The 245,496-nt window shown below is 41.5% G+C and overlaps 3 protein-coding genes across 3 annotated transcripts; 2 read left to right on the forward strand and 1 right to left on the reverse strand.

The window, feature by feature from the left end:
* Positions 1-7,137: 7,137 nt before the first annotated feature.
* Positions 7,138-23,041, forward strand: THBS1 (thrombospondin 1). Its single transcript, XM_004609561.2, has 22 exons — positions 7,138-7,268; positions 7,778-7,873; positions 8,163-8,722; positions 9,763-9,838; positions 10,127-10,326; positions 10,441-10,551; positions 11,600-11,693; positions 13,156-13,329; positions 13,646-13,822; positions 14,110-14,283; positions 14,681-14,808; positions 14,904-15,056; positions 15,624-15,842; positions 16,242-16,349; positions 17,142-17,301; positions 17,426-17,544; positions 18,342-18,576; positions 18,758-18,985; positions 19,165-19,436; positions 19,816-19,913; positions 20,021-20,160; positions 20,973-23,041. The coding sequence occupies exons 2-22, from the start codon at positions 7,807-7,809 to the stop codon at positions 20,978-20,980; spliced, it is 3,501 nt and encodes a 1,166-aa protein (XP_004609618.2). The 5' UTR covers positions 7,138-7,268; positions 7,778-7,806; the 3' UTR covers positions 20,981-23,041.
* Positions 23,042-27,754: 4,713 nt separating this feature from the next.
* Positions 27,755-243,517, reverse strand: FSIP1 (fibrous sheath interacting protein 1). Its single transcript, XM_055130727.1, has 12 exons — positions 243,344-243,517; positions 236,206-236,338; positions 231,371-231,554; positions 223,669-223,817; positions 221,465-221,558; positions 205,073-205,171; positions 199,301-199,425; positions 197,471-197,581; positions 196,155-196,298; positions 178,283-178,423; positions 35,851-36,352; positions 27,755-28,028 (listed from the first exon to the last, which is right to left on the reverse strand). Exons 2-12 carry the CDS (start codon positions 236,329-236,331, stop codon positions 27,961-27,963), a joined length of 1,743 nt encoding a protein of 580 aa, XP_054986702.1. The 5' UTR covers positions 236,332-236,338; positions 243,344-243,517; the 3' UTR covers positions 27,755-27,960.
* LOC101549727 (39S ribosomal protein L18, mitochondrial-like) lies at positions 239,480-240,260 on the forward strand. Its single transcript, XM_012933016.2, has one exon. It carries the CDS (start codon positions 239,572-239,574, stop codon positions 240,112-240,114), a length of 543 nt encoding a protein of 180 aa, XP_012788470.1. The 5' UTR covers positions 239,480-239,571; the 3' UTR covers positions 240,115-240,260.
* Positions 243,518-245,496: the final 1,979 nt, after the last annotated feature.

Consider the following 245,496-nt stretch of genomic DNA (forward strand, 5'->3'; position numbering starts at 1 on the left):
GCTTAAAATGCTCAAATGGGGAGTATGCAGCACCAAGGACCAAATCTAGGAATTCACATTGGCCAGGCATGTGTTTTACCTCCCTAGGCATACCCCCAGACACTGAATTGAGCGTTTATTTAAAATGAAAAAAAAATCACAATAAAAAAATGCCTCAGTCAAAGAAAAGCAACCACAAGCACTACAAAACCCAGAAGAAAATAAGAAATTGTATTCTACATTCTGTAATTCTTGCCCACAGATTCTTGTCTGGATCCATATATTTCAAACATGAGTTCTCCTTCCCTACACAGGTTCATCCATTGTTGGAACGTACAGCTAGCACAGGAATACCCTGATATAATCACCAACCTTATACTTTCATATTAGAACACCAGATAAGCGATAGGAACAATCCTAGAAGCCATCCCAATGCAAGGATAGGTGGCTTCTATTTCACTAGATATAGACATGACTGGCAGAGAGTCTCTTGCCTGCACTCCTGGCTGTCTTCCCCGGGGCCCCTTGGAGGGGATGGGCTCCAGCTTCCCTCCCCACCCTGAGCAGAGCTCCCGGCAGCCGAAGACCACCAGAACGTAGCTACAGCCATGCTGGAGGCCCCTCTCCACACGTTCGGACAGGCCTCATGCATGAAGGTGCCGGCAGAGGAACCCAGATGTGTGTAATCCCATCAACAGCCAACATCCAGAGAGAGACTTAAAAGCAAGCTCTCAGAAGCTTAGATATCTTTAGCCTTCTTCTCCCTCTGGGAGAAACTGGCAATCTTCTGAGAGTTTCCTGCCCACATGGGACAGCCTTGCAAGCTTCCCATGGTGTATTCATACGCAGAATCCAGTAACAAGCTGGATCTCATTCCCCTTACCCTGAAGAGCCCCCAGTGCAACCTCATTAGGAGGGCCGAGTCGAGATGGACTTCATTTTGTCCGGGAAAGGACAAAATGAGATGTTACTGAGCCCGCCCGAGAAATCGGTGATTAACGGGATTTCATGATTCGTGATTCGTGATAGACATGACTGTGGGAACTATATATCTCTCCACTACATTCCATCAGTCAGATCCAAATTATGCCTGTAATCACTCTAAATCTCCAACATGGGAAGAGAGAGGCAAATTAGAATGGAGAGGTCATCAGACTTAACCAACATCATTAAAATTCCTTATTACTTCTGTAAATGTTACCAAATGTGACCACTGCAATGCAACACCGGCTCCCCTATGGCCTTGGAAGGAGTCCAGACGCATGAGGTTTGGACTACGCTTCAGTGACATGTTGGAAAGCCCACCTCTGCCCTTCTCCCATGATATACACCCCTGAGTCCATCAGGTGCCACAAGGACACGAGATTCAAAGCTCCAAGCACCATACCTTAGACACAGACTGAATGTTGACAGAAGCCTAAAGAGTCCTACTTGTACCCTTGCCTTCAAATAGGATGGTATGAGTATATAGAGTGCAGAGGAAACTGGGGCTCTCTCATCCAAGTACTAACCAGGCCTGACCCTACTTAGCTTCTGAGATCAGACAAGATGGGGCCCGTTCAAGGGGATACAGCTGTAGACCAAACTGGGACTCTGAACTGAGGCAAGTCAACACCAGGTCATTGGATAATCATTAGCTAACCACTTTACCTGTGCTATGGCACTTCATCGTGGCCACAGTCCTAAGGGAGAACAAAAAGAAGGAAGCAAGAAGAAATAAAGGAGAGAGGTAGAAGAACATGAAAGAAGAAGGGATGGAGGAGGACAAAGAGAAGTCAAGGAAGTGGAGGATATAAAAACAAAGAGGAGAAGACAGGAATTCACACAGCAGTAGAACATTTGATTTGCCTATATGAGGTCCTGGGCTCATTCTCCAGCACTACAAAGAAGCAAAACAAATGAAATATGAAAGGAAAAACAAAGAAGAAAGGGGAGGGAGAAAACAAAAAAGACTGGGGGAAAGAAGTGGGTGCATAAGCAATGGGTTTGGTGTGGAAATATGTGCATAAGAAAGCATCCTTCTAGTTTTTATATTTATATTGGATTATATATTTTTAACTTTTTTATTGAATCACGGTGAGATACAGTTACATAGCTTTCATGATTGAGATTCAATCATACCATGATCAAACATCCATCCATTCATCAGTACACATTTTCCACCACCAATATTCCCAGTATCCCTCCTACATCTATAATGGTATTGAAAATCATACCATTTTTGTATGGTATGGAAGGAAGGGAGGGAGGGAGAGAGAGACAGAGAGACAGAAAGACAGAGACAGAGAGAGGGGGTGGGGGTTTCCTGAGGACATTTCTGCCCTGGGGAGCAGCAAAGCTTAACTTCAGTGTCATAATAAAATTTAAAGCTTTTTTTTTTAATCAAACTATACACTCACCCTCTTAAGTCAGAAAGAGTGACAATTCTTTTGGCTCAGCTTTGCAAAATGCAAGTTGTCATGATCTCACTATTCAAAAAGGAGAAAGGGGAAAACCACTTACCAAAAGATTCGTATCACTTCAAACAATGTCTGGTCACCCTACTGCTGGTTGTTGCCTACACTTCTCTGGCCTGTGAGTCTCATGCAGTCTTGAACTGGATGCCAACCTCCACATCAGATTCAACTGCTGAATTTCTTCACCCATTTTTGACATTTTCTTTATGTTTGATTGTCTTCATCTTTTAATTGGCACTTGTCATTTTCTTCCAAGAAAAAGCAATTTAAATGAAAACTTTAAATAGCTCTTAATCTGAACAGTGCTGCATGAAAACTTCACAACCAGAAGATGTGAAAATTTGTACTTTTCCCATGGGTGATATGGAGTGCCATGTAGAATGTCTGGAAAGCTTTTTGAGGAAGAACATGTTTTGCTGGCATAGGAAGTCCTGGGAATTCTGCTGTCTGTCTTTCCGACTCAGACTTTGTGAGTGACAGGGAACTCTGGGGGACATTCCAGATTAAGCATTCCAGATTAACTATATAATCAAAAGTATTGGTGCAAGCCCCCAAGAAACATTTCACAACCTATCATCTCGGAAACAAATAATCCAATGTGTCATGACATTCACTTGTACTCACTTTTAGGAAAACTTTTGTTCTTTCCAAAGATACCACTATTGCTCCACAGGCTTTGTGAGGGATGAGGGATGAAAAATGAGATCAGGACAAGGAGACAGCATCAAATTTTTATTATTAGCTTTGTATGCCTGAGACCCAAGTTCCATCGCTGGGCACCACATGCTCCTTCCAGCACTGTCAGGAGCAAAGCAATTCTTCTTCTCTGATCCCATAGCACAGAGCTGGGTACAGACCCTGAATACCATCAGGTATCCCATCCCCCCCCAAAAAAAAATTAAACAAAAAAAAATTTTTTTGAATTTTGAGGACAGAAAGATAGTACACCAGGTAGGGCTCTTGTCTTACACAAACCCAACAATGGTTTGATCCCCAGCACCCCAATGGTTCCTCAAGCCCTCCAGGAGTGATTCCTGAGTGCAGAGCCAGGAGTAAGCCCTGAGTAGCACCTAATGTGGCCCCCAAACAAAAACAGACATAAGTAGAAAAGCATGGAATGAAACTGCATGCCTCAAAGAGCTGGTGAGAAAGCCCAAGTGTTAACTCTTCCCTTTTCGTTTGCTGTGAGGACCACACACACCAGGTTCTTTCCCACACCACAGACCAGGTGAATTTCAGTGGTGGTTCTTTTTGTCTGTTCTTGACATTCACAATCTTTAAATGATTCGGTATGATGGATCTGGAGTGATAGCACAGCAGATAGGGCATTTGCCTTGCACGTGGCTGACCTGGGTTCCTCTGTCCCTCTAGGAGTGCCCAGCAAGGTACTGAGAGTATGCCTCCCGCATGGCAGAGCCTGGCAAGCTCCCCGTGGCATATGTGATATGCCAAAATCAGTAACAATAAGTCTCACAATGGAGATGTTATTGGTGCCCGCTCGAGCAAATCAATGAACAACGGGACAACAGAGCTACAGTGCTAAGCATTCTCTTCACTTATGGAACCTTTTGACAGAGTTCACAGAATTGCACTCAGGAATCTAAGACTTCTGTATCACTCTTCACTTTCAAGCAGGATGCCACTAAAATTATTCATGGTTTCTCTCCTCTCACTGTAAGTTTTCCATGACATGTTTAAAGTACCTAATTTAAACATAAAAGATAAGAAGCTCCCCCACCCCAGGGTCCAAGTAGCCACTCAGGCAATAGTGCTATTTATTCCTCCAGGGCCCACAACCTGCCTATGGGGAGGCTGCTGTGGGGAAATCCTGACTGGTGCTGGCTCACTCCAGGGCCATCTTGAAGTGAAGATAAGACTGGAGATGCAGTAGAGTGTAGCATACGCAGAGTGAAGGAACCGCAGCAAGATGACTTCATACAAATGTATTGACTAAATAATCACTATGTGTTTACACATAATAAAAATCCCTTCACACTTAAAAATATAAAACAAAATTATCCCACACAGTTATCAATTTAGTCCCAAATTCAAACAAGACGGCAACTTAATTTTTTTAACTATCAATGTACCAGATTAATGATAAATCCGCACAACCAATTAACAGCACTGTAAAATGTATGCCTTTTGAAAATCAACTTGTCTGTACCTTTTTTAGCTCTTGAACCGTCCTGGACATAAGGACCAGGTTTCTGGATAGGAAGGTCTCTGTTCATCCTTTCTCCAGTACAGATCTGCTCAGTTTGGCTAAATCAGCTGCCAAACAATGCTCATCAACATTCTCTTTCAATTTCAAAGCAGGTATTTGGTTTCTTTCTCCTTTTCCCCTCCCTAGCCCATTGGGTTTTATTTTCTGGGGGATCTCTTCAGCTCACTGTTAGACTTAGGACTTCCTAAGTCTGCTCACTTTCTTTCCCTTTGCATAAAATCTGGGGTCCCAGGACCCGCAGAGGGCTTGAGATTTGAGAGAAATATCTCCAATGCCTCTGAGCAGAAGGCTCCTGCCAACATCTAGGTCATCTTCCTATTTGCAAAATATAGAGAAGGTGAAAATTCTTCACTCTGATCGGAGGCCAAGGTCTAAGGAGTTGGGAGGCCCAGTGGCCCAGAAAGGGCTCACCTCAAGGGGAAAGTTGGGGAGTATCTGTTCACAGGTTTTAACTGCAGGGCTATCTCCTGTGTTTCTGCTTTGTAGGTCTCTTGGAATCCTCAAACTCTCACCTGATTGTATACAATCCATAAGCAAGTCAAAGGCTCAAAGGGTCATCAGGTGGCCAGTCCTCTAAAACCTGCTCCAACACATCTGTAGAGGAAGACACAGTAGCATGTGAAAGGAGTGAGGGTTGGGAAATCACTTTTCTAGAGGCAAACAGGAAAATTCAGGGAAAGAAGGAGGAAGGGGAAGGACAAGTCCAGCTGCTCACTCGTGAACCTTTAGCTCTGTTTGCATGAATCACTAACTGATGACTTTCATATCAGGAATCTGATTTGACTAATCTTCCAAAAGAGGCTTTTATTTCTGTCTCTTCACATCTGAAATCCATCTTGACTGTCAGGTCGAGTTATTGCTTCAGCGACCAACACACATGTATCTGAGACAAGTGCTTGCCCTCTTCTAAAAAGCGCTTGAAGTTGCTAGAAAACACCCGGTCCCTTTGCAAGCCAGTGAAAGGAGCACCTTGTCTGTCACAGGGCGCTCCCACACAGGAAAAGTGAAGTCGCTTTTGGACCAATGTAAACTCGTGGGTGTTTTCAGCAGTGCTGAGTCCTGCCAGGTGTGAGGGCAAGAAAGGAGGTGAATCCCAGGTTTTCGCCCCACACACACATGTGGCTGAGATCCTTATTTGGTGAGGCTCTACCTGCCAGGGGACTGATAGTGCAAGATCACAGCCTGAAAGTGCTACCGCTGACGCTCTAGCCCTGAGAGATGAATGGAATTCCAGGCAGCAGGAGTCATGCTGGCTTGGAACAGCGCTTTGAGACTAGATGTCCAATGCCAGAAGCATTGAGCAGAAGCGCTCATGGCCCTAAATGCGCCCGCAGAAATGTAACCCACACCTTGGTACTGGGCGTCGAAAAATGAAAAGAACGTTGAAGGAGGCACAAAAAAAAAAAAGGAAATAAAATGATAGGCAGGAGGTGATTTATAACTATTGGGCCATTCCGTAAATAGTTGAAAGACCCGCAGGCAGATTGCTCCGCAAATCCCCCAACCAGGAGTCACGTTAAGAAGCACGAGTGGGCACCAAAACTGTTTTTCAAGACATAATTTCCATCTGGGCTGGACGGAACTGGGTAAGAGAACAACGTCCCCTTAAACTTTATTCCCGAATCGGAAAGGCAACAGGGCCTTGCTGAGCCCCTTGATCCGAATACGCCTAGCGCCCCCAAGCGGCAGGCTGTGGGAGCGCGTCGGCCACTGGCGAACACGGTGGGACTTAAGAGGACCTGTTGCCAAGTGCAATGCGCCCGGAGCGGGCCGCGTGGGCAACGCGGGCCCAGACCCTCGCGCTGCGACACTCTTGGAGGAGCAGGCTGGGGGATTCGGGGCGAGGGCAGGAGCGCGGCGTGAAGCCGGCCCCACAGGCTCAGCAACTACCACAGGGGTTGCTTCTATAACGATGGGCCCTCCTGGGTACCAGTGACCACAGGGTGGTGGTGGGGAGGGGGATACTCGCTGTTCCTACAGACGGCGTCGGCGGACTCCAACTGTCCAGACCCCTCGACCCCAGCTCCCGCCTCCCCCGCCATACGCAGGCATCCTAGGTCACCCCCGACCCCCCCTCGCTCCCTCCCACCCCCACACGGCCGCCCCCATAAGGATCTTGGCCAGTCCAAGCCGCGTCACTGCCGGGGATGCTCCGCGCCACGCAACGGGTCCTCGTGACGCAAGCGGCGGGTGCGGAGCCCGGGAGCGCCCCGGCTGCGGGGGCGGCACCTACAGCTCTGAGACATTCCAGGGCTCCCCGGCAGGAGCCCGGCCACCCCCGCCCCCTTCACTGTCTACGCTGCGAAGTTGCGCGCGGGGCGGCGGGGGGCGGAGAGAGGAACCCAGACTGGCCCCCCTTTCGCTTCCTGCCCGGCCGCCTCCCATTGGTCCGAGCAATCCCCAGGAATGCGAGCGCCCCTTTAAAAGCGCGCTGCTCCTGCGCCTCGCCAGCAACTGCACCCGACCCGGCGGGCCAGCCCCGCTCCTGCCAGCTCTCCCGGCTCAGCCTGCGACCCCCGGGCATCTCCCGCCCGCCACCCCGCTCCGCTCCGGACTCGGCTTCGACGGCGCCGCGCCCGGCCTCTGCACCCAACGTCCAAGCACAGGTAAGGGGGTCCCCAGGCGGTCGCTGCCGCGGACTCCCGAGCCCCCGGGATCTTTTGCTTTTCGCCCTGGCTGCGCTGGGGTTACCCTCCTCTCGTGGAGGGGCTCCATTCTTCCGGAGCTTTGGGGATACCCCACTATTTCCATCTATTCTCCAAGACTTCCCTCAATCCTCTAGACAAGGAACTCCGCTTTCCCCCGTGCCCTCGTGTGCCCCCAAACTACATCTCCTCCCGCTCCCGCTCCGGCCGTTCCCCCGCTTTGGGAAAGCACCTTCCTGAGTCGCCCTCGCTTCTCTTTCGAAGCACTGGCTCCTCCACTTCGCTCTCACTTTCTTCTCCGTGACCTCTCCAGAGTGTGTGCTCAATACTTTGTCCTTCGTTCTAGCAAATGTGGGGCCCCAGGGGGTAAAAAGTCCTCCGGCCAACCCCAGCCACCACCACCCCCACCCCGTTCTCGCCCACCCTCACTTCCTGGCCGCCTCTGACCCTGGACTCTGTGCTTCTTGCAGGTTCACTGCAGGGCACCCACAGCTCCACCATGGGGCTGACCTGGGCACTTGGTGTCCTATTCCTGTGGCACGTGTGTGGCTCCAACCACATTCCAGGTGAGTCCGTGGAATACCTTGAGGGGTTGCGGGGGAGGGAGGGGTGCGAGAGGCAGTGGCGGAGACAGAGGCGCTGTTGATTCCAGGTGCACCTCAAACAGCTGTGGCTCCCCCAACCCCACCCCAACCCCCCAGCTCTGCCTGCACACCTGGATGCAGGTGGCTGTTGCAGTCACCCTCGGTGGTGCTTGCCAGTTTCCACCCTGTCCCTTGGAACCCAGCCCTGGACGCGGGGCCTCCCACCTTAACCCGTCTGGAAACCTCACGGGTGTTCTGCTCCCCTCTACAGAGTCCGGCGCAGACAACAGCGTGTTTGACATCTTTGAACTCACTGGGGCTGCCCGCAAGGCTTCTGGGCGCCGGCTGGTGAAGGGCCCCGATCCTTCCAGCCCGGCTTTCCGCATCGAAAATGCCAACCTGATCCCCCCCGTACCTGACGACAAGTTCCAAGACCTGGTAGACGCTGTGCGGGCGGAGAAGGGCTTCCTCCTCCTGGCCTCCCTGCGGCAGATGAAGAAGACCCGCGGGACGCTGCTGGCCCTGGAGCGCAAAGACGGGGCGGGCCAACTCTTCAGCGTGGTCTCCAACGGCAAGGCGGGCACCCTGGACCTCAGCCTGAACGTGCAGGGCAAGCAGCGTGTGGTGTCCGTGGAGGAAGCTCTCCTGGCCACGGGCCAGTGGAAGAGTATCACCCTGTTCGTTCAGGAGGACAGGGCCCAGCTCTACATCGACTGCGAGAAGATGGAGAGTGCGGAGCTTGATGTTCCCATCCAGAGGATCTTCACCAGGGACCTGGCCAGCATCGCCAGGCTGCGCATTGCAAAGGGAGATGTCAATGACAACTTCCAGGTGAGGCCCCGGGGGTTCTACTGCTAGCCTGTCAGGAAGGTTGGAGATGAAGGGCTGGAAAGTGCGGGGGGGGGGGGGGGGGTGTTGAGGGGGGTATCCCATATAGAAAATTCTGCCTGCAGGGGTTCTCAAGCATTAGGCAGCACTGAGTCACCTGGAGAACCTTAAGAATGCTGGCCTCTGTACCCCAACAACAGTTTCTACTCCAGTGGGTCAGAGATGAGGCTTGAGTCTGTGCATTTGTTAAATGTTTCTTAAAAGCTGTTGTCCTGGGGACCAGCGCTTTGAACACCACTCAAGGAAGCCAATGATTTCCCTGTAGCAGCCCGCTCAAGCCTTACATATTACGAATGCTCTTCTCCAGCCAATAACTTATTTCAGATGCAGTCCACCCATATTGCTTGAGGTGGCTTCCTCGTGTGGGCAGAATAAATTCCGCTTTGCTGTTTGGATTTCAGTGTAGCTGGTCTCAAGTGAAAGGTTAAGTGAGTGGCTCTGCTATAGCAGCTTCTTGCTGCCCTGAGCTTCCTCATCCTTTCAACTGTGGCCTTGAAACTCCCACATGCAAGTCTGTGACACTGTGGAGTGTTATTATATCCTCCAGACTTCGTATCAGATTCCATTTCCTGTATGCCCCGGTAGACCGATAACTGGATTCTTTATAAAAATACTGTAGACTTGGCAACAGGCACAATTACGATTTTTGAGGTTGTGTGGTAGGGTTTTTTTTGGGTTTTTTTTTTTTTTTTTGCTTTTTGGGTCACACCCGGCGATGCCCGGCAAAGCCAGGGGTTACTCCTGGCTTTGCACTCAGGAATCACTCCTGGCGGTGCTCAGGGGACCATAGGTGCTGGGAATCGAATCCGGGTCGACCACGTGCAAGGCAAACGCCCTACCCGCTATGCTGTCATGTCAGCCTCAGCATGGGGATCTTAAAAGGGAGCTCCTTCCAACTGAGCTTCTTCCCTAACATCAACACTCTCACTTAGCCATGTCCTCCTTCCCCAACTCCACAAGTAAAGTGTGTCTTCTGCCCACAGGGAGTGCTGCAGAATGTTCGGTTTGTCTTTGGAACCACGCCAGAAGATATCCTCAGGAACAAAGGCTGTTCCAGCTGTGAGTACCTTTCTATTTTTAAGGCCTATGGGCATGGCAGGGGGTGGGGGGGGCAACACCCCAGATGGTCTGAGAAACATAAGCAATGAGAGATAGGCATGAGTCACCCTGGGTAACAGCAGTAAGCAGTTGGGCCAAAGGGACCCCAAAGGCTACCCCATAGACGGCATCCATATCCCCTTCCCTGGCACCCACTCCCCCAAAGGAAATGTCTACTTTGACAGGCAACATCAGTTTGGGGGTTTCCCTTTGCTTTTCTCATTGTATTTGCTCTTGATTTCTTGGCAGCTACCAGTCCTGTCCTTACCCTCGACAATAATGTGGTGAATGGGTCCAGTCCTGCCATCCGCACCGACTACATTGGCCATAAGACCAAGGATCTGCAGGCCATCTGTGGCATCTCTTGTGACGAGCTGTCTAGCATGGTCCTGGAGCTCCGGGGCCTACGCACTATTGTCAACACACTTCAGGACAGCATCCGCAAAGTGGTCAGTGACCTCTGCTACCCCCCGCCCCACCATCAGCATGAGTCCCTCAGCATAGGACTCTCATGGATGGTCCCACACGCGTAAGCTGAACACTAATGACCTTTCTCTTTCCAGTCTGAAGAGAACAAGCAGCTGAGGAGGTCCCCGCACTGCTACCACAACGGAGTCCAGTACAAGAACCACGAGGAGTGGACAGTTGACAGCTGCACAGAGTGTCACTGTCAGGTAAGGGCCTTTCCAGACTGAACAAGGGGTGTACTTGAAGTCACAATTTGGGGAAGTGTCCAGGTGGCAACGCCAGTTTTTTATGTTCCATGGCCTGATACCAAGGAGAGTGTGCACGTGTGCATGTGTTTTTCTTCAGATGCAATTATGACATCTATAAATTTTTCTTTAAACTCTCAGAAAGTTTTTCAAAGTCTTAATTATACCCCAGGCTAACTGTCTGGGGGGGAAAAAAAACAATCTTCTAAGACTGAATAATTAATTGACCTGCTTTAGTTCAAAGTCAAAGTATTGAATGTCAGGTTAAATAAAACCTGGCTGGAACTCTTCTCCCCCCACCCCACCTCCAGTGCTATTCTCTATTCAGCAGTGACAGAGATTCTTTGAGCCCAGCATTGACTGTGGTTCGGATCACTTAGCCTGGATTGTTGGGATGTGACTCTCTCCTTAGCCCAGATGGCACAGCCTACAGTGTGTGTGTGTGTGTGTGTGTGTGTGTGAGTGTGAGGAGAGCGTCAGTGAAAGGAGAGTTTGGAGACTAAACCTGGCTCATTGAGCAGAGTCAAGCTTGAATACAATTCACAAATGGCAAGATCTGGGCCAACTTTGTTAAAATTTCCAATTTTTCAAAATAATAGGAAAATCAGATCTATGGCTATGGGGTGGGCTTGGGAGGCTAATTACTCTTTTAAATCTTTTTCCTACAGTGATAAACTTTAAAAAAATATAAAATTTAGTACTGTCTGAGTTTTGTAATTCAGTTTCAGACATACATTCATAGATCTGATCTATGATACTTTTGTGGATAAATTTGCTCTACAGAAATCTCCACCATTGACTAAGTAGTTAACCTTTAAGAAAGAATGACAAGTGGACAAGCAGTAATGTATTCTCTGCAGTCCTGGCAGCTACAAATAGGATAGCTCTTCTCTGAGTATCATTCCACAGGAGTATCTGTCACTCTGACCATACTGCAGTTTGCAACTGAAATATTCCAGTAAATAAACTATACTTAGTAACTTGTTTCTTCTCAACTCTTGCCCTGCAGGACTCAGTTACTATCTGCAAAAAGGTCTCCTGCCCCATTATGCCCTGCTCCAATGCCACTGTTCCTGATGGAGAATGCTGCCCACGGTGTTGGCGTAAGTTCCTAAAGCTGCATACATAAACCATTCCCCAGAGGCTCCGTCAGTTCACCATGAACTGGGGCACACTGGAGCCCCACCTTCATCTCCATCAGCTGCTCTCATTCATTTTCACGCTGTGGCAGCTGGGGAACCAGTGGCTAGTCAGAGCCAAAACCATGCTGGCTCAATTACCTCTCAGGATTGTGGTACAGGCAATGAGTTTAATCAAGCTTATTAATTCTGATTTTATCCTTTGGAGAAAGAAGAGGTGAATTAGAGTCACAATGGCTCTAACAATACTTCTAATACCTCAAGAATTAAACCTGAGTGACCCAGAGTTAAGAAATAACCTCCCCGCTGGGGAATTTAAGGAACTCTGGTTTGAGCACTGGATTTGAATGAACCTGAAAAGTTCAGCTCATTTTATCTGCAGAAAGAGGAAGACTAAGAGGTTAACTGCAGTTTGAATTTCAGGACACTAAAAAAAAAAAAAAAAAGGAAAGAAAGAGTACTATATTGTCCCATAGTACTCTAACCGTGTTTTGTGTTGCCTGATTAGTCATTTTGCATTAATGAGTGTAGTAGGTACAAGTCATAAAAATGATTCATCACAACCAAGATAAGAAAATAGGAAAGTGGCACTACACACACACACACACACACACACACACACACACACACACACACACACACACACACACACCCCGAACTCACTAGCCACAGGTCAGAATAACCAGCCCATTCAGGGATTGTGTGAGTGATGTGGGCAATATAATAATCACCTATGTTCACTTTCATTTGTTCTTCTTTTTGAATGTGGGTTAAAGGGAACCAAGCTAGCTGGAAACAAGAGAGTTCTGAACTTGAGTCAGGGATTGCTCGGAAAATTGCCAAGGGATGGCAGGAGAAAACAAGTTCTCCGTCTTCTGTCTGATACAGCTAGATGTGATTGTAGTCATGGTTCCAGGGCAAGAGGGTAAACAAACATATTCTCCCCCTGTGAAAATAAAATATGTGCAGAACAGGCCCCAAATACTAGAGGGAGAGGAACAGTGCAAGGATTGGCCCCATGACCTATTTGGAGCCGTAGCCCATGGCAGCACTGCCTCAGGCTCATCTGTCCAACACAGCCTGTGGCTGCCCTGGCCATGACTTCCAGAAGCTGCGTGAAATCAAGTCGCCTAAGCAACACTGGAAATGCCCACCCAGACAGCTTACATCAGAAAAGGGAACCCCACATGGAATATCAAGGGGCGAAGGTGTGGGGGGGAGGAGAGAGCAGGTGGCTGCAGGCTGAGCACAGCACTCAGATGCCCAATTCTCTCCCCAGAAGGACCCACTATGGTAAACCCTTAGCTGCTGACCCAAGGGACATGTCACTTTTCACTCTGTCAAGGGTAGGAAGTCATGACCAGACCTGTGTAAAGAACAGCTTGCCCTAACAATCATGCACTAAATGGACCCATTTCCCCTGCAGCCAGTGACTCAGCAGATGATGGCTGGTCCCCATGGTCTGAGTGGACCTCCTGCTCGGTGACATGTGGCAATGGAATCCAGCAGCGTGGCCGCTCCTGCGACAGCCTCAACAACCGATGCGAGGGCTCCTCTGTCCAGACTCGGACCTGCCACCTTCAGGAGTGTGATAAGAGATGTAAGTACCTTGGCCACCTAGGGATGTGTGGACTAGCCTGTCCTTTGAGCACCAAAAGCAGTTCTGCTGTGGAGAGATTGGGAGCCCGAGTTCTAGGCTCTGGGTTCAAATCCCTACCCTGCTCTGGATTCAAATCCCTAGCTTGCCTGAGCTCCCTGAAGCACAGCTTACCCTCCTGCAGCGCTTTCCCCATCCCCAAATCCAGAGTACTAACAGCTCTTGATAGGGTTTCTGTGGAGTTTTTTTTAATGCATTTAAAACAGCACGTAGCATGGCTCATGGTAAGCACCCGATAACCATCAGCTCTTTACTGTAGTTAAACAGGATGGTGGCTGGAGCCACTGGTCCCCCTGGTCCTCATGCTCTGTGACCTGTGGTGATGGGGTGATCACCAGGATCCGGCTCTGCAACTCTCCCAGTCCCCAGATGAACGGCAAACCATGTGAAGGCGAAGCTCGGGAGACCAAAGCCTGCAAGAAAGATGCCTGCCCCAGTAAGTGTGAGCTCGGTCACCTGCCTGTCACCTGCAACTCAGCTCCAGGGGTGGTGGAGGGGAGAAACAAATAGAAGCAAACTTGTTTTTGCATCTTCTTTACATCAAAAACAAACCCGAGAAATCCTGTCCAAGCCCTCTTCCCAACACCTTCCTCTGGGGAATGGAAGTCCCTTGAAGAAACTTAGCCGAAGTTGTCCTAAGGAGCACAGGTGTAAGAAGTTTGTGACAAGTCGGGTGTCTGTAAACTGACTTCGACTCAATGCACTTGATTCATTTTCTTACAGTAAATGGAGGCTGGGGTCCCTGGTCCCCATGGGACATCTGTTCTGTCACCTGTGGAGGAGGAGTGCAGAAACGTAGCAGGCTCTGCAACAACCCCCCACCCCAGTTTGGAGGCAAGGACTGCATTGGGGATGTGACAGAGAACCAGATCTGCAACAAGCAAGACTGTCCAATCGGTGAGTCACACTGCTCAGGACAAACCCACCTTCAGAAGGTAAAACTCCAAAATGAATGTCCCAATCAGCGTCCCATGGGATTCTGATACTAAATAATGTACCCAGTGGTTAGTTTACTCTAAAGTAGATGAGCACATAGGGCGTCAGAGCGATAGTACAGTGGGTAGGGTGCTTGCCTTGTATGCTGTCCATCCAGTTTCCCCTAAAGTGCCCCAAGCACCACCGGGAGAGCTCCATAGGTATAGAACCTAGAGTAAGTGAATTGTGACTCCCCAACCAAAGATGGACACAGACACCATCATCTCAGGAGGTTTCCGGGGACCTTACACAATACTATATGCAGCCTAACCGACACAGCAGAGCAGCAGCTCACACCATTTCCTGTCTCGTGTTGCAGATGGGTGTCTGTCCAACCCCTGCTTTGCCGGCACCAAGTGTACCAGCTACCCTGATGGCAGCTGGAAATGCGGTGCGTGCCCCGCAGGTTACAGTGGGAATGGAATCCAGTGCAGAGACGTGGATGAGGTGAGGAACTGGATCAGAAGGAGCAGAGCTTGTGCCCATCACTGCCTTCTGGCTGCGGTTTCTAAATATTAAGTCAATGGTTGTTTCTCCTCTAGTGCAAAGAAGTGCCAGATGCCTGCTTCAACCACAACGGAGAGCACAGGTGTGAGAACACAGACCCCGGCTACAACTGCCTGCCCTGCCCGCCACGCTTCTCTGGGCCCCAGCCCTTCGGCCGCGGTGTGGAACATGCCACTGCTAACAAACAGGTAGAACAGACTTGACTCGCACACCAGAGCAAGGGACCAAAACAGCTGGGAAAGTGAGAACTGTCATTTTATACTCGGCATAGTCAGCAGAGCGGGGAAAAGATTGGCTTTAGAAACCTAGGCAGAAGATCCCTTGTAAGTCCTGCAGGGAACAAGAGGTCCCACCTTTGGGACCAGAGAGATACTACAGTGGGAAGGTGTATACTTTGCATGCAGCTAACCTGAGTTTAATCCCTGGTACCACATACTGTCTCCCAAGCACTGCCAGATGTGAGTCATGAGCACCAAGCCAGGAGTAAGCCCTGAGCAGATCACATTTGAAAGTGATGCTCTGGAGTAAGTTGTGAGCCAAAGGACTTGAAAAAGCCTGGGTGCTGAGTCGTTTCAAGGAAGACTCACAGACAGCCCTGCTAGCTTAGATATATCCTGGATCACTCTGGGGAAGAGAAGTGGCAGAGGTGACTCACATTCTGTCCACTTAGCTAGGTGGGAGCTGGGTTTTCCATGGCTACTCTATCTGGGCACCCACCCAGGTCTTATGCTAACATTGAGATGTTATGCCTCCAGGTGTGCAAGCCTCGCAACCCCTGCACAGACGGCACCCATGACTGCAACAAGAATGCCAAGTGCAACTACTTGGGCCACTACAGTGACCCTATGTTCCGCTGCGAGTGCAAGCCTGGCTACGCGGGCAACGGCATCATCTGCGGAGAGGACACAGACCTGGATGGCTGGCCCAACGAGGACCTGGTGTGCGTGGCCAACGCCACCTACCACTGCAAAAAGGTAGGCCTGGCTCCCCTCAAGCACATCCCCTGGAGGAAGGCACCTTGCCTCGTCAGAAGAATAGTTGAAGGAAGCTGTCGATACTTAAAGTTTGGATATTGAATCTGACACCACGGGGGTGGGGGCAAGGGTGGGGGGGGGCGATTGGAGACCAGGGAGGTCTTCGGGCTATGGCTCTTTTGTCCAAAAACAAGTTCCCTACACTACCAAACACCAGGAGTATGTGACTTATATTCCCAGAAAGTCTAAAGCATTGACAAAATTTTATCTATATATAAAGTTCCAAAGAAAATGTTTAATGGAGCAGCACTTAGTTCTTTTTCTCTGCAGAAGGGTTGCATGCCCTCACACATGCTCGAATACAGATGGCAACAATGACGTGCATCTGCTCTCTCCTAGGATAACTGCCCCAACCTTCCCAACTCAGGACAGGAGGACTATGACAAAGATGGAATCGGCGATGCCTGTGATGACGATGATGACAATGACAGGGTTCCAGATGACCGGGTATGGACAAACTCTTCTTCTTCTTTGTCATTTCTGTTCAGCAGCAGCCTGAGTACTTTTTAAAAAGTCCTGTGAAATTAGAGGAAGAGCAAACGAATGCACAGAATAATTACAAATTCCTCATTAGTGTTTAAGGACTGCAAACTATTCTTTAGTCATCTGGTGGTGTATATATATATATATAAATGTATATATGTGTGTGTGTGTGTGTGTGTGTGTGTGTGTGTGTGTAGCCAAGAGAGTTTTTAAATGAAGGTTTTCTTTTTTATCCTGTCCAATTCCACTTGAGAAATAAGTAATGTACAAATAAATTCCACTTTTGCCCCTCAGACTCATTTCTCATGTCCCCTGTGGTAAAATTTACTTCACAGATATTGGGACAGGAGAGGGTGAGAGTATATTAACACCTCACTAATGTGTAACCAGCAGGAATCCTTTTTTGCCATTATGTTCTGGTTTTTAACTCCTGCAGTAATCACTCTGTACTAAGTATGTCCACATCCAATTAGTACATCCTCTGGGGTCAGAGTGAAAGTACAGGGGGTAGAATGGGTGTTTGCCTTGCACGCAGCCAACCCAGGTTCCATCCCCAGTACCGTATATGGTCCCCTGAGCTGGGAATGATCCCTGACCATGGCCAGGTGTGGACCAAAGCAAACAAAAAATCCAAACAATTCGTACAACCATTCAGTAGAATATCCTCATTGCAGATATGTAGTTTGTTGTATGTGGAATGAGGCTTGAGCTGGGCTCATAGGCAGGGTCATGAAAGGCTGTTTCTTCTCTTTGCAGGACAATTGTCCGTTCCATTACAACCCCGCCCAGTATGACTACGACAGAGATGATGTGGGAGACCGCTGTGACAACTGCCCCTACAACCACAATCCAGACCAGGCAGACACAGACAAGAACGGGGAAGGAGATGCTTGTGCCGTGGATATTGACGGGGACGGTAAGTTCTCCCCAGACCCCTCACAAATGTGCTCAACCTTCTATTTCTCTGGCTGTTGGGGTGGAGTTAGTGTGACCCATCCAAGACTGGAGATTCCAGCTCTTATTTTTCCCATTCTCTGCAGGTATCCTCAACGAGCGTGACAACTGCCGGTATGTCTACAATGTGGACCAGAGGGACACAGACATGGACGGTGTTGGAGATCAGTGTGACAACTGTCCCCTGGAACACAACCCAGATCAGGTAGGTGGACTCCTTTCAGAATCTTCCAGTATGGTGCTGGAACAACTCTCTCTGGGTGTCTAGAAAATGAGATTGATGAACTCGGACACTTTCCCTGTCTTGGTTCTCAGGACCTCATAGCTAATGGCAAGATTTCCATGGAGTCAGCTTGCCTGAAGTGCAAAGACTCATAGAGCATTCACATGATGATCTTAGAACTCAGTCGTCCTATACCAGGTCCATATGACTTGCCCAGTGTGCTCTGTTAGGAAAAAAAGTATATCGAAGGGAAATTTCAGACTAACCATATAGAAAAGATGGAGGTGGGAGGCCTAATCTCCTTAAGCAAAATTAAAATTAATTTTCCTGGAAAACCATCAATCTCGGCTATAAGAAAAATCACCAAACTAAAATTACTTTCCCATACTGGAGAAATCCATCTCTTTGTCATTCTCCACAAAAATAGGAAATGATAAACAAGTCATCTACAGGGATGTGAGGGAATATATCAAATCTAGAGTTGCCAAGCCAGTTCTTCTTTGTGGAACCGCCTGTCATTGACTGGGGGAAAAGTTAAGCTCCCCCCCCCCGCCCCGCCCTGTCAGCATTGTTCTGCAAGCTTAGCATCCAGCTTTTCTTTAATGGAAATATTTCCATAAACTTAAATGAGAAATTCAGCCTCACCCTCTTTGTGTGTGTGTGCTTTTGAGGTCCCCACATAAACCCCTCTGTCACTTCGAACAGGGAAGGTTCTCCGTAAGTTGTTTAGAACGTCACTGAATTGTACTTATGCGGACCCTTTGTCTTTTTTCCTTCAGCTGGACTCTGATTCAGACCTCATCGGTGACACCTGTGACAACAATCAGGACATCGACGAAGATGGCCACCAGAACAACCTGGATAACTGCCCCTATGTGCCCAATGCCAACCAGGCCGACCATGACAAAGATGGCAAGGGAGATGCCTGTGATCACGATGACGACAATGATGGCATTCCTGATGACAAGGACAACTGTAGACTGGTGCCCAATCCCGACCAGAAAGACTCTGACGGTGAGTCAGTCCAGCCACATTTTAAGAGTGTGACTAAAACCATGGCTGTCAGGACCAAAGAAAGAGAGTGGCGTGTTTTTGAGAGGATGAAGTGACTGCTTGCCAATTTTGGCAAGACCTTGTATCTCTGATGCCAGTAAGTGTTCAGAATGTCACTGAACTCTTGCCTTTTTGCCCTCAGGTGATGGTCGAGGGGATGCTTGCAAAGATGACTTTGACCATGACAGTGTGCCAGACATTGATGACATCTGTCCTGAAAATGTTGATATCAGTGAGACTGATTTCCGCCGATTCCAGATGATTCCTCTAGATCCCAAAGGGACATCCCAAAATGACCCTAACTGGGTTGTACGTCATCAGGGTAAAGAGCTCGTCCAGACTGTCAACTGTGATCCTGGACTTGCTGTAGGTGAGCACTGAATTCTGAGGACAGAGGGTCAATCCTCAAATAGTGAGAGCAAAAGGGAAGCAACTATAAAATGTGGCAGTTGTAGGTGTCCCTGTGCATCACAGGACGACGGGGAATACTAGTACCTAGAACCTTCTGAAGGGTGAAGGGCTTAACCTGGGTTTGCCTTCCTCTTCCAGGCTATGATGAGTTCAATGCCGTGGACTTCAGTGGCACTTTCTTCATCAACACCGAGCGGGATGATGACTATGCCGGATTTGTGTTCGGGTACCAGTCCAGCAGCCGCTTCTATGTTGTGATGTGGAAGCAAATCACACAGACCTATTGGGACACCCACCCCACAAAGGCTCAGGGCTACTCGGGTCTTTCTGTGAAAGTTGTGAACTCCACCACTGGGCCTGGCGAGCACCTGCGGAATGCCCTGTGGCACACGGGCAATACCCCCGGCCAGGTAAGCACTGCGCCCCACAGAAGGGAGAGCACATGGAATGTCAGGCTTTGCCCAGGACTCACAGAGGGGATCTCAGATATCCCACGCCATTGTTGCAGCTTCAGGCTCTCCTTTATGAAAACATAGCAGTGTCTCAAAGTATGCCTGTCATTATCAAATTGCCCTTCAAATCCAGAGGCACTTTTGGCCTGCTCCCTTCCCTTCTCTCTGCTTCCTCTGTATGTTTGAGGGCACACAACAAATAAAGAGGCATTGGAGAAAATCCTACAATCCTCCGCTTTAGGTCCACCTTGTGTCTAGTAAACTCTATGGCTACTGGAACAAAACATAAGTCTCATGATGGAGCAGTGTCTCAAGCCTCTCTCTGCTTTTCCTTCAGGTGCGCACCCTGTGGCACGACCCCCGTAACATTGGCTGGAAGGATTTCACTGCCTACCGATGGCGTCTGAGCCACAGGCCAAAGACAGGTTTCATCAGGTACGATTGTGCTGGTTAGCTCTGACCCACAGCCTCACTAAAGGGCAATGAGGAAGAGAAGAGAAAATAGGGGTGTCGCTAATGAGTTTTCTTTTGTAACCCTACAGAGTGGTCATGTATGAGGGGAAGAAAATCATGGCTGACTCAGGACCCATCTATGACAAAACCTATGCTGGTGGTAGGCTCGGGTTGTTTGTCTTCTCTCAAGAAATGGTCTTCTTCTCTGACCTGAAATACGAATGCAGAGGTAGGTGCACCTTCTCAGTGAATGCATGGCTGACAACTCTGAATCAGACTAATGCCAAGAAGGCCAATTATGGAAGAATGATTGGAAGAGGATTATTAATGTCTTACCTTTGAACACACAATGATAAAAAATTTTTAGATTTTTATCATTTCTAGAGAATGATTTCTAGAGAAGGGTTATTAATATCTTATCTTTGAACACACAATAATAAAAAAAAAATTCCCATGAATTGTGACTTAGAAAATCCTGGATCCTTATGTACCACATTAGTTTGCCTAAGCAGACAAGCTCTTGTAGAGTTAAGCCCATGTAATAATTGCAAGTTTTCATTGTTTGTACAGCTTACACGTGACAAATGATTTTTTTCATGCAACACATTGTCTTTAATAACCTCTCCCTATATATGGGTAGGAGAAATGGCATTGCCTTTTTGTTGGCATGCTAATTTAATTTTCACTATTTACCTGGGCTCTTTTCTCTATTCTGTTTCACTCATTGGTGAAGTTCTCACTGATTCTAGCCTCAAGTCTACTGCAAAAATAAGTGTTCCGCAAATGCTTAATGGAATGATGCTGATGCAAACACAACCAGAGTTTTTTTAAAAAAAAAAATTTTTAGAGCTTAATTTTACCCAGATATTTGTATTTCTCAGCTTATCAAATTAAAGCTTGGTGTGTTTGAACAATCTTAAATCATACTTCCATCATCATGAAATTAGAGCTATCCCTAGATGATTACTTTATTAACTAATAGTAAGGCTATACTATGAATTTGTTTTTGTTCATACATGTCTTCATTTGTTCTTGTAACAGATTCCTAATCATCAAACTGTTGGCCAAAAGACTAGACCTTAATACTGGTATGGTACCTTCTGGAACCATGGGCTTGTGAAAAACCCCAGGATCACCTCCCTGCCTGCCTTGTTTTTCTCTGCTTGAATCAGTGTGGACTCCTAGATCATGTGACTTGCGTCGAGAAAATGCAATTTTCCGAAACAGACTCAGCAGTCAACCTCTGAACCAGGAAAGAATCTTCAAATAATATAAACAATTACTTCGGTGTGCTTCTGCAAAAGCATCTGCTTATTTCAGCGGCAAGGGGCCCTTCTCCACTCAGCTTCTGTCATGGAACAGGGTGCTGTAGCGAGGCCATCTCTGACAGTGGACTCAAGAGCGTTTTTCAGGCACTTAAGAAAAGGGAGGACTCGACAGATTTAGCCAACGAAACCACCCCTTGTCTGACTCCCTCCAGAAAAGGGGGAACAGAAATCAAAGCCCTAAGGGGAAAGGGTGCATACCCAAGAGACAATTGTATGAAGAAAACTATGGAGGAACTGTTACATGTTTGGTACTAAATCATTTTCAGGGGAGGACTATTGCTGGATTTCATGACGCTGACTGGCGTTAGCTGATTAACCCGCATAAAGAGGCTCCTAAGGAGAAGCAGGGGGGTTGGGGGGAGGAGCAGACAGACTTCTGGACTTCTCCCCTGCTCCCGCCCCTTACATATTACCTGTAGTGAACAGGGTAGAGGTTGCCATTGCCTGGTTACATTGAAACTGTTGGAAACTTGGTCTTATTAGAGATGTAGCAGGAAAAATAAGAAAACCCACCATCTCAGTGAGCACCACACTGCCTCCCCGAGGAGAGGCAGCCATGCTTGGATTTTTATGGTTAGAAAGGCACAATATTACTAACGCAAACATTCCTGATCTTTCTCTCTCTCCTTTGTCCCAAACCATGGGGCTTTCCAGTTCTCTTCTTTCAGACTGCAGTTTTGTGGTGTCTTTTACAAATGCTTTACCATGTAAAATATTTATTTTTCACTCATTTTGGAAGATCTATCTGAAGGACTCTCCAGGGAACAGGGAGAAAGAAACATAAGAACTTTCCAAATCGCCTTTGTTAGGAGTCTGCTTATGACTGTAAGATTGTAAATACAGATTTATTTATTAACTCTGTTCTACCTGAAATCTAGGTTTCAGATGGAAAATGCTTTGAGAGGAGAGAGTGGGGATTGATTCACAGTCTCTACTAAGAACAGGCACAAGGAGAAGCAGCAGAGAGGAGCTGTTTTCCCGTTTGTGCTTTGAATGAATGAGCTGGAATTCTTTTCTCTTTTGTCTTTCCAGGTGGAATTAGTTGGTTGTCCATTTGCAAATGCTTTTAGGTTGCAAAGAACTGATCAGGCCCTTAATACTGTTTGACCCCATTCCTTGTGCCTACATCCAGGGAGAAGAAAAACATCTACACTTTTTTTTTCATTTTCCAAAAGAAAAAAAAATGACAAAGGTGAAACTTATATACAAATATTACCTCATTTGTTGTGTGACTGAGTAAAGAATTTTGGGATCAAGCAGAAAGAGTTTAAGTGTCTAACAAACTTAAAGCTACTGTAGTACCTAAAAACGTCAATGTTGTACATAGTATAAAAATTCTTTGCAGAAAAGTATTCCCAATAAGGAAATAGCATTGAAATGTTAAATACAATTTCTGAAAGTTATGTTTTTTCTATCTTTTATACCATTGCTTTATTTTTATAAATTATTTTCTCATTGCCATTGGAATAGTTATCTCAGAATGTGTAGATATGCTATTTAAATAATTTATCGGGAAATACTGCCTGTAGAGTTAGTATTTCTATTTTTATAAAATATTTGCACACTGAATTGAAGAATTGTTGGTTTTTCTCTTTTTTAAATTTGTTTTTTGCTTGTAATCCCCTCCCAGTTTTTACTATTTGCCAATATCTTTTTTCTAGGAATGTGCTTTTTTGTACACATTTTTATCCATTTTACATTCTTAAAACAGTGTAATAAGTTGTATATTACTGTTTCTTACATAAGGAACAATAATAAATCATATGGAAATTTATATTTATACTTACTGTTTCTATGTTATTTGTTTCCTACTGGCCATACACGATGAGGTAGAGGGAAATTCTATTTTGAAGGGGGGAGGATTGGGTTGCACCCAGCAATACTCAGGGCTTATTCCTGGCTCTGTGTTCAGGGGAACATACGTGGTGCCAGGAATCAAACCGGGTTGGGTCACAAAGCAGCACTTTACCCCCTGTACTATCTCTCAGGCCCTCAAAATTCCATTCTTAGGCCAATAAAGCATTCACCAAAAAAAGGAAAAGAAATGACAGTATAAAAGAGTGAGAGCCACAGTTCCTATACCATTTGGGGAGACTGAATTGCTCAGGCCTCAAATATGCATTTGCTGCTTGGTGGGAAAAAAAGCAAAACAACAAATGAGCCTTCCATATTAAAAACACATGGCCATGAAAGGATCTCTAAGAATGTGGGCCTCAACAAGGTTGCAGTTTCATATTTGACTAATATCATTTACTGAATCCTTTCCAAAGTCCAGTTCTATTTCTAAAAGGAACAGTGACAACAAAGGGGAAAATAGGCATGAAGCACACGCAGAGCTTTCTGAGCCCTCGAATTCGGGCACTGGTGGGCTACACCATTACACGGTACACAGAAGTCTTGGAAGTAAATGTTAACAAAGGAGGAACTGTCTTTGAAGCACTTAGGTATCAACTTTTGGAAAGTAGATATACTTTGTCAAAAGCAAATGACATCAACAAAGGTAGAATGAGGAAAGAATCCTTGAAATTCATATCCATAAAAATTACCGAATTTTTCCGTGACAATAAGCTGGCCTTGGGATTAAGGCAGTCTTTCCATAAATATCTAATATTGACGAGTAAATTTCTATTTTCAGTAGGAACAGAGAGTAAAAAGTGTTATGAATAGGCTAAAGGTCAGGCTTTGAGATGAGAAAGGACCAGTTGTAGAAGACAAAACCCTCCTCACTTGTTAAATTTTCTCTCATTTGACTAAGACTTATCTGAGTGAACAGAATCATTGGCAGGTAGAAATTGTTTTATGGGTCCCAGGTGAAATATCAAAAACTGGAAGCTGTTGGTAATGGTTAGAGAGTTGGGAAAACTGACTTGAAGAAATAAGTTCTGGGACCTGACAAATAGCACAAGGGGTTATCTGTGCCTTGCATGGGACCAACCCAGCCTCAATCCCTGTACCCATGTTCAGTTCCCCCAAGCACCTCTAGGAGTGACCCCTGAACACAGAACCAAAAGTAGCCCCTGAGTGCCAGTAGGCCTGAGAAAGAGAAGAATTCTTTTAATTATGAGTCACCATTCATCCTCAGAGAAGCCAAATATGTGATGTGTTAGAAGAAAATTTGAATCTACTAAACCAAAACAAACTAAAAGCAGCAAGAAGAGATGGAAAAGATGTGCTACTACAGGAGAACAGGAGCTTGTTCCAGCTTAGTTCCAGTTTACGGAGACTGACCTTCAAATCAGCAGGTTGTATGAAAATAAAAATCTGGTCAAAAATTAAAATTATGCTATCAATTTAACAGTATTTTTCTCCTACAGGATTTTATTGTCATGAGTTTCAGAGTTAGATTGAAGGTCAATCAACTTTATGTTCCTTGGAAATTTGTAATAAAATTGTGCTAGCAGTTTTCCCCAGAAGTCAGGAGAAGAAAAAAACTCAAAATTTAGAAACTCCTAAATCCATTTCTAAAGTGAGTTTCAAATTACTTTCTTACTTCCATCTGCATTCATTGTCTTCTCTATCTTGTTCAGGAGTACACATTTTGGGCCTAGACACGATCTTAAAACAAAAGTCCTGTGGCCGGGGCAGTAGTACAGACAGTAGGGCTCTTGCCTTGCAAATGGTCAACCCAGGTTCGATCCCCAGTATTCCCTGAGTCCCTTGAGCATGAAGAGGATTAAATTTTAGAGCCTAGATCCAGTAATAAGCCCTAAGCACAGCTGTATGGACCAAACTCTGCCTCCCACCAAAAAAGACTAAGTAAAACCCTAATTTTAATACAAATCCATTTTTCCCTTTCAGGGTGACAGTTTATGTCAGTTGTTTTGATTTGGTTTGGTTTTGAATCTAGAGCCTTTGTGTGGAATTGCATTTTAAATCATCTTAGCAGTTCTGTAAGAAGCACCTTCAGATGACATGTTATGTGTTATGGAATGGTGTTTTATTAAAGAGGTCTTTACATAAAAAAAAAAACAAAGTATACTTCCTTTTATGGTCAAATTCATTCCTTATGATCACTGTTTTCTTTCCCTTCACATGAATTCCTATAATATAAAATCAGCTATCTCCTCACACCCACCTCCAAAATTAAAAGTTGGGTGGGGAGTTTTGAGGGGGGCTGTTCTCTCTCTGTCTCTCTCTCCTGTTTCTCTTTCTCTCTCTCCCTCTTTTTTCACTTCCTCTACCTCTCCCTTCCTCTTCCTTCCCTCTCTGACACCCTCCAGGCTGAGGTGAAATATGGATCCACTTTATTACCACTCAAATTTCCACACATATCACCTCTTCCCTGATTGTTCCAGCCCAAACCCTGCAACATGCACAAGTAATATATCATCCCTATCAAAGCACAAAATCATGATTTTTAACTTCTGACACTACAGCAAAATTCTTGGTATTAAGATAAAGTGCATTGTAGTACATTGAATTCAGCATAAACCATTGCTATTTTATATATATTTTTGTGGCCACACATGGCAGTGCTCAGGGCTTACTTCTGGCTCAGTGCTCAGGATCACTACTGTCAGAGCTTAGGGGACCATTTGGGATTTCAGGATTGGCAGCATGCAAGGCAACCTCCTATCTGCCAAACTACCATTCTAGTCCCAAGTCACCACTATTTTAATAAAAACCAAAATAGGAGCCTGGAAAAAATAATTACCTATTGAATTTTCTGAAAATAATAGCTGAAGAATTCTATATTTTAAAAGTTAAGGGACTTTGACATAGCACAATCATTAACATTAACTAATACCAGAAGCAGAGGGACATAAAACTGTACTGGGGAAAAAATCATGCTACATATATATTACTCCAAAGTTCGCTGGAGACAGTATAATAATCAGTTTATTTATTGAATTAGAAATAAAGTAGATTTCTAGTTCTGATGCCAATTCATTGTATGGCCTATCGACAGAAAATTTTGACTTGCATCCAGGTTACTGACTTGCAAGTAGACAAATCCTCTAAGTACTACGGATTTTATTTTTATTTTTTTAATTAATTTATTTTTTTATCAGTGAATCACCGTGAGGGTACAGTTACAGAACATTCTCATGTTCCTGTTTCCTTCATACAATGTTCAAGAACCCATCCCTTCACCAGTGCCCATTCTCCACCACCAATAAACCCAGTATCCCTCCCACCCCCCAATCCCATCTCCCCCCACCCCACTCTGCCTCTGTGACAGGATATTCCCTTTTGTTCTCTCTCTCCAATTGGGTTGTGGTTTGCAATATGGGTGTTGAGCGGCTATTGTGTTCAGTCTCTAGTCTACTTTCAGCACGCATCACCCTTCCCGCCCATGGTCTCCAACCACATTTTACTTGGTGTTCCCTTCTCTATGTAAGCTGCCTTTTCCCCAGAATGTGAGGCCAGCTTTGAAGCCATGGAGTCAACCTCCTGGTACTTATTTCTACTATTCTTGGGTGCTAGTCTCCTATTCTGTTATTTTGTATTCCACAGATGAGTACAATATTTCTATGTCTATCTCTCTCTTTCTGACTCATTTCACTTAGCATGATACTTTCCATGTTGATCCACTTATATGCAAAGTTCATGATTTCATTTTTTCTAACAGCTGATAGTATTCCATTGTATAGATGTACCAAAGTTTCTTTAACCAGTCATCTGTTCTAGGCACTCAGGATTTTTCCAGATTCTGGCTATTGTAAACGGTGCTGCGATGAATATAAAAGTGCAGATGTCATTTCAACTATACTTTTTTGCTTCTCCAGGATATATTTCCAGCAGTGGTATTGCTGGGTCAAATGAGAGCTCAATTTCTAATTTTTTTGAGAAACATCTGTACTGTTTTCCAAAAGGGCTGAATCAATTGGCATTGCCACCGCAGTGAAGGAGAATCCCTTTCTCCCTGCATCCTCTCCAACAGCGGTTGCTTGTGTTCTTTTGTACCACAGATTTTAAATGACCAATCTTCAATGAATACTCAAAAGAGCAAATTCTAAAAAAATAATGGCTGAAAATAATATATTAAATAATTCAAAGTCCTTCTTAAGAAGAGTGTTATTGGGTGAGAGGGACATTATTGGAAATTAGCCTCCCCCTCTGCTCTTGGTATGCAAGGCCGACCTCCTTTGAATCACCTGTACCACATATGGTCCTATAAAGACCACCAGGGACCACTCATGAGCACGGAGCTATGAATAGTCTCTGAGCACAACTAGGTATGCCCCCCCAGGACTCCCCAACTCAGCCACCCAAATAAACCAAGAAAGTGTCACTGCTACTAAGATAATATAAACTAACATCCTAATTTCTGTTTTGTTGAAGAAATTAATTTCATTCTATGGCAACTTGTACTTAAGGTATTAGACAGAAAGGGAAGAAACAGAGTCAGAAGAGAAACAGCCATTGATGAAATCTGTGTAAAACATATAAAATCAAACATGAAACAATCACAGCACTTCGACTATATTTAATTCATAAACAGACACAAATTGTTAGTTTTTTTACTGTGTTCCTGATGTTGTAAGGCTTAAATTTAAAATAATAATAATAGTAATATTCCCAAGAGTCTTAATGAAGAAAAACTAGTGAACAATTACAAGTCAGAAAAGAGAAAAAAAGAAAAAATGTAACCCCCAAAATTTTAAATCATTATTTAAGAACAGTCTTCTACTATGCATTCAGTGAAGTCAAAGATTTGGAGAGAAATGGAGTTTTACTTGCTACCAACTTTCTCAGAATCACACCCAGCAAGTTTTCGTTTCAGATTCTTGACGTTCTTTTATGACATCTTCAGTCCCCTGTTCATCTGCACATTAAAAACAATGACCAAAATTTTAAGCAATCAGAAATGTGTGAATAATTAAGAGAAAAACTATTCCGCATATAAAACACTAAATACTTCACACATTAGACAATGATCACATTCTCATTTGACATTTTTGGAAAGTTACCAAACTGCATGTTACATTTACAATAGTGAGAAAGATAAGGAGTCTGCCCTGTGTTGATTGAGACTACAGCTAAAGTAGAACTTTTGGGGTTTTGAGAACTAAAATCATCATCAATTTTATTTGTTTGGGGTTTTTTTTTTCCAGAAGAGAGTTCTCACCTGGTGGTGCTCAGGGCTTAGTCCTGGCTCTGTGCTGAGTGATCACTCCTGGCAGGCTCAGGGATCACAGGAGAGGCAAGACAAGCACCCTACCCACTGAACTATCTTTCCAGCTCTGAATCTGAAGATAGTGCAAAGAAAAATAATAGTAGTTTTGATGCCTAACTTGTGGGGAAGTAAAGTAAAATCAAAACAAATGTTCCTTTTTAAAGCAGCTTAGAACTATGTAAGAACAAAAGAATGGGACACTAATAAATAAAGTGGACATTTTCTTCTAACTAAAATGAAAAGTTCATTTAAAAATGTAACAGAAATGAATGTAATGTAAGATAATCAGAACATACTATAACTCTGTACACTGCTGATGAGATTGTAAAATAGTGCAACTGTTGCTGAAAAGACTGGGAGTTCCTGAAAGTTTATTAGATGACCTTGTAATTTTACTTCCAGGCATATGCCCATGGAAAATGAGAACATACAGCCATACTAAAATCTGTATGTGAATATTTTTCACAGCATTTTATGTAGTAGCAGAAAAAGTAGAAACAATCCAAACATCCATCAATGATGAACAAAAATATTATGGTATATCTATGCAATGGAATATTTCTCAACAATATAAATAGATACATGTTCACACATGGTGAACCTTGAAACCATTTTACCAGTGGTAAAAAGTCAGCCACAAGAAGTCATAAGATCCTTGATTCCATTATTATAAAAATTTCAGGCTAGGTAAATTCACAAAGGAAGGAAGCAGAATAGTGATTTTCTAGGGTGAGGGGACTGTAGAAAAAAAATGGGAAGTAACTGATAATGGGTAAGTTTTTCTTTGAGGAGTGAGGCAAATATGGTAAAAGAACTTTAATGGAGGCACAATTCTTTTAATATACCAAAACCCACTGATTTTTATAGTATTAAACCCTTACCCCGACATAGTTGTGTCTGCATTCTAATTGTCAAAAGCTGTAAAAGCTACCTTATTTTGGAAAAGAGCTTTACAACAGTAATTAAGAGGAGGATATTTAACTGAAGAGATCATCCTGAATTATCTGGGTGGGCACTATCTTCAAAAAACAAATGACCTTACGAAGAAAAGCAAAGGCAGATAAGAAAGGCAGATGAGAAGGGGCAGGGGGAGGAGAGGAAGTAGGAGGGCAAGAGAGAGGAGTTGGAGTGATGTGGCCACAAGGCAAGGAAGCCAAGGACTGAACATCAACAGCCTGGAAAACTCGAGGCATCCAGGAAGCATTCTCCCCGAGAGCCTCCAGACAGAGCGTGGGCCTCACTGGCACATGGTTCCAGACTTCAAGTCTAGAAAATTGTGAACAGATTTTTATGGTGATAACTAGTGGTGCCAAACACTGGAAATTATTGCAGGTATATAAAATATGTCTCAACAAAGCCGTTTTTAAAAAATCAACCATGAATTAAGGAGAACTGATTTGGCATTTCAGAGATATGCATGAGAAATGTCATAATATCAACACGTAATGAAAGGAGCTACTATAGCAGGAGGTGAAGCAAGGTAGAATGGATGGGGAGAAGACTACATATCCCAAGGATGAAATGTATATACTGGCTGTGACGCCACACCTCTGGGCCCTTCCTTCTCCCTGTAATGTTCTCCTTGTCCACCCAACTTATGCGTGCTTATCTTGGGAGGCCCACTTTGCCAATGCCTCATCTCCCACTGTCCATAATTCCCTCTGTACCACTGCCATGGAGTCAGTCCTAATACTCTTGTCCTGCCCTGCTGGGATTATGTGGTTAAGTGCCTGCCTTCATCCAAAGAACTATAAAAAACTCAGAACAGCAATTCTGTTCTACTCACTTTCTATACTAGAACAACTTCCTTTCAGGAAAATATGACGCAGACAATTTTGACAATGTCTGAGGACAGTTTTGATTGTCACAAACTGGGGAAAACTACTATTACAGAATGAGTAGGGGTCCAGGAATGCTATTAAACGTTCTAAATGTGCATGACAGGCCCTCACAACCAAGAAATAACTAGTCCCCAAATGTCCATTGCTCCAAGGTTGAGAAATCCTATCCTGAAACTTGAAAAACATCTAACAGAAGAGAAATTCATGAAATGTGTGTGGCATAGATGGGTGGTACAGGAATGAGAAATAAATGCGAGGAAGCATTTGGGCCATGGTTTTAAAGTATGGCCACAGAACAGATCCACACAGATCCCCATCCTCCAATATAAGCTTAAAAATAGTGCCCACGCCGGCTCAGGGTGGAAATATTCTTCTTCCTTGGTTTTTCCTCCCTCTGGGAGGAAGCGGAGTGGCATCCGCCATATTATGGAACTTTTAAACAGGTATGAACTTGGTGGCGAGGAAAAAAAAATGTGTTTTGAACTTGAAACAACGGAACGCTTGGGCAGTCTCGGGCCGGGGCCGGTACCGGCTCGAGCTCCGCTGAGATTCAACCTGGGTGGCCATGCCTTTGCACAGCCACTTTGCTGCTGAACGACCAGGATCCAGAGCCAGCTATATTACTTCGGGTCCCAGCAAGTGCTTGCAGCCATGTCTCCAGACTGTGAACTAAGCTTTTGCTCCATGCTGCCCCATGAAGGGAAATGATGCAATTTCCAACTTAATTCTCCCTGGACTTAAGTACTAAAATACAGAAATCCTAAACCTACCTCGGCCGCGTGACTTTATATCTCTTCATTCTCATCAGTGGAAAACTAATTATCAAATGTTTCCTTGTCAATAGGGCTGTATTTTTAGGGGATAAACTCCAACAAGAATAGTGAGTTCTGTGCTGAAACTCCAACAACAATAGTAAGTTTTGTGTTGAAATATGGAATGTAATCAAGGTAAAGAGAAAATGAAGTGAAATTTATCAGTTATGCAGGTGGGGGTGGGGGGTTGTGGGGTGGGGAGGTGGGAGGAATACTGGGTGTTTTTTTTTTTGGTGGTGGAATATGGGCACTGGTGAAAGAACGGGTGTTTGAGAATTGTATAACTGAGACATAAGCCTGAGAACTTTGTAACTTTCCACATGGTGATAAGTTAAATTTTAAAATAAATTAAAAAAAAAAGAATTACCTGGGACTGTCCTTGGCCAAAGCTGGAAATCCCCTAGACGCCTCTTGATAGTTCTATGATAAGTAGGATATCTCTGGGCACCGCAGGTGGCATGAACAATTAGCTCACAGACTTGTGACTGCTTTGCCGCAATTCTTGGGAAAACTGCCAACATTGCTTATGTAACAATATGCCATATAATGTTCCCTGCTACTTGGATCAGGGTCTTTGGTAAAGATTCCACTGCATTGGATGAGACTTGGGCCCTAGCTTGCGCTAGCAATAAAGAGTGCCTTCTATTTTCAAAAAAAAAAAATAGTGCCTAGGGATGACCCTTAGAAACTGATTTAGTTCATCTGAAAAGGAGCCAAGGCATTAATTTGTTTTATATCTCACCAGGTGAATCTAATGTGTAGCTAAAGTTTGTAAAGAAATGTCTAGTGGAAGGATACAGAAAAGTTCAAAGGGCCTGGTGGATTTAAGGAGGTTGACAAGAAAGATCTGTCAATTATACAGATTGTATACGCATTATACAAAGCGCAGATGTGCCCCTATTGACCGTATGTTTCAAATGAAGTATTAAAATGAAAGAGGTGAGAACTCCCAGCTAGGACATGCATGGTCTCAAAGGCTAGAGGGAAGGTTACCTCAAGGAAGAACAACAAGAATCGTTAGAGAGATTGGTTCTTTCTTAAAATAAATTTTTAAGGGCAAGGCAACTGCCTTGCTACCAACCTCGATTCAATCCCTAGTACTATATATGTTCTCCCAAACACTGCCAGGAGTGATTCCTAAGCACAGCCAGGGGTGGCCTCCAAAGGAAAATAAATAAAATGTGAGGAGTAAAAGCAGGGACTGAGCAGATGGGAAAGAGAACATGGTCTGGATATGATTTTTACCATTCCATAGTCTCTAGATGGTGGTGGTGATGGTGGTTTAAAGTCCTAAAGTCCAGGGAGTGAAAGTAATAGTACGGAAGGTAGGGCATATGCCCTGCACACAGCTGACTTGGGTTCAATTCCTAGCACCCCACATGGTCCCTCAAATCCTTCCAGGAGTAAGCCCTGAGCTCTGGCCAGTAGGGTCTCCATACCAAAAGCAAAAATAATAATATCCTAAAGTCCAGTGACAAATAAACCATCCACTTCAGAAATTGCCCACGTGGCAGATGCATGCTTTACCTTACACGGGGTAGCTTGCTAAAACAGACTCTGACAGAGCAGGTCTGACGAAGGGTCTGGGGTTCTGCATTTTTTACAAGTTCCCAGGTAATGTCACTAAGTAGACAGAGAAAATAATGGCAAATGTTTACATGAGACGTCTATTGCAAGAATTCATTTAAAGAAAATTCATTGAGAGTAACAAAGAGGTAAATTCTTTAAATAGAAAGTGCCCCTACATTTGTCTTATGTAAAAGGGGAATGCACACTAGAAATTTCTGATATGGCAGCTCTAGATTTTGAGCCAAGAAAGAGGAGGGTTGTTTAGGTCACTCAGAGCACCTGAGAAGTAATGAATAACCTTGGTAAAGTAATTTAACATATAATAACCAGAAGACCTGGAGGAACTAAGAAAAGTCCAGTCAAGGCAAAGATAAGTTACATATTTCCTTATTAGCAAACCAAATTATTTTAATGAGAAAAAAATAACAAATAGTGTTACTATTTTTAGATTCTCACTGCTCTACTTCCAACCCATAAGATTATTTACAACAAAGAAAAGTTTTTCAAAACAATCTAATGCCTTTGAAACCCTTCAGATGGTATGACTAAAGGCATATACCAACAAACACACCCATCAAATCACTGTAATAGCATTTCCAAAAGTAAATTTACCTACAATCAGGCTTTCTGTAGAAAGTTACAACCAAATAGACCTTTGGATGGGCAGAACCTTGACTCATGTTCTAACATATAGTTGTCATTGTTAGCAGGACTTGTTCTGAGAACCTCAACAAATAACATAACTAGTGTTCTTACAACTGAAACCTGTGTTCCTCTAGCGAAACCTTAGAGCTTACATTAATGCCAGTATGAACATTCCAACTTGAAACTCTGGCTAACTTTGAGTGGACATAGACTCTATACAACCAACAGAACAACAAAAGCACATCTTCCACCCCCCCACCCCCGCCCATGAACCCAGTGCTCACCTTGATTGCAATAATGTGGTTGCAATCCATGGAGCTTTCCAAACTTGACCATTTTGACCCGTTACCACCGGGATCTTATTAAGATGCAAATTCCGAATGTGGAGATTTGGAGCAGGGCTTTCAGGCAAGTTTAATAAGCACCCCCCTCAAACCACACTCCAAGCAGCAAGAGCCCATAATGTCAGATGATAGTCACATGACTGCAAAGGGCTAAGCACAGGAAACAGAGGACCAGGTAAGGGAACACGTCCTGAGCAGAGTACATGCCCCTTCCGATGGGCTTATCTGTTACTCAGCTCCATTGGCAGTGCCAGAAATGCATTTTCTAAGAGGAAAATCTCCGATTAAATGTTAAATGACAGGTTAAGCCAACCAAGTCCAGCCTCTGGTCTACCCATTTTGTGCGGGTTTTCTCATTTGAACCTAAAGTTCTAATGTCATCTTATAGGCAAGGAAACTGAGAGGAATTTCCTTGCCTGTAAGTGCAGAGGAGAACAATTAAGCACTTGGCTGAGATCACTTGCGAGCAACAGAGCGAAACGTGGAGGAGCCCGGCCTGATTACTGAGGGTAAGAGTGGGAGTTGGGGGCTAGGGGTTGGGAGAGGGGGTGTTAAGGCCCACACCCTCTGCTCTTCAAGGTCCTACAGTTTTCCTGGATTTTCGTTTGTTTGCTTTAGGCCTCTGAGTAAGTAACTGCTCTTTGGTCTTCTGTTTTCCTTTTCAATTTAGAGTGACCAACCATCCCTGCTTGCCAAGGCCCCAGGGCTTCCCAGGGTGCAGGACGCTCAGCGGTGAAAGCACGACACGCCCCAGCACACCAGGGCAGAGGCCACCCTCATTTTCATCTCGGGGTATTCTTTTTAAAAACAAACTTCTCTGACTCATGGGTGCATTAATTGCAGAAAAGTCTTGAAACACGTCACTACTAACTAGGTCCTGTGGGAAAGCCTATTTTGTTCTCCTTCAACAATTAGGTCAGGTCCATCCCCTGTCTAAATTTTGGCAACTGACTCTTATGTCCTTTTGGGGTCCTATTCTACTATTTTTTATTGTCATTCATATTGCGTTGTGTATGACATGAATTCATATCAACAGCTAGCTCAAGTATGTGGTGAAGAAAAGAAGAAATTTTCCATGCAGAGATGTTTCTCCTTTTCTCGAGGAAATAATCCAGCCTAAGGTAATGGGACTGGAAAGTAGACGAGACTCTTGTTGGCTCGTGTGTCAGTGTCCTCAGCCGTCTCCAAGTTTCAGTAGTACCAAAGGTCACTGGCCACCGTGCTCTTTAAACTTCTACATGGAGAAATTTAGATTGAGGACACATTCCATTCCTCCCCCCGCCCTCCTCCACTCTCCCTGTGAGCAGAAGAAGCAGTCACCCCTTCGGTGCATGTGGGGCCAAATGGAATTTTATGCTCACTCAGATCTTTCCCCAGAATAAGTCAGTGCCCCTGTCTTCCTCCTTCTACTCCTCCAAAGTAGCTTCTTAGCTCCTCCATAAAATTAATTCTACATTAACAGGTCCCCACCTCTACCAGTGACTGGGTGCTTAAGTTCATTCGGGGGTCACAGCATTAAGAAGGCCATTGGCTATCTGCCTTGAACTTCTAACAGATAAACAACTGGATATTTGTTAATGCTAGCTGCTCTCCTTAGAGTTTAAACATGGGTTGATCATGAAAAATGGCTGAGAATCTGAAAGCTGGAAAGTTGCATACAGAAACTAAGAGAACCACAATAATCTGTGGCATCTGAAAAATTCATTTCTTAAAACAAGCCTTGAGGGAGCGAGGGTTTGGGCACCTTCCAGGGATACCTGGCTCACCTATGTGGGGTGGGTGATTCAGTGCCTGGCCCAGTGATACTGGGAGCCACCAGGGCCACCAGCGACACTACATAGAGGGTGATATAGTGCTGGGATCAAACTTGGGGTCTTTAGTATGCAATGCATGCCCACCCAGAATAAATTTTATCACTGTTTTCAATCTTGAAATTGAAATACTAAGAAAATCTGTTCAAACCACTTGTCTCCATTGAAACCAATTTCTCTTTTCCTCAGAGATCCAAATTGTTTTCTGGATAACCACCAAAAAATATGATTATTTTAAACATATGTTAGACAAATCTGTTTAACCAATTAAAAACATTAAATATGATTGTTTTAAACAAACATTGATAAGCAAAGTTTTCCTGTTAATAGGCTTCTATTTGACATATCCATAACTAACAAAACAACCTCCTTAGCCTCTTCTTCTTAAATGTGACCTTCATATGAAGATACATACTAAGAAAATGACTCACTAAAACGCCCACTCTCACCTGGTTTGGCTGTGTCGGGAGAGCTGAGATTCAGATGTTGGTCTTCAGATGAAAGGCTCGTGTTGATGCCATACAGTGGATCATCCAAGAAAGAGGGCCTCTTCAGTCTCCCAATGCCAAGAGTCTTCAACATAAAATAGTCAGCTGTGTCGTCAGTAACTTCGTCCTGGGAAAACTGGAGGCATTCCATGTTCTTGGCTTCGATGGCTAGAGCTGGTGACATGGAACACCCAGTCAAGGCTTTGGTGAGATAGTAGCCTACAGAGGCTTCTTCTGTGCTCTTGTCTGCGTCCTCTACCTCAGTGTTTCTGCCCCGGACTTCTGACCCATTTAGCAGCTCGGAGAGGGCAGATCTTGACAGCAAGGGTAGCTTGGGTACTCCATCCTCAATGGCTTCCTTTTCTCTTTCTGAAGAAAACGGGACTGTGGATTTTCCTTTGACTGTGCATTCCTCCAAAAGACACCTTAACTGTTCCTCAGAGAGAAGTGACGTTGAATTTAGCTGATAAAACAAACCAGAAGTTTTCAGAATCAACTGATTGCATAACCACACTTATTTCTGGCAAGCTTTCAGTAACACAATATAAATGCAAGGTTCAGTGCTCACATAAGACATCTCTGAAACACATTTACTTGTTTTATTTTATGTTGATTTAGGGACCACATCTGGCAGAGCTCAGGGGCAATTCCTGACTCTGTGTTTGGGGGAAGAGGGTGTCACCTCTGGTACTGCTTAGGGGCCACACAGTGTCATGTAACTGAACATGAGCTTCCTGCAGGCAACACATGCAGTCAGCCCTTTGAACTCTCTCTCTGGCCTCAAGGTTCTTCATTTTTGGGGCCGGAGCGACAGCACAGCGGGTAGGGCGTTTGCCTTGCACGCGGCCGACCTGGGTTCGATCCCCGGCATCCCATATGGTCCCCCAAGCACCGCCAGGAGTAATTCCTGAGTGCAAAGCCAGGAGTAACCTCTGAGCATCGCTGGGCGTGACCCAAAAAGCAAAAAAAAAAAAAAAAAAAAAAAAACGTTCTTCATTTTAAAGTATCCAAAGTTGCAGGGGAAATATATAGCATTCCAACAGAACATAAAATTTAATATTAATCATACATTAATCATGGAAAAGTCCTATAATTCTGAAAGAAATTAATTGCTGCACCAAATAAGCCACTAACTCTTCACCACACATGAAAGTATCTTCAGCTGAAATGGAGAAACTTTTTTAAAATCAAAACAACAAAACCCTATAGTTCATGCTTTATGATACCAAGCAGAAAATAAGCAATCACTTTATGGATGAATAGTCAGGGATCCTGTTATGATCTCAAATAGGTGTTTCTCTGTTCCCATAATCCCTAATGGAAACAGAATCATCACCCAATTACTGAACTAGGGAAAAATATCTCAGGCGAACTCTACCTGCCCCTGGGTAATTCACTGTTCCTATATCTATCCACAAGTTTCAGCGAACAATACTGCTGAAGAAAGAAAAGGAAGGTGAAGGGTTGACCCAGGCTGAGATGTGTAGCTGTTTCAAAGTTGCAGGGGCGTTCCAAAAGCATAGCATTTGAGGAAGGGGATTTTATCAGACACATTTAATCTTTGCTCATAGAATTATAGGGGTTGGGTGTGTCAATCAAGATCTTGGGGATTAAAATGTATATATACTTTTTTAAAAAAACACTATTGTTTCAGTAATGCTCTCAGGAAATATAATTAATCCAATGACAGCATTAAAATATGACCCATAAAATTTCAGTTGAATAACATGTCACTTTTGAGTTGCAACAATCTCAGAAAGGAATGGGATTAAAATATGTTGAAACATGCTTCTTAAAAATTCTCGTCCTCTAAAGAATCAGTACCTTTCATGATTGATATAATGGATTATCTGTCACTGTATCACTGTCATCCAGTTGCTCATCAATTTGCTTGAGCGGGCACCAACAACATCTCCATTTTGAACCTTGTAACTGTCTTTGGTATACCGAATATGCCACGGGTACCTTGCCAGGCTCTGGCCGTGCGGGCGAGATACTCTTGGTAGCTTGCTGGGCTCTCTGAGAGGAATCAAACCCGGGTTGGCCGCATACAAGGCAAATGCCCTACCCAAAGGTGAAACGAGAATGTGAAGACCCACTTCCTGCTTCCCTGCTACCTTAACGTCATCTGGCTGGTCAAAACTTAAGCATTTCAGTCTGATCCCACTTGAGAATGGGGGTATAGTAGAGGTCAGTGCCTACTGGGTCATCGGGGGCTTTACTAAACTACTTTACTAGGGTCTTAATAATATTAGAGTCTGTCTCATAGTCCCAGTAAATTCATAGATCCAATTCTTTTCACAGAATCATACTGTTTGTTTGTTTCTAGATAAGCTGGGGCCTAGGAATGAACACATTTAAAGAAGTCTTAATTTCCTTTACAGAACTAATGGATTTACATTGTTTCTCTTGCATCTGTCACTGGACAACAATTCTAGCTAGTGAAACACTGGGAGAGGTTATTTGGTAGGTGTCCAACCAACTATAAGGATGTTAATTCTCCACTGACACGCACACGCTAAATTAGAGTCAAGAACAAAGATTTCTAAAGGAAATTCTAGGAAACACTAATCTTCCTTAACAAGGGAATGAATTATCTAACAATGAGGAATCCTTGTAGGAAATGCCAATCATGAATTGCAATGACTTTCATTTCTACTTTGGGAAAGTAAAAACAGTGGTATTGACCTACTTTGAAAACACACAGTAAGAATTAGTCAAGTGTTCGGCATATAAAAGACACTGTTTAAAAGCAGCTATTATTTGAATTATTGTAAAATGCTTCTAATGTGGCTAATAAGAATAGTATGTAAAATATTTTGCATGCTTTAAAAATATATCCTTTTATAAACATTTAAATTACCATGTTAAAAATTAATTTTATAGTAGCAAGCGCCATGGTGTCATTGAGAAAAACAATAAATTGAATAGAGACATACTTTCAAAAATTTGTAATGGTAACTACCATAGTTTTCAATAGGTCTAGGTTTATTATTATTTTTGTTTGGATTATTATTATGATTATGACGATAACTGTTTCAAAGTATAGCATAAATCATGATGGAGCATGGCATCTATGTTTTCTTCTTTGATCTCAGAACTTCTTTTGCTTTTCTGTGTCTTTTGTAGTTCCAAATTCTATACTTGTTTTATTCTATTTCCTTCAAAATTGCCATTGGAATTTTGAGAAGGACTGTGTTCATTTGTAGGTTGTACAAGATCAGATGGTCAATTCAGCAATGTTTATTTTTCATTGGAGGAACAAAAAAAAACAGTCAGGAATCACTCCTGGTGAAGCTTAGGGGAATCATATAAAGAGCTATGACCAAACCTGCTTCAGCCAAGCACAAGGCCAGCAACCTCCTAATTGTATTATCCCTCCAGCCAGTGATGTTTATTCTGATAATCCATGAGCCTGTGTGTCTTTCCATTGCTTTATGACTTCTATTTTTTATAACAAAGTCTTATACTTCTCAGTGAATAAGTCTTTCACCCCCTTTATTATTAGTTTTACTCTCAGGTATTTATTTTATCTTTTTTTTTTGAGGCAACTCTAACTGGGACTGTTTCCTTAATTGCCATTTCCTCCAACTCACTATTTGCGTATAGTAATGCAACAGACAAATTGTATTGACTTTGTATCCTGCTACCTTACTGAACTCATTATTTTTATCTTTTGAGGACTCTGTAAGGTTTTTTTTTCAGGACTCTGTAAGGTTTTATAATCATACACAAACATCAATAGTTTTTTCTCTTTTCCATTTTGGATGCCTATCTATTTCTTGATTAATTATCCAGTTAGGCCTATGCTGAAAAGTAATAAGGAGTGTGAACATATTTCTCTAAGTTTCAAATCTCAAGGAAAGTGCATTCAGATTTTTACTTAACGCAACTTTTTCTTTCATATTTTGGTTGCTAAAAATTAATATAAAGTATAAAAAACAAAATTATAGGAGTTGAACCCAGGGTCCAGCATGTATCCTCCTATTAGACTACATCCCCAGACCTGTACTCATATTTTTAAATATTAATTTTAAAATTAAATTTGAAGTATTAAATGGGATTCCTAATTTATCTAATTCCTAATTAGATTAATTCTAATTCCTAATCTCATTTCTAATTTTTAATGATTCCTAACTCTTTCCTAATTATGTTTGGACATCAGAGACAGATCCAAGTTTCATGGAGTCCCAAAGTAATATAATCTTGGGGCAGTTCAAGGGTACTTTTTTAAGTTAAAAGAATATAAAATTTTACAATTACTACAAAAATGGGTTTCCTTCTGCTTTTGCTTCTTCCAGTGTGGAGAGTGACCCCAGGGCCTTTACACTTGCAAGCAAGTGCTCTACTACTGAGCCACATCCCCAGGGTCCATGAGTCCTTTTTTGAAAATGTGAAAAGATCATAATAAATTACTGGTGCCTTGAGAGGTAAGTCAATGTCGTTACAGTCTGTTGGGCACTTACCAGAATGACTACTAAAGAAATGCTTCCTCATTACAACCTATGTCCTTCCACTCCTCAAGACCCCACACAAGTGAGAGCTCCTCCCACTGGCTTCCTAGCAGCTCTGCTTCTAAAGGCAAGCCAAGGTAAAGCAGTGTATGCACAGAAACAAGCTGAACTCCACTCACTCGGAACTTCTAGGGGAAGTAGCCTTGTGGGAAAGAAAACACAGAGGACTAGAAACCAGACTTTGGCTCCAGCTTTGCTCCTCTTCAGCATGTAACTACGATACGGCTTTTCAACTGCTGGCCCCCAGACATGCTCACCAACAAAACTTCCCTGTGGTCCACACACAAGCTAGTCACCTAACAGGACTCCCTTTTCCCTTTATCTATGACATGAGGAATTGAAGAAGGTGACTCCAAAATTATCTTCAAATTCACCGAAAGCAGAAATAAATATAAAAACAAATCACTCTCTCAACATCAAAATGTGGCCTGGGAAGAATTCATAAAAGCAAAGTGACACACAAACTTTCTTCACTGTTGCTTCTTAAAGTATCAATTCTCATGAAATAGTTAAAAACTCTCTGAGTCCAAAATATAAGTAAAAACACATCAAATTTACTAGACCTTCAAGCTAAATTACTTTTCAGCATTTCTGCACAGCAATGCAGAGCAGAAACTTCCATCTGAACCATCTTTCTTCTCCACGACTCCTTGCAGAGCCTTGCCGGCAGCATAAGCTGGTGTGAGAATCAAATGAGTTCATCTGGGCAAAGTTTTGCAAATATCTACATTAGGGTGAGTTAGTTACATATGCTAAATTGGACTGAACTTGGAAATCTATCACAAGAATCCCTAAGGACCCTTGATGTTTAAGGGACAGTAACCCTTCCCCTTTATCCAGATTGTCCTGAAACTCCTGAGCTAATGAGCTCCATAACTGAAGGGTTCACTGTGCAAGCATAGTCAAGTAACCATCTGTTCAAGTACTCACCTCAAAGTATTCATCCTTCATGCCAGTTCTAATTTTCCAGTATTTCATAAACAAGTTATTATTCATGCTATTCCCGTCCCTTCATAAAATTCTTCATAGTGCATCTCAGTCTTCATTTTTCCAGACCAGAGCCCAATCTATTTTCTCTCCTTATATGAAAGCCCCTCTCATCCCATCTTCATCTCAATAGCCCTTTTAGGGTTCGTCTTTCTTGGTCAAGCAAAAGTGCATACATTCTATAGTCAAAGAGTAAATGTACTGAATTTTCTCATCAGGAAAAGAATATAGTGTAAGTGAGTTCTGGTTCTCCCACATCTCACTGACTTCCTTGACCTACTAAGTGATATCTTATAGAATGGATAAAATAACTAGTGTTTATTAAGCATCTACTCTGGGCCAGATACTGCTCAATGCATTAGATATATCTATTCTTTGATTTTTCACAACAAACTGATCCAGTAGGTACTATTGTCATTCCCTTCTTATAGATGAAAAACCAAAACATGGAGAAATTAAGTAACCTCGTATCACTGTCACTGTCATCCCACTGTTCATTGATTTACTCACGCAGGCACAAGTAATATCTCTATTCCTCCCAGCCCTGAGATTTTAGCAGCCTCTTCTTACTCGTCTTTCCCAAGGATTGGAGGCTCTTTCAGGCTGAGGGGAATGAGACCTATTGTTACTGTTTTTGGCATATTGAATACGTCACGGGTAGCTTGCCAGGCTCTGCCCGTGTAGGCAGGATACTCTCGGTAGCTTGCCAGGCTCTCTGAGAGGTATCACTATCACTGTATCACTACCATCCCGTTGCTCATCAATTTGCTCGAGCAGGAACCAGTAACAACTCCATTGTGAGACTTGTTACTGGTTTTGGCATATCAAATATGCCACAGGTACCTTGCCAGGCTCTGCCATGTGGGCAAGATACTAGTGCAGCGAGATGCTCTCGGTAGCTTGCCAGGCTCTCTGAGAGGGGTGGAGGAATCGAACCCACGTCAGCCATGTGCAAGGCAAATGCCTTACCCATATATATATATATATATATATATATATATATATATACACACATACATATATATATTACTCTCTATGGTTGCCTACTGTCTGAACTCCATCAAATATGGTATGGTAATTATAGAATATGGGTAGGAAGTGTCTTATAATGGCCCGGAAAGCAGCCTGGAGCATGGCGGCAGTTGGGTAGTGGAGGTCAGCTGCTGGGGCTGGGGAACCTAGTATACTAAGTGATAACCCTATCATTTGAACCCAGGTAGTTTGGCCATAGAATGTGAACTCTTAGACTTGATGCCTAAGGCACAATTCATTATATAAATGAATTTCCTGCCACCATTGTCCCAGGACCCTTTACCCAACTGACATTCATTTGTTGTTCGTTGCACCCAATAATAAAAACATTTCCTGCACTGGACTTCGTGTAATTTTAGATTTTATTACCCAGACTAGCTTAGGGTCTTAAGCACTCACAGTGTTCTCTCCTTCAGCTCATTTCTAAAACATAATAAGACAACCCCGACACCCACCCCCACCCCACCCCACAGCTGACTCCATTCCCAGGATGACCACTGTTTACACTTCTCCACCCAGATAAGTGCCAGTTTGGCGAAGGAGCTAAATCTGATGAGAAGTGCAACTTCTAATTGCAGGAGATGGAACACAGACTATGAATTACCTCACCCTCATCCTGCCTCTCCTCCTGTGCAATATCTCTGGAGTTTCCCCAGTCATAAAAGTCTCCAGTTATTTGGACACTGGGTTTGTTGCCAAAGCAATAAAGATTATACCCCTGGGGCAGATAATCAGAGAGTCCACCTTTATAAACTAGCAGAGGTAATCCTGTCCTTAGATGTTAGTGTATGTCGCATGTTGGGTTTCCCTCTTCCCAACTCCATCAAATGCTCAGTTTTACAGGCCCACCCTTTAAGGTTTATCAAAAGTGAGACATGTGACTAGAAAGGGAGATTAACAACCTAAGTACAGATATAAAAGGTTTTCAATGCCAGCGAGTTCTACTTCAAGATAAGCAGTACAGCAGTAAGGGCTAGAAAGAAAACTTAACAGACTGATGTAGACATTGCATGCAGGAGGCCAGATTTAGTCCTAATACTGCACGGTTTCACACCCTGCGCCCCCTTCCCACCCCACCCCCACATACACTGCCAAGAGTGATCCTAAGCACAGAGTGGGAGCAGCCCTCAACTCCAGTAGCGGTGACCTCAAAAATCAAAATAATAATAGTAAGCACCTATAAAATGCTCTGGTCTTTGCTTAATTACCGATACACAAGTTTGCAACTCATAGCTGCAGCCACCTCACTGGCACCTACTGGCAGAATCTAAGTAAGGAGCAGTTTCTTCTAGTGAAAATATTTAGCTTATTGGAGGGCATCCTAGAGAATAGAAACTTGTCTCAGAAACACTTTTTACTCAACAAAACAAAGCTTGCAGGTGAGATGAACGTGATGGACACATACCCAGTATGTCACTTTCAGAGCAACCAACTCCGCTGTTGTGCTAAAACACTGGTTTGCCAGAAAGTAGCAGTTATTTATGGACATCCTTTGCATGCTCCTTCCTACTCTTACTCTTAACAGTCTGCTTGTTTATTACGTAAAGATAAGTTGGGTGAAGAAAGACCATAATAGCACAGCTGTCGAGAAGGTCATTAACTATGGAAAGCACTAACCTTGCACTGAAGTCCAGCTCTAGCCACCTTGGTGGTAGGAGGTAAGCTTGGCAGAAGAGTCAAGTTGAATGCTTTTTGTATCATTAAAACCAAAAGAGCCTCTGTATACCACCAGGGCTGCCTTTCTAGGGCCATCAGTGCTTCTTTTGATGGAATTTCAGCTTTCTGAGTCAAGAAAGGAGCCCTCTAGGCTCTTGTGTCCAGCATCTTCAACACGCAGGGTCAGAGCTGACCCCAGAGGTAATGTTGCTACCATCACTACAGACCCCAGATAGGACTCATTTAAGACCAGGTCAGGAGGAGGTATTAAGGAAGACAAATCATCACCACACACACAGTCCAGGAGGACATAGAGGAGACCATCCTATGGTGCTTAAATGTGATGGAGACATGGCAGAGCCCAAACTAGTAGTATAGACTGCCTGTCAGTGGACTAGGTAAGCTCTTAGCATGCATATTTCCACTCATGCATACTTTCAAGAGACATAGTCCTCATGGGATTCATGCCGTATCCATCATTTGCTCTAATGACAGCTCTTTCATCTCTTGTTGTGAGAAATATCTCGCTATGACAGCATTATCTGGATAGTACCCACTTCTCCAAAATGCACCCACCTATGTGCGAGAGAAACCCATTAGCATCTCTCTCCATCCTAGGAACTGGGTAGAGAAACTAGCATTACCTTGAATTTCATATCTGCTACTTGAGCCAAGCCTCACTGCTATTAAAATATTCCAATATGAGGGGCTGAAGAGAGAGTGCCAGAATTAAGCCCTGCATACAGTTGACCAGTGTTAGATCTCTGGCACTGTATATTGTATCCTGAAAACCACAAAGGGTCATGATGCCCTGAGCACAAAGCCAGAAATAGCCACTGAGCATCCTGAAGTGTGGCCCCCAAAACCAAGATGAATAAACAAATATAAATAAATAAATAAATAAATAAATAAATAAATAAATAAATAACATGCTCCAGCATGACTGGGTACCATCAGCCCATCCCTCAGATCGGCACATATTCCTGCAGCCAGGTTGAACAGATCTAACATGGCTCATCCGACTGCCACAACTGCAGGCCTGCTGTCAGTGCTGCTGCCACAGCCTGAAGGCTGATGTCACCCACAGGCACCTCATGCCCTTCCTTCCCCTCACCTCCAGGACTCTTCTACTGCTGCTGGGGTGAGAGCGACGAATGAAGGGAAAGGGATCAGGTCACCCTATCTAGGTTTGTGCAAACCAGAAGTGCTAGGATGTCCTCTGAGCAAGTAGAGAGGAGCCAGGGAAGAAAAGCCTGTCCCCTCCCTGCTGGCCTCGGCCAAAAAGCCACTCTAGAGTCACCCGTAAGGACTCCACAGTGACCCTGCAAGGCCAAGCCATCAGCTCTACCTTCTGGCGAGCAGTGGCCTGATGCATAACTCAGTCTGCACATGCCTTCTCCCGACCCCTCTGCCTCACTCCCTCTCTCCCCCATCTCCACCTTCTCTGGTGTTGTAGTCACCAATTACAGGGCAGCACAGAAACTTTTGCTCTCAGCTCTCCTGTTCGAGATTCAGTCATTCGCTCTTAGCGGTGGCTTCCAAGTCCTGGCTGGGCTCCAAAGTGGCAACCAAAGTCACTCAGGCTGGGCTGAGCACAGAGCCAGGGGCCGCTCCTCAAACTCTGCAAACTGGCCAGAGTGTGTGAGAGGTGGTGTTGGCTGTGTGCAGGGGCTCCTGGGGAGTCCTGGCTTAACAGCTGGTTCCGACTGGCATGGCTGTGGGAGCCAGGGTGCTGCCTAAGGACAGAGCCAAAGGGCAAAATCTTTGGATGTCTGGAAGGATATTTTTCTCAGGGCATCTGGAGGTAGCATGATGGGGGGGCTGGTGGGGAGGGGGAGAGAACGTGAACTGGAGCATGTCAAAGGCACGGCTCCTTGACTCGGAGGTCCCAGCACAGAGTTCAGTATCAGGAGCGTCCCCACACCTCTAGGGGACAGGGGTGCTCGGGGGAGGCTGCCTTCACTCTAGGAGGCAGATACCAAACAGGCTGGGTTGAAAGGGTAGTTAAACAGCACAAATCCCACACGTCAGCAGCCATTGAGGAATCAAAATGAGGGGCCAGGGAGCCACGCGAACACGTGACATTCCTCCACGTCGCAGATGTGTCTCTCCTGCACCCTTTCTCCATGTGGTTTTTCCACAACCCTTTATATTCCACTTGGTAAATTCCCCCAAGTTAAGAGTTCCTATGCTCACAGGCTATCTTTATGAAAACAAAAACAGAAATTCCCCGCCCCCCAGAGAGCGGGAACACCCTTAACAACAGCATAGAGGAGAAGAGGAGCAACGGCTGAGGTTTCTGAGTTCCATTCAGAGCACTCTCCCCAGGCAAACCACTTGAACTCTCAAAGCCTCAAATGTTGAACCCATAAAATGGAAACACTAACAAGACGCCCAAGATCTCATCTCGCGGAATGCTAACAAGGGAAAGATTTGCAATGTGCCTATCGTGGTAAATCAGCTAGAACCAGGCCTGCTGGGGGGGAGGGGCGGGGGACGGGGAAGTGGGGGCTCAATCAGTGCCAGAACCTCTGCAGGCAGCAATGGTTTTTCTTCTAAGCAGTGGCTAGAAGACCCACCAGGAAGTTACAGACTCAAGGATGCAAACCCCAAGTTCAAGTGGCCCCTACCCCTGAGGGTCATCCCAGGACAGCAGGAACAGAGCTGAGCAGATCATTTGACCACTCACATTTGCAATGAACGTAAGGTCAAGTGTGCACAGAATGGGTGAGTGTGGGGAAGAGTTGAGAGACGGTAGACGAAAAGGTGGACAAGGGAGTTCTGTCCCCCGGTGGGCATGTTATTACAGCTTCGGTAGTCAACAACACTGGAGAATCACATGGCAACTTGACCCCAGAAAGGGGCTGCTTTCGGGATGCTTTATCTATGCCAAAAATAAGCAATGTCAGTGCTCCGGATGAGTTTGATAAACAAGGGATGTAAGTAAAACAGGTCCATCATATGCTTAGTGCACGTAGGCATGTGTGTGCACATGCATTCATGCATGTGAGCACACATATACACACAATACATTTTTTTCTTTCTTTTTTTTACATACTTATAAATTTTCGTGTTTGCGTTTCAGTCATACAATGATCGAGTACCCATCCCTCCACCGGTGCCCATTCTCCACCACCAATGATCCTAGGAACCCTCCCACCACCCCTACCACATCCCCTCCCACCCCACCCCACCTTTGTGGCAGGACAGTCCTTCTTTTTGTATGTTGTGGTTTGTGATAGAGGTGTTGAGTGACCATCATGTTTGGTCTATAGTCTACTTTTGGCTTGTGTCACCCAACCAGAGTGGGTCCTCCTAATGCCTTTTACTTGGTGTTCCCTTCTCCATCTGAGCTGCGTTTTCCCCCAGCATGTAAGGCCAGCTTCCAAAACATGGGGCAAGCCTCCTGGACCTTATCTCTACCATTCTTGGGTATTAGTCTTCTATTCTGTTACTTCATATTCCACAGATGAGTGCAATCTTTCTATGCTTGTCCTTCTCTTTCTGCCTCATTTCATTTAACATGATACTCTCCATGTTGATCCACTTATATGCAAATTTCATGACTTCATCTTTTTGAACAGCTGCATAGCATTCCATTGTGTAGATGTACCAAAGTTTCTTTAACCAGTCATCTGTTATTGGGCACTCATGTTTTTCCAGATTTTGGCTATTGTAAACAGTGCAGCAATGAAGATACAAGTGAAGATGTCACTTTTTTACTATGCTTTTTTGCCTCTCCAGAATATATTTCCAGAAGTAGTATTGCTGGGTCAAATGGGAGCTCAATTTCTAATTTTTTGAGAAACTTCTGTACTGTTTTCCAAAAGGGCTGAATCAATTGGCATTCCCACCGCAGTGAAAAAGAGTCCCTTTCTCCCCACATCCACACCAACACCGATTGCTTTTGTTCTTTTGGATGTGGACCAGTCAATGTGGTGTGAGATATCTCATTGTCATTTTGATCTGCATCTCTCCCTGATTATTAGTGATGTAGAGCATTTTCTCATGTGCCTTTTAGCCATTTGGATTTCTTCTTTGAGAAAGTTTCTGTTCATTTCTTCGCCCCATTTTCTGATGTGGTTAGATGTTTTCTTGTGGAGATCAATCAGTGCCTTGTATATCCTTGATATCAACTCTTTATGAGAAGGGTATTGGGTGAATATCCTTTCCCATTCTGTAAATTGTCTGTATTCTGGTTATTGTTTCTTTCTTTCTTTTTTTTTTTTTTTGCTTTTTTGGGTCACATCCAGCGATGCACAGGGGTTATTCCTGGCTCTGCACTCGGGAATTACCCCTGGCAGTGCTCAGGGGACCATATGGGATGCTGGGAATCGAACCCAGGTCGGCCACGTGCAAGGCAAATGCCCTACCTACTGTGCTATCACTCCAACCCCCTGGTCACTGTTTCTTTAGAGGTACAGAAGCTTCTTATTTTAAAATAGTCCCATTTGTTTATCTCTATTTCCACTTGCCAGGTCAGTGGCGAGTCATCTTTGAAGATACCTTTAGCTTCAATGTCGTAGAGGATTTTGCCGACCTTGTCTTCAATGTACCTTATGATGATGGTACTGTTGGTACCTGATGATGAGGTCTGATGATGAGGTCTTTAATCTGTTTTGATCTGACTTTTGTACATGGACACATGATACTTTTTCATTTAACTAGACCCCTCTCTTTTTTCTTTCTTTTTGGAGGGGGGGTCACACCTGGCTCTGCACTCAGGGGTTACTCCTGGCTCTGCACTCAGGAATTACCCCTGGCAGTGCTCAGGGGACATATGGGATGCTGGGAATCGAATCCCGGTCGGTCGTGTGCAAGGCAAATGCCCTACCCACTGTGCTATCACTCCAGACCCCCTCTCTTTGTTTGGCTCCCCTCCCTAAGACATCCAAAGACTCAGGTTCCTCCTGAGCCTCTGCCTGAGCACCCTCCTCAAAATGCAGGCTCAACTTCATACTTTTAAAATGTCCTTAAGGGGACAAAGAGATAGTACAGAGGTTCAGGTTCTTGTCTTACCCTGGTATACATAGACCATGTACAAATGATCTATGTATGAGCAAATGATCCCTCAAGCTTCACTAAGAGTAAACGCTAACTGGGGCCCCCAAACAAAATAAAAATGTCCCAGGGCCTGAGAGATGTCTCTATAGGCTGAGTCCAAGCTCTGCCTGCAGAAGACCGGGGCACTGCATGCCCCAGGGTCCTCTGAGCATTACCAGGACCGACCCTCCAAGCACCCTGCTGGTAGGAGGACTCAGCAGAGTCAGGTCTGGTCCCCAAACAGAACAACAAAACTTCCTGATGCTGAGACGTGACTCTTCTCCCTAAGATTAAGCAGCCTTTGTCAGTGTGGAAGCCTCTCAAAGAAAAGGTTGCTGTTTTAAAAGAAGATTTTTCCAGGCAGCTCAAACAGAGAAGGGAACACCAAGTAAACAGGCCTGGGAGGACCCACTCGGGTTGGGAGCTGCCGAAAATAGACTATAGACCAAACACGATGGCCACTCAGTACCTCTATTGCAAACCACAACACCCAAAAGGAGAGAGAGAACAAAAAGGGAATGCCCAGCCACAGAGGCAGGGTGGGGAGGGCTGCGGTGGGGGTGAGTGGGAGAGATACTGGGATCTTTAGTGGTGGAGAATAGACACTGGGGGAGGGATGGGTACCCGATCAGTGAAATGCAAACACGACAGTTTGTAAGTATGTAACAGTACCCCACGGTGATTCACTAACAAAAAATAAAAATAATTAAATTGAATTAAAAATTTTTTTTAAAAAAGAAGACTTTTCCCATCAGAATGACATCATCCAAAGATGTGATTCTAAGGGGAGTGCGGGTTCCAGAGCTGGGTAGTAGGACAGTATTGGGGAGATGCCATGCTTAGCACACCAAAATCAGGTCACACAGTTAGGCCCCATCAAGGTCAGTGGGTGGGGGCTGGACAGCGCCTCTGCATGATCCTCCACCTTTGTGGCAGCGCACACACCTCTAAACCAACCTCAAAGATTTATTCTACCCCCAGAATAGGGATCCATCTAAATCCTGCCCCCCTGTTTTTGGTGGGGGAAGGGTGGCCACACCCAACAGTGCTCAGGCTTTACTCCTGGTTCTATGCTCAGGAGTCACTCCTGGTGGTGCTCAGGAGACCATATAGGGTGCTGGGGATGGAACCCAGATCAGCCTCCTGTATTATCTCTCTGTCTCCCAGCCCCTGTTCTTTCCCCTGGTCCTTTCTGCACCTTGCTGTCCCCACATGGCTTGGGAAAGTAAGGGTTTGGTCTGTCCTTGATCATTCTCTTATGACTTGGGAGAACATGCACCACTTCAGCGCTTGGAGATTCCTTAACATTCCAGATGCCAGCAAAATGGCTGAAGAAGGGACATGTCCGATTCTTCCCTTCTTGCCCTTTACAGGAACCCATTCACTCTGTCTGTGGCAAAAATGATGCTTACAAGGAGTTGCCCCCCTGCCCTTCCAACTCCACACCCACCCACCAAGGGAAAAATGCTCCAAATTCACAAAAATCCCAAAGTGCAAGGAAAAAGCCTCCCTTCTGGGCCGCCCTCTGATAGTCGCCACACGTCTGACACTGAAGCCTAATTTGGTCTGCTATGAAAATAGAACTGACGAATAATCAGCCTTTGACTGTGGTTAGGCTTAATTATGGAAATCTACCCCTGCTCTGAAATAAGAAGCCTCTCAAGCATGGCAGAAAACCCATCTCCTTTCAGAAGTATTTATAGGGAAACGACCTTCTCAAAAGGGTCTTTATTAGTCAATCAATACGTCAAGGGAACAAACCAAAACAGGGCTTCCGCCCTCCATGGGAATGTTTTTTGATCAAGTCCCATTAGCATCCTGGCCCCGACTTACAGCGATGGACAAGGACAAGCACTTTGGCTGCAGCAGACAAGACGCCAGCTTGTCTCTTTAGAATGGAAGATGGATGGAACCAAGACTGACCCGTACAATCCATAGTCATGGCGGCGGCAGTCAGACACGTTACCTTGCTAACTATGCATAAACAACTTAGTTGAAGAAATAGAAAGAAAGCAGTAAAAGTCTTTGTATCTTCTGATTTTATATTACAGAGAAATAGTCTCTGGAAGCTTGCAAAGTAAGGAACACCATTTATTTCCTTTAAATCTAATTTCAACATTTCAACTTCATATATGCAAAGTGAGAGAAAAATTGCCCTAAATCAGTGAGTAATAATTAATTTGAGTATAGACAGAGAGAGTACACGCACAAAGATGGAAACAAAGGGCTAGATCGATAGCACAGCTGGTAGGGCATTTGCCTTGTATGCAGCCGACCCGGATTCGATTCCCAGCATCCCATACGGTCCCCTGAGCACCACCAGGAGTAATTTCTGAGTGCAGAGCCAGGAGTAAGCCCTGTGCATTGCCAGGTGTGACCCAAAAAGAAAAAAAAAAGATAGAAACAGAGTTGGTGCAGATGTGTGCTTCCATTCACCAAATATAAATCGCCTTACTACTACTTCCAGTTCTGTTCCTGGGAGTCATTCCTGTGGTGATAAGGGAACCATATGGTCCCTGCAACTGTTGTTTCCTGCATGCAAAGCATATGCTCAGCCCATTGAGCCATCTCCCCGGTCACATTTTTAAGGTACAAAATTTCCCTACCCTCCTTTTAAAGTGCCATGGTTGGGGCTGGAGCAATAACACAGCAGTTAGGGCATTTGCCTTGCACGCGGCTGACCTGGGTTCGATTCCCAGCATCCTATATGGTCCCCTGAGCACCACCAGAGGTAATTCCTGAGTTCAGAGCCAGGAGTAACCCCTGTGCATCACTGGGTGTGACCCAAAAAGCAAAAATAAATAAATAAATAAATAAAGTGCCATGATTGACCTAATCAATCAATTCTTTTTTAATTTAATAAATTCTTTTGAAGTCACTTGCTAATAAGAATAGTTGACTTTTTTATAGCCAACTTGTTAAAATTAGTTGTACATTTACAAATTATCCTCCTGAGTCTATTAATTCCTAGTACAATTGCTGTTACAACTAACTGATCCTGCCAAAACTAGTATCTAGCTATGAAGCCAGTGGAGATGTACTTAATTACTTTCCAAAGTATGTGAAGTTGAAAGTTTATTAGGAATTTTACTTTTCTGCTTCAAAATGAAAACTGCACATTATCATTCTAATTTCTTTCTGTTGTACTTTCTTATTTCAGTTAAAGACATCGAAATGCTGGCTGAAATATCTTCCCACAGGCTGACTGGAGTTATATGCCACATATACTACACAAGAGGGAAAAAGTTTAATCAGCAGAGCAACCATGGGTATTCCCATGAGATATAACCTGAGACTCTCATGATCCCCAGATTTGTAAAAACAGAGACAGCCATGGGCCACTGACTTTCCCCTCAGTTCTGCCCCAGCTCCTCCTCCCACCCCACGGTATCTGTCCATTGTGCCCTGCCATCACTCATGTTACCAGATGAACTACTGAGGATCCTCTTTCTGGCCAACCCCTCCACTTCTACCCTAAAAACAACCCCCATGTCCCTATTCTAGGCCATTGCCTTAGCAAATCTCCCCCCACATTGACCCTCAACCCCACATCATACAGACTCTTCTGAATTTTTCTATTGATACCTCTTTACTAGTTATTCTCTTGAACATACCAAAAAAAATTTGGTCTCCCATCTCCAAAAACATGCCTTCTATTAAACCCCATTCTCTCCACCTGACACTGCATTTCTCTCATTTTCTTCCTAGTAAACTGCATTAAAGGTTGTTTTACCCTCACAAGTCTCCTTTCCTGATATTGCCCCTTAAATTTGCTCCATGCAGGGGTCCATCCCCTGCTAATACAGCTCCTGTATGTGGCACCATTTAGTACTTCAAGCAGCAGTTCACTCTCTGTCCCCATTCTCCCAGACCTATCAGTCAGTGTAACACAGGCTGTTCCAGACTGCTTCTCTCCTCCTGCTTCTCCACTAGCTTTTCTGGCCACTGCTCTTAGTTCTTTGGCAAGTTTTTCCTTACTTCGTCATCTGAGGGGCTGCTACCAGGCTCAATCCTGGAATCGCTTCTTTCTTCTGCTTCTTCTCACCACTTTGGTGATCCAATTCCTCTCTCTCTTATTTAGACCTCTCCTCTAAAACCTTCAGTCCCATTGCCTATAAACATCTATCTCCTCTTATATATATATATATATATATATATATATATATATATAATACAGACCCCAAACTTCTCATGATCAAAACCAAATTCCCCAACACACCCTTAACCCTGGTTCCTCCCGTAGTCTTTGTTTCACTTAATGTCACTTAACATCAAGTCCAGGTTTCCAAGTGCTGGGTAAGAAATGAGATGTCCCTGGTTCCATTCTTCCTCTGGAAAGGAAAAATGGGAAGAAAAAAAAACACAATTTTTTTTCTGGTTTCCTTTGCACCTAACTATGTTCTAAGCCTATAAATATTCTACTAAAAGTGTTAAGTTAGGGGGACTGAAAGGAAAGCACAGCAGGCAGGGTGCTCGCCTTACATGTGGCCTACCTGGTTTTAATCCCCAGCACCCTAAACAACACATGCCAGGGGTGACGCCTGGGCACAGAGCTATAAGTAAGCCCTGAGCACTGCCAGATTTGGCTCAAAAAGAAACTTAAAAAAAAAGTAAGTTAAAAACAAGAGAGTTGACTCAAAAAGCTGGAACATATACCTGATATACACAAGGCTTCAGGCTAAACCACTGGCACCATAGGGTATGGTCGTGGTGCTCCTCACACTGCCAGGCCAAAGCACCAAAACCATCAGGCCTATAGTACTTGGTGTCACCAGATTGTCCCCTACAGTATCAGAGTGCTGAGAAGGCCCTTTAGTTTTCATATAGGTACATATATACCCTAGCACCTGCTCGAGCAAATCAATGAACAGATGGCAGTGATGACAGTGATACAGTGATACATATATACACATACATATATGTCGACTTAAATAACTAGGCATCTTTCTGCTTAGAATCCTTCAATAGACCCAAGCCCCCATAAGAATTTGGCTTCCAGCACCTTTCATTCCATATATCCTCCTCTTCCCTTACTCATTCAATCATTCCAGCTACACTCCATGAACATGTAAGGCATTCTCGTGGTCTATGGCCTTTACTCTTGCTGTCCATCTTCCCGAAATGCTTTTCCCCCAGACATCTGTATTAAAGGCTCCTTCCGATACTCCACGCACTTGCTCAAATGCTATCATCTCACCAAGTTCTCCCTTGATCACTCTATGTAGCAGTGTATAACATCTGTCGCTTTCTACGTCCAGCCCTTCTTTATTTCCCTTCACAGACAGCACTTGCCCCTTTAAATTTCTTTGTTCACAAAGGGACAGATATAGAAGGACTGCAGTCATTTGTGGAGTATAAAATAACTGACACCCAAGGACAGTAGATGGAAGGGTCAGGAAGATTGCTCCATAATGGGAAACCTGCCTCATGAGTGGGCAGGGAGAGGACAGCTGGAATAGAGAAGGGATCACTAAGAAAATGATGGCTGAAGGAATCGGCCGGGATGGGAGATGCATGCAGAAAGTAGATAATGGAACAAACATGATGACTTCTCAGTGTCTGTGTTGCAAGCCATAATGCCCAAAAGTAGAGAGAGAGTATGGGGAATATTGTCTCCCATGGAGGCAGTGAGAGGGTGGGAAAGGCGGGGACATACTGGGGATATTGGTGGTGGAGAATGTGCACTGGTGGAGGGATGGGTGTCTGATCATTGTGTGATTGTAACTCAGATATGAAATCTTGTAACTATCTTACGGTGAATCAATAAAATTTAAAAATAAATACATAAATAAATTTCTTTGTTCACTACCTGTCTCCTCCCACTAGAATGCAAGTCCCATGAGAGTAGAGATTTTTGTCTTATCTTTTCATTATTCTATCCCCCAGAACCTAGAAAAATATTCTAATATAGTAGAAATTGAACAAATATTTGGTTACTGAATACTTTTTCTTGACAAGGTATGTCTGTACATATATATGTATATATACATATATATGTTCACACCATGATTAAAACATCCTTTTTAATGGTTATTTAGTAATAGTTTGCCTCTTGTTTAAGAAGTCATATTTACACTGATATTTGGAATTCTTGCTGAAAGAATTCCATGAACCACTTTTTCTTTCTTCTGTGTCATAGTAGCATCACTAAGCAGTATGCTTATTTTGTACAGTTCGGTATTTATGTTTTAAATGTAAATGTAGTCAAGAAAAATATGTGAACCCTAATCAGTCAGAGCAAGCATTCTGCTGTCTTATCCTCATCCATTTAACACCTTCATGTATCCTTCGGTCCCTGAAGGAATTTCACGTAGTGACACTTGCATAGAATGTATTATAGCTTGCATAAATCAGCCACATTTCTAAATGCAACACTCTAATTTATCCAATAATTATACTTGGACTGAGAACCATAATTTTCTTTTTTATTTTATTTTATTTTATTTTATTGAATCACCGTGACAAAACTTACAAAGCTTTCAGGTTTAAGTCTCAGTCATATAATGATCAAGCCCCCATCCCTTCACCAGTGCACCTGTTCCCCCACCAAGAACCCCAATATCCCCCATCCTACCCCCTCACCCCACCCCCCACACCTGAGTGGCCAATGATCTTCACTTTATTCTCTCTATACTTTGAATACATTCAATATTTCAACAGAGAGCTGACTATTATTATTTGGAATTTTCCCCCAACAATCAAACCTGCTGAAAAGGAATCATTTGATAGTTTGTTTTCCATTGCTGAGAATGAAGACTATAGGAGCTGGATTTCTGTTTTTTTTAGCTCAGTTTACAGTCTAGATGCATTTCTATAAGTCTCTGGGTGCCAAAATGGGTTAGTAGACCTCCCGAATCATAGTCTTTAAGGAGCAGAGGGGCCGTGTCATGAGCGGCTGCTCCGGATCTCATCTGGGTGGAGGGTAAGAACCATAATTTTCTTAAACCACTTTTCCTTTAACTTGTATCATCACTGTATCACTGTAATCCTGTAGATCATTGATTTGCTTGAGCGGGCGCCAGGAACGTCTCCATTTGTCTTAGTCTTGAGATTTTAGCAGCCTCTTTTTACTTGTTCTTCCCAGCAGTGCTGCATTAGAGGCTCTTTCAGGGTCAGGGAAATGAGACACATCATTGTTACTGCATTTGGCATATCGAACTTGCCAGGCTCTGCTGTGTGGGCAGGATGCTCTTGGTACCTTGCCAGGTTCTCTGAGAGGGAGAACTAGGCTATAAATGGCCACGCGCTTCCGGGAGCGTTGTTTTATAGTCTCTGGATGTTTATACATATCACAATTTATCTAGTCATCTGTTTGTGGACACTGGGTTGTTTTTAGACCTTGGCTATTGTCAACAGTGCTGCAAAGAATATAGAGTCACAAACACCTTTTTGAAAAAGCATTTTGGGGCACTGAAGTTAAAAGTTTAATAAGTGGAATTGCTGCATAATCTGGTAACTAAATTTTTGTATTTTTGAGAAGTGGGATACTGTTTCCAAAAGAGGATAAATTAGCAGACATTCCCACCAGCAGTGGATAAACATTTTTCTCACATCAACGCCAGCATTGTTTCATATAGCACTGTAGCACTGTTGTCCCATTGTTCATCAATTTGCTTGAGTGGGCACCAGTAACGTCTCCATTGTGAGACTTGTTGTTACTGTTTTTGGCATATCGAATTCGCCACAGGTAGCTTGCCAGGCTCTCCGAGAGGGATGGAGGATATAAACTAATATCTTACTGAAGTTAATAGCTTTTTTATAGGTGGCATGAAATAAAATGTTAAAATCTATAATGCATAAAGGGTACAATTTGTGAGGCATTTTCTAGTCTCAGAAAACTGACCAAAAAGAAAGTTGCTAAGAAACTTCTGAAAACGAAAGTCCAGGAAAATTTCTTTATCTCATGTCTTCCCTCAATGAGACAAAGGGCATTTCAGGAGCTCACTATACGTTTTAGTAGAATGGGTCTCCTGGTAGGGTGCCTACTTTCACTACTTTCCATATGAAACAAAGCAGGTAATTAGCAGCCATTCTGGCACAATCCCTTATCACCAAAATACACAAAGGACACTAACTTCTCTCAAAGCCAACACTGTCACCACAAAGTAGGACCTGGGCTTCAGGGTCACATTAGCTTCTTTTATTACCAGAGCACACACTTAAGCTCAGTCAGACACTTATACTTAAACACAAGAAGACTTTAATGTTAATATTCAGGTTATCTTTCATGTAAGGAGGCTTGCATGTAAGCTTGCATATAATTTTCATCATAAGACTAGCATATAATGACTATTCCTGGATTATTTCTCACCAAAAAGTTAAGACTCGCTAACAGTGATTTTCAATGTCTGTGGAAACCTGTGGACTGGCACCAACCAGACCCGAGGCTGCAAACCACGGATCTGTAACATGGTAAGCATTACTTTTCACTCTAGATTGTCTCCTTCCTATTTGTACATATGTATCTGATACAAAAACAATGTTGACACTTGCCATATCCAACTTGCACGGTACTATTAGCATGTCACAATATATTGGACAACCACGGTGTCTGTGTTGGTCAAGAATGTTGTAGTTAAGTGTTGTAGAGATAATACAGGAAGTAGAGTTCTTTGGGTTCAACCCCCAGCAAAACCACTAGTGCACTGAGAACCAGCAGGAGTGATTCCTGAATGCAGAACCAGGATAAACCCTTGAGCATTGCCAGGTGTAGCAAAAAAAGCATGAAACAGACCAGGGCTGGAGCAATAGCACAGCGGATAGGGTGTTTGCCTTGCACGCGGCCAACCCGGGTTCGATTCCCAGCATCCCATATGGTCCCCCGAGCACCGTCAGGAGTAATTCCTGAGTGCGTGAGTCAGGAGTAACCCCTGTGCATTGCTGGGTGTGACCCAAAAAGCAAATAAAAAAAAAAAAGGAAATGAAACAGACCAAGAAATCCCACCAATCTTGTCCTTGAAATGGTGACAGTAAGAAAGCAAACATATCGAGCATTGTGTAACTGAGACTTAAGCTGAAAGCTTTGTAACTTTCCACATGGTGATTCAATAAATAAATAAATAAATAAGAATTTCACCAAAAAAAGAAAAGAAGGACGACTCGGCCCAGATAGGCTCCGTGTGCAGATGTGTATTGAGAATGGCAAGTTTCTAGTCTATGAAAGAGTCTAGTGGCTCCCCGACAGACAGTTCCAGAAACCTCTTTCCCCATTCATGAGAACTTTACCCCTAACAGTCACACTTACCTCTATCTCTGAGTGTAGGTCTACTCCCTTCCATGAACTTTGTAGTAATTTTTTCTTGAAAAGGTATTTTTTTCTTGAAAACTTGTTAAACTTCCAAATCTTTCCTAAGATTTGGTTAATGATCCCTACCTTTAGGGTAATTGTGAAGATTATATGTTTTAGTGATTATCAAAATTCTGTAAGTTATAAAAAGCATCCTGAAAATATGTAGCATGTTTGAAATCCTTTTAGAAATTTTGAAATTGCCTAAATGATATGTTAATATGAAAGAGTTATGTAATAAAATATTTCATTATTTTTAGTATTTGTATTATTATTATTATCATAACTTATTATCATATCATAACTTATTATCATAACTTCTTCAAGACATAGTCCCAGAGGTTTTTTTTTATAAAATCTCTTTGACTCCTTAAATCTTTATTGATCTTCCCACTCTGTGGATTTTGACATTTATTTGTATCACAGGCATTATTAGCCCTTATAATTATTCATCTTGATTTAGTCACCATAATTTCTGGTTATTGTCTAATACTCCTCAAACAGATTTATTTTTTTATTTATTTTTTATTTTTTTAAACACATTTTTTTTATTTTTATTTATTTAATTTTTTTGCTTTTTGGGTCACACCCGGCGATACACAGGGGTTACTCCTGGTTCTACACTCAGGAATTACTCCTGGCAGTGCTCAGGGGACCATATGGGATGCTGGGATTTGAACCCGGGTCAGCCGCGTGCAAGGCAAACGCCCTACCCGCTGTGCTATCGCTCCAGCCCCTCCTCAAACAGATTTAGAGCATTCATTTCACCAGAGCACTCCAGAAAGACACTTTAGGTTAAAGGAGAGTGTATAACATCTGAGACAAAGCCTCCTTGAGAACTTGAATGGAACCCAATTCTCTCATTTTCCAAATGAATACGTCGTGGCCCAGTGAAAAGTGTCTTGCTCGTGGATCACAGAGAAAGAACTAGAACCAGGATTGCATATTCCAAGGCAGCATCATTCTTTCTTCAGTGCATTGCTCCACAGTTGATACTGTCACATCTGTTCTTATCACTCTAAGTAGAGCCTAACAAATACCTAAGATAGTCTTTGTTGGGGCCATGTCTATTGGAGAGCTTTGAAGGCAGAGCATTTCCTCAACACTGTTAAGAGATGAATTAATGTTGTTGAGTCTGCCTGGGATGGAAACTTAAATTCATGATTGCCAGTTATCTGACATCTCATTCAAACTTGTCATTTTTCAAACTCTTTATCTAGTGTAACAAGGTTGACAAAAGATATTTCAAATATAATTGAAGTACAGATCAAAGCCTACATCGTTCACACAAATGGGAAAGAAGAGAGTGATTGCCCAGAACCCCCTTCATTTAAAAAAGTAATGTAAAATAATCCTAGTCACAATAAAAATTAGATCTGAAGAGCATAACTATAAAAACATATTTGCAAAAAAATAGCTTATTCTACTCCAACATATTTAAAACTGGGTCTGATAGCCAGCTCGGGAAGGGAGATGTGTGCTGAAAGTAGACTACAGACCGAGCATGATGGCCACTTAATACCTGTATTTCAAACCACAACACACAAAAGGAGAGTGTAAAAGGGAATGTGCCTGCCACAGAGGCAGGGTGAGGTGGTGGGGGTGGTGGAATGGATACTGGGAGCATTGGTGGTGGGGAATGGCACTGGTGGAAGGGTGGGTACTCGATCATTGAATGACTGAAATGTAAGCACGAACGTTTGTAAGTCTGTAACTGTACCTCAAGGTGATTCATTAAAAAAAAAATTGGGTCTGGAAAAAAAAAGAAAGCAAACACAAAATATATAAAGATACCTCAGATACCTCACGTATAAAGATATTATATCTCACATATAAAGATATAAAGAAGATACTGAGCAAGAGATTCAAGTTATTTTGCTATTGTTACCATTTAAAAACAAACTGCTTAAACTATTCATTTGTCAGCAGGAGCGGGGCAGGGAGGAAGATTGCATTTACCAGATAAATAAATGCCTGCAAAAACACTACGGTGTATGTTAAATTGCTCCAATAAAGAGAATGTAACTTGGACAGAACAAGTGTCTACTAATCTTTGTTAGGTCTTAGTATTTCTTTTCCCCACTTACTCTAATTGGTACACTCACAGGGCCCTATTTAGCAAGTTCTTAAACATGCTTCCATTTAAAGTCTTATGAAGTAATCTCTGTCTGGAATTGTGAAAGGCTATTATTGCCTATTATGATGGGTAGAAGTAGGCCTCTGTTTTCAGGAAGACTTAGAATGATTTTGTGTTGTAAAAATCACGTACCACAGCTAATTCCCCAACTATTTCAGTTAGCGAGACCTTGTGTGATCCCTGTTGGTCATTCCAACTAAAATATCAATCCTGCAACCTATTACAGTAGCCATGCTACACACCAAGCCCTCTGTCACTTAAGGCCATTAATTCCAAGTCAACTTTCTGTCTGGGTGATTTATCGATTGATGTGAATGGGGTGCTGAAGTGCTGCCCTACTCTTACTGTGTTGCTCCAAATTTTATTTGATGGTAAGATACTGCTCCCTAGACTTTATTATCCCAGACTTCCGAAATCTTTAGTAACATTGGGGACTATCAAGTTGAGCATCTCTCATCAGTAGCACAGCCTACAGAGAAAGAGCACTAAATCAATCAGAAGATGCTAGCCAGTCCCTCATCACTCAAACTCAAGTAGGACTCAGCCAATCAAGGGAATCACCAGTACTATCTAGTCAAACTAAATCCAGAAATTTTGCTAAGGTTACCCCATAGCAACAAATTCAATCCATCTAAAATTGTCATTTTCTCTTCTACTGACTAAAAGCCTTTAACATTCATTTTCATATATGGTCCCCCAAATTTTTCAATATACATTAGCAAAGTTTTACTAGTTCTCAGTATTTTGAAGTTACAGCTCTGGAAAAAGGGTAGAAGAAAAACTAATTTTGTAATGCCACTCCCCCAGATGATAGGAGTTACATTATCCTATCATGTAACTAAGAGACATGCTATTGTACGGTATGTGTGGCTCTCTGTAGCTTGAGATTTGGGTAATAAGAGATCACCAGATCCCATCAGATCCCCTGTTCTAATGTTCAGAATTCTACCCTTTCTCTCTAAATGCCTTGGCCTAGGCTGGACAACAAGTTGAGTGAACAGGAGTCATGATTTTAATCTCTGGTACCACATCCTTTCCCAGCACTCTACAGACTCCCAAACATCCCTGGAGTAGCTTCTGAGAACCACTAGATATAGCCCAAAATATATTTATAAAATTAAGTGCCCATTATCTGATATGTTGAGTGTGAATATTTGTTTCCATTCAGTTTTCTGTCTTTGAGTTTTAGCCCACATTTGTCATGCAGAAACCATTTAATTTTATGTAGTTCCAATTGTTATTTTTGATTCTGTTGGCCTTGCTAGTTGTGTCCTACCACTGAAAACTCCTTTGAGGTACAAATCTTGGAGGATTCTCCCTATATTTTCCTCATTTACTGTACAGTTTCCAGTCAGATCCCAAGGTGTTTCACCTACTTTGAATTGACTTTTATATAAGATGTGAGAAACAGATCCAGCTTTACCTTTACATCATGGTTTTCTAATTTTCCCAGTACCATTTGTTGAAGAGGCTATCTTTACTCCATTTCAAGCTCTCAGCTCATTTATCAAAATTCATTGTCCATAGATATGGGGATTTGTCCTGGAACATTCTATTCTGACCCACTGACCAGAGAGCCTATCTTTATTCCAATACCATGCTGCTTTAATCACTATAGTTTTACAGTACAATTCCAAGAAAAATAAAATAGTTATGATTTTAATGACACATCCTCAAGATCACTGTCAAAAGTAAATCTGAACTGAAATGATTAAATTGGGAATAAAACAAAAAAAAACAACCCAATGTCCATTAATAAGTAAATAAACAAAACATGATATATTCATATGATAGAATATTATTGTGTTCTAAAGTAATAAATAATGTAACATGGATTGAAAAACAAGTTAAGTGCTCAGACTTTAATATAACCCAGCTGTAAGCCCAACTGACTAGCAAATTTGGCAATTTGAAAGATTGCATTTGACTTTTGACCTTTCTAACCACAAATTACAAAAGAAATTCCTTCAGTGTAGTCATAGAAAGTTGACAGTTTTTAATCCATATTTGGGGAGTAAGAGGAATTAAGGCATGTTAGTTCATATTCTTTCTTTAAACCTTTAAGCTGCCAACTACTATCCAATCACTACATCACCCACCATGATCCTTCAAATCCTCATCCCCTAACATGATTTATGAAAGTTAATACTAATTCAAAGATCTTAGCTTCCATGACAATTTTATTCTAGAGGTTCACAGATAATTTATTTGCCAACTGACCTATGACTGTTATGGTATCCCACATTCTCATTCCTTGTTCAACTGGATTTTTCACCACCTTCAATTCTGACTAAACTGGACAACCAACCGAGTTCTCCCAATCCTACCCACCAACTGTCTGTGGCTCTATTTCCCTTAGCCATTCCTGATGCTAAATTTCAAACGAGTTAAGTTCTTAGTTACTTTTAATAGAAATAACAACTGAGATTGGTTGCTTTAAGCAGACATGAAATTATCGGAAACAGTGGTGAATATTCTCAGAGAATCCCTGAGTACACAAGAGAAGTGCTTTGAGAAACAATCAAGAACATTAGGAGGCTACCAACCACAGCCAACATCATGCCACAGAACGCAAATCTGCTGCTTCAACTCAAACAATCAGCTAGTCGCTGAGCTAACCAACCAACATCATGCCAGACACAGGGTAACATTGCTGGAATTGTTACCTCAGTAAGCACCTTCCATTTCCTTTGCTGCCACTGAGTAGATTCTCCACTCCCTAACCCTCTGTTCCCTGCTGCACCAGTAATTTGAGTGGATATGAGTGATAGGTCTAGCATATCTCCTGAGTAAATGCCACTGGAAAATCTAAGAGTGTAACTTCTTTGCTGCAAGCAGTTGCTGGTACCAAAAGTAGTCTAGCTGGCCTCTGGAACATGGTCGATCAGCAGCAGAGTGGCCGCACAAACGTGTAGCCACCCAGGTCACATCTCCGCGGAGCGCGTGCCGGTATCGCCCCCAGCCCCAGACTGTCCACGCATGCCACTGTTTCAAGTTCATACCTCTTTTTTTTCCTTCCCAAGCTACCAAGTTCATGCCTCCTTAATTGTCCTCATAATATGGCAGATGTCACGCCACTTTTCTCCGAAAATGGAAAAAAAAAAATAAACAAGAAAGAAGGACCATTAAGGAGGTACGAACTTGGTGGCACGGGAAGGAAAAAATAAAAGAGGTATGAATTTGAAACAGCAGGACTCGTGGGCAGTCTGGGGCTGGGGGCGATACTGGCACACACTCCGCCGAAATACGACCTGGGTGGCCACATATTTGTGCGGCCGCTCTGCTGCTGATCAACCACTATCCGGAGGCCAACTAGACTACTTTTGGTACCAGCAATTGCTTGCAGCAATGTCTCTAAACTGTGAACTAAGCCATAGCCCCATGCTGCCCCAGGAAGGGAAATGATGCAATTTCTAACATAAATCTCCCTGGACTTAATTACTAAAATACAGAAATTCTAAATACTAAAATACAGAAAGACTTCATATCTCTCATTCTCAGCAATGGAAAACTAATTATCAAATGCTTCTTTGTCATCAGGGCTGTTTTTGGGGGGGAAACTCCAACAACAATAGTGAGTTTTGTGTTGAAATATGGAATTTAATCAAGGTAAAGAGAAAATGAAGTGAAATTTATCAGCTACGCAGGCGAGAGTGGGGGGCTGGGGGGTGAGAGGTATACTGGGATTTTTGGTGGTGGAATATGGGCACTGGTGAAGGGACAGGTATTTGAGCATTATATAACTGAGACATAAGCCTGAAAACTTTGTAACTTTCCACATGGTGATTCAATAAAATAAATAAATTTTTTAAAAATAAAATAAACACACACACAAAGAGTGTAACTTCTTATGGTGAGAGGCAAGATTAAAGTTCGAAAGACAAAAGATCAAGAGGAAAGTTAAAATTTACAAAATGGATAATTTCTTAAACAAGGGAAGAGAAATGCTAAGCAACATTGTTTAAAGAAAATATCTCCAACAGGTATATTATTTTTGCATTATTTTCTATGTTAAAAGGCACTGGTGGAGGGGTGGGTGTTTGATCATTTTGTGATTGTAACCCAAACATGAAAGCTTGTAACTATCTCACAGTGATTCAATAAAATTTTTTTAAAAATGTACCACCAAATTTCATTTACTTGTGAGTATTTACTTGTGAATGTAGGAAAGAAAATTCTAACAATGAAGAAAAGTAAATCTAAGTTTAAATTTCTTTCAGATTAGCCATGCAAATTTGTAAATCCAGGAATAATATTAATACCCCCTCACCCTTTTTTCAGCTCTTCCTCAGCCTGCTCCAAAAAAATTACCTTATATCTCTGTTAATATTTTCTCAAGATTGTTCTTAACTTCCATGAGGATGTATAGGTGAACGTTTGCTGCCAATCTGGTTGAAGAAGAGCATCAAAGAAGAGAAAAATCCTTATAAGAACTTTTAATCCTTTTTTATAAGGATTAAAAATCCTATAATTCCATACTTCAAGTGTGCTTAATATTCATTCCCACAGAGGAATCAGTCCTCCAAAACGTACAACTAAGGAAGAAACACTGGAGAAGCAAATCCAACTGAAGGACGGTAGGAGGAAAGAAGTGCTTGGGAAGGGAATGGTGAGTGCACTGATACGAAGGTTGGTCAAAGAGTACATATTTCTGGTTATATGCTGACTCAGTTCTAGGAATTTAATGGTGACTATAGTAATCAGCACTGGATCTTATTCTAGAAAATTCCTTTCAGAAGGAATGGGCAGAAGACCTTAAATGGTCTTCTTCGCGCACGTGCACACATTCGCAAGTGCACGCGCACAAACACACACACATACACACACACACACACACACACACATACACACCACGGCTATTGCACAAAGTGATGGAGTACTAAGTGTAATCTCATTGTACATCTTATACAATGTTACAGGTCAATTCTATCTTGACAAAACTTGACCAAAAAGTACATAGTAAGATAATACCCAATGCTACCTGTTGAGAAGGACATATCAATTTTAAATGAAGTCTCTGAAATCAGAGAGATATGTAAAATCAATCACAAGTGCACTGGATTTAAAAAAAAGTAAGGAAAAGGAGCAAATGGCTCCAAACTATTAAATTGAAAATTTAGGAATTTCCCTTAGTTCCCAACAACACCAAATTCCAAAGTTCATTACCTTCCTTTTATCTGAAGCTGAAGCTACAGGGCTCACTGCCAAAGCAGGAAGACCTGTGGGGGGTCTAGAGGAATTTCATAGGAATTACTGCAGAGCACTGGAGGTGAGAGGAAGCAAAGAAAGTATTTTCCCTTATTCCTCTGACAACAATTGTTAAAATGTTTTTAGCATAATTCTTTGAGGTTTGCCTTACAAAGTCCTGGCCAGGAAGAGAAAAGAAAGCATAGGAACCACAAGCATGGTCTGTAATTAAATAATTTCCCTTAAGGGCAGTAACAGAAGAAAAATAAATTAGAAGTTGGTATACAAAATCTTACAATTACAATTACAATTTCCACTGCTTGTGGAAAAGTTGTGGCTAGGAACTTGATGAACTTTGTCTTCTATCAGAACTTTGCAACACAGGTGAATGTAGTAGGGTTTCTCCTGAGTCCTGTTATTTGCTAAATGTTTTATTTTTCCTTCAAATAATTCCTTTGGCTCTACCAGAAAGTGAGTAGCAATACACAGAAAGCATCTCTCATGTGTGAAATCACAAATGTAAATGAGAACACAGTACAAAGCGTTGAACATTCAAGAGCACACTCTTCCCAAGAGTGTCTTATGGTGACAATTTTTCGTGTAAATTCTCACTAACTCATGAAGGAAAAAAAGAAAGAAAAAGGGGAAAAAGTAAAAGAAATGGGCAATTTATTCTAGTTTTTAAAAAGTCATTTCAAGGCCAGAGAGATATTATATTGGTAGGGCATTTGACTTGCATGCAGCCAACCCAGTTCAATCTCTTGGCACCCCATATGGTCCCCCAAGCCTTTCCAGGAGTGATTCCTGAGCACAGAGCCAGAAGCAAGCCCTGAACACTGCAGGGTTTGGCTAAAAAAGGTCATTGTCACCATTAAAGCAATAAGTTGTATTTTATTCTCACTGAACATTAGAACTGTTTGAGCGAGGACCAGCATCTAATAGGGTGTTGTCACAGAGAAAGTGTCCCAAAATAAATGTTGACTGACTAAATATTCAATATATAAACAAGAATTCAAATGTTTGAGAGCTAACTTCATGTTATGTATACTTACACATATATATACATATATACATATATAGTGTATGAAAGGCACACTTAGGCCACCCCAAATAATTGAAAAATCAGCAGAAGTGAGAAAACAAAAGATATGATGAAATGAAAAGATGAGAAAAAAAATCACCACTTTTCTTTGAAAAATTCTATTGACAGTTGACCCATTGCTCTTGGCAACCCAGAAAATGCTAATCCAGTGTTCCAAAGTGGACAATACTGTCCCAGAGTGGGAGGGGAAAAAGGGGGACACTGGGACAATTCTAGGGACAGTAGTGACCTCCAAGGTACTTTGAGGACACTTTTATTTTGCTTAAAGAGAGTGAGGGTTAGGTGTACTGAGTAGATTTTTTTCCTTTTTTTTTGTCTGAAAAGGCATTCCATGATGCTCTCTTCCTCCTGCACAGTTCTGGTGCCAAGTTGTTCTTCATGTTGAGTTCTCGACTCAGGTACACAAGAACACCTTCAAAAGCATCGAAGAAGTGATTAAGAGGACAAAAAACCTCCGGTTCCGGGCACATCTTTTCAACTTCACCATTCTTCCTGCACTAACATACGTCTCAGAGACCTGGGCCCTATGAAAACAGGACGAGAACGCTGTTCAGGTATCCCAAAGAGGAATAGAAAGAGCTATGCTTGGAGTATCATGTTTTACTCAAGTGAGAGAAGGAATCCGGAGTTCCGAACTCTGTTGACGGTCAAGAATCAGGGATGCTGTCTCATTTGCCAAGGCATCAAAAATCAAATGGACCAGACACGTAATGCGATCCAGAGATGACTGCTAGACTAGAGCTGTTACCGACTGGATTCCAAGGGACATCAAAAGACTGCATAGCCGTCCACCTATGAGATGGTCAGACTTCTTCGTCAAAACCCTGAACAAATGGTTTGAGGCTCTTCCTGTTCCTGGAGTAGACAGATACCACTGGGCTACACCAGCACACAACAAGGATGAATGGAGACGTTACTGGCGCCCACTCCAGCAAATCAAAGATTAACGGGATGACAAGTAATACAAGTGTCTGAAAAGGGAGCAACGGGCCAAATAAGTTTGGGAGCTTCTGCAATCCTTAAACTAATAGGGGACTTTCCTAAAGAGACTAGCTATAGGCTAGTCTATAGATATTTTTCTGGGTAAGATTAATAGCTCCCTCCCCATTATGCTAGTAACACTAAACAATGTCTCCTTTGGCTGTTCAATTACTTGGGTGACCTGTGATGATACCACAGAATCAGTAAATCTTAAAGTAAAAGTAAATATATGAGCCACGTGATTCGACCCTCTCATTCATACAGGAGAGAGAGAAGGGAACTTGGAACCCTGGGCGGGGGGGGGGGGGGCATTGGTGTAGGATCACTGCAGTTCTAAAACAGTGATCTCAATATTACTTTCAACTACAATATCTCAGTAAGAACTGTTTTGTACAAATGAAGTAAACAACAATAAAATAAGAATTGTCCAGCATCTTGGAATACCTGGCACCAGCGTAAAACCTTGCACCTCTGTTCTGCAGAATCCTGAGGTCTTCTACGGTCAAGGTTGTGGTTTGCTTACACTGACCATGGCCTCAACCATTCACTCAAGATTCTCCAAGACATTTCTTGGTCTGAACTGCCTTTGTTTCCATTCTAATGGGAATGTTCCACAAAACATTGTCTACAAAACTCATGGGCTGACCGAGTTCCACTGTGGTATCGGAATATGGTAGGACAGATGGAAAGAACTCCAGAGCAAATATTTACATTTCTAGTCTAGCTTTTCCCACTCATAAGTTATGCGTTCTCTCCTCCAATCCCTCTCATATATTTTATTCTACAGTTAGGTGAGATATATAATAGGCCTATTTATTAAGCTGCCTAAATGCCCAACTAAATCCAAATGGAAATTTGGTTTTCCCCAACTAAAACCAAATGCTTAGAAGAATGGGTGCTAGAGTTCCACAGTGAATGTTCAGGAGAGTCTTAAAAAGTGGTACTCTTACAGAGGAAATAAGGAGGGCCAGATAATAAAGGTCTTCAATTGGCTGTTTAAAAAAAAAAAAAACACCTCATTCAGGGCTGGAGCGATAGTACACTGGGTAGGGAGTTTGCCTTGCACGAGGGTGACCCGGGTTCGATTCCCATATGGTCCCCTGGGCACCGCCAGGAGTAATTCCTAGTGCAGGGCCAGGAGTAACCCCTGAGCATTGCTGGGTGTGACCCAAAAAGAAAAAGAAAAAAAACTTCGTTCATACAGGACACATGTAATCTGATTGATCATTTTTGCAATGCTTCTTTGCATAGGATGTAACCAATCAAATAGCAGAAAATGCTAAGTGGGGGAGAAGATTAATAGCATATTTAATAAGCTCGGGTCATTGTATAGGACATCAGATCAACAGAGATTCATATGGCAAGATGACAGTACAGACAATGCCTATGTAGATAGTACAGGTAGCGCTGCCACACCTGAGTAGCAGAGCAGTACAGCCACCTCAGCTGCAAAAAGCAGCAAGAAGGGAAAAAGTGATTGAGGTTGCAGTTCAGGAAGAGGAGGTTATTGTTTCTGCGGCTGCTACAGCCTGTAGAGATATACCTACATGAGTTTGTATAAAGGGTATTAAATAAAGGAATTATAATACTGAATAATAATAGTGGTTGGCGTGCTAATTTTACATGCTGTTTACAAGAACCAAAAAAGCTAAGTGTATCCACTGCTAACAGTACAAATAAAAGCCATATGAGAAGAATAAAGTTATGAGAGGCTCTATATACAACTATGCTCCAAAATTCCTCTTCTAGCCTGGTATTATAGAGAACTATTTGGACATTTTCCATCAGAGTACTGCTAAGAAACCATAACCTCATTTTATTCACGTTTTTAATCCAAAAGACTCATGGACAGAAATGATGCATTACTGCACAGAGAAATCTAAAAGGTACCTGCCAACCTTTGCAGGATACCTCAAGTAACCATGGAAGAGTACTAATAAGGAAAACAACATGAAGTACACATATAAAAATATTATATACCCAATTCAAACTGGGAAAAAAATCCTGCAATTTGTTAGTTATTGAGTTTCTCCAGAAAGAGAAAAGATGCTTCTCTCCATAGTCCACACTCCTACAGCCTAAACTGTGCTATCAGTTCATTCCCCACCACCAGAGCATAGAAGCAAAGCACAGGCCTTCATTTTAGATCAACATGGGTGGCTGGTGCCTGTCAATTGCACCAGTGTGTAAACATGACTTTCCTGGATACCTGTCATTTGCCTCTCATCACATCGTATATTGTACCAGTTGTAAAAGCCAGCAAGGGGGAAAAAAATCCTCAAAACTGTTTATTGACTATAATTAACAGGGTTTATGGTATTTGAAATCAAATAAGCACTATAACTAAAACCACAAAATATGATGCATAAAAATGATATGAAACCAACTTGGTGTTCTGTTTGACTTTCCAATGTAAGTTATTTTCCTGGTTTACCTTACAGAATGTTATTTCAGAGGAACAAGAGAAGAGCCATGAGTCACAGTTTCCAACTGCCACTTTACCAAGGACATGCTTTATGCCCAAATACGCTCTTTATTCTATAGGATAGCAAAATTACACAGGATTAACACACGTCTCACCACCCATACTCCGGCCCTTCTCAGCAATCAACAAATGGGGGGAATTCCTGAACTCTAAAGAATACAAGCCACTACCACAATGTCTAACAGTTTTTAAGTCTTAATAATATTCATGAAATTATTGAGCAGTCCTTACCTATAGGGATCTATAAAAATGGAAATTGTAGTCACAATAATGGGATGTAGGTTGGGACTTGTAAAATGAACTTTTTTTTAACCTCATATTTGACATTTTGCCACGAAGCCTCCAATTTTAATGCAGTACTTATCAGAGTCAGTGAAAATGAAATGAGTCATAGGTACTATCTGTGAGTCACAATTATAAGATCATCATTCATTATATAATACCGCAAGTATTCCTGGTACAGAAGCAGAATGCCACAGGACAAAATAACTGCTGATCAGAAAAAAATCACTGGAACAAATAAAGCATTGAGTATTTCTGCTCGTTTTAATAAGATGAAAGTGTCTTAATATAAGTCCCCTTCTTCCACCTCATTTTAAGTTTTATTTTAACATGCTGTGGCCCAGCTAACCACTGCCTAGTGGGAGGTGATGAGCATTTACTAAAGATCTTTCCAACAGGACCCGCACTTCCCAGTGCTTTCTCCAACTCACTCCCAGACTAGCATAGCCAACAGCCCACTTTTCTACCTGAGGGTTTTTGTATTTAACTGAATTCTTTAGTGACAGTGATCTTTGAAATAAAGAATGCAGCTTAGAGTAGGAATGCACACATGTTTTCAGCTATTTTATATTAAGGCCTGCTGTGACTCAGCTTGCAAATTTAAAGTGATAGAGTCATTTTTCATTTGGGGCGGGGGCGGGGGTAAGCAGCTTCATAAAGTATGAAAAGCAAGGGAAACTTCAAAACCTTTTTTCTAAAAGGAGAGATAAGACAAACTTCCAAAATGATTTAGATTTGGGTAAGTAGTGGTAAGAGTTGCAAAATGCATCTCATTGTGTGTTGAAAATGAACAATAACATCTAAATTCATTCCTGTGGTTAACTGCTTATACTGACCAGTAGTTGTCATTGTGTTTGTTAACCTTCATAAAGTATATATCTAAAAATAACTCAGTGGGATAATTTTTGCCTGGGAGTGAAAATGAAATTTGGGGAAAAAATAAAATTCTGCTAATACCACATTTCTTTACACAATGGCTTAGTCCTTGAAGTAGTTCATTTGTAAGTGGCAGTTATAATATTGAATCAATAAATTTGTAGTCAGACATTGCCTTTGGACTTGTGGCACTATAATTAATCCTGTGCTCCTGAGGTTAAACATAAATAAAAGCAGCAAAATAAAGTCATTACTTCAGGCACTCTGAGCAGAACTAAGTGGAGTTATAAAATAGGAAAGAAAAAGAGGGGGGGAAAGAGATCCAATATACAAAGTGACTGCTATTTTATCATAACAATGATTGAATGCATAAGAGAATTTTTTCCCAATTTCATAAGATATTTAAAAGACTAGAAAGAAATGGAAAGAGGCAGGAAGGGGCAGGAAGCTTCCCTTGGACATGAGGGGGTCTCCTAAACTGGACTTCCTAAGAGAAAAATGTTAAAAATGAGAAGATAACAAAATAATAAATCCCATAAAGTGTTTCTTTCCATGGACATCAAAACTAAAGTTGTTAGATAAAATTAAAACTGAGTGCTTGGGGTTTTTTGTTTGTCTTGAGGAAGACTTTAGGGGCTGCATGCAAGGCCAATAGCTTAACCTCTGGATTATGTCTCTATGTGCTAAGTACTGCAATGGATAATGATGGGCATATGTCCATTGAAAGATGCTTTTGTATCCTGGAAGGTAGATACCAAGAAGTAGAACTGCTGAGTCATACGGCAACTCTAGTCTTACTTTTTCTGAGAAATCGCCATGCTCTTTGAACCAGACAACTTTCCACCAGCAATGGATGAGACTTCTTTATTAGCACATTGCTGCCTACACAGACTGTTTCTGGGTTTGGGGGCAAAGAAGAAAAAAAAAATCCATTATCACTGGTGTGAAATATCATACTGTCATTTTGATTTGGATTTGATAGTAAGTGATGACAAGCACATTTTCATATGCTTCTCAGTCATCTGGTTCTTCAAAAAAGTGTCTTTTTGGAGCTGGAGCTATAGTACAGTGGGTAGGGTGTTTGCCTTGCACACGGCCAACCCGGGTTCGAATCCCAGCATCCCATATGGTCCCCTGAGCACCACCAGGAGTAATTCCAGAGTGAAGAGTCAGGAGTAACCCTGTGCATTGCCAGATGTGACCCAAAAAGCAAAAAAGTGTCTTTTTATTTCCTCTCCCTATTTTTTGATAGAATTTTTGGATATTTTTGTTGTTGATCTTTGTGAGTGTTTTATTTGTCTTAGATATTAACCCTTTACCTGATTGTTAAGTGCAAATATTTGGGCGTCTTTTAGTTTTAGCCCATGTTTGTTTTGCCATGAAGAGACTTTTTATTTTACGCAGTTTCATTTATTTTTGTTACTCTTGCCTTTACAAATAGAAATATCATTGAAAACCCTTGAGGTCCAAATCTTGGAGCACTCTATAATATATTGTATACAATAGAGTATATGGATTTTGCTCTAATCTCAAGGTTTTTGACCTATTTTGACTTTTGTGACAAGATCTAAGATATGGATCCAGCTTCGTATTTGAACATTGGTTATTCAGTTTTCCCAATGCCATTGCTGAAGAGGCTATCTTTATTCCATTTCACATACCAAACTCCTCTGTCAAAATTTAGTTGGCCATAGATCTTGGGATAGGTCATTAGGTATTTCATTCTAACCCACTGATTGGAGAGTCTGTCCTTAATTAATTACCATGCTGTTTTGAGTACTATAGCTTTATAATAAACATAAATATTCTTTCATGAGCAAGTTATTTAAATTGGAACTCAGCCATTTTCAACCTTCCAGTTTTGCTTTGGAAAGATCGGAAAATATTCTGCAAAGTTAAGAGAATGTGCCAACCGTAAATAAATACTAAGTCCATGTGGGGCAGAATATGGCTTATAAGCCTACAAAGAAGCCAATGTGAAGTGTATAAACGACAAACCTTGGTGACAGCCATTTTCCTCAGTTGAAACTGTCTCTTGGCTACCATCATCTGTAAGAAATCTCTGGAGGTCTCATCAGCATTGAGTATTTTTAAAAACTCAGTTTTTTTAAATGGCCCCACTACCCCTGACCTTACCAAATGCTTCTCTTCCTCCTGGGAATCTGCTCATCCCAAGTGAAGGTGTGTGAGCATCCCAAACATGTCCTCTCTTTCTGGGGCAGGAGCCTCCAGCCCCTGACCCTGTCCTTCAGGCATGAAGGTTTAAAAACAGCTGCTCCTGGGGTGATGAATGGCTGGAAATAGACAATCTTTTGTTTCTCCCTGGGGACAGGCCCCCCAGACCCTCTGTGACTGCCACCTGTTATTTTCTGCTGCAGGGCTTCCCTAGGTCTCCTCTTTCAAAGCAAAGCCTATTTATCAGTCAAACCTTCCAAACTTATTTCCTTCAGGTGTGCAACTGAGATGCAAACCATGAGAGAAACTTCGATTTTCATTACCCTGACTTGCTGTCTGGCCTCGAGAATCTGAGGGAATTCTGGAAAAGCAGTTTCAAATTCAGAAGCTGAGAAGGATTTCCACTGGGGCAGAGGAGGACTGCAACTAAAACCCCTCGGAGAGACAACGGGACGGTGCGGGAACCTGGATGCAGCAGAGTGTAAATGGAATGTGTAACTAATGCTAAAACCGTTTTAATGGTTTATGTGGGTTTGCTCAGGAAACCCCTTTCCAAGGGCTATTGCTGTCAGAAGTTGGAAAATTGAAATCATTTTACTCAAGTTTTCAAATTGCCCGTGTGAAAGGCTACCTAATTTCATTTCTCATGCAGACATCTATGAGTTGAATAAACACTAGGCAGTTTTTCAGAGCAAAGCTGCTGCTAAGAAGCACGAACACAAAAGCCTTCCAGAAGCATCCTCTGCGGTTTAGTCCACATTGAACAGGTGACTAACCCTGAGTAGGTGGGCCTCAGCTGTCCACCCTCAACCTTTCTTTCTGTCCCGACTCCTTCCACACCACCCCATGACTGCACCAGTGCATGTAACTCTGGATGTTTATCACTATAATTGACCCTGGAGTTAATTAGATGTGAGAAATTAGTCACTAGTCTAAGGTGCATACAAATATCTGTACTGATTTTTTCCAAAAATAAAACAAGCAAAGAAAGAAACTGGGCATTGTACTGGCAGCTTGAAATTTCCTAGATAATTTTCATCACTTTAATGGAAAACATTTGCCAAATGTTTCCAGGAGTCCTGGTTTTGTATAACTCACCAAAACAGTGTTTTCATAATTTGGGCTTAATACAGTTTGGCAGTTCTATAAATTAAATCACAACCGGGTGGGTAAGACCTATGCATCCAATTTGTTTATTTGCGTGTATGCTTTTGGGTCACACCGAGTGGTGCTGGGGGATTACTCCCAGCTCAGTGCTCAGAGTCACTCCTCCTGGTGTTTGGGGGACTATGCAATAGCAGGAATCAAACCTGAGTTTTCAATGCAAAGCATTCACTCAGGCCCTTAAGCCCTCTCTCTGCCTGCATCCAATTTTTTTTTTTTGCTTTTTGGGTCACACCTGGCGATGCACAGGGGTTACTCCTGGCCTTGCACTCAGGAATTACCCCTGGCCATGCTCAGGGGACCATATGGGATGCTGGGATTTGAACCCGGGTCGGCCGCGTGCAAGGCAAACGCCCTACCCGCTGTGCTATCTCTCCAGCCCCTGCATCCAATTTTTTAAAAAGCTCTCCCAGGTGATTTTCATTTTTAGTAGTTAAGAAACACTGATCCAGAACACTGCTCTCTGAGAACTGACATTTTTAAGAAAAAATATATGTGATGATCAAGAACCCAGCAGAAAATACTACTAAAGAAAATTAAAAGGCTACTTATTACTCTCTGTGCACAGAAGTGAAAGTAGATCAGAAAGTATGGAATACAGGATGCATTACAGCATCTTCAACCACCTCCCACCTACTAGTGCCTGATCCAGGAGTAGAAAAGGTGAAAACCACTGGTATGTCTACTGCCTTGGTAATAAGTGTCTGTCTGTGGACCAGCATGCAAGAAAGGAGCCAGTATGTGGGTTTAAAAAGGGCAACTCATACTGATATAGGAGGTCCTAAAATCTTTCCTACAAAAGATGCGGTATATACCTAATCATAGAAGTCAAGAGAGTCACTGAGTCACAGATTTAAGGGGCAAATATTTCACAATGGCCCTTTAAAATCATCTGAACATTAGCCAATAAGCAATAATGGTTAAAATTTTGATGTTCTAAATATAATTGTAATTTATGTGATTATAACGTGTTACATCTTAATATCCTTAAAAGGGAATGCTGTGTAAGATAGGAATTCTGTGTACTGACTTTTTTATTCAGGATGATTTATATTTATTTTATAGAACATATTTCATCCCTGAGAGAATTCAAATCTTTGTCTCACATAAGAGTGAGTGATATGTTGAGGTCTTTAATCCATTTTGATCTGACTTTTGTGCATGGTGTCAGGTCAAGGTCTAAACCCATTTTTTTGCATGTGGTTGTCCAGTTTTGCCAGCACCATTTGTTAAAGAGGCTTTCCTTGCTCCACTTCACATCTCTTGCTCCCTTATCAAAGATTAGATGATCAGACATTTGGGGTTGTGTGTAGGGATATTCCACCCTGTTCCATTGGTCTACGGCTCTGCCTTTGTTCCAGTACCATGCTGTTTTAATTGTTACTGCTTTGTAGTAAAGATTGAGGCTGGGGAGGGTGATGCCTCCCATCATCTTTTTCCCAAGAATTGTTTTAGCTATCCTTGGACGTTTGATATTCCATATGAATTTTAGGATTGCTTGATCCATTTCTTTGAAGAATGTCATGGGTATACATATTGGGATCGCATTGAATCTGTATAATGCTTTAGGGAGTATTGCCATTTTGACAACATTGATTCTCCCTATCCACGAGCAGGGTATATGTTTCCATTTCCTCATGTCCTCTTTGATTTCATGGAGTAGCGTTTTGTAGTTTTCTTTGTAAAGGTCTTTTACTTCCTTGGTTAAGCTGATTCCGAGGTACTTGATTTTCTGGGGCACAATTGTGAATGGGATTGCTTTTTTCATGTCCCTTTCCTCTGCCTCATTGTTTGCATATATGAAGGCCATGGATTTTTGGGTATTGATTTTGTAGCCTGCAACTTTACTGTATAAGTCTATTGTTTCTAAGAGTTTCTTAGTAGAGGTTTTAGGCTTCTCTAGACCTCAACATTAGACCACAAACCATAAGGTACATTGAAGACAAGGTCGGCAAAACCCTCCACGATATTGAAGATAAAGGTATCTTCAAACGTGACACGGAACTAAGCAATCTAGTAAAAACAGAGATCAACAAATGGGACTACATTAAACTAAAAAGCTTCTGCACCGCAAGATATACAGTGACCAGAATACAAAGACTATCCACAGAATGGGAAAGGATATTTACACAATACCCATCAGATAAGGGGTTGATATCAATGGTATATAAAGCACTGGTTGAACTCTACAAAAAGAAAACATCCAACCCCATCAAAAAATGGGGCGAAGAAATGAACAGAAACTTTACCAAGGAAGAAATACGAATGGCCAAAAGGCACATGAAAAAGTGCTCTGCATCACTAATCATCAGAGAGATGCAGATCAAAACAACCATGAGATACCACCTCACACCACAGAGACTGGCACACATCCAAAAGAACAAAAGCAACCGCTGTTGGAGAGGATGTGGGGAGAAAGGGACCCTTCTACACTGCTGGTGGGAATGCCAGCTAGTTCAGCCCTTTTGGAAAACAGTATGGACGATTCTCAGAAAACTAGAGGTTGAGCTCCCATTTGACCCAGCAATACCACTGCTGGGAATATATCCCAGAGAGGCAAAAAAGTACAATCGAAACAACATCTGCACATGTATGTTCATCGCAGCACTGTTTACAATAGCCAGAATCTGGAAAAAACCCGAATGCCCCAAAACGGATGACTGGTTGAGGAAACTTTGGTACATCTATACAATGGAATACTATGCAGCTGTTAGAAAAAAGGAGGTCAAGAATTTTGTAGTTAAGTGGATGGGCATGAAAAGTTTCATGCTGAGTGAAATGAGTCAGAAAGAGAGAGACAGACATAGAAAGACTGCACTCATCTATGGTATATAGAATATCAGAGTGGGAGACTAATACCCAAGAACTGTAGAAATAAGTACCAGGAGGTTGACCCCATGGCTTCGCGGCTGGCCTCACGTTCCGGGGAAAGGGCAACTCAGAGAAGCGATCACCAACTTCATTGTAGTTGAAGGCCATGTGGGGGAAGGGAGTTGCGGGCTGAATGAGGGCTAGAGACTGAGCACAGCGGCCACTCAACACCTTTATTGCAAACCACAACAGCTAATTAGAGAGAGAGAACAGAAGGGAATGCCCTGCCACAGTGGCAGGGTGGGGTGGGGGGGAGATGGGATTGGGGAGGGTGGGAGGGACGCCGGGTTTACGGGTGGTGGAGAATGGGCACTGGTGAAGGGATGGGTTCCCGAACTTTGTATGAGGGAATTATAAGCACAAAAGTGTATAAATCTGTAACTGTACCCTCACGGTGATTCTCTAATTAAAAATAAATAAATTATAAAAAAATGAAAAAAAAAGAGTGAGTGATAGAGAACTAGAGCGGAGAGAAAATTATTAGTAATTCCTCTGCAAAGAAAAAAGCAAGCGCATAAACATTTGGTTGAACACTATTTTAGTCTCCTTTAAGGAAATTGTGTTGAAGAATCCTAGTAATTCTCCTCAGCTACATCAAGAAAAATCAACTATTTATTCACAGAAAAAAATTTGTGATATGACACCAAAAACAATTGGAAACTCAGTGTTAAAACTGCTCTAGGAACTCTAACTAGTGATGTTTGCTGAAAGAGAAATTTATGCTCAATTTCACACCCTGCTAGATAATAAAGGACAAAGAAAGACATTATAGGTTTCTTAGTAAACTATACCTTGGTCCCCTGACTCCAGTTGTTTTTTTTCCCCATTATGGTTTTATTTCATTTTGTCTTTGTTCTTTGAGATATCAAGTTTTGTGGTGAAGGAAAAGTCTAGCTTTTTCTCATATTTAAATAGAGCTCTTCTTACTGTTCACAATAGCCAGAATCTGGAAAAAACCCGAGTGCCCTAGAACAGATGACTGGTTGAAGAAACTTTGGTACATCTATACAATGGAATACTATGCAGCTGTTAGAAAAAATGAGGTCATGAACTTTGCATATAAGTGGATCAGCATGGAAAGTATCATGCTAAGTAAAATGAGTCAGAAAGAGAGAAACAGACATAGAAAGATTGCACTCATCTGTGGAATATAGAATAACAGAGTAGGAGACTAACACCCAAGAATAGTAGAAATAAGTACCAGGAGGTTGACTCCATAGCTTGGAAGCTGGCATCACATTCTGGGGAGAGAGAGGGCAACTCAGATAGAGAAGGGAACACCAAGTAAAATGTGGTTGGAGGTCATGCATGGGAAGGGTGATGCATGCTGAATGTAGACTAGAGACTGAACAGGATGGCCACTCAACATCTTTATTGCAAACCACAACACCTAATTAGAGAGAGAGAACAAAAGGGAATACCCTGCCACAGTGGTGGGGTGGGGTGGGGGGAGAGGGAATTGGGGAGGGTGGGAGGGATGCTGGGTTTATTTGTAGTGGAGAATGGGCACTTGGTGAAGGGATGGGTTCTCGAACTTCATATGAGGGAAACATGAGCACAAAAATGTATAAATCTGTAACTGTACCCTCAAAAAAATAATTAAATAAATAAATAAATAAATAAATAGAGCTCTTCTTTATACTTTTACTTTGAGGCATATAAATACTTGCATGGGACCTTCCTTCAATCACTGAGTTTAGTGGTCCTTTTAAAGACTCCTTGCTCTTTCCTGGACTGGAATGATAACAGAGCAGGTAGGGAGTTTACCTTGTACATGACTGACCCAGGTTTGATTCATCCGTCACTCTCAAAGAGCCTGGCAAACAAACGAGAGTATCCCACCCACATGGCAGAGCCTGGCAAGCTACCTGTGGTGTATTCCATATGCCAAAAACAATAACAAGTCTCACAATGTAGATGTTACTGGTGCCCACTCAAGCAAATCAATGAACAATGGGACGACAGTGCTACAGTGCTCTTTGCTGAATTTTTGGACTCTACCTAGTCCACCCCATTTTTAAATTACTCTTCCCAAATATTGAATTACCTGTTATCTTTGCATGTCCAGAACCAACAAGAGCTCCCTGTTGAGTCAACTCAGCTTGTTCCTCTATAATCTAACGATTCCAATCTCTTCAACTTTTGCTTCTACCTCTCCTAGGCTTCTCATCCCAATCAAGCCAGTGAAACCATGTTTTCACTCACACACACACATCCATTCAGTAGACATTTATTGGGCACCAACTTGAAACCAGACCAAAAAAATAAAAGATGAATTCAGTATTAGTTTCCAGAAAATGTGTTCTTTCATGGAGAGTTGAAAATGTTGATAATATTCCCCTAATCTTTTCCAACGATTAGAATAGAAACCTTAATCAGAAAAGGATGGAAACCTTAATCAGAAATCCTTACAGACTGTCACATTGAAGTATCCCTCAGGGACCAGACCCTGAGGGAATGTAAGTGTTAGCCTGGCACCGACCAGCCTATAGCCCACCAGACTGAAAAATGTAATTCCCTGTTTTCTTTCTCTATGTAAACTGCTTGTTGTGATCATGCAGGCAAAAGGTTGCTCTGAGGATATGAGTCCACTATCTACCAATCTTCAGAGATGTTGCCAACAAAGCTCTTTCTCTTGACCCTCCACCATGTGTCTTGTTGGGTTGGCCCTTGACTGACAGTGGAATCAAACCTTCTGATTTACAGAGTGCCAGGCCTGCTTCTTATCCCTGTTCTTCTCTGTGTAAATACACCTTCTCATTCTGAAATGTTCTCCTTAGCTATGCTGACCTCTCACCCCATTCACCACCCTCAGAGTTCCCAAATCCATATTTCTCAATTTGGATTCATATAGCACCAGTCTAGAAAACTTCTAGAGATTCTATTGCTCAAAAAATTTGTAAATTCCTGCTAGAGTTCAATATGTTCCTCTACTATGGGAATTCTCAGAATCTTTAAAAAAAACTAATATCACGTGAGAATTTCTAAGAGGCATATACAATGCTCAATTTTTCACAAGCATGCTCAGACATGGAGCATATATTTGTAACTCTGACTTCCAATATACCAAGGAAGACTTGTTCAGAAAAATGCCACTCACTGTCAGTTCAAATTTATACCATATGGTTTTCCAGATGATTGCCTGCAGGCTCTAGGATGTTACCTATGATTCCTCTGTCTTCTACATATTATAATACTTTTATAGGGATACTTTCTACATACTATACTACTTTTCAAATCTTGGCCTACCAAGCAACATTCAGGGAACCAACATTCCAGGACCCTTCCTAGTAATATTCAGTCAGCCAGGCCTGATGGCTTGATACTTGGGCCCGACCATGCTCTTCTTCTTAGGTCAGTAGTGTTGGGGACCCCCCTACCCCTGGCCATCCTTGTGGTGCTCCATGGCCACCAGAGCTACACCCAGCTGTGTTCATGGGTCCATCTGGTACTAAGGATGGAATTCAGTCCTTGTTCACACAAAGTATGTATGTCCTTGACCATTAAGTTCTCCCTGACCTCCAAATATAAAAAATATATATTAATTCCTTCTTTCTTTATAACTAAATTCCAGAGGTTAAAACCCAGAGAACACTGTCCCAACCCTTATAACTTTTCTATGTGAACTGTACAAATGAATGAATCTTGGCTGACTAAGGCAGGGTGAAATAATAAGAAGACAAAGGCACCACTTTAAAATCTGACCTCATGCAGACCACCTCCCTGGACCACAGTGGTTTCATCCAATAATGACGAAAATCTCCCAGTTCTAATGACCTATCTTCCAGATCTCAGTGGCATGAGTCCTTCGATAAGTATTCACTGTACTAAATAAAGGTACAAACAAGACTGCAAAGTGAGTACAAATGGAGCAAAACAATCAGTAGATTGTTTTGTTCATCATCCCCAGAACATTCTGAAGCCTTTGTACGATGCGTTTTAAAACATCATTTCTAATAATAGCTTTTTTTATTATTATTTGCCTCTTCAGAGTAAAAACAATTCCTGTTAGGCATTTTGTCTTGGACTTGAGGACACAAAAATTTTACTGGGGAAAGAGAAAGAGAAAAGCCTCTCAACTACAAGAGTGGCGACACCACTCTTCCCAAATGTTCTTCATCTTGCAAATATACACCCGCTCCTTAGGTTTGATCAGATGGATTCACAGAGGCACTAGTTCCAGAGAAAGAAGCTCCTTTGAGGAGGGTGGGCATGAACTTGTTAAAAAAAAAAAAACTATTCCCTGTCTAGCAACCATTAGAACCGTCAAGTGGTTTAACAACAAATCAAACAGTTCATTTCAGAATTTCAGAATTTCAAGAATTTCTAAGGTTAAAAAAATACCAAATTTCTTGAATTTCAAGAGTCCATTTTCTCAAATGGAAAAAAATCTTACCATAGGGCTGGAGAGACAGTATATCAGGTAGGACATTTGCCTTATAAGCAGCCGAGTCAAGTTCAATACCCAGCATCCCATATGGTTCCCTAATCCCTGCCAAGAGTAATTCTGAGCACAGAGCCAGGAGTAACCCCTGAGCATTGCTAGCATATCCCAAAAACCATAAACCATAAATCCAAGATTCCAGAAAAAAATGACTGCTGAAATAATCTAGTTTAATGATTTGGAACATTAAGATGGGTTTTTTCAGAGTGTTCAAAGTAAAATAATAAGCAACTTAAATTTTCATATTTTCTTTCAACCTACTGTCAAAAGGCATTAATAATATAAATCATATATTTGGAATAAGAAAACAGAAAACTCTTAGAAGACCAGGAAAGACTGCAAATGGAACTAAAGAAGACATCAGATGCCCTTTCTAAGGCTCAAACTGATGTGATAACAATGAAGGTGCAATCAGATGGACTTTCAAAGGAGTATGACCAACTCCCTCCTGAAAGAACATGTGGACCTTCAGGGTCATTCAGGAAAAGGCAACAGGAAAGGCCTGTGAACTTTATAAAGGAAGAAGATTGTGGTGCACCTTGTCAACATAATAAATATGTTACCATGTCAGCCTCTGGAAAATGTCCAATTCACTTCAGAAACATGGAGTCAGCCACTAAAATTTTAATATCCATATATAGGGCTGTGTCACAATGGCAGTATGTGATGATGTTTCAGGTATATATAATATATATCCTGTATTCCAGCTCTTAGGAAAAATGCAAGCATATTAATCCTATTTATACATTGATAGTAACACATGTATATGGTGGCTATATGCTAATAAAGGGAAAAATTCATTAGCCATTTACTTCCGGAATTAGATATTTCACTTGCTTGTAACCATTAATAGCTTTAAAAGTTTTGATGAGCTTTGATTAATAGTAATATTTTACTTAATCAGGTACCAGGTAATTCAAAATAGTAGTTAGCTGATCATAATTGTCCACAAGGAGATTAGATGTGGATAGATGATCAGAATTAGCCACTACTTGTGTAAAGGCTCAGTGTCTCTACTTTCAATGATTTACAGTCACTTGAATAACCTGATAATGTAAATGAGAAACACAATGGAGATCAGAATGTTCCATTCTCTTTAGCTCAAGGTGAAAGGAACATCTCAGAGGTTCTGAAGAATATCTCAGAAATGAAAGTACACTTTCTCACCTCCTGATGCTCACCTAGCAGAGATGACAAATTTCAGATTCTAAATATAAGGAATTGCATTTTGTCTGTATTATATTTTTTGACTCTGTATACTACATATCGAAAGAGCTATGCTGGGAATATCATGTCTCACTCAAGTGAGAGAAGGAATCCGGAGTTCTGACCTCCATCGACGGTCAAAAATCAGGGATGCTGTCTCGTTTGCCAAGGCATCAAAAATCAGATGGGCCGGTCATGTAATGCGATTCAGAGATGACAGTTGGACTAGAGCTGTTACAGACTGGATTCCACGGGACGTCAGAAGACCTCGTGGCCGCCCTCCAACTAGATGGTCAGATTTCTTCGTCAAATCTCTGAATGAACTATTTGAGGCTCTTTCTGTTCCTGGAGCGAGCATGTATCACTGGGCTACACTAGCTCGAGACAGGGACAAATGGAGATATTACTGGCGCCCGCTCGAGCAAATCAAAGATCAACAGGACTACAAGTGATACTACAAGTGATACTATATAAAAATTTCCATTTTCTCCATTTTCTTACTCTCAGTCCAAACTGAATTTAAATGGTCAGATCATGTGTAAAATACTGCAAACTTTTTGAAAGACATTTTAGAAGTCCAAATGGATACTTGAGAATGTCAAGAATAAATGTGCCTAATGATCAGTAAATAATTTAATACACTTCCTTTTTGTTGTCTTCCTCTCATTTACATCCTTGAGTGGTTAGATATTTTTCCTTTGTTTTTTTCTTATTTTTTTAATTGAATCACGGTGAGTTATAGTCACAAAACTTTCTTGTTTGAGTTCCAGTCATACAATGATCAAACACCAGTCCCTCTACCAATGCATATTTTCCACCACCAATGTCCCCAGTATCCCTCCCCAGACCCTCGGCCAACCCGTGCCCCCCTCCCCTATGGTAGACAATTACCCTCTTACTCTCTCTCTCTTTCTACTTATGGGCATTATGGCTTGCAATGGTTAGATCTTCTTAATTTAAAGGTTTTTAACCACTAGACATAAGATCATCTAGATCACTCAGTCACTGCCATGGGCTCAACTTTGGCTATAGATACCAAAGTGCCAAGGTTGACGGGAGTAAAGCAGAAGAAAGGGGGTAAAGTGTCATGTACAAAAGCCTACTGGCAACAGTACAGCAAACCACAATGCAAAAACATATTTAAAAAAAATATTTTATTGAATCACCATGACAAAAGTTACAAAGCTTTAAGGTTTAAGTCTCAGTCATATAATGATCAAACCCCCATCCCTTCACCAGTGCCCCTGTTCCCCGACTAAGAACCCCAATATACCCCCCTCCCACCCACACCCTGCACCTGAGTGGCCAATGATCTTCACTTTATTCTCTCTATATTTTGGATACATTCAATATTTCAACAGAGAACTGACTATTATTATTTGGAATTTTACCCCAACAATAAAACCAATAAAGAAAAGGCATCATCTGATAGTTTGTTTTCCATTGCTGAGAATGAAGATTATAGGGATTGGATTTCTGTTGTTTTAGCTCAGTTTATAGTCTAGATGCATTTCTATAGGTTCTCTGGGTGCCAAAATGGTTTAGTAGCCCTCCCAGATCATAGTTTTTAAGGAGCAGAGGGGCCGTGTCGTGCGCAGCTGCTCGGGATCTCATCTGGGCCAAGGGCATGCCGGTAACACCCCCCATTCCATGATCTCTTGCTCGCCACGTCACAACAAGTTAGTACCTCTGGGTTGTGAGTCCTAAAAAATGGCGGATGCCACGTGGGCACTGGTGCTGCTGCCGCTGCCATCTTCCCCATAGAAAGAAAGCGTTGGGAGAGAAAATCCTTCCCTGTCCCCGGGCGGCATGGGGTCGTAGCTCAGCTCACAGTCTAGATGCATTTCTATGAGTCTCTGGGTGCCAAAATGGGTTAGTAGCCCTCGCGGATCATAGTCTTTAAGGAGCAGAGGGGCCGTGTCATGCATGGCTGCTCCGGATCTCATCTCACGAAAACATATTCTTAAGAAGTGCCCCTCACAGAGGCAGACTGGTGGGTGGGAGATTCGGTGGGAAATAAGATGTTAGTGGAAGGAAGTGGGCACTGGTGGCCTGGTGCTGAAACAATGTAAGCCTGAAACCCAATCATGAATAACTTTGTCATTTCATAGTGACTAATAAAAAAAAATTTAAGAGTAAAGCAGACTCTGCCTGTCTCCTATGGCCATGCATCTAGGACGTTTTCTCCAAATCACCTATACTACATTACAGACAAATATCTTAGGTTAAATTATAGGATTGGACCCATTTTGGCACCAGAGCGGCTTCTTGCAGCCATGCATTTTGACTATGAACCGAGCTACAACCTCGTGCAGCCCGGGGAGGGATTTTCCCTCTCCGCCCCGTTTTTCTGAGCGAAAATGGCGGCAGCGGCAGCATCCACGTGGTGAGAGCCACCCTCTAAGAACCCCTCAACCTGGAGGTAGGACTTTCTTTAGTGATGTAGCCTGTAGGTGGTCCTGGGAGGGGGGTCGTTATTGGCACGCCCTCCGCCCAGAGATGATCCGGAGCCGCGGCACAAGAAGCAGACCCTCCACGCCTAAAGACTGTGATCCTGAGGTCTCCTAACCCATTTTGGCACCAGAGCGGATTCTTGCAGCCATGAATTTTGACTGTGAACTGAGCTAAAATATTAGAAACCCCTGCGGCCACGCGGATTCAGAGTCTTCACTCTCAGCAATGAAGAGAAATTATTAGATGATGCCTATTCAGCAGGCCTGATTGTTGGGGAAAATTTCCAAACAATAATAGTGAGTTCTGTATGGAAATATGGAATGTACTCAAAGTATATAGAGAATAAAGGGAATATCATTAGCTACTTAGGTGGGGGTAAGTGGGAGGGGGGTGTATTGGGGTTCTTGGTGGTGGAACATGTGCACTGGTGAAGGGATGGGGGTTTAATCAATATTTGACTGTGACTTAAACCTGAAAGCTTTGTAATTTTTTTCACGGTGATTCAATAAAATATTTCTTATTTAAAAAATTATAGGATTGGCTAATCTCATGAGATTAAATAAGGATGAAGTTACTCTTAGATTTGCTACCTATAAGAAAGGAAACATTCCCAGCTTCACTGGAGGCAGGCCTGGGGACCCCAAACACAAACAGCACTTCATCATGGCAAAAGGGCTCAAGTAACTAAACCATCAGGCCTGCACAGCAGAGTAGTGTAGGAAATGGCTTCTGGATGAACAGATCATGCTGAGACTCCACTTACACACACACACACACACACACACACACACACACACACATGCACATGCACACGCACACACACTTACACACATGCACACGCACACGCACACACACCATGAAAAGAACACTAAATGAGAATAAGAATACTAAATGTCTAAAATACAATTGAAAAGAAACTTTACAAAGAGCTACAAGGAAAAAAAACCCTGCTAGAGCTGCTAGGACAAATAAAGTCATGAAATAAATTTGCTTATACATGGGTGGACATAGAGAGTTTCATGCTGAGCGGAATCAGTCAGAGGCAGAGGGACAGACACAGCATGATTGCACTCATTTGTAGGATATAGAACAACAACAACAACAGCAGCATAGTATGTGAAAAATGCCCACATACATAGAATCAAGGGCTGGTCCATGGTAGGAAGATTGCCACAAAGAGAAGGGAGAGTGCAGTTAGGACAGAGAAGGGGCCACTATAATAATGATATCAGAAATGATCACTCTGGACAAAAACTGAGTGCTGAAAGGATGTAAAGGGATATGCACAATACCCTTTCAGTAATAGTATTGCAAACCAGAGTACCAAAAAGAAAATATGAGAGAGAAAGAGAGAGAGAGAGAGAAAGAGAGAGAGAGAAGATAGGGGGGTAAAGAGAGAAGAAAAGTGTCTGCCATTGAGGCAGGCTTCAGAGACATGGAAGGGACTGTGGTGTGGGCGGAAGGGAAACTGGGGACATTGGTGGTGGGAAATGAACACTGGTGAAGGAACAGGTGTTGGGACATTGCACAACTGAAACTCAATCATGAACAACTTTGTAACTGTATATATATACACATATTTATCATAGTGATTCAATCTTTATAAAAAACATGCTACAGTTTTTATATATAATAAACCCAATCCAGTCTGCCCACTTAGATTATTGACAGGTCTGTAAGAAGTTTTAAAAGAGTCAGAATAGCCCAGGAGCTTAAAGAGCCTGTGTTGGAGGCATATGGTCACAAGTTCAAATCCCTGAGGATTCCATTTGAGCCTGATAGCTCTGCTGTTTGTGCTCCCTGGCACAGCAAACAATTCCCAGCACCATCATGGATAGGCGGGTAGAAGCATTCCCAAAAGCACAGTCCCTGATGAGCACCTCAACAGCAACAGCAGAAATAGAAGAGAGAATGCCTCAGCCAGCAAGTCTGGCCTTTGGTGAGCCCACATGTGAGCACTCCAGTCACCCCGCCCCCGACCCAGAGCAAATACAGCCTGTGCACACTGTCAACAGGCAAGCTAGTGGGAGACCCTTGCGGGTCCCTCAGCAGGCCTGAGTTCGACCCCTAATGACTGCAGTCACTTCAGTGACCAAGAGGAAAGGAAGATGAGAATTTTTGTTTTGTTTTGTTTTGTTTTTGGGTGACACCCGGCATTGCACAGAGGTACTCCTGGCTCTGCACTCAAGAATTGCCCCTAGCGGTGCTGGGGTACCAAATGGGATGCTGGGAATCAAACCCGGGTCGGCCGCGTGCAAGGCAAAGGCCCTACCCGCTGTGCTATCACTCCAGCCCCAAGATGAGAATTTTTTTAATTTTAAAACTAAGTGAAAAAAAATTGTATTTTTTAAAAAGTTTTAAAAGAGAAGGCAAGAGAGCAAGCCTCTCAGAGCTTATTCAGAAGGACCCCACATCAGTCATGGGACCTGTGACCCATGGGTCTCCTGGCTAATGGGCTAACCAAGGAATACAATTTCATGGCACATGATGAATGGCAAGGGGAAAGGCCGGCCTGTCCAGACCATGCACATTCCTCTCCTTTAGAGGGAGGCTGTCTACCCAAAGACCTAGAGGTGAATCACAAAGCCAGTCACATTCTGGGGAAGAGGAAAAAAGAAAAACTAGCTGACAAAATTCAGGTTTCTCCAATAATAAGTGAAAAATATCAAAATGTTACTAATCGTGTGTCACTCTTTAAAATGACATTCTGATATAAAATAACAAAATGGGAGACTAACACCCAAGAACAGTAGAGATAAGTACCAGGAGGATTACTCCACAGTTTAGAAGCAGGCCTTGCATGCTGGGGAAAAAGGCAACTCAGATAGAGAAAGGACCACCAAGTAAAGGGTGCTAGGAGGGCCTATTGGGGATGGGAGATACATACGGGCTGAAAGTAGACTATAGACCAAACATGATGGCCACTTAATACCTCTACTGCAAACCACAACATCCAAAAGGAGAGAGAAAAAGGGAATGCCCTGCCACAGAGGCGGGGTGAGGGGGAAATGGGGGGGTGGGAGGGATGCTGGGACCATTGGTGGTTGAAAATGGGCACTGGTGGAGGGATGGGTACTCGACCATTGTATGACTGAAACATAAGCACGAAAGTTTGTAAGTCTGTACCTCAAGGTGATTCACTAATAAAAAAAAAATATTTAATAATAAAATAAAATAAAATGACATTCTGAACATTCCATTAGTCTCTTCCACCAAAGAGCATGGGAGATTATAAAAGATATAAACACAAAAATCCCAAGGAAATCTTCCTTCATCCATGCTCCTCAGCCTAACATCTTCCCATTACCTATTTCCTCCTTATGAACAATGTGAGAGAGAATTTGCTTAGAAGAGCTGAGGCTTTGGGGCCGGAACAATAGCACAGCGGGTAGGGCGTTTTCCTTGCACGTGGCCAACCGGAGTTCAATCACCAGCATCCCATATGGTTCCCCAAGCACTGCCAGGAGTAATTCCTGAGTGAAGAGCCAGGAATAACCTCTGAGCACAGCTGGGTGTGACACAAAAAGAAAAAGAAAAAAAGAAGAAAAGCTAAGGCTGGAGAGACAGTGGCTGGGTTAAGGCACTTGCCTGCTCCTAGTCCTATTCCAGGAGTAGAGCAGCCCTGCCGCCTCGGGACTCTCACTGAACAGCTGGCCAGGTCAGCCAAGAATCCCTGGAAACAGTGCCTGGGCCACCTGAGCACTATGTGAAAGCACCCCCACACACACATATACAACTCCTAATAAAAAGAGTTAAGACATATCTCCAACTCTAAGACAACTTTTTCCTCTGGAAAAGAAATTTAAACATATAGGGAATCTTTATTTAAGGGTGTCTGTGAATATACACCAGCCCTCACCCTCCCAGCACGTAGCTGCTTTTCAGGCTCAAATATATTGAACTAGGGACCTATTATTAAAGGGCATTTACATCCTAGAAACTTGTTCAGAAAAACATACCTGAAAATATAAGTCTTCTGTTCAGCTGCAGTCACCCAATAAATTCTTCTGTGGATTGGACATTCCAACAAGACTGACAATCCATTCATTCATTTATTCATTTAACAAACATTTACTGAATACCTTCTACAGAGCTCAATGCTGTGTGGGTTCAGGGAATCCTGGCTCCAAACTTCAAAAACTGTGAAACTTTGAATAAGTTTCTTGAACACTCAAGTTTCAGTATCCTTGTCATTTAAAATATTGGTTGTTGATAGTTTCAGAGCCAAATTAGAAAAATGCCATCCACTTTACTCAAACAATCCACTAGAAAAGGAGGTACCAATCTAGAAGAAGGTTAGACTATATCTTGTACATTGGTGTTTGGTGGGGGGGGGGGGTGGCGGGGAGCTGCTTAAAAGCACTCCTCCTCATTGGTGCTCGGGGGCTACTCCTGGCAATGCTTGGCCAGGTGGTGCAGAGAATGATGGCTAGGAGCTCAGGATGCAGTGTTGCTTAGAAATGAAGGCACCGTGATAAACTATGGATTTTTAAAAGATTAGACCCAAAACCACAAGTAGCTCTGTACATTTCACTGATCCCAAAACATGATCACAGAGAGCAACCATTTTCCCCCAATAAATTTTGACAACTGTACTAGGATTTGCCATTAAACAGGTAATATCTAAGTTCAAAAATCAGTGTATTGAAAATCAACTTTAATATCTTCAGAGGCAGTGTGAGTATAGATATTAATTGTTTGCTCTTGCTATTCAACATGGGCAGACCTAGGAACAGACAATGGCTCACACAAAGAGACCTCTGATGGCACCATTCCCAGCCAATAGAAAGCTAAACCATCACTCCATTTTCTATAGTCAATCTAGAAGGCTGCAACACTGCAGATACTGCTGTAATTCCTACAAATGTCGAAATATACTAGCTGGTATAAAAGGGAGGAGAATGTGGGGTTCTGTTTCTCGTGTCCCTCTGCTACTAGCGTCCTTCCAAATAAGAAAGTCATGCTAGAAACATGACTTGCGCATGCCTTGATTGACCTGGCGAAGACATAGGTCTGAAGCTGTCCAATACAGTCTTGAGGCATATCAGCTCATGTCCAGCCTCTGAGTGTTGCTGTGATGATTGCTCACTTAGAGTGCACAGTACCTCATCTAATTTCACTCCATGTTTTTAGGCTATATAGATATGGCATTTCTTATGAACTGATGGTCTAGAACAACCTTGCCTTTCGAACAATTTGGTCTTGCACCACTTTCCCAGCAGCAAGTGCTCACTTTGTATCTCTGTGTCATAGTTTGGTCATTCTGGCAATCCTTAAACCTTTTTCAGTATTTTTTAATCTATGATAGCAATCTGTGGTCAATGATCTTTTTTTAAAAAAATTTATTTTATTATATTGAATCACCGTGAAAAAAAAATACAAAGCTTTCAGGCATAAGTCTCAATCATATAATAATTGAAACCCCATCCCTTCACCAGTGCACATGTTCCACAACCAAGAACCCCAATATACCCCCCACCCAGCCCCCACTTAAGTAGCTAATGATCTTCATTTTATTCTCTATACTTTGAATACATTCAATATTTCAATAGAGAACTCATTATTATTGTTTGTAATTTTCCCCCAACAATCAGGCCTGCTGAAAAGGCATCATTTAATAATTTCTTTTCATTGCTGAGAATGAAGATTCTATGAGCTCGCACAGCCCCAACAGTGGCCGCGCAGTTTGGGATTTCTGATGTTTCAGTTCAGTTCACAGTCTAGATGCATTTCTGTAAGAAGCCTCTCTGGGTGCCAAAATGGGTTAGAAGACCTCTTAGATCATAGTCTTTAGGAGCAGAGGCTCTGTTTTTTGGGGGGTTTTCTGTTTTCCTTTTTTTTTATTTTTAATTAGCGAATCACCGTGAGGGTACAGTTACAGATCTATACATTTTTGTGCTCATGTTTCCCCCATACAAAGTTCGAGAACCCATCCCTTCACCAGTGCCCATTCTCCACCACCAGTAAACCCAGCATCCCTCCCACCCTCCCCAGTCCCGTCTCCCCCCACCCCACACTGCCACTATGGCAGGGTATTCCCTTTTGTTCTCTCTCTAGGAGCAGAGGGTCTGTTTCGTGAGCAGCATCTCTGGATCTTATCTGGGCCGAGGGCAAGCCGGTACTGCCCCCTTCCCATGATCGCCTATGAAGTGGTCAATGATCTTTAATGCGACTTCTACAACTGTTCGGGATTGCCATGAATAGTGCCTACATAAGATAGCAAACTTAATTCATAAACTATTATGTTCTGACTATTCTACCAATGGACCAGCCTTACATCTTTCTCCTTCTCTTCAGGCCACCTTATTTCCTGAGATACAACAATAATAAAATTGGGTCAACTAATAACCTTATATTAGCCTTTGAAGTGTTCAAATGAAAGGAAGGGTTACCCAACTCTCACTTTAAATCAAAAGATAAAATACTATTCAGCTTAGTCAGGAAGGCATGTCAAATGCTGAGATTGGCTAATAGTTGGGTCTCTGATGCCATACAGCTCAACAAATGATTTGAAGTGCAAAGGAAGACTTCTTAAACATGCTATTCCAGTGAATACCCAAGTAACAAGAAAGCAAACCACTGCACTGCTGATATTGAAAGGGCTTGAGTGTTCTGCACAAAGTATCAATCTAACCATAGTATTCCTGTCAGGCAAAACCTTGACTGCACCCCTATGAAGAAGACGCAGAAGAACAGTTCAAAGCTAGCAGAGATTGGTTCCTGAGGGTGAAGGAAAGAAGCCATCTATAAGGCCTGGAAGTATAGGTTAGTAGTGAAACACCTGCCTGGCAGGCATAAGGCCTGAAGCTCAATTCCCAGAGCTACCTTCACATGGTCAAGGACAACCAACCCTGCTGAACTGCCACTTCGAATCCCAACACAAGAATTCAGCTGCCATTGGAGTCAGCAATTCCAGTGTTGAGCATCTATCCCCAGGACAGAAGAACACTCATTTAAATGCACATGACCAGTATTCATTGCAGCACTGAGTACAGTACCTAAGATATGGAATTAACTTGGTATCCAACAACAGATGAATGAATTATGAAATGTGTTATATATACACAATAGAGCATTATGCATCTGCAAGGAACAATGACATCATGCAATTTTCTGTAACCTGGTTGGAACTCGGAGATATCATATAGAGTTAAGCAAGCCAGAAGAAAAAGACAAAAACAGGGTCATCTCACTTATCTGTGGGATACAGAATAACTGGATGAGGAATGTAATGTATTAAAGAGGAAAATCACTTGTATCACTTGTAGTCCCGTTGATCTTCGATTTGCTCGAGTGGGCACCAGTAAGATCTCCATTTGTCCCTGTCGAGAGCTAGTGTAGCCCAATGATACCTGCTCGCTCCAGGAACAGAAAGAGCCTCAAATCATTCATTCAGAGATTTGACAAAGAAATCTGACCATCTAGTTGGAGGGCAGCCACGAGGTCTTCTGATGTCCCGTGGAATCCAGTCTGTAACAGCTCTAGTCCAACAGTCGATTCAAAGAGGGAAATACATAGGTTAGTTTTGGCCCCCAAATAAAGAGAGAAAAAAAACAGAGAAGGAAATAAATCAAAAAGGTAGGGGGAGGGAAGAAGAGGAAGGGAAGTAATGGGTGGAGAGGGGTCAGATATTTCTGTTAAATTGGTGATGAGAGAGAACAGTACAACTATATTATATCAAAGCACAGACTCAATGATACTGAAAACATAATGTTTAAACTACAACCATAATACTTTGACATATGCCTGTCAAAGAGGCAGGTGGGAGTGGAGTGTGGGCAGGAGGGAGCATGGGGGAAGGAACACTGAGGGAGGGAAGTTGACACTGATGAGATTTATGTTGAAATATCTTATGCATAAAACTCAAGTGGCAATAACTTTGTAAATCATGGTTCTCTGAGTAAATTTTTTTAATTGTAAAAAGAAGGGGCAATGTTTGAGAGAACTTACTCCAGCTTGAAGGAAGTGTCATTTTTGGTAAAATGATAATTAACAGCATTTACATGCCACAAAGAAATTTTTCAGGAAAGAAAGGTCAATTGATAAGAGGAATCTCAGTGAAATGTAATTTCCTAAAATATCCTCAGCCACCCCCACCTTCGGCAGTCACTACCACCATCAAATCAAGATTCTCAAACAGCAAAAAAAAATAAACTCACTCAGGACTCAGATCATGATTAGTATTTCTTAGCAATCAAGTATTAAAGTATAAAGTATTCACTGTCACTGTCATCCCGTTGCTCATCGATTTGTTCGAGCGGGCACCACTAACGTCTCTCATTGTGAGACTTATTGTTACTGTTTTTGGCATATCCAATACGTCACAGGTAGCTTGGCAGGCTCTGCCGTGCGGGCTAGATACTCTCGGTAGCTTGCCGGGCTCTCCGAGAGGGGCAGAGTTGTCGAACACGGGTTGGCCGTGTGAAAGGCGAACGCCCTACCACTGTGCTATCGCTCCAGCCCAAAGTATAAAGTATTTAAATAAATAAATAAATAAATAAAGTATTAAAATAAAGTATAAAGTAATAAGAAATAAATAATTAATAAAGTAATAAAGTTCTGTGTGTGGTTTTAAACAAAATGCTACTGCACACTTAACAGACCACAGCATAGTATAAACATAACTTTTATGTGCACAGGCAAACGAAAAAAAGTTTGTGAGACCTACATTTTTATGATACATGCTGAAGCTGAACTTTGCAGTATCTCTGTGGTGGGCCTATATCTATCCACATTTCAAGATTAACCTTCTTTATGAAGCCTTCCTGTCTATAACAATTTACAGCATGCTGATTTGGAAGGCCTGGTACCAATGTCAAACTTTAAACTCTTTTAAGAAGAAAGTGTGCCCTGGCGAATTCTTCCAAACATTTAAAGAAGACCTATTGCCTGTTTTCCTCAAACTTTTCCAGGAAATTGAAAAAACAGGAACTCTCCCAAACAGTTTCTATGAAGCACATATCTCCCTAATACCAAAAGCAAACAAAGACACCACTAAGAAAGAAAATTACAGACCAATTTCCCTGATGAACACCGATGCGAAGATCCTCAACAAAATACTAGCAAATAGGATCCAACAACTCATCAAAAAGATCATACATCACGACCAAGTGGGATTCATCCCAGGGATGCAAGGATGGTTTAACATTCGGAAATCAATCAACATAATCCAGCATATCAACAAAAGTAAAGATAAAAACCATATGATCATATCAATAGATGCAGAGAAAGCATTTGACAAGATCCAACATCCTTTCATGATGAAAACCCTCGCCAAAATGGGGTTTGGAGGAACTTTCCTCAAGATAGTCGAAGCCATCTATCACAAGCCTACGGCAAGCATTATCCTCAACGGGGAAAAACTAAGGGCCTTTCCTCTGAGATCGGGCACAAGACAAGGATGCCCACTCTCACCACTCCTCTTCAATATAGTACTGGAAGTACTTGCGATAGCTATTAGACAAGAAAAAGAGATTAAGGGCATCCAGATAGGAAGGGAAGAAATCAAACTCTCACTATTTGCAGACGACATGATACTATATCTAGAGAAGCCTAAAACCTCTACTAAGAAACTCTTAGAAACAATAGACTTATACAGTAAAGTTGCAGGCTACAAAATCAATACCCAAAAATCCATGGCCTTCATATATGCAAACAATGAGGCAGAGGAAAGGGACATGAAAAAAGCAATCCCATTCACAATCGTGCCCCAGAAAATCAGGTACCTCGGAATCAGCTTAACCAAGGAAGTAAAAGACCTCTACAAAGAAAACTACATAACGCTACTCCATGAAATTAAAGAGGACATGAGGAAATGGAAACATATACCCTGCTCGTGGATAGGGAGAATCAATGCTGTCAAAATGGCAATACTCCCTAAAGCGTTATACAGATTCAATGCGATCCCTATAAATATACCCATGACATTCTTCAAAGAAATGGATCAAGCAATCCTAAAATTCATATGGAATAACAAACGTCCAAGGATAGCTAAAACAATTCTTGGGAAAAAGATGATGGGAGGCATCACCATCCCCAACCTCAAACTTTACTACAAAGCAGTAACAATTAAAACAGCATGGTACTGGAACAAAGGCAGAGCCGTAGACCAATGGAACAGGGTGGAATATCCCTACACACAACCCCAAATGTATGACCATCTAATCTTTGATAAGGGAGCAAGAGATGTGAAGTGGAGCAAGGAAAGCCTCTTTAACAAATGGTGCTGGCACAACTGGACAACCACATGCAAAAAAATGGGTTTAGACCTTGACCTGACACCATGCACAAAAGTCAGATCAAAATGGATTAAAGACCTCAACATTAGACCACAAACCATAAGGTACATTGAAGACAAGGTTGGCGAAACCCTCCACGATATTGAAGATAAAGGTATCTTCAAAGGTGACACGGAACTAAGCAATCTAGTAAAAACAGAGATCAACAAATGGGACTACATTAAACTAAAAAGCTTCTGCACCGCAAGAGATACAGTGACCAGAATACAAAGACTATCCACAGAATGGGAAAGGATATTTACACAATTCCCATCAGATAAGGGGTTGATATCAATGGTATATAAAGCACTGGTTGAACTCTACAAGAAGAAAACATCCAACCCCATCAAAAAATGGGGCGAAGAAATGAACAGAAACTTTACCAAGGAAGAAATACGAATGGCCAAAAGGCACATGAAAAAGTGCTCTGCATCACTAATCATCAGAGAGATGCAGATCAAAACAACTTTGAGATACCACCTCACACCACAGAGACTAGCACACATCCAAAAGAACAAAAGCAACCGCTGTTGGAGAGGATGTGGGGAGAAAGGGACCCTTCTTCACTGCTGGTGGGAATGCCGACTGGTTCAGCCCTTCTGGAAAACAATTTGGACGACTCTCAAAAAATTAGATATTGAATTCCCATTTGACCCAGCAATACCACTGCTGGGAATATATCCCAGAGAGGCAAAAAAGTACAATCGAAACAACATCTGCACATGTATGTTCATCGCAGCACTGTTTACAATAGCCAGAATCTGGAAAAAACCCGAATGCCCCAGAACGGATGACTGGTTGAGGAAACTTTGGTACATCTATACAATGGAATACTATGCAGCTGTTAGAAAAAAGGAGGTCAAGAATTTTGTAGTTAAGTGGATGGGCATGAAAAGTTTCATGCTGAGTGAAATGAGTCAGAAAGAGAGAGACAGACATAGAAAGATTGCACTCATCTATGGTATTTAGAATAACAGAGTGGGAGACTAACACCCAAGAACTGTAGAAATAAGTACCAGGAGGTTGACTCCATGGCTTCGAGGCTGCCCTCACGTTCCGGGGAAAGGTCAACACAGAGAATCGATCACCAACTACATTGTAGTCGAAGGCCATGTGGGGGAAGGGAGTTGCGGGCTGAATGAGGGCTAGAGACTGAGCACAGCGGCCACTCAACACCTTTATTGCAAACCACAACAGCTAATTAGAGAGAGAAAACAGAAGGGAATGCCTTGCCACAGTGGCAGGGTGGGGTGGGGGGGAGATGGGATTGGGGAGGGTGGGAGGGACACTGGGTTTACAGGTGGTGGAGAATGGGCACTGGTGAAGGGATGGGTTCCCAAACTTTGTATGAGGGAAGTATAAGCACAAAAGTGTATAAATCTGTAACTGTACCCTCACGGTGATTCTCTAATTAAAAATAAATAAATTTAAAATTAAAAAAAAAAAAATAAATAAACAATCAGCAAAGTCCATAAATAAAATGCATTTTTCAATAAAAAAAAAAAATAAAATAAAAAAAAATAAAAAATAAAATAAAAAAAAAAAAAAAAAAAAAAAAAAAAGAAGAAAGTGTGCCTTCTTTGTCTTGGTGTCTCCAGAACCTAGTCCAGGTCTCACACACTGAAGGGACTCCATTTTGGAAAATCTCAGGCATATATCCTGATGAAGAACCTCCCAGGTGAAATCAGGAAATTAGAAGGCAAGCAGGGCTTGAGCTGCATTTAAGGGCAACCCTGATATTTCTCCTGGAGGAAAAAAGTTTATAAACAACTAAGATTCTGTGTTACATTTTATCTGGGCTGCTCAGAATTTCTGGAGAAGTAGCATCCAGAACCACTATTATGGATTCTACTGTTATGAACAATATTTTATTCATATAAATAATACGCATTATGCTAATACATTAATAATGTTCATCAGACATTAATTGACCAGACATCTCCACTGAGGTATCCCTTCTTTAGAGCCCTAATATGTGCTGGCATTCTGTGATACAAGGGAGTGAGAAAAAAAGGACAGAACACATTTGGGATGACTAATATTTGTATATCCATAGAGATCCCCTCTGCTCTTCTTTGTCTGCTCTGTGCCCTGCGAGGCCACATATATTATATATGTGTGTATGTATATATGTATATATATATATATATGTATATGTGTGTATGGATTTCCTGGGGGAACCTGCCACAAGAGGCACTGTCACTGCCACTGTCATCCCGTTGCTCATCGATTTGCTCGAGCAGGCACCAGTAACCTCTCAGTAATATGGGTATAATAAGCAATATATATGTATAACAAATACCTATGGTCTCATTCCTATATTTTCAGTTCTTTGGCATTTTCAAATGTTTTAGGATATATGTGTACAAATAAACAAAAATCTTCAACACGTGAAAAAGTGGAAAATATTAATATTTATCTTAAAATTAAATTTGTCTTCCCATTCAATACATTTATCTTCTCCTATCATTCTGTTTAAAATTAAACTATTTAAAATATATAACTATGGACACAGATAAGCACATATATTTTCAAATTAATATTTTTGTATTGGGGGTAGATTCCAAGAGGTGGAATGACTGGGTCATATGCACATCTATGTTTATTATAATTCACAACAACCCAAATGTCCAGCATCAGGTAAATGAATAAAGAAATTATGGATACTATATAAAAACCAAGCAAAATACTATGCACCTATAAGAATAGATGAAATCATGCAGTTCATTGCAAAGTAAATGAAACTGGAGGGCATCAGGTTAAGTGAAATGCCAGAATGAGAATAAACACTAAATTATCTGTTACCCATGAAACTGAGAGAGGTAAAATGAAAAAACAGAGGCTCGAGAGATATTACAATGCATAGGGCACTTGCCTTACATGCAGCCAACTTGGGCTTGATCCCTGGCACCCTGTATGGTTCCCTGAGCTCTGCCAGGAGTGATCCCTAAGAACACAGCCCTGAGTAATCCCTAAGCATTGCTGGGTGTTATTTTGGTAGCCCCAAAATAAAAAGCAAAGGAAAAAAAAACAGTATGGAACAATGACAAAACATTGACCTTGAATTACAAAACATTAATAGGTGTGTGTGTGTGTGTGTGTGTGTGTGTGTGTTGGTGGGGCACAAAAGGAGGGGGCGATGGGAGAAAGGAGATGAAGATTGGACCAGGGGTGAATTAGGGACAGTGATGATGGATCACGGAAACATTGATGATGGTGGGCATAGAAACTTTATACATTAATACTAGAAACATTAACACCACAGTAAGCATGTACTTAAACTATGATACAATCACTGTATCACTGTATCACTGTCATCCCATTGTTCATTGATTTGCTCAAGCAGGCACCAATAATGTCTCCATTTGTCCCTGTTGCGTTCAGGTAAGGGTAATGAGGCCCATTATTGTTACTGTTTTTGGCATATCAAATGTGCATATCGAATTTTGCTCTGCCGTGCAAAATTCTGAACTGGTAGAATCTCGCAGAATGATACAATAATTTTTTCTAATTAATCAAATAAAATTAAATGTCTAAATAGATGGCCCACATAGAGGTGACATGCACGCCTGGCTGTCTTTCCCCAGGGCACTTTGGCGGGGGGTAGGCTCCAGCTTCTCTCCCCGCCCCAAGCAGAGCTCCCGGCGGCCAAAGACAACTGGAACCTAGCCACAGCCATGCTCAAGGCCCCTCTCCACACATTCGGACAAGCCTCACACATGAAGATACCGGCAGAGGAACCCAGGTGTGTGTAATCCCATCAAGGGCCAACATCCAGAGACTTAAAAGCAAGCTCCCAGAAGCATGCAGCCGCTTTGAGGCCGCTTGATATCTTATAACCTACTTCTCCCTCTGGGAGAGTTTCCTGCCCACATGGGACAGCCTCCTCGAAAGCTTCCCATAATGTATTCATATGCTAAAACCAGTAACAAGCTGGATCTCATTCCCCTGACCCTGAAAGAGTCTCCAATGCGACATCATTGGAAAGGCCGAGTGCGAGTGGAGAGAGGCTTCTAAAATCTCAGGGATAGGACGAATGGAGAGGTTACTGAGCCTGCTCGAGAAATCGACGATTAACGGGATTTCGTGATTTCATGATTCGTGAAGTAGATGGCCCACATAGAGGTGACATGAAAGAATAAAACATGCTAGAAATGACTGTACAATGGGCCCAAAACTTATCATTTGTCACAGATCATCTATCTATAGGAAACTGATTCCAAACTCCCCAAATGTACAAGCATATGTTCTTCTTAGTTCCTAAACATTCCTTCAAAGACAAATATAGAATATACTACAAAAATGAATTTAATATTATTAACGAGTACTCAAGCATTAGAAAAATATACAATCCAAGTAGGTCACTAAAAATTAATCAGATAAATTTTAAATGATACAAATGTGTTCATGCTACTCCTAACATTAAAAAAATTAATCTAGGGGTACAGGGAGTGTTCAGTGTTAAAGCAGCTGTCTTGCAGTCCTGAGGATCAGGAGGAGTCTGATCTCCCCCACAATCTTACAAGTCCAGTAATGCAATGACAGAAGCACTGCCGTCTATGAGCCTGGTATGATCTTCAGGGCTTCACAACCAATCGTGCAGGACCCTGGTTGTGGCCAAAAATTGGCGGAAAAGGGGAAAAGTAGGGAAGGGAGGATTTTTTCTTTTTACAGATGATTTAGTTCAAACTCAGCAATTTTGCAGCAAAGATGTTTGAGAATAATGTTATTTGAGAATAATGCAACTGTATTTGATTCAAGTGAAGGAATTTGATAGTCTTTGAGAGCACTTGTTTAATGCCTATCAAAGTAGTTGCCATGAAAATAAGTAGAAGCTCAAGGTTATTTCAAGAGCATGAGTTATGTAAGTTCTCAACTAAAACTTCAGGAGTGTAATTCATTAAAGCAGAGAGACCGACTTTGGGAAAATAGGACATAGTGGCTCACTCACAACCCTTTTCCAAAAGGTCAGAGGACACATCACAATTCAATCTAGAAAACACATGTATTAGCCATCACAGCAATGAGGTTACAGAGTTGTGGGTTGGCACACCTGAACAGTTACTTAATAATGACTTGCTAAAACTGACACTTTGAGAAGTCAGGGATAGGACAGAGGGTAAGGCTCTTGCCTTGCACGTGGCTGACCAGAGTTCAGTCCCTGCCACCCTATATGGTTCCCAGAACCTCCCAAGAGTGATCCCTGAACACAGTGCCAGGAGTAAGCCCTGAGCAGCATGGGGTGTGACCCCCAAACAAAGTTTAAAAAGCAACAACAAAACCCTGTCTCTTTTCACAAGCTGAGTTGCTATGAGACATTTAGAACAATGCTAGACTACCCATGGGATCTCAAAAACCGAAGTTTCTGAAGGGGGAGAAGGTGAAAAGGGGTTCATATCTATACGATTACTCCCACCAGCATCCCAAAGTAACATCTAAACTCTCCAGCTAATGGCCCAAATTAGTTAGCCCCAAAAAAGGAAGTCTCAAGGGAAGTGCTATCAGAAAGGAGTCAGAGAGGAGACTAAAGAAACATTAGCCCCAATCTACTTCCTGCATATGAGCACTGTTTGAATGGGCACAATATCTCATGGAGAAGCACTTCCAACCACACTCTCTGAACGAGTGCTCCCCAGGACCATCCATCAACTACCCTGGCCAGGCACCCCACTTGCCAGAGGAGTTTGACTACACCTGGCATTTGTATTTGCTCAATTAATATTTATGCCACCTTCTACTATCTAGTTGAAAATTTTTTATTTACGGTTTTCTACGGAAAAATACCTGTACTTGGTTACAAGGAGAACAGATAAATGCTATGACTTTATTTGGGGGGCTTATTCAAACTGGAAGTGAGACAGAGACACAGACAAATAATACCAATGTGAGCCAGACTATGGAAAGTGTTACAAGACAAACAGTAAGTGCTTAAAAACACAGGAGACAACAACAAAACATTCCACTTAAAAATGGGCAAAGGAGGGACTGGAGCGATAGCACAGCGGGTAGGGCGTTTGCCTTGCATGTGGCCGACCCGGGTTCGATTCCCAGCATCCCATATGGTCCCCTGAGCACTGCCAGGACTAATTCCTGAGTGCAGAGCCAGGAGTAACCCCTGAGTATTGCCGGGTGTGACCCAAAAAGAAAAAAATTGGGCAAAGGACTTGAGTAGACAGTTCTCTGAAGAAGAAGCACAAATAGAAAATAAGATGTTAAATGTCACCAGTCACTAAGGAAATGCAAATCAAAACCACAACGAGATATTTCACGTGATTAGGAAGGCTATCGTTTTTATTACAAAAACAAATGTGTAAAGTAAAAGAGGTTGGTGAGAATATGAAGAAATAAGAAGGCTTGAGTGCCACTAATGTGAATATAAATTAGTACAGCCTCTGTAGAAGCAGCAGTTCCTTGGAAAACTGCCATGTGACCTCACAACTCCACATCTGAGTATATTCTCAAAAGAACCGGAAGCAAGGGCTCCAATAGATATTTATATACTCAATAGCAGCATTATTCACAATAGTCAAAAGGCAGGAACAACCAAAGTATCCACTGAATAATAAGAAAAAAGAAACACAAAATGGAACATTTACATCCCCTAGGATATTACTCAGCCTTCAAAGAAAAACGTGACATATGCGAGGGCACTGATAAATCTTGGGCACAACTACAGGAAATAAAATGCACTGGCCACCAAAGAACAAATACCATGCTTTCAGTTAAAATGGCATCACCAGCAGCATTCAGAGGCAGAAAGTCCAACGGCGATTGCCAGAGCACAGGAGGAGGGAAGACTGGTGGGTTATGGCTACAGTTTGGGTTTGGGAAGACAAAATTGTTTCCAAGCTGGATGATGGATTATGACTACCCCACAATAGCTGTTTAAAGCGGCATCATGGGGATTTGAACTGTTTATACTGTGAAAGAATTCCCACCATCCAGTGAATGAGTACATCCATCGCCTCCGTATTGTACAATTTAATATGTCAATTATACTTAAGACTGACAGATGGTGAAAACGATAACGTTTGTGTGTAGATACTTTACCACCACTAAGAAGAAAATAGGAAAGGAACCTGTTTCTGCTAGAGTCATTAGGGACGACTAACTATAGAAGGATCTTGACCAGGCTTTAAGGTCGGGAGCCCTGGGCAAACAGATGCTGGGAAGGGGGACAAAAGGGGGTGGTACAGAGACCCTGGGGAATTCATGTGAGGGCAGCTGGGCGGGTCGGGTTCAGTACAGCATTCCCTGACTACAATACGGATTACGGGTTAGATGAGGCTGAAAGGGCAGTTGTGCACTTTTTCAAAGGGCTCTGAATGCCAAACAGGAACATATATACACAGAGAAAGGGAGGCTGTGAATAGGTTTGAACCCTAAAAAGATCCTTTGTCATCACCAAGCAGAGAAGCCTGAAGCAGAAAGTGGGAGGTTAAGGGGGCTGGGAAGCCAGTGATGTTTGTTCTAACGGTTCAGTTAAGAATGGAAGGAGGGAGGTTGGGTAACGTGGCCCACTGAGAAAGCACATGCATTGCCTGTGTGAGGCTCTGGGTTAAATCCTTGACATTTGGGGTGTGGGGTAGGGTGGGGAGGGTGGAGTGTGTAAGAAAAGAAAAGCCTTCAACAACATAATGCTCTACCAAGACACTTCTCAGTCTTACACTCTAAGTGACTTTTTTACATTGAATTACTAGCATAATCTGAGTTAAATATGCACAGCATACAACCAGGCACACTTTCCTAATACCGTCAGCGCCTATGAAACTAAAACCCCCAAACCACAGCAGAAGCTTGTTCTGAAGCTTGTGCACTGGTGCGCTGTTGGCTATTCCTCGAGAATGCCAGCAACCTTCCTGAGTTCAAGCACTGATTTTACCACCTCCCCGCTAAAGACTTCGATTAACTACTTCATCCACGTGAATTTCTTCAACAAAGCAAAGCAGAATTTCACACAGTTTATGTATTAAAAGTGATGGGGCCAGGGGTCGGGGGTGGAGGTAACCTCTGTGACCTGAGAAGTATTTTCTGGGACATTCCCAGTGCCACAACCTTGTGGAGTTTCATTACTCTGCAGAAGCAACCCAAATTGGCCAAATGAAGGGACATTTGGGGAAGTGTTTTGAACTGCCAGAAGATAGCCATCAAAGCTTACATTTCTCTGGAAAGGGGGCAACCACCTGCTCCTTATCTAGACTCAAGAGCTCCAGCCTTCCTCCCTCTCACATCCTCATCTGCAGAGGAGAAAAAGCAGAGGGAGAGTTTGCCCAGGCCATCACAAAGACACATTGAGCCAGGTGTCGGGGTGCTGGCTCTGTTCAGCAGCCTTCAACCAAGACTCATCAATAATGTCGAGGAAATGCAAAAGCAGCAACTGCATGGAAAGCAATCACCTGGCACTCTTCCCATTACCCCTTCTACACCCCCAGCAAGGCACTGACATGGGGCTCTCAGGAGACATTCTGACTTGACAGGCAGCACTGGGCCACATTCACCTCTTCAACTCTCTTGTCCAGAACAATTTCTCAAGCAGTTTATTACATGTTAAAGCTCCCTAAAATCTGGCTTTCTCTGCCACTATTTTTCAAGCAGAATTCCATGAAGAGTAGAGCTAGTAGCCCCGATGAAATTGTATCCATGTTTCTGAATCCTCCAAACTATTAAGATTGCACGACTTATTTATTTTTCAATATAAATTGAAAAAAAGTTGTTTTTCACTTAAAAGTCAACTTTGAAGACTCTTAAAAATATTTTTTCAAATGCAAATGTTGCACTTTTATTACTTTTTAATGAAATGGTCTCTCTAAGACAACTCCCTAGAGCCAAATCTGCTTTCTGAGGTTTGGGCTTTGCTCTTTGCACCCCATCCTACAAACTCTCACCCCTGCCTTACCACAGACCTCACACAGACATAGGCTCAAGGGTAGCTGGCACGTCCTATAAAACCATCAGCCCTGACACTCAGAATACTGGCCTGGTGCTCAGTGCCTGAAGCCAAGCTCTCACACCCTGGATCTGGGGATATCTGGGAGTTCTTTCACGGTTGTTCACTCTGCTCCCTTCTTCAACAAGCTTTGTTTGTAATGATTTCTTAATTCTCACTTCTCAGATTGAGACTTTCTGGTACCAGCAAAGTTGATAAATCCAAAGAACCGGAAAGAACACCAAGGGTCTCTATCTGCAGGAGAAATGCAGAACTAGCTCCTGTGCAGCTACAACTGTAATAGCAGGAAACTAAAAGAATTAGACCCCTAGTGCATTTTCTCTATTTCTTCCCTAGGAGGGAAGAATAGAATGAATGGTCAATGCTTTCAGAAGCCAATCATGATAGTAGAACACATCATTAGCCTTGAGAAAGGAAGAATTCCATGTATGTGCATCATTCTACCAATCCCTAGTTAGCACTAATGATTTAATTAATTATTTAATATTAAGTAAATAATTTGTACTTTGATAGAAATAACTTGAAGAACTGCAATGCTAGGTCCTCGGACAATTAGAAATGGCAAAAGGAAAACCTTGTAATAAAATCATCCAGAAGTAAGAAATTCGATTTTTCAAATCCAGATCCAAGCCAGTTCTTCAAATGCTTAGCATATGAGAAACCTCATTTTAAGTGAGGAGAAAGAAGCAGTAACCTGAATCAGAATCAACAAAAAGATTCCACCAAGTAATCTATGCCAATCGACATCCTGCCAAATATCTCATGCCTTCAACTTGGAGTTCAAACAAGGAAAGCAGGAACAAGCTTGAATGATTTACAACAGTGGCTTCACCACATCATCATTGATGCACAGGGTTACTGTGACAAACTGAAATTAAGATTTCTAATTATTTGTAGCAAAAAAGGGCAAGTTTATTGCTATTGTAAGCAAGACTTACTTGTCCTCTTAAAGAAAAATCTTCATAGCTTTTATTCAGAAGTGAACTTCATGTGTTTGGGAAGATTTCCATAATGTTTATGAAAGTAGCAAAATTAATTCCTCCTCTCTCCTTCTTGAAAATCAGTATAGTACCGAATTTTACTCATTCTTTACTCATAAACAAACACTTTGAAAGAATCTGTAGTGTGCAAGAACAGTTAGTTCTGCAGAACATAAACATGAAGACAACCAAAGTCTACTCCAGGATCATAAAACTGATAGCAATGCAAAATCACAGCCAGCATACACAGGCTCGGAGGAATTACATTCCACAGCAATTTTGTGTGCAATTTTGTGGGCACAAAAATGTGCCCAAAATCATGAATTGTGGGTAAAAGGAAAGTCACACACAGAAAGAGATTATTGTACAAATTCAGAGGAAAGAAATTGGCCACAACAATATCCTGAAAATGCCTAATTAGGTTTTTGGCCACTCATTCAAGAACAATGTCGCTGAACTGGTCATTGTCAACACAGAAACTCTATGACACTGATAAACTTCATTGTGAGTACTGACTTTAGACATAATTCAAAATAGAAAGCTATATTTCCTACAATTACCTATGTGTTCTTTTACTCCATTTTCTAGTGAGGAATATATTAACATTTGTTTTCAGGTTATCATATTAAGCAATGAAATACAAAGGATTAATACCATTACACAGCATTCTATTAGGAAATTCGGTTTCCTAGTAGAATGATAAAATTTGATTTCCCAAGAGAACGACAACAAGAATGACAGTGTTTTTATTTTGGAGCCACACCCAGTCATGTTTGGGGACTATTCTCAGCCCCATGATTGTAGGACAAAACAGTGCCAAAGACTGCACAGGTGTCCCACATGCATTCTAGCCCTTCAGAACTCCCACAGACTATTTCTCCAATTCCCACAGACATAATTTAAACAACATAATTTAATCCTCAAATACAGTTGCCCTAAGTTCCAAAATAACAACGTTGCATTAAAACAATATTAAAGTTAGATGTAGGAATACTTACCTTACCCCAAATAACCAAATTTCAAAATCTTGCTTACCTTGACTGCTTCCTTTCCAGCAGTTAGCTGTATTTAAAGTCATGGAGGTAATGGAGGAGAAGGTTCAAATAGCAGGGGCCTCTACTTTACATGACTGAGTCTCATTCAGGTTCAATCCTTTGCACTGAATGATCCCCTGTCACTCCCAGGAGTGATGTGAAGTAAGCACTGCTACAAAAGTATCCCCCCAAGCACCACTGGGCAGTGCCCAAGAACAAAACAAAAAGTATTCAAAAAGCTAAAGTAGGGGGGCTGGAGCGATAGTACAGCAGGTAGGGCATTTGCCTTACATGCAGCCAATGTAGGTTCGATTCCCAGCATCCCATATGGTCTCCCAAGCACTGCCAGGAGTAATTCCTGAGTGTATGAGCCAGGAGTAACCCTTGTGCATCACCGGGTGTGACCCAAAAAGCAAAAAAAAACTAAAGTGTAGTTGCCATATGTCCCAGGAATTGCACCTCAGTCTATGTTACCCTAAACACTGAAAATATGGCCTCCACAAAATGGGTACACAAATATATAGCAGTATTACAACAGCATAAAAGAGGAGGGATAAATAATTCAAATGTCTATCACCCAGTGAACAGATCATAAAAATGCAATATTCTTTGAATATTCATCATACAATGGATTACAGATTGGCCATATAAAGTAATGTCATACTGACAGATGCTACAAAATGAATGAACCTTTAAAATATTATGCAAAGTAAAAGAAGCTACAAAGACCACATATAATTCCAGCTACCTGAACTATCTGGACTAGACTAAACAAATTCATAGGTATAGAAATATTAGTGGCTGAAGGGGAAGAAACAGAGAATGACTGTCAAGAGATATGGGGAAAGGGGGCCAGAGATAGTAAGGTGTTGATTGGGTAGATGCCTTGCACATTGTTGACCTAGGTCCTATCCCAGCATCCCATTTGGTCCCCTGAGCCTAGTCATGAGCGATCCATAGGCAAAGAGATGGAAGTAATCCCTGAGAACCATAGGGTGTGACCCAAAAGTGTGTGTATGTGTGTGTGTGTGTTGTGAGAGAGAGAGAGAGAGAGATGAAGGAGGACTGAGAGAGGTGGGATACAAAAATTGTGTTTGGGCAAAAGGGATGGAGAGATAATATAGGAGGGTAAGGCACTTGATTTTGCACTTACACTAGTTCAATTCTAGACAGCACTAATGGTTCACTGAGAACTGTCAGGAACAGCCTTGAGCACTTGAGTGTGGCCCCAACACTTACCCACCCCCCCATAAAAGAAAAACATACTCGTATTTGCGGTGATAAGAGTTAGGCAACTCTGAATATACAACTCTGAATATACAAAATTTACAGAATCGTATCATTTAGAAGGGTTACGTTTATGGCATAAAATTATAGTATGTTTTTAAAAATCATGGTCCTTCAAATGCCTCCTGGAACTGATTGATCTCTTTGTTTTTTTCTTACTTATAATCAACTAGTTCATTTCTTAACATTGCTTTAATTATTACACTATTTAGGGATCAGAGAGATAGTGCAGGAGGTAGAGTGCTTGCTTTAAATGTTGCTGACCCAGGTTCCATGCCTGAAATCCCGTAGGATCCCCTGAGCACTTTGAGGAGTGATCCTTCATCACAGAGCCAGGAGTAAGCCCTGAGCACTGCAAAGTGTAGCACCCCCCAAAAGTTTAATTTCAAATGACTTAATACATGATTTGAGTACATTCTCAAAGTAGGCAACACTGACATTCTGAACATTCTGATTCTGAAATTTTTACTGCATGTTTACTTCCAAAATGGGGATTGGAAGTAAATTTCCAAAATGGGGATTGGAAGTAAATTTCCTATAATTCCTCATTATAGGAAAATTGAATTTTCCTATAATGAGGAAAATTCAGTATTGAGCTGTCTACTAATTTATCATAATTCTGAAACATGGTCTAAATATACAAGATCTCTAAGTTTGTTTGCAAAACATGAAATAGACATGAGGGTTAGACTTACTTGTCTATGTATAACATTCCACCTTCTTTCCACCCCACTATTCACATGGAACTTTCTAGAAGACAAAGAAAATGACCAATCCCCAACCAATTACAGAGGGAAGAATGAGAGAGCAGAGAGGAGGCACTTGCCGTGACAATACAGTAACAAGTAAAAGTAGTCTGTGTTTGTTCTCAGATTGGACCAGTTCTAGGAGCAGCCTCTCTTCCCTTCAGAAACACTAGATAGGATGATGGATGGGCCTGTTAAATGTCATTGAGTTCCCCCTCTGGCTAGGCATGGGAGAGAGCAAGAATGAGCTACAACCTGACAGATGTTGGCTCACTGTCATTATCAGCAGCTTTTGTATTTTCTTCCTTTCTGCTCAACATGCAAACTGAACTCAACTCACTCAACAAGGAAACTGAGGTGGCCAGAAGGGCAACAGGAGTGCCAGAGATCAAATCTGTTCCTACAGTCTTTTCAAGGAACTCCCAAGGAACATTAGTTGATTTCACTGAACACAGAGACAGATGGGAGAGAGTAAGAGAAAAGGGATCATTTGGGCTCTTACAATGCTATATTAGCTTTGACTGAATAAAAAGCAATGGATTGACTCCTTGATTGCAAATCCAACGTTAGATATTTTAACAGAAAGTGGCATTCAGCATATTTTGGTAAAATTAATAAACTGTCATCTAAAAGGAAATGGCTGGTAAAAAAATTGTATGGGTACAAAAAATTTAATGGATACTGAATATGGATAACAATCCCTTGACTTAAAACCAAAAAATGATTATTTAACTTAATGTAATGTTTTATTTTGGGAGAAACTCATCTGCATCCCAAAATCTTAGTGAATTTCCTGTGTGTAAGAAGCTCCTCAAACCAAAAGCAATAATTAAGAAAATGAATCATTTGGAGCCCCTTTGGCCTCTCTAGTGAAAAACACTAGACTACTGGAATGTGAGCTAAAAATCTGAAAATACTGAGGAGTTAAACATTCCCGTTAGGCTGCTTTTACCCACTTGTTTTCCTAACGAATTTTTTCAACATATAAAACAGGGGAAAACTTCCTGATAGGCAATATCTAAGTGATAAGATGACTTTCTCTATATAATAGGATAGGAAAAAATAATTGGAACGAGTTTCTGCTACAAGAATTTGACTCTTCTTGGCCTAACTTAATGTAAAAAAAATTTCCCCTTAAATCAATTCCAGATTCTTTTCACAGGCTTATTACTTGTATCATTTTTCATTGTAGGTCCTATTAACATGATTACTCTGAGAAAAATCTAAATGATATGAAGATTAGGATTAATTCCAAAAGCATTTGGTTCATTTACCTCACATTGCAAGATAGTTTTGTTGGGTTTTTTTGTGTGTTGCGATGTGGGAAATGGGAGGCTGTGTATTGAAGGGAGGGAGATAGAGAACAATGTTAGCAAAAAATCATTTGACTGAAAATGTGGTAACCTAGACTCCAATCAGTATGGCTTGGATTACCAATGCCAGAACTCATTAAATCTATTACCTGGTCCTTTCCCTCAGGTCATACACCAGAGAAAATTGGACTCTATAAGAGATATAGCTTCCCAACCACAAATGGTAATTTTCAAGTTCTGCCCAGTTGGAAATCACTTTTTCTTTCCACTAAGATTGCCTGGTTTTAACATTACTCAGGATATAAAAATATTATTTCATCAACCATTCAGGAGCCTGCTCTCCTGCACACCATTAACACCTTCTACTACAGCATAAGCATTGTAAAAGGTTATATTCTTGGACAGGCCTGGATGTCTTTGAAAATTTACTAGATTGCCCTTGAAGGATACTGTAATTCAAATTATGAGTCATAACACTAACTTAAAGCAGAATAATATCTAGTTTACGGAAACAGTCACTCTACCATTAAAAGATGTTTTAGTACTTGGCTGCTTATGTCTCTTTTTCACAGGAGATGTGGGGAAAAGCATTAAGAGGGGTGTAAAGACTGTCATTCAAATGCACTCAAGCAAAATAAGTTGCATTATTTTAAAGTTTTAATGAAGTTATACTGGTGGGCAGGAGTACCAGCATACTGTGCCCAAAATAAATATAATAAAGTCACAAGGATATCAGCTATAAATGAAGACCCAAAGCCTAAAATGTTCTTTAGAAGATGAATTACTTGGAATCAATGAATTACTTGGAATCAGTGAATAACCTGGTCCCCACATACCGGAGGGGGGTATACCAGGGTTCTTGGTGGTGGAACATGTGCAGTGGGAAAGGATGGGTATTTTATCATTGTATGACTGAGACAAACCTGAAAGCTTTGTAACTGTTCTCACAGTGATTCAATTAAAAAATAAAGATGAAATACATGAGGACTTAAGTATCTATCCAAAAGAGAACAGAAAGCTTTAGCAGGTAAGATGGTTGAAATAACAAGTGTTGATGGAAATCAAGAGAGATGAAACTCTTCTCAAATAATTTGCACCATATTACTTTTAAAAAGAATAAGCACATTAATAAGCAGTGAAGTCTTCTGCAATCTTCCACTCTAAACAGACTTGAGAAATTACAACCACTTCCTTAGTTAGATGAAGATGATTATCCTAATATCCAGCACTAGGCTATAAGTTTGAGAAATGTCCTTTAAGGGACCAGGAATCTGGGTTAGTAATAGAGCGTATAAATGACTTGCAAATGTGAGGTGCTGAGTTCAAATCCTAACCATCAGGGGAAAAAGAAAAATGGAAAAAATAAATCCATTAAGATACAGAAAAAATGCAATCCAATTTTTAAAAATCCATTAACTGACAACAAATTCAAGTGTGAACCCTATGAAGTAGCACACGGGGAAGTACAACCATCCTCTGTTAATTGCAAATATAAACAAATCTAGTTATTGCAAGAAATAGAAGACCAGGAATCAAAATGCACTAAATGTCTATCGTCCCATGTACTCCATGTACTCTGCACACTTTCTCATAACTGAAAAACATATCCATAAGAAATATAAAATGACACATTAAAGACTAATCTTATTTTTTTTAAATTCCTGCTAAATTCAAGCAAGCGCTCTTCGTGAAAAGTTTGTGTGATGAAAGTAATTCTGCCTCAAACTTGAAAGATTCATAATGTGTAATATATATCTACATGGTATCTACATGGTGGTTTTTAAATGCCTTGTGATGAGAACTACATTTAATTACAGATACTTTTTGTGGAATTTTCAATAAAAGAGGTTCTACCAACATGTTGAATTTCTAAATGTGCCCCCAAAATTGGTACCCAACAGTAGAAATTTACTTCCCTGGGAATATAATACATTATAATATATAAATATACATTTAGATAATAGATAAGTATATTGTATAAAATATTCTTATATATTACATATATTATGTATATAATATAGACCATATTACATAATCTACATATATCATGCATTATTCATCATTATAGCATATAATATATTGTATAACATATATTATGTATATCACTGTATCACTGTCATCTCGTTACTCATCAATTTTCTCGAGCAGGCACCAGTAATGTCTCCATTGTGAGTCTTGTTACTGTTTTTGGCATATCAAATATGCCACAGGTCACTTGCCAGGCTCTACCATGCGGGCGAGATACTCTCAGTAGCTTACAGGGCTCTCCGGGAGGAGCAGAGGAATCGCACCCAGGTTGGCCGTGTGCAAGGCAAACGCCCTACCCGCTGTGCTATCTCTCCAGTACTTTTGAAGGTAATAATTCAATTTTCTCATAACAAAAATAGAGCAAAGTTTTAATTCAATTATTAATTATGTTAAATAAAAGCAGGGGGGAGAGCTATTTAGTGAGAACAGGTGAGACTGTTTGCCTGGATTGTACTACACAGAGTTAAACAAAAGCCACATTTTTAAAACTCCCTCAAAGAACAATAGCTACTTTTCCATGAGGATTCCTGCAACAAAATCATTATGCTAGAACAACACCTAATTTTATTTTTCTTAAATTCTTGTGTTTCCCAGGAGAGATTATATTCACAGTGTGAAAATTCATGATGCTCTGAAAAGAATCTCACATACTTATTAACCCAGGTATTAAGTCAATACCAAATATAATAAAAATTATAGAACTAAAGTATAGATTATTAGCAATTTGAAGCTTCTGGTTAATCATGAAGGTAATAACAATGAAGCAAAAACACCACATAATAAGCCATGTCAATTTATTCTCCATGTTTCTTCAAAATAAAAAGAGAAGGTCATACTGAAAAATTTAATTAGATAAAGCAGTGTCTGTCTGACAAAGATTCAACCAGCCCATTTTTCTGGTATGCTAATATATATGGTGGAATGACACTGACAAAACTTAGACAAACATTATCAATAAGTCCATATGCCTGCAATTTATGAGTAGTTTTAAAATTGATTTTTTTAAAGATAAGAAAAAGTTCCAAATGATTTCAATATTATTATCTGCAAGAATGATTATGAACTACTTTTTATTTCATCACTTCTGGCACTCAAATAACCACTGTAATGTTAGAAGCATTTAAATTAAAAGTGGCTATCAATTATTTTAATTTATTCAAAGTGAATAAATACCTATAAGAAAAGCTTTATAAAGTATAGCACTTCAAAATAAAATACCAGGAAAATTGGCCAGTTAAATCTTACAATCAAAGTGAATGAAACCCAAATTTCTAAATATTTCAAACTAAATCTGAACAAAGCAGCTCATTTGTCTCTGTCCACTTGTTTTCTTAAAATGCAATACTGAACTTCATGTAATCATGTCTACCACTTAGGCTGCCTTCAGAATTGAAGCCGAGGACCACAACTAACAAAAAGCAATAGCTCCGCTGCCTCCCAGCATGTCGCATATTCCTCTTTCAGAGTAGGATTCCACACATTCCATGTGTTTCCTTTAAAAATAGAAGATGTCCACTTTAAAGTAAGCCAGCCCAAACTCATACCAGCCTAAAAATGGCCAGGAAACACACTTATTATGAGGTTTACATCTGTTTTTTGTATGCAAACTAAAATTTTCTACTCTTAGGTTCTGTCCTTACTTTCCCTCTCAGCATTTGCTGATATAACACAAAATAGTGTAAATAAATGAGGTTGCAGTCCAAGGAAAAGCATTATATTAGGAGAATTTTTAGAAGCAAAAGTGGATAAAGTGCTTCATTTTCTCCTCTGCTCCAAAGAACTGCTTCTCCCCACTTCCCCTCAATAAAAAAAAGTAGCACTGTAGCACAGTCATCCCGTTGTTCATCGATTTGCTCAAGCAGGCACCAGTAACGTCTCCATTGTGAGACTTGTTACTGTTTTTGGTATATTGAATACTCCATGGGTAGCTTGCCAGACTCTGCCGTGCGGGTGCGATACTCTCGGTAGCTTGCCGGGCTCTCCGAAAGGGACTCTCTGAGAGAGACAGAGGAATCGAACCCAGGTCGGCCGTGTGCAAGGCAAACGCCCTGCCCGCTATGCTATCTCTCTGGTCCGCTAGAATAAAAAAAGTAATTTGAATAAAAATTTTAAAAGATATAAATTTTTATAATTCAATAAGAAGGAAAATCATTTTTTATTTAAATGCAGTATAGTTTTTGTTAAAAGTAATTTAAAGATTTGTGAATGGAACTTCAAGAAATAAAAGAGGACATGAGGAAATGGAAGAACGTCCCCTGCTCATGGATTGGGAGAATTAATATTGCCAAAATGTCAATACTCCTCAAAGCATTATACAGATTCAATGCTATTCCTATAAGGATACCCATGACATTCTTCAAAGAAATTGATCAAACACTCCTGAAATTCATATGGAACAAAAAGCTCCCACAAATAGCTAAAGCAATTCTTGTGGAAGGAAGATGGGAGGCATCACCCTCCCCAACCTCAAACTGTACTACAAAGCAGTAATAATTAAGACAGCATGGTATTGGAACAAAGACAGATCTGCAGACCAATGGAATAGGTTGAGTTTCCTTACATACACCCTCAAATATATGATCATCTAATCTTTGATAAGGGAGCAAGAAATATAAAGTGGAGCAAGGAAAGTCTCTTTAACAGATGGTGCTGGCAACAACTGGACAGTTATATACCAAAAAAAATGGGCTCAGACCTCTACCTAATACCAGGCACAAAAGTCAGATCAAAATGGATTAAAGACCTCAACATCAAACGAGAATCCATAAGGTATAATGAGGAAAAGTTCGGCAAAACCCTCCACGACATTGAAGTCAAAGGTATCTTCAAAGATGAAATACCAACCCGCCCTCGGCGCCATCTTGCCATAACCAGCAGTGAAGAATTTGGGCCGCTCCGGCAGGCACCACTGGTGGGAGACTGCTCCGGACCCCAGACTGGGCCAACAACACTGGGGCGCCAGATGGAGAAGGTACAGCTGGCACGCCTTCTTCTGATGGAGCCCCAGCAACACTGAGCAGGTACTAACACAGTTCTGGTATGCAGGACTGGGACACCTCCAAACCGCGCGGCCGCTTATGCGGCCGCATGACCTTTCCTAATATACAAAATATATGCTCAGAAATGGCTCCACCACCCCTAAGTGTTCATTATCCCAGAGGCACAGAAACCAATCTCAGAACGCAGCGGCTGCAGGCAATTATAATCCTTTTGGTACCAGCAGCTCCTTGCAGAATGTCTCCAGACTAAGAACTAAGCCGAGGCCCCATGCCTGCCCTGGAGGGGAAAGGTTTTTCTCTCTCGTCTTTTCCTTGCTGGGGGGGAAGGGTGTGGCGACCGCCATATTATGAGGGCCACTAATGAGAGATACAAGCTTGCAGGATACAATTTCTGGAAGAAATTTCCCTGGACTTAGTTGCTAAAATACAGAAATCCAAAATCGCGTGGCTGCAATTGCTGCCATGCGACCTCATATCTCTCCACAGCAGGTCTGTCTCTAGTGGGGAACTTCTAATAATAATAGTGAGTTTTTTGTTGAAATATTGAATGTAACCAAAGTAAAGAGAAAGTAAAGTGAAATTTATCAGTTACACAGGTGGGGGGGAGGGATGGGAGGTATACTGGGGGTTTTTTTGGTGGCGGAATATGTTTTTCAGCATTGTATAACTGAGACTTAAGCCTGAAAGCATTGGAATTTTCCACATGGTGATTCAATAATTAAAAAAAAAAGATGAAATACCAATGACCAAGCAAGTGGAAGCAGAGATAAATAAATAAATAAATAAATAAATAAATAAATAAATTAAATAAAATAAAGGGACTATCTTAAACTAAGAAGCTTCTGCACTTCAAAAGAAACAGTGACCAGAATACAAAGACAGCCTACAGAATGAGAAAGGATATTCACCCAATACCCTTCTGATAAGGGGTTAATATCAAGGATATACAAGACAGTGGTAGAATTGACAAGAAAAAAACATCCAATCCCATCAGAAAATGGGGTGATGAAACGAACAGAAACTTTCTCAAAGAAGAAATTTTAATGACCGAAAAGCAAATGGAAAAATGTTCTTTGTCACTAATCATCATGGAGATGCAGATCAAAACAACAATGAGATATCTCACACCACAGAGACTGGCACACATCCAAAAGAACAAAAGCAACCAGTGCTGGCGTGGATGTGGGGAGAAAGGGACTCTCTTTCATTGTTGTTGGGAATGCCTATTGGTCCAGCCTTCTTGGAAAACAATATGGACATTTCTCAAAAAAACAAGAAATTGAGCTCCTATTTGACCCGCAATACCACTTCTGGAAATATATCTCAAGGGTGCAAAAAAGCACAGTAGAAAAGACACCTGCACCTGTACATTTATTGCAGCACTGTTCACTATAGCCAGAATCTGGAAATAACCCGAGTGTCCAAGAACAAATGACTGGTTAAAAACACTTTGGTACATCTACACAATAGAATACTATGCAGCTGTTAGGAAAGATGAAGTCATGAAATTTGCTTATAAGTGGATGGTCATGGAGAGTATCATGCTAGGTGAAATGAATCAGAAAGAGAGGGACAGATATAGAAGAACTTCACTCATTTGTGACATATAAAGTATCATAATATGAAACTAACACCCAAGGATGGTAGAGATAAGAGCCAGGAAGATTGATCCATGGTTGGAAGCCTTTATAGGCAGGGGAAGATGGCAACTGGCATAGCGAAGGGATCACTAAGACAATGATGGTTGGAGGGATTGCTCAGGATGGGAGATGTGTGCTGAATGTAGATAAAGGATCAAACATGATGACCTCTCATTACCTGTATTGCAAACCATAATGCCCATAAAGTAGAGAGAGAGAGTAAGAGGGAAATTGTCTGCCATAGAGGCAGGGGAAGGGGTGAGACTGTGTGGGGAAATGATACTAGGGACATTGGTGGTGGAAAATGTGCACTGGTAAAGGGATGGGTGTTCGATCATTGTATAACTGAAACTCAAACACGAAAGTTTTTTAACTGTAGCTCATAGTGATTCAATAAAAAATAAATAAAATCAAAATTCTGTATCACTGTATCACTGTCATCCCGTTGCTCATCGATTTGCTCGAGCAGGCATCAGTAACGTCTCCACTGTAAAAAATAAAAATTAAATAAGATAAATTTTTTAAAGATCTGAGTGGACAGGAGAGAGTGATACAAAGAGCCTGAAAATATATGTTTTAATAAATCAAATAAGATTTTATTTAGTAAATAAAATCTTTAAATCTGGCATGACAGCATGCATGGGCTGGAGCGATAGCATAGTAGTTGGGCATTCGCCTTTCACGCAGCCGACCCGAGTTCAATTCCTCCGCCTCTCTTGGAGAGCCCAGCAAGGTACCGAGAGTATCGAACCTGAACAGCAGAGCCTGGCAAGCTACCCGTGCATATGGGATATGCCAAAAACAGTAACAATAAGTCTCTCAATGAGAGACGTTACTGGTGCCCGCTCGAACAAATCGGTGAGCAACAGGATGACAGTGACAGTGACAGTAACAGCATACATCATAATATAAGGGTTCGAAGGGTTTGTTGGGGTCTTCCAATAACCTTGGGGGGCCTGTGAATGCTTGGCTACACCGGGCAATGCTTAGGGGCCCTTCTTCTAATAAACTATATCATATTATTTTTTTTAAGGCCTGGCTTATAATAAGCTTCCCATAAATGTTTGGTGATTCAGATCATCTTTTTCATTTCATGATTTTTTTCTTTAAATCCTCTTCATATTTTTCTGGAATGGCCCCACAAGGCAGGAGGAATTGCTCAATAAAAACATCTCATCAATTCTTTCCTAACCCATCAACAATAAAGGTCTCAGAAAAATTAAAAAATAATAGAAAAAAAAGTTCACTCTGCTTTTCAACCTACATTTTACAGATTGATCTATTGAGGGAAATTTAACATGTATTGTGCTTCCTACTATAAAAAGCAATGCAGTGTAATTTCAGCTACACATTGTACTGGACATAACAACTTCATTTTCTTGACCGGGGCTGAGGGACTTGCCTTGTCACTGAGTCCAAGAGAACACAGAGAGGTCAGTAGGAATCTAAACCCACATCCGCTCTTGTTTACCACACTAGCTCTTTTCATTTTGTTTTCATTTGGTTGGTTTATTGCAGGAAGGGGAGGGGGAATTGAGCCACACCCAGCAGTGCTCAGGGCATACTCCTGGCTTTGTGCTCAGGGATCACTCCAGCAGGGCTCAGGGGACCATTAGGGGGTGCAGGAATCGAACCTGGCAAGTAACCTACCCATTGCACTATCGCCCTGCACCCTCCCTTTTTAAAATGTTTGCATCCAAGTAGTTTATTTAAGAAATGATTCTAAAGTATGCAGAACTAAAGCAAAAAAGGAATCAAACCTGGAAGAAGCCTAGGAGAAGTGTAGATACAGCCCTGTTAAATCAGCCAAATCAGCCACTGCTATGGACAACTGGTCCTTGTTTTGACTCTCCTCACATAATTTCTTGAGTGGCTACAATTCCTTGCCCTCACTTTTTGCTTACACACGTCAACTTCCCCTTTTAAAATAACATTGTGCATCAGCAATCAAGCCTACCAAGCCAACCGTCACAGGCTGAGTAGGATGCCTACGTGATTCTCCAGCTTTACCCAGAATTCTCACAGACCCTAAGCAGTTTTGTCTATTTTGCATGGATCAGATGCAGATAACAAAGCTGTAAACCTAAGTGTAATCATTGATAATAACATGGGGACCCATGGAGTAGAGGAAGCTCCCGCCTCCAGCTTGTGGAGCTGGGTCAGACAGCCTGTCACAGGCAGTCTCCTGCTGGCCTCTGCTGTGACCCCTCACTCACCTGAGTTCACATGATTCAAGCTTGTGTTCAACAGCTCGGCAAGGTGGAGAGAAAGGTCCATCACTTTCACCAACATAGAACACCACAAACACACACACACACACACACACACACAAAAAAAAAAAAAAACACACACACTCATGTCCCTGTCCTCGGAAGCCTGCCCACCCGCCTACTTCTCTGTCCAAACATGCTTCCTTCTGTCACAGGTGATGGTACCTAAATGCATTTCAGCACTGCTTCCAGAGATGCCAGAGTGCCACCCTCTGCCCAGTTTTTCTGGAGGCATTAATGAGGTCAACTTAACCCTTAACTACACGTTTGAAATGCCAAGAATAAAGCCTGCTCAGTAACTCAATTTGACATTGTTGTACTAATGAACAAAAGTATAATTTTCATTCATATTATAAACAAAGTCTTAGGTGCAATGTAAAGTCTGACTATCTAACAGTGTCTCCCAAAATAATTTTAGAAGAAACTGATGAGACTAGAAGTAAAAAGATAAGAATGAAAGAAGCAGTGTAATTAAGTGAGTGTTTCAGCACAGAGAGCACGAAGGCCCTGTTACACGTATGGTTAGAAGCCACCGTTTACCTTCCATAACCAACACAGAGGGTGATGTTTGGACTCTCTGCCCTACATAACTGATTCACACATTTGCAGGTCTTGACACTTTCCTTCATATAACATTTTATACTTTAAAAATATTATATTTCCAAACAGTAATAAAATATGAATTATTTCAGGTTATCTTTCAAAGGTTTTGCCAATCTAGTCTTTAGAGCACAAGCTTTTAATACATCCTTGAAAAACTTAATTCAGAAATATATAAATAGCATCAATCACTATTTTTATATGTGTACATGAAACTTCAGATGTAACAGGGTATCAAAAAGTACAGTATCCTGGGGGGCTGGAGTGATAGCACAGCGGGTAGGGTGTTTGCCTTGCATGCAGCCGACCCGTGTTCAATTCCCAGCATCCCATATGGTCCCCTGAGCACCGCCAGGGGTAATTCCTGAGTGCAGAGCCAGGAGTAACCCCTGTGCATCACTGAGTGTGACCCAAAAAAGAAAAAAAAAAGTACAGTATCCTTTAGTTCTCAATGTATCCAAAATTCCAAAATTTACTCCTTCTAAAACTGTTTGGCATAAACATCTTCATAGTCAGCATTTTTACCAGCATAAACATAAAACCAACACTGCAAGGAATAGAAGATAGCTCTCAGAAATTATCGCCAAACTTTATACAACCAAAGCTACTTAATTTTGGTTCTGGTATGAGACTAAGATCATGGTCATTCTAGGAAAAGTACCTTTTTCAATCCTCATGGAAACTGGAAATGAACCTAATTACCCATTTACATATAACTAATGCCACAACTTTACTTAAAATTTAAGTTTTAAGTAAATTTAAATCTGGATATGATGTTTAAAGATTGGAATTGTAAACCCCCAATGTAAGGTCATTTTCAAACACAGCAGTGATATAAAGGGGAGCACTCACTCTAAACTCTTCCAAATATATGACCACTGAATTAAAGATGCAGAGGCCAAAAGGTTCCTGCATTTACTGTCTAGAATTTATTAACTCAAACACTACTTAATGATCACCTACTATGTGTTGGGCTGGAGTGATAGCACAGTGGGTAGGGCGTTTGCCTAGCATGTGGCTGACCCGGGTTCAAGTCCTCCGCCCCTCTCGGAGAGCCCGGCAAGCTACCAAGAGTATTTCGTCCACATGGAAGAGCCTGGCAAGCTACCTGTGATGTATTCGATATGCCAAAAACAGTAACAACAAATCTCACGATGGAAATGTTACTGGTGCCCGCTCGAGCAAATCGATGAACAATGGGATAACAGTGACAGTGACAGTTGCCTGAGTGAAGTGCCTCATTTCACAGAGTGTCTTGAAGATACAATACAAGCACTATGTGTCAATCAATGTTTGGGTAGGTGGATCTATTTCATTCGTGATGAGCTTGCTTGGTAAACTTGGGAAACACATTCAGCCCTCAGATTCACACACTTAGGAGATGGACAGGATCTGTACTTTAAATACTAGGAATAAATGAAAGAACCATCCATTATGGAAACTAGAACAGTGGTTATGCTCTCTTAAGTGAGTACAAACACCCACTGAAGAAAGAACAACTCGCCCATAAGTTCAGCTGGAAAGTTAAACCCAAACTCATTCACAAGTAGACAGAGGTGTGATCTTTTGGGACAACTGGTATCCAAGAAAGACTGCTAACACTGGGAAGCCAAGAGATGTCACAACAGACTGAAGTGCATGCTGTGGGAGCTGGAAGCTCCAGGTTTGGTCCTCAGGACCACACGGTCCTGTAAGCACTCCCAGAGCCCCCCACTTCCAAGCACTCAGCTAGGAGTAGCCCCTTGCATACTGCCTATCAGGTCCCCAAAATCAAAGTGAGGGAGAGAGGAGACCCAATGGGGCTGCCGTATTATACTGCATGTGTGACCAATAATATGAACACATGCCAAATCTGAATATTTTGAATATTTTGGTAAACCATAGAAATTCTTGGAAGTAAAAGACTTCTAGATGTATTATGAGAACTTATGCAACATTGATATGAACTCAATCTAAGAAGTTCATTATTTTTAATTTTAAAATTCACTTTTGGGGATTTTTTTTTCAATACCAGGGATCAAACCCTGACCTCATACATGCAACGCACGTTCTCTACCTTTGAGCTAAGTTCCCATGTCCTCAGTGATAGTCTTTACTGAATTCAAAACCAAGTAAATTATACACTACTGGAGTCAAAGGGAGACTGCAAAAAAATAACATTTGACAGATTGACAGAAAAATGTCACCTCCTGCAGAGGAACGGAGGTGTTGAAATGAATCCGTTGATTCTTGTTTTTATTAATGTTTAATCATTTACAGAGCACACTTCATTTGCAATGAAAATACTTGTTCATCAAGTTGAAAGATGAATGATAGCTGCTTTTTGTTTTTTTGCATTTTAATATTAACTGGACCAAGGTAGGGAACTGGTGAAAGAATGAAAAACAAAATTTAATAAACAATTCTCCATAAAGTTCGGATCGTTTACTTGGTATGCTGGAAAAGGAAAGATATTTTAAATATAAAAATGTTGTTCCTTCATCCTCCATTATTAAATACATGGTAAAAGCTTAAAGGTAATCCCTTATGTTAATTTATTTTTTTTTAATTACTGTGTGACTTAGGGGAAGCAGGGATTCATTCTATAAAGAAAGGCTATATGAATGTTTAATTTGGTATGTTTTGAAAAAAAAACCTCAAGGCTCCTGCTGACTGTTTTCATTCTATGCCATGACTCCACTCCTGGGCACAACCACCAAATTTTAGTGCCACCCTCATAAAAGCCAAGGGAGCAAGTTTATTTTTCCCAGCGCTCAACAGAGATCTCTTGTGCTTAGTGTGAGGGCAGTGGATTCCTGTATTAATGCATATTTTTACTCAGCTCTCACTTTTTTGTCAGTATGCTGAAGATTTTTTCCAAAGATTTTTGCACACTTTGGGTTCTCTTTTTTAAAACTTTCAAAATACAGCCATGAATCTCACGCAACTAAACCCTAGTGTCCTTCGTGAATAATGTGAAGATTCCTCAAAACTACTATTCCTAGCATTAAGTCAGATGAGATTCAACTTTGAGTGACAAACAACCAAATAGGACCCCAAGCTTCCAGAGCACCGCTTATCCCAGCAAAAAGCTGGTTTCCCCAAATGGCACAGAGAATCCAACTACCGTCATCTCCCTACCAGGTTCCCATGAAAGAAAGGTGGGCTCTCCTTTCTTTCTAAGTGCAACCAGAAAATAGAATACAAAGACTCTCTAGGAAAGAGCGTCCTCAGGGCAATGGATATGAGTATGGATTTTGAAATCCAGGAGTCCAGAGAGCGCCTTCTGGGTTTTCAAATGAATAAGTGCATGCATAACAACAGGCTTTTTACTGAATCTCTCCAAGCCCCATCTTCCTCATGTCAAGACTAAGGGGACTGATCTGCTTTAGAGAAACAAATAAGAATTGATAGGATGCTAAGGGACTGGAGTGATAGCACAGCGGGTAGGGTGTTTCCCTTGCAGGCGGCCAACCCAGGTTCAATTCCTCCGCCCTTCTCAGAGAGCCTGGCAAGATACCAAGAGTATCCCACCCCCACGGTAGATACTACCTGTGGTGTATTCGATATGCCAAAAACAGTAACAGCAAGTCTCACAATGGAGACGTTACTGGTGCCCGCTCGAGCAAATCGATGAACAATGGGACAACAGTGCTACAGTGCTATGGGTGAAGTATTCAGGGTAAGACTGCTCACAGAGACACATAATGCAGGAATAACTGCAGCTAATAATGCACTCAACATTGAAATCAGCCCTAAAACAGATGACTGTTTAAAGAAATTTTGGTACATCTACACAATGGAATACCACGCAGCTGTTAGGAGAGATGAAGTCATGAAATTTGCTTATAAATGGATAGACATGGAGAGTATCATGCTAAGTGATGTGAGTCAGAAAAAGAGGGACAGATATAGAAGGATTGCACTCATTTGTGGAGTATAGAATAACATCACATGAGGCTGACACCCAAGGACAGTAGAGACAAGGGACAGGAGGATTGCCCCATAGCTGGAAGGCTGCTTCATGAGCGGAGGGGAGAAGGCAGCTGGAATAGAGAAGGGATCACTAAGAAAATGATGGCTGGAGGAACCAGTCGGGATGGGAGATGCATGCCAAAAGTAGATAATGGAACAAACATGATGACCTCTCAGTGCCTGTGTTGCAAGCCATAATGCTCAAAAGTAGAGAGAGTATGGGGAATATTGCCTGCCATGGAGGCAGGGGGAGGGTGGGAAAAGGGGGATATACCCGGGATATCGGTGGTGGGGAATGTGCACTGGTAGAGGGATGGGTGTTTGTTCATTGTGTGATTGTAACCCAAACATGAAAGCTTGTAACTATCTCACTGTGATTTAATAAAATTTTTTTTAAAAAACAAACATTGAAATCAACCCTAACTCCTCCGTCTGTCTGCTGTGCTTAGAACAGACCTGCTTAGAAGTGGCTTCAGTCTTCTCAATCTTTCAAAATAGTCTAGCCAGAAAAGATGATTGAAATATGACTAATGAAAAAGTTTAAAAAGTAAAAACGTAAAAGCAAATATTGTTGCACACTACAGTGCTTAGGGAATGAACCTGGTACTGTAAGCACCTGCAAGGAAAAGTCTAGATATTGCATCTAGTAAACTTGGGGGCACAAATATTAATTACACGTGGTGGTGATATAACAATAATAGTAATCAGAGAGTTTAATGCTCACCACAATCTTGGAGATTGCAACATTTTCAGATTCTCGTTGGTTATTAAAATTTCTAAAGAACACTCAGAAGAGAAAAAGAGGAGCGAATGTTCAAACCCAACACAAGTTTATTCCAAATGCTCAGAGCATGCTGATGTGTTCCACAGTCTTCCCACATGTTACAGACTTCATACAATAGCAAAATGTGATAATGGGATGGAGAGGGCCAGAAACTCATGGCAAGTTCAATGAAGAGATTACTTTTTTTCCTGGAATGGGGGAAAGGTCAGGCCCTCTACATGCTCTATAATAACATACAGAATATTCTGGTTTTGGAGTCAACATAAAATGAGGACCATCTAATTACCTAGTAACCTGAGGCCCTAACAGTTGAGAAGACCAGATATTTGTGGAATGTTTTATCCTTAAGATCCAGAGACTAAAGCAGAGGGAACAACATTAAGTCTCAAAATTCAAAAATTACCCTTAAGGTCAATAAGGAAGAGGAACTTAATAACAATTTACAATATGGACTTTTTTTATAACACCTCTTTTACTAAAAAGAAAAAGAAAAAAAAAACACCTCTTTTACTAACCCAGGAATACATTTCACTTAGTCTCATAAAAGAAAATATAAGTTACCATTCCTTAATCACAGGAGTGTAGCACTAGCACTGTCATCCCATTGCTCATCGATTTGCTTGAGCGGGCACCAGTAACGTCTCCACTGTGAGACTTGTTACTGTTTTTGGCATATCAAATACGCCACAGAGAGCTTGCCAGGCTCTGCCGTGTGAGTGGAATACTCTCGGTAGCTTACCAGGCTCTCTTAGAGGGACGGAGGAATCGAACCCAGGTCAGCCACATGGAAGGCAAACGCCCTACCCTTGCTATCGCTCCAGCCCAACAGCAGTGTATTTATTATAATTTATATTTTTTAACACACATGCCTATTTTGCCTTGATGGCACACATGATCTGTTTTTGTATTTAATAATTTGTGCCTTTATCAAACATTCATATGTTTTAGATAATAAACTCTACTCTCATGAACTTAATACCTCAAATAAGAACTAGAAAGCTACCCAGTTTACTCTAACAAGTGCTTCTCCCTATCACCTGTATTATCTGTTATCCTAAATCACACACCAATCATTAACTTACTTTTTAATATATGGTTTATCATATATGTCATTTTAAGAGCATATTGCTTAGTCTTCATCATTTTTCATATTAACACAGAAGCTTAAAGTAGAAAAAAGTATATAAGAGTAGAATTATAATAACATTTGATAAAGCAGTACAAATTCTTGTTAAAATCTCAGTAAATCTTGAGGACAGAGATCTAGTACAGTGGGGGAGGGTACCTGCCTTGAGTGCAGTCAACCCTCATTCAATCCCTGGTACCACCTATCGTCCCCCCAAGCACAACCAGGTATGATTACTAAGAACAGAGCCAGGAGTAAGCCCCAAGCACCCCCAGGTGTGAAACAAACAAACAAATAATACTAGTAACAACAACAACAAAAAAAAAAAAACAGAAACTGGGGCTGGAGCGATAGCACAGCAGGTAGGGTGTTTTCCTTGCATGCAGCCAACCCGGGTTTGATTCCCAGCATCCTATATGGTCCCCTGAGCACCGCCAGGAGTGGTTCCTGAGGGCAGAGCCAGGAGTAACCCCTATGCATCGCTAGGTGCTGCCCTCCCTCCCAAAAAAAACAAAAAAACAGAAACTATTTAACAACAGAAAAAAGATAATAGTTAACCTGATTTTATTTGTTCAGCCCTATCACACACGTCACATCACACATAATGGAAAAACACTAAAAGAGTGATCTGCAGGAGCCAGGGAGGCAGCTGACAGGCTTTGCACACAGCAACTCAGGTTCATTCCCCAGACTGCAGGGTCCCCTGAGCACCATTGGGAGCAACCCCCAAGTACTGTTATAAGTAGCCTGCGTATAACCCCAAAACAAAAACATGACCTTTAAAAACAGTTTACAATTGTCTTAATAAGTCAACTAGGAATAAATATTTTTCGAATCAACGCAAGATTCAACGGTGGGGGGGGGTGGCGGGGTTGGGGTCGGGGGAGGGTGTTTGTTTATTTGAAGGTTTTGGTTTGTTCTGTTTTGTTCATTTGGTTTCTTGGGTTTTTTGTTTGTTTTGTTTTTATGCTTAAATCACATCCACCTATTTCAGGGCTTACTCAGGAATAACTCCCGGTGGGTCTCAGGGGATGACATGAAGTGCTAGGAATTGAACCAGAGGCAGCTGAAGTACCTTCACCTCTGTACTGTATCTCCAGCTCCCAAGTTTCCTTTTTTATCACACAGTTTTCCACATCTGGTGTACATTAAACTTATATATGTATATAGAAGTTTCCAGCGACCCAGGAGTCACACCTATAAGTCACCTCCTACAGGCACCAGATAATATTCTCATCGGCCATGCTCCAGAACTCACGGTTGCTTCTCCCGGAAGGGAGCATTAAAATGAGGCCCCCATAACCATGCCACCAGAGTCCATGCCAGTCTCTTTTCACTCGGGGTACCCCAGAAGGCGGGTGAAAGCCCTCCCCACCCCAAGGGACCCAGCCCTGGCAGCCGACCTCCACTACCCATCTGCCTCCACACTCCAGGCTGCTTTCCACATGCTCAGGCCGAGCCTCACACATGAGTGAACATATTCCTGTACTGCACAGCCGCTGCAGGACATATCATCATAGAGAGAAATAAATATATATGCCTTTCGGAGAGCCCGGCAAGCTACCTAGAGTATCCCACCCGCACGGCAGAGCCTGGCAAGCTCCCCATGGCATATTCAATATGCCAAAAACAGTAACAATGACAGGTCTCATTCCCCTGACCCTGAAAGAAGCCTCCAATTGTTGGGAAAGACAAGTAAGGAGAGGCTGCTAAAATCTCAGGGCTGGGACAAATCCAGACATTACTGGCGTCCGCTAGAGTAAATCGATGAACAATGGGATGACAGTGATACAGTGATTCAGTTATGCATATAGAGTATTTTTTCCTGAGCTTTCTTCTGTTTCACACATCAATATGTCTATTCCTGTCTAGATTTGACTCTCTTAATGGAAACTGTGTTAAAAGTCCTAATCCTATATGAACCCCTCATTTTTTTATTTTTCAGCATTTTCTTGTACACTGTCGCCTCCTTTTCTTGCATGTGAATTTAACAGTCAGCTTTGAGGGGCTGGGGAGACAGAGCCAAGGGTTGGAGCACAAGTGTGGCACTGAGTTTGATCCCTATGTAGCTCTAGAAGCCCCCACCGAAATTCTAAAGTTTCATCAACAACTGTATTAGGACCCAGTTCATATTTCTGCCTTGAATTTTGATGTCAATTTAAAAATTCCATCATTTTTGTGCTATTAGGTCTTCCTAACTATAAATACAGAATGGTCCTTTAGATACATTCCTTAATTTCAAATATAGTTTTAAATATTCCTGTTTGGACCAGAGCAATAGTACAGCAGGTAAGACATTTGCCTGGCACACTGCCCAACCCAGGTTTGATCCCCAGCATCCCATATGGTTCCCTCAATCCCTGTCAGGAGTGATTCCTGAGTATTACTGAGTTTGACCCAAAAAAACAAAAACAAAGGGGGGAAAAATGAAACTTAAATTCCTATTTCCTATCATACAAGAACTGATTTCAAATGGATTTCTGTTCAAAAACATTAAAAATGAATATTTTCTAACTCCAATGAAAGAATTTGTTTAATTCTTTAAATATTTAAATATTTAGGAGTTATAATGTTCACACCTCTTCAAAATAACTGTTTGTCTATAACCTCCACCACTGAAGTATGCAGATTCTTCCCCCTCACCCATTTTGCTCTCCCTCTTCCTTCAGCTCTAAGAACCTCTCAGTTCTGTGTTCAGTTGAAGGGTTTGTTTTTCTTTCTCTCCCTTTACTTTGTTCTTTATATCTCCCATATGAGCACGATCAGCTGGTATTTATCTTTCTCCTTTTGACTTACTTCACACAGCATGACCATGTCGTAGCTGGGCACTTGGGTTGTTTTCCTTAACTTGGCTATTGTAAATAGTGCTGCAACCAATGTAAGTGTGCATGGATCTTCACGAATTTGTGCTTTTGTGTTCTTTGGATAGATAGCTAAAAAAATGGAATTGCATGTGGCAGTTCTATTTTTAACCTTCTGAGAAATCTACATATTGTTTACCACAGGGGATAGACCAGCTCTCATTCCCACCAACAGTGTATGAAGATTCCTTGCCCCACACTCACACCAGAACATATTGTTTTGAGATTCTTTTGGTGCTGGCCCTTCTCAGAGTTGTGAAGTAGTACTTCATTGCCATTTTAATTTGCATGAGGAAGGCTAATCTGTTCATTAAGAACTGTTTGTTAAAAAATTAAAATGTTAATAAACTTGCCTCTTTTTAAAGCAAGAATATCTGACTATTGAATGTCTCATTAGAAAAAGTAGAAAAAATAAACATGTTACAGAGAGAGGGATCTTCCACTGATATATCACCAGAGGGTTAATAAAGATTAAGTATCAATATCTTTTAAAATGCCTATCTTAGTAATAAGGCAAGCTCATCAATCCAATTTAAAAAACACTATCCAAAACACATGTACAGGCATCTTTTTTTTTTTTTTTTTTTTTTTGCTTTTTGGGTCACACCCAGCGATGCTCAGGGGTTACTCCTGGCTTTGCACTCAGGAATTACTCCTGGCGGTGCTTGGGGGACCATATGGGATGCCGGGGATCGAACCTGGGTCGGCCGCGTGCAAGGCAAACGCCCTACCCGCTGTGCTATCGCTCCGGCCCCCAGGCATCTTTTAAATGGAGGAATGCACATGACAAAATAATTGAATGTATGTTAAATAACTGCAAACAAAAACTTATTACAAAACCACATCATGAATCACAAATCAAAAAATCCCTGTTAACCGTCGATTTCTCGAGCGGGCTCAGTAACCTCTTCATTCATCCTTTCCCTGAGATCTTAGAAGTCTCTCTCGACTTGGCCCTCCCAACGATGTCGCACTGGAGGCTCTTTCAGGGTCAGGGGAATGAGATCCAGCTTGTTACTGGATTTAGCATATGAATACACCATGGGAAGCTTGCAAGGCTGTCCCATGTGAGCAGGAAACTCTCAGAAGCTTGCCAGTTTTTCCCAGAGAAAGAAGTAGGCTACAATATATCATGTGGCCGCAAAGTGGCTGCGCGCTTCTGGGAGCTCACTTTTAAGTCTCTCTGGATGTTGGCCGTTGATGGAATTACACACACCTGGGTTCCTCTGCCGGTACCTCCATGCGTGAGGCCTGTCCAAACGTGTGGAGAGGGGCCTCGAATATGGCTTAGCTAGGTTTCGGTGGTCTTCGGCCACTGGGAGCTATGCTCAGGGTGGGGACGGAAGCTGGAGCCCATCCCCTCCGAGGGGCCCCGGGGAAGATGGCAAGAGACTTGCACATACTTAGTCAAAAATATTAAGTCTAGGGGCTGGAGCGATAGCACAGCAGGTAGGGCGTTTGCCTTGCACGCGGCTGACCCCGGTTCTAATCCCAGCATCCTATATGGTCCCCTGAGCACCGCCAGGGGTAATTCCTGAGTGAAGAGCCAGGAGTAACCCCTGTGTATCACCGGGTGTGACCCAAAACCCAAAAAAAAATATTAAGTCTAATTAAATTATTTATGTTTAGAGAGAATAAAGACAAACAGATTTCTTAAGGAATGTAAAGTGGTATGACCACTTGAGAAGGTAGGACAGCATGACCTTGAAACTCTGAACAGATACTTGTTGACACAGCAATTCCTAGTGGAAAACCAAGGGAATTCTTACACAGGAATAAAAGATGACACATTCACTCATGTTCCAGAAGGAGCATTCAGAGCAACCAGTAGAACTAAATCAGATGTCTATTGCAAGATAATATACAACTAAATTTATGTCTATTCCTACTATGGAATAGTCACTGTATCACTGTATCACTGTCATCCTGTGAATCATCAATTTGCTCGAACAGGTTTCAGTAATGTCTCCATTAGTCCTAGCCCTGAGATTTTAGTAGCCTCTCTTTACTCGTTCTTCCCAGTGGTGCTGCATTGGAGGCTCTTTCAGCATAAGGGGAATGAGACCCATCAAAGTTACTGTATTTGGCATATTGAATATGCCATGGGGAGCTTGCAAGGCTCTGCCGTGCGGGCAGGATGCTTTTGGTACCTTGCCAGGTTCCCTGAGAGGGAGAACTAGGCTATAAGAGCTTCCGGGAGCTTTGTTTTATAGTCTCTGGATCTTGGTTGTTGATGGGATTACACGGCACTGGGGGCAGTTTGTGGATGTGGCTGCCAAGATATTGGAAAATGGGGGGGAGGGGTCTGGTGGAGGAGACCCAGTCCCAATCGGAGCAGGCTTGCAGATCTCAGCCCTGGGTCCCGCACACCTGAGTTCCTCTGCTGGTTCCTTGATGCGTGGAGCTCATCCAAACACGTGGAGAGTGGCCTTGAGCATGGCTGTGGCTGGGTTCCGGAGGTCTTAGGCTGCCAGGGCTCTGCTCCGGGCGGGGAGAAAAACTCAACCTGCCCCACTCCGAGGGGCCCCGGTGAAGACAGCCAGGTACAGGATAATACACACACAAAAAAGAGAAACTACTGATGCATGTAAAAATATAAGCATATCTGGAAAGTTAATACTGCCAATAAAAATGTGGTTCCAAAGACTACTAGGACTGTGGTACCCTTTTATCAAAAATTAAGTCAAATATAAAATTTAAGGACATAGAAAACCAGGACTCCAAGTAACAAACAAACCACAATCTTGCCTCTAATAACAACTTCAAAGTCCTAATTTCCAGAATTTCCAAGGTATGGTATTGCAATCCAAGTAACATTTCATTTAATAAATAAAATTATGCACTATACAGAGATCAAATGAAATACATATGTATCACACTAATCATAGACAGTGGCAGATTTTATACCGTTTTGTTAATTGTTAGGGATAGTTTGCTTATTTAAGGATAGATACCACATGCTTAGTCATTAAATTTTAAAAGTCTGAAAGAGTTCTAGGGAGCCAGGAAAATATTAGGTATGTTATTGTGAAAAGGTACATTTTAGGAAATAACTCAGGCACATAATTTATCCAGCCACACCTAGTACAATGCCTATCAGGAGTCATTTTTGAGTGAGGCCATACATTTGCTCAAAGACTGTTTTTGAGGCCAATAAGGAAAGCTCTTTAGTTCCTAAATTAGAAGTCAAAATTTGGCAGTCTTCACATGTGGGAAATCTATGGAGCAATGAATAGAATAATTATTTCCCAACAACCATGTGCTCTGGACATGGGAATGCAGCCCAGTGTTTCATGAAAGCCACATTTACTCTCCCAACTCCCAGACAACACCAAAAAATGTGGGGGCTTCCTCTCTTTAACATCATTAGTCTACTCTGATAACAAACAGGTAATATATTAATTATATGGATACAGCCAATTAACCTGCTGTCCTGAAAACTAAAAATTTTACTATTCCCACCATGAATATGAAGGCAATAATAAACACTTAAGCCTGCAAATAATACAATAATATCATCAGAGTTTTCACTATAAATTTTTACTATACTTATTTTGGTTCCACTCCTATATATTTTACCCTCACTCATAAAGAATACATATAAAGGAGAAAATCCCAGTGGCAGAGTAGTGCTCTCTTTGCCAGTGGCAAAAAGTACCAAATACTGAGAGAGTATGGGAAGAAAAGCCCCCATAAAACTATGGAAGTCAGAACTCACTCCAAATGCAGATTTGTATTTTTGTAGAATATTGTAATTCTGTAGAATATCATTCTACAGAAATAGGAGATGGATGAAATGTCATAAGGATATAAAAATGAATTGTTTTCTGAGTCAATGTCCAAAATTATTCGGTGTGTGACTCATGATATTCAGTAATCAAAATGAAACATATAGAGTAAGCCAGGATACCCAAATTCCAAAAATACACATTCCAAAGCTACTGACAGATGTTGACAATGTTAATCACATGTAAATTAATTAAAATAACCTCTCTAGAAAGCATGGACTTGAGTTTAATCACATACATCTAGACTGTATTTGAGAATATCTTATTAATTATTGTATTCCAAGGGCAAGATACAATGTTAGTGCTAAAACATCAATGTACCACTGTATCACTGTCATCCCATTGATCATCGATTTGCTCAAGTGGGCACCAGTAATGTCTCCATTCATCCTAGCCCTGACATTTTAGCAGCCTCTCTTTACTCGTCCTTTCCCAATAGTGCTGCATTGGAGACTCTTTTAGGGTCAGAGGAATAAGACCCATCATTGCTACTATCTTTGGCATATGAATGTGCCACAGGGAGCTTGCCAGCCTCACCCATGTGGGCAGAAAACTCTCAGTAGCTTGCCAGGTTCTCTGAGAGGGAGAACTAGGCTATAAGAAGTCATGAGCTTCCAGGAACTTTGTTTTATAGTCTCTGGATCTCAGCCGTTGATGGGATTACATGGCATGGGGGCAGTTTGTAGGTGTGACTGCCTCAATACTGGAAAATGGGGAATCTGGGTGGAGGAGGCCCAGTCCCGATCTGAGCAGGCTTGGAGATCTCAGCCCCGGGTCCTGAACACCTGGGTTCCTCTGCCAGTTCCTTTATGCATGAGGCTTGTCGGAGCATGTGGAGAGTGGCCCTGAGCATGGCTGTGGCTGGGTTCCGGAGGTCTTCAGCTGCTGGGGCGCTGCTCAGGGCAGGGAGGAAACTCAATCCGCCCACCTCCGAGGAGCCCCAGTGAAGACAGCCAAGCACGAGGGCAAGAGACTCTGCCAGTGTTAAAGCATACTTTTGACTAAATAAATAAAGTTGGAGTTATTCATCAAGAGCTTTAAAATGTCTCCATATCCCTCCTTAAACTAGCAATTCTACTGCTAGGAATGTTTTCTGCGGGTTTTGGGGTTTTGTCTTTTTTTTACAAGTTGGGGGAGCACTTGGTGCTCAAGATTATTCCTGGTTCTGTGCTCAGAGAAGACTGCAGGTGGGACTCAGGGAACCATAGGCAGTGCTGGGGGTTGAAATGGTGTCAGCCACGGGGAAGGCAAGAGCCATAACCCCTGTACTATCTATCTGGCCCCTAGGAATTTAATCTAAGTAAATTTTCAGAGACACAAAATAGCCAAGACTGTTTGTTGCAGTATTATTTGTAATAGCACAAAATCTAAATCTTTAACAAGGGAATTGGTAAAATGTGATATAATTCATAATGTAATATAGTACTAGGCAGTTCATTTAAAGTGCATATTTATAACAATTAACTGGGGGGAAGGAGTTTCATATTGTTACACATATTATATTAATACATATACATAATGTAACTGGATTCCCACTATAAACATAATTGTATCTCTAGGGAAAAATACTATACAAAGTAAATACATCAAAATATTATAAGAAAGTATTATGCTTTTCTAATAAATAGGACTTAAAAATCTTATATGTAAGCTTATCAAAACATATTATACTTAATAAAATATAAACGAATTCTGTTAATAAGCAACAAGCTCTTTTTCCTGCACGTCATATTCATTAGTTAGCCAACGATCATCACACAAAAACATTTGGTAGTCTTATAAGTAAAAAATGGGACATTCATAAGGAAGATTAAAATATGTAAATACAGCTTAAACACAGAAAAAGCAACTCCACCAAAATGAGCACATATTTAAAAATAGTCATAAAAATAAAATATCTCATTGGAAAGGAAAATGTCAGACAATATTTTGTTTGAAATATAGAAGCATTCATACTTAGAGTAATGATAAGTTCACCAAAATACACTAAGTTCTTTTTAAATAATAAATATGGCACTGTTGTTTCCAAATTATGCTTCCTAAAAATATAATTCTGCTAAAAATTCTTATCAAGGGTGTGGACTTTTCCCTTTTAAATAGTTTTCTGTTATTATGACCTAAAGTCAGTGACTTTTCTGGACTCATCCAATGGAAACGCAGTCGCCCTAACAGGAAGGCAACCTTTAAACTGGCAGTTCAAGTACATGATCTGTTATCCTGAGTGGGAGCTGTCAAATGCATGGACTCCCTTTTTTTTCATTTTGAATTTCTTATCTTTATTGCTAAAAGTTCATTGACAAGTATTAGAGAGAAAACTTCAGTTACTATTAAGAACTGAAACATGGTGCATAAAATTTAGGAATTGCTTAAGGGAATGCCCTGCCACAGAAGCAGTTGGGGGTGATGAGAAGGATATTGGGACCATTGGTGGAGAAGAATGGGCACTGGTGGAGGGATGGGTAAATGATCATCGTATGACTGAAATGCAAACACAAAAGTTTGTAAGTTTGTAAATGTACCCCACAGTGATTCACTAATAAAAAAAATTTTTTTTAATTTAGGAATTGCTGCTACAAGTAGCTACAATAGCTTAAAGTTTCACTTGAAGGTGAACAGAAAATGGAGTCTTTCACTTAACCTAATAATTAAAAGTCTGTAATATTTTAATGCTTTTTTGTTTTCCTTAAAACTAAATTTTTTAAGCCACTAAGTATCTACATATTACTTAGCTAATGTTATAATGGTATCGCATTACTTAGGTTCAAGTTCTTCCTTCAAAGAATCATCAGAATAGCATGGATCAGAGAGACTTTGGAACACCTGCCATCTCTTGCTCTTGAGTTTCCATCATTATTTGTTTTTATAATATAGCCATTTCTTTTTTAAGTTCATTGAGTGCACTAGTAAGTAGAACATCATGATTCTTCTACATTTCCTCCATATTCTTTATAAATTGGTTATATAATTGTTTGAGTGTTTTCAGTCTCTGGCTTGAACAATTCAAGTCTGTTGACACATCTTTGTTGCTGTTGAAACATACTAGTTGTTGGGCTTGTCCTCAGCTTTCTGCATACCCCACTGCTGAGACACGCATGAATTCTCTCTTCATATGAGTTTACCACAAGGCTTGAACCTCATTTTTTGTTGTTTCTGTTCATTAAAACAAGCTAAACTAGGGCTGTAGAGATAGTAGGTAAGACACCTGCCTTGCACATGGACTATACAGGTGTGATTCCCAGTACCCCATGAGATCCCTTGAACGCCACCAGGAGTGATTCCTGAACACACACGCAGGAGTAAGCTCTGAGTATCAGCAGGTGAGGGTGTGGCCCCATTTTTTTTTAAAAGCTAAACATATTTTTATCAAGTTCTAGAAAGTTCTCTCCTCAGACAACCAACATTAAAGCTTTAAGAAAGCTGAAATATGGGCCAGAGCAATAGTCCAATGGGTTGGGCGCTTTCCTTGCACACGGCCAACCCAGGTTCGATCACCGGCATCCCATATGGTCCCCTGAACACTGCCAGAAGTGATTCCTGAAGTGCAGAGCCAGGAGTAATCCCTGAGCATCACTGAGTGTGACCCAAAAGGCAAAAAAATAAAAAAACCAAAAGAACAAAGAAAGTTTGTAAATGTACCCCACGGTGAAATATTCAGTAAACTGAAATATTCAGAAAGCTGAAATATTCAGTACCATAACTGCAGAAGTCTAGGTGTCTAGTGGGCTGAAAGTTAAGCAACCTTAGTAGCTTAAATTCAACTTCAGAAACCAAGCTCATTTGGACACTGTCAGGTTTAGAAAATTCACAGAAGGATCAGGTTATCCCATTCAACAGCTAAATTTTGATCATAGTCTTAGCTACTATTTAGCTGAGATAAGCACAAAGTCTAATTTTAAAATCAAATTTTACCAAGCACTTCCATAAGTGCCCCCCCCAAAAAATGAGTTGTGTTATATCTGAGATGACCAAGAATTTGTTATCAAGATAACCTAGTGAAGTAGGAGGAGACATTGTCATCATAGGCAAAAAAATTTTAGCTACCAATAAGAATATTTAGGCTAAAGCATTTCAATAGTTTGCCTGTGCTAAGAAATATTAATCTATTAAAGGAAGAAAATATTATCACTGACTATATAATCCTGTGGCTATATACTTCACCAATGATCATAAGATATACATCTTATCATTACTACCTGAAAGAGCAGTAAGGTATTAAAGGCATTATTTATGATAATGTTTCTTCATCATTTCCAAATTTGAATCATTTAGCATTCAGCTGAGTGTCTATAATTGGAGGTTTACACAATATTAATCTGAAAATACTAAAACTCTTGAGAAAGCTTCCAAAGTATCTTGATTAACTTCCACTAATAAAGTGCATCTTTTCTAACAGAAATGGGAAAATGTTAAGAATAAGTGCCCAGACTGGAATCGACTCAGTGACAGAGCACATGCCATGAGTGTTTGAGGCCCTGAATTTGCTCCCCAGTCCTGCATGTACACCCTTGGTGCCTGAGTGTGACCATGGTGCTCCCTTGTACCACTCTGCCCAGGCATCTCCACTCCCACCACCATAAAAATAGTATTGGAGAAATAGCTCAACATATTGAGGCACATGTGTAACATGTAGGAGACCCAGCAGCAGCACTGTATATGGTCCCCTAAGCATTACTAGGAGTGACCCCTAATACCAAGCCAGGAGCAGTCCCTGGGCACTGCCAGGTGTCACCCAAAACAATATTACTATTGTTACTAACAGTAATAATTCTTTCTTTTGAGTCATAATAATAGGAGGCCCAGAGTCCTAGATACTACAAAGGTCTTGATGTATAAAAAATATAACTTTAGAATAAAGGAAAATCATTCTCTATAGGAAAGTTAATAAACACTTGGCAGTCACTATCCCAAAGGGAAAAGAAAAACAGGTTTGCAAAAGGGTGTATGATAAATGTAAAGACAGCAGAGCAATCCCCATTGGAACAGAAGGTATTCACATCACCTGCCTTACCCCAAAGACAACTCGACAGTTGCAGTGACAAGGGCTATACGCTGCTTCCCTCTATCTGTTATCTGCTGACAAGTACCAGTATTTCAGCTGACCATATGGCCACTTAGCAGTCTTCTTTTTTTGAGCTTTTTTAATTGAATTACCATGAGATACAGTTACAAATCTTTCATGTTTGAGTTTCAGTCATACAATGATCGAACACCCATCCACATTCTCCACCACCAATGCACATTCTCCACCACCAGTGTCCCCAGTATCTTCCCCCACCACATCCCAACCCTTCCCCTGCCTCTATGGCAGACAATTTCCCCCATACTTTCTACTTTGGGGCATCATGGTTTGCAATACAAATACTGAGAGGCATCACATTTGGTCCTTTGTCTACTCCCATCCCATCCCAAACGATCCCTCCATTGTAGGGAGCCATCTTACAGAGCTTGGCTCTTATCGTCTAGTCAAGCGGAGGCTGCTTGGGATTCCTGTGATCTTATCATTTCACCACTTGTCTCACTAGCCAACGGCCATGCCTGATCAACATTTTACTATTGTTCCTGTGGGGGTCCAAGCATGCATACCACCCCCTCCCACCAAGAGGTATAAGTATTGTAACTGCTGTGAATAGTGAATAAACTCTCTCTCTCCTCCTCCTCCTCCTCCTCCTCCTCCTCCTGGCTCTGTGTCTCTTCGTTTGGTTGCGTCCCCTCCTTAGCCCCACGAAGGGTCCTCCCTGCGGGACAGGATGATGCCCGCAGGGGGGACCCCACACTCCATCATTGACTTAGTGGTCCCTTCTCTACCCCAGCTGCCTTCTCCCCCAGCACATGAGGCACATGAGGCAGGCTTCCAAACTGTGGAGCAAACCTCTTGGCCCTTGTCTCTACTGTCCTTGGGTGTTAGCCGCATATTACATAATTTTATATTCCACAAATGGATGCCATCATTCTACGTTTGTTGCTCTCTTTCTGACTCATTTCACTTAACATGATACTTTTCATGTTCATGTATTGTCTCATTTTCTAACCCTGCTTGTTGCTAGGTCTGATCAGAGAACTAAATTGTGTGTATATATATATATGTATATATATATTATGTATATACAGACACACACACATATATATTATATATATATATATTATTCCAGACACGTATAATGTTCAAACAATGGAACACTGTTGAGGAGATGAGAGCTACAGCAGTCACCTTCAACAATGAAAAGAAAATTGAGAATCATTAAGGCATAGGGACCTTGAGTCCTTGGTAGCTGGGTCCCAGTCAGCCCAGGACCTGCTGCCAAGAGACAGAAATAAACTTTCACCTTGTCTGCACCACCACTGTTTAGTTTCTCTAGAAATAGCAATCAATCATTAATCAAAATAATACAGCAGCTAACATTTACCTAGTACTGACCACATAACCATACACATATTGCTCACAGCAGCACTTTAAAGCAATTATTATTATTAACAACTGTCCCCAGAAAACCAGGCTCTATGGAGAAAAGATTAATTGCAAGAAGTTACTTGGCCACCAGGACCTGAACATAGGCCTGTCTGGGGCTGAAAGCCAGGCTGAAAGCTACTATCTACCACAGTCTAAACGCCATTGATCTGGTATGTAGAGCAAATATGATCACCTACAAGCCTCCTAAAAGCACTCGACTAGCATATCTTTAAGGCTATGCAGAAAAAAATTTCATTGAACTATATACTCATATGCATGTAATATATGTATGTGCATATTGCATATAAATTTTCATGTAAGTAAAATGTCACATTGCCAGGACATACAAAGAATCAAGTTATTGCCACTCCAATATAGTACAACTTAAGAGTTCCAGATAGCTAACAGTTTTTCCAGCCTTTGAGTTTTGATTTGGGGTAGATTACTTGTTTGCTGAAGGAGGAAATTATTTTAAAATTTTATTCTCAATCTATTTCTTTCATGTTTGGAGTTCTTATAACAAGCAAATATTATTTTTACTATCTGGAAAGGCTACAGCGATTTCTTAAAACATGTCCCAGGAACTTCTCTGTTTGATATTTTATCGTGTAAGAATATATAATGTTATGTTATCGGGAACGGCAAGTGCCAATGTGTTAGGAAAAAATGTGATTGTGTGGACAAATGATAAAAGAAAAATAATTCTGCTTTTGAAAACTCTACTTCAACCACGCTACCTCAGTATGGATTTGCAGTCGCTCCTAACACTAAGTACCTATAGAACACTGAGAGTGGAAAGCACTGCAAGTGGAAAACAATGAAGCAGAACCAAAATAAAAGGTGAAAGCCGCTGAGATGAAAACGATTCCAGATGTGTGCTCGGCGTGGAAAGTGCACATTGGCCTCAAATCCTATAGCCCTGTTAGAGACAGGCTGAAAACTGGTTCGCAGTTAGTTGTTCCCTAGGAGTCCGGACAAAGAGCCCAAGTTTCCCTGAGAGGGAGGATGCTTTCTGGAGGAAGTACACTGATTTCTGCACCAGAACCCCTTGCCAGCTTTGCTCTGCTGAGGTCACAGCCAGAAAGCCTCTTTTACATACAATGTATTACATCTCCTAACAGAAGTTGGATTTTGTAACTCTGGGGCCCAGGTTCAGTCTGAAAGTTTATTCATTGCAAGGTCACAATCTGGATCACTTAGACCTGCAAGACCTGCATATTCTACAGAAGCTCGAACAAAATGATCTCAATACAGTTAGCTGCTAGCCTAGCTTTCAGCCACCTTCTCTTTTATAGAAATGGTGCAATGTCATTTGCTTCCCATAATTTACTTTCCTTACAGATACTAATTATCTGAAATATTACTGACCCATTTTTTTATATGCAGCACTAAAATCATTATGGTCTGACATTTTTATAAGCTTATAAAACACATTTTGTTCCAGCTGTTTTCATTAGCAGAAATGTGGCCTGCTGAAAACCAAAACCTACATATTTCATTGGAGAGGGGGAGCGGGGGTTAGGGTGGAGGCGAGCAGCTAGAAATCTGAAACCCCACTCATTTCCTTTTAACGCTGCTCAAGAACCAAAAGTATAATATGAATCTGACATCTATTACTGGTTTGCTCAAAGATACCAAGGCTATGGTTTCAGAGCATTGCACTGGGGCCACAACAAGGTGAATTCTAATTGCTGCCCGGGAAGGGGGTAAATGGGATGGTCCTGTACAGATGCATCCCTGCACCAGCAGTGGTTTCCCAAGAACCTCCACTGGGCCTCAAGATTCATAAACACAGAAATGAATTCTGTGGAATTTTAGCCTGTAGGGAGGCAAGCAAATTATGTTAACCACATGCAAAGTCTCTGGGTTGTTTTCATTTCATTCCCCAAAATTGCAATTTAAAAATCAGTTCTGAGAGGACAAGACATGATGAGACATCAATAATTTTTTTTTCTTTTCTTGCCACACGAAAGGATAAAATTGGTGAAAATAATGAGTGGTATTGATGTTTGAGCATGCTGATCACAGATGTGTTTGTATTTAAATGTTTGTTCCTTAAAATGCAATTTATCACCACATTCTCTTGCTATGAATTAAATATGCCAAGCCCAAATGACAGAAGAGATGCTCAGAAGTGATTCCAATAAATAAAATCTCCCAGTTTAATACAAGCAAGGAAAGAAAATGAAACTAAATGTGAGGCGCTAGAAAGGGAGAGAAGCAATGCATATTGGTAGGAGAGGGATGGTTGGTTTTGGGTGGATTCTAGGGAACAGATCGGTAGAATGTAATGGAGAAAGTCAATCGCACCAACCGCCAACAAATTTCCAACAAACCCGGCCAAAGACAAGTCTATGTTCTCTCTGCTAACTGATCTCTTATTTGATATTTCCAGTCATAATTTCGAACCTTGACATGAACCATGACCAAATGGAGTTTATCATAAGAATGCAAAACTAGTTCAATATACAAAAACCAATGTCTCCTGTCAAATTAGCAGTCTTAAAGGGGATGGCATGGTACCAATTGAGGCAGAAAAGCATTCAACTAAATTCAATAGCTATTCATGACAGAAACTCTCAACAAGGTAGGAATGGAAAGGAATTCTTTAACCTGAAAAGGCCTCCACAGCCAAGATCATACTTTTTCTTCCTTCCCTTCATACTGCGTGTGGTTACAGTGTCGGCGTCACACCTACTTGGCTGCAGTTCTCGCACACTTTTAGTTGTGGTGCTTGCTGGGGGGTTGTACATTTTAGTTGTGGAGCCTGTGCACACACGATGCAGTGAGCCAGTGATTGTACTTTCATTCTGTGATACCAGTTATCACAGACACGCGGCCAGGATCGCACTGCACAGTGGAACACTGTTGGGGGGTTGAACTCAGAGACTTGTGCCCTCAAGGCAGGGCTCTAGCACTGAATAATTCCTGCCCTCCCTCATTATCAGAGCTGATCACATGAGGCTGACACCCAAGGAGAGTAGACACAGGGGCCAGGAGGATTGCCCCATAGCTGGAAGACTGCTTCATGAGCAGAGGGGAGAAGCAGATGGAAAATAGAAGGGATCACTAAGAAAATGATGGCTGGAGGAATCAGTCGGGATGGGAGATGCATGCCGAAAGTAGATAATGGACCAAATATGCTGACCTCTCAGTGTCTCTGTTGCAAGCTATAATGCCCAAAAGTAGAGAGAGAGTATGGGGAATATTGTCTGCCATGGAGGCAAGGGGAGGGTGGGGAGGGGAGGGTATACCTAGGATATTGGTGGTGAGGAATGTGCACTGGTGGAGGGATGGGTGTTTGATTATTGTGAGACTGTAACCCAAACATGAAAGCTTGTAACTATCTCACGGGGATTCAATAAAATTTTAAAAAAGAAGAAGAAGAAAGACTGAAACAGTGCTCTTCTGAATATCAAAAACAAAACAAAAATGCTCATTTCTTAATCCTTGATCCTTCCATTCAACACCATACTGATGTTCTACCCAGAGTAAGAAAAACATGCAAGGCAAAGAATTGAAATCATACAGATTGGCACTAAAGAAACACAACTGTTCCTACTCAGGGACTGGAGCGATAGCACAGCAGGTAGGACACTTGCCTTGCACTCGGCTGACCCGGGTTTGATTCCCAGCATCCCATATGATCCCCTGAGCACCGCCAGGAGTAATTCCTGAGTGCAGAGCCAGGAGTAACCCCTGTGCAGTGCCGGGTGTGACCCAAAAAGCCAAAAAAAAACCCCACAAACACACATACACACACACACAAAAAAAAACTATTCCTATTCAGACAAAAAGGATTGAACACAGAGAAAAGTCTAAAAAAAAAAAATTAAGGCATCTGGGAGGACCTCCTAGTAAAACTCAAGTATGTGATTTTAACAGTCTCACAATTTAAAAAGTCAACAGACCAAAATTATTTCTTTTTCTATATTACTAACAATATCACTGTATCACTGTCATACCTTTGTTCATCGATTTGCTCAATCGGGCACCAGTAACATCTCCACTGTGAGACTTGTTACTGTTTTTGGCATATCAAGTACGTCACAGGTAGCTTATCAGGCTCTGCTGTGCGGGCAGGATACTCTCAGTAGCTTGCCTGGCTCTCCGAGAGGGACAGAGGAATCGAACCCAGGTCGGCTGCGAGTAAGGCAAACCCTACCCGCTGTGCTATCGTTCCAGTCCACTAGCAATATATGTCTAGAAATGTCTTAAAATACCACTTACAATAGTTCACAGAAAAGAAGTACTTAATGGGGCTGCAGTGACAGTACAGCGGGTGGAGAGTTTGCCTTGCATTCAGCCAACCCAGGTTTGATCCCCAGCCCCCTCTGTGTGGTCTTCCAAGCACATCCAGGAGTTTAAAAAATTTCACAGGGAGCTCCACTGACCCAGCTTTACAGATTTATGACTAGATCTCAGAGGACATGCAAGCCAAGTTGCTAAAAATTCATGGACACGGAGCTCTTACAGCTGAAAACTCTGGGCTGCCCTAGGGAGGCGGGCAAGCTGAGCCTCCAGTCAGCCGAAGCCCCAGCAGTTGCACCCACACTCCACAAACGCCACAATGCCAAGGACCCAACTCCACTACTTCATTACCAAGCTCTGTAGAGACACCAAACCAACAAAAAAATCCAGATCCAGGTACACTGTTTTAGGCTGAGAACTCTGGGGTCTTCTTGAAGTAGGGGTAGGCAGCCTTCCTCCACGCCCCCCACCCCCACCCCCGACAATTTCCTGAAATCCGGGCAGCCACGCCCACATCCCACAGCTACCACTGCGCAAACTCATCAGCAAGCTCTACAGATCCTGCAGTTCCTAAAGCACGCTGCCACAACACCTCCAAATTCACAATACTAACATCCCAGTGCTAACATCCCAAATTAGATGGGAAAGTAACACAGAAGCCAATGAAGTTCAATAAACAAAAACAAGACAGGAGGCTCAACTAGCCATAAACAGGTTGGTAAACCCTCTGACAGGGACTTAATGACCCCATAGTGGGATATAACGATTCTCACAAATTTTCTATTATGAGGTATTTTTGGTAACTTCATTAGCCATTTAGTTGGGATACGCAATATAAAATAAATTATTGATGCCTGAGAATGGGACTAGCTCGGGTGGTGGTTGGGAAAATGGGTGGAAGGAAGGTCACTCTGGCGGTGGTTCTGATGTTGGAACATGACAGCCCTATTACAACTAAATTATGAATAATTTTATAAACCATGATATTTAATAAAAGTTTAAAAAAAATTTAAGTATACACAGAATCTAAAACTATAAGAAATTGAAAATTCTGGTGAAAAATAAAATTGAGCAAAACCAAAACATCACATGTTGTTAGATTAGATATCCACTATTAAACTGAAGTCACTTATCACCAAATTTATCCAAAGATTCATGCCACCCTAACTGAAATCCCAGCACGGTTTTCTGCAGAAATAGACAAAATGATTCTAAAACTTTATACTAAAAGACCTACTCCTACGGGGTCCAGAGAAATAGAACAGAGGCTAAGGCACTTGCCTTGCATGTGGTCAACCCACGTTCAATCCCCAGCACCACATTAGTCTCGAGAGCCCTGCTAGGTGTGATCCCTGAGCATCCCCAGGGAGGCACCCAAACAAAACAAAAGACCAACTATAGGGACCATGACACAGTATGCTAGGCCAGGCTTAGTATATATTCAACCCAGGTCTGATTCCTGGCACTACATGGTCTCCTGGGCATTGCCAGGTATGACACTGGAAGCCCCAATGCCACACGGTTGCCCAGGCATCCTGGCATCACGGGCACAAGCAATACTGCGTCCCATGCCAGTGGGATCTCCAGACCTAAGAACTGTTCGGGAGGCCAAAACAATAAAACGAAATTAAACAAAAGATTAACTGGAATATCAAAAATAATTTTGACAAGAAGAAAAATAAAGTTGAATAAATTGTGGTCTCTAACCTTTAGAAGTTAGTATAAAGCTAAGTAAAACATTGTAGTATTGGCAAGATAAATACCATAAATCAACAGAAATGAGTGAAGTACAATAATAACAGATTCACACAAACATGGCCGAAGAACAGTATAAACTCCATGTTAAGTGAAATGAGTCAGAAAGAGAGGGACAGACACAGAAAGATTACACTCATTTGTGGAATATAAAGTAACAGAATGGGAGACTAACACCCAAGAATAATAGAGATAAGTACCAGGAGGATTACTCCACAGATTGGAAGCCGACCTCACATGCTAGGTGAAGAAGAAGCTCTGATAGAGCAGGGATCACCAAGCAAAGGGTGCTAGGCGGGCCCACTAGGGATGGGAGACACGGGCTGAAAATAGACTATAGTCTGAACATGGTGCCTACTTAATACCTCTGTAGCAAAACCACAACATCCAAAAAGGGAGACAGAGAGAGAGAGAGAGAGAGAGAGAGAGAGAGAGACAGAGAGAGACAGAGAGAGACAGAGAGAGACAGAGACAGAGAGAGAGAGACAGAGAGAGAGAGAGAGAGAGAGAGAGAGAGAGAGAGGATATGGGAAATGGGAATGCCCTGCCACAGAGGTGGGGTGGAGTGAAGGGGACAGGATGGGGGTGGTGGGAGGGATGCTGGGACTATTGGTGGTGGGAAATGGGCACTGGTGGAGGGATAGGTACTCGATCATTGTATGACTGAAATGTAAGCATGAAAACTTTTAAGTCTGTAACTTTGTCTCACGGTGATTCACTAATAAAAAATTAAATTAAAAGAAAAGAAAAGAAAAGAACAGTATAAACTCAACTCACTGAAGTGAGAATAGTGTTCAACAAATAAAAATGAAATAAAATGAATATCCATAAGGCCAAAACAATAGAATCTGACCTAACCTTAATATCTTTTACAAAACTCAATTCAAAAATATCATTTCACTAATGACAAAAAAGCTGCAAATTGAAAAAAAAACTGCAAACCTATAAAACTAAATAAAACATAAAATAAAATCTTCATGTCCTGGGGTTAGGCATGTTACCAACAGACAAAATAAAAAGTAAGACAGTTTCAAAATTAAACATTTCTGCTATGCAGAAGACACTGTTCTGAGATTCAAACAACAGGCCATGGGCTGCGAGGGGAAGTAATATTTGCAAACCTTGTTACCTTGTTATCTATACAGGATTTGTAAAAAAATAATATATATATGTGCACATATATGTATAAAGAAGAAAAGCACCCCAATTTAAAAATGGGCAAAACATCTGCAATTAAACAGAAATTGGAAGGTATGCAAAGTAAAATAAACCAGAAAGACAAGTACCAGACAATTCCACATCTAAGTGAGAAATAGAGTAAGGGAAGAGTCCAAACTAACCCTTGGAATAAAACTGCAGGAACTGGGAGTCTAGAGGATGGAAGGTGGATGGGCTCGTGGAGCCGGCGGTAAGAACACGGCTTTCTGGGAGTCAACAGGCATGACATCATACTTTTAAAGAGATTAAAAAGCAATCCTGAAGTTTACAATGATGTACACCAAAATTTTAATTTAAAAAAAATGCAATTAAACAGGGTCCAAGAGATAGTGCAGTAGTTAGGGTGCAGGTGACCAGCCCTGGTCTGATTCCGGCACCCCTAGTCCCCTGGGCAGGAGGGTCCCAGCACCCTTAGGAATCCCTGACATCACAGGGCCCAAGGAGTATTGCTTCAGGCCCTGGCATTGACCTGCCAGCCCAAAAGACATAGAATTGCCAGCAGAGCCTCCTAAGAGAGGCCCTGCCCCCTCCCCCTATTTAATAGGCATAAGACAGACATTTTGCCAAAGAAGATACAGATGAGCCAAATAAGCTCATGAAAATATGTTCAACATCATTACCCCCTTTAGGAAAAGACAACTTGAAACAATAATGAGATATTGTCACACATATCAGAATGGTTAGATTTTGTTCTAAATGTTGGCAAGTGTGTGAAATAATTAAACTCTCATACACTGCTAGAGGGAAACGCAGAACAGGACGGTTATGGAAGAAAAGAGAGCTCCAGGTTTCTTTTAAAGGTAAACTAATTTATCATATGAGTCAGCAAATCAACCCCTGAGCATTTATCTTGGAGAAATGAAAATGTATGTTGACACAAAAAATGTGTACACAACTTTCATGATGATTCTCTTCATGACCACCAAAAACTGAAATAGCCCAAATGTCCCTCAGTAAGTGAATGGATAAACAATGGAGAGGCTTAAATTCAGACAATGGAAAACAATTATTAATCCCCAGAGAAGGGAATACAGTGGTAAAAGAGAAAGCACTATTGGGGCTGGATGGTACACTGGGTAGGGTGTTTGTTTGCCTTGCACGTGACCGACCCGGGTTTGATTCCCAGCATCCCATATGGTCCCCTGAGCACCACCAGGAGTAATTCCTGAGTGCATGAGCCAGGAGTAACCCCTGTGCAACTCCGGGTGTGACCCAAAAAGAAAAATAAAAAAAGAAAGCACTATTATTACTTGCACCAATTTGGTTAAATGTATCAAATGCATCCTGCCAAAAGAAGCTGGGCCAAGACTATGCACATTATTCCGTTTATACAGTGTGCTCTGATGGCTGGGAGGGGGGTGGGGCGGGGGGGTTGTCCGATTGTCAAAATAAAGGGTTAGCATGAGGACGTTGTACTAGGAGAGAACAATGTTGTGTTTCCCCTAATTTTTAATTAAATTTATGGAATCTCTTGAGCAGTGCTGGGGGTCTCTCTTGATGATACATGGGGGTCTGGCAGTGTAATCCCAGAGATTCGGTACTGAGCGGCCACTAGGCCCGCTGGCAGTGCTCTGTGGCAATGCTGTCCCAGAGACTGAACTTGAGGTCCTAGAGTATGCAAATCTTGTACTCCAATCCTCTGAGCAATCCCCCCAGTGCTATGTGAGCTGGAGGGGGTGGAGATCCCTGTTTGGTACAAAACACCACAGTCTATAAATCATCACTAAACAAATGAAAAACAAACGTAAACAAGGGAAGAGCTTATTCTTTGTCCTCACCCTGCAGAACAAACCACAAATCATAATGAATTACTCACCTTAATCAAAATCTAAGGGGAAAATGGGCTTAAGATTTATTTTTTAAATGCTCAAAATTTAGTTCTGTTCCTTATTTGTTCCTGTCGCAAATATTACAACCCACCCTGATTTCTGCTTTTCCATTGTGGTAAGAGGTTGTGACCAATTTTACTTATCAGGGCACAGGAACACCTGCTCTCTGCATCTAGTGTCTTAAGCTTTGGCTTCTTCCACAGTGAGGAGGACACCTACTTCGGATGGAGTGGCCGCTTCTAACCATGAAGTGTCCTACATACACGCTGCCCATTCAACCCTACGTGGTCAGATGTTATTATCCGCACTTGTAGATGAAGAAAGTGAGACATAGGGCGGTAAATAAACAACTTCTCTAAGCTCACACACTCACAAGGGGAAAAGCAGGAACCCAAATGCAGTCAATTCAGCTCTATGCTTGGCTCAATACCGCTGCTTACAGGGACCCTAACGCCCAGACACCAGGGCACATATTTCTGTCTACTTCTCAGCAACCACAGCTGACCCCAGCGTGGGGTATGCACCAGGCACTTGACAAACTGTTGTGTTATGTGGGCTGCCTTTCAGAGTCAGAGAGCACTCATAGGGAATGCTTTTAGCAAAAAGTCTGCATTGTTCCTTTATGTTTTATTTAATTCCACCATCAGAATGTCTGTGGCCAGAAGGAAAAAAAAGAGCCTGTTCTTTCATAGTAAGGACAAAATGTTAGGACTTAATAGAATGTTAAGATTCTTTGTGCAAATACTGCCTAACATGGATACCAAAACAACACTTAAAAAAATAAAAATCCTCCAGGGGAGGGGGTTATTTTAATCCCAGTGAGGCCCTTTTATACAAATATCCCTCCCTCTCCTCCCCACTCACTTGTCCCAATACACAGAGAGGAGGCATCCAAGATTTCCTATCATCGAGGAGATAAAGTACACAAAAGACCCTCGAGGATCCTGGTCCTTCTTAAGATCTCTATCACTAACAGTTTGTTTTGGAAAAATCTCATGATTTGACACAAATTCTGGATTGCACTTAGTTTAGATTAAGTGCAGAGAAAGCACCGCTCCCAACCATGCATGCTGCCTCGCTGAAGACGTGTGTGTGTGTGTGTATGTGTGTGTGTGTGTATGTGTGTAAAACAGGTCTCAACTGACTTTGTCCCAAATGATTTTCCACCTTGATATTTTTCTTCTACAACATTCTATCGAAGAGAACAAAGGAACCAGAATAGCATTTAATGAAATTTGCTACAGTGTTCAACAAATGAAAGTGAAATAAAATGAATATCCATAAGGCCAAAACAATAGAATCTGACCTAACCTTAATATCTTTTACATCCATTCACCAAATGAAAGGGAAATAAAACGAATATCCATAAGGGCACATCCGACCATGATCCACACAATGGTGAGGCAAGCCCCACCACACACTCATGAGTTCTCAAGTTGAATTCCAAGTTCTCAAGTTGAACTCTAAGTCTGCATGAATATTATTAAGCTAAAAATATAATTAAGCTAAGAAACATTAGCCTTCAAAAAAAAAAGAAGGTTTAAAAATCAAGCAAGCTAATAAACCTAATTTCAAGTAATGGATTTGAGCAGGTAATTTTAACAACCACGAATCAGAACTGTAAAATAGAGAGGAGAGAGAGAGAAATAAAGAGAGAGAGGAAAAAAGATCTGGAGAGATAGTACAGGGGTTAAGGTACTTGCTATGCATATGAAGTCAACCTGGTTTTCATCGCTGGAACCAAACAATTCTCTGAGCACAGAGCTTGGAATAACTTTTGAGCCCCACCTGGTATGACCCAAACAATCCCCCCAAAACAGTAATGAATAGCATTATCCTATAAAGAGTGACAGCATTCCTGATTGGATAATGTGATAGGATAATGATAGGATAATGTGATAATGTCTGCTTCTATGGACAATCCACCTTGCTCTGCCTGAGAGCAAGAGGATTCAGCCACGGCTGGATGACCACTAGATGGCACCTCCACACCATCCCTTTCATCTTGAAACCTAATTTCCTCTTGCAGGGGCTTCTGAAATAGCAGCTTTACAAAATTCACAACACTGGTGCCTCATTTCATTTTCTCTAACTTTTTTTTTTTTTTTTTTTTTGCTTTTTGGGTCACACCTGGCGATGCACAGGGGTTACTCCTGGTTCATGCACTCAGGAATTACTCCTGGCAGTGCTCGGGGGACCATATGGGAAGCTGGGAATCGAACCCGGGTGGGCCGCGTGGAAGGCAAACGCCCTACCCGCTGTGCTATCTCTCCAACCCCTTTCTCTAACTTTCTACATAGAATTCTTTGCTCTCACCAAATTACAAATATGAGGTGCTATGCTCTCTGCCTCTCTCTTTGGCAATGTATCCTTCCAGTAGTACCATGTGCAATTGGGGGGTTAAGAGATAGGACAGGTGTTGAGGCGTTTGCCCTTGCATGCAGTCAACACTGATTCGGTCCCTAACACTGTATACGGTCCCTCAAGCAACGCCAGGAGTGATCCCTAAGCAGAGCCAGAGTGATCCCTGAACACCATTGAGTGTGGCCCAAATCCCCTACCCCCCAAAATACAAAATAAATGTAGACTGGGATGAATTTATTTTCATTCTTTTTTCTTTGTCATCTTCCAAATGTAATTAACAAGCATCCGCATCCTTCTGTCCCTCCCTGCAGGAGGAAGTTCACAAGGAAGATTGTGTCCAAATGAAAATAAATGGGGCCCCAGTGTGCAGAATTCTGCTGCCCGTGAAAAGTGTCCAGTCCTGTTTCCAGGTGAGAACATGGGGCATTATTTCCATTTTAAATACCATGCTGCGATTTCTAAAGATTTTCCTTAGACAGGCCAAGCCCCAGACCTTGCAGCATTCAGAAACAATCAGCAAAATCCCCAGGTTGGGCAGCACTGCTCCTTTTAATAAAGTCTGCTGGCACTATGTTTGAAATTTTGTTACTTATTTCACTTGGCATTGGCAAGAGCAGGTTGTTACCTATTTATTGCACTTATATGGAGGGAAAAAATCACCTTGGCTTCAGATAACAACAAATAGGCTGGATCCTAAATAAAACGTAAACAGAGACCACTCTTGGGCTGAGATCGTGCTTGTAGGAGACCCAGTTTCTGCCCCCTGTACTGCAACTGGTCCCCTAAGCACCACTGGGAAGTGACCCCTCAGCACAGCACTAGGAGTAGGCCCTGAACACCACCGGGTATGTCCCCAAGACCAAAGAAATAAAATGCTAATTTTAGTTTTGAAGATGTGCAGCTTCTTCTGGCAATCTCATGAGTCACTCCCTGACCCGCCCACTGACTCTGTCTCTCGGCCCCCTGTTCAGAGACATCCCTGGCTCTCAGAACTCAGTGCTCTTTCTTGACTAGAATCCAACTGGAGTAGTAGCATCAACTCAGTCATCTTCACACTAAGGTTTGCAAGTGTAGGTCACCTGGCAGAGTCGGTCCCTCTCTTCCACGCAGTGCCCCAATATCTTACCTCTGTCTTAAAATGAATGCCTGTGTCCCTTACACTGCTTGAAGGCACATCACCTGCCACAGGCCCCACACCTGGCTAGAACCAGGTCTTTGTCTGAAGCCCCCAAATCTACTATGATGTTTATCAAACACCAACGAGGAAAGAAAAGAGTCCTCTGAAACCTACTGACGCCTACCCCAGGGCCACCTCTGGCCAGAGCAGTAGCCCCTGGATTGGCCTGCCTCTGGATGAGAGAGAGAACAGGGAGAAAGAGAAAAAAAGGAGCGGCTGGAGTGATAACACAGCCAGTAGGGCGTTTGCCTTGAACAAGGCTGACCCGGGTTCGATTCCCAGCATCCCATATGGTCCCCTGAGCACGGCCAGGGGTAATTTCTGAGTGCAGAGCCAGGAGTGACCCCTGAGCATCGCTGCGTGTAACCCCAAAAGCCAAAAAAAGAGAGAGAGAGGGAAAAAAAGGAGAATGTGCAGCCAGATAATCACCCCAAATCAGTCTCTTGACTATATTCCGGCAGGCTCAAGGAAAGTGAATAGCACCCATCACTCACTAGGCAAGCTTCACCCAGCAGAATTTCGGCATTCAACAAGTGTCCTCCTCTTTGACAAATGGAGCATCTTGCTATGTCAGTGCAGCATAGAAGCCGTGTGTTCCCCAAGGACAGTAGAGACAAGGGCCAGGGGGATTGCCCCATAGCTGAAAGTCTGCTTCATGAGCAGAGGGGAGAAGGCAGATGGAATAGAGAAGGGATAACTAAGAAAATGATGGCTGGAGGAACCAGTTGGGATGGGAGATGTGTGCCGAAAGTAGAAAATGGAACAAACATGATGACCTCTCAGTGTCTGTGTTGCAAGCTATAAAGCCCAAAAGTAGATAGAGAGTATGGGGAATATTGTCTGCCATGGAGGCAGGGGAATGGTGGGAAAGGGGGGAATACCTGGGGTTTTGGTGGTGGGGAATGTGCACTGGTGGAGGGATGGGTGTTTGATCATTGTGAGACTGTAACCCAAACATGAAAGCTTATAACTATCTCACAGTGATTCAATAAAAATTTTTTTAAAAAGCCGCATGTTCTGCTTTGAGGACAGACCTATCCACTGTGGTCTCAGAGGCACTCAGCTGAGTTCCATTCTACCAAACACTGTCTCCATGTGCATTCCCCTCTCACAAGTTAGGGGAATCCAGAATGGGCAGCCACAGGCCAAGTGTCATAAATTCACTCTTAAATGAGTCAGATGTAGTCCCTGCCCATAGCCTCCTGGGGAAAATAGACACGCGGAAGAGAAAGATTCACAAAGGAATAATCCAAATAACCCTTTAAGGATACACCCCAGAGAAGAACAGCGAGCGCACAGACAACAGCTTCATGGGGCTCTGCAGGTTCGCTCACAGCTGTTCAGAGGGATGAACTATCTGCAAAGTTGGGAGCAGCTCCAAGAGCCAGACTGGGAATGGAAGATAAGATCATGGGCTGAAGGTCCCTACGTACTTGGCCAAGTGTTTGTGATGAGAATCCCAAAAGGAGCTGGGCCATTGGGAGATGCTCAACAAAGCACTGTAGCAGTGTCATCCCATTGTTCATCGATTTGCTCAAGCGGGCACGAATACCGTCTCCATTGTGAGATTTGTTGTTATTGCTTTGGACATATCGAATACGCTATGGGTAGCTTGCCAGGTCTACCATGCGGGCAGGATACTATCGGTAGCTTGCCGGGATCTCTGAGAAGGACAGAGGAATCGAACCCAGGTCAGCCGCGTGCAAGGCAAACACCCTATCCGCTGTGCTATCACTCCAGTCCGCTCAACAAAAGGACTAACAAAAGCTCAACAAAGAAGACAACATTATTTGCCTTCTTGAAAAATGACCCTTGCGACTGCACTCATTTGTGGAGTGTAGGGTAGCTCACATGAGGCTGACACCCAAGGACGGTAGATACAAGGGCCAGGGGGATTGCCCCATAGCTGGAAGACTGCTTCATGAGTGGAGGGGAGAAGGCAGATGGAATAGAGAAGGGATCACTAAGAAAATGATGGCTGGAGGAACCAGTTGGGATGGGAGATGTGTGCCGAAAGTAAATAATGGAACAAACATGATGACCTCTCAGTGTCTGTGTTGCAAGCTATAATGCCCAAAAGTAGAGAGAGAGTATGTGGAATATTGTCTGCCTTCGAGGCAAGGGGAGGGTTGGAAAGAGGGGGTATACCCGGGATACTGGTGGTGAGGAATGTGCACTGGTGGAGGGATGGGTGTTTGATCATTGTGAGACTGTAACCCAAATATGAAAGCTTGTAACTATCTCACGGTGATTCAATAAAATTTAAAAAATTTAAAAAATAATAAGAATAGAAAAAAAAAAAGAAAAATGACCCTTGCAGTGGTGTGGAAAGAGACAGGAGAGATCAGCTGTGGAGGGTCCAATTAGTGTGGAGAGACAGAGCAGGGGGATTTGAAAGAAACTGAGGAGGAGAAACCTCCTGTTGGAAGAGGAAGGAAGAGGAGGGAAGCATTGAGAGGAGAAAAAAAGGGACAGAGAGAGACAAGGAGAGGAGTTGTGTGACAAGAAGAAAGGAGAGAAGGAGAGAGGAAAAGAAGAATGGGAGTCTAGCCTGGGTGACCAGACAGAAGGTGACAGAATGGACCCTGCTCTGTTGAGACCCGTGCCAGCATAGCAGTGACAATAGGACACTTTAGGTGGTTGGAAAAAGGGTGCCCTGGGCGCCAGCAACCCCACTGAGAATTCTGACCCAGGGCAGGGGCCTTTGGTCTGGAGATGTTCTCTCTATTCCTCCTGGCCAACTGAGCCCTGTGCCTCCAAGCACAGCTCATCAACTGGAACCTTTTTGGCCCTAGCAAAGGTGCTGGTGACCCTGTAAGTACACTTGAACCCACCAAGGATGGAAGTTTTCCTTCAAGAGGTTAAATTTCAAGAAAACAAATCTCTGGCCTCAGCAGAATAAAGTGTTTTCCACCCAGACCCATCACTGGGAAAGGAAAGACCCCAGAGAGCTGAGAAGATGACAGGCAGAATCTAAGGAGGGCAGAGCCACTCTGGGGGTCAACAGGGGTCGGGGGCATGTGGAGCTGGGCTGGGAGATAAGCTCTGTCTCGGAGCTTGGGATTCTTACCCTGCACTCTGGAAAGAGACCGTCTCTGAGTTCTCTCGCCTACTATTACGTCGGGTATGATCCAAAACAAAAAAAAAAAAAGAAAGAAAGAAAAAAAAATAGCAATTACTTGCCAAAGGATGGAGGTGAAGCAGCTGCGTTGAGAGGCGAGGATGCATCCCCAGCAGTGCTCCAGGCTTACTCCTGGCTCCGTGCTCAGAGATAGCTCCTGACAGGGTCTTGGGGGAGCACATGCGTGCTGGGCATGAAGTCGAGTCAGCAGCCATGGGTAATGCAAGAGCTTACCTGCTGTCCTATTTCTCAGGCCTGTGGAAAGGCTTTCTTACTTCCTGCTGTAAGCAGAACGTAAGCTATTACGAAATGTGCACAAGTGGTCCTCTTTCATAGCTACAAAATGATGATTTCTATGAAACTGAGTAAAAATATAAGAATTAGACCTGGGGAGATAGTACAGGTTTGATCCCTAGTATCACATGTGGTCCCCTGAGCACCGCCAGGAGTAGCTCCTGAGCAAAGAGTGCAGAATAAGTGCTGAGCACTTCCAGGGATAGCCCAAAAACAAAATAAGAGAAAAAAAAGACATGACAATGAATACATAACATATATAAAGAATGTCGATAGCACTATAGCACTGTCGTCCCATTGTTCATCAATTTGCTCGAGCGGGCACCAGTAACGTCTCCATTGTGAGACTTATTGTTACTGTTTTTGGCATATCAAATACACCATGGGTATTTGATATGATATATCAAATAATTATATATTAAATATATTGAATATATTTAATCTGATATATTTGATATCAGAGCTTGCCAGGCTCTGCCGTGTGGGCGGGATACTCTCAGTAGCTGAGAGGGACAGAGGAATTGAACCCGGGTTGGCTGCATGCAAGGCAAATGCCCTACTCGTTGTGCTATTGCTCCAGTCCAGGCTTACTTCTGGCTCTGTGCTCAGGGATAGCTCCTGACAGGGTCTTGGGGGAGATATGCCGATAGAAAAGAATGCCGATAGAAAAGGTTACTTGCATGAGGAACTTTATAAGTATGTGGGGATAAGTTCTGTTATTTAGCAACATTAATGGAGAGAAAGAGCCCCCAGAGGGACACAAGAATTTCTAACACCTCTGCTATCGACCACCTGTGGACCCTCAGTCACCACAGACTATGCCCTGAATTACCCAAGCTAAAGACCACTTACCAGAACGTTTGTGTGGAAAATGCTTTGCAAATATAAACCATGATTCACTAAATTCTGTCCCTACAATTGTGCTTAGTAGTTCATATCCCAAATCTACCTAAGCGTTAAACATTTAATATGAAGTTTTGAATTACACTGTGGTTAGAAGAAAATACAGAGCTCTTTAGGGAAAGAAGAGAAATATATATGTTATATACATATACATACACACACATATATATGTATATATACCTTCAATTTCAGGTCCCCAATAAAGAGTTTAATCCCATCACATAACATGCAAAGCCTATTATCCTATGAAAGGAAAGTATTAACCCCTTCATTTAAGGACTAGTTACAACTGATTAAAGTAAGAATACTTATAATTTAGTAAGAATGTATGCTGAAATATAATTAGCGACTAGGAATTGAAGCAGAATGGATTAGGCTAATTCATGGAACACTGTTACAGAGAAAACCCAGGGTTAAAAAAAATGAGAAAGAGAGAAAAAGGAAGAATAAGCCTTGTATTTGTTAAGTAGCTAAGCTGCTTAGTGGTCCTCTTAATTGATCTGAATGGGAAGAAAAGGAGGGTCAGGTCCCACTTCAGTGCACCAGCCCCTCACTGGCCTGCTTGGCCCTGCAGACCTGTAACTGCGGTACCAACAGAAGAGGCTGGCGGGGCCTGGAGCCCCATACTCCTTTCCCAGCTTAATTTATATGGTAATTAAGAGCTCAGCTTCCAGAAGGGAGGGCACCTGCCACCAGCTAAGCCCTCCCAATAATAGAGGCAGCAGCTGCTGTGACAGCACGGCAAGAGTGCTGACTAAGGCATTTCTTTTCTCTCCCTTCCAAGCCATAAAATGCTATTCATGTTATTACTAGAGGGGAATTTTTAACAGTCTTGCTCCGACAGCAATTATTGAATGCAGGCACAAAACAATAGCATTTCACACCACTGGATGAACCTCTGAGTGCTGTGACTTCCAGCTAGCTCTCTAGAGGGATTTTATGGTCTAGTAGCTCCTGAGGAGTCAAGGATACAAGCCACCAAAACAGTGTCAACAAGGTTTCAAACACCCTTTCCGGCTGTCCTTGCAGATCTAGTAATAAATGCATAAAGCATCATGATCATGAACTGATGAAAAGATTTATTCAGGGGCTGGAGCAAGCGTACAGCAGGTAGGGCACTTGGCTTGCATGCAGCACCACCCAGGTTCCATCCCCAGCATCACATATAATCCCCAGAGCCCCATCAGGAGTGATCACTGAGCACAGAGACAGGAATAAGTCCTGAGCACACAGAGAGAGAGTGGGTGGGGGGTAGGAAAGGATTTGTTAGCCCAGTTTTCTTCTCCCGCTTTAAATTAGCAAGAAATCAAGACGAGTGCATGGGCTGTTAGCCATCTACATCTAATTTTCCCCCCCACAGAACATCGACTGGAGTCCTATTTAAATATTCTAACACTCCTTTTAAGGCAGGAGGTGAGGGTGATTTTATTTAATACTTGAATGCCAACCCTGCTGAGCCTAATAGAACATAGCACATACAAACGAGAGAACATCAAAAGTCCTGCCCTGTGATATCATCGAGTTGAGGAGCCATTGCCAAATCATGATGTTAGAGATGATGGTATGTTAAAGTGCTCCCATGGGAAACAAGAGGTGCTGGGTGTGGGCGGGTCACCTAAGCTCCCTGTATAGGATATAACAAAGGAGAAGGGACAGCCACACAAGCAAGGTGGTCATAAAGACCCAGTCTGATGCAGGGGGGGAAAGCACTTAGCACACCACAGAGCACTGTGAAAACAAAGGGGATGAGCACAAGTGGTGGAAGATGCCATTTTCCACTGACTCAGGTCTCGAATATGTAACTAACTTGGCCACAGAGGCCCTGTGATCTCATTCCGATAATCATGTGTTATCACTGGGAGTGCCCTTATCCAGTGTCAAGAATACACACTTTAAGAATTATGAAATTTGTCTAAATACAGTTTAAAATGGATGGCCAAAAGCAACCAGGCTTTATAATAAACATCAACTTTCAATAGATAAAAATTATATATATAAAATTGGGCGTATCTTCATGCCAATTTTCTTCATGTTTGCATGTAAATGCAATGTTTGAATTACACTATGTTTGAATTACATTATGGTCCACTTTCCAAAGACTTTTTAAATAGTTTGAGTCAACTAATTAGAGTTCAAAGGATACCAAAAGTGGTTAGGCCCACTGGGTGGGGGGGGGGAATAACAAGAATTACATAATCTCTTTTTTTCAGTCCATTTATTCTCCCATAAATTGTAACAGAGATGTATAACTGATAGGATTTACATTTTCCCAGCATAAATATTAGAATGCCAAGGTTTCTTTTCATCTTGCTTTTATGTACTTCTCCAACATTTGCTTACGTGTTTCTTTAGCTGCACAATATAAGCAATGCAATTCCCAACATTTTGAGAAGATTCTAGTTCTCTACTGAGGCTGTTCTTGATACCTACCAGTGCTCACACCCTTGCTTTACCTCTGACAGCTGTCAGGGCTGCCAATCCCCTCTCTAGCCCCAGTGACTCTGGAACCTGCTTGTTCCTCTGACTCACTTCACTCCTTTCTGAATTCAAGTTCTACCCATGGAGTTTTCTTTTCCTTCTTGCCAATATATCAAATACCACTCTATGTAGTATATGTTTCAAAATATTTAAATTGTCATTCATATGCTCTCATCAGTGATATATTTCTTTGTCCTGTGTCCGTATTTACTTTGAAAATTCTTAGAGATAAAAATCTAATATTAAAATGCAAAAATCTATTTCAGAGTCAAACTTATCATGTTCTTTTCATACCCAAAAGTATGACGATGAATTGAAAAACATCATCTAGTATTTTCTAGAACTTCTACACTAAGAAAAGTCCTTACAAAGAAAATCTCAAATCTCCCCCAATATTTTCAAGATACTATTTACAAATATTGTATAAGTTTAAGCTGTACAATAAATCAATTTGATAAATTTATGTTACAAAAATAAATACCATAATAAAATCAGCTACCAACTCCATTCCATTATATAATCACTCCTTTTGTGGTAAGAATATTCAACACTCAAGTACAAGATTCAGCTGAAGATACAGCTCAGTGGTCAAGCTCTTGCTCTACATGTGTATATGTATGTGTGCATGTGTATACACACATACATGTATATATACATTTGTGTGAATATATGCATGTATCAAGTATATGATATAGTATTAAGTAGAAGTCATTTTAAATTTAGTACACTATTAAGAGTTAGTTGACAACAACTACTGCTTCAGTAACTGAGAAATTTTTCTAAACGATAAACTTAGACTACTAATGTTGATTGTATGTGCTTTCATGTAATATAAAGACTAAAACAAAACCACTGAGTTTTCTGATTCTCTGCTGTTGGCATTAAATTTAAATATTAAAGGCAGAATCCCTCAAGAATTGCATTCTTCTATATTTTTATTTGTCACCACTTATCTAAACCTTAGATCCAAAGAAGTGCAGCTAACAGATTGGCAATAAACTTCAAAGCTAATAATGAGCATTTTATCAAGAACATAATTAGATGTTGACTCCCTTGACCTGACTTACTCAAAACTAACCCTAGAAATAATGGAGAGCCTAGACATGAAAGGATAGAAATACTTTTGATGAAACAAAAGGTATTTTTTTTCAAGAAACATAAAACAGGTTGCAATAATCAACAAACATTTCTCATAGACTTCATATGATAAATTAGAAATAGAGCTTTACAAAGAAAAAGAAGTATGCCAGAAAACAATAAGTAGAAATAAGAACCTGTAAACTGGGGCTGAAGAGATAGTATAGCAGGTAAGACACTTGCCTTGCTTGCAGCAGACCCAGATTCAATTCCATATATCTCACATGATCCCCTGAGCCTGCCAGGAGTGATGATCCTTGAGTGCAGAGCCAGGTATGAGCATTATTAGGTGTGGCCCCAAAATTGGAAATTATTGAATCAAAACATACAGGACAAGAGCATATGTTACAGATATATACAAAAGGCTTTTCAACAAACAACAAAAAGAATAGGGAGCAGGGCAATAGCTGGGGTGGGGAGGGGGCTGGGGGGGCTGGGTGTAGAATACAAGCAACACAAGCTGAGCATGAGGGAAGCTGTGGTTCTATTCCGGCAGCGGATGGTCCCCTGAGCACTGATGGGTGTAACCCAAAGACAAAACAAGAATGAACAAAGATAGAAGTAGCCAATTCACCAAAGAAGAATATGAATTGCCAATAAACATTTAAAAACATGTCCAAATTCATTAGCAACAAAAAAGGACGGGGCCGCAAAACCATTATTGTAGGGGGCACACCCAGCAGTGGTCAGGGATTACTCCTGGCTCTGCACTCAGATATCATTCCTGGTGTAGCCTGGGGAACTATGTGTGGCGCTAAGGATTGAACTCGGGTCGGGTCGGCTGCATGCAAGTGGCCTTACCCGCTATACTATCTCTCTGACCCACAAAACCATTTTTAAACCATAAGACTGGCCATTAAAAAAAATGTTTCACGACATAATTGGCATAGATATAGCATTGTGTAATTGTGTTAGCGCAAGTATAAATTCAACATAATTTTTCGAGGGCAAGCTGGCGACGTATGGTCAGCACTTTACACATATACTCTGACTCAGCAATTCTACTTAGGAATGCAGCCAAAGAAAAGAATTCAACGAGTGCATGAAGGTTACTCACTCCCTCAGTGTTCTCATGACAAAAAAAAAAATCAAAATCAAACATATGTAGAAATGAAGAGAGGACTGATTCAATAAACACCCTCAGACTATGAGGTTCTACTCATATAGTATATATTGTATAATATTCTATAATACATGTGATATATGATAGATGTCATATACTTTCATATATGAGGGACAAAATATAATCTCATATAGTAGCATGTAATGATAAGTTTGTGTATATTTTATTAACATAAGAATGTCAATAAAATATAGTTAAATAAAAGAGACTATAAAATATACACATAATATGATTCCAGCTCTATAAAAAGACAAAAACAAGGGGAGGGGATGTTGTGTGTGTAGTGGTAGAGGCACATGGGAGCATGTGGAATGGAAAGAGCATTGAGTAAGGTAAGGGCCAAAGATTTACCATGATTGAATTACTGATCACCTTTTCAAGAAGGAACATTATGGATGCTTTTACTCACAGCTTTTGGGATTCCTGAATTCTCTGTAACTAAAACTATTTTCACTATAAAGATATATATGTATGTATATATGTATATATATATATGTATGTATATGTGTATATATATACATACATATATATTGCTTTTTGAGTCACACCCAGCGATGCACAGGGTTTTTCCTGGCTCATGCACTCAGAAATTACTCCTGGCAGTGCTCAGGGGACCATATGGGATGCTGGGAATCGAACCTGCATAGGCCGCGTGCAAGGCAAATGCCCTACCCACTGTGCTGTCACTCCAGCCCTTTAAAGATACATTTTAATAATATTTTAAATAAACCAAAACCAGCCTACAAAATTAAGCAGAAACCTTTAGAAAAATTCTCCTCTATCTTCAGAAGCAGTCATCTACTATTTCTAGTCGAGCACAAAAGAATTCTTTATATGCATAAAGCATGCCTCTATGTACACACACACACACACACACACACACACACACACACATACACAAGCTAGCTTGTATGTCCACAGAGTCCCTAGAAAACATTCTTTGATACTTTCCATAGGAGACACTTTAGTGGGAGAACTGAAATGTCAGGCTGTTGCTGCTATTAGAGTATCTGGTGCTGCTGACCCACTGAAAGTAGAGATGAAACCTTCCCCAGTACTTCATTCATTAAACAAACTGATACAAATAGCAATCACACTAACAATGGTACCAAAGAAAGGTGTTGAGACATTCTAAATTCAGGAATAGATAAACCAAGTTGCAATCAAGCTCAACAGCTAAAAAAATGAAGCTATCAAGCCTGGTCTGAATTCATCTAAATATGTCTCATCTCTTCCCCGTTCAGGGAAGTAAAAAAATCCTTATCTTCAGAATAGTAAAACAAGTTAAGTACATTCTCACCATTTAGACAGATACTATGAGCAACTCTTCAAGGTCACAAGTAGCTTCCTACTTCTTAATGTTCTTAAGAGGTGAAATACCAAGAATGCTTTCTGCTTCCAATTTTACACATGTGGTTTCAATGAATACTTCATCCTAATTCATTTCTTAACCATCATTTTTTTTATTTTAAATGAATCACTGTGAGCTTCACTTACAAAACTTCATGTTTGAGTTTCAGTCATATAATGATCAAACACCCATCCCTCCACCAGTGTACATTTTTCACCACCAATGTCCCCAGTATCCCTCCCTGCCCCCATCCCACTCCACCCTCTGCCTCTATGGCAGACAATTTCCTTCTTAGTCTCTCTATGGTTTGCAATACAGATACCAAGAGGCCATCATGAATGGTCCTTTATCTACTTTCAGCACATATCTCCCATCCTGAGCAATCCTTCCAACCATCATTGACTTAGTAAACTCTTCTCTATCCCAGCTGCTTGGTCATCATTTTTTAGTATCATAGTTAACAACCCAGGTCAGAGTCACTTGAAAAATAGAGCTAGGCACTTTCCATGGGACGTTTTTCTTCACAAGCCTCATTAGATTTCCATCAAAATTTACTAATGTCTATTCTTTATACAACTCTGAAAAAAGTGGAATTTTGTTTAGAAGTTTCATTTTATATTAGAATGACCAAATGAGTCTGTATAGTAGATAATTTTGGTTTTCTCCAGAACTGACCAATGCAGCATTCACTCATTATATGTAGATAGTGAATACTTAAAGTATGGTTAATATAAAAATTCACTATACACATAAAATGTGGGCTGGAGCTAGAGCACAGCAGGTAAGGCATTTGCCTTGCACGTGGCCAACCCGGGTTTGATTCCTCCACCTCTCTCAGAGAGCTGGGCAAGCTACCGAGAGTATCCCGCCTGCACAGCAGAACCTGGCAAGCTCCCCGAGGCGTATTCGATATGCCAAAAACAGTAACAAAAAGTCTCACGATGGAGATATTACTGGTGCCCGCTCGACCAAATTGATGAACAACAGGACAACAGTGCTACAGTGCTACACATAAAATGCATACTGTATTTTGAGAGATAGTACAGTGGGTAGGGTGCTCACCTTGCATGCGCGCGCGCACACACACACACACAAACACACACTCATATATGTGTATAGTATCCTGCAGTATCCCACCCGCACGGCAAAGCCTGGCAAGCTACCCATGGCATATTCGATATGCCAAAAACAATAACAATAATGGGCCTCATTCCCCCAACCCTGAAAGAACCCCAAATACGTTGGGAAGGACAGGGACGAATGGAGACTATACTGACACCCACTCAAGCACATCGATAAGCAATGAGACAACAAGTGATACAAGTGATATAGTATCCATTAATTTATGATAAAAATAATTTTAGTATTTTAGATAAATTGGGTTAAATATAACTACTTGTGAATATTTTAGTTTAATATAAATGTCATATATTATTGTCACTGTTATCCTGTTGCTCATTGATTTGCTCAAGCGGGCACGAGTAATGTCTCCATTGTGAGACTTGTTGTTACTGCTTTTGGCATATCAAATATTCCACGGGTAGCTTGCCAGGCTCTGCCATGGAGGCGAGATATTCTCGGTAGCTTGCCAGGCTCTCCGAGAGAGGTGGAGGAATTGAACCTGGGTCGGCCGCATGCAAGGCAAACACCCTACCCACTATGCTATCGCTCCAGCTCGTCATAATTATTAGTTATAATAATTACTATAGTTTATGGCACATGTTGACAGTAGTGTTAACATTTATGGTTTGGGAATACATGGTTATACCTCCAACCAACCTTCATTCAACCTCATCAATCCCTTCTACACAGCTCTATCCCTGACTTGGTATTCTTGGGTGTGTAATTCAGGGTCAAAGAGTTATCATTTGAAACTGTCTATTCACTTTTTTATTTCCCTGATTTATGTGATTGAAATCACATGATTTATGTGAGTGAAATCATTCGGTAATTGTCCTTCCTTTGGTTTATTTCACTTAATATGATACCCTCCAATTCAATCTACATTGTATCAAACTAAATGCTTTCATTTTTTTCTTATGGCCGCATAGTATTCCACTACATACCTATAGCAAAACTTCTTTAGCCATTCATCTGTCATTAGATATTTGGGTGTTTCCATATTTGGGGTATTGAACTAAGAACTGCAATGAGCATAAGCGTGCATGTTTTTTTGAAGTAATGTTACAGTATTTTGAAGGGTAGTTGCCAAATAAATGGAATGGTCATCGTTACATGGGAGGTCAGGGGACTGAGACACATCTAAATGTGTTCAGGACTTACTCCTGGCGCTGTGCTCAGAGATCAGCCTGGCAGGCTCCAGGGACCAAATGTAATACCAGTGATTCAAACCCAGATCACTCATGTGCAAGGCAAATTCCCTACCCACCATAGCATTGCTCCAGCCCTGATCATTATTTTCTAAAGAGACAACTAGAGCCCAGAATATCTCAGTGGTAAAGTACCTGCCTGGCAGGCAAAAGGTCACAAGTCTGATACACTTCACAGTCCTATACACCAAATACAATCCCACCAGTTAAATTCTTTACAATCCCTGGTGCCACAGCAAAGAGTGCAATCCCCAGAGTAGCACAACCTGAGTGCATGCAAGCACTGCAACTAAAAACTATATTGGGGCCAAACAGACAGGACAGCTATAAGGTACTTCCCTTACACACAGCTGACCCAGGTTTGATCCACAGCACCCCATGTAGTCATTAAAGCACTGTCAGTAGTGATCTTTGAGCACAGAGCCAGGAGTAAGCCCTGAACACAGCCAGATGTGGTCCCAAAACATGTGTGTATATAAGGCAGTCCCCAGCAAGCACTACAACCAGGCATAAAAATCCCCACAAAAACTAACAAAAAAATATATTAGGGGCCAGAACTCAAGCACCACAACCGAGTACGTGACCCCTGGTCAGCACAATAACAAAGAGCAAAGGGAAGGAAGAGGTCAGGGGAAATAAACTAGAATAAAGCAATTATTCAGGAAATAATGGGTTAACAGGTATCAGGTCTTCAATTATACAGATGATATGGGTGAGTGTTATAGCCATGTATCCAAAACAGACTCAACAACACTGAAAACATGAGAATCTAAGTTGCAACCACTGGAACTCTGTAACATGTCTGACAAGTTGACAGACAGACAATGGGGCAAGCAAAAAAAAAAATTTCAAGTTTCTGAAATGTCATGCATCTTTGTGTCATTAACATAAAATCCTAACTGCTACTCATCTGTCCCTAGAATGACTCAAGTTATCCCGGGGCTGGCTCTGTCCCAGTCTCTTCTATCTATCATAGCCACATGATCCTCACAGTTACAACCTACTCATTCCATAAGCGCCACCTCAGATCTCATATTTTCCACAGAGCCTTTCTGGATCCCTCCACTATAATCATCATCTCCTCTGGACAAATTTGCATTTCTTTGAACATTTTTTATTGTGCCTTACATTTAATTTTGCCTCCTCTGTGTGCTGTGTAGAGTGTTTAATAGTTTTATTCTCTCCCATTAGATCTAAAACTTTATATTGTAGTCTACCTCTGAAAGAGAGGTTTGCATATGTACAAAAATGTGAATTTAAATCTATATTTTTATTCAATTTGACAGAACAATTAAAATTAATTTTGCAATAGTATTGATGCCCATGGTTTTTAAACTGGGCCACGAATTATGATCCTCAAGATGATAGTTAGGGGGGCTGGAGCGATAGCACAGAGGGTAGGGCGTTTGCCTTGCACGCGGCCGACCCGGGTTCTAATCCCAGCATCCCATATGGTCCCCTGAGCACCGCCAGGGGTAATTCCTGAGTGCAGAGCCAGGAGTAACCCCTGTACATCGCCAGGTGTGACCCAAAAACAAACAAACAAACAAAAAGATGATAGTTGGGGCAATGCTATTTGATGGTCTAGAGAAAACTGTACAAATATCTGAGATACTCTGGCTTTCAGTAGAGATGAAAGACTGCCTGTGAGTGTCCACACAAAGCATTCACTATTCCACTAGGCTGCCTATTAGTTTCCAAATAAACTCAGCAAGATAATCCATAAGCAAAGTGTTTTGAGCTTCAGCAGAGAATGAACAGATTTTCTGTAATGGAAACTAGTACATAAGATTTTTGTGCCATTTCCAGATAAATTCTCACTTAAAACTTAGCTTTAAATGGCTAAAAGGCTTAGAAGGGACATTTCAGTGTTTGATGAAATTAACCAGAGTTCTCTCCCCAAAAAAGCTAAAATTGTGTTAATATCTTCAACTGTTTTTAATTCCAATATGCACTTTTTTCTAGAATCAACTCAAAAACAAAATAATCATTTGTCACTAATTGGTGGTATAAACACAGAAAATAGAGCTTTGGCTTCTATTAGATTGACCTGCACAAAACTGCCAATATGCTAACATTTTTTGACCTGATCAAAGTTAAAATATGTGTAAATATGATCCATATATACATAGATATATAGGGATATATATGTTTTTAAATATGGTGACTGAACCCAGGGTTTCACACATTAAGGCAAGTATTTAGATATATAGATATATATATATTCTGAATCAGGGGGAAATCATCATGGATTATAAGAAATCAAAAAGGCAATCAATAGAATGCTAAGCATATCTAATAATGGACTAGTAGCCAACTATAAAAATAATTTTTAAATTAGCAAAAGAATCTAATATTAAATGAGTAACAATCCAATAATTATATTCATATGGTTATTATCCCAAATAAGATGAAAGCTTTTTTGGGGGGAGGGGGGTCACACTGGCGGTGCTCAGGACTTATTGTTTTGCTTTGTGCTCAGAGATTACTTCTGGTGGAGCTTGAGGAACGATATGGGGTACCAGGATCAATCCTGGGTGTGCCATGTGCAAGGAAATTACCCTACCCACTCTTTTGTCTCTGCAGCCCCAAAGCTGAAAACTTTTTTCTGCATGAACTCCTATTCCTGAATATCCATAGAAACTTTATGAATAATTGCAAAGACTTAGAAACAAAAGTATCTTTGCTTCACTACATCACTAATCATCAGGGAGATTCAAATCAAAACAGCAGTAGAATATTATCTCACACCACAGAGACTGGCACACATCCAAAAGAACAAAAGCAATCGTACTGGAGTGGATGTGGGAAGAAAGGGACTTTTTTCATTGTTGGTAGGAATGCTAACTGGTCCAGCCTTTTGTGAAAACAATATGGGCGTTTCTCAAAACATTAGAAATTGAGATTTATTTGGCCCAACAATACCACTTCTGTGAATATACCCTGGGGGTCCAAAAACACACAGCAGAAACACCATCTGCACTCATACATTCACGGCAGCACTATTGACTATAGCCAGAATAGAGAAAGAATCTGAGTGCCTAAGAACATACGAATGGATAAAGAAACTATGGCACATCTACACAATGAAATACTACGCAGCTGGTAGGAAAAATGAAGTCATGAAATTTGCCTATAAATGGATGGACCTGGAGAGTATCATGCTGAGTGAAATGAGTCAGAAGAAGGACAGATATAGAATGACTGCCTTCGTTCATGTATACAAAAAATATGTATAGTAGAAGACTAATATGCGTGGTCAGGGAAAACAGGGGTTAGGAGTACTGGTCAATGGTTGGAACTAACAAGTGTGTGGGGGGTTGAGAATTGGTAAGACAGACAAGAGACCAGTATGACAATAATAGCTGGGAATGATCACAAATATGCCACGGGTAGCATGCCAGGCTCTGCCATTTTTAAATAAATAAATAAAATTTAGCCATGAAAAATAAATAAAATAAAATTCCTTTTAAACAGAACATTCTGTCCATCATACATATTTAGGCTTGCTCTACTCAGAGGAGTTTCTCCAAGGATCCAGTGTGCCATGACTTGGTAGTAGAGTTCACCTATTCAGAGTTGGCATAGGGACTGGCTGCAAGGTCATGTTTTCTCCTTTCTCAAAATGAAATTTAAAGTAATTCATAATCTTAGGCAGGATTTTCAATCTGTTTCAACTTTCTCCAGCTTCCTCCCATGGCCATGGGGACCCCACTCTGGCCCCAGTTCCACACGCTGACTCTGGCTCTGCTCCCAGCCTCACATGGATCACTCTGGATTCACATCAGTCAAACCCCTGGTTTCAGGTCTGCTGGGTGTGTACTGCTGTTCCAATCCTTGATCCACAGAAATAATATATCTTGCTTTATTTTGATGGTATATCTGTTTAAATTTTCTCTATTTTTGGATTAGGGCTGGAGCCACAGCACAGCGGTTGGGTGTTCACCTTTTACCTGACTGACCCGAGTTCGATTCCTCCGCCCCTCTTGGAGAGCCTGGCAAGCTACCGAGAGTAGGGTAGCCCTCACAGCAGAGCCTGGCAAGCTACCCAGTGAGTATTGGGTATGCCAAAAACAGTAACAATAAGTCTCTCAATGAGAGACGTTACTGGTGCCCGCTTGAACAAATCAATGAGCAACGGGATGACAGTGACAGTGATTGTTGGATTAGACTATTTTATAGTCTAAACTTATAGTCTAATTTATAATAGTCTAATTGTAAGATTAGACTATTTTAAAAGGACTTTTAGTTAGAATGTTATGGGTCATTTCTTTCCATGTATCATACGTTTTCTCCTAAAACATCGGCATCAATCAATACTAGAATGCTGATGACTTATGGCGTCATGCTAACAAGCAGGATGTTGAAAACACGAATTTAATAAAGATAACCTCTGAGCCCATCCCTCAGATATAGAAACCTCTGTAGTTCCCTATTATATCGATGAGTCCAAGTGGTAAAAAACAGAGACCAGGGCATTTGGTCAACAATATCAATGACATCACTGTCTGGGAAGAATAGGTCCAGGAGATATTATAAGATATTATAAGGTCAAAGTTAAGAAGGAACATGATGGCCATAGCTGGGTGACTGAGAAGAGAAGGCTCACAGCCTCCACACCAGAGGAGGAATGCATTTAGCACTCCTTAAAACATGGGCTGCCTGCCAGTGCCAATCCCCAAACCATTTGCTCCCTGTTAGCTGTAAAGAGCTTTGCCAAAATTTAATCAAATGTGCTACTAAGCAAGTTTTTCTTAATGAAGCAAAAAACACATGGCTTTACATTCTAGCAAAAGCTCCTTATCCCTACATACACACACCAGTGAGAAAAGGTCATCTGACCAGTTACATTAAAATCATTGCTTTAGATCATTCCTATATTGGCCAAAAACAGCCTTGGACACTAACCAGAAATAGGTCCAGGATCTAAAAGTCTGTAAATGAAATCTGGCTATAAATTAAGAAAGTAATGAGGGGACAGAGATATAGTACAGAGGGGCTGGAGCAATAGTACAGTGGGTAGGGTGTTTGCCTTGCACACAGCCGACGGGAGTTCAATTCCCAGCATCCCATATAATCCTCTGAGCACCACCAGGGGTGATTGCTGAGTGCAGAGCCAGGAGTAACCGCTGTGCATTGCCAAGTGTGACCCAAAAAGCAAAACAAAAAACAGAGATATAGTACAGAGGGTTGGGTGCTTGCCTTGCAGCCAACTCAGGTTCAATTCCGGGCATCATGTAAGGTCCCCCAATCCTTGCAAGGAGTGAACCCTGAACACAGACCCAGGAGTAAGCTCTGAGTACTGCTAGGCATGGCAAAAAAAATCAAAACAAAAGAAAGAAAGGTAATGCAAGTATTCAAAACTACATATAGTTCTGGAGACAGTTTTCAGGGATTAAGGCATTTGCCTTGTATGCAATAAACCCTGGTTTGCTCCTCTCCAGAACTACATATGGTCCCCTGTACACTTCTAGGAATGATTCCTGAGTCCAGAGCACTGCCTGATGTGGTCCAACCCCTCCCATAGAAAGACTACAAATAAATACAAATAATATCTATACCGGGAAATAATAATTTCAATAATAAATATTTCAAGGCCAGAGTGGGTGGTGCAACAGGTAGGGCACTTACCTTACTTGTGGCCTACCCAGATTCAATCCCTGGCATCCCATAAGGTCCCCCAAGTCTGCCAGGAGTGATCACTGAGCACAGAGTCAGGAGTAAGTCTTGAGCACAGCCAGGTGTGACCCAAAAACAAAAACATACTATATCTAAAAAATACTAAAGCTAATATTAGGTATTACTACCCCATTCATGTATTAAGCTAAATTTCAAACTTTTTCAGTTTTTATTTATACTTTCTAACTTTATTTCAAATGTTATGCTAGTTAAATGTGCTGTACATATATATACAAGTTTAATACTTATTTTACTTTATACCATCATATTCTTATTTCCTGAATCTTTGTACACACATTTGTTCCAAATAACCACGCCCATGGCATATGATCTTAACCAGTGTCTTTTGAAGATTAATTCAGAAGCGAGAGGAAAATAATTCTAAAACCTAAATAGTAGCCTAATCATCTATTTTTAGAACCTTTTTCAAGAACAATAAAGCTTTAGGGGAAAATAAATAATATTATAAAACAAAGGTACCATCAAATAGTTTTATTTTAAGAGAACCTCAAGGTATAAATATAAATATAACCTTTCAGTACCTGTATTGCAAACCATAATGTCGGGGAGAGAGAGAGAGAGAGAGAGAGACAGAGACAGAGACAGAGAGACAGAGAGACAGAGAGAGAGAAGGAGGGAGGGGAAGGGGGCAGGAGGGAAACTGGGGACATTTGGTGGTGGAAAATGTACACTGGTAAAGGGAAGGTGTTGGAACAGTGTATGACTAAATTCCAGTTGTGAACAATTTTGTAACTGTGTATCTCACAGTTATTCAATTTTAAAAAAACTGAAAACATGATACCTAGACTACAACCACAGAACTTTGAAATATGCCTTCAAGGCGGTGAGTGGGGAAGGGGCAGGGAGGGAAGCATGGGAACACTTATGAAGGGAAGTTGACACTGGTGGTGAGATTTGTGTCAAAATATTGTATGCCTCAAAACCAATTATCAATAACTTTGTAACTCACAGTCGTTTAAATTAAAAAATTATTAAAAATTAGAGAACTTCCAGCTAAGCTATATAATGTGTATGAACTGTCATTCAGAAACAATGCAATGCCTACACATTACATACCAATATCTCTGCACTACCATAATACATGGAAAGTCGTAATCTGACAAAAAAATCCTTAGTATCTTGACATTCACCTGCATTATATTAGCAGAATCAAAGGTATATTATATTCCCTCTTAATCCAAAGTATTTGAACCTGAAGTCTAAAAATGTATTTTATAAATGGGTTAGCAGTGATCACTGAAACACAGTAACTTAATGAAAAAACATACAAATATCCATAAGATCTTATTCCCAACATACGACAACTCTGTTTTCCAGTTATTTTATACTATATTCAAATATTAAACATAGCCAAAAGGGGGCTGGTTGGGATAAACAAATATATCTTTTAAAAGGTTACTAGGCACCCATAGCCATGCCACCGGATTCTACACCAGGCTGTTTTCACTCGGAGCGCCCCAGAGGGGGTACGGGTGAGAGTCCTCCCACCCAAGGGACCCAGCCCTGCCTGGCAGCCAAAAACCTCCACAAGCCAACTGCCACCACACTCCAGGCCAGTCCCCACATGCTGAGCCTGTGAGCATATGAGAATATGAGTGAACATATTCCTGGACCTAATGGCACTTTTGCAGCTGCACCACACACCATACAATAACATACTCCCTACCCATTCTCCATAATTACCATACCATACTTGATGGAGTTCAGACAGTAGGCAACAAATCAGAGGGAAATATATATATGTGCATATATATATTTTCAGATATATATACCAAAGCTCACATCATCCAAACTTTAACAACATGTTAGTAATATCCTATAGACTGTCTTATGGCTCCTGCCAAAATAGAACAATCTTCACAATGTTTCCTATATGAACACTTTTTTGTATGTATGTTCAGCACTTCTTCATAACAGACAATACAAAATATATTCTTCTTACAGTTTGCTTTTAGACAGGGATTGGGGTTTCTGATGGAAACATGCCGAATTTGGTGGTGGGGAGGTGTAATGGTGGTAGAATTGGTGTTTGAATATTAAATGTAACCAAATATTGTGAACTAGCTAATAATTTTTTTAAATTTTTAAATAATAAAATTAAAAAATAAAAGGCTACTAGCTCATTTATTTATCCCACAACAAACCCTAAGACTAGTCATGTACCTGTGACTACTACATTAAACCATTAAATAGTTGCATCTCAACAATTAAATGGTACTATTCAATTGCAAGAAATATTGTCAAAATTTTTGCATCAAATAAATACCTAACTATTTCTGAAAATTTTATGTTCTACTTGCTGTTTCAAAATGTGTTTCTTTGCCTATGATTATGAGGACAATTCTTTTAAGGTTTACTTAACTGGTGATGTGCAAATAATTTGCACATTATTATACAGAAGGAAGAATAGTTTTTACAGTCTATAAAAATGCCAGTTTCACCTTCTGTATTATCATTTTATTCATCTTTCTAAAATGTTTCAAAGGAAAAAAAAGATTAATTTCTCTAGTTCTGAATAATGGCATCAAAGAGTATAATACTTCTCTAACTCTATCCTTAATGAATAAGTATCAGAACACACTATTCCTCCAGTTTAACCAAAACATCTCAGGTATGTTTGGAATTCCTTTGAATTTCGGAAAGATATGTAAACAGCTAGAAATAGCTTGAAGATTTTAGAAAGAAGTCCACGTTCATAAATGGCCCCAAATCTGCCCTGAAAATTGACTGAACTGTGTAGATATGCTTAGAGAAGTTGAATTTAATGAAAAGTACACAGTTGAAGTGCCAAAGAATTGAGAATTGACCAAGTCTACCACTGTCAGTCTTTGAAAAAAAATCATCTAATTGCTCAAGACCTTGATTTCTAACATATGGAATGGGTTCAGGTGACCTCTCAGTCTGCACTGGCTGTCACATTCTGTAATTCCTAACCTACAGCATGTTTAGCGACTGAAGGTAGATCCTCCATCCACTCACTGAGCAGAACTCTCCAGCCTCCTGACTGTAGTCCGTGTATTCTTACACTAAGTTAAATGACAAGAGCCTGTCAAAATAAGAATCAGAACACAAGGCGTGATCATCCTCTGTGAAACACATTCTTATCCTCAACGCTCAGCAACAAGGATTAGGGCGCTAAACACTGTGAAGCAACAAAGACAATGCAGTTCACCAACCAAAGCCAAACCCAGTGGTTTCCAGGAAACGAGGAAGGGGAAGAATGTGGATAGGAATAGTAGACTTCAGATGTTGAAAAAAATGAATGAAGTCAGAACTGAGAAAAAGAGACACAATAAAGACCTCAAAAGTGTGATCAGTGCATTTAGAATGATTAGAACCGTGGAAAGCTTTCACTAACAATACCAACAAAACATCTTTGAGAATATTTAAGAGTCAATGAGATGAGATCAATTTAGTGATTCTTTCTTGGGAAGAAAATTTTTTTTATTTGAATTTTTAAAAATTTTGTAAAAGCTAGATTATGTATCTTTATTAAAGACATTGTGCCTGATCCTATAAATTAAAAATTTATTTTTTAAATCCCTTTAGTCTTATAATCACAATGGAACTGCCCACAAATCAGACTAAATCATTGTTACTATTTGTTTAAATTATTTCAAAAATTCATATTATATTAAGTTCAAAAACAGTAATAAAATTGTCTTCATTATGACTAACTTTAATAATAAAATAATTAAATAGAAATTAGAAGATAACAAAGCTGTTAACTCCATAGTCTATTTCCCTTCAGGTTCTTCCAGTATTTATACATATACATTTATGTTTATACTTGATATTTAGAATCTATCTAGAATTTAAATTTTTATGTTGTGTCACCCATTTCCAATATAAAATTCTTATATTGCCAAATCCTCAAACTAGTCATTTTGTCCTATGACACTGGGAAAAAAACATGATTTACCAGATTTGCCATACCACTCTCTGGCAATTCTCCAAAGAACATGGAAATATTAATTCAAAAGATATTTTACCCCTATTTCAAAACAGCATTATTTACAGTAATAAAGATGTGGAACCCGGGCCAGAGATCCCAAAAGGCTGGAGCATATTCTGGCATGCACAACACCCCAAGCATGACCACCAGCACTAGTAGGCCTAGGCAGTACTGCATCTCCTAAGTACTAAGTATCAGACTACCAAGAGTGGTACCCAGGTATCTTGAGCAGTGTTTGGTAAACTCCCTACCCACACACACACACACACACACACACACACACAGGATCAACCTAAACGTCCGTAGACAGGTGACTGAATAAAGAAACTGTGGCATAATACTCAATGGAGGCTTTCAGCCATGTTTCCAGACTGTGAACTAAGCTTTTGCCCCACGCCGGCTAACGGAGGAAATATCCTTGTTCCTTGGTTTTTCTTCCCTCCGGGAGGAAGAGGTGTGGTGTCCGCCATTTTGTGGGACTTTTAAGCAGGTATGAACTTGGTGGTGCAGGAGAAAAAAAAAAACGTGTGCTTTGAACTTGAAACAGCGGGACGCCTGGGCAGTCTCGGGCTGGGGCCAGTGCCGGCTTGAGCTCCGCCGAGATTCGATCCGGGTGGCCATGCCTTTGCACAGCTGCTTTGCTGCTGAACGAGCGGAATCCAGAGCCAGCTATATGACTTGGGGTTCCAGCGAGTGCTTGCAGCCATGTTTCCAGACTGTGAACTAAGCTTTTGCTCCATGCTGCCCCAGGAAGGGAAATGATTCAATTTCCAACTTAAATCTCCCTGGACTTAATTACTAAAATACAGAAATCCTAAAACTTCATATCTCTTCATTCTCATCAGTGGAAAACTAATTATCAAATATTTCCCTGTCAATAGGGCCATATTCTTGGGGGATAAATTCCAACAAGAATACTGAGTTCTCTGTTGAAACTCCAACAACAATAGTGAGTATTGTGTTGAAATATGAAATGTAATCAAGGTAAAGAGAAAAGGAAGTGAAATTTTTCAGTTATGCAGGGGGCGTGGTTGGGGGTGGGGCGTGGTATGTATAATGGGTTTTTTTCCTCTTTTTTTCTTTTTGGTGGTGGAATATGGGCACTGGTGAAAGGAAGGGTGTTTGAGCATTGTATAATTGAGACATAAGCCTGAGAACTTTGTAACTTTCCACATGGTGATTCAATAAAATAAATTAAAAAAAAATACTCAATGGAATACTCTTCTATTCAAAAGGAGAAAACTGTACCATTTGGAGCATACCAGATGGAACTTGAGGTTACTGTGCAACAAGGAAGTAATAGACAATTACACACTAGATGGTTTTATTCATGTGTGTAATCCAAGTGATTAAAACAAACTGTAAAAACAATCAAATTGACTCCGAGACTTGATGCAACACTAGGCAGCAATAGGAACAAAGGGCTGTTGAGAGGAAGGAATGGGCAGAGGCTATTCCTCATGACTGCAAAGTCTGGTACTGTGGTGGTGAGTATAGTAAATTCTATATGCAAGGTCGTAAACTATACCTCTAAAATTCTGGAATTTTTTTGGGCTGGAGCGATAGCACAGCGGGTAGGGCATTTGCCTTGCACACGGCCGACCCAGGTTCAATTCCCAGCATCCCATATGGTCCCCTGAGCACTGCCAGGAGTAATTCCTGAGTGCAGAGCCAGGAGTAACCCCTGTGCATCGCTGGGTATGACCCCAAAATAAAATAAAGTAAAATTCTGGAATTTTTTGGGGGCTGGAGCAATAGCACAGCGGGTAGGGCGTTTGCCTTGCACGCGTCCGACCCAGCTTCGATTCCCAGCATCCTATATGGTCCCCTGAGCACCACCAGTAGTAATTCCTAAGTGCAGAGCCAGGAGTAACACCTGTGCATCAGTGGATGTGACCCAAAAATAAAATAAAATAAAATTCTGGAATTTTTACTGGACTTGAAATAGAATTGAAATGCTATTACTGTTTTACATCATTGTAATATGATGATAAATACATGATAAAATACTTCTTAAGTAGACTGATATTTTGAATCAAAAATAATAATAATAGTTACAGAGACGTGGTAGAAAGAATAGATAAATGTGTGCAACATTGAACAGTCAGAAATTAGTAGGACAAACTTATGGAGTGTTGCCTGCCTGAAAACCGAACCACAAATATTTTAGCATGTCCCATTACCACCAAGACACCAATTGGATAAGAGCTCCTTACACTTGAGGGTGGAGGGGGTGGGCAGTGTGGGGATGTGGGGAGAGATCTCCCGAACAGTGCTCAAAACACCCAGAGGCCACCCCTCCCTCCCCCGGCAATACTCCATCAGTTCAAGGCAAGGCCTGAGGATGCAGTGGCGTTCAGGTCCTGCTGCAAAAGGGATCACACAGGCCACCCTCTGTGTTGCTCAGAGGCCCCCAGGACTGCACCCAGCAGTGCTAGGAGGCTCCAAGGCCACACCCTATGCACCAGGGTGTGAGCAAGCACCTTATCTGCTGTGCTCTCTCTCCAGCCCTTCTTTACACCTTCTATCTGTTCAACAGCAGGGGGCTGGAGCAATAGCACAGCGAGTAGGGCGTTTGCCTTGCACGCGGCCGACCTAGGTTCAGTTCCCAGCATCCCATATGGTTCCCTGATCATTACCAGGGACAATTCCTGAGTGCAGAGCCAGGAGTAACCCCTGTGCATCACCGGGTGTGACCCCCCCCAAAAAAAAGTCAACAGCAGGGGCTAGAGCAATAGTACAGTGGGGAGGGCATTTGCCTTGCACATGGCCAACTAGGGTTTGATCCCCAGCATCCCATATCGTCCCTCGAGCACCTCCAGGAGTGATTCCTGAGTGCAGAACCAGGAGCAACCCCTGAGTATTACCTGGTGTGACTGAAAAAGCCAAAAAGAAAGTCAACAATGAGCCATAAAAAGCACAGTGCACATATGCCCATGAGATTGCCGCCTGATTCCCGCTAGGTGGCCTTGGGCTGCTGGCATCTGCTGCTCGCCAGGGCTGGCTAATGGGAGAAAGGCAGCTCAGTGGGTCTACAATCCTTAGGGGCTGACTCTCAGTTGAGGTCGGTGCTCTCATGACTCCAAGATCAGAATTTAGTCAAAAGCACATCTCTTTTTTAAGCACTTCTGATGCTTATTCTGGAGCAGCATATAAACCAGAATAGAGAGAAAAAAGAGTAACCAGGGTGTAAATGGATAAAAAGGAGTAACAGTGTTGAAAGGTGAAACAAGTGAGGATCACAAGAAAATATGGAGGGAAAAAGGGAAGTTTTGCTTTGTTTGGGGGTTTGGGGTGTTTTTCTTTTGGTTTGGTTTGTTTTGGGGTCACACCAGCTATGAATAGGGCTTACTCTGACTCTGTGCTCACAGATCACTTCTGCTGGAGCTTGGGGAACCACATGGGTGCCAGGGATCCAACCCAGGTGGGCCACGTGCACTGCAAGTGCCTTACTCATATTATCTCTCTGGCCCGAGAGATTTTTAAAGTTACAGGGATCTAGAAATACATTACACTTGCTAGTTGTCACTTACTGAAGACTGAAGAACACCAAGATGACAGAATGTAGAAGACAGTAAGAGGGCACTGCTGGCCACTAGGCCAAGGCCAGCTCTCAGAGAGAATACAAGGAGAATGACAAGTGCAGCCTTGCCATGTTTAATTTTAGGTGAAATCAAGTTGGACACATTCTATGGGTAGCTAGAAAATCATATTGCAGAGAATTTCCAATAGATTTAGAATGCCAGCCAGCTCACAATTAATTCAGTTGATTAAAGATCTTTTTGTCATCAGCAACTTAAATCACAAGCAATTCAAAGATGAAAAGATAAGCTCAAGAAGGATTTAAAATGCATCATACTAATCGATGAGTTGTAACAGCCTATGAACTATGAATAAGAAAATCCAATATATAAAGATGATTTTATGAGAAACTATCATTACCTTTTACCTTTCCCACGATATCATCATACAGATTATTATTCTGATTGCAGCCAGTAATCCATAGGTTTATTATGTCATATAAATTAAGACTACTACTTTAAATTCTATGACAATTATTTGGCTTTTACTCACATTTTTATTTGTTTGAGGACCACATCCAGAGATGCCCAGGCCTTACTCCTGGCTCTGTGCTCAGGGACCACTCCTGGCAATGCTCAGAAGACCATAAGAGATGTCGGGGATGGAATCCTGGTTGGCCACAAGCAAGGAAAGCTCCCTGCTGTACTATCTCTCCAGCCCCCTCACTCCCATCTTGACCAATTCAACATGAAAACAGTGAGATGAAACCATCGAATGAAACTAATATGTTTTAGTACATCATTAAACATTCTCTGTGTGTGGTGTCACAGATATAGAACCCAGGGCCCCACCCAGGCAAGGCCAGTGTCAACCTCAATGCTGCATCCCCTTTCCCTAATCAAATGCGAAGTAAGCACTTACCGTATTCTCCTTCATCTTCCTCAATTTTTCATCGATCTCTCTCAGACGATGTTGCTGATCCCGTTGCTCCCTGGTGTCCCGAAGTACTTTCTCCCCTGGAGGGATTTCCATATTTCTGCCATCATCACTAAGGTCAGGATGCTAATTTGAAAAATAAAAACAAGAAAGGGCATGTACAGGCTAAGATGTTCCATTAGACACCACTCCGAAGCAACTGAGACTTGGAACTCGTGATGTTTCTCAATCCTTTTTCTTTTCAAAATGGCATAAACTTCTAAACTCCTAATTGAGTGGGGAAAGATGCAACTGCACTTTAAAGATGATGGAAAAAACCCTCAATGCACTGAAAAGCAGGAAGTGGGGAAGGGATAGCAGAAGAGAGCAAGCCTGGGGCGCAGCCTTTTCTGGGCCTTATCAGCTGGGCCTTTGGGTTAAACCACAGTTTCTGTGGACTTCAGGCTCATCACATAAACAATGTACGGGACTTAAAACACCTTCCCAGAATGCCCAGCTGCAAAGGCAGGGTGGGGCAGTGGGGGTTAGGGTAGGGGTGGTGGGAGGGATACGGGGAACATTGGTGGAGGAGAATGGGTAGGGGTGGAGGGATGTAAACAAAATGCAAACAGGAAAGTTCATAAGTTTGTAACTGTACCTCACGGTGATTCACTAATAAAACTTAAAAAAAAAGTTTTTTAATAAAATAAAATAAAATAAAACACCTTCCCAGTTAGGAAAGGCAGCTGTGTAGGACACAAAGCAACTTGGACTTGACAGAATCAGGAGTTTTGAATCTGGGTGTCTGATTTCTGATGAAGATGGCCTCAATCAATTAACCTCTGTTTCATCATCTCTCTAATTATCCAGCCTAAAATCATCACAAGTCTTTGTAGCTAACAAATGGGAGTTGGGTGTGTTTTCTGAAAAGAACAAACACTGTATGGTGAAAATACCACACTGTTTGTACCAAAACTGGAATCAATAAGGCCATATTATTTGGAGCTGATTTTATTTCTTTATTTCTTTTTTTTTTGGGGGGGGGAGGGCGTCACAACCAGTGATGCACAGGGTTACTCCTGGCTCTGCACTCAGAAATTACTCCTGGCGGTGCTCAGGGGTCCATGTGGGATGCTGGGAATCCAACCTGGGTCGGCCGCATATAAGGCAAATGCCCTACCCGCTGTGCTATAGCTTCAGCCCCATGATTTTATTTCTAAGTGATAGAAGGGGATATTTCTTAGGCAGTCCTTTATTTAAAATAAAACTTTCCATAGATAACTCATTCTGAAGTTTCTCAAGCCAAAATCTTCCCCACTATCATCCCTCTATCCCCACCCCATACCCTCTCAGGTAACCTTAGTTTTGTTATCCATATATACTAATTTTTTTCTTTGTTTTTCTTTGTTACTTCATTGATTATACATCTTTATATTGCATGCTAAGGTGATACTACCCAGTAGTTGTCTTTTTTTCCTTCTGCCTTATTTCACTTTGCACAATTCCCTCAAGCTCCTTCCATTTTGTTGGAAATGACAGCATTTCATCTTTTGTAGCTAAACAGTATCCCAGCACACACTGTACCACATCTTTTTATCCAGTCATCTTCCAATGGGCATTTCAGTTCCTTCCATATTATATCTATAATAAGTATGCTATGAACATCAGGATAGATGTAATTTTTTTTGCCAAAAAAAATTTTTTTAATGGGCAGACAATTTGAATAAGTACTTCTCCAAACAGGACATACAGATTACCAAGAAGCATTCGAATAAACGCTCATCACGACTGATCAAAAGGGAAATGCAAATTTGACCACAAAGAGAAATCATCTCACATCAGCAAGAATGTCAATGTTAAAAGCAACAAGAATCTTGGAGAGGGATGTGAAGAAAAAGGAACTTTTGCTCACGGTGGGTGGGAATGTAAATTGTTACAACCATTTTGAGAAATGCTATGGAGTTTCCTCAAAAACCCTCTATCATTTCTTACCTATAGGCAAGGAACTGTGAAGTAACTTCTTATTAATTCCTTAACCCAGAAATCCATGTTTTCAGGTACATTTGAATAATCTTTCGAAATAATCCGGGGGTCAAAAACAATATGGTCACTGGAAATAGGCAGCATTCTACATTTCCACACCTCTTTAATCAAGCCCTTTGCTCTGTCTCACTGACTCTTCACTCACTTGAATTTGTAGTTTTTGAACTCCAGTGTACCTCAGACATGCCTACAAGGCCTGTGAGAATACGCCCTGTGCCCAGACCCCACCATGAGATTCTGAGTCAGTGGGCAAGGGCTGGGACCAGCAACCTGACTGAAGCCCTGGATGTGCTCTCTCCTCCTTACCAGATTGCCACTGAGCACCATATCCGAACGCCAACAATAATTCTGAAACTGTGTAAACACAAACATCTGAGAACGACTGACTAAAGTCACTAGCATGCCTTTTCGCTGGTCCCAGAGCCACTAATTTCCCGTTCATTCTGCCCCTCTCGGAGAAGCCACAGAGTAAGGTACAAAGTTCTCGCCTTTTCAGAGTCCAGGCCGGGCCAGTCTTTTCCACCTCACCTCTCAGACACAAAGTCCCTGAAATCTGCACTACTGCTAGTTTGCCATCACGATAAGCCTCTTGCCTCCAACTCCCCAGCGAGGCCTACACCCTTTCTAAGCCCAGCACAGACAGGTGTTCGTTCTCCAGTGCTTCCTGACACACCTGGGGACGTCCAGTTTTTCTCTTTGCCTGGCCATGTGCTCTCTCATCCTTACCAGATTACCACTGAGCACCACGTCCGAATACAAACGATAATTCTGAAACTGTGTAAACACTTGTCAATAGGCTGTAATCTTGGGTCTCAGTACTCTGATTACACATTTCAATGAAAATATAATTAGATAAAAATTTAATGAGAGAGGTACTACAGAAATTAAGACCCATGCTTTGCATGCAGCACCCTGGTCCCCCGACACCCTCGGGTGTGGCCCTGGAGTCCCCAGGCAACATCAGGTGACTCAGAGTCATCTGGGTCCAGTTCATTGAGCTGGATAAAATGCCTTATCTGTTGGAGGCCCAGATTCAATCTCCAGTCCCATGAGGGTCTCAGGCATCATCAGAGGTGACCCTGAAGCTCTGAGGGAGGAGTAGCCCCAGAGTATCACTAGATAAGACCCCCCCAAAAAATAGAATTAAATGTAGGACTCAACCTTGTATGCAAATTCATATAATGGCTTTATGCATATAACCAAATGTACAACATTGCAGTGATAAACTGGGGGGTTGGCACAGGATAAAGAAAGCAGTGCTCTTTTGTTCACTCTCTCTCTCTCCCTTTTTCCCTCTCTTCCTCCAGAGTTGTGTCCTGTCACCTTATTCAGTGAGAGGTTTGGCAGAGGTCCATGTCAGACAGGTACAGGGACAGAGACACTATGCAGCAGGCTGCATGTCCACTCATAAGAGTCCCTTCCCTTACGGTGAAGTACAACCTCCCATCAACTCTCCACCATTTTCTCCCATCCCAGGGCCATGGGTTTTTTTTATAATTTTTAAATTTTATTTTCATAAAGTTGTTCACAGTAATTAATTACATTCAATACTTCAACACCAATCCTACCACCATTATTTCGAAGTTCACCCCCACCACTCAAGCCTGCCCCACAGGCCATGCTAGATCATTTATTTTGTATTACTTGTTATAAATAGTATAAGATGTCTGTAAGGGTCTATATCACAGTCATTCAACAAAATGCAAAAAACAAAATGAGATATCCCAGGCCACGTGCTCCTGGGATCATAAAAATTTAAATAATTGGGATCTGGAGCCATCCCTGCAGCGAGCTGCTGGATTTTGAGATTTATTTGTGAATCCCTGGATCATGGCCATTAATGCACTTAAATGGCACCTGGAGGCAGTTCGTGGGCGTGACAGCCAGGACCCCGAAAGGGCAGGGAGCTGGGAAGGGCCGCCAGGGCCTGTGTAGTATAAGCAGAGTCGCCTCCTAACAGAGTTGAGATTCCATCTTTCATCCAGTTGTCAAGGATAAAGAAAATAACTGACAGCTCATGTTCTCATGGAAGGACTGGCCAATCATCTGCCCACAGCCTGTATGATACAACTTTGGATGACCTCTGCGTAAACCACAGCTCCGGCCCTCCTGAAGCTCCTACACATTGTTTATTCTCCCTGCCCACAGCTAGTCCCTAGCTGTCCCAAGCCCCTTACGGGTTCCTTTAAATGTATAAACAGTGCCTCTTTATTTTCTTATCTTCAAAATCCCAGCTGAGACTGTATTCTGTTTCTTTCCCTGAATTGTAACTAATATTGTGTATGTGTATACACAGACCGGGAAAATAAGCTAAGTGATTACATTGATGGCAAAGAGAGGGGATGAATCTTTATTATTTTCTTCTATGTTAATCCTGAATTTTCTATTACATTTCCTGAATTTTCTGGCAATAAATATCCATTCCAGAGACAGAAAATTATTATTTTTAAGGAAACAAAAAGGTTTATTTTATCAAGTTGACTATTTTTAGTCAACTCTGATCCTGTGACTCTCTGTACCCAAAATTACTCTTCTGAAAGAAGATTTTAGCCCCAGTGCTGCCTATAAAACCAGCTGTGTACTTTTTTAAAGAGGATCCACACCAAAAGGTATTTGGAGGTCACCAAGGCTACTCAGTCGGTACCCACAGAGTCATACAGTGCTGGGGAACACACTTCAGATTACTTGAGCCATTTCTTCCCCGGTCCATATCTCAGGCCCATACTACTTTTTTCTAGGTTCTGAGTTCTTCTAAGAAGGCTTATTTCAAATCTAATAGCTCATGAGTCTGTAATTTTTTTAGTTAAACCAAAACTACATAACATTCATGCTCAGTCACCATCCCTCATAGGTTTACTCAAATATTTGAATATTATGTGATGAAAGCAGGAAAGGTCACCTTTGTGACAAAGTCACCCTGTGACTTATTTGAAAAGCTTTGCAGGGCCAGGAGAAGTTCAATTCTCACAAAATTTTGGTTTTTGGTTTTGGTTTTGTTTTGCTAAGTTTTCATTTGCAGAGGGGAGAGGACAGGTGTCACACCTTGTGGTGCTCAGGGGTTATTCCTGGCACTGCACTCAGAGGTCACTCCTGGTGGAGTTCGAGGAACTGTATGTGGTTCCAGGGATTAAATCTGGGTCACCCTCATGCAAAGCAAGTGTTCTAGGGGCTGGAGTGACAGCACAGCAGGTGGGGTGTTTGCCTTACACGCGGCCGACCCGGTTCGATTCCCAGCATCCCATATGGTCCCCCGAGCACTGCCAGGAGTAATTCCTGAGTGCATGAGCCAGGAGTTACCCCTGTACATCACCAGGTGTGATCCCCCAAAAATAATAATAATAATAAAGCAAGTGTTCTACCCTCTATACTATCGCTCTTGCCCCTAGTTCTCATACTTTGTCTTCTCATAATCTATGGTAGAAAGATGTCTATAGTAGAAACATCTAAGGAGATTCTCTAACTATTCATATTATTTCTGTATTAGCGAATTATATACCAATGCTTTCACTCAGGGAAAATATTATGATCCAGTTCAGCCAAAGATCTCCACAATATGTGCAAAATGTGAAAGGAGCCAGAAAAAGAGAGCTGTCTCCAAGGTCCATCAGTATTTGTTGGTTTAACTAATTGATGGCCAACAGATTCCAAGTTCATTCTTAGAAAACTATCTGTGGTGTTGACTGAGCCAAGAAAGGCCTTTGAAGTTAAATAAATTTATTTCCAAAAGCCAAATACAGAGGAAATTACTCAGCTTCATAAGTTATCTGATATGCAAATAAGGATCAGAAAAATATAAATCTTCCCAAGCAATGTCAGTTTGCTCTACACTTTTAGGCTAAGGTTCTCCTCACCCACAGTCTACTGCATGTTCCTGTCATCAGATACATCATTTGCCTGGCATTAATGAAGGTTGGGGAAAATCAACCAGATTTTTTTTATCATGTTGGAATACTGTCATGAAATAAAAGAAACCTTGATTACATAAAAGACTGAACAAAGGAAAAAATATGAATATAAACTTCAAAGCCATCTGTAAAACAACCGTGACAAGAAGAATTCCCCAGACTTAACTGGGAATGTTTGGCACAATTGCTTAAATGGCAACAAACTCCGAAGTAACTTCTTGTTTATTACTTAACCCAGAAATCCATGTTTGGGGGTTTACTTGTAGAATCTTCAGAAATAAGCAGATGGTCAAAAAGACATCTTGCTTGTGCCTAGCCTTCACTTAAAAAAATACACATCCAGGTTCTTTCTCTCACCATGATTTGGTAGAGTTTAGGTTTTTCCTCCCTTTTTCTGGGCTATCTACTACTTTCTAGGCTACGTTGTAGCAATTTGAGCATCATCTTCATCATCTTTACCAAATCCAGACATCTAGGAGTTTTAAGCTGAAACTAGAGTTTCTATGGACTCATCAAAAAAGCTTAACCCAACTTAGTTAAGAATCTTTGATGAGCCCCAGAAAATCAGGTACCTCGGAATCAGCTTAACCAAGGAAGTAAAAGACCTTTACAAAGAAAACTACATAACGCTACTCCATGAAATCAAAGAGGACATGAGGAAATGGAAACATATACCCTGCTCGTGGATAGGGAGAATCAATGTTGTCAAAATGGCAATACTCCCTAAAGCATTATACAGATTCAATGCGATCCCTATAAGTATACCCATGACATTCTTCAAAGAAATGGATCAAGCAATCCTAAAATTCATATGGAATAACAAACGTCCAAGGATAGCTAAAACAATTCTTGGGAAAAAGATGATGGGAGGCATCACCATCCCCAACCTCAAACTTTACTACAAAGCAGTAACAATTAAAACAGCATGGTACTGGAACAAAGGCGGAGCCGTAGACCAATGGAACAGGGTGGAATATCCCTACACACAACCCCAAATGTATGATCATCTAATCTTTGATAAGGGAGCAAGAGATGTGAAGTGGAGCAAGGAAAGCCTCTTTAACAAATGGTGCTGGCACAACTGGACAACCACATGCAAAAAAATGGGTTTAGACCTTGACCTGACACCATGCACAAAAGTCAGATCAAAATGGATTAAAGACCTCAACATTAGACCACAAACCATAAGGTACATTGAAGACAAGGTCGGCGAAACCCTCCACGATATTGAAGATAAAGGTATCTTCAAAGGTGACACGGAACTAAGCAATCTAGTAAAAACAGAGATCAACAAATGGGACTACATTAAACTAAAAAGCTTCTGCACCGCAAGAGATACAGTGACCAGAATCCAAAGACTATCCACAGAATGGGAAAGGATATTTACACAATACCCATCAGATAAGGGGTTGATATCAATGGTATATAAAGCACTGGTTGAACTCTACAAGAAGAAAACATCCAACCCCATCAAAAAATGGGGCGAAGAAATGAACAGAAACTTTACCAAGGAAGAAATACGAATGGCCAAAAGGCACATGAAAAAGTGCTCTGCATCACTAATCATCAGAGAGATGCAGATCAAAACAACCATGAGATACCACCTCACACCACAGAGACTGGCACACATCCAAAAGAACAAAAGCAACCGCTGTTGGAGAGGATGTGGGGAGAAAGGGACCCTTCTTCACTGCTGGTGGGAATGCCAACTGGTTCAGCCCTTCTGGAAAACAATTTGGACGACTCTCAAAAAATTAGATATTGAATTCCCATTTGACCCAGCAATACCACTGCTGGGAATATATCCCAGAGAGGCAAAAAAGTACAATCGAAACAACATCTGCACATGTATGTTCATCGCAGCACTGTTTACAATAGCCAGAATCTGGAAAAAACCCGAATGCCCCAGAACGGATGACTGGTTGAGGAAACTTTGGTACATCTATACAATGGAATACTATGCAGCTGTTAGAAAAAAGGAGGTCAAGAATTTTGTAGTCAAGTGGATGGGCATGAAAAGTTTCATGCTGAGTGAAATGAGTCAGAAAGAGAGAGACAGACATAGAAAGATTGCACTCATCTATGGTATATAGAATAACAGAGTGGGAGACTAACACCCAAGAACTGTAGAAATAAGTACCAGGAGGTTGACTCCATGGCTTCGAGGCTGGCCTCACGTTCCGGGGAAAGGTCAACTCAGAGAAGCGATCACCAACTACATTGTAGTCGAAGGCCATGTGGGGGAAGGGAGTTGCGGGCTGAATGAGGGCTAGAGACTGAGCACAGCGGCCACTCAACACCTTTATTGCAAACCACAACAGCTAATTAGAGAGAGAAAACAGAAGGGAATGCCTTGCCACAGTGGCAGGGTGGGGTGGGGGGGAGATAGGATTGGGGAGGGTGGGAGGGACACTGGGTTTACGGGTGGTGGAGAATGGGCACTGGTGAAGGGATGGGTTCCCAAACTTTGTATGAGGGAAGTATAAGCACAAAAGTATATAAATCTGTAACTGTACCCTCACGGTGATTCTCTAATTAAAAATAAATAAATTTAAAAAAAAAAAGAATCTTTGATGAATATTCTCTAATGTCTATTGAAGAAAATTTCTGGGAAAATTCGTTGCCTCTCGACCAAAACCAGAAGGTTCACTAAGAAAACCTTAATAAGCCAGTGGTGTGGCTCAGCACCAGTGTACTCACCTCACATATGTGAAGCCTTGAATTCAGTCCATGGGACTGCAAAAAAAAAAATAGTTATCTAACTTTCAACCCTTGCCAAGCCAAGTTCCCTTCCTCCCTCTCTGCCAGAGTATTCACCCCAGAGGAGGACTAAGTAAGGCAGTTCACTCTGGTGTAGATGTAGGTGAATACATCTGCTGTATGAGGAGGGGAGAAGGGACACTGAGGGTGCTCATGAGCACTGAGAGAAGGATAGTCTAAAAACACCGTAAATGCCAATGTCACCATCAAGTTTCTCAAGGACAACGGCAGATTTCACTCAGCACGCTCCATGTCCATTCGTGTATCAGCAAATTTCATGACTCCATTTTTCCCAACATCTGCTTAGTGTTCCATGGTGTAGATTAAAAAGAGAGAGGGATAAACACAGAATGATTGCACGCATTTGTGGGATGTTTAGTGCAAAATACGTAGTTTGTGAATAATACCCAAAGACAGAAACAAGGGCCAAGGGGACATAAACAAGGGGCCATGGTAAAAATCTTGCCACAAAGGGAGAGGTGGAGGGCAGTTAGGACAGAGAAGGGACCACTAAGACAATGATAGCTGAAAATGATCACTCTGGGCAAAAATCGAATGTCAAAAGGGGGTAAACTGATATTCATGATACCCTTTCAGTAACAATATTGCAAACCACAGCCTAAAAGGAAAAGGAGGGAGGGAGAAAGAGGGAGAGAGTAAGAGAGAGAGGGAGAGATTAAAAAGTGTCTGCCATCAAGGCAGGCTGAGCGGGGAGGCAGGCAGAAGGGAAACTGGGGGCATTGGTTGTGGGAAATGAGCCCTGGTGAAGGGATAAGTGTTGGAACATTGTATGACTGAAATTCAATCATGAACAACTTTGTAACTGTATATCTCATGGTTATTCGATTTTTTTTTCACATACCTAAGCAATGTTTTTATTTTTTTAACTATTTTTTAATTTTTTTTTATTTTTATTTTTTTAGTGAGTCACAGTGAGGGTACAGTTACAGATTCACACCTTTTCGTGCTTGTTTTTCCCTCATGCAATGTTCGAGAGCCCATCCCTCCACCAGTGTCCATTCTCCACCACCAATGAACCCAGTATCCCTCCCACCCCCCGATCCCATCCCCCCACCTCACCCCGCCTCTGTGGCAGGGCATTCCAATTTGTTCTCTTTCTCTCTCCTTTTGGGTGTTGTGGTTTGCAACAGGGGCATTGAGTGACCATCGTGTTCAGTCTCTAGTCTACTTTCAGCACGCATCTCCCTCCCCGAGCAGGATCTCCAATCACATTTTACTTGGTTTTCCCTTCTCTATCTGGGATGACTTTCCACCAACATGTGAGCCCGCTTCCAAGCTATGGAGCCAACCTCCTGGAATTATATACTACTATTCTTGGATGTAAGTCTCCTACTCTGTTATTTTACAGAGTAGGAGACTTACATCCTGTTTATTCCTACACCTGTTTATTCCACAGGTGAGTGCAATCTTTCTATGCCTGTCCCTCTCTTTCTGGCTCATTTCACTTAGCAAGATACTTCCCATGTTGATCCACTTATATGCAAAGTTCATACTTCACCTTTTCTAACAGCTGCATAGTATTCCATTGTATAGATGTACCAAAGTTTCTTTAACCAGTCATCTATTCTCGGGCACTCGGGTTTTTTTCAGATTCTGGTTATTGTAAACAGTGCCGCGATGAACATATAAGTGCAGATGTCATTTTGACTATACTTTTTTGTTTCTCCAGGATATATTCCCAGAATTGTTATTGCTGGATCAAATGGAAGCTCAATTTCTAATTTTTTGAGAATCGTCCATATTGTTTTCCAAAAGGATGATTCAATTTTTAAAAAATCCATGTCAGAAGGAAATGGAGACTGAATCAAAAATACAAAGATTTCAGGAAGGCTGTCACTATCACCTATCTCATAGTTTCCTGAGGAGAAGGCCAACATGGAGAAAATGAAAACAAAGAATGAATCTAGTCATAGACTATTCTCATCATACTGTTCTTTTTCATAATAATATTGGAATATTTATACAGCAGCTTGTGAAAGCTTTCTAAGTGCCCACCGACTTAGTTTCAGAAACTCATGATATATCTTCTATGATGTATTTTTCTTAGTATTTCCTTCTCTTTTAACTTGATTCCACTAACTTATAAGGAAGTTATGTAGCTTGCATTCAAATGATTTTAATATAGTTCAGATATAGTTCTTTCATTTGACCCAAAGAAAAACTAATAGATCTCAAGCATTGCCTATATATGACAGAAGACTGAAATAAAAATACAACTCAACACAGGAATTTGAAGAAAAGTACAACTGCAATTTTATGGCAGAAATGTATAGAAACCATAAGGAAATTTGGCAAAGCATATAGCAGGGTCCTTAAACTAGACCTTGGTTTTCATAATTTGAATTGCAGTGACAATTCTAATGTTCTCTTTCAATTTTCGGTAGCAAATAAATATGCACACAGAGGAATTTTTTTTAATTTCTTAATTCCTGCCCTCAACCAGTGAATTAAGTAATAAGGACATTGGGCGTATGGTTATTAATGGTGTTGTACATATCCTCAGCCTCAGCAATAAAACATCTTTCAGAATTACACATCAAAACAGTTTTATATTTCCTCAATTTTAGCTAATATTAAAACAGGAAAAAAACAAAATGGTTCATTGCTGCTGCCAGCAATGTTAGCAAGAAAATAAGTGAATTTTCCTCAATCAACTGTCTGCTCTTTTTTTTCTCTTGATCTTAACCAAAGTGGGTAAAACTGAATCAACATTTTAATACAAGAAAATAAGTTAAAGAACACCATTATATTTGATTAAAATTGTTAGTTTGAGAACAAAGAAATTCCTCATGTGAATAAGAAACATTTCTGAAGATCCTCCCCATACAGGAAAAAAAAATCTAACCATGAACTGGAATTCTAGATTTAGTAAGACTGATTGCACGAGAGATGAATAAATTACAATTTTTATAAAAGCCAAACTGAATAGAATTTATTATTGAATCCAGTTGCTAAGGATTTAAGAAACTGAGCAACTGAACACTTACATAACTCCTGTATCTTAGATATTTCTAGAGAAATAGGAATCTGATATATCTACAAATAAGAAATATGTTAGCTAAATTATAAACATCACTCAATTTTCTGGTAAGATTTACAATATGTGGAACAAACTAACTGATTTGTTGGAAGATTAGGATAGGATAAAGAAAGTTTTGCACAATTAAACCACAGATCTTAAGAAAAAAATTGCTTCAATTAGTTCTCTTTCGCTAAGATGAAATAAAAAATAAAAAGCAGATGTAAAAACCAAAAAAGAAAAAGCCATCAACCACATGATATTATTTATATTATAGCCATGGTATGCCAGCAGTAATATGTGATTCTTTCTTCCAAATGTGACCCCGTGCTTTGTTTTACTCTAAGGAAATCAAATACATAAAGTTAAATCTGCTTTAAAAAACACTATCGCAAAGAGCCAAAGCATCTTCGACATAAGAAAATCATAATTAGCATGTTCATAAGAAAAAGATTTCTCATTTTCCCCTTTCATAAACAACCAATATGTTCTCAATCTCTGAGCCACATTTCTGGAGTTCCTTGGGTATACTTATCATCACAGTCTTACATGTTTACAAACTTCACCTCCTATACTTATCACTGTCAAATTTAATCAGAGTAATATGGTTTCTTGATCAACTTTTTAAAACTCTAAGGGAATTTTTTTTTAAATGTGACTTCAGAATGCCTGTCTTTTTTCCTGGTCTCACGAGCAAGTACACTTTTAAGATCAGTACCATGTAGGTATTTGCTATATGTAGCTTTGGCTGGTCCATGTTTACATCTTACCCTTCAATAACCTACATGCTGCTCCAGGGTCACACACAGGTGAAATCACACATTAACCGGATACTGGGCATCAACCACCATCACATCTTCCATGAAATAAGCAGCATTCAAAGCACTGTGATATCCAGTGCAGGGGTTGAGGTCGGCTTCATTCTAAATGCAGTGCAGCACTAAGTGGCAGACTTCGTAGTAAAAGGAAGAATTTACTCCACTTGAAATAGTCTAACTGTCAAGCATGGATTCAGTTCTCAAGTTGCCATATTCCCTCACTTTTTAAGAGAAATTAGAAATTTGGATTGAATGAATTCCCCCAATTTTGAAATATTGGCTTAAACAAACAAACAAACAAACCCATGTGGGTTAAAAGAAACCCACCTGGAAGGGAAACTCATCAGTTTCAATCTAATGAAATCTTTCCGTCTTCTCCTGGGCCTCTGGCCATTTCGGCTGTGTTCTTTGGTTGCTTTTCCCTGTTCCTCACTTACACAAATGAACTTTCTTTTAATTCTCTGGATGTGTTTTCTCTCACTTCTCGAAGCCACCACAGCATAATGCTCTCCTGGTGTTTTCCCTATGTTGTCTCACTCCACAGCTATTTAGGCCTATTCTGTGCTGCTCATAGAAATAAGGCCTTTGACGGATGTGGGGAGAAAGGGACTCTCCTTCACTGCTGGTGGGAATGCCGTCTGGTTCAGCACTTTGGAAAACAGTATGGACTATTCTCAAAAAATTAGAAATTGAGCTCCCATTTGACCCAGCAATACCACTCCTGGGAATATCCCGGAGAGGCAAGAGTATAGTCGAAATGGCATCTGCACTTGTATGTTCATTGCTGCACTGTTAACAATAGCCAAAATCTGGAAAAAACCCAAGTGCCCAAGAACAGATGACTGGTTAAAGAAACTTTGGTACATCTACACTATGGAATACTATGCAGCTATTAGAAAAGATGAAGTCATGAAATTTGCATATAAGTGGATCAACATGGAAAATATGTTAAGTGAAATGAGTCGGAAAGAGAGGGACAGGCATAGAAAGATTGCACTCATCTGTGGAATATACAGGAACAGAATGGGAGACTAACACCCAAGAATAGTAGAGATAAGAACCAGGAGGTCTACTCCACGGCTTGGAAACCGGCCTCACATGCTGGAGGAAAAGGCAGCTCAGATAGAGTAGGGAACACCAAGTAAAGGATGTTGGGGGGACCCATTCGGGTTGAAAGATGCGTGCCAAAAGTAGACTATAGACCAAACATGATGGACGCTCAATACCTCTATTGCAAACCACAACACCCAAAAGGAGAGAGGTAGTAAAAGGTAATGCCCCACCACAGAGGCGGGCAGGGTGGAGGGGACGGGGTGGGGGTGGTGGGAGGGATGCTGGAACCATTGGTGGTAGAAAATGGGCACTGGTGGAGGGATGGGTACTCGATTATTGTATGACTGAAACACAAGCATGAAAGTTTGTAAGCCTGCAACTCACCATGCACCTCAAAGTGATTCATTAATAAAAAAAAAAGAAGAAATAAGGCCTTTGAGTCGTTTGTTGTTATGATTACTGTTTTAACATCACTGTTTAAGTTCTAAGCCAGCCACTATACTCAGACCTTTATTAGCTTACCTCATTCTTAAAAAAAAAAAAAACCTACAGAAAAATATTATGGTTGCTGCTGGGTTGATGAGGGAACTTAAGTATAGAATGTTTCTGATTTCCTTCCCTCTTCCACAAAAGTAGTAAGAAGAGAAACCAAAATTTGAAGAGACTTTTCAATTCCAGAGTTTTGTATTTATGATACTCATGTGTAAGTCTTCTGCAATTTCCTGCACAGAGTGAGCACTTGATTGATATCTGTTTAATTGATTGTTGAAAAACAGACATTTATATTCCACATAAAAGACATTCTTGCTTGAGGAGCATGGAGAAAAATTATTGGTGAGTTAATGGTTTGCAGAAGGGTTAAAAATAAAAATAACGTGAATGTGCACTATGAATATTTGTGGTTCAGCAACAGATTGGAGCCTATTCATCAACTGAATAGATACTCAGTGTTTATCCAAGATGCTTTGCAGTGTATTTATTCAAGAAGAAATCCTATCCAAAAATAATATCCGTCAAGTAAATTGCCATGTTAGCATTTCTGGCTTGAGAGCTCAATGTACAATGCTGGTCTTGGTTAGAAGTGAGGAAATGCCAAGAGGAAATTGAACAAAAGCTCAAAAGATATCCTTTTTTGTTTGCAAAAACTATTCATTATTTCTTTTCCGTAACTATGATTTTTATATTTCTACTTCCTTATCTAATGGGAGTCCCAAAATGCATTTCTTTCTTTTCTAAATATATGCTGTTTCGTGTAAAAATATGCAAATTCAGCATGTTCCCTGTTATTACTTATTAAATCTGTTATGAGTCATAAACTTAGTGTTCCCTGTTATTACTTATTGAATCTGTTATGAGTCATAAATGTAAACTTGGAAAATATGACTTAAATATTGCTGACAGAACCTGATCAGACTCATACTTTATTTGAAGTTCTAACGGCTAAACCCAACTTTAAATTATTAGTCTCTTTCAATACTAACACTTGGGAGCCAGGAAAAAAAGATATTTCCTGTCCCTGGAACCATCATTTACATTTCCAGATCTCAGCTACCCTTGCAAACTACCAGTAATAATAACAACCACAATTAGAGCAGCAGTAAGAATATGCCTAGTTGAAAATAGATAAACGACCAAATGTGATAGCCTCTCAGTATCTGTATTGCAAACCATAATGTTGAAAAGTAGAGAGAGAGGAGGGAAATTTTCTGCCACTGAGACAGGGGGAGGGGTATTGGGAGGGGGTGGGATATGGGGGACATTGGTGGTGGAAAATGTGCACTGGTGGAGGGATGGGTGTTCGACAATTGTATGACTGAAACTCAAACATGAAAGCTTTGTAAGTGTTGCTCACAGTGATTCTATTTTTAAAGAAAGGGGGTGTGCCTAGCATGTGCCAAAACTTGGTTAAATCCTCAGCACCACGTGGCCTCCCAAGCCTTACCAGATATGGCCCTGAAGGCCCCTGAGCACAGCTGGAGTGGTCCTGGTGGTCCCAAGCACGGGGGTGTGAGCAGCACAGCATACTGACCAGTGGGCAGTGGGCAGAGAATCACTGGGAATGACCCCCCAGGCACACTGAGCACCACTTGGATGCCTCAAAAAAAAAAAAGTATGTAGATTTTTTAATTTAAATAATAACAACCAAATTGGATGCAATACAAAAAGAACAAAGACTATCAGCAAACAATTTTACCCTCCACTTGCCCATCTTGACCTCTTCCTTTTGGAAAATGGCATGCAGTTAATATAAGCTAAACATAAGCTAGTAACATAATTCATATCAAAGCCTTAGGATATATTGGATGAGGGCAGACATTCTCATTCAGGTGCCAATCCAGAACTCTGATGCCAGTCCAGACACTGACGCTTTGCTGTCCTACCATCCATCACTGCTACATAAAGAACTTAGAGCTCAGAGCTGAAGTTGACCTTTAGAAACATAACTTAAAGAAGCTGAGAGGAACACAGAAAGGATTTGTCAGTGACAGAGTTCTCTGGAACATCTTAATGCAGTTCCTTTCTCTGAGGGCAGTGTCAGGTGGCCCAAAGCTGGATGCCTAACCTTTATTAAATGGCCTAGAGAAAACAGAAGTGTTGCCTTAGGCTACAGATTTTTTTTCTAATTTAAGAATCAAGAAAAATCACGTGAGGGAGGATGGGAAAAAAAAAAAGAAAAATCACGTGCATCTGAGATTATAGAGAAAATTATTTGATTACATTTGTTAGAGAGATCTGCTATCTTGCCCATAGAGAAATAGCCCAGTGTCAGGTCTCCGAAACAATATAACACCATCAAATCGTCCTAGGCAACCTGATCCAGGCTGAGAACTCTGGGGTCTTCTCAGAATGGGAGCGGGCAAGTTCATCTTTCTGACCGAAGGCACAGCAAGCCGTATCCACACCTGACACCCTCCGACATAAAAAACGACTCAATGACATGAGAACTTCATCAAACTGCCAAGTCATCAAACTGTTCCAGATCCATAGCTCTTAGACTGCAGAGCCACAACACCTCAAAATTTCATAGTATTGTCAGCCTGGTAGGATCAAAGCAAAACATAAGGACCACCAACTTCAGTGATCCTCAACAGAAACACAGAAGGCTCAACCTAGCACTCACTAGCACAGCAGAACCTCAGGCAGTGACTTTAGTAACATCATTGTAAGATATAACAATTAATACAAATTGACTACTATCAATCTATTGAAAATTCCATTTGCCTTTGTGTTGTAACAAGCAACCTGAAGTAAATCTGTTTGTGCCTGCAAGGGAGCAGGCTGTGGAGGGAAACTGGTTGAGAGAAGGTCACACTGGTGGTCACAGTGATGAAGGGACATTCAGGGCCTGAAACAACTGTATTATGAACAACTTGGTAAACCATGATGTTATTATAATTTTTTAAATTATAAATAAATTTGTTAGAGAACTGGCAGGCAATTCATAGAATAATAAAAGCAATTTTCTCCTCAGCAAAAACTACCATCCCCGGGGTTAGAGCAATAGTGCAGTGGGTAGGGCATTTGCCATGCACGCGGTCGACCCGGGTTCGATTCCCAGCATCCCATATGGTCCCCTGAGCACCGCCAAGGGTAATTCCTGAGTGCAAAGCCAGGAGTAGCCCCTGTGCATCACCAGGTGTGACCAAAAAAGCAACAAAAAAAACTACCATCTCACCCCAAACTTGACCCCATGAGGGGACTAAAATTAAGGGAGCTGGGTATTAGTCTATTTCTTTCTTTAGCCTTCTGTCTTTCTTCATTACAACAAGCTACTTGAGGGAACTTTTGGGAAAGGGATGATTCACTTCAAAATCTTCACAGGGTAGAAGTCATCAACAAGAGTGTGACTGATGTCAAAGTAACCAGGAGTGGGTGCCATGGCCAATACCTGGAATCCGAGAAATAGAGTAACAAGATTCCCAAAGGGCTGATGAGTGTTCTGTCCATTGCCTGCTTTCCCTATCCTCTCTCCCGCCAGAGACCAAGAATTAGCTTAAATAATAAATACATAATAGACATTTCCTCAGCTCCCCCACCCTACCAACATTATCAACTGAAAGAAAAATGAACAAGAAGTAGAAGTCACTAAAGAAAAGTACACATTATTACGAGATCTCCCTCCCTGTAGCTATAGCTATGGCAAAAGCAGCTGGGAAGAAAATTCTTTAGTTCACAAGAAGATGGCTGCTCACAAATCTACGTGAACAAGCTTAAGTACACAAAAACCTGAACATTCCATCCACCCGAATTAGACCTACCTGATCATTCTGATTTTCAGATCTTGGGGGAAAAGACACGGTGAGTTCTTGGAGTTTGGTGTCAATTTCAGCAAGCTGCTGGTGCTGGGGACCTTCAAGCGTGTACCCTTCTCCTGGGACCAGCCCGTTGGATGACTGATCACCCTAAGAGAAAAGAATGTTTGCCAGGTCATTCCCATGATACATTTTCTCTAAAACTTTTCGCTACATCAATGTTCAGAACTTCCCTAAAACAGTCAGACCAACAAACAGAAATATGAACACAGAATCATCACTGGAAGAATGAAAGAAAAAAATTAGGGTCTGGTTCCATTATCTTCCAACCCTGTGTAGAGCATCTTCTTATAGTAATGTGAGATTTTCTCCACAGCATATACCACTTAGCCTTGCAGTGTGGTTCTCATACATAACATGCTCCTTTCCCCACTTTGAGAAGTGGTTTGTGATATTGAATAAGAAGAAACTAGCTCTGCCCTATAATGGGTGTGGTATTCTCTAGTATTTCCCCTGGGGGATAGAGGGACATAAAGTCTATATACTGAGTGGGTTTTGTGAGCTTAACTGGTTATCTAACTCCTTATTCAATTAAGTTTATTAGTTTCACCATGAACTTAATATTTATTCAAAAATCTCTGCTATGTGTAGGCATGACACTGGGTGATGGTACCTCAGTATGAGCTTCACAAGTTTCTTCCCCCCAAGAAATTCTCAGGCCCTCTGGCTAGAGTGAGGGTATGGTGGGTAGGGCAGTTGCCTTGCACTTGGCCAACCCAAGTTTGATCCTGAAATCCCATAGGGTCCCACACCCCAGCCAAGAGTGATCCCTGAGTGCAGATCTAGGAGCAAGATCTTGAACACCCTGAAGGGTGTGGCCAAAATGCCAAAAATAAAAAAGTCCTCAGCCCCTTAACAGGAAGAATCAACACACAAAACAAGGTATGGAATGCTAGTAAGCCCAGGACACCTAGGACACCTGGGAGCCACTGAGGGCTCATACATCTTTGTAGGAAGAAACGAACAGGGTGACAAAATGGTTAGAGAGGCTTCCAGGGGAAATAGTTTTAATCCCATCTCAATCTATGCAACAACACAGTTCTTCACTTTAAACTACAGCTGATGAGAAGAGTGGCCCAAGATGGGCAGGCATGTAGGCACATGCCTACACTCCAAAAGCCAAAACTAAGCAGCAGAATGACTTTAAAAACTTAACTCGCATTCTCATAAGGTAACTATAAATTTGTGTGCAAAGGGATCAATAATGTGATTAAAAATAAAAGTCAAGAAACATAGAGATCATTAAATATAAGTTTACATACTTCAGAACTGGACAGGCCTGAATCTTTATCATCGAAGTCCTTCAGAAGTTCAATCAGTCTTTTCTTCTCTTTGTCAATCATACCCACTGGGTTTCCTGAATCTTTAGCTAACTAGAGAATGTATTAATGAAGAATATAAACATTCAAAGTATATCATAGTTCCGAATAATGAAAGTACAACTGGAGGCATCCATAGTACAGAATCACTAGCAAAGCAAAAAGTTATCTGATTAGGAATTTTCATTTGCTAGTTCTTTTTATTCTATGCAAAATTTTAGTACAAGTTATTCTCCAAGCTGAGATAGTCCTATTATAATCACCTACCCACCTCCTATTGACCATTTTAATAGACATTTCATTTTAAGAATAAAACACAGAAAGTTTACAGGTTATAGACAATATGAAATACACAGCAATTCAAAAAATACTTTCTGAGGTGTTTGGAAGGAATCTTTGTACCAATTCCTATGTGATGTCTATCCCCATATCAAAATACATTTCAATATCAAAACTAGATTGTCAAGAGTTTAGAGAATCAGTTACTGCTGTGAAAAGAGAGAATGGGGAAACCTATGATAGAATAGTTGTCTCTTGGAAAGTTAAACAATAAACCAACACACAATGAGTTAAAGAGGCAAATCAAGCTGATGAAGGTATCCACAAGGATACTGAGCACAGAAAAACCAAAAGTCCTGGGGTCAAAGCAGTAGCACAGTGGGGCAGAGGGGCCGTGGGGGTGGGGCAAGGATCTAGTACAGCAAGTAGGGCATTTGCCTTGCATGTGACTGACCCGGGTTCAATCTCCTACACCCTTGTGGTCTCCTGAACACTGCCAGGAGTAAGTCCTTAGTGCAGACCCAAGAGTAAGTCCTGAGCATTGCTGGATGTGCGCTAAACCAAAATTAACAAATAAATAAATAATAAAAATTAAGTTAAAAGCCCTGACAGTTGCAGGCTGATCCATAAAAGAGTTTGGAAATGCTGCATTGATCATAGGGGAAATATCAGTTTTGAACTGTAAATAATATTCAAATCTTTCCTCTTGTTAATACTTCCCACCAACTAATGCAGCATACTTAAGTAATTACCAGGACCCTTCTGTCCACTGCACTTACATTTCTTACTGAAAATTAATTAAATCACTTCTCATCTAATACAGAAGCCCCAGGGCACTTGGTTATTTTGGGTCAGTCCAAAGATAGATCAGGTCTGGCTGCAGGGACTAGAAGACCAAGGACAAGGCCCTGAAGCGGGGACTAATCAAGGTCCAGGACAAGTGACAAGTGACAGACTGCAAGGAAGCAATCTGGAAAAGGAAAATGGGCAACAGAGCAAATGGTTTCTCCAACACTCAGAAATTACTCCTGGCAGGGCTCAGGGGACCATATGGGATGCTGGGAATTGAACCAGGGTTGGCCGCGTGCAAGGCAAACGCCGTACCTGCTGTGCTATCGCTCCAGCCCCTGCCTTATTATTTTATAAATGAGAATTTTACTTATGTAATATAGAAAACATTGCCAAAATCAATAACATTTATTTATGTAAATAAGGTTTTTTTCAAATTGGAGGAAAAAGATTCATGACTAGGAGTTGCTACTGGAACTGTAAGAAAAAGGCAGCACAGGATAACATCAACCAAGACAGAAAATAGTAAAGTACTTTTCCATAAAACTTTTCTTTCAGCTATATATAATGTTTCAATTACATATGCATATATCCTGGGTGGGGGGGAATGCTAAAACATTTTGTGCTAAAAACCAAGCACAACTAGTTCCATTTCTGCAACTAATTGGGTCCCACATTCTGGCTTCTGAATTTCTAAGCACATACCTCAATGTTTCGCTTAATAAAATCCTGGCTGTCTTTGCCTTTGAGCCCAATCTTTTCAGTATCTGAGAAAGATTTCTTTCCTGCTTTGATCAATGACTGATTCCTTGCCGCACCGTAGGTAAAATCTAATATTAAGAAAGTTCAAAATTTTTATAAATATAATCATCAATTACGATAAAACTTCACTTTAAGCAGATGTTGTAATATAACATCTGATGTTGAAATAGAACACATTTTTTAAAACTTTGTAATTTTTTATGAAGATCCAGAAACCAAACATATATGGAGATCCAGATTTTTGAAATTTATTTATTAATTGAATTACACAGCAGAGCCTTACAAGCTACCCATGGTGTATTTGATATGCCAAAAACAGTTAACAACAAGTCTCACAATGGAGACATTACTGGTGCCCAATCAAGCAAATCGATGAACAACAGGACTATAGTGCTACAGTGCTACAATTGAATTACAGTGAGATACACGGTTACAAAGTTGTTCATGGTTGTATTTCAGTCGTACAATATTTTAACATCCATCCCTCACCAGTGTACATTTCCCATCATCAACGTCCCCAGTTTCTCTCCAGACACCTCCCCATGGCAGGCATTTTTCCTCTCTCTGCCCACGCTTTCCTCTCTCCTCCCTCTCCCTCTCCCTCTTCTACTTCCTCTCCCTCTCCCTCTCCTTCTCCCATTCCAAAAGCAGAGTCCCAACGAGGGACTGGATGGACCCAGGGCAAGCAGTGAACTATGAGCTACCCTGGTATCAAAATGGGCCTGGCCAAAGTACCTAATGCTTAACTATAAGTTAGGAGCTTGGTCATGGACAAATGCTGTCATGATCCAAAAAGCAATAACTAGATTCAGACCCTGCTAGATTTAGGAAAGATTAATCTGGCCTGAGCACTGTAGTCTGAGTCTATGGTGAGATGTTCCCAGGAGAGCCGTCCTACAAGCCTCAATGTATATCTTACTGTGTCCATATAAAATACCTAATATTAAGAACTAGAATTAAGGTGTTAATTAAGATGTTAATTAGTTTACTGGACTAAGGAGAAGAGGAACACCCCTATGTGGTGTTTCTGCCCTTGAGCCTGATGGGTGGTCAGGAAGGGCTTTCTTTTTTGCTTTTTTTTTTGGGGGGGGGTCATACCCGACGATGCTCAGGGGTACTCCTGGCTTTGCACTCAGGAATCACTCCTGGCAGTGCTCAGAAGACCATATGGGATGCTGGGAATCGAACCCGGGTCGGTTTAGTTTATTGATTTTGCTACTGGACTGGGTGTAGCTTCTACCCCCAGTGCTGGGGAGTTGGAGAGACAAGAGAGTTGGGAGATATGAGGGAGAGAGAGAGAGAGAGAAAGAGAGAGAGAGAAAGAGAGAGCAGGGCAGCAGGCAGCAAGATGGAACGTGGAAAGACTAGCAGGGGGACAGAGGGATAAGAATGTGAAGAAGGATACAGGAGCAGGCACAGGGAGAGAGCCCAGGCTGCAAGATGGAGCACAGAGAGATGAGCGGGACAGACAGGAGACAGGAATGAGGGGCAGTGTGAGACTAGAATGGGGGGCTGAGTGAGACTGGAACAGGCGTGTGGGGAGAATAGAATAAATGGCAACTGATCAACCCACTGGTTTGGCCCTCGTTTCCTCCTCCATCTGCCCCATGACCTGGGCCGCTCCCAGTGGGGGAGCAGCCCGAGACCACCCAACCCAGGCCGCGAGAGGGAGAGCCACCAGGGCCTCCCACAGCCGCCCTGGAGATTATACACCACTCTCTCCTTTTGGACATTATGGTTTGCAATACAGATACTGAAAGGTTACAAGGTATATTTCTTTACCTACTTTCAACATTCAGCTCCTGCCCCAAATGATCATTTCCAACTATTATTGTTGTACTTGTCCCTTCTCTATCCTAACTGCCCTTCGCTCCCAACACACTTGTGGCAAGCTTCCAACCATTGACCAGTCCTACTGGCCCCCTTTTTTTCCTGACCTTACAAGATTCCATTTTAAAAGAGAAATTGGCTACCATAATTTGCAATGAAGTTGTCAGAAAGTTTTGTTATTCACTCTCTTGCTGATGATTCCTTTAGAGTCATGGGAAATATGAAGAGTATTTCAAGTGATACATGCAAAAGAGAAATCTTCCATATTAAGAAGATTTTTTAAATGTTTCACTTAGTATTTCTATGAAACAAACCATTCTAAGTTTGTGAAGGCCAGTCATTTCCTGGTATTCTATTAATCTGCCATTATCTCTGTCAAAACTGGATGGCTACATGCAAAAAAAAATGGGCTTAGACCTCCACCTATCACCATGTACAAAAGTCAGATCAAAATTGATTAAAGACCTCAACATCAGACCAGAATCCCTAAGGTACACTGAAAACAAGGTCGGCAAAACCCTCCACGACATTGAAGCCAAAGGTATCTTCAAAGCTGACACGCCACTGGCTAAGCTAGTGAAAACAAAGATAAATAAATGGGACTATCTCAAACTAAGAAGCTTCTGCAACTCAAAAGAAACAGTGACCAAAATACAAAGACAATCTACAGAATGGGAAAGGATATTTAGGCAGTACCCATCTGACAAAGATTGATAACAAGGATATACAATGCACTGGTTGAACTCCACAAGAAGAAAACTGCCAATCCGATCAAAAAACTGGGGTGATGAAATGAACAGAAACTTTCCCAAAGAAGAAATCCGAATGGCTCAGAGGCACATGAGAAAATGTTCAACATCACTAATCATCAGGGAGATGCAGATCAAAACAACCATGAGATATCATCTCACACCACAGAGACTGGCCCACATCCCAATAAACAAAAGCAACCAGTGTTGGCGTGGATGTGGGGAGAAAGGGACTCTCCTTCACTGCTGGTGGGAATGCCGACTGGTTCAGCCCTTTTGGAAAACAATATGGACGATTCTCAAAAAGTTAGAAATTGAGCTCCCATTTGACCCAGAAATACCACTCCTGGGAATATATCCCGGAGAGGCAAAAAGGTATAGTAGAGATGACATCTGCATTTCCATGTTCATTGACGCACTGTTTACAATAGCCACAATATGGAAAAAAACAGAGTGCCTGAAAACAGATGATTGGCTAAAGAAACTCTGGTATATCTACACAATGGAATACTACATAGCTGTCAGAAAACATGAAGTCATGAAATTTGCATATAAGTGGATCAACATGGAAAGTATCATGTTGAGTGAAATGAGTCAGAATTAAAGAGACAGACATAGAAAGATTGCACTAATATGTGGAATATAAAATAGCTGAGAAGTACAAGCTTACAATGTTGCGATTTCTGGCAGATATTTCTCTGGACTTAGTTACTAAAATACAGAAATCCAAACCCGTGTGGCTGCTAGTGTGGCCTCTCAACCTCATATCTCTTCATTCTCAGCAATGGAAAACAAATTATCAAATGCTTTCTTTTCAGCGGGTCAACTTTAGGGGGGAGAAACTCCAAATCAATAATAGTGAATTTTTTGTTGAAATATTGAATGTAATCAAAGTAAAGTGAAAGTAAAGTGAAATTTACCAGTTACACATGCGGGGTGGGGGGCTGGGGAGGTGGGGGGGAGTGGGGAGGTATACTGTGATTCTTGGTGGTGGAATATGTGCACTGGTGAAGGGATGGGTGTTCGAGCATTGTATAACTGAGACTTAAACCTGAAAGCTTTGTAACTTTCCACATGGTGATTCTATACAAGAATAAAAAGAAAAATCTGCCATTATTTCTGAATGAGGAATATTTTGTTTATAGCTGCCTTTTTTTTTTTATATACAAGATCCGGGGGTAAGTGTCCTTTATGTTCTACATCCCACTTACACAAGCTCTTAGAGCCTGTTGTAATTTATCCATTTTCCTCAAACTTTGAAAAGAAACAAGACAACCTCTGAGATATTCAGGCCCAGATATATAGCTGTTTTCACCACAATCAAGTTTGGGACATATAAATCAAGATCAAGTGGTTCCCTCATTATGAATAAAGAAGTTTTTTTAAATAATAAATAATATCAAGTCCAAAAAGATCAAATCAGTCAGTAGCACAATCCAGACCAGGCTTACTTAAAAGACATCTTTTATTTAGAAGAGAAATTATCACAATAAGAAAAACAACTAAGTGGGTAGGAGCAGTAATCCAGCACACAGGGCACTGACCTTGCATGAAGACAGCCTGGGTTTGATCCCCAGCACCCCATAAGGTCCCCTAAGCCCCACCAGGAGCGATCCCTGAGTGTAGAGCCAGGAGTAAGTCCTAAGTACTATTGGATGTGACTCAAAAAACCACACACACATAAAAGAACAAGGAAGTTAATCAACTGTTATGTTACCTGATCATCAAAAATCCAATGCAAGTTTAGTCAATAAGAATAAATTTTGATTATAATAAATGAAAAATAAAGGAAAGGGTAAGGTCTCGATTTAGAAATCTTTTCCAGAAAAATCAAAGTTTCTAGGCAAATAAATTTATCCTTTAAAAAGGAGGGTAGGGCATTTGCCTTGCACGTGGTGATTAGGGTTTGATCCCCAGCATCCCATATCATTCTCCAAGCGCCACCAGGAATGATTCCTGCGTGCAGAGCCAGGAGTAAGCCCTGAGAATGGTCAGGTGTGACCCCCCAAAAAAATCAAAAATAAATAAGTAAATAAATAAACGTGAGTGTTTTCTTTTATCTCATAATCAATCACAGTTTGTACAGTTGAAGTTTCATATATTCTTTTTTTAAATTTTTATTAGTGAATCACCATGGGGTACAGTTACAAACTTATGAACTTTCATGTTTGTATTTGGTTTACATCCCTCCACCAGTGCCCATTATCCTCCACCAATGTTCCCAGTATCCCTCCCACCACCCCCACCCCAACCCCTACCACCCCACCCTGCCTCTGCAGTAGGGCATTCCCTTTTGTTCTCTCTCCTGTTGAATTTGTAGTTTGCAATAGAGGTATTGAGTGGCCATTATGTTCAGTCTATAGTCTACTTTTGGTACGCAGCTTTCAACCCGAGTGGGTCCTCCCAACATTCTCTACTAGGTGTTCCCTTCAAACCCAGTGAAATGAACGCTTCACCAAGAATACTTTATCCGGCCAAACTCTCATTCAAACTCGAAGGAACAACACACTATTTTGTGGAAGTTTCATATATTCTTAATACAACATTAAAATAGCTCAACTTAAGATTCAAGCCTGGATTTATAACAGCTTCCTGAAAATATAAATTTAATAAACGTTAGGTGGGGAAATGGGTTATCTGGACAGAATGGGGACTTAAGAAATGCCTTCTCCTCTCCATGGGGGGTGAGCCACGGCAGGATGGGCCATGGTGCCCCCCCCAGACCCTAGTCCTTGCTGGGGAGGCCGAGTTGGCTGCACACAAGTAAGCACTGAGCCCAAGTTGGGTCAGTCAGTCTCTTGTCAAGAATATAGGATTCAGTCTCTCAGTGCCTAACCGCAGAATATTCCCTTGGAACTCAAAGAAGGCTGTCTTTCTTTCATTCTTACCATATATTTTCCTTCTTGTTAGGTTTCCATTACTTGCAGCCAGGTTTTATTTTATTCCTCATTATACAATTTCAAAGATACAAAAGTAGAAGGGTGGTATAAGCACCCCTCAGTAGCTAGTCTCAAGAATGATCAATCTTATTTCATCGAGAATCCCACCTATTTACATATACCTCTGGATTAAGTTGTTTCATCCGTGAATATTCACTCTGTCTCATGACAGCATATAAATTTAAATTTAAACATACCTGGATTAGCATTCCTAATATGCTTTTCATATTCTTCAGGAGGGAGCTGTGTGTGAAATACTGAGGAAAAGGTCTCTTCGTAGTCATAACCAGAAGAATCTGTAAATTTTTAAAAATCACTTGTTCAGAAATACATACAAATAAATCAGGAATTATCTACCTGAATCACTGTTTAAAGAAAAAAACCCTAAGAAATGCATACAAATAAATCAGGAATAATCTATCTGAGTCACTGTTTAAAGAAAAAAAAGCACCTAAGATCAAATATTCTCTGTAATACTCATTCAATCCCCTCCACCCAACATTTATTAATACAAAGTCACTTCCTGATAGCCTTAATTATATCTTTGGCTATTCTTTTCTAATGCTAGAGGAACAAATGCAAAAACAAACACAGGGAACATATAAAACTAAAACACTGCTCTATGTTGAAAGCAACATCAAAGCAGAAAGGTGACCTCTTTGAGTGGGAGAAGATACTTACAAATTGTACATCTGACAAGAGAGTCAATATTAAAAAATGCATAAAAAACTCATATAACTTAACAACAAGACAACCTAAATTTCAAAAACTTGACAGAGTATCTGAATAGATATTTCACCAAAGAAGAAATATATATGACCACCAGGTAGATGAAAAAAAAGCCCATCATCACTTATTATCGAAGAACTAAAAACCACAAAAACCACAGAGATATCACCTTATGCCTGTGAGAATGATAATTATCAAGAGACAAGAAACAAGTGTTGGTAAAGACAGAAGAAATAATCCTCTTTTAATGTCGATGGGAAACAGTATGAAGACTCCTCATAAAACTAAGAGTACAAACATCATTAGTCCAGAATTCTGAGTTTTAGTGGCCAGAGATAAAGTACAGTGGGTAAGTATGCCTTGCACACAGCCAAACAGGGTTCAATCCAAGCACCCATATGGTCCACCTAGTTTGCCAGGAGTGTGCCAAAATGTCACATTAACTTCCCAGAAACTCCAATTCTCAGAGCATATGCACACCGGATAACTACATTTTTCTTTTAGATATTCAAGGTGAAGACTTCAGATACCTAGTCTTTAAGATGGAAAAAAAAGAATGGGTGAGAATGTGGTTCAGTAGAAGAGCACACACATGCCTTTGTGTGTTAGATGCCCTGGATTTGGTCCCCAACACTAAATTTAAAAAACAAGCAAATAAAAAATAGTTTTTTTAAGTCAGACATTCAATTCCAAGAGCTCAACCCTGGTGGAAGTGGAGGAGTATTTTCTAAATTCCAAAAACCCTTTTTTACAAAAATTTTCTTTCAAATTAAACACATGTATATATATATATATATATATATGTATATGCATATATATGTATACATCAAGCCACCAGAAGAAAACTTGATTCAGGTAAGAATCATCAATCACTGTATCACTGTATCACTGTCATCCCATTGCTCATCTACTTGCTTGAGCAGGCACCAGTAACGTCTCCATCGTGAGACTTGTTACTGTTTTTGCCATATCGAATATGCCACGGGTAGCTTGCCAGGCTCTGCCATGCGGGTGAGATACTCTCGGTAGCATGCCAGGCTCTCTGAGAGGGGCGGAGGAATCAAACCCAGGTCGGCCGCATGCAAGGCAAACGCCCTACCCACTGCGCTATTGCTCCAGCCCAAGAATCATCAATAGATGATAAAACTAATAAGTAAAATTTTAAATAATAGGATAATAGCCTCAGAATTCCTCCCCACAAAAATAATTTCATCAATACAAAAGGAAAAATAGGGGATCAGAGAGAGAGCTCAAAGAGCTGAGCACACGCTATGCATGTAAAAAGCCTGATTTCAATTCCTGAGCCCTCCAGGAGCAACCCTGGAGCACTTAGCAGGGAGCAGCACCTACGCACTGCCAGGTGTGCGCTCACCCACCAAACATAAGAAAAAGAAAATGAAAAACAGCAATAACACCTTCAGTGGAATAACTGGCAGGCACCACCCAACCAAATAAAGCTAACATCACAGGAACCAGACCGTCAATGTCAGGAGCTGACGGATATGATACATGAAAAGAACACAGTGTCACATATGTGGAATTCCTGCCCACACATGTAACCTGAACCTAATCACCCAGGAACAGAAACAAGCTCTGGCTGAGGGACAGTCAAAACACCAGGCCTGTTGTCTTTCATAAATATCAGAGCCACAAAATAAAAAAAAAAATAGTAGAAACATATCATCATCATCATCATCATCATCATCCTGTTGATCATTGATTTTCTTGGGCGGTTTCAGTGATGTCTCCATCACTGAAATTTTAGCAGCCTCTCTTTACTCATCCTTCTGAATGGTGCCACATTGGAGGCTCTTCAGGGTCAGGGGAATGAGACCCATCATTGTTACTGGTTTTTACATATGAATACACCATGGGGAGAAACTAACAGCTAACAGCAATATATGACCTGGGATTTTCTTTTGCTAGAATTTTAGTAGGATAATTAGCAAATTATAAACAAAATCTATAAATTAGATAACAACATGTAAATCAATACTAAGATCCTGACTTGTTTATGTCTTTGTGTGAAGAGGGAGGCAAGGGATAGGGAAAGACAAAGACAAAAAGAGAAATAAAACATGGTAAACTGCCAACACTTGAAGCATACTGTTAAAGGGTACTCGAGAATTCTTTGTGTTTGAGTCTAAAGTGACGCTGAGAGCTAGTTCAAAGGACTGGAGCGTGTGTTCGCATACAAAATTCCTGGAGGCTGGTCCCCAGCACTATGTGCACACCAGCAGGAGCCTCCTGCACCTCACAGCACATGGTCCCAAAACTGTATAAATAAATAAGTCTGGAATCGGGCCACTTCAGGCATTCATCCCCTTGGAAGTGAAATCCAGGGAATGACCAGAGAGCCCCAATGAGGTGGAAGAAAGTACCTCTCTGTACACCTAAATTCTGGGAAGAGACCACACACACACACACACACACACACACACAGAGCTTCTGACAGCTGCAAAGCAACAAGGTAGATTGTGTGTTAGGAGAAAGAGAGAGCCTCAAGCACTCATGTTTTCTCTCCTTTTCCCTCTCCTCTCTACACAACACACACACACACACACACACACACGCACACACACACGCACACGAACACGCAGTGAAAAGGTCGTGTGAGGTTGCTCCAAGAGGCAAACACCCACAAATCAGAAAGACCCCACAGAAATGAACTTCTCAGCACCCTGATATTTGTTTTCTCGACTCCAGAACTGTGAGAAAACAAATTTATGATTTTAAGCTAGCCAATCTGTGGTATTTTTTATGGCAGTCCTAGTAGATACCTAGTAGATTGATATGTACACTTGAAAAATTAAAAACTGATCCCAATTAATTTAACTGAACAAGCTAGAGAACACAAACTCAGGAAAATAAATAACCAGGAATTTGAATTATCAAATAAATTCAAAAACAGTCCTTGACGGCATGGAAAGAAAAATCTCCAAGTATAATTTTTTTAAGGAAAAGTATTATGCAAGTATTATACTATTTCCCTGACCCCGTGAAGGTCAGGGAAATAGTTGCAAAGGCTGGAAGAGCACATATCTTATCTTTGGAGGCCCCATGTTCCACCCAGACACCACGTGCTCAAACCCCCTCCCCGCAAAAAGATCAGTATGGATTCATGCTTAACTTAATGGAATGGCAGATGGTTACAAATAGGAATATTTATAGGTAGATATATAACAAGTTAGTAAAAAACATAAATTCTGTGTTTTTCCCATTTTCCACAAAGTATCCCCTCTTTTCTGAGAGTCAAGTCATTGCCTCATCAGTAGCAACAAGCATATACCTAACATCCAATTCTTGGTCTCAACGTTAAGTATGAAGCCCAGGGCTGGAGCAATAACACAGCAGGTAGGGCATTTACCTTGCATGCGGTCAACCCAGGTTTTATTTCCAGCATCCCAATGGTCCCCTGAGCACCGCCAGGAGTAATTCCTGAGTGCAGAGCCAGGAATAACCCCTGAGCATTGCTGAGTATGACCCATAAAAGCAGAAAAAAAAAAAAAGGACATGAGTATGATGCCCAGTCTTTGCAACAACAATGGCAACAAAGGTCAGGAAGGGGGAATGTTTAATAAGAAAAGAAGTAAGTCTCAACAACCAGGATGTAGTTATGTCAAAGAGGCACAGGAATCATTCAAAAACCTCCAATCCCCATTAAAATGGGGAGAAGAAATGAACAGAAACTTTCTCAAAAAAGAAATTCAAATGAGCAAAAGACACATTTTAAAAAAGGTTTTACATTGCTAATCAGGGAGATGCAAATCAAAACAAAGAGATATTATCTTACACCACAGAAACTGGCACACATCAAAAAGACAAGAACAACCAGTGCTGGCACAGATGCAGGGAGAAAGGGACTCTCATTCATTGTTGGCGGGAATGCTGACTGGTCCAGCCTTTTTGGAAAACAATATGGACATTTCTACAAAAACTAGAAATTGAGCAGCAATACCACTTCTGGGAATATATCCTGGAGATGCAAAAAATACAGTAGAAATTACATCAGCACTTGTATGTTTATTGCAGCACTGTTTATAATAGCCAGAATCTGGGGAAAAAAACCTGAGTGCCCAAGAACAGATGACTGGTTAAAGAAGCTTTGCTACATCATCTACACAATGGAATACTATGCAGCTGTTAGAAAAGATGAAGTCATGAAATTTGCATGTAAGTGGATTGCCTTGGAGTGTATCATGCTAAGTGAAATGAGTCAGAAAGAGAGGAACAGACATAGAATGACTGCACTCATTTGTGGAATATAAAGTAACATAATATGAGACTAACACCTAAGGACAATAGAGATAAGGGCCAGGAGGATCACAACATGGTTTGGAAGCCAGCCCCACTTGCTGGGGGGAAAAGCCAAAAGGAACCACTGAGTAAATGATGATTGGAGAGATCGCCCAGGATGGGAGGGGTCTGCTGAAAGTAGACCAAGGACCAAACACGATGAACTCTTAGTATCTGTATTGCAAATCATAATGCCCAAAATTAGAGAGATTAAGAAGGATTGAACCTTCTTAGTGTACATATCACTGTATGACTGAAACATAATCATGAGAGTTTGTAAGTCTGTAACTGTATCTCACAGTGATTCATTAAAAAAAAAGTGATAAGGAAGGCAGGGAGTGCAGTGGGTGGGGATGGTGGGTGGGACACTGGGAACAATGGTGGTGAAAAATGTGCATTGGTGAGGGATGGGTGCTCGAGCATTGTTTGACTGAAACATAATCATGCATGTTTGTAACTGTATCTCACGGTGATCCAATAAACTTCTTAAAAAATAAAAATTTTAAAATAAAGTAACATAGGGACTGGAGCAATCGCACAGCAGGTAGGGCGTTTGCCTTGCACGCGGCCGACCTGGCATCCCATATGGTCCCCTGAGCACTGCCAGGGGTGATTCCTGAGTGCAGAGCCAGGAGTAACCCCTGTGCATCGCCAGGTGTGACCCAAAAATAAAAAGTAATTAAAAAATAAAATAAAGTAACATAATAGGATACTAACACCTAAGGACAGTAGTGATAAGGGCCAGAGGGATCACACCACGACTTGGAAGCCAGTCTCACATGCTGGGGGGAAAGGCAGCTGGGATAGAGAAGAGACCACTAAGTAAGTGATGGTTGGAGAGATAGCTCGGGATGGGAGATGCATGCTGAAAGTAGACTATGGACCAAAAATGATGACCTGATCTCTTATTACCTGTATTGTAAACTATAACACCCAAAATGAGAAAGAGAGAGAGAGAGAGAGAGAGAGAGAGAGAGAGAAAGAATGTGCCTGCCATAAAGGGAGGGGATAGAAAGAGGTCGGAGTGGCAGGAGGGATACTGGGAACATTGGTGATGGAGAATGGGCACTGGTGGAGGGATGAGTGCTCAATCACTGTATGACTGAAACATAATCATGAGAGTTTGTAAGTCTGTAACTGTATCTCACAGTGATTCATTAAAAAAAAGTGATAAAAAAAGCCTCCCAATGACCAAAGCTAGGGGAAAAAAAAAAGAGCAACAATATGTAGTGGCACCAGATTATCCAAAGTATAAGGTTAGAGCAATAGTACACTGGGTAGGATGCTGGACTTGCATGTGGCCAACCACATAAGGTCTCCTGAGCCTGCCAGGAGTAATCTCTGAGCGCAGAGCCAGGAGTAAGCCCTGAGAACCACCATGTTTGACTTCCCAGACACACACACACACACACACACACACACACACACACACACACACACACACATGAAGCATAACATATTTGTGATTCTACAGTGATATTTTTTTAAAAGATGGAATAAACAAATAGGTAAACCAATCTCTGATACAAAATTTTTTTAAATATTATAAGCATAAGTATTTACTTTTAAGGAGATGACACAAAATTCCCCAATCCTCTAAGAATGCAGGTAGTTACTTCCTTTCAGAGAAAACAATCAATGTAGAAAGAGCTGTAAACAGAGGAACTTTTTAATGAAGAAGCCTTATATACAAACCCTCACCCTAGTGAACAAAGTTAAAAACCACCAGTTCTCGGCTAATAGTACACAGAGATGTAAAGGCAATGGAATTTGCAATTCCCAAGTCTTCTTCCCCAAAATAAAAAAAAATTTAAAAAAAAGGTGTAATCATGAGGAAAACTTGGATCCCAATTTCAGGTAGCTGGACAAATGCCAGACCAGCATTCCTCAAAACCAGTAAAGGTCATCATAAACAAGTCAAGTCAGAAAAGGTGCATACCAGCTCTTAGAAAAGATGAATCCATGAGAAAATCTGCATGTAAGTGGATCAACCTGGAAATTTTCATGTTAAGTGAAAAGAGTCAGAAAGAAAGGGACAGACATAGAAAGATTGCACTCATCTGTGGAATATAAAGTAACAGAATAGGAGACTAACACCAAGAATAGCAGAGATAAGGACCAGGAGGTTTGCCTGCCTCACATTGGAAGCCAGCCTCACATGCTGGGGAAAAGGCAGCTCAGATAGAGAAGGGAACACCAAGTAAAGGGTGTTTGGAGGACCCGCTCTGGTTGGGTGATGCATGCTGAAAGTACACAGACTATAGACAAAACACAATGGCCTCTCAATACGTCTATTGCAAACCACAATACCCAAAAGGAGAGACAGAACAAAAGGGAATGCCCTGCCACAGAGGCGGGGTGGGGTGGGGAGGGATGGGGTGGAGGTTGTGGGAGAGATACTGGGGTCATTGGTGGTAGAGAATGGGCACTAGTGGAGGGATGGGTACTCGATCATAGTATGACTGAAAAGCAAACACGAAAGTTTGTAAGTATGTAACTGTACCTCACGGTGATTCACTATTTAAAAAATAAATCTGTCACTGTCACTGTCACCCCATTGCTCATAGATTTGTTTGAGCAGGCACCAGTAACGTCTCTCATTGTGAGACTTATTGTTACTGATTTTTGCATATCCAATACGCCATGGGTAGCTTGCCAGGCTCTGCCATGCAGGCGCGATACTCTCAGTAGCTTGCTGGGCTCTCCGAGAGGGGCAGAGGAATCGAACACAGGTCGGCCACGTGAAAGGTGAATGCCCTACTGCTGTGCTATCACTCCAGCCCTAAAAAATAAATTAATTAATAAACTAATAATAATAATAATAAAAATAAAGGTGCATCCCAAAAAGAGAGGCATGGGTTTGGGAAATCTGAGGACTAAATATGGAGGTATCTATGATAGGATGCTGCAACAGAAGAGAAACAATCAAAAACTAAAAATATGAATAAAATTTAAATTATGAATAAATTATGAACTTTGGTTAATAATAATTACAATCTATTGACAACAGTTCACTGACTGTAATAAATGTAACATTAGCACTGCACTGTAGTACTGTCGTCCCATTGTTCATCAATTTGCTCAAGCAGGCACCAGTAATGTCTCCATTATGAGACTTGTTACTGTTTTGGCATATCGAATATGCCACAGGTAGCTGTGCCGGATACTGTCGGTAGCTTGCCAGGCTGTCCAAGAGGGGCAGAGAAATCGAATCCAGGTCGGCCGAGTGCAAGGCAAACACCCTACCTGCTGTGCTACTGATGTAAAATGTTACTTACAGGGAATACTTATTGTGAGCCTATGATAGTACAGAATATCTGCACTATTGTATAAATTTTTTGTAAATCTAAAGCTTTAAAAATCAAACAAAAATAACTTCTATATTAGAAAGCGAGGAGTAAAAAACATAAGCAAAATTAGAAATAAGAACTGGGATTATAAATAACAAGGAGAGCTATTTATTTAATGGGCTGGGGAGACAGCTCAGGTGGCTAGCAGGGTGCAAGCTTTATCTATGGGAGCCGCAGCTTCAGTCACCACCTCACTCTCGGAATACACTGGATGTGGCCCACTCTCCCACCCTCCAAAAAAAAGCACTGTATGAAATTTTATGTTTCTAGCATTTTTAATCTCAGTAAAGGGATACTTTAAAATTTCACTGACATGGCTATATGAACAAAATTGATTCCAGAAGAACTAGCAAGCTAAAACAGAATGCTAAATATGAAAGAAGCTAAGAAAGTCAGAGAATTGCCTCCAAAAAATTTATTTGAACCAGATGGTTTTTCCAGTGCAACCTTTCAAATTTTTAGGGAACAGATAATCCCCTTGTTATATCAACTGTTTCAAAGCACAGAAGTAAATGATCAACTAGGTCCATTCATTTTATTTAGTTGACATATGTCTGTCAAAGCACACATACACACATATATCCCAAATCCTAGCCCTATCCCAACACCCTAACATTAAAGCACTGTGTACATACAGTCACACACAGAGCTGATATCACATATTTATGTATATGTGTGTGTGAAAATTCTGCCAGAGAGAGGACACCCTCCTTTTTCTGCACACTTTTTTTAGTTGGGTCAACAGACTGCTGAGATCCACCTACTCTGAAGAGGGTAATGCACTCTACTCTGCCATTCACGTTCTAGTTACTTCCAGAAATACTCTCCTAGTTGTACCTATAGCACTGTAGCACTGTCGTCCTGTTGTTCACTGATTTGCTTGAGCAGGCACCAGTAACATGTCCATTGTGAGACTTGTTGCTGTTTTTGGCATATCGAATACACCACAGGTAGCTTGCCAGGCTCTGCCATTCGAACAGGACACTCTCGGTAGCTTGCCGGGTTCTCCGAGAGGGATGGAGGAATTGAGCCCGGGTTGGCCTCGTGCAAGGCAAACGCCCTACCCACCGTGCTACCGCTCCAGTCTAAATAATGTTCAATCAGCCACCTCAGCTTTCCAGAATAAGCTGATGCAAAACAAAAAATTAACCATCACAAAGACTAGATGAATAGGGGCCCAGAGAAATAGTGTAGCGGGAATGGTTCCTGCCTTGCATGCAGCTAATCCGGGTTCAATCCCCGGCATCCCATATGGCCCCCTCGAGCCCATCTGGAGTGATTCCTGAGTGCAGAGCCAGGAGTAACCCCTGAGTACTGCCAGGTGTGGCAAAAAAAAAAATAAAAGACTAGATGAGGGCCAGAGTGATAGCACAGTGGGTAGGGTGTTTGCCTTGCACACGGCTGACCCAGGTTCAATACCCCGCATTTCATATAGTCCCCAAGCACTGCAAGGAGTAATTTCCGAATGCAGAGCCAAGAGTAACCCCTGAGCAACACAGGGTGTGCACACAAAAGAAAGACTAGACAGACAAAGAAACCATTAACAGAAACAATTAATGAGAAAACATGTAAAAAAGAGGAATAAATTTCAACCCTGAGAAATATTTTGTTTGGGGGAGGAGGTAAAAAGGAACCAGCAGAAAGCAAATGGCTCTAATTTTTTTAAGGTTTTTTTATACCGTGACTGTGCTACATGTGGGCAAAGTTGTTACATGTGGGATGTAATCAGATAAAAGTGGAAGAATGTCACTAGGTTTCGAATGCAGGAAGAACACTGATGAAGTAGCTTCTGCAAGGTGATACAAAAAAAAAAAAAAAAAAAACCTTGGAGAAGTTTAGAAGTAAATGAAAGTAGCAGCTGTAGGTGTGAACTATTCCTCGAAGAAGTCTGGCCCTGAAGCAGAGCAGAGAAACAGTGGAGAACAGAGAAACATCTTTTAAATGTGTATTTTTGGACGATTTGATGGTTCTGGTTCTGTGTTAGGACCAGAAGATCATTTAAACGTAGTAATTGAAATAAGGAGTCAGAGCAAAATAGAGAGCGATGAGAAACTCTGCCACAAGCCATAGGGAAGGGGAAGGGGAAGAGTGCTAGGCAGCTCTCCCCGCTGAGGGAGGCTGAGGTGGGGAGGCCACAGGCAGTGCAGTGAGGAGAGAAAAGGCTGTGCAAGGGATTCCCAGTTGATCCATTTCCTCTGGAGCATAAAACTGCCAGAATGAAGGATTTATCAAAGAGCAGGAGAGATTAAACACATGGTAACAATTTAGGAGAGCCACTTCGGAAAATGCAAAGTACATTTCTAAGCAAGGCTGAGACCCCAAAGAGGTTAGAAAAACAGAAATCCTTAGTTGTGCTGGTAAAAAGCTATGTGACTTTTCTCCCTCAGTCTTCTGCAAATCAGAGCGGCAAGACATGACCAGGTGTGAGGGGGAAGACTTAGAGAATATCCAAGAGTAGAAACAGCCACCGAAAAACTTTAGAAAGAGATAGTCACAAATTTTGAGATCGAGTAAATAGATTTGTGCTGGAGGTGATGACCAAAAAGGTTTAAAAAAAAAAAACAGAGAGAAGAGGAGAGGAGGGGGGAAGGGAAGGGGAGGGGAGGGGAGGGGAGGGAAGGGGAAAGGTGGGCCTCTGTCTCATTCACTGATGAGAATCCAATCACTGTCCTCAGAAAACACTGAACTCAACCTCCCTCCACCAGATCACTACTGAAAGTAAGGTTTTTAGTATTAACACTCCTAGTATTATAAAAGTTTATATTTTTACATTTCTTTTGAAAACAAAACACTCAAAAATGGGTGGAGAGGGCCAGAGACACAGGAACAGGGGTTAAAGCACTTGCCCTACATGCAGCCAACCAGGATTAATCCTTGGCACCCCATGTGGTTCGGTGCACAACTCCAAGACTGAGCTCTGAGCACAGAGCCAGGAGCAAGCCCAAAGCACAGCCAGATGTGACCCAAATTTTTTAAGAATTAAAAAATAAAAATAAAATAATGGGGTGGTAGGGACAGGAGCAATAGTGTGGCGGGTGAGGCACTTATGTCACACAGGCCAAGCCAGGTTCAATCCCTGAGCACCACCAGGCGTGATCCCTGAGCACAGCTGAACACAATTAGGCATGACCCAACCTCGCTCCCACAATGACATGGAGAGAATAGTGGGGTGGGGGGGCTCTATGGGACAGGCCCAACATCAGTGAGGCTCCGGTTATGGGTATATTTATAGAGATGAGTTAACAACTTGGGTCTAAGTAAGTTTAGTTCAAAACCCTTTAGTATACTTTCTGGTATATCTACTTTACTAAAGTTTCCCTTTATCAGGCTGGAGCAATAATACACAGGGTAAGGTGCTTGCCTAGTGCTGCAGCCATGACCCTAGTTCAAATTCCAACACTGCCTGGTGTGGCCGCAGAGCACCGTCAGGGGTAGCCCCCAAAATCAAAGTTTAAATTTTTATTTTACCTATTCATTTTTGAAGCAAATAGTTTTATCGGGGGGGTAGGAGAGAGGAGAGACAGAGAGAAAATGGTAAGAGTCCATAAAGTAAAGGAAGAAAATCAGACACCCTGAGCTGACGTGTGCACAGCTTCAGCACTGAGTGCGCCCGCAGACTGGACGGTACATACTTCTCTGAGGAAATGCAACGCCCTTCCACTCCCGTCTTTTCGTGACACACAGCAATAACTGACCTCCGGGGAGGATGCCCAGAAACAGGGTCAAAGGGACCAGAAAACACCCGTCACTTCCTCGCCTGCTTCATCAACCTGGATGTCCTCTTCCTTTGCCTGGTATTACCTTTCTTCTTTTCTTACACCCGTCTCTAGTCACTGTTCAACATACTTCAATTAGATGCTGCCATCTACTGGACAAGTTATAAAGACTTTGCGCTTTCTGTTACCAGTAACTTCTGGAGGCATAGGGAGATAAACCAGGGGGGTCAGGCACATGCCCCATTAAGGTTTAATCCAACTCTGCTCCAGCAGAGTTGGAGCAATGCAGCATCCTCAGATTTCTTGGAATCTGACCTCTTGGCCTAGAATTTCTGGGAGGGCACTCGGAGGTTGCTCCTGACTGTGCCAGGAAGGAACCCCGACCTCCAGCACACAAAGCATGCACTCCGGTTTTTTGAGTATCTGCCCAGGCCCCATGTTTTATACTTGTAATTAAGAGGGACTTCAAGAGATTGCAGAAGTTTGGGGAGTAAAACGGAGGAAAAACTATTCCCAGGAGAGGACAGACAGAGCTGTTTCAAAAATTCTTATAATATGCAGCTATAATGACAGGACTGTGACGCTTTCAAGAGCTATGTGACAAAATTGAGCTGATACATTTATATTTGGTTCTTTCACACATGGACTACTCAAGGCTACTCCTGGCTTGGTGCTTAGCAGTCCTTCTCAGCAGTGCTTGGGGACCATGTGGTGCCAGGGATCAAATCCAGATTTCCTGCATGCAAAGCATGCCAAAAGATACTATTGCAGGATTATGCATAACTTTGAATGGAAATGATTATTTTATATGAATATTCTTACATCTTAAAAACTATTCAACAGCTAGGTATATAAAATTATTCCTCCATCCCTCTCGAAGAGCCCGGCAAGCTACCGAGAATATCTCACCCCCACGGCAGAGCCTGACAAGCTACCCATGGCGTGAAGAAAAAATTTTGAATGGAAATAATATATGTTTAACAGCAAGGTATCAGTCAAACAAATTATGGTCATCTATACAATGAATTAGTAAAGTCATGTAAAATAATGCTGATATAAATCCAGTTCTGTTGTTTTTAATTTGTTATATTTTTTAGTGAAAAAAAAAACACCCAGAATTTATTGTTGGCAAAATCTACTGATGCTAAAAATAGAGGACCAAAATTTGACAAGAAACATGATACTTTGTATCATTTAAAAGTATTTCCTCCAAGATACTCATTCACTGAAAAAAAGAACAGTAACTTTAGCAATGGAGAAAGCCAGTAGTTATCACCTTAACCCATGTTTTCAAGGTTAACATCCCCAGTAATAACTCTGCATTAAATAACAGAAGCATGACTGACCAAGAAGAATATGTAATGTCTGGGGTAGCTTGCCAAAAAAATGCATATCCTCAATTTAAACAAGAGAAAAACATCAGACAAACTGAAATTGAAGGCTATTGTATAAGATAACAAACCAAACATGTTACGAGCATGACAAAAAGGCTGAGGAACTATCAAAGCTTGGAAGACACAAAGGAGACATTCAGGTGGAAGCAATATGAGATTCTCAACCAGATATTATACAATAAAAAAAAATGACTTTGGTGTGGAAACTAGGAGATGTTAATGAGTGTGGAATATTTAGTAGTGGTATACAAATGTGAATTTCTCAATTTTGGTCGCTGTAGTATGGCTATTCAAGATGCTAACTAACCGCAGGAAACCAGGGAAATCTATAAGCCTACAATAATTACAAAATTAAAGTTAAAAAAACACACAGTGGCATTTAAACAATATCCATTTGAGTATACTCTTGCTTCTGAGGGCCAGTAATTTGTGTGACAGGCAGGAACAATTTGTTTCAGTATCAGCATGCACGGTGACTCAGCGGTGGGGGCTGTTTGGCTGAAGATGTCTGGAACGGCTCCACTGGGGCCAGCTGTCCGGTGTTGGCTCTTCTCTGTATGATCTTTGCAAGGGAAAAAACCTCCAAGGAGGCTCTTTCACGCGTATCTCTGGAATCTACCCTGAGAACGCGGGAACAGTTGGTATATTCATTTCCTAAGGCTGCTGCAACTGCACGGAGCTCGGGGACTGGAAACAGCAGAAATTCACTTTCCGTTCTGGAAGCAAGTAATCAACACCATGCCTTCCCTGGAGCCTCAAGGGAAGACTCCTTCCTTGCCTCCTCCTCACTAGGGGCTGCCGAGAAGGGGGCTGTTGTCTTAGGACCTGGGTGGTCCTTAGTGCAGCCACCTCATTCCACTCTCTGCCTCTATCGTCACACTCGTGTGACCATCTTCCCTGTGTCACTGTGTCCCTATGTTTCTATGCCTCCTCTCCCCACCCCACTTTTTTGTTAACTGATTGAGGTTAACACTACAATACTGTGAGTAATGATTTCTCATGCACATAATTCCAACACCACCCCCATCACCATTGTACCCACCTCACTGCCCCCATAAAAATCCCAACACCCCTAACAGCCACTCCCCTCCACCCAACTCTGTTGTGTGAACGAGTTCTCTTGATGTGTTGCCTTTGACCTTTATTGCTACCTCGCTATATGTCTTTAAGTCTCACATATGAGACAAGAGTGATCATTCTGTAACTATACCTTTCCTTTGACTTACTTTTCTGTCCATGCTACTCTCTCCTTATGTTAAGGACACTAATCACTCAATTTAGAGCCCATTCTAAACTACTAGGGGCTCTCTTTAAAGTATTATATCAGCAAAAAGAAAAAAAAATACCCTATTTCCAGATAAGTTCTGAGGTTCTGGGGAGATGTAAATTGAGGTAGAGACTACTGAACTCACCATTGGTGGTAACTGCATGCAAGAGAGAGAGAAAGACGGCATCTGAGCTCTCAGTCACTTGATTGGAAAGTGACACTGAAGGAATTTCACCCACATCAAATCTCAGGCTACAGAACTACAGCAGAAAAGCCCAGGTATGCGGAACCCATGACTGGAATCTCCAAGTTCGAGCAGAGCGGTACTGGGCCTCCTTCCCCCAGCTCCCTAGTTTTTCAGTAGCTTGGCAGTCACACCCACAAACTGCCCCTGTGCCACACAGTCTCATCAACAGCCAAGTAGAGAGCAACACAGGCCTTACCCATGAGTGAATCTGCTCTATAATCATATTCTAAATTTCAAACTTCCTGGAGCAACCTCTTATACTCTAGCCCACAGATGTACCAAAAGTAGCACATATTTGTTTGGGTTTAACATACATGCAGTAATCTCTTATACAAGGATTTACATGGCTCCAGGATGAAATACAACAATCTTCACATACTTTCCTCTAAAGGTGGTAGGACTGGTGTTTGAATATTAAATGCAATGAACTATTGTGAACAACTTTATGAAAATAAAATAAATTTTAAAAACTTAAGTTAAAAAATAAAAAGGAGCTGGAGCAATAGCACAGCGGGTAGGGCATTTGCCTTGCATGCGGCCAACACGGATCCAATTCCCAGCATCTCATATGGTCTCCCGAGCACCACCAGGAGTAATTTCTGAGTGTATGAGCCAGGAGTAACCCCTGTGTATCACTGGGTGTGACAAAAATAAATAAATAAATGAATAAATAAAGAGCTGTAGCTGTTCTAATCAAGTTGTTGGCATTGTAAAATGTAAGACATTCACTTTGTAAAGACAAATGGAGGATTGGAGAGAGAATACAGGGGTTAAGGTGCTTGCCTTGACCATGAATGACTGACCCCAGCTCTATCTCTGGTGCTGCTGGACCTCTCACGAACCACACTGAGTGTAGCCCAAAATTTTTTTTAAAAAATGTAATCCAGGATTCTCTGGGAAATTAGGGATCTCTGCTTGGATCCAGCCTCTGTCTAGTAGTTAGTACTAGAGACAGACCTCTTAGGGCATTCAGGATAAAGGATATCAAATACATTCTGTCCAATAAATACCAACTGCTTCCCAGTCCTAACATCTTCCACACAACTGAATACGTTAGTTTACATGATTTCATTCTGCAGAAGGAGCAGGAGAAGGAAGGAGGTTTGACTCTACTCAAAAAGCAGGACAAGAGAGAACAATTCAGCAATGCAAGTAGAAGAATCCCAGGTAGGTAAGAAACTATATTCATAAACCTGGTGTCAAAGGCATTTAAGATACAAAAGATGAAGTTAAAGGTGGACTTTTAATTTTTTCATGTTTTACTTCTTTGTTCCTCTTACCCTCAGGAGATAGAAAGCTTTATAGATTCTGAAACATAGTTAAGTTGAGGGTAGTTGCCTATATTCCTAATATGATCATTTTACTTATTTCTTTTTTTACTATTTGATTGAGATTCTGCAATTTACAATACTGTTAATGATGGTTTCCCATGTACAGAATTTCAACACCACACCTATCCAAATATGCTCATTTTACCTAAAGAAGGTTCAAAGTCACAAATAAAAGAACAATAATTGACTTGGAAATTTTACTTTAATTCTAATATTTATGATTCAGATAAATATATAAAGATAAATCAGTTGTACTCACCAACATTGTCTTCTGATGCTGCAGTCAAAGCTAGAAACTTTTTTGTATTTTCTATCTCTTCGTTACTTTGTAAAGTCTCTCTATTTTTTGCAGACTAATAAAAGAGAAATGAAATTTTAAACAAGGGGGGGAAAAAGTCAACTATACTCATCTATTTTCTTTTTCAATTCCAATATGGTTTTTAAACATGTGCATACAACCATATCATTGGGTCATTTTTTCCTTCAATTAGAAATTCTGTCAATGTGTCCTTTTCCTGGCAAGTTCAGCTAGTACATTTTCCCAGATAGAGTCTGAGTATACAGCTCTCATAATAATATACCATACTAAGAAACTTGCTTAAAGTTTAATATCTTTAATATCTGTTTAATATCTCTACAACTAATGAGTAATCTAAAGGCAAACCAAGAAATTCGAATCTTAGACATTTCAAATTGATGCTGCCTCTTATTACATTTACAAGTTATAATCCTTATTTCCTATCACATAAAAATTCGTTTTTAAATTCAATAGGAATAAAGGACAGGTTAACTTTTTCTGCAAAAATTCACAGATTTTAATTCTTTAGTTAAGTTTTCTGTCTTTTTTTCCCCTTTGTTTTAGTTTTGTTTTCTTAATTCTCTATGGGGAGGGGAGATATTTGGTTTTGGTTTTGGATTTGGGGCCACACCTGGCAATGCTCAAGAATTACTCCTGACAGTACTTGAGGGACCATATGAGATGCCAGAGATCAAACCCAGGTCAGCCGTGTGCCAGGTAAACACCATACCCTCTGTACTATCTGCTGTAGTCCCTTATTTTGTAATGTTCCTTTTTTTTCTATTCCAGTGTTCTTTCTGGAAACCTTATTTAAAAAGTATTCTTGGGGCTGGAGTGATAGCACAGCGGGTAGGGCATTTGCCTTGCACGCGGCCGACCCAGGTTCGAATCCCAGCATCCCATATGGTCCCCTGAGCACTGCCAGGGGTGGTTCCTGAATGCACAGCCAGGAGTAATCCCTGTGCATCGCCAGGTATGACCCAAAAAGCAAAAAAAAAAAAAAAAAAAAAGTATTCTTAATTTCTTCATTATTAATTCACATTATCCTCTGTGTCATTTTCTTGGATGTCAGCTGACCCAAGAAGGCTTTATCAAAAACAAGCCATCTATCACTATAACCACACCTTCCATAAAAGGGCTCTCTCTCCAGGGCTGGAGAGAGGGCTCAGGAGGTGACCTTGGCAAGCACAGAGCTGGGGGCAGTCCTTGAGCACCATCAGGTATGGTCTCAAGACAAACCCAAATCGGTGATCTTCTTTGAGAAGCCAAGTTCAGATATGAGCCAATAATTCATGTCATCATCCATGTCAACATCTGATCACTTTTTCCCCACCTCTCTGTGCTACAGAGCATGAAGAGATCCAGGAAAGTCGAGAAAAGTTAACCAAGTTTTAGAAATGTACTGAAATAGATGGGAACAAACCATGATCCTGGGGCTCAAGCATGACAATTTCCTGGTAGGAGTTGGTCTAGCATATAAAAGTGAATTTTGGAGCTGGAGCAATAGATAATACAGCAGGTAGGGCACTTGCTTTGCAACGATCGGCCTTGGTTTAATTCCCCCAACACCCCATGTGGTGCCCTGAGCCCTGCTAGGAGTGATGATCCCTGAGCACAGAGCCAGAAGTAAGCCCTGAGCACCGATTGGGTGTGCTCCACTCAAAAAAATAAAAAATAAAAACTTCCCACTGATATACTAACATAATAATAGAGGGTTAATAATAATAATAATAGAGGGTTAATAATAATAATAATAATAGAGGGTTCAATGTCCACATAATTGTGGATTTAGCTCCAAACTACAAGCTTCTTGAAGAAAATGCAGATGTTCAGGGCTGATGGAGTAGACACCACAACTCTTTGATGACAGAGATGGAGGAGACCCCGCCTTGCATGGGGAAGAGATTGCTTGGGGCACCCAGCGCAGAGCCTGACCTCTGGAACACTGCGGTTACCTCTTTCATCTCCAGAATAGTCCCCACACTCTGCCCGCCACTATCACACACACACACACACACACACACACACACACACACATCACTGCCACTCCCTCCACAAACTACATCAATAGCACACCTCAGTGGCACAGGCACACTGCTCTCTTTTCTTACTCACCTTAAAGGAAACTGTTTCTTACAAGTCCGCAGACAGGGATAAAAGCTTACCTTCAGTTCTTCCCACAGCTTTATTCTCAGTTCTGCACTTCGCTTCTTAATCTCTTTTTCTCTGTACTGTCTCTTCACCAGTATTTTATCTAGTCTCTTCATCTTGTGAATAGCTTCTTGAAGCTGAGGGTCTATTAATTCGGATTCATCTATATGGGTATAATTATATTTTGGGTATATAATTCTTTAATTGTAAATGTATATTTTGGATATAACCACTCTGCAAAACTGACGTTGTATCTGTATTTTATGGTTGCAATAAATGGGAGCTTTCAAAGCACTCCAACATTGAACTCAGGCCTCCTGTGATTTTTAAGTCCCAAATTCTTTCTGCTTCAATTTATCTCTAGCTTTTACATTCGTAACTAGCAAATAGCAAGACAAAGGCCCCACCTGTAAGCTGTTTCAGGTTCACTAAAAAGGAAGGCCTGTACACAAGAAAGTATGCCAAAATGCAACCTGTCATTAGCAGTATGAGTGGTTCCGATACTATAGAAACAAAGTCTGAAAAACAGTACACATAACTGGACACCTTTCTCCTATACTCCCCTTCTCTTTTTTATTTTTATTTTTTTTTACAGCAGGTAGGGGCGTTTGCCTTGCATGTGGCTGACCTGGGTTCAATCCCTCCGCCCCTCTCGGAGAGCCTGTCAAGCTACTGAGAGTATCTCGCCTGCACGGCAGAGCCTGGCAAGCTACCCGTGGCGTATTAAATATGCCAAAAACAGTAACAATAAGTCTCACAATGGAGACGTTACTGGTGCCCGCTCAAGCAAATCAATGAGCGAGGGAATGACAGTGATGATGACTGTGATTTTTTATTGAATCACCATGATATATACAGTTAAAAAGTTGCTCATGACTTGGTTTCAGTCATACAATGTCCCAACATCAATCCTTTCATCAGTGCACATTTCCCACCAATGTCCCCAGTTTCCCTCCCACCACCCCCACACCCCCAGCCTGCTTCTATGGCAGACACTTTTCTACCACCTCTCCCTTCCTCCCACTCTCTCTTCCTCCCTCCCTCCCTCCCTCCCTCCCTCTCCCTCTCTCTCTCTCTCTCTCTCTCTCTCTCTCTCTCTCTCTCTCTCTCTCTCTCTCTCTCTCTCTCTCTCTCTCTCTCTCTCTGTATCTCTCTATCTCCCCTCCCTCCCTCCCCCTCCTTCTCTCCCCGATTGGGGCATTACTGTTTGCAATACAGGTACTGAAAGGTTATCATGTTTCTCCCTTTACCACTTTTCAGCACTCAATTCTTGTCCAGAGTGATCATTTACAACTATCATTGCAATAGTGGTCTCTTCTCTGTCTGACCTAACTTCCCCTCCTCCACTCCAGCCACTTCTGTCAAGCTTCCAACCATGGACCAGTCCTCCTGGCCCTCATTTCTAATGTCCTTGGGTATTAGTCTCATCACTGTATCACTGTCACTGTCATCCCGTTGCTCATCCATTTGCTTGAGCAGGCACCAGTAACGTCTCCATTGCGAGACTTGTTACTGGTTTTGGCATAATTGAATATGCCAGGGTAGCTTGCCAGGATCTGCCATGCGAGCAAGATACTCTCGGTAGTTTGCCAGGCTCTCTGAGAGGGGTGGAGGAATCAAACCCAGGTCAGCCGCATGCAAGGCAAACACCCTACCCGCTGTGCTATCGTTCCAGCCCAGGAAACCATAGAAAAGCAGAATTCCAGGCCCAGAGCATGACTGGATCTGGAGGAAGTTTCACTGCTGAAATAAAGGCCATGCTAAGGTATCCAAAAAAGACCATCAAGGACTCCAAGTTGACCCCCTTGGCAATCACCCTAACAATAAATAGGGGCAATTTGGGAAATCTGTATCAAAACTAATTTGGCAGAGGGAAAGGTGCCTACATTTCTGAGATGTATATTTCCATTCTTTTACCTTTTGGTGCATTTCCTCCTGAGAGGTGTACTCATTCTTAACAAATGAGTGTTTTTGCCAGGGTTCCTGTATGTGATGCATATTTCTTATGTTAGGGTACATGTCCCCGTTCTTGGAGAATGGCACTCATTTGCCTTTCCACTCTGAAGAAACAGCCTTTTGTGCTTTCCAATCTGGAAATGCCCATGTTCTTTCTTGAACATGTACATAAGTCTTTCTATCTCCCTTTACTTTCTGAATAAACTTGCTTTATTGAACTATTAGTACGTTCCTGAAATTCTTTCCTATGAGGGAAGGCAAAGGACCTGAAAAGCTTGGGTAAGTTTTAAGACTGTCTATCTTTTCCTGCAAAGAACAATTCCTCATGTCAACTTACATTCCATAAAGCCTTGAGAAATCTGGTAGCAGGTATTATTTCCCAGGCTAGGACAAACAAATGGAACTCAGATACAACTTGACAATTGATTTATGAAGCTGGTGAGACATAATATACTTTGTAGGTGCTTATCAAAGACCATCATCAATCCTCAATTTCCCAAGGGATTTCCCTGGTTGAGAATGTTGGTAGAGAAGTAATAGTCTCCTTCAAGGCCACCACCTCTCTCCTTTTCACTATCCATAAGTCACTCAAGGAACCCTACTCTTTCTGGTGGGAGTCTTTTCTCCCACTGGCAACAAAACAATCTGAAAAGGAGTCTAATTGTGATGTCTCGAGTCCCAGTCAAAGGACTCAAAATACCCAGTCCAGATTCAAGACTAGCCTGAGACTCCAACTCAAAATGACACAGGACCAAGCCCCAAATCTATGATCAGAGAATAATTCAACAGGATCAAAAGCCTGATAAGACTAAAGACAGATCACCAGGGCTCAAAATCCACTTTCCCTTACAGTATCCCAATAGTGGACACTCCTACATACGAGGGGCCGAAGGCAGGGCAATTTGTGGAAACCCTATAAAACTGACTTTGAAAACCAGAGGGGCTTTCTAGCTTAAAATTGCCTACATCCCAACTTGGGTCCTATAATTCTTTTTGCTTTATAGGGTTCTCTTTCTTTTCCCACTCTCTTTCCTCATATTTCCCAAATAAGACTACTTCACTTCAAAAATTATCTGAATCTCAGTTGGAATTTTACCAGTCTGAATTTCCCTAAGCATATGACTATACCCCCAACTCCAACAATTAGAAAACAGTTGAGACAACAAGAAAAAAATCACTGTTATAGTCAAAATCCAATTGTTTTTTACTTGCAAATGAAGTATCCTAGCATCAGCCATGTAGTCACATTAGTCTCATACTGTTTTTTTATATTCCACAGATGAGTGCAGTCTATTTGTCCCTCTCCTTTTGACTCATTTCACTCAGCATGATATTCTTCATGTCCATCCATTTACAGGAAAATTTCATGACTTCACTTTTCCTGGTGGCTATGTAGTATCTCCGTGTGTAGGTGTACCAGAGCTTTATCCATTCATCTGTCCTCAGGTACTCAACCATTTTCAGATTCTGGCTATTGTGAATAATGCCACAGTGAATATAGTAGTGAAGTGAAAATGGCTTTCTCTGCATTGTATTGTTGAGTTCTTAGTTCTTTATTTATGCTGTAATTTATTTATTCCCAGGAGTGGTATTGCTGGGTCTTATGTAAGCTAAATTTCTAGTTTTTTTGAGGAATGCCCATATTGTCTTCCCAAAAGCTGGACCAGTCAACATTCTGACCAACAATGAATAAGAGTCCTTTTCTCCCCACATCTGCACCAGTACTGGCTGTTCTTGTTCTTTTGGATGTGTGGCCGGGTAAGAGATGATATCTCATTGTTGTTTTGATTTGCATCTCCCTGATGATTAGTGATGCAGAGCATTTTGGCCATTTATATTTCTTCTCTGAGAAAATTTTTGTTCATTTCTTCTCCCCACTTTTTGATGGTGTTGGATGCTTTTTTTCTTGTAAAGTTCTACCAGTGCCTTATGTATTTTTTATATTAACCCCTTATCTAATGGGTACCAGGCAAATAAATTTTCCCATTTTGTGAGCTGTCTCTGTATCTTGGTCACCATTGTCTTTGAGGTGTGGAAACTTCTTGGTTTAATGTAGTTCCATTTATTTATCTTTGCTTCCACTTGCTTGGTTAGTAGCATTTCATCTTTGAAGGTGCCTAGCTTCAATGTCATGGTTCCTTCCCTTTTTTCTACCTTCTCTGAGGCTCCAAAAGACGTTCTTGAACTGCAGATCAATTATTTTCAATTGGGGACTCTTTAGAACTTCCCTCACTCTCAGTTTAACTTAAGTCTAAGTTAAGTATCTAATGGGTACCGGGTACTTTACCCGGTATCCATTAAACAAGGGGTTAATATCAAAAATACATAAGGCACTGGTGTGAAATGAATCTCATTGTTGTTTTGATTTGCATCTCCCTGATGATTAGGGATGTAGAGCATTTTTTTATGTTCCTTTTGGCCATTTGTATTTCTTTTTTGAGGAAGATTCTGTTCATTTCTTCTCCACATTTTTTGATGATGTAGGAGGTTCTTTTCTTGTACAATTCTACTAGTGTCTTATATATCCTGGATATTAATTGCTTATCAGCTGGGCATTAGAATAACCTCTACTTTTTAGTTCCACCTAACAATCCTGAATTCCCAGGCTCTAAATTCATGTGATCTTTCTAGAAGGCATTTATAAGTAGTTCAGGGAATGCTAAAATAAAAAAACACATAAACAGGGCCAGAAGCTGTGTCACCTATAATAACTTATTTCCTGAAACTGTCATCCTGAGTCACCTCAGACTTGAGATCAAATCCCAAGCCATCTATATGTGGTTTTCAAACTTTATGATCTCAGCTTCCTTTACAGTCTTAAAAATTATTGAGACCAGGAGAGAAGAGATAATACAGATAGTACACTGTGCAAATAGTACAGTGCTTGCCTCACGTACAACCATCCTAGGTTCCATGCCTGGCACCCCACATGGTTCTCCAAGCATATCAGGAGTGACCCCTGAGCACCACCCGGTGACCCCCCAAAAATTATTGAGTACAAGGACCAGAAAGATAACTCAGTGGACTGGAGTACATGCTTCCATGCAAGGGACCCAGATTCTATCCAAGGCATCACTTAGGTTGGAAGTAGCCCCTGAGTACCACCAAGTATGGCCAAAATCAAACAAAATCACTGAGTTCAAAGTAGTTTTTGTTTTTGTGAATTATCTTTATTGGTAATTACCATATAGGAATAAAAACTAAAATTTTTATAAATATTTATTTTTAAGTAATAGACATTTCATATAGCAAATATTTTATTAAAATATTATTTTCAAAAATATGATTGAAAAGAATGACATTGTTTAAAATTATTATATGGCTTAAAATATATGGCTGTATGGTTATTATACAGTTGTATTCTCACATCTATTTTCATAGCCAACTTACTAAAATCTATTATGTATTAGTTAAAATATGTAAAGAGAAGTTGACATACAAAGGAAATTTTATTTTAACAGGTATGCAGTTGGGAAATAAGAGGTTGCTCAATGGGCTAAATGCCTGCTTTGCATGTAGGCTCAATCCTAGGCATCACATGGTTCCCGGAGTGACTCCCCAAACACTGAGCCAGGAGTAGCTCCTGATCACCACCAGATGTAGTCCCCAAAAAATAAGGAAAATGGGGGATAAAATTAATAGTCTTTTCAGGGCATCACACATGCAAGCAAGACAAGTGCTCCACCACTGCTACTGAGCTAGATTTGTGCCTGAGGCTAGATGTGAGAATCCAACGAGGCCCGGTATAATTTAGTACACCACTATCCTCATTCACACTGAAGCACCAGCAATTTCAGCAGCCATTGCTTTTGTGCCATCAGTAATAATGTACATTCCATGGACAAAATGGCAAGCAGCACCTCAGCACTACCATGGAAATCATATTTAGTTTTCAGAGCTTATAACAGGGTCTCAGAGATACTCCACTGCCAACCCCGCCCAACGCACTGCAGCCCACACTTTGAGAACTGCTTTTCTAATTCAATCTCACTAATGCTGATTTATTAACAATGAAAAAGAGCGGTCTTTTAAAACCCAAAAGTTATTAAGACCAAATGGGAAATTCATAAAAAGGCACTTACAAATTACAGGCCATATATTATTGTATCATTTTAGCAATCAAAAAAATTAATAAATCATGTCATAAAAATGCAAAAATACCTCATACTTGAGTGATATAAAGTGGTCACAATAATAATTTTATTAAATGACATTTAAGGGGGATGCCCATGAATTGCCTCTGGCACCATATAAGTTCATTAAGAGGCCATGATCCAGAGATTCATAAATAAATCTCGAAAGAGAGCAATAAGCTGCAGAGATGCCTCTAGACCCTGCACCAGGCTGAGTCTCATCCAGGGAACTCCAAAGGGGCGGGCGGGTGAGCCCAGAACCTGCCCAGAGCCCCAGCAGCCAAAAATCTCCAGAATCCAATCACCACCATGCTCACGGCCGGACTCCAAAGGCTTGTGACGAGCCTCATCCAGGAATGAGCCTCCTCCAAACCCCCCGTTCTTCCGAGAGCCTGGCAGTCATGCCCATGAACTGCCTCTGGCACCACATAAGCTCATTTAACCAGGCATAAACCAAAGACTCATAAATAAATCTCAAAAGAGAACAACAAGCTTCAAGATGCTTCTGGACCCCAATGTCACCATCCAGTTAAAACTTTAAACTCCACCTGTATCACCCGATTCAAAATTTTAGAATTCCTAGAGCTGCAGTACGACCTCTAATACTCTACACCACTGATATACCAGGAGTAGCACACCACATTGGATGGGATGTGAAGCAGAAGGCAACCAATCTCGATCAAGAAAATATTCACACAACGCTTAACCTGTAACAACATGTTAGTAATCTCTTATACAGGACTTAATGGCTTCAGGGTGAGATACAACAATTTTCACACACTTGCTTCTTAGGAAATCTTTTTTGATAATTTTTAGCAAATTATTCATAACAAAGCAATACAATATAAATTATGTAGGGCCTGCTATTGGGGCAGGCTTGGGTGGTGGTTTGGAAAATTGGAAATAATGGTGGTGGGGATTGGTGTTTGAATATTGAATGTAATAAATTATCATGAACAACTTTATTAAAATAAAATAAAATTTAAACACTTGAAAAAAAGAAATTCTGTAACATGTTGCTGGGGTATAAAATAACAGTCTGAATTGTTAAGAAATGACAAAACTTTCTAAAAGAAAAATTCTGGCCATATTGATGGCGGCATATTGGTGGTGGATTGGTGCTGAAAAAATGCATGCCTGAAACTCTACCATGAACAACTTTGTAAATCAAGGTGCCTTAATAAAAAATAAAATTTTAAAATAAATCACAAAAAAATAGCATCTAAGGGTATTTGAGGTCCCTTAATATATTTCTAATTTAGTCATTACATTCTTGTTCACAAAAATACATCTCCTTTTTATTATTTGTACTTAGCTAAGGAAAATTTGTAATAGAAATAATGGTGGTGGGAAGGTGTAAGGATAGTGGGATTTTATTATTTGTACTTAGTTAAGGAAAATATATAATGGAAATAATGGCGGTGGGAAGGTGTAATGGTGGTAGGATTGGTGTTGGAATACTGAATGTAATAAATCATTGTGAACAACTTTATAAAAATAAAACAAAATTTAAACACTTAAAATAATTCTAATATTTCAATATTTTAGAATTCTAATATTTGAATATTTAATATTTTAAAGTAATTCTAATATTTTAACATGGCATTATCATTAACCAATCACCTACCTGAACACTCAGAGTTTATCTGATGTTGCTTCAAGTTCAGGTCTTCATCTGCTACCTCTTCAGTTAATTTTAGTTTCTCAGCATGGTTCTCATCTTTATCATCATTACTAGTTCCATGTTCCTCCATACTACTGCTTTTTGAATGGGCTTCTTTACCAGAGTTCTTATTTATTATAGTATCAACCTAAAATTATTTCCAAAATAATGGTGCTTTTAATGTATCTTGTTTTAATCAAGAACTTCCCCACTCTGAGGAAGAACAGACACAACCAGATCCAGGAAGCTTAAAAACTTCTAAACAAAATAAACCCACACAGACAAAATAAAATAAAATAAGACACAGTAACTGAAATGGCAAAAGCCAAAACTAGAAATAGAATCCTAAAGCCAAATAAAGAAAACCAAGGACTAGCTTATAAGTGAACCTTCATAATATTACAACAGATTTGTCAACAGAATCTAATAGGCCAAAAGGGAATGACATGATATATCAAAATCATTGGATAGAAATATCCTTCAACCAAAATCCTCCAACCCTTCAGTACTATACAACTTGTTCAGATGCAAAGCAGTGATGAAACAATGTTCAAATAACTTGATTAATGGCAGAACTTTTAAATTCTGCAAGGAATTAGAAAATATATTTTGGGGGAGTTGCTGGGTGCTTATTGCTGTTGTTGCTTGGGGGGGCCACACCAAGAGATCCTCAGAACAAGGGGGCCGTTCTCAGCAGTGCTGGGTGGACCATCCCATGCCAAGAAGCAAGCCCAGGCTCTCCCATGCAAACCACACACTCCAGTCCATAGAAGTATGTATCTCTCTGGGCCCAGAATAAATATCTTAAATACAAGATGAAAGACATATAAGTAAATGAATGGAAAAATCATTTTTAAAATGAAGATAAGAGTCATGAAGGAAAGAAGGTAATGGTTTGACCAACTTTGGGGAATGTTAAAAAAAAACTTCAGAATAAAAATCTTAGAAAATTATATGAAAGCAATATATAAAAAATATAAAAGCACTTCGCTGGGATTTTTTTCTCAGTGCTAGGGATCAAATCCACAGTCTCATATATACAAAGCATGTGTTTACTGCTGGGCCACAGCCCTGATCACTGGGGATTTGGGGACTTGGGGGGGTCTCTTGGGGCATGGGGGAAGTTGTTGTTGTTGTTTAGGGGCCACATCCTGCTGTATTCAAGTCTTACTAAAGACTGAGCTCTGAGGGCCATATGTAGTGCCTGGGATCAAACCCAAGTAAACAGCATGCAAGGCAAGCACCTTCCAAGTCATTGAAGTTTTAAAAAAATAAATAAAACACACAAATCTTAGGCTAAGGAAGTACCAAATTCCAAAAGCACAACTTAATAAAGCATAGTCAGGTAAGAAAAGATATCAGAGATAAATATTAAAGCAACTGACGAAATATCAAAGCTAGACAACCATGTCCACTGGAATGAACATCCGGTTTACAATCATCTTCTCACTAGCAATGAGAGAGAGCACAGCACCTAGATGTAAAATTTTAAAAAATCACGAAACTGCGCCATCTTGCCACAAGCAGCAGTGAAGAATTTGGGTCGCTCAAGCAGGCACCGCCAGCTGGAGATTGCTCCGGACCCCAGAACGGGCCCACAACACTGGGGTGCCAGACAGAGAAGGTACAGCCAGCACGCCTTCTCCAGATGGAGCCCCAATGACACTGAGCTTCTACTAACATGGCTCCAGTATGCGGGACTGGGACACCTCTAAACCATGCGGCCGAATAAGGCTTTCCTGATATACAAAATATATGCTTAGGAATGGCTCTGCCACCTCTGAGCGTCCATTATCCCAGATGAACAGAAACCAATCTCAGAATGCAGCAGCTGCTGGCAGATATACTCCTGGACTCAGAACTAAGCTACGGCCCCGTGCAGCCCCGGGAGGGGAAGGATTTCTGTCCCTTGGCCTTTTCCTCCCGGACAGCATGGTGATTGCCACCGTTCAGAACCAATTGGACATAGAGGTAGGAGTTTGCAGTGATGGGATGGGATGCATGGGGAATCTTGCGATGGGGGAGGCAGAACCGGCCCTGCCTCCTACCCAAATGAGACCCCGAGCGGTCGCCCATGTACGGCTCCTCCGCTCCATGATCCCAGCACCACAGAAACCAATCTCGGAATGCAGCGGCTGCTCGCAGAAATACCTCTGGACTTAATACCAGAATTCCAAATCTGGGCGGCCACTTTCACGACCGTGCAACATCATATGCTCTTTGTTACCAACAATAGAAAACATACAATCTAATGGTGCCATTCCAACAGGTCTGACTGTGGGAGGAAAAACTCCAAATAATGATAGCGGGTTTCTTGTCGAAAATTGAATATAATCAAAGTAAGGAAAGAGTAAAGTGGAAACCTTCTGCCACACAGCAGAGGGGGAGCGGGGGGGGGGGGTATGCTGGGGTTATTGGTGGTGGAACATGTGCATGGTGAAGGGATGGGTGTATGAGCATAGTATGACTGAGACTCAATCCTAAAAGCCCTGTAACTGTTCTCACAGTGACTCAATTAAAAAAATTTAAAACATTTTTTTAAAAATTTTTTAATCACAAAACTTTCAGGAGAAAAATCTTTGTATTTGTTATTAGATACAAGGAAAAAGCACAAACCTCATATGAAGAAAAGAAAAGATAAAGTATACTTAACTAAGTTGAAATATTTGCAATTTAAAGGAAACAAAGAATGAGAAGTCAAGCTGCAAACTGGAAGAAGATATCATCCAGTCACCTGAAAAAACACTCTAGAGCACATGAAGAATTCTCGAGTGAACCATCTAAAAAATACCAATAAATTTCATTTAATTTTTAAAGTTAGGTCAAAAGAATTGAATAAAAACTTTCTAAAACTGAAATGTGGTGGCTGAGATAGTATAGCAATTATGGTGCATGCCTAGCCTGCCCAAACCTGGTCCTTGAAGCATCACCTGCTGTGGCTAGTCTAAAGGACACTGAGCACTGCCAGGTGTGGCGCTGGAGTCTCATCCCTGCCCGGGTGTCCCTGGTAATCCCTGGCACTGCAGAGAGCCTGAGCAGCACTGCATCCTAGGTCAAAAATCACTGGTGAGGACCCTGGGGCTTCCTGAGTATCACTTGGTGCCAAAGAAATTTTTTAATAAAAGCTTTTAACATGCATTGCAAATGAGCACACAAAAACATGTAATCATAGGAAAGTGCAAGTCTAAAAGTCATGTGGGGATAAGACAGTTCCTAGAATAAGAGAAGGAAATCCACTCAGGCTACCAGATTCCAAGAATTACTACAAACATACTGTACATGGTATAGTGATGAGGCAGAATTAGAAGAAACAAAACAGGGGGGCTGAAGCGAAAGCACAGCAGGTAGGGCATTTGCCTTGTACACGGCTGACCCAGCTTCGATTTCCGGCATCCCATATGGTCACCTGAGCACCGCCAGAGATAATTCCTGAGTGCAGAGCCAGGAGTAACCCCCCTGAGCATAACCAGGTGTGACCAAAAAAAATTTTTTTTAAAAAAAAGAGAAAGAAAAAGAAACAAAACAGGGGCTGGAGCACAGTGGGTAGGGCATTTGCCTTGCAAGCAGCCAACCTGGGTTCGATTCCCAGCATCCCATATGGTCCCCTGAGCACCCCCAGGAGTAATTCCTAAGTGCATGAGCCAGGCGTAACCCCTGTGCAACGCTGGGTATGACCAAAAAAAAAAGGAGAAACAAAACAGACAAAACAGACAGCCAATCTAGACACTGAGTTTTTCTCGAAGCTAGGATTCTGTATGTATGCATATATTAAGATCATTCTACCAGATGCACATGCTCAAGATCCAGACTGAAGAGGTAAGGTAGGTAGAAGCCACCTTCCAAAGCTTCTGATGGGGAGTTGGCTGGGGAGGTAATCATCAGATACCACTTTTGGTTATCAGATACCATTTTGGTTATCAGGTAACATTTTAGTATCATCATATGTTAAATGATACTATTTTTGGATAGTAGCTCTGGTGCTTGACCTGGAAGTCAGTAAGGCTGCCTTTGCAGCAGGGCTTTCTGGCGGGTGGAGGAAGTGAATTTTTTAATTCATGCCCTTTAGATTGCACTAAATTACAGCAGAAAAAATCTCTAAGAGTTTCTTAATGCATCCTTAGGTCCATAAATCAAAGTAAGTATGATTGTATAAACTTGCAAAGGTATATTTCCACCATAAGATTCAAATTTTGCTTGCCCCAACTTTAAAATAATTTTATATCATGTGTCAGAAATTTATTATTTAAAAAATGATGCTATACCAGAGTAATAGTATAGTAGGTAGGGCATTTGTCTTGCAGGCGATCAACCAGGTTTGATCCCCAGCACCCTAAATGGTCCTCAGAGTCCCACGAGGAGTGATCCCTGACCACAGAGACAGGGGTAACCCTGACTATCATCAACGTGGCCAAAAAACAAACAAAAACATCAAGATTCAATATTAAGAAACAAAAAGACAACTATTAAGAAAAGGAAGAGAAAGTCATCACTAGGTATACATTGTGTGTGTGAATGTGTGTGTGTGAAAGAGAGAGAGAGAGAGAGAGAGAGAGAGAGAGAGAGAGAGAAGGGTGGGGGAAGGTAAAAGAAAGAAACAGTATTTTGATATTAAATGACCTAGAGTGAAATGCAAGAAATCTGTGCATATTCCCAGAACTAGGTAATGTACACGTGTGTGTGCGTGTGTCTAAAGTCAAACTTGATAAACCAATTGTTAATCTATAAACCAACCAACCTCCTGAACTTATTAACTATTAAGAGGTCAGGAAATGTTACATGATTTCTAAACAGTGAAGTACCTTGAATGGCACTGGTTCTGGGCTGAGCACCTCCAAAGAACAATTTGAACCTCTACTCCCAAGATGAGTTCTTGAAATTGAGGCTGGTTTTGAAATTCCATCTAGGTTTCCCTTGATAATATCCATTGATATCCTGAAAACAAAAATAAATAAATAAAGGTGACTTATGACTTGCATGTTTTACTGCTTCATTAGTCAGTGTATATGCCATTAATTCAGGCCCGTGTGATAAGAATTATGTTGCCACTGAAGTCACACAGCCTCTAATTCCATTACAAAATGTCTCATGTCCACGAAATCATAAAATCAACTCAACTAAATCATTGCTTTGCAAAATGTGCTGCCTGAGATGAAGGATGGAAGAATACAAAAGTCAATGGCATCTCAATGGCTCCCTGAGAGAAAACATTTACTGTGTCCTTTTTTTCCCTGAGCAGCTTTCAAGAAAGATCCATGCTCCATTGCAACGGTTTGCGACAGCTGCTGTCTTCTGGTTTTGCCTTTATGAGTCCAGCGTTTCCCACTCCACCTGTCTTTAGTCTGCACTTCTCATGCCACTCTGACTTCTCTCTTCCTCCATAATGCACTTTCACAGACTACCTAGCTCCAGGCCACGGCTCTGTTTTTGCATATCATCCCTCACCTTCTAGAACCCATCATTCTAACTCCACTCTCAGGGGGTAGGATTAAATAAAGAACAGAAGGCAGAACAGATCTCTACCACAAGGCTGACTTTCCTACCTGGCTAAGTCTCGTTAATCTCTCTATTTTTCCTGTGGCGTGACCTTCAGGACTGTGATTACTCTGGATGCTCCATCCTGGCACTGCTTAGAGAAGCAGGAAATAGGAGGCAAGGTGGGTTAAGCCATAAGAGAATCAAGGAATTGCAGACACAGTTGATCCTTCCAAACCATGCTCTTGAGAAGAATCACTCCAAACTTGTTCTGTAATGCTGCAATATCATACATGCTGAGTAAAATGGGGGGGAAAAGAAGAAGAAAAAAAGAAAATTCCAGACTTTGCCTTTGTTTTGTTTTGTTTTGCTTTACATGTGAGTGGTTATCTTACATCCTTTCCCAAAAGCCTGTCAATTATGAATTAAGACATTTCTCTCCTAATGGGGGGAAAGGCAATTGACACTGAGTCAATGAGTATGGCAATGTCCTTTTCTTCCTCTACAAAATCACTCATTTCTCTTTTCTTTTTGAATAGCAGAGAGAGTCCAAGGAAGTTTTGGACACAGGAGTCCGAGATCCCTCTAAGGCACAGAGAGGGACCATGCCATTTAGTCCCCAACCATTCAGCGTGCTAGAGCTGATGCTTAAGGCACCAGCAGGTCAATTCTTCCCATCTCTGCAAATAAGCAAGGCATTAATTCCAACATTATTCAAACTCTACAGAGAGATTTTTGCTCACTTGTGCAGTCAGGCACTGATTGTGGAATGATAGATGACCCTGTTGGTCACATCAAGAATAGAAAGCAGAAGTCATTAAAAAAAAAAAAAAAAAGGCCCAGTGTCTTGCAAATGCTCTCAGCTGCAAGCTGGGGAGAGCTGCTGCAGCTCACATTGCAGCAGTGGGGTGGAAGCATGTGCTGACTCGCAGAATGTAAGTCAGAGGAGGCAGAGGCTCTGGAACCAGCCCTAGGTGGGCTCCGGACACCTTTCGATCTGCTTCCCAAATAGGTCTGTTCCACCATGCCTTTCCCTTAAAAATAAGAAGTCAGGGGCTGGAGCAGTAGCACAGCAGGTAGGGCGTTTGCCTTGCACGCGGTCGACCCGGGTTCGATTCCCAGCATCCCATATGGTCTCCTGAGCACTGCCAGGGGTAACTCCTGAGTGCAGAGCCAGGAGTAACCCCTGTGCATTGCCAGGTATTACCCAAAAACCAAGAAGAAAAAAAAGGGGAAAAAAAAGAAGTCAAATAAAATACGGTTCCCAGAGTGGGCGGGAATATGACCAATAGTCTCAGGAATTTGCTGCATAGAAAATATGCAGAGCAGGGTAGAAAATTAGGGCCTTACATGCTGGATATTAACCCTAAGTGTTTCAGGCTTCATCAGTGAATTGCCCCCTTTCCTGGTCCCAGAGAAGCTCACCATGCTCTTGATAACATACACAATTTAGTTAAAGTCTATCTTTAATCTTTCCTTTGTGTTGGATATTAACCCTACGTGCTTTAGGCTTCATCAGTGACTTATCCCTCGAGAGAAGCTTATTGTGCTCTTGCTAGCCTCCCTAATTTAGTTACAGTTTACCTTTAAACTTTCCTTTGTACTTTACCTCTCATTGTCACAGTTCCCCATTGTCACAGACTGACTAGTCAAGTAATCAAGTCAGTCTTGATTACTAATAAGCCAAAACTTTCTGGTAATTCTGTGCTTTGAAATTTAAATTGCTGTTTGTTGGTACCTGCTTTCCTATTTCCTGTCACTCTCACTGTCATCCCATTGTTCATCGATTTGCTCGAGCAGGCACCAGTAATGTCTCCATTGTGAGATTTATTGTTACTGTTTTTGGCATATGGAATACGCCACAGGGAGCTTGCTAGGCTCTGCCGTGTAGGCGAGATACTCTCAGTAGCTTGCCGGGCACTCCGAGAGGGCTGGAGGAATCGAACCTGGGTCGGCCGCATGCAAGACAAATGCCCTACACGCTGTGCTATCGCTCCAGTCATTTCCCCTATAGCCTTTTTATATTTTACTATAGAGCAATGTTCTTTGGTTAAACACAGAAAGACCACTAATACTATGCTCTTAATATTTGGGAGTTGATTGACTCCAAAATATATCTACTCCTGGGCATAATTACTTGGTCATGATTGCTTGACTCAGGCTTCAGTTGCTATAGTTCCTAGCACCTCAAAAGAGAGGTCCTGCCATGGGACTGGGATGGACCCGGGGCGAGTGGCAAAGCTACCCCGGCATCAAAATGGGACAGTCTAGAAAGCATAAATACATGGTCTTGATGCAAGCTGTTATGATTTAAGAAACAGAACACCCATTCGGAAGGACAAGATGAACTGTCCTGAGAACTTAGTCTGGGATTTACAGTAAAAGTCTTGCTTGCTCTCAGAGCCCAGAGAACTAAGTGTTGGGATCTTTGTCTCTTACTGTGTTTGTCCAAACAACTGCAAGTATTGATAACTTATACAACTAGAGGGAAAGAAAAAAAGCAATGCAGATATCCCTGGGAACAGAGTGTCTCCTTGCTTTAATCTCCCCAAAAGAGAATTTCCTATGTTTTATTTATGTAAAAGATCTATGTAGCCCGGAACCAATATGGCTGCACCCAGCGAGCTGCGGCACTGCTGGTGAGGGCTGGAGACGAGGCTCCTCCAAGTCCTTGCCCTGCACCCGCCTCGGCGATGGCGCTCCGGGCGCGGCTCTGGGAGTTGCTGCCACTTTGCAGGAGCCCCGGGCGCGGGGGCGCAGCGCTGGCCTCCAGCGCCAGGCCGGCGGCGAAGCCTGCAGTGGACCCTCAGGAGAACGAAGCCGTGGCCCCCGCGTTCACCAACCGGAACCCCCGAAATCTGGAGCTCTTAGCCGTGGCTCGGAAAGAGCGGGGCTGGGGGACCGTGTGGCCGTCCCGCGAGTTCTGGCACAGGCTGCGCGTCGTGAGAACTCAGCATCATGTAGAAGCCCTGGTTGAGCATCGCAGTGGCCAGGTGGTGGTGTCGGCATCCACCCGAGAGTGGGCGATCAAGAAGCACCTGTATAGCACTAGGAACGTGGTGGCTTGTGAGAGCGTGGGCCACGTGCTGGCGGGGCGCTGCCTAGAGGCAGGCATCAACTTCATGGCCTACCAGCCCACGCCGTGGGAGAGAGCGTCACACTCGTTGAAACGACTCCAGGATGCCATGACCGAAGGCGGCGTGGTGCTGAGGGAGCCCGGGAGGATCTATGAGTGACCCTACAGCAGGCCTGGGCACGAGTCAGTAGCACACAGCTGTGGCACCCCTCGGGCGAACATCTGTAGCAAGAGTCTAACCGTGGAATGTTACCTGTAATTAAGATTATTTTATTGTGTCTTTTTAATGATTCAGTTCTTCCCTCGTGCACATGATAAAATGATTCGAGGAAAAACTGTTGCAGTTTTAACTTCTGAAGTACAAATACAATGTTCAAAATAAGAATAAACGCTTATTATGAACTCTAAAAAAAAAATAAAAGATCTATGTAAATTTCCAGATGTCTTACCTATGTAAATGATCATTCACACCTATGCCCTTACCTCAACCCCCCTCAGATGTTCTATAAGTATGCTAACAACTCTGCATTAAACAGGCCATTTTCACTATCAGACTGTGGTTTTCCCCCCACCAGCCCTCTGCCCCCCCTCGCCCTTCCCCCTTACCTGCCCCATCTTCTCTCCCTGTCTCTGTCTTTGCCTGGGAGGCCTGGAGAGGACAGGTGGTGGCTCTGGGCCACCCCACCGGCTCTGGGCCAGGGCCACCAAATGCTGCAGCAGCACCCGCATGTTATCTTGTGAATTTACACTTATAGATGTAGTTAAGTGGATGAGAAGAAATACCGAGAGCCACATAGAAGTTCAACAAGAAAAATAAGTTTTTATCCAAAAAGAAAAGCTATAATCATTGATTTGTCCAAACGCCATGCCTTAATTATATTGAGTACATATAATAAATTATTGTTCAGAATTAAACAATAAATTTAAAAGAATAACATTTAAGATTTCAATACGTTTTTGAAGAGTTCAAAATATTAGTGAAAAAATACCCAAGAGCGGCCATCTCCCTATGCCTCCAGAACACCGCAGTTTGTTATGAAGTAAAAAGCACATGTTTATGATAATACACACTGACCATATGAATTCCCAAACTTTCCTATATATTTACCCAAGAAGGAAAACCAGTATATAAAAGTCTGTGAAAGCCCCATTAAGAGTTGCCAAAATCTAGAAAGGAGACCAGTTTAAAGAGAGAGTAAAGGAGGCAAGGCATGGGTCTTGCACGTGGAGGACCCTGTATATAGCCCCCCAAGCGGTGCCCTGGGTCACTCCAGAGCATAGAGCTAGAATAGCCCCTGAACACCACTGGGTGTAGCCCAAACACATACCTCTAAAATAATAAGATAAATTTAAAAAATTAGAAACTATCCATGTATGCCTAAACTAGGGAAATAGTTTAGGGATCAACTAACACTGGTTCATTCATAAAACGGAATACTATTCAGCTATGTTATAAAATAAAACACTAATACAGATGACGGGTGAACCTCATTTGCATTGTGTACCGTCCTGGCTTGAAAGAAGCAAGATTTCAAAATGTTCCACCATGTTTTCTTTCAATTACATGACATTAGTAATAGACAAAGCTACAGAAATAGAACATTGATGAGTGTCCCTATGCTGGGGAAGGTCATAGCTGCAAAAGGCACTAGAAAATTGGCAGTGGGGGAGATGAAATTATTCCCCATCTTGATTGTGGAGATAACTTCGTAATTATTTGTCAGCCTAAACCCATAAAACTTCATATTAAAAAGGTGAGTATTACTGTAAGTTGGACTGGAGAGATAGCACAGCAGGATAGGGTGTTTGCCTTGCACATGGCCAACCCGGGTTCGATTCCTCCGCCCCTCTCAGAGAGCCCGACAAGCTACCGAGAGTATCCCACCCGCACGGCACAGCCTGGCAAGCTACCGTGGCATATTTGATATTCCAAAAACAGTAACAAGTCTCACAATGGAGCTGTGTTACTGGTGCCCGCTCCAGCAAATCAATGAACAACGAAACGATAGCGCTACAGACAGTGCTACTGTAGATTAATAGTACCTCAATCTTCACTTAACCTCTATTTTGCTATGTTAATATCTCAAAAAAAAACTTGGAATTGCAAAATAGATAGACGCTCAGAAGTCCAGTTAGATCCCTGGCACTGCGTGAAGCAGGGAGTAGCCCTGGAGGACTGTTGATGTGGTAAAAAATAAAAGAGAAAAATTAGAATTATTTAAAATAAGAATTACTAAAAAGAACACTTCCTTTTCAGATTTTTGGTAGTCCACCAAATTGTCCTCCAAAGAGGTTGGGCCTAATTTAGTATCAGCATTAAAAGTACCTGAGAGTGTCTAGTTTTCCCTCTAACGTTTGTAGGTCGATATGCTTATTTGTCAACTTTTTTTTTTGTCTTTGTCAACAGTACCTCACACTTTGACTTACATTATTTTAAGAAAAAGGCAGAGTCTCCAGTTAAATGTCTACTGGGCACCTTTTATTTCACATCGTTTCGCCCTTTATGGTCTATTTTAAAGAGACAAGATTGTTAATAGAAGCTCTGGAAAAAAAGGGGGGATGGGATTGGGGAGTGGGAGGGATACTGGGTTCATTGGTGGTGGAGAATGGACACTGGTGGAGGGATGGGTTCTCGAACATTGTATGAGGGGAACACAAACATGAAAATGTGTAAATCTGTAATTGTACCCTCATGGTGATTCACTAATTAAATATAAATAAATAAATTTTTAAAAGGAGCTTATTACCTATGTTACCCATGTTTATGTACTTTATGATGTCAGGTCTTACAGCAAAATCTATTATTCACATTCAACATTTTAATTTATCGTGTTAGTGATCTAGTTTTATTTTTTTGCATGTGATTTTCCAATTTTCCTAATATCATTTATTGGATCACTTGCTCTGCTGTGTATAATTAGACCTATTTAAATAAACTAATTGTCATATTAATAAAAAATAAGTTCTGGATGTTGTAGACTTAGAAAACACAGGCCGGTGTGCAGGGAGTCCTTGGTATTAACGCCTAATTGTCAGGAAATGAGGCGATTCTAGGAAATTCCTATCGAACGGCCTTTGCCCGCACCGAAGCTCCTCGCGAGGCTCAGCCCACCCTCTTTAAATCTTTGCTTTAAAGGTTAACCTAGTTGAGTTCCCCGCCCAGGACCGAGGCCGTCCCGACACTGACAAGCCCAGCCTTTCACTGGCCCTCACAGCCAATCCTCGAGCCCGGCAGCCTGACACGACTCCTCCCTGTCTTCTCATTGGTCCTCCGCCATCTACACCTGACAGGCCTCTCCGCCCTCTCATTGGGCAGCCAAACATCACTCTTCCCCGCACACCTGGTCGCACGCCTATAAAAGACGCCTTTGCCTAACGCGGTCTCTCACCTTCCGGACGGGCGGGCGGGCCGCAGAGCAAAGACGGGCGTTGAAGTGAGCCGCCGACACTCCCAGCGTCACCCACTGCCCACGATGTGGTGGGGGGGGCGGGGCGGGGAGGTGGTCCTTCCGCGCCACCACACCCTCTCCGGTGACGGAGGGAAGCGCCTGTCCAAACCTCTGGCTCCCGGAACGCTGTCTCCTTGGCAACCAAACGCGGCTGGCCCTCTCGCGATAGGAGGAAGGGCTATACCAAGCCGGAATGGGACGCGGGGGTCCGGGCTCGCGGAGCGCTGCCTGCAGGCGCTTATTGTGTCTTCCCCGCTGTGCCCGGGGACCTCTTTTTCATGTAGAACTCAGATCGAGGCTGTCACTGTGTGTTAGCCACCCGCTCGGAGCTCAGTTTCCCACCGGCGGGTTGTGATGCGCACACAGGTGCTGGTCAGGGCTCACGCTTTCTTGCTGTGGTGTGCACGCATCTTTTGTTGTTCTGGGAATTAGGGACCACAGAGCTGCCAGAGCATAGCTGGGACACTCGGGATTTGAAGTTAGGACCACTTACAAAGCAGACAGCCAACTCCCATCGTGGTTTTGCAGTTCTTAACTGTACAATAAAGGAGGATTACCTTGGGAGAGTTCATAGACTACCTGACCTTGTAGCTGAAATCAAGTGAATCTGACCCTCCAGGGCTTTTCAGACTTTAGTGTGTAGATATATCACCAGTGCATCTTGTTTTCAGATACGGTTTCGCCGTTTGTGGAACCTTAACAGCACCTCCCCTCCCCACAGGTAATGCAGATTCTAATATCAATGGCCCTTTATAAGTTCTTAGAGACTAAAATTTAAATGCTAATTATAACCTAATTATAATACTTTATGAATAAAGGCCATTTGTTTCCTTTTATTTTTAGCGACTAGTGGTGCTCCTTATAAGAAAACCACACATTTCAGGAGCTAGGGAGATAGCGCAAAAGACTGGAGCGCATGCCTAGCATGCAAGAGGCCCTAAGTTCCATCTTGTGTACCACATAGTCCCCCAAACATCACTGGATATAGCACTAATGGATATAACCCTGGTGGCCCCAGACATGACTGTGACCAAGTACTGAGCTGCCCTGACTACTTGGGTGAGTATGGTCAGGAGAGGTCAGTCAGTCCTCAGGCACTCTGAGCACTCTTGGGATTCTCCCTATACCCCTCCCAGGCAAAAAAAGAAAAATACATTTCAGATTTCTTAAGGGTGGCTTGGGGAGACTAAGCAAAAGCAGAAGTAACCATTACCTGTGACTACTAGTGCTTTCATTTTCTATTGTTTTTTAAATATATACAACATATTAAAACTGGAGCTTAAGTACAGTGGGTAGGGCTTTTGTCTTCCATGGAAGACCGGGGTTTGATGCTTGGCACCCCATATGGTTTCCCCCCCCCCCACATACATTCTGAGCCCAGCAAGAATGATCCCTAGTAAGTCAAGAGTAAGTCCTGAGCACCACTGGGTGTGGCCCAAAAACCGATGAACAAATTTTGTGTGTGTTGTTCAAAATATAGCATACATATAAAGCAAGTTGATAAAACTCAGTTCAATAGAAACTGTCTCTTCACTGCACCCTTTCCAAACCATACCTTTAGTTCTTATATCTTGTATCTTGTAGTTTTTTTATTTTGTAGCACTATAGCACTGTCATCCCGTTGTCCATCGATTTGCTCAAGCGGGCACCAATGATGTCTCCATTGTGAGACTTGTTACTGTTTTTGGAATATCAAATATGCCATTGGTAGCTTGCCAGACTCTGCCGTGTGGATGGACACTCTCGGTAGCTTGCCGGGCTCTCCAAGAGGGATGAGGGACGGAGGAATCAGACCAGGGTCGGCCGTCGGCCGCATGCAAGGCAAACGCCCTACCTGCTGTGCTATATAAAACTTATTTTGACTTGTTTTCTGACAACCTTACTTTGTTGATTTACTTCCTGCTGCTTTGGATATGCAAATTACTGAGAAGCTGTGTGTGCTATCAGGGCAAGTTTTAATAAATTATATTAGTACACAATAAATTGTTTACTTTGTTTCTAATTTCCTGAATTATTTCCATGTCATAGGGATAGGGCTTGCTGTAAAACAATTCACGTTCGATATGTCAGAAAGTCCCCTGTTTTCCCACACG

This window comes from Sorex araneus, chromosome 3 (genome assembly GCF_027595985.1).
Source record: "Sorex araneus isolate mSorAra2 chromosome 3, mSorAra2.pri, whole genome shotgun sequence".
Classification (NCBI taxonomy): domain Eukaryota; kingdom Metazoa; phylum Chordata; class Mammalia; order Eulipotyphla; family Soricidae; genus Sorex; species Sorex araneus.

What these genes read in the sequence shown, in the direction of transcription:
- THBS1 (XM_004609561.2), top strand. Translation starts at nt 7,807, where the DNA reads ATGGGGCTGACCTGGGCACTTGGTGTCCTATTCCTGTGGCACGTGTGT. An exon ending in ATGCTGCCCACGGTGTTGGC is followed by an intron (nt 11,694 to 13,155) that starts GTAAGTTCCTAA and finishes TTTCCCCTGCAG; the next exon opens with CCAGTGACTCAGCAGATGAT. An exon ending in CGGGCAATACCCCCGGCCAG is followed by an intron (nt 19,437 to 19,815) that starts GTAAGCACTGCG and finishes CTTTTCCTTCAG; the next exon opens with GTGCGCACCCTGTGGCACGA.
- FSIP1 (XM_055130727.1), bottom strand. Translation starts at nt 236,331, where the DNA reads ATGGATATTATCAAGGGAAACCTAGATGGAATTTCAAAACCAGCCTCA. An exon ending in CAGAACCAGTGCCATTCAAG is followed by an intron (nt 231,555 to 236,205) that starts GTACTTCACTGT and finishes AAATAATTTTAG; the next exon opens with GTTGATACTATAATAAATAA. An exon ending in TATTAGGAATGCTAATCCAG is followed by an intron (nt 199,426 to 205,072) that starts GTATGTTTAAAT and finishes TCTTAATATTAG; the next exon opens with ATTTTACCTACGGTGCGGCA.
- LOC101549727 (XM_012933016.2), top strand. Translation starts at nt 239,572, where the DNA reads ATGGCGCTCCGGGCGCGGCTCTGGGAGTTGCTGCCACTTTGCAGGAGC.